The sequence below is a fragment of the Lissotriton helveticus genome, chromosome 8 (assembly GCF_964261635.1).
Source record: "Lissotriton helveticus chromosome 8, aLisHel1.1, whole genome shotgun sequence".
In the NCBI taxonomy this organism is placed as follows: Eukaryota; Metazoa; Chordata; class Amphibia; order Caudata; family Salamandridae; genus Lissotriton; species Lissotriton helveticus.
The window spans coordinates 1,505,470,742-1,505,759,099 of record NC_136069.1 but is presented as its reverse complement, the minus strand read 5'-3'; the positions used below and the strand labels follow the sequence as shown (position 1 = coordinate 1,505,759,099).

At 46.4% G+C, this 288,358-nt stretch overlaps 1 protein-coding gene and 1 long non-coding RNA gene across 2 annotated transcripts; both read left to right on the top strand.

Moving 5' to 3' along the window:
* Positions 1-56,285: 56,285 nt before the first annotated feature.
* Positions 56,286-216,688, top strand: DDIAS (DNA damage induced apoptosis suppressor). Its single transcript, XM_078658487.1, is given in 6 exon segments — positions 56,286-56,564; positions 127,350-127,479; positions 148,587-148,748; positions 201,618-201,735; positions 214,052-216,096; positions 216,098-216,688. Coding segments are annotated over 5 exon segments (2,796 nt in total). The 5' UTR covers positions 56,286-56,564; positions 127,350-127,366; the 3' UTR covers positions 216,456-216,688.
* Positions 216,689-255,465: 38,777 nt separating this feature from the next.
* LOC144773454 (uncharacterized) lies at positions 255,466-260,855 on the top strand. The gene is made up of 4 exons (XR_013599982.1): positions 255,466-255,507; positions 255,900-256,889; positions 257,282-258,271; positions 258,662-260,855. It is a non-coding gene; the product is annotated as an uncharacterized LOC144773454 (long non-coding RNA).
* Positions 260,856-288,358: the final 27,503 nt, after the last annotated feature.

The following is a 288,358-nucleotide window of genomic DNA, read 5'->3' as shown; positions in this document are numbered from 1 at the left end:
CTGGACACAAGGGAGAGAACAAAACAGAGGAGTTAATCAAGAGGCACTACTGGTGGCCTCGGATGTCGGCGGATATTGAGAGTTATGTTAAGGCCTGTGAAATCTGCGCGCAGGGAAAGTCAGAACGACAAGCACCGAAAGGATTGTTACAACCTTTGCCTACCCCCCTTACCCTTGGCACACAGTTACACTAGATCTCATTACTGATTTACCTTTGAGCCGGGGTTTTGATACAATCTTAGTGGTGGTGGATGCATTTTCTAAGATGGCCCATTTCACAGCTTTAAGGGGAATACCGTCTGCCAAGCAGTTAGCAGGTCATTTCAGTTCCCAGATAGTCAGAATCCATGGTATACCTAAAGTAGTCATCTCAGATAGAGGTTTCCAGTTTGTGTCCCACTTCTGGAGGGCCTTTATGAAAGGGTTAGGAACCGAAGTTAGGTTCTCCACTAGTTATCATCCGGAAACTGATGGACAAACAGAGAGGGTGAACCAAGAGTTAGAACAATACCTTTGGCTGTTCCTCCTGAAGGAGGAAGCGAACTGGTCAGACTATTTGTGGTCAGCAGAATTCGCCCATAACAATGCTAAGAATAGTTCGACAGGGTTCTCCCCCTTCTTCTTGAATTATGGCAGACATCCAAATGCGACTGTTAGACTTGGGCCTTAGGGCAGGTTCACCCCTAATCTTTTTGCCTTTATTTGTGACCCTGTGTAGTGATTTTTGGGTCTTGGCGCACTTTTTCCCTGTGTCTCAGAGTGAAAGTGCGTGCGTGTAGTATGGCTGGCCTGCTCTCCCATAGGAATGCATGGGGAATGTGTGTGCCCTGGTAGTTCCTGATGTGTGGGGAGTGCAGGCTCGAGTTTAGTATGTATGAACTCGTGAGAGTGAATGCTGCGCAATGGTATGTGCGGCTTGTGTGTGTCTAGAAGGGACGTGCTACTTCTGGACATTGATGTATGTGTGCAGTGAGGATAGTGGAGCGTGATTGGCTGGAGCTGGCTGGCATGCCAGGCTCCAGGAAGTCTGGATGGGTCTGCCCGGTGGTGAGTGTGAGATCAGCATGAGTGATGTGTGGGAGGAGTAGATCTGTGTCCTGGATGGGCTGGGTTTTTCCCCACACAATGCTGGCTCCGCCCCCCTGTGGTTTGTCTAATGACCCAAGCCTCCCCAGTGAATGAAAGGGGTGGTTGGGCCATCAAGGGTACTCCCAAGCCAGCTGCAACTGGTTTCCCCCCACCCTGCACCTCCTAACAAAGGATTTCTCTGTATAAATATGGGGCTGCGTCCCCACAGAAATGGTTCTACTTGTGGATCCTTGCCAGAGGGGGCTGTTGTTGCTGCTGGGGCCAGGAGGACCGCCACTTGGCTTGTCTCCCTGCCTGGAGACCCAGTGTGCTGGCTCTGGCCCTGCCTTGCCCCCCTGTCTGCCTCCAGACCTTGCTGGAGCTTTGCTGTGCTGGGGGAGCGCTCTCCCTTGTCCCCAGCGCTGGGAGCGCTTCGTTTTACTCCTAGCGCTGAAGAGCGCTTTATTTTCCCCCTAAGCGCTGGGTGCGCTTTATTTTGATTATAGCGCTTTGGCGCGCTTTGTCAGGCATAGCGAGTGCCTACCTCGCTTTATATTTTGATTTGGAAGCCGGTGCCCACCCGGCATTGCCCCGTTGTTGGAGTTCGTAATTACCACGAGGGAGCCCACTCCTCGGGTACTGAGAGCCCGCCTGCCTGTCTACAGCGAGCCGCCGCGCTGCCCGCGGCGACCCGGAAGTATCTGGCCGACCGGCCAATCACTGCGCGGCCCCCTCGAGGCCGACCGGAAGTCCCGCCCCCGCAGCAGAGAAGCCGCCGGCGTGTCCTGCCCGAGGCTCCCGATCGGAGGGAGAGCCCCGGGACGAGGGAGGAGGAGAGCCTGCAGTGTTCCTGCCCCCGCAGCACCAGCGAGGTACCGGTGAGTGCGGGGACAGGGTCCTTTGTTCTTTGAGCGGCCCCGATTGGCAGAGGGCCGCTCCAACGTGTGTTGCCTTTCTTCGTGGGAGCCGAGAGGCTCCTTGCAAGCGTGAAGCCCGAGGGCTTCAGGGGGCATTTATTCTTCAAGCCCAGAGAGGCTCCGGGGGCATTATTGATTCCTGAGTCCCCCGTGAGGGACTCCCACGTGGCCGCATTTTTGGTGCTTGGAGCCCCGAGGCTCCTGGGGGCAATTGGTTTATTTAGAGCCCGAGAGGCTCCCGCCCTACTCCTATATTTACGAGCCCCGAGGCTCTGGGGGCATTTTAATTGTTTTAGAGCGCAGAAGCTCTACATTGCCTACTTTGTTTTGCGAGCTCAGAGAAGCTCGAGGGGGCAGTTGATTTATTTAGAGCCAGAAAGGCTCACAGCGCCCACAGTTGTTCTAGAGCCCCAGAGAGGCTCTTGGGTGCCATTCCTTGTTCTTGAGCCCACCTGGCTCCAACGTCTGCCTACCTGCTATTCACAACTGTCCAGCACTTAGTGGACAGTTGCTACGTTTAGGCTTTTGTGTCTGTGCTGCCTGCGCAGACCTCCCTGACACTGAGACTCAGGGCATTCCGCCCCTTTCGAGGCCAGTTGGCCTGAGGGACATTTTGAGTGTTGTGCTACATGCACCCTGCGCATTGTGATTTCTTTGCTATATGATTCTTGCGCAAAAGTTCTAACCTACACCTCTGAATGTGTTTTAATGTTACATGTGCAATTCTTGTTTATTATTACCTTTGCTAAAAGTGACCTGCTTAGGTGATTCTTTGTTCTTTTATTCCCCTTTGCTAAAAGTGACCTGCTTAGAGGATTGGTTGTGTCATTACCTTTGCTAAAAGTGACCTGCTTAGGTAATGCCTTGTTCTTTTATTTCCCTTTGCTAAAAGTGACCTGCTGAGAGGAATGTTGATGTTTAATTGCCTTTGCTAAATGTTACTTGCCTAGGTGATTATTTTAGGTTTCCTTCCCCCTGCGTGATTTCCCTACAGAGACTAGGGTGGCGTAGGAGGTGATAGGTTTTCCTTCCATAGGTCCTGATGATAAGGTCCTAGCTCCCTGCGTGATTTCCCTACAGAGACTAGGGTGGCGTAGTAGGTGATAGGTTTTCCTTCCATAGGTCCTAGCTCCCTGCGTGATTTCCCTACAGAGACTAGGGTGGCGTAGGAGGTATTTTCTCTTTACCAGTAGTTACTGGTTGTATGCTACATTTACTATTTCTGTGTTACAGTCATTGTATGTTTATGTGCTAAAGTGTTATACCTACAAGTATTATTTCTAAAAAGTGCATACCCCTGACAGTGGTCCAGGTGGCCCTGTCCTGTACATAATCCCTTGTAAATCTTGCCCGTGCCTGTTGGCACATTGTAAAGTGTGTGTGTTATCTAATGTGTTTTTATTATTATAATACAAAGGCTATTTTTGATATAACCTTGTGTGGAGTTTCCTTTGTGGTGGGCCTTTGGTTGTTGTCGCTGGGGTGCGCGCGCAAACGCTTTACACATCGCCTCTGAGATTAGCCTTGCTGCTCGCGCCACGTTACCTAGAGGGTGAGCGGGGGTTATCTTGGTGTGTGACTCCCTAGCCCTGACCTTAGAAATGATGATCCCTGACTGACCTCGACGCGAGTCTTGGCCGGCCAGGGTCCCGTTTCTAACATTGGTGGCTAGCGGTGCGGATTGGACTTGCGTTTGCGTTGTACCACAGTGGCGACAGGCCACGCCACAAAACTCTGCAATTTTAGATAACCACATTTTTGGGGATTATTGTTTTTTAGGGAAGTTCAGTTTTGCTTCTCCTGAAAGGTGTCATTTGTATTTTGTCCAGTACCTTGTTCCCCGCCCTGCTCCCAGAGTTTGGTACCTGTGTCGCTAGTGGTCAGGTTGAGATAATCAGGGGTGGTAGAAACTGCCTTACCAGTCCGAGGGGAGGGTTGTGTGTGAATGAGTGTGTGTTACGCTGGACAGTGGAGTGCAAGTTCTCTGAGATAGGAATCTTGCTGAATTGTGATAATTGTATACTCCTGTGTAAGCTCAGACCCCCAGGTTCCCTGTGTGATCTCGTCTCTAGAACGTCTGCCAAAATGGAGCCTGTTTTTGATCTCAGTGATCTAGTTTGGTACAGTATGCAGGAGTTGGAAAGGTTCTGTAGAGAGAGAGACATAGGGGTGGATGAGTCAGATACTGAGAACCAACTTAGGAACCACCTGATCCAATGGTATAAGGATCAAAGGGATCTTGAGCGCAGCGAGGAAAGGGACCAGGCCACATGCCATGAGGGTGGTGAGTCTGTGGGGAGCCCTGAAGATTCTGATGAAGAATGTGAGTTGGATGATGACAGTGGTTGGGCCCCAGCAGATAGTGAGGACCCCATAGATAGGGAGTCCCTTGCTAGGCCCAGTGTCAGTACCAGCGCCCCATCCCTTGTCCTGTCCCCAGAAGAGTGGGAAGATAGGGAGAAAGAAAGGGAGCATCAGTTAGCGATGGAACAGCTCATGTTAGAGCATGCCCAGGCTATGGCGCAGCTAGAGATCGAAAGACTCTTAGCGCAGGAGAGGATAGAGGTGGAGAGAAGGGCCATCATCCGTGAGAGAGCAGCCCTAGAGGATAGACTCTTCCCTGCGCACAGTTGTAATTGTCTGGATTCCCCAGGGAGGGTGGAGTCCAGTGGTGGCAGCTTTTTAAATGTCAGTGTAGACAGTCCCACTCCCAGTTCCCCGAGTATGGTTCCTGTTTCCCCAGAGGAGGAGAATAGGTTGAGGTTTAGGAACCTTAAGAAACCATCTCACCAGAAGTGGGGGTATTTTGTGGATGACTGTTCGGATGCAATGTGGGGTTGGCTGACGGCTAACTCGGACAATGAGGTGGACGGTGTGGTGAATATGTTCCTCAAAGAGCAGTTGCTCAGTGTTGTTTGTCCAGAGTTGCGCCAGCACCTGCTGAAGTTGAAGTGTTTTTGTCCTTGGGACCTTGCAGAGGAAGCAGAACGCTGGGACAGTGCGAGAGGTTCTTCTGAGTCACTAGTGAGTGATTCCAACAATAGTGGGTCAGGTGTCTTCCAGCCCAGTGTGGTGGAGGAGGGTGAGAGTAGCCCAGCTAGGTCCTTGGTTAGTGAGGAGGGTGTAGGGGCTGACTGCCTGTCTCAGTGGAGCGGGAGTGAGTGTGTGACCGAGAGTCCCCAAACGCCCGAAGCCTTGTCACAGAGTCTGGATGGTTCCTTTAGGGAACACCAGGAAGGGAACCTAGACTTGCCTGTTAGTTCACTTGAGGGAGATCTCCTAGTGGGTAGAGAACCTGGAGCATCTGTAAGCGGAGCTTCCATGGTTATAGAGTCTGGCAGTACTGCTCCAGTAGGGAGAGTACCGGAGTCCAGCGTGAGGAGTGATTGGGGGAGTTCCCCAGTGGAAGAACCAGTGGGTCAGGGACTACCCAGTGGGGCTAGGATCCCGTGTAGTGACCATGGTGACACCACTTCTGTGCTGGGGGACCTTTGCGCACTGTCAGGTGGACAGGAGGCGGGAGATCTGCGCCAGGCAGACAGTCACACAACATATGTGTCATTTGCTAGCCTCAGGGGGATGGTGTGTGAATCCCCAGAAGTCCTGGAGTGCCAGGCAGTGATTCCACCAAAGGTTGTAGACCGGAGGTTGGATGGCCAGGTTCAGGATCAGCCTGACCTGAAGGGTGGGACTACTGTAATCAGTGTCCTAACCAGTTCTTTCTCCAGAGGTACCGCCCCGGTTGGGAGGGAGCAGGACTCTGGAAGGGGGTGCAGAGGGTGGGAGAGCCCACCTCTGACCCCGGTACCACCTGAGGGGTTAAACCCTAGGTTGGGAGAATGTTGTTTAGAGGGGACCCCTCGCAGGAAGAGGAGGAACCCTAGGAGAAGAGGTAAGGGGAGGAGAGCCTTCCCTGAGACTCCTGGTCCACCTAAGGTTGTAGACCCTAGGCTGGAGAACCAGTGGAAGTCTAGCCCTGTCTTACAGACAGGAAGAGTGGAGCATGGCTATTATGTGCCAGGGGTTACTACCCCCCACTTTGTGAGTATACAGGATCCAGTGGTACCTGGGTGGCCTAGGGCCTGGTCCTGGCCGAGGGCAGCTGGAGAGTATCAGTGGGGTACCCCAGTTAGTCCCTACAGTAGTTTTAGAAGGAACCCTAGGGGTTCACCGTGGCGTAAAACAGGAGGGTGTCCCTGCAGTTGTGGGCCCGCGTCCTTGTTTTATCGCCCCAAGCAGGGAAGCCCATCACGGTGGTGATCGGTCTGCCCTGCGTTTTGGCTGGAAGGGGGTCGTGTTAGACTTGGGCCTTAGGGCAGGTTCACCCCTAATCTTTTTGCCTTTATTTGTGACCCTGTGTAGTGATTTTTGGGTCTTGGCGCACTTTTTCCCTGTGTCTCAGAGTGAAAGTGCGTGCGTGTAGTATGGCTGGCCTGCTCTCCCATAGGAATGCATGGGGAATGTGTGTGCCCTGGTAGTTCCTGATGTGTGGGGAGTGCAGGCTCGAGTTTAGTATGTATGAACTCGTGAGAGTGAATGCTGCGCAATGGTATGTGCGGCTTGTGTGTGTCTAGAAGGGACATGCTACTTCTGGACATTGATGTATGTGTGCAGTGAGGATAGTGGAGCGTGATTGGCTGGAGCTGGCTGGCATGCCAGGCTCCAGGAAGTCTGGATGGGTCTGCCCGGTGGTGAGTGTGAGATCAGCATGAGTGATGTGTGGGAGGAGTAGATCTGTGTCCTGGATGGGCTGGGTTTTTCCCCACACAATGCTGGCTCCGCCCCCCTGTGGTTTGTCTAATGACCCAAGCCTCCCCAGTGAATGAAAGGGGTGGTTGGGCCATCAAGGGTACTCCCAAGCCAGCTGCAACTGGTTTCCCCCCACCCTGCACCTCCTAACAAAGGATTTCTCTGTATAAATATGGGGCTGCGTCCCCACAGAAATGGTTCTACTTGTGGATCCTTGCCAGAGGGGGCTGTTGTTGCTGCTGGGGCCAGGAGGACCGCCACTTGGCTTGTCTCCCTGCCTGGAGACCCAGTGTGCTGGCTCTGGCCCTGCCTTGCCCCCCTGTCTGCCTCCAGACCTTGCTGGAGCTTTGCTGTGCTGGGGGAGCGCTCTCCCTTGTCCCCAGCGCTGGGAGCGCTTCGTTTTACTCCTAGCGCTGAAGAGCGCTTTATTTTCCCCCTAAGCGCTGGGTGCGCTTTATTTTGATTATAGCGCTTTGGCGCGCTTTGTCAGGCATAGCGAGTGCCTACCTCGCTTTATATTTTGATTTGGAAGCCGGTGCCCACCCGGCATTGCCCCGTTGTTGGAGTTCGTAATTACCACGAGGGAGCCCACTCCTCGGGTACTGAGAGCCCGCCTGCCTGTCTACAGCGAGCCGCCGCGCTGCCCGCGGCGACCCGGAAGTATCTGGCCGACCGGCCAATCACTGCGCGGCCCCCTCGAGGCCGACCGGAAGTCCCGCCCCCGCAGCAGAGAAGCCGCCGGCGTGTCCTGCCCGAGGCTCCCGATCGGAGGGAGAGCCCCGGGACGAGGGAGGAGGAGAGCCTGCAGTGTTCCTGCCCCCGCAGCACCAGCGAGGTACCGGTGAGTGCGGGGACAGGGTCCTTTGTTCTTTGAGCGGCCCCGATTGGCAGAGGGCCGCTCCAACGTGTGTTGCCTTTCTTCGTGGGAGCCGAGAGGCTCCTTGCAAGCGTGAAGCCCGAGGGCTTCAGGGGGCATTTATTCTTCAAGCCCAGAGAGGCTCCGGGGGCATTATTGATTCCTGAGTCCCCCGTGAGGGACTCCCACGTGGCCGCATTTTTGGTGCTTGGAGCCCCGAGGCTCCTGGGGGCAATTGGTTTATTTAGAGCCCGAGAGGCTCCCGCCCTACTCCTATATTTACGAGCCCCGAGGCTCTGGGGGCATTTTAATTGTTTTAGAGCGCAGAAGCTCTACATTGCCTACTTTGTTTTGCGAGCTCAGAGAAGCTCGAGGGGGCAGTTGATTTATTTAGAGCCAGAAAGGCTCACAGCGCCCACAGTTGTTCTAGAGCCCCAGAGAGGCTCTTGGGTGCCATTCCTTGTTCTTGAGCCCACCTGGCTCCAACGTCTGCCTACCTGCTATTCACAACTGTCCAGCACTTAGTGGACAGTTGCTACGTTTAGGCTTTTGTGTCTGTGCTGCCTGCGCAGACCTCCCTGACACTGAGACTCAGGGCATTCCGCCCCTTTCGAGGCCAGTTGGCCTGAGGGACATTTTGAGTGTTGTGCTACATGCACCCTGCGCATTGTGATTTCTTTGCTATATGATTCTTGCGCAAAAGTTCTAACCTACACCTCTGAATGTGTTTTAATGTTACATGTGCAATTCTTGTTTATTATTACCTTTGCTAAAAGTGACCTGCTTAGGTGATTCTTTGTTCTTTTATTCCCCTTTGCTAAAAGTGACCTGCTTAGAGGATTGGTTGTGTCATTACCTTTGCTAAAAGTGACCTGCTTAGGTAATGCCTTGTTCTTTTATTTCCCTTTGCTAAAAGTGACCTGCTGAGAGGAATGTTGATGTTTAATTGCCTTTGCTAAATGTTACTTGCCTAGGTGATTATTTTAGGTTTCCTTCCCCCTGCGTGATTTCCCTACAGAGACTAGGGTGGCGTAGGAGGTGATAGGTTTTCCTTCCATAGGTCCTGATGATAAGGTCCTAGCTCCCTGCGTGATTTCCCTACAGAGACTAGGGTGGCGTAGTAGGTGATAGGTTTTCCTTCCATAGGTCCTAGCTCCCTGCGTGATTTCCCTACAGAGACTAGGGTGGCGTAGGAGGTATTTTCTCTTTACCAGTAGTTACTGGTTGTATGCTACATTTACTATTTCTGTGTTACAGTCATTGTATGTTTATGTGCTAAAGTGTTATACCTACAAGTATTATTTCTAAAAAGTGCATACCCCTGACAGTGGTCCAGGTGGCCCTGTCCTGTACATAATCCCTTGTAAATCTTGCCCGTGCCTGTTGGCACATTGTAAAGTGTGTGTGTTATCTAATGTGTTTTTATTATTATAATACAAAGGCTATTTTTGATATAACCTTGTGTGGAGTTTCCTTTGTGGTGGGCCTTTGGTTGTTGTCGCTGGGGTGCGCGCGCAAACGCTTTACACATCGCCTCTGAGATTAGCCTTGCTGCTCGCGCCACGTTACCTAGAGGGTGAGCGGGGGTTATCTTGGTGTGTGACTCCCTAGCCCTGACCTTAGAAATGATGATCCCTGACTGACCTCGACGCGAGTCTTGGCCGGCCAGGGTCCCGTTTCTAACAGCGACTATTCGACAAATGGAGATAGCAGTTCCTGCGGTCAAGGAAGTCGTTTCGCATTTGACCCAAACTCAGCAGAAGGCGGTAGATAATTTAAGAATAGCCAAGGAAAGATATAAGGTTTATGCAGATCGAAAGAGACGTGCAGGGCCTCCATTGGCACCTGGACACAAAGTCTGGCTGAGTACAAAACATTTGAGACTGAAAGGAAATCGGAAGTTTCAGCCTCGCTTTATTGGCCCTTACCCAGTTGAGAAACAAGTCAATCAGGTCACCTATCGCCTAACGCTGCCTTCCAAGATGAAGATTCATCCAGTCTTTCATGTATCTTTGCTAAAAAAGGCACCCACAGATCTGAGAACTCAATCACCCCCTAAGCCAATCCAGTTCGAGACAGGAACGGAGTTCGAAGTAAAGGAAATTCTGGACTCTAAGAAATCCAGAGGAAAATTATACTACTTCATCGACTGGAAAGGTTATGGACCAGAGGAACGATCATGGGAATTAGAAGAGGATGTTCATGCTCCCCGGCTGATTCAATCTTTTCATCGATGTTTCCCTCACAAACCCAGAAGGGAGGAGCCGGCCTTGTTGGGGGGTACTGTCAGGACACGAAAATCAGATTCCCAAATATGTGGCTCCGTATTGATCCAACCCGATCAATCTATCCCTGTCTGCACTACATGGACAGAGAAAGTCCGAAACTGGAGAGACAAGATGGCCGCCACAGTGGCCATGATGAATTGAGGTCGGAGTTCTAGTCTTCACGTCATCACTGATTCTGAAGGCTAGGAGCAGCGCGCGAGCGCTAGCGACTACGCACTTCACTAGAGTCATAGCCTGGAGGAGACCTACGTTACCAGCTCTTGAGAAAACAATTCCTTAGTTTTAAATTGTTGAAGTACTCCACTCGCATTTAGTGCGAGTGTAGAGGAAGCCCCTAACGTGTCACGGCGCAATAATTCAAGCGCGTGACTCAACCCCCTTTTAGTTCCAATCTTAGTTAAAATTCGTCTGAGGTAAAAGCAAGTACCGTCATCGGCGAAAAAGGAAGCAGACGGCGTCTGAGGAGGAGTCAAGGGTCGATGTCCTTGGCTGAGGAGTGAATCCTAGACTCAAAAAGACTTTCAAGTGAAAAACGAAGCTAGGTATAGCTACGCGTTCTGGGTCAAATTGAAATAGTAGATTATCGAGTTTCCTTCACTATGTTGACCACAGAAAAGAGTTGTTGTAAATAGTTTTCTGGAAGAAAGTAAGAGAGAGAAAAGCAGTTGTTTCGCATGTTAAGAGACTGAGCATCGTTAAAGACAAGGAACTGAACACATACTTACCCAAGCCAAAACCTTGATAGTATATTGATGGACTCCTGTAAAGACAAGAAAAGAAGAAAGGTTTAGTCAGGAGCAATATCGATAGACTACAAAAATCATCTGAACCCCAATACAAGGAACCTTCATCTAGTTAGTGAAGTAAGTGATAAATTAAGATAGATATAATAAGGTTAGTCAACAGTGTAGTAATAGGAAGGCAATAATTGTTTATTTATTTTTTTAACTAATACAGTGACAACTAATTAGAAGAGAGAGAGAGCAGACATTACTACAGCTAAAAGAAGAGAAGCAAGGTCCAGAGACATATGGGTGGGTAAGCCCCATTTTCAGTAGAAATAGTAAAGACTAGGGTTGAAGAGAGCAGGAAATAATGGTGTGTTAATTTTCTAGGTTTCCTGGTAAGCAGACAGCACAGAAAGAAGTAGTCTGAGGAAACAAGTCTGGACCAGTCTCTTCTCTGTTTATTATTTTATCCAATTCCCCCTTCCCTGGAGATTATGTAGGAAGGTTCTGTAATAGACCTGCTGGCATCGTCTTAGGGGATTTGGGTACTAGCATCTCTGCTCCTGTGCAAGAATCGAGAAGCCATAAGGTAAATTACTTGGAGCCCTGACAGGTGGTAAGAAATTCCCCTTCCCAGGTGTCGCACCTCCCAAATCATAGCAGCCTGGGCTGCCGGCAACAACACATAGCCTATTCTAGACAGGCAATGGTGTGCGGCAGATACATGCGTGTAATGCACCCCACTCGGATTACGTATCCTCCAGCCATCAACCAGTCCCGTTGTGTCCAAGAAGTCAGGGAGTCACCTCTGTGCGGGTCGCAATGTTCGGGCTGGATGTCTGTCAACCTCCCCATGCACTACTGCATTAAAGTCCCCCCCCCCCATCACAAGAAGGCCCAATGGCAGTGTCAGGAAAATTGTGCCTAGGTCTCTAAAGGTGTCAGATTGAAGGCCAGGCGGGACATAGATGGACATAAAAGTGACTGTCTTTCCGTCCCATTGACCCGATATGCCAATGTAGCAGCCTCTCTGGTCCGACCATTTGGCCTGAATGCTGAGGGGAAAAGAGTTTTTCACCAAAATACCAACTCCCCTAGAACTTGTGGTAAAACCAGCGTGTGCTACCAATTTATAACCCCCTCTGTGTAGGGCCATGCAACGATTACCGATAAGATGAGTCTCCTGCAATAGCCCGACATGCGGGGAGTGCCCCCTCATTAACTGGCTCACCATTACCCTCTTCATTTTGTCCCCAAGGCCATTCACATTCCAACTAACCACAGTCATGCCCGATCCCCTTCTAGCACTTGACATTTAAACGGTATGGATGCAATACAATCCTAGCTTCGTCTCCTGATGTCAGAAAAGAAAAAACAAGGAACAGAATAGTTCAAACAATTATGCACACAATATGTTGTCGAACTCAAAAATCCCCACCCACCCCAGACCTCGTCCCCCCACCCTGCACCCCTGCATATGGCTGTCGCCCATCCCCAACTAGCAGTGTGCCTGTCGCCCAATTTCTAACCGACTAACTAAAGGTAGTAATGTGGAATGAGTCCAAATACCCCCCCATAAACCTTCCTAAACACAACCTCCAATTCCGGGGTCCTCCACAGCAATAGTTCAAGCACTGAATCCAGTCAATGAATTTGCTGCAGAACCGCCCACCTCCTGTCTATTCAAAATTGCATGTAAGATCTTACGGCCTTCTTCATTCCTGTTCTTGCGAATCATCTCCTCCGCCATGGTCCGCCCTTTAGGTCCATTTGAATGTCTGCTGTCCAGCCAGTCTGACACCACTTCAGGGTTATCAAAGAACCAAGCCTTCCCGTCTGATTCCATCCTCAAGCGAGCTGGGAACATCATGGCATACTTTAGTTCTTTGTCCCTGAGTTTCTTCTTCACCGGAAGAAAACTTTGTCGCTGCTTCTGCACCATCTGGGTGAAATCACATCCCTATCTTGGAAGTTCAATGTTCTCGCAATCATCGGGCCATGGGGATCCCAGGCCTGGGCCTCCTCCCTGGCACCCTGCGGGCGCGTTCTATTGCGAAAAAATTACTCAGTCCTTTGGGCTTGGGATGATTAAGGACTATGTCTTTCACAAAGAGATCCGGTGCAGGGCCCTCTGATTTTTTAGGCACCCCCAGGATGCGTATGTTGTTACGTCTTGCCCTTCCCTCGTCGAGCTTCCGATCTGTCAGGTCCCGCAAGGTCTTGAGATCACGTACCTCCCGCTGCAGCAATGCAACATCAATCGGTCAGGCTGGTGGTTTTAATATCAAGCGACTTTACTTTCTCACTTGTTTTTGTTAGACATGCCCGTAGTAAGTTGACCTCAATCTTAACGGCGTCCAACTTGTTGTCCAAGGCCTTCATCTTTCGGCCCAATGATTCCTGGACCCCATTTACAGCCGTGTGAGAAAGTGCTATCTTTCTTTCCTTGGTATGCCCCCACTTTTTTCTGAACTGCTGATGTGCTTTGACTGAATGTGCCCTGGGTTCCTGCCAACCAGGTACCCAGGGCCTGTGTTCCTTCCCTTAAACTGTGCTGAAACTAAAAACCCAATTGGCATCTCTGGCCACCTGTCAGCCCCTAGTAAATGGTACCCTAGCTACCCAGGACATGGCGACCAGAGAAGACCCCTGAGGGCTGCAGCACTTATTGTGCCACCCTCAGGGCCCTGTACCCTGGCACCCACACACTGCCTTTGCAGTCTGAGTGCCTAAGTACAGAACTAAACCAAGAGTCCGCATGGCACACATCCCTGTGTGCCATGCCCACAGAACCCACTGCCCTAGCATGCATCAGTCACCCACCAGCTGGGTGCCCTATGCCAGAGGTGTGGGTGCATGAACCCTGTGCCCCTACAGTACCCAGGACCATTCCTGGGCACTGTAAGTGCAGTGCTGCCATTAAGAGTATATGGTGCTGGGAGGTTGTCATTACGAACTCCACAGCACCATAATGGCTACACTGAAGACTGACAAGTTTGGTACCAAACTTCTCAGCACATTAAACCCGCACTGATGCCAGTGTGAGATTTAATGTAAAATGCACCAGAGGGCATCTTAGAGATGCCCTCTGAAACCCTAACCTACAATCCACGTCTGGGCTGAGTGGCTGCAGAGGCTGCCACACAGCAGACATGTTGCTGGACCCCCTGGGTGGAGAGGCCCCCGCTCTCCTGGGCCTGCAACAATGCACATCCTGGGCAAGGTGCTAGGTCTCCTCCCCCAGGATGGGCAGGGGGAACCTTCAAAGGCCTCTGTGAGCTTCTCCAGACCATTTGCCGTACCCAGCAACTGGCCCCCACCAGTTCTAACCCCCACTCTGGCGGGAAGACTGGCGGGAAAAACTACGTCAGGAAGGGGGGGGTGCCAGCCTGTGCCAACCCCACCCCTCAGGTGGGGGAGACGAGGTGAAGTACAACCCCGGGCTCCGGCCATCTTGTAGATAGGGAGCCCTGCCCAATCCCAGCTAGGCTCCTGCCCCCCTCCCACAGGAGAGGAGCAGGCTAAGGGGTGTACTCACCCCAGGACAGGGACCCATTGGTCCCTGTCCTTGTGAAGAACTGTAATCTTCATTCTCAGGGGTCTCACTAATACAAAAGAAGAATCTGACACAGAAGCTGGAATATAAAGAGAAAATTTTTATTAAACTCAAATGAGTGAGACTACGTCACACAGAAGCCTTAGCAACTGAATGAGGCAGTCTAAAGAGTACAAAACACAGAGGCCTTTTATATGTTTAGGGTTACAAACTCAGCATAAAAGAAAGGGGCAGTTCTAGCTTCTGCAAGCATGCAAAATACCTAATATGGACATACAAGATCTGCAAAATATTAGCCAATAGGAGAACATTCAAAAAAAGCATAATATAACCAGATCGTCCCCCTTACGTCGTGTTTCTGCCCAACCCACAAGTAAATTAATTACAGCACCTATAGGTCAATCAGTAATGGCAGGACATGTCTGTATGCAGTTAGGCCAGCTGGTGTCTGAGATTGATTTCAAAGCAAGAACAGAGGGGGGTTTTCAACACGTTGCAGTCCAAAGGGCAGAGACACTTCATGAATAGAGCAGCCTGTGTAAAGGCAACACAAATTGATGACAAATGTAAGATGGAGCCCTAGCTGTAACGCCCCTAAATTCTGTATTTAGGGGCTCCCTGAACCTCCCTTCCTCAGATTCTGATAAGAAAAGAAGAAAAAAGATCAAGAAGAAAAAGACCCGCCGTGCAGCTGCTAACAACAGGACAACAACAACTGACTTGGCCCCAGCCCTACCGGCCTGTCGATCCTGGAACCTGCTCCTGCCTAATCCCAGCGACTCCTGCGGACAGCAACCTTGGGACACCCAGAGGACCTGCCTGCCTTGACCCTCTTAAAGACTGGGACTCCCATCAGCAGAGGCTCTGCTGCAACAACCCACCTGGTGCCAACCAGGAAGCTTCGGACCAGCCCACTCTGCACCCGCCGAGCCCGGGCCGGGCCCAACCGAACCAAGACCACGAGGACGTCACCCTGGCGACTGGGACCCGAAGTCCAGTGCCCAAAGACCCTCCTCGACAAACCAGACGACGCCTGCAGACTCAGAAGCAGGAGCCACCCCAACCGCGACCAGCTGAGGGTAAGCTTTTCCGACACCCAAAGGCACCACTGCACTCTGCGCCCTACAGCCCCCTGTGCCTCCCTTTGGGGTACCTACCTGTGCTCCAAGATCCCAACTTACCTCTCAAAATGCTGGTCGCCCCTGGAGAGTCTCCGTTCCCGAGCCTGCAGCCTTTGTTCCTTTTTGAACTTTACCCTTGGATAACATTGAGCGCCCGACGGCTCAAGAGCACCCTGCACCTTGCCGCCCAAGTGCCGCTGGCTGTGCAACCTTTGTCCTATCCTACTTCCCCCCTTGCCCTGAGCAAGTGACCAGGAGCCCAGCTACCTCAGCCACGTGGCCTGCTAGCCAGCAGTCACCAACCGAAGGCCCCCTTTCCCTCATTGGATATCATTGGGCCTACCTACTTCTGCACCCGGCCGGCCCTGCGCTGCTGGGGCAGAACCGACTGTACTTACCTGACCCTGGGGGACCCCTGAGTCTATACCCGGAACCTTAACTTCACCAGCCAAGTACTCACCTGGAAACCAGTAACTCACTTACCTGCTATTGGATAACATTGACCCATTTGGACTCGAAGATTTTCTAAGTGTGAAGTTTTGAAAACTGCAAATTTTCATATATAATCAGCCGAAGTATGAATTCCGAAGTACTCACCTGCGAGCAGGAGAGAAGCCAGTACTGTACCTTGCAGCCCAGTACTGAACGGCAAAAGTAATTCTTACCGGGTTTACTAGTAATCTGTATTTTCTCCATAGGAAACCATTGTCTGCTTTTCTATGAAATTTCTTTTAAGTGCCTACTTTTGAAAACTTTAAATAATCTTTAAAAATCATACGAAATACTGAAACGCAATTACCTACCTGTTTTAAGTTCAGACCCCAGTGCTGGCCCTAGAAGCCCAGTACTGAATTACAAAAGTAACGCGATCATACTTTACCTGCAACCTGAGTTTTCTCCCATTGAATAACATTGCCAGATTGTCATTGAAAAGTTTCTAAGTGTGAACTTTTAAAACCGCTTTATATTCATGAAAATTCACCACAGTAACTAAAACGTTTTTGCAAATCTGGTTTCAGCTTAGACCCCAAGACTGAATCTAGGATCTAGTCCTGGAACTACTAAAGTAATCTGTACTGTAATCAACTGTACTTTTATGGTAACAATCCATTGAGCTCAATGCTAAAGTGTGTCTAGACCTGGGTTGCCTTCAGCAACTCCTGTGCCTATTGTGTTCACAAACTGTATTGCTCCCTTGCATGGTAATTACATGAGAGTACTCATATCTAGCAAAGTATATTTTTATGCCTGTTGGTTCTAAAAATAAAACAACTATATCTTTGGATATAAAAACCATTGGCCTGGAGTTCAGTCTTTGAGTGTGTGAAATCCTTTGCTGACTGAGTGTGTATAACAAATGCTTTGCACTGCCCTCTGGTACTGCCTTACTGCTTGACCAAGCTACCACTTTTGAGAGTAAGATCAGTCCTGACTTTAACTTCTGTTATACCTTGGGGGTTTGTGGACTCTAAACGCACTGTACTTCATTAATGTCCAGTATATATAGAGCCACTTTCTCACAAGCCGCCATTATGTCGATGAGTGTTGGGTCAGCTGGAGAGCCCAGGGGGTCTCCCCTCGGCATCGTGTACCGGTCTAGCTTATTAGACTGGATATTTTTTTACCCTTTAGAGGACCTAGGCAGGGCCTTATCAGCATCTGGCTTGGTCGCCATCCAATCATCTTCTAGCCTCTGCCCTGGGTCACTGCCTCCGACACTTCTCACAGGGCCCACCATATGCCCTCCCGTAGCCCTGTATCACTCCACAGGTTTAACACCCTCAAGACACCTAATACGGTGGACTTCCCAGCTCTAATTCAGTCAGCAGAGATACAGGCAGGCACACCAGTGATCTCAGCCCCAGCCAGGTCTCTCTCAAGTCGTCGATGGTTGGTCTGACACCGTGAAGGGCCACTACCCCGGCCTCAGTCTTGCTCCGCGTTGCTTACAGTCTACAATGCGGGGTTGTATGCCCGAGCCAAACAGGGCCACTGATTCTGGGGGTCTCACTGGATGCACCAAGTGGCCTGCACCACCCCTATCCTCCGCAACTGGGCTCGAAATTTGGGGGCCCAGTAGCAGTATCAGCAGTGCCGTGACGTCAACAACATGTGCACATTTTTCCGCTTCTGACACTCTCAGAAGGTCTTGTCCCAGGACCTCACTTCCACCGTCGGGACCAGAAACACCTGTTCAGGGCCTCACAAAATCTAGTGGTCCTAGTGCACCACAGGTCTGTTCCTAGGAGCCAGGGGCCCTGGCTGTAAGCATTAACAGTCAATGTGGAAGTTCCACAAAGGATTTCAGGCCCCCCGTGCCACCTGCCGATGTGCCTCAGCTATTTGCAGCACTGGCCCCTCTACATTTATGGGGCGGTGTAGCTCCTCATTTCCAGCTCCAAGGGCCGCCCCGGCCAATGCTCGGTACTCCGCTGCTCCAGCCGGTTGTCCTCGCCCACCCAGCGCCGCCGCTCCTCAAAAGGAGAAAGGTTGCGGACGGATAGAGCTGCTGCGTGTGTGGCAAATCTAACGCGAAGCTGTCATCCTCTCATAGGCAGGTCATCAAGTTCCGCCTTAGCAATTTCAGACAACGCCCGAGACTCCAGTCTAGAAAATCCAAAGCCTTTGCTTTTATTTATAAAAACTTCTCTGGGCTCCCCTTACTTGGCAAAGAGACCCTTTAAACTCCTTTTCTATGATATCAGCGGGAAGGTTACTGATAAACAGGTGACAGTGTTGCATATACGCCTTCTCTCCCGGCCTTCTCAGAAGAGACAGCAAAGCTACAATACTCCCTTCCTTAGGCTTCTCCTCTTCTGCATCCTCCGGCTGGTCATCCTCGTCCTCAGCTCTGCCGTATTGCATGTATACCTGCCGCTGTCACCTTTCTTCTCGCCGTTCCAGTCAATACTGTTCGTGTTGCCGCTGTTGCTGTGCAGTGGGTGGGTATCCCTGGAAGCACCCCTGCCACCATTCAGGGAAGCGCGCCCGCACCGAACAGTGCACGGAGCAGCGCTCCCCCCTCGCTCTCCTCACAGGAGCTGGGCAGACCAGGTATGTCACATGGGGCAGGAGAACAGAAAGGAGCGATGCAGCCGACCTCCGACACTCCGTGAGGTCCCCCGCAGTCGATGCACTCCACATCCCAGGCTCCGGGGCTGAGCCGGCAACTTCCGGTTTCCGGCCCCGACTTCAACAATTTGCTCCACTCCAGCTCCGGTCTCGGGCGGCTACAGGCCGCACACCGCCGGTCCGCGTAACTTCGGCCCCGGACGTCCCAGGCGGGCCGGGGTCGCAGCAGAAAGCACCTCAATCTCTCAGCCAGCTGTCGGTGGGGTCAAAATCCAGGATGGGCGTCAGGATGTGTCTGCTGGGGGAAGGGGTTAACGGAGCTGGGCGCTCAAGCGGCCATCTTGGTTCCATGCTTGGCTCCTCCCCCCAGAGTTCTACTTTTTAATACTCCACTCTTCAATCTCGGGGGGCAGACACAGAAATGCCCTATCCTGTACCGCCCTCCTTCATCCACAGTGACAGATGGTATATTTATGGGCTCTTTAGCCACCTCACGGTACGCCACCATCTTTGACGCTGACAACAGTCTTTCCTCCCAGGCGCCTGCTAGGTGCTCGGGTGTTGGCAGCACCCGTGCCCCTTGTCTGCTGCGCCTCGCCACCACACTCTCCTCTCCAGCAGGCACAACTTCTCACCCTGCCACCATGCCCGAGACCCTGTCCTACTAATCTTCTGCCCAGAAGCCTACCGGGCAGAGAACCAGACTGCCTTTGCGTACAGCACAGCAGCTCTGAACCTCACGGGACACTAGACCGTTTTGACAAGCTTATCCTCCCCAACCCAGATGGCTGCATCTCCTATGCTGACTACAGCACTTCTGACAGCCCCTACAACCAGGGTCGGATTGGGATTAAAAATCGGCCCGTGCCCGATAAAAAAAAGTGGCCCACATTTGCATATTGCCTTTGGCGAACATTTATAAAAAATAAAAAAAGGAGGGGGGGGGGGTAAAAAAATGCACGGATTAGCTTGCACTGGTAAAACTCACCTGAATACAAGTGAGGCCACTTTTGCTCCGGCCCCCTGCCCCCGCTTAATAAGCATATGTTAATGGGCAGGCCCCAGCGAGAGAAAGGGAGTGACATCTCGGCCAGTTGATAAAAGGAAAGTAATTGAGGCCCACCTGCGTCCAGAAAGGCCACTCAGGCACCCACTTGGCCGCCGGTGGCATCGAACAACGCAGAAACCGACAAATCGCCCCCAAGGCTGCTCAAAAAAGCAGCCCACAGCTTGAGCTGGACACCGGCCCCTCGGGCATTGCCCGAGTGCCCGCGTTACCAATCCGACGCTGCCTACAACCCTACTCTTTCTACCCATACCCCTCCTGCCCTGGGGCAGTACACTCCATCACCGCTGCGACCACCCCACTAGCGACCACCCCACTAGCTGACTCCCTTGTGGTCCTCTTCCAAGCCACCTACACCTACTCTAACACTCCCCGCACAAGTAAACCCCCCATCCTAGTGTAAAACCATCAGGGCCTCTACAACTCTGCTTGAATTTTGCATGAAATTAAAATCCTTAATCTCAACCTCCCTCCTCCGCTACCTAAACCCAACCTTGTGGATGCCTTAACCGACTTTACTAGACCCAAACTACCAACAAAAAGACTCTCTCTACTGCCTCCATGTACAACGATAGCTGAAGAGCCCTGCCAACCCTTCACCCTACCTAAAACCCCACTAATCCCCCCCCCCATCTCTTCCTCATACTGCCACAAACCAGTGTCAGGTTTGCAAGCAAGAGGACAGCTTGAAGTTTTATTTATGATTCCCTTTATTGGCTGTATGTATCAAGGAGTGATGCCTCAATGATACAGAAAGATACACTAAACACGTCAGCTGAGCTCAAATTAGTGTGAGGTTTTGGACCTTGCTGTAATTAGCATGATATTCTGTTATGAGTTAATTTAACTATTGATGTGTGACATTTGGTAGGGCAGCAGACTACAAACTATTTTCTTCACCTTTTCCTTACTTCAACGAATGAATCTTGCACTATAACGTATCCTATATCACTGCCACTAACAAAACCATTTCCTCCATCAGCTGCTACCACAAACCAACTATTTTCTCATTTTTATATTTTGACCACTTGAACTAACAATATTTATTCAAAAACACCACTAGCCCAACATTGACAATCATGTGTAAAGTTCCTCATGATATTCATGTTTATTATAGGACTAATCCCTGATGAAGGGTAATGATAGCCGAAATGCATTGGATGTCATAGTCCATATACTATGAGTTATACAAAAAGCATGAAATGAAGATATAGAATGTATGAATAAAATACATGAATTTATAATCATTCAGAAACAATTTACCTACCTTCATTATTAACTGGAAGAGTCTATTAGAAGGATAGAAGTAGTGAAATGAATGAAATGAAATGAAATGAAGATTTATAAAGCGCGATGGTTACCCAAAGGCGTCCCAGCGCTGCAGAGGTTTTGGGTTTATGCTGGGTACGCTAGACTTAAAATTTCTAGAGGGATTTAAACAGATGTTTTATTAAAAAGCCAAGTTTTAAGGAGCTTTCGGAAGGTGAGAAGCGTGGGTTCTGATCTGAGTGAAAGGGGAAGAGAGTTCCAGATTTTAGCTAGATTGTAGGAGACCGACCGGCCTCCGCACCTGACTCTTCTAACTCGTGGGACAGAGATTAGATAGGAGGTCCCAGATCTGAGGAGGCGATTGGGATGGTAGGCCTTTACCAGGGGGCGGTTGATGGTAGGACCTGTTCCCCAGTAAAAACGGTGAGCAATACACATGCTCTTGAATTCGATTCTCGCTTTTACAGGGAGCCAGTGGAGATCCTTCAGTCGAGCTTTGACTGAAACTCGACGTGGGATATCAAGGAGGGTCCTCGCCGCGCAATTTTGGATGATTTGGAGTCGGTTGAGCGTGGACTGTGGGGCCCCAAGATATAGGGCATTTCCGCAGTCAAGACGGGATAGAATCAGTCCTTGGACCATGATCCGTCTTGAGTGAATTGGGAGAAGAGGAAGGATCTTACGAAGTAGCCTTAGGAGCCCAAAGCAGGTGGCAGCAAGCTTGATTGCTTGGTAGTTAAAGGTGAGAGTTCGGTCAATCCAGATGCTGAGACTCTTGATTTGTTCTTTGGGTTGCGGGGGACTACCTAGACAGAGGGGCCAGATGGTATCGATGGATTTGGTGATGTTATTTCCCAGGAGCATAACCTCTGTTTTATCCCCGTTTAGTTTTAGGCAGGAGCCCGACATCCAGGCGGCTACGGCTTCCAGGCATTTATTTAAGCTATGGTGGGAGTTGAGAGGTGGATCTAATGCTACCACCAGCTGTGTGTCGTCCGCATAGGGGACAATTTTCACTCCGAAGGGGCGGACGACATCAGCCAGAGGGCTGAGATAAACATTAAAAAGAGTGGGGCTCAGGGAGGAGCCCTGAGGCACTCCGCAGTTAAGGGGTTTGCTGGGGGAGATAGAGTCCTTCTCAAATACCTGGAAGGATCTGTCTGAAAGAAAGGATCTCATCCAGGTGAGTGCCGTTCCTGAGACTCCTATCCTACCGAGGCAATGGAGTAGAGTATTATGATTTACAGTGTCGAAGGCGGCACTAAGGTCAAGTAGGACGATGGCCGCCGACCCGCCACTGTCTAGGATCCTTCTTGCCTCCTCCGTCACTGCTATCAAGGCGGTCTTGGTTCCATGAAGGGGCCTAAAACCTGTCTGAGTGGAGTCGAGTAAGTTGTTTGATTCCAGGAAGTGTGTCAGGACACAGTTTACATACTTCTCAAGAAGTTTACTGAGCCAGGGTAGAAGGGAGATAGGTCGGTAGTTAGAGGGATTATTTTGATCGAGGCTGTTTTTTTTTAGTAATGCCTTGACCATTGCTCTCTTCCATAGAGGCGGGACAATGCCAGTGTAGAGGGAGGAGTTGAGCAGGTCGTGAATGGTGGGTGAAATCTGACTGCTGATCGGGGTGAGAACTCGCGGGGGGGCCGGGTCAGTGGGTGATCCGGATTTGACCTGTCGCATAATACTTTCTAGATTGGTGAGATCTAGTGGCGGAATACTCTTAAGAGAGTGTGATGGTGCTAGCGCAGAACCTATATCGGCGATACCGCTAGGGAAAATGAGGGTCTGAGGAAAGGAGGAGTTGATGACTTCTATTTTGTGGTGAAAGAACTCCGCTAACTCTTCGCAGTGGACTTGGGTGTTGCTGTGCTCTTTTGGGGCCACAGGGAGTTGCAAGAGAGATTTAGCTATCCGGTAGATCTCCTTGGGTTTCGAAGCTGCCTCGTCGATCTTTTGTTCGAAGTATTTGGCCTGAGCTAGTTTGATGCTAGATTTATAGCTTTTAATGGCTGCTTTATAGGCTGTTTTGTCCGCTGGTAGGTAATCGAGACGCCATTTCCTCTCGAGACGTTTGCAGATGCGTTTGGCCTCCCGGAGATCAGTGGTGTACCATGGAGCTGTGGGGTTACCCCGCTTAGGATGGGTGCGTTTTAGTGGTAGTACTAGATCTAAGGAGCTGGTAATCCATCTATTGTAGTTCTCATTGCCCTGGATGGGATTGGTGGTATTGGCGGGTTTGGTGAGCTGTAGGTTGTCCCGCCATTCCGGCAGGGGGATTTTGGACCAGTTGCGTGATTGTTGAACAGTCGGGGGTTTAGGAGGGGGGTGATTGGGAAGGTCCAGGTGAAAGGAATGAGGAAGTGATCAGTCATGGGGAGGGGAGAAGGATGTCCTACGTGGAGGTTGGGGCAGTTGCTGAATATGGGGTCCAGAAGGTGACCCTTTTGGTGAGTGGGTCCGAGGACAAGTTGCTGTAGTTCAAGGGCACCTAGGCTGGAGGATAGTTCTCTAGCGTTTGGGTCGTTCAGGTCGTCAAGGTGGGTATTAAGGTCACCCAGGATTGTGAAGTTAGCGGAATTGAGTGCAAGGTTTGCGACTGTTGGGGCAAGGTTAGAAAGAAACTGTCCTTGCGTCCCGGGCGGGCGGTATATGAGCATACCGGAAAAGGTATGTATGGGGCTGAGTTTTATAGTGAAGGGAAGACATTCATTATCGGGGAGATGGACGGGGGTGCTAGTGACTTCGTATCCTGTTTTATAGATCACCGCTAGCCCACCGCCGATTCCTGTTTTACGGTCGAGGCAGAATATTTGGTATCCGGGTGGGAGAGTTTGTACCAAATCAGGTTCTGAGTGTTCCTGCAGCCACGTCTCTGTGATAAAGAGGATATCTGGATTTGCTTCCTCTATCAGTAGAGAAATTTCCGTGGTGTGCTTGGGGAGTGATCTGCAATTGAGCAGGAGCATGGAGTAGTTAGTGGGTTCATTGTTTGGCTGGAGTAGAAAATGAAATCCGCACTGATTGCAGGCGGGGTGTTTTGTGGATGGGTCCCATGTGTGTAAGCAGGGTAGCCCTGCTTCCTGCTTTAATTGGCAGAGGGAGTGGGGGCTTTGGGTTATGGCCTGGCATGGTGGTCGGGCAGTGGGGGTGGCCCCTTGCCCCTGTCGGCCGCAGACGGGCGCAGATGGGCGCAGACGGGCTTGCCTTTGGCGCGCCTTCGGCGCGCATGCGGCGCGTCCGCTGCGCGTCCGGGGAAGGCACATTTATATATGAGGAAGGGGCGTGGCCTCTGGGCCGTGGGCGTGGCCTGTGTGCTGAGGATGGCAAATGGCGGCGAGTGTCACTGTGCCGTGTCAGCGTCTAATCGGCTGCGCGGCGAGTGACAGAAGAGGTGAAAAGTAAGCACTAGGTAAGTGAAGTGCAAGTTAAAAGCAAAGTATTCGTGACAATTTCCAATTTTTAAAATCAAGCGACTCCCGGCTTCCGCCTCAGGAGTGTTATGCCTCTGAATGTGAGCTGTTGGTCAGCGCGCTTTAAGTAGCCGGGATGGAGGGGGCGTGGCCTCTGGGCCGTGGGCGTGCCTGTGTGCTGAGGATGGCAAATGGCGGCGAGTGTCACTGTGCCGTGTCAGCGTTTAATCGGCTGCGCGGCGAGTGACAGAAGAGGTGAAAAGTAAGCACTAGGTAAGTGAAGTGCAAGTTAAAAGCAAAGTATTCGTGACAATTTCCAATTTTTAAAATCAAGCGTCTCCCGGCTTTCGCCTCAGGAGTGTTATGCCTCTGAATGCGAGCTGTTGGTCAATGCGCTTTAAGTAGCCGGGATGGAGGGGGCGTGGCCTCTGGGCCGTGGGCGTGGCCTGTGGGCTGAGGATGGCAAATTGCGGCGAGTGTCACTGTGCCGTGTCAGCGTTTAATCGGCTGCGCGGCGAGTGACAGAAGAGGTGAAAAGTAAGCACTAGGTAAGTGAAGTGCAAGTTAAAAGCAAAGTATTCGTGACAATTTCCAATTTTTAAAATCAAGCGTCTCCCGGCTTCCGCCTCAGGAGTGTTATGCGTCTGAAAATGCCCAGGGGGACACAATCCTTGCAGGAAGTGCAGTAATTAATTTGCTTTAATGACGTTGAGAATGAAGACGCCACCCAGGAGCACACATAAACATTGACAAACAATATTAACCTTTTGAAAGTCACGTAGTCGCGCGTATTCAAAACGAAAAATGACATATGGATTTTCTCATGTCTATTGCGTATTATTTTTTGGACACACAATTGATCAAAGTTCATAATCTTCTATTCTGACTTCGGCTGCATTTTAAACCTTATACACACAAGCACCCTTTTTTGGCATGCAGGTTCTATAACTGCAAGAATCCCCCTCAAAAATCTATTTTATCCATACTACAAAGGATTGTTACCACTTAGGCACAACGCCGTCCTTATTTACCATACCAATGCACAAACATTCCATCTAGAAAATGCAAAAGCTATACACTAAACCTAAATTTAAACAAATGCTTTGAATACCAGTGACAAATTAATTAAATGCAGTATAATCAAAGGCCACTGGGGCGCGAGTCTGGCTGCCGTTGTAGATGGGTGCCTGATTTTGGTGTTTGCTGAACTGGGAGGCCCCAAGGATGGCGGTTTTTGATAACTGTTGTGGATGGGTGTAATGGGTCTTAATACAAACGGCCGAGGGAGGTTTGGAGATCTCCTGTTATACCACCATGCCCATGAGCAGCGCTGGGGCCTTTTGAACCAGCAGCGGTGGACCCACCATTGTTGGAAGCCTGAAGAGCAGCTGTTACCACCTAGCCCCCACAGCCGCACTGACAGGTCTGGTGGCACCGTGAGGAGTCTTGCTCAAGCCCTGCAGTGTGGCGCATGAACCAACACGCCTCCAGCTGCCCACTGCTGTTTTTAGGTCCCACCTAGGCAGTGTTTGTGTTGTCTCTTCGAGGCATGCTGTCTTCAGGTATGGACTATAAGCTCTGTGGAGGTTGCAGGGCATGTACAGATGACAGGAGCCTGGAGTGCTAAAGCAATTGCACTTTATTGAAATATTACACTCTAGTAGGGAAGAGCGCCGGGCGTCTGCTCTCACCAGCGCGATGCTGGCAAGTCTAATGCGCGCTAACTGCGTTCGCGCATGCGCAGCGCCTCTCAGCGTGCCAGGCGTGTTACGTCACACGCCTCTCGCGTGCAGCGTCTAGAACGCTACACCACATATCTCCCTTTTTTCCACAGGGAAAGCAACAGTTCAAAGTTCAATGTCCCTTTACTCAAAGTCTCGTAGATGCAAGGGCCTGACCACTAATCTCCCTGCGCGCGTGCGTCTTACCGGAGTGGAAGCTCTTCTCAACAGCTCTGGGTCTGGGCTCTCTGCTTTTCCTGCCCCTTGTTCTTGTCCTGTTCTCCCTGGCGTTGCTCCTGCCCTCGCTGATGTTTCTCTACCACTGGTTTCGCGGGAATCCTCCATGTCCCTGTTCTCTATTTCCATTCCTTCGCTAGATCCTTCGGGCTCTTCTTCTCCCATCGCTGCTCCTTGTACCTGGACTGGTACTTCGTTGCTGTTCTCTTTCGGCCACTTCATTATCCTGTTGACCTTGGCCATGCGGTCTTGTGACCACACCCTGCCATCACTCAGGAGTGCCGCTCTGCCATACACTTCTTCTACTTGTAAGGGAGAGCTGTACTTACTCTCCCCTTTCTTCTTCAGGACTGCGTGTTTCACTCTCACCCACTCTCCTTTTTCCAATGAAGCACTTTGCACCTTCTTCCTTTGATTGTAGTGGTCTGTGTACACCTTCTGTGCTCTCTGTAAATTGTGTTGGACTACAGCAGGGGACCATTTGCTGGTAATCGTCTTCTCTCGCCAGATCACATTGTCCTTCGTGAACGGGTGTCTACCTCTGAGAATTTGGAAGGGACTGTACCCCGTCGTGGTGGGGGTTATCCGGTACGCCCACAACATTCTTTGGACCTCCAGTTCCCAGTCTTTTCCTTGCATTATGGCAGCTTGAATGGAACCCATAAGTACACGATTGAATCTTTCCACTTGTCCATTGCAGGCAGGATGATACACTGCAGTGTGCTTCGACTTGATTCCATTTCTTTCCATGTATCTTAGCCATTTTTCAGATGTGAACTGTGGCCCATTATCAGTCAGTATCGTCCTTGGAATACCTTCTCTTAAGAAGACGGTGGTGAGAAATTTGATTACGACTTCTGCGTCCATTATTTCATGCACATGCACCTCAGGCCATTTGGAATATTTGTCCACAACCCCACACAGATACTTGGCTATGCCTTGCCCATCCAGAACGGGCCCTAAGATATCCACCGCCACGTCTTCCCATGGATCACTGGGTTGTTCGAAGCGGCCTAGAGCAGGTCTCAATGGCTTGAGTACTTTATCTGACTCTTGGCACTGGTTGCAATCCCTAACATGTCTCTCAATTGCACTGTCCATTCCTGGCCACCAGTACATCTGTTTTACACGCGACTCGGTCTTAACTATCCCAAGATGTCCTTCGTGCATTTGGTTCAACAGTGTTGGGATTAGGTCTTGTGGGGGTATCACTTTGTCCCCTCGGTACAGAAAAGTCCCTGAATCACTCATGGACAACTCCTCTCTCAGCTCAAACATTTTCCTGAGTTCTTCTTTCAGCTTTCTTTTGTCAGGCCAGCCATCGACTAAGTACTTCTTTACTTCATCCAATGTCACATCATTTTCATAGGCCAGGGTCCATTCCTGTAGGCTTATCGCTCTTTCTACGTCTTCCATTGCTGCCACCATTTCCTCGTTCTCTTCTGCGGGAGTCGGTGCTTCCTCCATATCCGACGCCCTGCTAAGGTAGTCTGCCACCTTGTTGCGCGTGCCCGGGATGAACTCGACGTCATAGGTGTACTCCAATAGCTTGAGCGTCATCTTCGCGATGCGCGGGGTGGCCGTTGCGTGCCCACTGGAGGTTAGCACCTTGACTAGTGGCTTGTGGTCGGTTTGCAGGCGAAATCGTGTGCCCCACAAAAATTGCCGGAACTTTCCCATGGCCCACACTACTGCCATCATCTCTTTCTCAATTACACTGAACTTCTGCTCAGTGGCTGACAGCGCTCTGGACGCAAAGCTGAGTGTCTCGACAGTGTTATCTTCTCTTTGTTGAGCTAGGACTGCTTCCAGAAAAATAGGAGTCAAGAGGGAAAATACCGGGCTAGGTCGCCCTCCACTCAATTCAAGTACTACAACAAAGACCTAGTCCTATGGGCAACATTTCTTCAAGACCATTAAACACACATGGATTGTCGGGAGAATCATTCCAAATACACCTCTAATTATAGAGATTGTTGCTGTGTCACAGTCTGTTGCCATGATAAAAAATAGCCATACTCTGATTAATATATTACACAACAACACAGGACGTACATTCACTAGAGGGACAACAAAAAATTGTGAAGAAGCTGGAAGTCACCTCACGGGCGAACCACCAATGGGACCCCTGGTTGGTACTCACCAGGATGGCCCTGTTCTCATCATTGGTGACTACCAGCTTAACGTAAACGTGTCCGACACCCAAAGTAACAGTGAATGGTGCAGTGTACATACAACTTATATGTGAACAGGACTAACAACATTCAACATATACCACGAACAATACTGTGCATACAAGATACAAAAAACCTTTTGTTCGCACTTTTCTTGTTGCAAACAGTATACACTTATACGTAAAAAAGAGAGTAGCGAATACTACCTATCGACTCGCACTCTACTTACAGCCGACATGTTTCATTGCCTTGGTTTATATCAGGCAATTTCTTCAGGGCAACCACTATTAAACTGCCACTGCCACTGCCACTGTGTTTTTTTGTGCTGTAAATCAAAGAAAGGAAGAAACTGCGTTTCAGAGGCCATTACATATTGCCTACTGTTCACCCCCTGAGTATTATATGGTGATGGATAATAGTTACCTAATTGGCCGGTTTGTCTTTCATACCTTGGAAGAGAAACCTCTATCCCAAAAACGAACTACAACTCCCAACAGGTGAGTATGTTCGTATCTCCCTTCAAACTTTTGATCTAGGGCAAAGATAAAAACGTCCCAGGAGACAGCAGATTAAAAACCGGTTAATCTAATCTCACCATAGTCGTCTTGTGACACCCCATCGAGTCCAGGTCATTTGCTGTTTTTTACCCGTGGAGAATACTCGGTCGGCGTCTTCTCAGCACCGGAGCGCCGAGCGAGTGATTCCTCAGTTCATTTATTTCCTGGACGTCAGCGCCCGTCTGCTCTCATTGGTCGATCCGGTCACATGGCCTGTATTAGTTCGGATCGGAGTTTCTTCACAGAACTTTATTCTTTTCTCTTTTATTTTTACAGAAGCAAACTATTTCTACGTGCTTATCCATATAGCGCCACCTCAACTTTAACAATTGCGAGCCTCGCATGTTTTGTCGGGGACGATAGTTTCGGGTGCCATCTTGGGATGGGCTCGTTACAATGTAAATAAATATCGGTCCACTCAAACCCTGCGTACATTTCGTTGTTCATTTTATTAAAGGAGGTTACCTAGTTCCTTTTCTTAAATGTTCACCCATTACCCCCTATGAATGGTCGAGCGACGCCCTCACGTTTTTTCTTCCCATAACAACACTGCAACAACAATGCACGTCACTCTTAGCGGCCATATTGAGACTGGTACACTCAGTATTGTATGGCTAATGGACCATCTGTTTATTACTATTATTGTGGGTGCACCCTCGATAGCTACTGGGACCGGTAGGTCTGCGACGCCCCCACCTTAGATTTCTATTTAGGCTAGTTTTACATTTAGTCTTATCACTAAAAATTCAGCACCCTCAAGACGGCTTGAATTCACAATTCAACCCCACCAGGAAGTTTAAGAGGCATTCAATCTATGTTCATCTGCTGTTGTCTATTTGGGTGAGATATATTGCTAAAAAGTAGCAGGTCCAGGACAATTGCATATGAGGCATCATTGTCTCAAGTCAAATTACTACACTCCGTTTTTCATTAAGAGGCCGTGTATTGAGTATACTGAGCCAAGGAACATAGGGCATATTTATTCAGCGTAGTTCATTCCATTCCAGGAGTTCATTTAATCCTCTTTGTTCGCTTCGTTCCTGGAAAATCCAGCGTGCTTCTTTATTTGTCAGCCTTCTTTCCATAGATTGCACATCCCCTACCACTCTTTCCAACACCACCCAAGTGAACGCATGTTTATTGCGATGGCAATGTTGTACCAGCTTCGTCGTCAATTTCCCTTGTCGAATCGTGCTTAGGTGTTCCTGGATGCGGAGTTTGATCTTTCGTGTTGTGAGACCAATGTACACTAGGCCACACTCACATCTGAGTCTATAGACTACATTCGTAGTATTACAATTACTGAAATGTTTCAGTGTCCATATTTTTCCAGATTGCAACACGACTGTAGTACTTTTGGTTGTAAGGTGGCAAACCGAACAGTTTCCACAGGGGAAGTGCCCGTTCTGTACCGTGGTGGTTTCTGCTTCTTTGTTCTCCAACATTCTGGTATGGACCAATTTATCTTTGAGATTGTTGGCCCTCCGGAAGGCAAAACGGGGTGGGGGCATTTTGTAGTCTGATGTAGATAGTATCGACCAATGCTTTCTAATCACTTGGCGAATTCTTGTAGCCATGGGGTCATACGTCATGACTACAGGTAAACAATCTGTTTTTTCTTTCCTCTGGGATTCTAGCAAGGCCGCACGTGGAGTACTCAAGGCTCTTTTCTTCGCCTGACGGATGACTCTACGCGGATATTCCCGGTCTTTTAACCTTCCACTTAAGACTTCTGCTTGTTCTTTGTAGGCTTCAGTTGAGGAGCAGTTCCGTCTGTATCGCATAAATTGTCCCACTGGGAGGTTGTCCCTGAGGGCCCTAGGGTGATATGATTGGTAAGACAGAAGTGAGTTTCTATCAGTTGGTTTCTGATGTACACTTGTGGCAAACCTCCCTTCGCAGGCTTCAATGTCCAGGTCCAGATAGACAGCACTTGTGTGGTGATACTTCCACGTAAACCGTAGGCTCCTATCCTGTGTGTTTAGCCAATTAAGAAAACACAGAAGAGCGTCTTCCTCTCCAGACCAAATGAGGAGCACGTCGTCGATATAACGCCTCCACAGGCGTATATGATCTTTAAAGGGATTCTCTTCAGACTCGACGACGTGCTCCTCAAACTGTCCAACATAGATGCATGCCACGCTCGGCGCCATCGTAGCACCCATCGACGTCCCCGTCACTTGGAGGAAAAGCTCGTTTTTGTAGCCAAAGAAATTTCTTGTTAGCGCCAATTCGACGCATTGTAGGATAAAACTCTGGGGAGCATCGTAAAACCACTCTTGTTTTCCAAGCGCTCTTGCAATTGCCATGAGTGCAGCTTCCTGGGGGATACAAGAGTAGAGGGATTCGATATCGATGGTCACTATGTATTCGGAGACAGGGTCAAAGGCCATCGAGTCCAGAATATTGAGGATGTCTGTGGTGTCCTTAACAAAAGATTTTTGGGTCACCACTGACTCGCGGAGATAGTAGTCCGCGAATTGAGACAAGGGTTCCAATATAGATTGGATACCAGACACAATTGGCCTGCCAGGGGGGGGCCTGGCAGGTTTATGTATCTTCGGTAGGATGTAGAAGGCAGGGGTCCTGGGGGTGGTATTAATCAGGAACTCTGCCTCCTTTGCACTAATCCATTTTTTCTCTTTCGCAGCCGCGACAAGGGATACAATTATCTCCTTCAGTTCTGGAGTAGGATCTCTAGCCAACGGTTGGTAATTGGTTCTCACATCTAGTAGTTTTCGTACCTCCACTTCGTAATCGGATGTATTTAGGATTACGATTGCACCGCCCTTATCGGCGTTCTTTATAATTATTTTATCGTTGTTCTGGAGGGACGTGACTGCATCCCAATTCTCTTTTGTCATGTTTTTAAACCCCATTGCTTTGTTCTTATTTTCTATTTCCCTTATCTCATCTAGGACCTTCGCCTCAAAGACTGCAACTTCGGGGCCCATAGTTGCATTCGGGGGGCAGAAGGTAGACGGTTTCCTTAGATTGGAATTGAAGCCCTTAGTTTCTTCAAACGGTTGTTTTATGAAGAATTTCTTTAATTTGATTCTTCGCATTGTTTCGTGGAACTCTGTGCGACATTTAAAAGCATCATGCATAGGGGTAGGAACGAAGCCTAATCCTTTATTTAACACCTTCTCTTCTTCGGGTGTTAGAAGATGATCTGATAAATTCACAACAATGCTTTTCATATTGGTTTCTTTCCTCTGCTCCGTGTCATCCGAGGGGACGAAGTTTGCCATTGTGGTTGTGGCCGGTTGCCCCGTCCTCTTCCTCTTCCTTGTTGCTGTTGGAAACCCGGACCTTTGTTCGATGCCTGGCCCTGCTCTAAAAAATTCCTCAAGAGTGTATTCAGATCGGTGTTAGATGAATCAGGTTGATTAAATCTCACTCTGTTTGTACTAGGGCCTGGTTCAGGCTCTTCTTCGCTCGATGTATTTGCGAAAGACCAATTTGTAGGTGTTCTCTTTTGCTGCGGGAACCTGGCACCTCGCCCTCTTCTATTAGCCCCAGTTTGTTGTTGTTGAGCTTGGGCTGGCTGATAATACGCTTCTTCAGTATAGGGAAAAGCCCACTCATGCGTATAGCGTTGGAGATTACGTTGTAGTCCTTTGATTTTTTGTGTGACCATGTATTGTTTATACTCTTCCAGGTCAGTTTTGATTTTCTCAAGATGTTCCTTGGCGTCAGTAAAACTATTATCACGGTTAATAGTTTCTTCTAATTCGACAATTTCCTTTAATACCTCTTCGCTTAGTCTCTGGGCTGTACTTATTATTAGGATCAACCAGTCTCTGGTGCATTTATTTGCGATATAACTCCAATCGCATCGGAATTGTTTATCGTCTAAGAAAATGCGTGGTTCGATTCGTACTATTAAGCTAGCTGGAGACGCTCCTGCTTGATAATATTCTGACATCAACGCCCCATGTAAGGCAATTCTGATGTGTTTCTTTTTTAAGTTACTTAATTTCTCCCATTCTTCCCTCACTTTATTATTCCTAGTTAGGGGGTTATCATCAAATAGGGAGGGGCCTGCTAGAATCGCCGCAATTTGCGCATCCGAGAAAGCTAAGCAGTTCTTATCCATCACAAAATACTCAGTTGGTTTTGTCAAAAGTTCACGCAGTTTCAATGATATACCAGCACTGTTAAAAAATCAGATCAGAGCAAACACAATTCGCTATTGACAAACATAGACTCTCACGGCTGGTCCGCCGTACACAATGCATCCAGAAAAATAGGAGTCAAGAGGGAAAATACCGGGCTAGGTCGCCCTCCACTCAATTCAAGTACTACAACAAAGACCTAGTCCTATGGGCAACATTTCTTCAAGACCATTAAACACACATGGATTGTCGGGAGAATCATTCCAAATACACCTCTAATTATAGAGATTGTTGCTGTGTCACAGTCTGTTGCCATGATAAAAAATAGCCATACTCTGATTAATATATTACACAACAACACAGGACGTACATTCACTAGAGGGACAACAAAAAATTGTGAAGAAGCTGGAAGTCACCTCACGGGCGCACCACCAATGGGACCCCTGGTTGGTACTCACCAGGATGGCCCTGTTCTCATCATTGGTGACTACCAGCTTAACGTAAACGTGTCCGACACCCAAAGTAACAGTGAATGGTGCAGTGTACATACAACTTATATGTGAACAGGACTAACACCATTCAACATATACCACGAACAATACTGTGCATACAAGATACAAAAAACCTTTTATTCGCACTTTTCTTGTTGCAAACAGTATACACTTTATATCAGGCAATTTCTTCAGGGCAACCACTATTAAACTGCCCTGAAGAAATTGCCTGATATAAACCAAGGCAATGAAACATGTCGGCTGTAAGTAGAGTGCGAGTCGATAGGTAGTATTCGCTACTCTCTTTTTTACGTATAAGTGTATACTGTTTGCAACAAGAAAAGTGCGAATAAAAGGTTTTTTGTATCTTGTATGCACAGTATTGTTCGTGGTATATGTTGAATGTTGTTAGTCCTGTTCACATATAAGTTGTATGTACACTGCACCATTCACTGTTACTTTGGGTGTCGGACACGTTTACGTTAAGCTGGTAGTCACCAATGATGAGAACAGGGCCATCCTGGTGAGTACCAACCAGGGGTCCCATTGGTGGTGCGCCCGTGAGGTGACTTCCAGCTTCTTCACAATTTTTTGTTGTCCCTCTAGTGAATGTACGTCCTGTGTTGTTGTGTAATATATTAATCAGAGTATGGCTATTTTTTATCATGGCAACAGACTGTGACACAGCAACAATCTCTATAATTAGAGGTGTATTTGGAATGATTCTCCCGACAATCCATGTGTGTTTAATGGTCTTGAAGAAATGTTGCCCATAGGACTAGGTCTTTGTTGTAGTACTTGAGCTAGGACTGCTCCCAGTCCTTTTTCACTGGCATCCGTTGTTAGGATGCAGGCACCCAATGGGTCATAACCCTGCAACGGCACAGCCTGACTGATGTCCCTTTTCAGCTCCTCGAACTCCTTCTGAGCCGCACTGTCCCAGAGAAAGGGAGTCTTGTCTCTGATCAGATGACGCATGCCATGTGTCTTCGTCGCGAAGTTTTGGACGAACTTACTTTAATACTCTGCCATCCCCAGGAATGACCGTACCTCCTCTTTGCTGGTGGGGGCTCTGGCATCGCAGATGGCTCTCACATTGTCCCTTTTTGGCGTGATCCCGTGCCCACTTATTTCATGTCCCAGGTAGGTGACTGAGGACATACCAAAGCGACACTTCTCCCATTCAGCCGTGAAACCTCTTTCTTGCAATACTCCAAGTACTTGGCCCAGTTTGGCGTCATGGTCCTTGCGATCCATCCCCATTACCAAGATGTCATCTTGGAAGTATTGTATGCCTTTTACGTCTCTGAACAGGCGGTGCATAAGTTTTTGGAAAACAGCCGCAGTGGACGCTAGTCCGAAAGGCATCCTGCGAAATCTGTAGCACCCATAGGGGGTAATGAAGGACGTCAGTTTCCTGCTGGATGGGTGGAGTTCTATCTGATGGTACGCAAACGTGAGATCGACGGTGGAGAACCACTGTACACCTCTTGTTTCAGCTAGCATCTCTTCGATTCTCGGGAGAGGGAATTTCTCCACCACCAGGCATTTATTTAACTCGCGCAAATCCACACACAGGCGCACCTTCCCGTTGGGCTTCCTGGCTACCACAAGTGGTGCCAGCCACTCCGAGCTGTCGATGGGCTCTATGATGCCTTGCTCTTCTAGCCGGGACAATTCCTGTTGGACCGCCTCTCTCACTGCGATGGGTATATTGCGGACCTTGTGAGCTACTGGTAGGGAGTTCTCTTTGAGCACGATCTTATGCATGAATTTCTCCAATTTGCCCACTTTGCCTCCAAAGACCCTGGGGTAGTCTCTCTTCATTCTGTCTACGTCAGGCCACTGCTCGTCGTCCGTAAGGAGTATCTGTTCCTTTCCTCCAGGATCTAGTTTAATTCCCAAGTCTCTTTGGTCTCTCCACCCCAAGACCGAGGGTCCTTTCTCTGCTACATATAGTTTACAGGTAGCTGTCCTTCCACGGAATTCGAACAGGAGACTCCGATACCCCACCATGGGGATCAGGTTTTCCGTGTACGATATCGGTCTGATGTCTGGTGGATCGAGGTGTGAACCTAAGCTCGGACTAAAGTCTCCTTCCCACACCGATCTCTGCACAATGGAGTATGGGGATCCAGAGTCAATCGCTACTTTGATACTCACTCCACCCATTTTCATTTCGGCTCGCGGCTTGTCAGAGCGTCGAGCGTTGACACTTAGGACCTGCTCCTCAATGCACAGCACTTCATCATCATCGTCCGTTTCCTCTCCTGTGTCTGCTTCCTGTCCGTGCTGCGCAATGTACTTCACCATTGTCTTTTTTTCCTTCTTGCGGCACACTTTCTCATAGTGGCCTATCAGGCCGCAGAACATACATTTCGCTCGAAAGGCTGGGCAGCGTTTGTCCTGAGCTGAGTGGTTGTTACTGCCACACCTGTAGCACGACGATCCGGTAGCCAGGAACTGTTTTCCTGCAGGTCCCGACTTTCCCGCCCATTTGCTGGGTGCGCGGTCACCGCTCGGCGCCATTTTGTGCCTGTACGACCGTCCTGCGTCGTCAATTTTGTTTACCATTACTCTTTGCGCGCTTTCTTTCTTTGCTGCTACTGCGCATCTTTTGGAGAGTTCCGCTTTCTTCACCATTGTGATTACTTCTTTTAACGTAGCTTCCCCATGGGCCCATAGCTTGTCTTGCACATTCTTGTTGGTAGTGTGCATTACTATTTGGTCTTTGATAAAATCCTCTTCCATGTTTCCGTACCTGCACGTTACCGCTAGTCTCCTCAAGGCTGCTACATAGTCGTCGACCGACTCTCCTTCACCTTGCTTCCTTTGCTGGAAGTTGAACCGGTCAATGGAGACGCATACCGCCGGGCGGTAGTGGGCATCCAGGTCTTCCAGGGCCTGCTTAAAGTGATCGGCATCAGCAGCTTGAAGTGGTGCTGACGCGATATTTTTGAATACTCTTATGCCCTCCGGGCCCAAGTTGTGCAGTAAGATCCGTCTCCGTCTCGCTGGGGTGAATTCATCGGTGGATTCGTCTTCCAGGGCTTCTAGATAGTTGCCAAAGTACTCCCTCCAGTCCTCCCATTTCATCTGTGGTTCACCAGGTCTTGGTAGGAACGGGATGGGGGCTGTGAGTGAGGACGCCTGACTACTCATCTTGATCCTTTCTCCTGGTCCTTCTTCTTGATACCTGGGACTGCCCGGTGCGTTGTTGTTTCCTTCTTGCCGCTTGGGGCTGCCAGGGGCGCCGGCACCGTGTGCTTGCGACGTCGCAGCGCTGTGTGCGCTACTCCCCGCTCCTTCGTGGGCACCCTTCTCCGCCAGGTTATATGAGGGTTGGTTGCGCTGGCCTGCGGTGGTATCGCACTGTTCGCCTTGCCTTGCTGACCTGTGTAGGTGTTCCTCTTTTGTCTGCACCTCTGCCACGCTCTTCCCTTGTGCCAATGTCTCTTCCTATGCTGCAGGGGACTTCGTGTTCTGGTGTTCCTTTTTGGGCTTCCTATGCCTCTGCTCTGCCTTGTGCTGTTCCCTCTATCTCTTGTGGGAAAATCCCACCCTCGTCGCCACTGTGGAGGTTGCAGGGCATGTACAGATGACAGGAGCCTGGAGTGCTAAAGCAATTGCACTTTATTGAAATATTACACTCTAGTAGGGAAGAGCGCCGGGCGTCTGCTCTCACCAGCGCCTCTCAGCGTGCCAGGCGTGTTACGTCACACGCCTCTCGCGTGCAGCGTCTAGAACGCTACACCACAAGCTCCACCCATTTTCCACCCATCTTTTCAATTGGCTCCTGTTAATGTCCTTTTTAAATGGTGGCTTTTGATTCATCAATAGGCTTAGTAGTCCCCCGTTATTACCTCCTTTTCTCCTGTTGTAACCTTCCATGAGTACTGCCCCTGTTACATGTGTTGTTACTCTGGATGGTTTTAATTACAGCCCGTGAACACTATTTTCTTAAATGACTTTCTCCTGCCTACTGTTGCCGGCAGGACATGGTCCCAAGCAACCAGTTTTTTAACCAGCGTGGCATGCCTCTGAAATGTGAGCGCAACTGACAAAACAATTCAGTTATTTCATTAATTACTCCAATGCACTACTTAGCATCAATACATTCAAATAATAGAGTGGGACTGGACTTCAACGTTTAATAACAAGCATTGGAAATGCAATAGGTCTCGCATTAGAAAAGTTGGAGTTATTGGTCTTGTAAATGACATATTTTATTTATTTGTTGGTTTTTAAAATTGCTAAATTGATGGCTTTGTCATTTACAATGCCAATAGTTATAACTTTCGCGAATGTGACACCTATAGCATTTGGAATGCAACATGTTTTGTATTTACGTGACTTAGATGGCAGCTCTGGTCGTTAGGCCACATCTGTAGAGAGCAGGAGAGTGCAGCAGGGGAGAGAAGCACAGCAATGCAATAGGTCTCGCATTAGGAAAGTTTGAGCTATTGGTATTGTAAAGGACACATTTTTTATTTATGTGCTTGTTTTGAAAATAGCGAAATTAATAGCTTTGTTATTTACAATGCCAATAGTTTTATCTTTCGCAAATGTGACACCTATTGTAACACAATATGTGTTGTGAGGGTGGGTGAGGGTGAGGGGTTGAGGGTGAGGGGTTGAGGGTGAGTGAGGGTGAGGGGTTGAGGGTGAGCGAGGGTGAGGGTGAGGGGTTGAGGGTGAGTGAGGGTGAGGGTGAGGGGTTGAGGGTGAGTGAGGGTGAGTGAGGGTGAGTGAGGGTGAGGGGTTGAGGGTGAGTGAGGGTGAGGGGTTGAGGGTGATTGAGGGTGCGGGTGAGTGAGGGTGAGGGGTTGAGGGTGAGTGAGGGTGAGTGAGGGTGAGGGTGAGGGGTTGAGGGTGAGTGAGGGTGAGGGTGAGTGAGGGTGAGGGTGAGTGAGGGTGAGGGTGAGGGGTTGAGGGTGAGTGAGGGTGAGTGAGAGTGAGGGTGAGTGAGGGGTTGAGGGTGAGGGGTTGAGGGTGAGTGAGGGTGAGGGTGAGGGGTTGAGGGTGAGTGAGGGTGAGGGGTTGAGGGTGAGTGAGGGTGAGGGTGAGTGAGGGTGAGGGGTTGAGGGTGAGTGAGGGTGAGGGTGAGTGAGGGTGAGTGAGGGTGAGGGTGAGTGAGGGTGGGTGAGGGTGAGTGAGGATGAGGGTGAGTGAGGGTGAGGGTGAGTGAGGGTGAGGGTGAGTGAGGGTGAGGGTGAGTGAGGGTGAGGGGTTGAGGGTGAGTGAGGGTGAGGGGTTGAGGGTGAGTGAGGGTGAGGGTGAGTGAGGGTGAGGGTGAGGGTGAGGGTGAGTGAGGGTGAGGGGTTGAGGGTGAGTGAGGGTGAGGGGTTGAGGGTGAGTGAGGGTGAGGGTGAGTGAGGGTGAGGGGTTGAGGGTGAGGGGTTGAGGGTGAGTGAGGGTGAGGGTGAGTGAGGGTGAGGGTGAGGGGTTGAGGGTGAGTGAGGGTGAGGGGTTGAGGGTGAGTGAGGGTGAGGGTGAGTGAGGGTGAGGGTGAGGGGTTGAGGGTGAGTGAGGGTGAGGGTGAGGGTGAGTGAGGGTGAGGGGTTGAGGGTGAGGGAGGGTGAGTGAGGGTGAGGGGTTGAGGGTGAGTGAGGGTGAGTGAGAGTGAGGGTGAGTGAGGGGTTGAGGGTGAGGGGTTGAGGGTGAGTGAGGGTGAGGGGTTGAGGGTGAGTGAGGGTGAGGGGTTGAGGGTGAGTGAGGGTGAGGGTGAGGGTGAGGGTGGGTGAGGGTGGGTGAGGGTGAGTGAGGGTGAGGGGTTGAGGGTGAGTGAGGGTGAGTGAGGGTGAGGGGTTGAGGGTGAGTGAGGGTGAGGGTAAGTGAGGGTGAGGGTGAGTGAGGGTGAGTGAGGGTGAGTGAGGGTGAGTGAGGGTGAGGGTGAGTGAGGGTGAGGGTGAGGGGTTGAGGGTGAGTGAGGGTGAGGGGTTGAGGGTGAGTGAGGGTGAGGGTGAGTGAGGGTGAGGGGTTGAGGGTGAGTGAGGGTGAGGGTGAGGGTGAGTGAGGGGTTGAGGGTGAGTGAGGGTGAGGGTGAGTGAGGGTGAGGGTGAGTGAGGGTGAGGGTGAGGGGTTGAGGGTGAGTGAGGGTGAGTGAGAGTGAGGGTGAGTGAGGGGTTGAGGGTGAGGGGTTGAGGGTGAGTGAGGGTGAGGGTGAGGGGTTGAGGGTGAGTGAGGGTGAGTGAGGGTGAAGGTGAGTGAGGGTGAGGGGTTGAGGGTGAGTGAGGGTGAGGGTGAGTGAGGGTGAGGGAGAGGGAGGGTGAGGGTGAGGGGTTGAGGGTGGGTGAGGGTGAGGGTACATGCTTTTCACTTTCTTCAAAGGTTGTCGGTGCATCAAGGGTAGTTGACTGAACTATAAGTATAATAATTGTACGTACTCTTCGGTGGCATTGAGCTCACACCCTCGAATGGTCTTCGGTAGTATTGTTTCCTGTAGAATTCTATTTCCTGCTTATAAAGCGCATGTCTCGGTCAGTATCAGCAAAGTGGTATGTGCATGTGAAAGTCGGAGAGTTGGAGGCGTTTAAGGAAATGCAGAACATTCTGCAAAAGTAATGGGAAACCATTTTTATCTTGAAACTGTTTTTAACCGACAGTCTTTTATTCCTAATCATAGATGAGTGGGAGTAATACAGGGACTGGAGCAGCAGCGCCTCAGTTTGGATTGGTGTGGCAGGCAGGAGAAAGTCAGGAGAGGGAGGAGAGGGAGGAGGGGGAACTGCTTGCGAAATGAAATTAAAAGCGGCCGGCCGGGAAATGCTCTCGGTAGCATTCGTTTGAAGTGTGAAGCAGGGGGCGGGAGCAGCCTTTGATGTGCGGATAATTAGGGGAGGAGCAGCCAGGAGATCCAAGCTGGGGAACAGATGGCTGGCGATTTGATGCTGTGCACGCGCATTTTAGGTCAATGCGCTTGCGCATTGACCTAAAAGCCACGGGCACAGCACCAAATCGCCACAGTTAGGTAAACTTTGTTTAAAGCCCTATAGTCTCGCTTCTCTCAATGCGCATGCGCATTGAGAGGTCACGAGACCTAAAAACCACTGCAGCAATATGACCATCCATGTCGTTATATAGAAGAGGGGGAACATTCAGGCCCTTTTCTACAGTCATATCTAGCCACTGCAAACTACAAAGACATCGAATAGCAGCAAAAAAATCACAGCGGCGATATAACTATCCATGTCGTTATGTAGAAAAAGGGGAACATTCAGGCCCTTTTCTACAGCTAAATCTTGCCACTTCAAAATGCAAAGACATGGAATAGCAGTTGCCAAGTTGAAGGTGTGTTTTCACTAAATTATTTGTTTGGCAATAAAATTACAGCTTTTGGCAGTCCCTGCTGGCATTAACCGCGGTCGGGGCGCCTGGGGATGGTCGCGCGATGGGGTGCGGGGTTCATTTAATAAAAAATAAAAAACATAACAGTCTGCCGGTTGGGTCCGCGTCTTCTAGGCTCCTGCTCCTGCTCTCCTGCCTCTGGCAGGAACAGGAAGCAGGCATCCTCCCTCCCCTCCCCTAAGCCAATCACATTCTGCAATGCCAGCATTTTGATTGGTGGGGACGCTGCCCAGCCAGGGGCTTATTGGAAGGCCATGTTCTCCATGCAGGCTGCATTGCAGCCTGTATGGAGAAAGGGCAGAGTGTGCATGACTGGTTTGGGTGGCCCCAGTGGGCCGACCAAACAGCCATTGCGCCCTCAGCAGTGGGAACACCACTCCTCCCCTGCTCGCAGAGCAGCCCCGACCTCCCGCCCGCCCACAACTAAACATAAAATGGTAATAACGGGAAGTTATTACCATTTTATGTTTCTGCTTCTCACACAGCGAGAAAGGAGTGGGGCAACGCTCCTCTGCCCTAGTGGAGAAGCCGCTCCCGGCTTTCGGTACAGGTTGAAAGATTGTTTGCATTTATGTAAACCTCTCATGTCATGCAGTAGTGTTTCATCTGACAACAGCATAGTTGAACGTCCTCAAGGAAATCGAGTTACTGCTTTGTGGAAATGTGGGCAGTTCGGGAGTCAGTCTAGCAAGCACCTTTGGCATTTACCTCTCATTTACAGAAAAGAGGTTCTGTCTGGTGCCCCCTCTTGTCTTTTTTTGTTTGTGCTCCTACAACTTGCCTGCAGCTCTCACACACAGCCCGCCTACCAGCAGCAAAGTGCGTAATGCAGGAACACATGGTGAGAGTGCTGTGCATTAAAAGACCAAGATCGTGTTGCCTTCTTTTTTACTACCATGGCGCTCACTTCACGGGCCACCATGTACGTAACTTTTATGTGCAGGGGCGCCATGATTTACGTTTCAGCATAGTGCCCGCTTTCATCTTTACAACAGGGGTGCTGCGCTTTATATTTCTGCATGGTGCCCGGTTTTCTGTTGACAAAGCCAATAGCTGTAATTCTTGCAAATGCAAGACCTATTGCATTGCAAATGCTTTTTGAAGAGCCCGCGGCCTGACTAGTGACCTTCATGATAAATAATTTCAGAGGCATACTTCACCCCACTCACCCTGTGGGACAGGGCATCAGCGGGTGGGCAGTCCACTTCCTGAGGAGTGCAAGCAAAGTCCTTTGGCCTCCATTGCCCTTGTTACCTTTGATAAAATTGTAAATTATCCTCTTGAGACACATACCTAATTCTTTACCGCTGGCTGGAACCTTACACTGCTCATGAATAAAGGACATTGGCATGATCACTACATTTATAATGAAATCCCAAGACAAGCGTCCCATGACCATATCACCAGGCAGGGGATATGTTTTGTGAAGGAGATCCATACGGTGGTAATCTTGGCCAGCATTCCCTCTTTCCACAATCACTGGGGCCCCCAGCCAACCTAATGTACTTGGGGAAATCTTTCCTATACTCTGTCCCATCTGCCCCAGGACCTTAATGCCAGAGGCTCATTGTAGGGACAAGAGCCACCTGGGGTCTGAGAAGCATAGTCCTCGTTGACTTGCGGGTTGCACACCACAAGCACAGTATTAGGACAGATTTTGAAGGTGCCATGGAAGGTGCAGAGGCTGGTGACAGTCGTCTTGTTTACTGCGAGCTATAACCCCCGTTATCAGCAGCCATGGGAGACATGGTAAGTACGCCAATGTTGCTTTCTGTGTAAGAGACTCTTCATCTCTTCAGAGGGGCTCCTGGGCCATCTCTGTCCTACCAAACTGCAAGGGTTCTCTACAGACAATGGTGCCTGGCAGAGAGCCTTCTGGGCCAGAGCACCCTTAAGGTATTGTTCGCCAGGAGGAGGGCCACGTGTGGGCCATCACCAGGCTGTTGGCACCCAGAGGGTCAGTCATTTACAGGTACACGCATGAAATGTAGCCATTCATCAGGCCCACTGGCTAGTCTTAACGCACTGGGAGCTTACCCCCCTGGAACTGAGCTTTACTTGGATTGTGCATTTGCCATTGACCTTTACTAGATCCCATTACATCTGCAATGGCCTCGGGAAACAGCAGTTACTACTTACGGAAGAGATTTCCCACACCAAATCAACTCCCCCTACCCCCACCCACTCGTCGAGCTGCCCGCAAACCACCATGGAACTGATACTTAAGGAAATACCACCAGTGGGACAACAGCTGGAAGTCATGGACATACAGATGACTGATTTTACGGCAGAGACAAAGTCTATCCGTGCAGAGCTCACAGGCTTTCATGACAAAGTAGAAGGTCTGGACCACCCTGTGACCTCTCTTGATGCGAGAGTTGAACTCCTTCCAGACAAAGAGGAGGAATCGCAGGCTCTATGTATAGGAAGCTGGCTCTGTATATACTTTACCAAAGTGATGTATAGTGTGCACAGAGTTCAGTGGATCTCCAAAGGTAGGCAGAGGTTAAAGTAGATAGTACCTTACTCTCTATTTGTGGTAGTGTGGGCGACCAGTGAGGCCTTATCAGAGGGTAGTGCTAAGCATTTGATGTACACACTCAGGCAAGAAATGATTTCCCACACTCAAGGACTGAACTCTGACCTATTTGTTTTGTATAAAAATATTATTAAGTTGTATTTATTTCCTAGAACCAAGCCAGGCCTGGTACAGATAAGTGAAATTATGCTTTGCAGAAACAGTACAGTTGAATGCAAGAGTATGTACTTGGTTTTGGTTACAGATACATCCCTTGTAAAAAGCAACTGTTGAATTATTGCACATAGACCTTACAATTACTTTGTGAGCATTGGTTATATTGCTTTGCAGGTTACTTTTCTTACACAGTGTAGTATACCTGGATGCCACACTGGGACATTTCCTGGATAAAGGTAAATAAATGCAGTTTGGAAATACAATTACAGTTTTGCAGGGTTACTTACAAGACACTATTAGTCCTGAAAGAACAAAAATGAGGTTAGGGTCCATGAGTAGGACTAGGTCAGATGGACACTCGGTTCGCACCGCCAGCGGCACAGAGGCAGCTGGGTACAGAGTGCAGGGACCACACTTTAGACAACTGGCTAAGCAAGGTCGTTGGTTTGGGGACTGCGGACAAGCAGACCACCGGGTTGATGAAACACAAAAAGCTGCTGGTGTTGAGGTTAGCACTAAAGGGCCCAATGGCCAGTACAAGAACTATATCGCCAGCGGCACAGAGGCAGCCGGGTGTAGGATGCGGTATCGGAAATGCCAGGGTTTCTCAGTGGAAACCTTCGGTCTTGTTCCAAGTGGCAGATTCGTTCGGGGATTTCTGAAAGGCGGTCAGCGAGCGGGTGGGCGAATGGGGTCTTTGGGAGTTAAAGCCTTGTGGCCGCAATTGCTCGCAGATGGAGTCGATTGGTCTTGAGCAAGTCTGATGCTCACAGGAGACAAAGTCTTTGGTTTACGAAGGCAGGGCAGGTCCTCTGGATTCTTGAGGGCTGCTGCCTGCAGGACACATTGAGGTTTTGCTGGAGGAGTTCCCGGTCAGTAAGTGCCGGTAGGGTTGGGGCCAAGTCAGTTGGTGTCCTCTTCTTTGTCTCTCAGCTCGGCTGTTCGGTCCTTCTTCTTCTTTCTTGTTGTTGGCTCTGATCTGAGGAGGCAAAGTTCAGGGTTGCCCCTAAATACTAAATTTAGGGGTGTTACAGGTAGGTACAGGTTGGGATCAATGGGCCCCTTCCTTGTGGTGGGTATACCCCCTATTATGCTACCCTCCAGTGGAAGGCGGGCATCAGCCTCATTCTGGTTAGTTGGTTCACCCCATCTGCAAGATGGTGGGACTGAGAGTTGTGCTTCACCTCGCCTCCCCCATCTGAGGGGGGGGGGGTTGGCAAAGGTGGGCACACCTCTCCTCTTAACTTGGTTTTCCTGCTGATTCTCCTGCCCAAAGTGGGGGTCAGAACCAGTGGGGACCAGTTGCTGGGAGCAGCAAATGGCTGGGGTAGCTCACAAAGGCAGCAATCCTTTGAAGCTTCTCCTCTGTGGACCCTGCCCAGCGTGGTGAAGGAGGCTTTGCACCTCGTCCCAGGATGGGCTTTGTTCCAGGACCCCGAGAGCGGTAGGCTCTCGACCCAGGGGTCTAGATACCTGTCTGCTGGTGGCAGCTGGCAAGCAGTTACTCAGCCTGGACACTAGTATTAGGTCGTTTTTCAGTGGGCATCTCTAAGTTGCCCTTTGCGTGCATTTTTCATTAAATCCCACACTGGCATCAGTATGGATTAAATGTACTGAGAAGTTGATACCAAACCTCCCAGTTTTCAGTAAAGCCATTATAGAGCTGTGGAGTTCGTAATGACCAACTCCCAGACCATATACTTGTTATGGCTTTATTGCACTTACAATGTCTAAGAATGGACTTGGGCACTGTAGAGGCACAGGGCTCATACACCGTACCCTCGCCATTGGGGTGACTGACCTATGCCAGGGCAGTGGGTTGTAGGCATGGCACACAGGAATGTGTGCCATGTTGACTCTTCACTTTGTTATGCACCAAAACATGCAGCCTGCAGTGGCAGTATGTGTGTGTAAAGGTACAGGGCCTTTAAGGGTGGTACAATAAGTGCTGCAGCCCTTAGAGGCCTTCCATGGCCACAGTGCCCTTGGTACCTGTGGTACCATTTACAAGGGACTGACATGTCGCCAAAGAGTGCCAACGGAGTTTTATCTCAATGCAGTTTAGGGAAAAAACATAGGCCCCGGGTACCTGATTGGCAGGAATCCAGGCACACTTAGTCAAAGTACATCAACAGTTTGGCAAAAAGTGGGGGTGATCATACAAAAAGAGGGCACTTTCTTACACATTGACTAAGTTGAACCTTAACCTTTGAAGAAAGCATTTGAACTGTGCTTTGCTGCTTGTGCCAAGTGAAGGAATTAACTGCAAGAAATAAGTGTGGCACAATGTTCTAAAGCTAACGGTCTGCCTGTAGTGAACTCAGGGAGCCTATTACACTCCTCCCTGCACTAGGCAAAATTACCGAGCAACTAGTCCACGAGGAATTAAAGAATTTTGTGGAAAATCAATGCATCTTACACCCGCAGCAATCCGGTTTTCGTTCCGGCCACTCCACAGAGACCGCTTTGATTGAGTTGTCTGACACCATCAAGTTCTTGCAGGATGAGGGCAGGCAGGCCGTCCTCATCCTGCTCGACTTAACCGCGGCCTTCGACACCATCTCACACACTATTCTAATTAATAGGATGCGTGAGATCGGTGTCTCGGGCTCCGCACTTGCTTGGATTACATCATTTCTATCCAATCGCTCTCAATCGATCTCCTTAGGCCCCTTTGTTTCCGGTGAACGATCCATCACCTCAGGGGTACCACAGGGTTCCATCCTGAGCCCCCTCTTTTTTAACGTGTATATGGCCCCCCTTCTTGCGTTGATTGAATCACATGGGATTCTCGTGACATCCTACGCTGATGACACCCAGCTTGTCGTCACTATTGATAAAAGACTCCCGGATGCTGCCATCAAATTCCAAAACTGTCTGTCAGAAGTCTTTTCTTGGCTCAACCTGCACCATTTAAAATGCAACAGCGCCAAAACAGAAATAATTCCCCTCGGTAAAGGCACATTCTTTCCCCCAAAGACTGGTGGCCTCATAATTCCGAAGCACCACCGAGCGCGGTAGCCTCAGCACGCAACTTGGGTGTTCAATTTGATGCTTCCCTCAGCTTCGATGAACATGTGCGCATTACCGCAGGGCGCTGTTTCAGTCTGATCAGGCAATTAAAGAAATTTTTTAATTTTCTGCTTATCAGTGCCAGGAAATCAGTCGCGGTGGCGCTTATCCTCTCCCGGCTGGATTATTGTAACGGCCTCCTGGCAGGTATCAAGAAGTCCTCTCTGAAAAAGCTACAAACTGTCCAACATGCAGCAGCCAGGCTTGTTCTGAAACTCCCCCGCAGGTCCTCGGCCTCTGCAGCCCTCAACGCCCTCCACTGGCTGCCCCTCCACAAGAGAATCCTTTTCAAGCTCTTAGTCACTGTATTTAAAGCTAACAGGTGCTTGGGCCCATCCTACCTGATTAAGCGCTTCCAGCGCTACAATCCAACTCGCTGTTTGAGGTCATCGGGCGCCAACTTCATCTCTGAACCCCGTATAAAATTAAAATCCAAGGGTGGAAAGACCTTTTCTTTACTGCCGGCCAAGGCATGGAACCGCCTTCCCCCCAGCCTTAGGCACGCCCCCTCCGAAAGCCTATTTAGGAAATCCCTGAAAACTTGGATTTATACTCAGTCCGACTCTTCAGTTCTCGCAGCCATTTGATCCATGCTCCCCATAGACGACTTTCTGTGTGCTCAGCGCCAAGATGCTCCCTCCGGAGCGAAAGTCAGCGCTTTACAAATGACAATAAATATCAAATATCAAATATCAAATTACAAAATCCCTTAAATGCAAACATGTGTGCCTGAGTGATTAGTATTAGTTATTTTGCTTATATCGTGGAGTCTACCACATCATTTACATGATGATGAGCCTAGATTCACCCGCACATCGCAAAAAAGCCTAATCCTACTGCTACTAGTTTGCCTGCTTTAAATGAGAAAAACTTACATATGAATGCTTCTAGAGGAGATTAGTCACTGAATGTATACACAAAACTATTATATGAATGCATTGACAATAGGGATTCTAGGGATTGCTACATTTGTATGCAATTACCTGAATCAGTTGCTGAAGTGATTACATATCACCATATTCCTTTGACATATGGAGTTACCTATAGTTTACTGATGAGTTTATTTTATGGGAAAGTTCATTTCCAGTAGCATTACTCAAATCAAGATCTAGTTCTAATAATAATAATAATAATAATAAGGAGTCTTATAAAGTGCCTGGTTACGCACACCGGCGGGTCCCTGCGCTATAGTGAGTGAGAAGCCCCCTAGCCCCCACTGTATTGCAGACACCCCACCCCTTCCTGTGCTGGAACACCCCTACAGATTATTGCAGGAACAGGAAGGTTTTAAGCTTGCTTCTGAACCTAGCCTCCAGAGGTTCCAGACGCAGCTCACCGGGAAGTTTGTTCCAGCTCTTAGCTGCCAGGAGCCGGAACGATCGACCAAAGAAAAAACAAAGGAGATGATGGACGGAGCGTTGACAATACAAACACTCACTCCCAGTCAACTGATCTGGGTTTAATCCATCACCATTCTTTAGCTCACTCCGCCACCCCAGTTCAGACATGGCCATATGCAAATCAGTCTGACCCTGTGCCTCATGGGAACAGTCCAGCCCGAACTACCAAGCCATGTCTTCCCTGGACCGAAATCAAGCTTCCCAGGACCGGTTTCTGGCATTACAGCCGTCTTCAGCCGGGCTTGCTTGAATCCAGTGGCAAAGTGAGCAAGGGACTCACGTCTGAGCATACCCTGCCAACTTAGGGCGAACAAAGAAAAACCAAAGGAGATGATGGACAGAGCGTTGACAATACAAACACTCACTCCCAGTCAACTGATCTGGGTTTAATCCATCACCGTTCTTTAGCTCACTCCGCCACCCCAGTTCAGACATGGCCATATGCAAATCAGTCTGACCCTGTGCCTCATGGGAACAGTCCAGCCCGAACTGCCAAGCCATGTCTTCCCTGGACCGAAATCAAGCTTCCCAGGACCGGTTTCTCGCATTACAGCCGTCTTCAGCCGGGCTTGCTTGAATCCAGTGGCAAAGTGAGCAAGGGACTCACGTCTGAGCATACCCTGCCAACTTAGGGCGAACAAAGACAAACCAAAGGAGATGATGGACGGAGCGTTGACAATACAAACACTCACTCCCAGTCAACTGATCTGGGTTTAATCCATCACCGTTCTTTAGCTCACTCCACCACCCCAGTTCAGACATGGCCATATGCAAATCAGTCTGACCCTGTGCCTCATGGGAACAGTCCAGCCCGAACTGCCAAGCCATGTCTTCCCTGGACCGAAATCAAGCTTCCCAGGACCGGTTTCTGGCATTACAGCCGTCTTCAGCCGGGCTTGCTTGAATCCAGTGGCAAAAGTGCTACATTTGTATGCAATTACCTGAATCAGTTGCTGAAGTGATTACATATCACCATATTCCTTTGACATATGGAGTTACCTATAGTTTACTGATGAGTTTATTTTATGGGAAAGGTCATTTCCAGTAGCATTACTCAAATCAAGATCTAGTTCTAATAATAATAATAATAATAATGAGTCTTATAAAGTGCCTGGTTACGCACACCGGCGGGTCCCTGCGCTATGGTGAGTGAGAAGCCCCCTAACCCCCACTGTATTGCAGGCACGCCACCCCTTCCTATGCTGGAACACCCCTACAGATTATTGCAGGAACAGGAAGGTTTTAAGCTTGCTTCTGAACCTAGCCTCCAGAGGTTCCAGACGCAGCTCACCGGGAAGTTTGTTCCAGCTCTTAGCTGCCAGGAGCCGGAACGATCTACCGCCCATACAGGCCTTATTAATTTTGGGGATCACCAGCAAGCCAGTACCCGTGGACCTATCTGAAATTCCAGCGCTAAAGCCAAGAATGCTGAGATAATGGGACACTTTTTTAGACCCACTATGTCCCATCACCAATGTAGAAAAGAAAGGTATTGAGCAGTAGAAGATAGGAGGAGAGACCTTTTAGTAAAGGCTGCAAACCATTCTAAAGTTCCCCCCTGGGCAAGGGAAGAGAGTGACCACAGAATAGTGGGAAACATGGCTCCACTGGCATTAGATTGGCAACACAAATGGAGATTATGCTTCACTGTGGCAATCAATCAGGTTTCTTGTAAAGCACAATTACTCACCCGTAAGAGTCTGAAAGCACTGGATGGGGGAGGGGGTTTGATCTGCGGTTCAGTCGAAGAGCCAGGTCTTCAGGTCCTTCCTGAATTGATATTTACAACAAGGGGTGGTGAGGGACAGAGTCTCTGAATTAAGCAGAATACTCTCACCCAGTCAAGAGATCTGGGCTAGATCCAACACCGTTTTTTAGCTCATTGCACCATCCCAGTTTCAGAACCTGGCTGTATGCAAATTAGTCTGTCCCTGGCCCAGTGCATCATGGGAACAGGGCAGACCAGACTACAAAAGCCAATTCTTACACTGGGAAGGAAACAAGCTTCCGGGGACCAGTTTCTGGCATTACAGCCGTCTTCGGCCCGGCTTGCTTGAATCCTGATGGTGCAATGAGCAAGGGACTCATGTCTGAGTATACCCTTCCACGCTTAGGGTGGACAAAAATATTTACAACAAGGGGTGGTGAGGGACAGAGTCTCTGAATTAAGCAGAATACTCTCACCCAGTCAAGAGATCTGGGCTAGATCCAACACCGTTTTTTAGCTCATTGCACCATCCCAGTTTCAGAACCTGGCTGTATGCAAATTAGTCTGTCCCTGGCCCAGTGCATCATGGGAACAGGGCAGACCAGACTACAAAAGCCAATTCTTACACTGGGAAGGAAACAAGCTTCCGGGGACCGGTTTCTGGCATTACAGCCGTCTTCGGCCCGGCTTGCTTGAATCCTGATGGTGCAATGAGCAAGGGACTCATGTCTGAGTATACCCTTCCACGCTTAGGGTGGACAAAAATATTTACAACAAGGGGTGGTGAGGGACAGAGTCGCTGAATTAAGCAGAATACTCTCACCCAGTCAAGAGATCTGGGCTAGATCCAACACCGTTTTTTAGCTCATTGCACCATCCCAGTTTCAGAACCTGGCTGTATGCAAATTAGTCTGTCCCTGGCCCAGTGCATCATGGGAACAGGGCAGACCAGACTACAAAAGCCAATTCTTACACTGGGAAGGAAACAAGCTTCCGGGGACCGGTTTCTGGCATTACAGCCGTCTTCGGCCCGGCTTGCTTGAATCCTGATGGTGCAATGAGCAAGGGACTCATGTCTGAGTATACCCTTCCACGCTTAGGGTGGACAAAAATATTTACAACAAGGGGTGGTGAGGGACAGAGTCTCTGAATTAAGCAGAATACTCTCACCCAGTCAAGAGATCTGGGCTAGATCCAACACCGTTTTTTAGCTCATTGCACCATCCCAGTTTCAGAACCTGGCTGTATGCAAATTAGTCTGTCCCTGGCCCAGTGCATCATGGGAACAGGGCAGACCAGACTACAAAAGCCGGGCCGAAGACGCCTGAAATGGCAGAAACCGGTCCCCGGAAGCTTGTTTCCTTCCCAGTGTAAGAATTGGCTTTTGTAGTCTGGTCTGCCCTGTTCCCATGATGCACTGGGCCAGGGACAGACTAATTTGCATACAGCCGGGTTCTGAAACTGGGATGGTGCAATGAGCTAAAAAACGGTGTTGGATCTAGCCCTGATCTCTTGACTGGGTGAGAGTACTCTGCTTAATTCAGAGACTCTGTCCATCACCACCTCTTGTTGTAAATTATTTTGTCCACCCTAAGCGTGGAAGGGTATACTCAGATGTGAGTCCCTTGCTCATTGCACCATCAGGATTCAAGCAAGCCGGGCCGAAGACGCCTGAAATGGCAGAAACCGGTCCCCGGAAGCTTGTTTCCTTCCCAGTGTAAGAATTGGCTTTTGTAGTCTGGTCTGCCCTGTTCCCATGATGCACTGGGCCAGGGACAGACTAATTTGCATACAGCCGGGTTCTGAAACTGGGATGGTGCAATGAGCTAAAAAACGGTGTTGGATCTAGCCCTGATCTCTTGACTGGGTGAGAGTACTCTGCTTAATTCAGAGACTCTGTCCATCACCACCTCTTGTTGTAAATTATTTTGTCCACCCTAAGCGTGGAAGGGTATACTCAGATGTGAGTCCCTTGCTCAGTGCACCATCAGGATTCAAGCAAGCCAGGCCGAAGACGCCTGAAATGGCAGAAACCGGTCCCCGGAAGCTTGTTTCCTTCCCAGTGTAAGAATTGGCTTTTGTAGTCTGGTCTGCCCTGTTCCCATGATGCACTGGGCCAGGGACAGACTAATTTGCATACAGCCGGGTTCTGAAACTGGGATGGTGCAATGAGCTAAAAAACGGTGTTGGATCTAGCCCTGATCTCTTGACTGGGTGAGAGTACTCTGCTTAATTCAGAGACTCTGTCCATCACCACCTCTTGTTGTAAATTCTTCCTGAATTGAGGCAGCGCCGGTGATTGTCTGTGATGTAATGGCAGGGAGTTCCAGGTCTTCGCAGACAAGTAGTAGAAGATTCTTCCTCTAGCCATGGTCTTGCGGATCCGTGGGATAGTGGCCAGGGCCAGTAAGGCAGAGTGGAGATCTGGTGGGAGTGTAGAAGGAGAGGTGGTGGTTGAGGTATGCAGGTCCAGCCTTTTTTTGGGATTTTGTAGGCATGCGTGAGGGGCTTGAAGGTAATTATTTTGTTGATAGGTAGCGAGTGAAGGTCTCTCAGGTGATCAGTGATGTGGCTGTGGCGTGGGATGTTCGAGATGAGTCTGGCGGAGGCGTTCTTAATGTTCTGCAGTACTTTAGGAGTTTTTGGGTAAGGTTCCGGCATAGCGTGCGTTGCCATAGTTGAGTATGCTGCTGAGGAGCCCACTGTTTTCCCGGACATGGTGTGGATCACCTTAAAGATCTTCCAAAGCAAGCGGATAGTGTGAACGCAAGAGAACGAGACAGCGTTGATTTGGCGGTTCATCGAGAGCGAGTAGTCCAGGATGATGCTGAGGTTTTGTGGGTGGTCCGTAGGTGTGGGGAGGTTCCGAGCTAAGCGGGCCACCAGGAGTTGTCCCAAACAAATGGGGTGGAGCCCAAGATGAGGAGGTTGGTCATGTCTGAGTTGAACTTGATGCAGTTGTCCTTCATCTAGGTGGCGACTGCCTTCATCCGATTGTGGTAGTTTCTCTTGGCGGCTGTGGGTTTATCTGTGAAGGAGAGAATCAGCTGGGTGACGTCGTCATAGGAGACAATTTTGTGTCCGTGGCTTCTGACGATGGATGCAAGTGGGACCATATAGATGATGAAGAGGCTGGGGCTCTGTGGGTTCTGGGTAGGATGGTGGAAGTCTGACTCTCTGTGTTCGACCGGTGAAGAAGGAGTGAATCCATTCTAGGGCCTTGTCGTGGATGTCGGCATCGTGGAGTCTTGTGCAGAGGATGTGATGGGACCCGGTGTTAAAGGCGACGGAAAGTTCCAGAAGCATGAGAGCTGAAGTATCGCCTCAGTCGAGGAGGGTGCGGATGTCGTCTGTAGTTGCGAGGAGAGCGGTCTTGGTGCTTTGGTTGCTTCTGAAGCCCAATTGGGAGAAGTCCAGGATGTGGTTTGTTTCGATAAACTTGGAGAGTTGGGCGTTGATGGCTTTCTCAATGACTTTGACTTGGAAGGGGAGCAGAGAGATGGGTCTGTATTTCTTGAGCTCCGTTGGGTCGGCAGAGGATTTCTTCAGCAGGAGGTTGATCTATGCATTTTCCAGTCTTCACGGAAGGTGGCTAACTCAATGAAGCAATTGATTGTGCGGCAGAGTTCTGGTGCAATGGAGGAGCCAGCTCTGTTGACGATGTGGTGAGGGCAGCGTTCCGAGGGGGCTCCGGAGTGGATGCTCTTCATGATTCTGAAGGTGTCATCAGAGGTGAGGGGGGTCCAGTTGGGCTGTGTCTGCTGGGGTCTGAAGCCATTGGGTGCAGTGGTTGCGGTGGGGTGTGTGGGTCTTGGGTTGTGAAGCTGTCGTAGATCTCCTTGATCTTGTGGTGGAAAAAGATGGCGAGGTTGTCGCAGATGTCTTGAGATGGTGGAATGTCTGCTGTCTCTGTGTTGGGTTTGGTGAAATTCTTTGACCACGGTGAAGAGTTCTTTGCTGTTGTGTGCGTTGGCATTCATGCTTTCCTGTATGGCTGTGTTATGTTAACAAGTTTTCCTTTGTCTCTTTAAGGACAACTTGTTATGGTCCCATGCTCCCGCTCGGGACATGTGTTATTGTTCAAGATCGTTCTGTTTTCTGCTGTCCCTGGGTGTTCTGTTTAATCTGTTTAGTTGGGCAGTTACACTGAGGGCACCAGAAGAGTGGTTGTGGGTTCTCTGCTCTCTGAGCGTATCTGAAATAAACCCTGAGTTTTCACTTACTTCGTCTGGAGATTCTTCAATTTAACAGGCTACTTTCTTTGTTGTTCTGATGAGGTGGTGGCGGGAGTTTTGAAGGCTGCGTGGTCTGCTGCAATCTTGCTGCTCCTCCATGATTTCTTGAGCCGTCTACAGATGCGCTTGGACTATTGGAGGGCGGGAGAGAACCAGCGGGCTTTCTTGGAGTGATGCTTACCTGAGGTTTTCCTGAGGGGCGCAGTGGTGATCGGTCCAATGTGGCTCGGAGGTGTGGCTGACGGAGATGTTGTTGCTTGCGGAGAAGATGGGGTCGAGCGTGTGTCCTTCTTAGTGGGTTGGAGAGGTGACCAGTTTTTGAGTCGTATAGTGGTGAGGTTCTCCAGTAGGGATGAGGTGTTGTGGTCATCGAGGTTGTCCAGGTGGAAATTGAGGTCACAGAGGAGGATGTAGTCTGTTGAGGTGAGAACGTGGTGAGCGATGAAGTCGTCTATGGCTTCGCTGAAGGAGGGAAGTGAGGTCCGGGAGGTCTGTAGACGAGGGTGCTATGGATGGTGGCTTTCGGGTTAGTCTGGATCTGGAGTTGTTCCATGTCGGGTGAGTGGTCGTCGGAGCTGGTTGTGAGGCGGTGGGTATTTTTGTGTACGATGGCGATGCCTCCTCCTGGCCGGTTGGCGCGTCCTTTTGGATGATTTTGTAGCCTTTGGGGATGGTGGTTGTGATGTACAGGGCTGAGGTGGGGTTCATCCAGGTTTCTGTGAAGAAGGCGACGTCAGGGGAGATGGAGTCCCAGATCTCCACTGCATGTCTTTTGAAGGAGAGGGTGTTGAGTAGGATGCAGCTGAGGTGGTCTGGTCCGGTTCTTGAGGGTCATGCGGTAGGAGTTTGGTGTGTTGAGGCATGAGAAGGCGCAGTTGCTGCAGGTAAACGGGCCTTGGGTGTTCTGAGGTAACGCAAGGTGACAGGGGGTGGAATGTCCGGAGTTGAGTGAGTAGAGGGTGCTAGCGTTGTAGTGGTGGGGGCCGTGGGAACTAGTGTCTGTGTTGCTAGGCACGGTGCAGGCGCAGAGGGGCACAGACTGTCTTGCCTTTGGCGTGCCACTGGTACGGCCACACAGCGGCCACCAGTAAGTAGTGCTGGGGAGGCAGGAGGGCTGCTCAGCTGGGAGGCGGGAAAACGGACTTGGAAGGGGACAGGGCCGCGGGAAGCGAGCAGCAGCAAGGGTGGGAAGAGGGGAACCGGAGTGAGAGTAAAGGATAGAAGTGAGCCGTAAAAACAAGAGGCAGTGCAAAGAAATAGAGAAAAGGCAATAAAAGAAAAGAAACAACAGCAATAGAATAAAAAGAAAAGAAACAGCAGACAGAACAAGACCTCACCACTGGGCCACCAGGGATGATGCGCACGCAGGGGCCTGCGGGTGGAGGATGGCGCGAATTACGAGCCTAGGACTCATTAGGGCAGACCACTACTAGGTTGAGCTGCGCGGTGGGGGGGAGCAAACATACGCTGACAAGGTCAGTGAGCAGGCAGGGAGAGCGTGATGCATGTATTGTGCACACTGGCCTGCAGGAGCAGGTTACTGGTACTGCATATATCGAGTTACACAATACCATTCCCTGTCAGCTGAAGCCCACCGAGGAATCAGGTGTTTGCATGCAGGAATAGGGAGGTGGGATACTAGCCTTGAAATCAGTAGTCTCCTGCCTCGGGAGGGTTGGCATATATGGCACTGTAAATTCATTGATCAGACAAGTGATGCGAACTCTCTTTCTCCTCAGTGCGACACAAAAAGACACATCGGAGGACCAAGTTAGCAAATAACTAAAGCAGAGTTAATGAGCCAATGAGTAAATTAGAGGAGGCAAAGAGATCATAGGGCCCGCAGTATCGTGGAATTTAAATCCACATTCTTTTTTTTTTTTTTAACTAGTTAGTAGGAGGCCTAGCAGCTGGAATGTGCTATTAAGATGCTCCTTTTACAAAATGCGCCTTTGAGCATGTTCTATAATTTGTGTTTATATTTACTGCACTCAGACTGGCATCTGTCATTTTGCAACAGTAAATGAAAAATAAACAAATCTGTGGCCGTGTCATTTCCAAAAAGTCAAAAGGTTGCACAGGCAACCAAAAGGCAAAAACAAATTGGCGTTGACAACGCTTTAAGACAGTGGTAAATTTGATTAGCTGATGTAAAGTGTGCACTGTTGTTGCCTATGCTGCGTTGTTAGACAAAGAACAGTGGTAAAATAAACTGTGGTCAAATATTTCTATTTTACAAAAACCAAAACGATTGTCAATTGCATTCTTATTAGTCTTTTCGCGTCATATTTATAGCAGAACCGGTATCCTGAGACGCTGTTGGGTGTTCTACCTTCATATGTCCTTTCTTAAGATGGCCACCGCACTGTTGACTGTAGTCACTGATAGAGGGGGGCGTTACACGCATCTACGGCGTGGGAACCAAGGGAAGGCTGGACTACAACTCCCATCAGGCTATCATTTCCGGTAACTTGTGAAGCCTTAGACCAACCAGGAGGCTCGTCCAAGAGTGGGGAAATACAAACACCTCGCATCAGTGGAGTTGAAAATTAGTGAGCTCTACGGATTATTATTGCTGACACTGTTTATTTCCGGTGGAGATTGGAATATAGTACCCTTTGAAGAAGTAAGGAAATGACACACGGATATGAGCCTGCAGTTAGAGGGGTCTTACGGTCAGACACAGGAGCCGCCTGATACAAAGAGGTAGGAATCGCAAAGATGGAAAAGAAAACGATTAGGCAGATTCTCGGTATCTGAGGAACGGAGCTAAAACGGGCACTAAAACAGACAGCTGTGTCGGTAACAAAATAAGGTGGGTCAGTTGAAGCCCTAACTTTAGAGGGTGCTTTAATTGGGCCACTCCCGCCCCTTCCTATATTCTTTTAATTTGCTAATAAATAAGACGATTTGTCATATGTATTTTTGTGGTTACGTGTACTTGCTGGCCCTAGGGAGGGGCGAGTGATCTGAGGGTATAGAGGAAGTCTTAATGCTTACAAACATTCTTCTACTACATTGTGCCTCATTTCCCAAGTGGACTTAGCACTTCGAGAGAGTTCGACATGGCACACTTTCTCAAGTTCTCTGAGAAGGCAGACAAGTGTCCACGATAAACTTTAAAAACGGAGATGCATAAGACAACAATGAAAGCAGAGATATGCATATTTTTGCTAGGAAAAATAGCATGTTTACCTATGCCTCTTATACTTGATGTATTGTAGGTCCAGGTGAATTATTAAACTAAGCATTTCAATGTCAAAGAATTGGGTAACAGCACCTGTATTTTCATTGTTGCTACCCTGCAAAGCTGTGGACGTGTAACAACACAAGGGTTTGCTTTCCACTTGTTTGATTCCTTCCCGTGATCTGCCCCCTCCTCATTCAGACTCCATCTTTTCAGACACTAGAAAGGTGTCACTCAAGAGGATGATCAAAAAGAAGAATTTTGTTCTGCCATTTTCTTGGCTAGGCACCTGGGTGAACAAGGGTGTGGAATTTCATAAAAAAACTACTTGGCCAAACCTTTAAAGAAACTCCCAGCCTTGAGTTAATTTTCAACTTAGGACTGTAATAAATATGTTATGTTTTCCTTTTAAAGTTAAGGAAAGGCTATGTTTATTTTACATTATAAGCCAGCTGCAGAAAGAGGAGCCTGATCAGATTTGTGGGTCACAGAGGTTCAGAACCGAAGCACTGAGGTATTTAACTCTTGAATAAAAGTCTCTCATCTCAACATTGGAGCAGGAGAACAAAATTATATTTCTGAATACTTTTAAATGAGAGAAAATTAAAATGAAGAGTTAACTTAATGATCATGTTAGCACTTCATTTTAATGTAATCCCTTTTCAAAGTATCGTTATTACAAACAGCGGGCATCATGTTCCTAGTGGTTGGTAGACGCAGTGCCATATTTAACACTGAAAAATATAGTAATTTTCTTTTAAATGGGAGAAATTTAAAGTGAAGAAAAGTATTTCTATGAAGCATTGTCTTAATGTTTTTCTCTATTTTAAATTAAACCATTTAAGTCCTAATGTTTTATGTAGCATGTGTCTTCACTTTAAATTCCTCACATCTTAACAAATGACTTTATGTTCCTGTTAGAAATATGGCACCTTGTCTACAGGCCACGTGGATTGATATGCATGCTGCTTGTAAAGACACTTTGAGATGGGAGAAAATTTAAAAATTAGTTTTATGTAATGCATATAAAGTTAAATCTTCAGTTGCATTTTCTCCCATTTCAAAGTGTTGCATTTACACACAGCAGGCATCTTGTTCCCAGTGGCTAGTAGACAACACTGCCATATTCATAACTGAAAAATTCAGCCATTTTTTTATATTGTTAAATTGAAGAAGTATAAAGTGCAGAAAAATGTTTGTTATTATAAACATTTCAGAAGAGCATTTTCCTGCACTATAAGTGCCAGATATACGATATCGAGAGTCTAGTAGACCACCATGTCTGTAATTGCTTTTGAAATGTTAAAAAAAATTTATTTTCCCAAATGCAGCTCATTTTCCTTAAAGGAAAATGGGATGAGTTTCAAACAGGAAAAATGAAACGTTTTCTTTTCATGTTGTAAGTGTGGGCAGTGATCTGTGGGACCACTGCCTTCTCTTAAAAAAACATTTTAACTACCATTCAACAAGGAGAAGGGTCCCTTTGGGACCCCCTTCGCGCATGGGTTACCACCTACTTGAAGTACGCGGTACAATGCTCATGTTTTGCTATTGCATTTTGGTTGCTAAACATTCACACATAACTCTGTGAGTTGCTATCAGGCATGGACGCCCCAAATACACCCCTCCTTACCACCAAATTGCATTCCGTAATAGGTTATGAAATTGCAAAATAGGGGTTGGTACATAGAAAAACGCTTTTTTCCAGTCGCACAGAGCCCGATTCTGCAAATCGGGCCATTTGCGACTTAAAAAAGCATCATACATCTAGCCTGACATTTCTCCCATTTAAAAAACAAAATGGTTGTATGTTTGTGTTGTACATGTAACGTTGCCACATATGAGGAAAGGTATCTCCTGTGCCACAAGTACATATGACACAGGCTCTCTGTCACCTGTACACATATATCCCGTTCATTCACACACATGTTCATGCATCCCTACAGACCATGCACTCACTGATGCGCATGGTAGCCCTGTCATAGTACCCATAGTCACAGTATTTTGTTCAAATCATAGAATCGTGCTCCATGGACATTAAGTTTAAAGTCAATAAGGCTGGGCGAGTGGGTGCCTGGTAATAATGCACAAGTTACATGTCCTTCAGTAGCTCACAACGATGTTCACTGGTCACAAGTAGCTCTCATTACAGAAAAGGTTGGAGACCCGTACTCCTGAGCCTCCGGGGACCTGTGGGAAAAAAGTATCTGACCGGCAGTTCTGAGGCATTGGATTGAATTTGAACTTCATCCCGGGTAATTTTGGTGCTTTACTTCTAAAAAGGGACAAAGTACCTTTCTAAAGTGAGACTTGGAAACTTTGTCAAACTGTTTGTCTTTCAGACTGTCACTGGGGCAAATCAACTTGTTGTATCAGACCAGGGCTCTATAGTGGCCAGCCTCAATTTGCACCTTGGTCCCAGTCCATAGACTACCACTAGTGCTCTGTGCTTTTTGGTGATATTTTAACTTAAATCTTAACAAATTCCTATCTCTTTTTTCCCTCCTTGAATTGTTGTAATATTTATCTGACCGTACTCATTTATATTTTCTCTATATTTATTTTATAACTGGTTGTGGAATATTATTGTTTTTGTGTGAATTTGTCTACTTTTCATGCCCTGCTTAAATACTTTGCCTTTGATGTAAGCCTGACTGCTTTGAGTTGCGTTACCAGGGATTGAGCACATTTGTCCACCCCAACTAATAATCCATTTTACTTCAAGTTGCTATTTTCTTCTTGTCTGTCTTATTTGCAATGGAATCAATTACCAGTCTTGCTTTCATGCTTTTAATGTATTTGTATGTAATATGGGCGCATTCTGGAAGCATAAATAGCCATACTTTTTATACATGTTGTATACGTTTTTATACTAGAATCTCTTTTGGTAATGCAAGCTGAGCTCCCAGTATTTATTGGAGTACTCACCCTAATAGTAAAGGCTTTGCACTAATGAATCATGTAAACAAGTTTTGACAGCTTGTACATTTGGATAAAACCATGCCTAAGTGTCTGTTAGTCCTTTTTCACATACGCGTAGTGTAGCAGTCTTACTAGGAAATTGAAGGTTTTTGCTGCAAGTCATTGGGCCTACTCCAGTGGAGAAAATAAACATGAAACCTTGTTGTTCTTGACTCCAAATGATATGTCCAGGTCATCCGGCAAAATTACTTTCACACCCCTAGTTAATTAGGTGTTCTTGTCTACAGGAAGCCTTGTCTGTGGTTCTTCCTTATCAGTCTACACCTTCACCTTTCCACTGCTTTATGTTCTAAAGCCCTGTTTCAAAAGGTCTTTCTATCACAGGATATTATTTGCCCTAAAAACGGCCCTTGTAAGTTTGATCAATGTTTGTTTGGAACCTCTTGGTGCGGGCAGGGCGGTTCAGGTCTGTCTATCCTGCACAGGGGAATTTCCAGAATAAGATTTCTTGTTAGTTATTTTGGACATGGTCATTGTGGACAGACGTTTTCAGTTTCACCCCTCATTGCCTGGATTTATTTGGTCATCTGTATTGTAGTGTAGTTCCTATTATCCCAATAGGCTCTGCGCATTGGAATAATACCTTCAATAGTATAGGCCTAGACCAGACGTTAACTAGGTCTACTACTGTCGATATTAGACTTAAAGTTTTGGGTTTTGCCAGCTAGCTCAGAGTTCACTAGAAACTTTCTCGAATAGGCAAGGAGGAGTTGAACCTCCCTGGATAGACAAGAAGGGATTTAGTTTCTGACAACCATAGAACATGACAACTTTGCTCTCCCCTAATCAAGAGTGTATCTCGAGAGTCGTGTGAAAACAAAAGGCAATTTATTTTACTCAGTCAGTACGTGCATTCTTAGTCTCATCAGATTGTAGAGAAAAGGAAGAGACGGGCGTGTTCAATAAAAGATGTTATTTATTGATCAGTCTCTTTTCTCGTACAAGAGAAATGGATCGATATTATTGCAATACTTATGATTAAGTAAAGTGCATACATTAAAAGCAGAAGTATAAAATAATACTGTAAAAACATTGATATGGTTTCTAGGCCATATGAAGGTTTAAAATGAATAAGATATATTACATACACATATACATTTGACTAATCGTACTCAACTGGTGTTTCTAACTACGCCTACCCCGTGTACCTGACCTAAGTCTAATGCGTGGGCGGGAATAGAAAGTTACAGTTTAAGTTAAGTTTGTTTTGCCAAGTGACTGACTAAAGAATTCTCTGCGAGGGGTTATTCAGTTCTGTACCTGGAATCTAGGATGGATGAGGGATGGTATCTCTCGTCTCTGGTCTCGATATTCCAGGCTGCCTGCGAGTGCTACCCGGAAGCGCCGGAGCTGGATTTCTCGGCAGGAGAAAAACGGCTTCTCGTTCTCAGCGCGTCAGGAAGGCGGGGCTGCGCCAGCGGGGTCTGCTCTGCTCTGGGCTTCGGCAAGTCTGGCTGCTCCGTCCTCGTCACCACCGCGTGTGTTTGCATAGGGCAATATCGGTAATATTTATACCTTTTAAGGTGCCGAGATTGACGTAAGGATGGACATAGATACGTCAATAAGGATGTCATACGACCAGGTCGTTAGCACATTCTTTTGCTGAAGTTCTCGGTGAAATCAAAATAATGGCCGCAGGGTTTTTCCCAGGTTGTCATAGGTTTGATTTGTTTTGAGAACTCCGTATGCCTTATCAGGGGCTGGAGGAATATCGCTTGTCTAATTAGATGGCAAGCGTTATGACCTAATCAGATAACACGCTCCTGTGCCGTAGTGTGGCTTTATCAGATAACGGTTCCTGCATCATGGGGGTTTTCTGCCTCATGGGATGGCTGCTAGTTAACTTGTTAGTTTGTTAACCAGAATAGGGTCAGGAATAGGGGGATCGATACAGAACCTATAGGAATACATCACAGTATGAAAGTGCCTCCTTTTGACTTGGTCACCACTACTTTTTGCCCTAGTACTGATGCTTTTCGACTGAAAGTTCACTGGGTCCCTGCTAACCAGGCCCCTGTACCAGTGTTACAGTGCCCCGTCCCTAGAAAATGGTACCCTTTGTACTTAGGGCAGGATAACTAAAGAGTGGTCCCAAGGGCTGCAATATGTGTGCCTCCCTAAGGCACCCAAATCCATGTAGACTGCCATTTCAGGCTGCGTGAAGTGGTGCAAACCATTTTTGAAAGCACGACATGACACACACCGTGTGTGCCAGGCCCGCAGACTCTGCCTGCAATATATATATCGCAACCATCGCTACAGCAGGCCTTATAGCTCTAAGGCAGGGTGAATTATATTACATGTGAGGACATATCTGCATGAACAGATAGGCCCCTGTGCTGTCTAATTAAATTACTTGATAGTGCAAATGAACAGGAAAGCCATCTTAAGTATATGTGCTGGGCACTGGTCACTACAAGTTCCCCAGCTACATGATGGCTTTACTGAAAACAATGGCGTTTGGCATCAAACATCTTGTCCTAAATAAATATGTACTGTTGCCAGTATTGGGTTTATTATGACATGCACCCAGAGGGCACCTTGGGGTTGCCCCCTAAAAAACTACCAGTATCTAGTGTGCTGGTTGACTGGTATCATCCAGCTTGCCACCATAGAAAAGTTTCTGACTCCGTGCAGGTGAGAGCCCACTCTCTTATGAGATCAGGAACAATGCCTGCTCCAGAGGAAAGTGTTCACACCTCCTCCAGCAGGATATCTAGTGTTTTAGCATATCAAGGCCAGAGGCTTCAAAGCCTCTTCCGCTTTTGATATGCAACCCTGGCTCCCCCCAGACCTGGGAGCTGACACCCACAGCCCTAAGGCCCATTTTTCACCAGGACAGGCGAGAAAATTAGCTAGTGAGAAGTCGTGTTCTCTCTCTGGATAGTCACACACCTAAGGTGGGCTACCTCGGGGCTTGAAAATTCCACTCGTCCGCTCGCATAGTCGAGCTAAATTTAACAAGGTCGAGCTGTTTTTAGGTCTTACTCGCCCTTTCTGGCGAGTAGGAAAACAAACCAACTTTTGTCCTTTGTGAAAACGGGGCAAATGTGACAAGATAAAGGCATTTTTATTGCTCACAAAGTTAATGAGCAATAAAGATGCTTTTAAATCTTGTTATCTTGTCACATTTGCTCCGCTTTCACAGACGGAGGTCAAGTAGGTTGCATTTAGGTCGAAGACCTTTTTTAAGGTACTAGTCCTGCAGGACTAGTACAATTTTTTTGATTTTTCATCCCTGTACCTGAAGTGAACAATAAAAGAAGGGTTCTTCCACCATCTTGTTTTTAGTGGAACTAGGACCTCCGAGTCAGGTTAATGCCCACTCTCCCCAGTAGGTTGTCATATAGGGGGTGTAATCACGCCAGGGATAGGTAACCCATTGGGTACTACCTTACACTCCCCTTAACAACCCTAAATTCAAAATTTAGGTGGCCCCCTGACACCAGGAACTCAGATTCGTCTACTGAGAATAAAAGAAGGACCAAGAAGAGATGAAAATACAATAACTGCGGACCAGCTCTGGATTTAGCGCAAAACCCTGCCTGCCTTATGCTGCCCCAAAAATGTATTGCAAAGACCCAATTCGTCCTACAGCTGTGTATTCTCCTAAAACCTTGGAGGGCTTCTAGCTCTTTGCCAACTAGTCTGCATTTCCCTTGAAGTGGAGGAACCACGTCTCTGCAGCCTGTAGGCACGGACCGCATCTGCCCGGTACACTGTTTTGCTGACCGCCAGGGGCACAGAGAAAACAATACCCCCAGGAAGAGGAATTTGTGGCTCCCAGAGGTCAGGCCCTTCTCCCCAATGAGTCTCGAGCTGCTAGACCCTCCAGCATCAATACTCTGTGTACCGGAGCCCTTGCAGCAGCCAGTGCTTGTTAAATGTCCAGTCCGACCAGCAACACTGCCAAGGCCGACCTACCGATAAGGAACATTGGCATCACCGAGGCCAGCACAGAGAGTGGCCCTGATGTCCTGTTTGCCCGCCATCATCAGGTCGACACCAAGAAGTGAGCCTTCAACGCAAGCGACCCACTGACACAACACCTCTGCGCCCGAGTCAGAGCCAACAGATGGTGCCCCCTTGCTCCAGAGACCCTCAAGAGCCGAGCTCCCCCTTCAGGTTCTGCCGGACTTGTACCCACTTTTTCTTCTAACTCTGCCATCGCAACCAGAACCTCTGCACCCAGACACACCAGGGCAGGTAAATTCGCTCTGCAGGTGGTTCTATGTACCTTGGCCCCTAAGCACCTTAATTCCAGAAGAGTAATCCTGAGCAACGTTTATGAGTGCACCTTTGCAGTGAATGTTTTTCCCGTAGGATAGCGTTACAGCATTCGAGGCTCGTGCCTCAAATCTGACAGCTGTAATTGGTTACTGGTTTTCCTGTAAAAACCTAAAACGTCTAAAGTACTTACTTGATTCCAATGATCTTGGTGTCTAGAATTATATAAAAATCTGTTATTTTTCTAAATTGGTCTTGAGTTTCTTCGAGTGTGTCTCATTTATTGACTGTGTGTGTGCAACAAATGCTTAACACTACCCTCTGATAAGCCTAAATTGCTCACCCACACTACCACAAAGATAGCATTTGGGATTATTAATTTAAGCCCTGTAAGCCAGTGGTTCCCAAACTTTTTTGACCCATGGCTCCCTTGACCCATTGGCCATTGCCTGTGGCTCCCCACTGTTATTTTTTGGGGAGGGTGGGTGGGATATAAGCCCGGCCTCGGGAGTACTTGCATTTTTCTCCCTGAAAATAGTTGGGATGAATTTTAGGAAGGTATTATAATCATATACGCAGGGTGTTTTATTTTACTAAGGTGGCGCCTCTAATAAAATATTCCTAGTTACACTTCTTTGCTCATGCCATTTTTATAGTATCTTCTCAAACTTTTTTATCCCACTTACAGTGCTAGATAGCATCCCTATGCATGTAGGCCCCATTGCCAAAGTGTTTCTGCACTTGAAGAATATTTGCATGCACTTCCATTTCTACCCATGTCATACGTGCCAATAGACCTCTCCAAGCAGGGTGACTCACAATTTTGTAAACCCCATGCAGCTTTATTTTTGCTGTTTTCTCCCTAAAATTGCCTCCAAATCAATGCAAGTAAAAGAAATTCTTTAGTTTTTTTTTTTTTTTTTTAAACGTCCCTCTTTCGTGCTTCCAAATGTTGGCATTGTGCCGTATATATTCTTTTACTTCGCTGTGCTTACGCAAAGAGCCAGCCGGTCTGGAAATGTGTGTGTACTGAAAGAAATGTGTACTGGAAGTACCTTTGATTCAAGTACAAATGTCAATACTTAATAGTAATTAGTGTGTTTATTAGACTGGACAACCATACTTATTTTGATAAATTGCTTTGGTGTAAAATGCATTTGGAAACAACAAAACTATTAACGAGTCTAAGAAAAGAAATCGAGCATCTTCTGCTTACTTTGGGAGTGTTGGAACGTGGGGATCCAGTGAAATATGGAGCTCATCTCCCTCAACATGCCATCAGTTAAGCACTAAGTTTACAGTTGTAGACATGTCACTTGCAAATCTTCGTCATAATGCGTTTAAGTCTAATTAGTTTAACTGAAGCCACCAGACCCTTCAACATTAAATGCATTAAAGTTTTGGTGCGCGGCTCCCCAGGTTAGGTTTGGTGGCTCCCCAGGAAGCCACAGCGCACAGTTTCGGAGCCATTGCTGTAAGCCAATAAGGGTTGTATGGACTTTCTACATAGTGTACCTCATTTTAGTGCACTACATAAAAATCCAGCTTCCTACACCATTGCATTAAGTTATGGTTTGGCTCATTTCTCTCTTCCTTTTTGGCTGTGAGTTAGGCCCACTAGGATAATGGCTGCCTCCTAATGCCTTTCCTACATTACCTATTTCCTTCTTGCTTCTTTTCTTCTCTCCTTCTTTTCTTCTGTCCCTTTTTCATAGCTGATTTTGCTACTTCTCAGCTTTATTTCTTCTTTCGATTCTTCATCTTATTTCATTCATTCCTTATTTGCTATCCTGGTCTTGTCTGCGGTTGGTTGATAGGCTTTATTTCGATATAAAAATATCATAAAATCAGTACAATAAATATAAAACATAGCAATTGTAACAATTATTTCTATTTACACAAAAAGGATGGGCAAGAAAGGGATGATTAAAACAGTTAAAAAGAGAATTAAATTGACAATGAAAGCCTTCTTGCACGAATCAACCATGACCACTTTAAAAATTTTGACACAGCACAAACAATCAAAGTCGATGTGTCAGACATTAAGATGCGTAACGCCACTTTGTGTTGGCGGGTGCCTAAAAGTCTACATAAAGGCTTAAGCCATCGCCTCCTGGGTGCGCAGTAGTCCGAACATTCGAAAAGAATGTGGGCTACCGACACTATGCGTGTAGGACAGCGGGCGCAAAAAGGGGAAAACTGGTAAGAGGATTTCCAACGGGCAACAAATTCACTTACTGGTAGAGTCCCCACTCTGAACTTGAAATACAGGGCACGGTCAAAAGGGATAGAGATCATGTCTAAGTAAGGTTCATATACCACCACATCTTTGATCCTCACGAAGGCTACAGTGGAGTTGCAATGGCTTGGATCTGAGAGTAGTTTGGAAAAGACCCAATTCCAATACAATTTCTTGATTAAAGCTTTTGGTGGTGCAGTTCTCGATGCCCAAGCATCGCCGAGACCTAACTCCAATAGAAGCCATTTAACATCCCTCAACCATTTGATCCTGGTCTTGTTTGCTTCTTTCCTTCCTTCCTTTGCTTTTTGTAATGAGGTGCAAGGATCCTTGTGAGGGCCTCCATATGGTGGTTTTAGTGGAAATTGGAGCAGTTGTAACAGGTGGCAACAGGAGACGAAAATAGTTATTTGAGGATCAGTCTCCAGGGGAAAGTGTTCAGTGACCTGACCTCGTCAGAGCCGGTCGCTCCTCCCGCCGCGTGACTCCTCCTGAGTGCGCCGGTCCCCCTGCTCGTGCCGCCTGGTCGCCGCTGCCCCTGGACTCAGGTGCCTTGGTTGTAGATTTCACTTCTGCTTTGTGCGTATTTCGCCTGTATCCCGCTCTGTGCCTTTTGTCGTTCGCCTCCTGTACTGTCCAACCCCACGCTTGTTCTGCCGCCTGTGCCCATTTTTGTGTTGTTCCCTGCTCTGTGACATAATTTTGCTCGCCCCTGTGCCCCTGTACTTGTAATCTCTGCCGCCTAGTTTACCGCTGTTTTCTACCCTCTCCCTGCCGCTGCTCCCCCGCGGCCCCGCCACCCTTCTCTCCTCTGTTCCCTCTCCCCTCCTAGTCGCCACCCCGCTCCCTCCTCCCAGCTGCTCCTCCCTCCCACTGACTACTTAGAGGGTGAGAACGCGACGGGGAGCTGTGACCTCGTCAGAGCCGGTCGCTCCTCCCGCCGCGTGACTCCTCCTGAGTGCGCTGGTCCCTCTGCTCGTGCTGCCTGGTCGGCGCTGCCTCTGGACTCAGGTGCCTTGGTTGTAGATTTCACTTATGCTTTGTGCCTATTTCGCCTGTATGCCGCTCTGTGCCTTTTGTCGTTCGCCCCCTGTACTGTCCAACCCCACGCTTGATCTGCCGCCTGTTCCTATTTTTGTGTTGTTCCCTGCACTGTGACATAATTTTGCTCGCCCCTGTGCCCTATTACTTGTAATCTCTGCCGCCTAGTTTACCGCTGTTTTCTACCCGCTCCCTGCCGCTGCTCCCCCGCGGCCCCGCCCCCTTCTCTCCTCTGTTCCCTCTCCCCTCCTAGTCGCCACCCCGCTCCCGCCTCCCAGCTGCTCCTCCCTCGCCCCTCCCCCCCACTCTCCATTTATGGCAGAGTCCGCAGGTACGCGCAGCGGGCGCGCCGATTGTGCGCCGAAGGCGCGCCAAGGCAAGCCCGTCGGCGCCTGTCCGCGCCCAGCGCCAGACCCCCTGGCCCCCGCAGATGCCATCCCACCCGCCTGACGTACGACGCCACCACCCTCAACTCACTCAAAACCGGCCGGACCCCCGGTTGCCACCGAGCCACCCCAGGACGCACCCTCGGACCCTTCACCTGCCAATCCTGCAAGTTCTCCTGCATCCAGACCAGCATTGCACCCGCCAAGCCGAGCACCAGCAGCAACCACCTGAAGTGCATCCTGCTCAACACCCGCTCCGTCCACAGACACGCCGTGGAACTCTGGAACCTGCTCGACACCACATCTCCAGACGTCGCCTTCCTCACGGAAACTTGGATGAACGCCTCCTCAGAGCCCGATATCGCCATCGCCATCGCCATCCCGGACGGATACAAGATCACCCGGAGGGACCGCGTCAACCAGACAGGAGGAGGCATCGCCATCGTCCACAAGAACACCATCCACATCACGACCAACTCGGACGACACCCTCACAGCCGCTGAACATCTCCACTTCCAGATACACACCGACCCCAAGACCACACTCAAAGGCACCCTCATCTACAGACCCCCAGGACCCCGAACACAATTCAGCGAAGACATCGCAGACTTCCATCAGCCCACACGCCCTCCCCTCCGCTGACTACATCCTCCATGGGGACCTCAACTTCCACCTGGAGAACAACAACGACAACAATACCACCACCCTGCTGGACAACCTCACCAACCACGGACTCAGGCAACTGGTGAACACCCCCACCCACTACGCCGGACACACGCTTGACCCAGTCTTCTCCTCCAGCAAGTACATCTCCTTCAGCCACTCCACCGGACTCCACTGGACAGACCACAGCTGCGTCCACTTCAGCTTCAGAAGGACCACGGCGCACCACCACCCGAAACAGGTTCCCCACAGGAGCTGGAACAAGATCACCACCGACCAGCTCACCACAGCACTGAACCAGAACCCTCCCGCCAGATCAACGGACCCCAACCAAGCAGCCAGCAACTTCACACAGTGGATCAGCAACTGCGCTGACGACCTCGCACCCCTGAAAAACCATCCCAGCAGGGCAGCAAGAAAGCCTCCTGATTCAACGACGACCTCAAGAACTCCAAGAAGAACTGCCGTACCCTCGAGAAAGCCTGGTGAAACAACCCGACCACAGACAACATGACCGCCCTCAAGCACGCCACCCGCAAACACCACCAGCTGATCCACACCACCAAGAAGACGACAAGATCGACTAGACAACAACGCACACAACAGCAAGGAACTCTTCAGCATCGTCAAAGAGCTCTCCAACCCCAGCGCCAGAAACTACGACGTCACCCCCTCACAAGACCTCTGCGACTCGCTCGCCTCGTTCTTCCACAGCAAGATCGCAGACATACACAACAGCTTCGGCGCACAGACCACGCACCCAACCACAGAACCAACGCCCCCCACCACCACCCTCCGTGCATGGACCCCGGTCAGCACCGAAGACACCATCCACACGATGAACACCATCCACTCCGGATCGCCAACCTACCCGTGCCCCCACCACGTCTTCAACAAGGCCGACTCCGTCATCGCACCCCAACTCCGGGACATCATCAACTGCTCCTTCAACACCGCCACCTTCCCGGAAAGCTGGAAGCATGCCGAACTCAGCGCCCTCCTGAAGAAACCATCAGCAGACCCCAGCGACCTCAAGAACTACCGCCCCATCTCGCTCCTCCCGTTTCCTGCCAAAGTCATCGAGAAGACCGTCAACAGACAGCTTGCCGCCTTCCTCGAGACGAACGGATCCCTCGACCACTCGCAGTCCGGCTTCCGAGCCAACCACAGCACTGAGACCGCCCTCATCGCAGCCACTGACGACATCCGAGCCCTGCTCGACAACTGGGAAACAGCGGCCCTCATCCTCCTGGACCTCTCCGCAGCGTTCGATACTGTCTGTCACCGCACCCTAGTTCAACGCCTCAGCAACATCGGAATCCAAGAGAAGGCACTGGAGTGGATCTCGTTCCTCGCCGGAAGAACCCAGAGAGTCCGCCTCCCCCCGTTCAGATCCAAGGCCACCGAAGTCATCTGCGGCGTGCCACAAGGATCATCACTCAGCCCCACCCTCTTCAACGTCTACATGAGCCCCCACGCAGCCATCGCACGCCAACACAACCTCAACATCATCTCCTACGCCGACGACACCCTGCTGATCCTCTCCCTCACCAACGACCCAGCCACCGCCAGAACCAACCTTCACGAAGGGATGAAAGACGTAGCCGAGTGGATGATGAACAGCCGCCTGAAACTGAACCCGGACAAGACGGAAGTCCTCATCCTTGGATCATCACCCTCTGCCTGGGACGACTCCTGGTGGCCCCCTGCCCTGGGCACCGCACCCAAACCAATGGACCACGCACGCAACCTGGGCTTCATCCTGGACTCCTCCCTCTCGATGACCAGACAAGTCAACGCCGTCTCATCATCGGGTTTCAACATCCTACGCATGCTCCGAAAGATCTTCCAATGGATCCCCACCGAAACCAGGAAGACGGTCACCCAGGCTCTCGTCACCAGCCGACTGGACTACGGAAACACCCTCTACACCGGAACCACAGCCAAACTGCAGAAAAGACTACAACGCATCCAGAACGCCTCTGCACGACTCATCCTGGACATCCCCCGACACAGCCACATCTCCGGACACCTGAGAGACTTGCACTGGCTCCCCGTCAGCAAGAGAATCACGTTCCGACTCCTCACCCACGCACACAAGGACCTCCACGACCTGGGCCCCAGATACCTCAAAAACCGCCTGACCTTCTACACTCCCACCCGCCAGCTACGATCGACCAGCCACGCCCTCGCCGCCGTTCCACGCACTCGAAGAGCCAACATGGGAGGAAGATCCTTCTCCTACCTGGCAGCCAAGACTTGGAACTCCCTCCCCATCCACCTCCGTCGTACCCAAGACCACCTCTCCTTCAGGAAGCAACTCAAGACCTGGCTGTTCGAGCAGTAACGGACGCCCCCCCCAAGCGCCTTGAGACCCTCCGGGTGAGTAGCGCGCTATACAAATTTATGATTGATTGATTGATTGAAGTTATTTTGGTTCATTATGCTTCCCTTACAAGATGAGTTTAGAAGTATTGATTACAGTGATAGATGAGTTTGGCTGATGAGATCAGGACCAATCAATTTCTCTGGTTAGTAGTTTTGATGGTGCCTGTGTTTGAGATTTTTGAGACTTTTTTTTTTAATAACCAACTTTATTGAAAGTTTTGCATTGGAACACATATTTTCGCAATAGGAAACATTGTGCTTACAACAATACAAGGAGACTGTCTGTCTCCCGGCGCAAACACATTAATTCACATCGTGAAGCCATATCATTTCCCCCACACTCGCTTATGTTTCTGGGGGCAACCCCGAACTATAAAAAAAAAGGCTTCTCCTGGAGGGCACACCAGTCCCTCCCCTGCACCAACATTTAATCGTAGGTGGTTTCTGCTGATTCCAAGCGCATGCAACATCTTTCTTGGTGACCAAGCAGGCCATCCCTATGACAGGCCCCCTCCGCCCGCAGATCCCCAAACTCCTTCTCTAATCCCAGCAGCACATTACGTGAGGTTAAGTCCAACGAGCGGCCCAGAACCGCTGAATGCACCCAACCCACTCCCTCCCAGAAGGGACGCAGAATCAGGCAATCCCAAGCCGTGTAGAAGAAGTCTGCTGCAGGAAGTGCGCAACACGCGCATGCCACTTTGCTAGTAGCTTACAGGTGCTGCAGGCGCCATGGGGCGAGATATGTTGCATGAATGTAATGAACTTGAACCAGTCTTAGTCGTACTGAGATTGCAAGTTCCCAGGATGCCATACACGCCTCTCGCCACTCATCCTTCTCCAGGTTCCGCACCCACGAGTTCCAGCTAAGCTTGGCGCGATCCATGTTTTTGGGAGCGTGGATAACTAGAGAGCAATAGATCAAGGAGGTAGCACCCTTCCCCATCCGCCCCAAGAAGATCTTGGCCTCAAGCGGACTGTATTCTGGAAGCGGGTCATCTGAGAAATCGTGGGCCTGCAAGGTGTGACACAGTTGAAGGTTGGGAAAGAACTGCGAGTTGGCCAGAGCAAAGCGATCCTTCAGATCCTGAAATGACACCAAATTGCCCCTGTATAGATGTCTCCCAGATAGTAGATCCCAATTCGATCCTAGGATACAAAGCCCTCTAACGAGGAGAGATGGTGGAGCCAAGTTCCCCGCCACAGGGGCGTAATAGCGTGAGAATGTTTATTCTAACAGTTTTTGTCTAGTACAGTTCACACATTCTATTACTAGCGCTGGGAGGCCACCTGGTAGCCATGCGCTTTACAAATGCTCCTTTCTTCTTCTATTACCATGTTAATCAACAAAATATAAACTACTTCTCTAGTTTTTTGTCTCCACCCATTATTACATTTGAACTGAGTAATTTATTTGTCTATTAGTCTTTTTACTTCTATCTAGTAACATCGTCAATGATGAGGTTATTCTGGAATTTCTAACATCTTTCAGTGAAACATTTCCTTCAATTAATTGTATAGCAAGTTACCATTTACCCACTATTATCCAGTATCAAGAAATTATTTAAATATTTACGTCTGGATCTCTCTTGCACCCTGTGCTCCAGTATCTGACTACTCTAAATGATTGTTTATAGCAAAGCATTCATGTACAACAACGTATATTTGAGTTTGCTTATCTATAAAGGCTTCATAACTAGAGTACCCCATTACCATTCTATGGACCTGAGCAGTGCATCTCTTGTACGCTATTGTTATGTTGATTCATTATGTGAACCTGTCCTTGTGTTTTGTGTTTCTAATGTCTCATAACAACTCTTCTTACCAGGGCTAGTGTAAAGTGTCCCCAACTTGCAACTTTCTTTGCAGTTGTTCTACTTTCTTCTGATCCTGGTAGTGCTAACATGGCTGATCTGCTCAACTGTAATTAAAAGAACAGTACCTAATTTGTTGATTACATGATTGAATAAATCTCCACCTTGGCAAAGTTACACAGCATATGTAAGTCCCATCTTTGTTACAATTTCTCCAACATGTTGAGGATGACGAAGCCCATATTTTCTTACGTTTGGCAGAGTATCAGAATATTGTAGGTAATCAGTTTTGTATTATTACCTCTACAGATTTACGGCATGACCTAAACATCCTCTCACCCAATTAATCATAAATGCGAACCCCAGTCTGTCTCCCATTTCTCCAATAGTTGCTATTTCGGGTTTCTTTCTTTGTTTTGTAGGATTGTGTAGGCTCATGGCCTGCTTTTTTCAGTCTTCCCAATGTTCTACCTTATTTATCTAGGTTGGTCTTTCTTAATGTGTTCTGTCAATTTTAGCATGTGCAAACTTTTGTAAGGCATTGTGGGATATTGTATTTCCTCTTCAACTGCACAACTGTCCCTCAAAGCAGTGGTTAATCAGACACGGGCTCAGCGTTTCCCATTCCTTTCAATACAGTTATCTGTCGTCAACTTGAAAGTGGTCATTTATTCATATGGTATCACTGTATGACAGTGAAAGTTTTATTTTCAGAATGTGGTTGAAGTTGGTGTTATTAGTCAGTGGGGGCACTTCTCTCTTACCCTGTCTAGCATATAGAATTGTTTCAACAGTAATTTTTCATATTCAACCTACGTCTGAATTTTTAGTTCTTCAAACTGTGCTCTAGTCATTTGTGGCAGGCTCAAGCCCCACATATAGTTTTAAAATTGGGGACGCATTCTGTCTTTTACTTTACTTTTATAAAGTGTGCTCAATTTTACCTTTACTCTTCTGTTCTGCCACAGAGATCTGCTTCAACCTGAAAATAGGTCTTTATTATTAAGAAAGGTATGCAACTAAACAGGTAGTTTGCTTGTGAGGTGGTCACCATCTTGTATTGTACTTTTCTTGCCACTAGAGGCAATATCCCCAATTCTTAAAATAAGTTTCAAATGGATTTCATAGTGTCTGTATTTTCCTTAACTAGGGATTTTTTGTCCTCTTTTAGACTTGTTCCAAGTTAACACAGCAAGTTGGTTGGTATGATTGCCAACGCTTTCAGATTATGATTTTGTGGCAACGTCTCTGTAAATGACATCAATTAATTTTATTACAACTTATTTTGTATGGCACGGACCAACATTTTTCAGTGACTTATAGTATTTTGGGGGGGTCTAGGCTGCCTTAGGTGAAAATCATATATTATGCTGTAGCTAGTAGTTTATAGTATTCTGTACCAGTCTGTATTCCCTCTACCTCTTGTACGTTCTGGATCTGACATCCCAATGGTTCTAGGGCTATGGCAAGGAACAGCAACCTTGTTTGCACCCCTTTGCAGATATGTCATCTGATCTCATCCAGCCTGGGGACATTTAGGCACTTGGGCGATTGCATAATTACTTGATCCACCATAAATAGGTATCAGAAAAGCAATGTTTTGGGCTTTGATTGAAACCAATGCTCAGGTATCTTTATGCATGCTGCTCTATGTATGATATGTATGATTCTTGGCATTTCCTATTTGAGATCTTTTCTACTTATACTGGAGGAATAGTCTGATAAACTGGCCTGGGCATTCTTTTTAAAATATTTTTTAGCAAGCCATTTAGGTGAGATCTTGTGGCAGCTCGAACAATGTTATGTATCGCTCATTTGTAAAGCGCATGGCTACCTGAAGGCTTCCAGTGCTGAGTGAGACATAACCTGTGCTTGGTGAATCAATGATGGGCAGAATAGGTAGTTGGGATATAGCCAAGTATTTATCATTTTCCTGAAGCGGCTTTCATTCGTTTAGTGCCTAAAGTCTGCCGGCATAGAATTCCAGAGTTTAATGGTTAAGTATGAAAGAGACTTGCCGCCCCATCTAGTCCTTTGAATTCGAGGCAGTATGTAAGGTGTCCTTGTCTGGATAAAGAAGAACATTTATATCTACTTGCTTCATTGAATGTGGGAGCTCACCTGCTGCTAGCGTGTGGTTATCGAGTTTTGTTTCTTGTGGGAAAGGGTGTAGACAAAAGTTGGATATTTCGGTATGGGAAAGCCATCTGGGTCTGTGTTTTCAGGGTTTTAATTGAGTTTTTCATGTCTTTAGCACCAGTCAGAAATTGCCACAAGGACAGATTATGGTAGCTCCCTAGCAAACCAACACAGAACACTTAACATGCCTGCCTTCAGTGAGGTTGTAATGAAGACCCATAGCCTTATGGTAGAAGCTGCCCTTGAATCTTTTTTTATTTCGTTTTACAATCTTCATTTAGAGTACTATACTGATCAGTGTTCAGTAATATATCGATCAGCTTTCATTTAATCAGCACATTTCAGTTTTCACCGGTGGCGGTCGCCTGCCATCATGGCATTTTACTTTCACTGAAGCTCTTCAAAGGAATGTAACCTTGTTAGGTGGTGCTGATTTTAAATGCTGAAGAACAGTTCAAATAATAAAATGCCCACCTACCTGTTCCAGCAATGAGCTGCTCTCTTGGTGCAGTCCGCCAGCGCTGAAACTGCAAGTTTCAAAGACAATATAACTGATTGTGGTTGCCGCCTTGTGTTACCACACACACCTTAACTTGTTCATTGAACCAAATATCTCCAGTTCTTCCATGACACCATTACCGTGACCACCACCATAGACCGAATATGTACTACTTTATTGTCCATTCCCAGCATATACACAATATCCGAATTGAAATCTTGCAACACCACAACCCATCTACAAATTTGAGACGAGAAGGAAACCAAGCCCTTTTTCACAAACATGTCTTTTAAAGTTTTTTCCAGTTAGCAAACCGATCAAAATTAGAACCCCATAAAACATTTTTACATTTGGTAGCTGCCCAAAATACAGCCGGCGCCTTGTTTTCTATGGAAGATTATATTTTTCTTGTCTCAGTTTGGCTCCCAGTCAAGCTGTAATTGGCATCCATTGTTAAACTGCACAACACACCAGGAATAAAACATCAACGAAGAGGTGCTAAATTAAAATGCACAGTGACCTTTCAGAGCACTGCTTCGCAATACTCAGACCAAGTAAACTCTAATTCTTCCTTAGAAGATTTTGTATGTTTGAGTCTGGAAACGTCAATATTTCCTCCCTCTTTTCAGGCCTTAGCATTCTATCATTGGTGTACATTAAACCCTCCCTAGGTTTCACTCCATCACAGGTGGTCACATGATGCTCCATTTACCTTATTCCAAATTTGCACTTACTACTTTTCAATGTCAAGCCCTTACTTTCCAACACTTTCAGTATATCCCATGTTGTGACTTCATATGCTCTTCAGAATTAACAAAAAACAAGATGTCCTCCTGAAAAAATAAGAGCAAACTCATGCCTCCAAAGAAGTCTGTTATTTTCTGGAACACAGATGCAGCTGAACATAAGTAGGCCTGGGTGGAGTTAGTGACCAAAATACTCTGCTGCGCTATGTGAAGTTCCGCAAGCGGCCGAGTGGGTTTGGTCATGCCATTCGCATTGATTTTCAGCGTCTGCGTGGATTTTAGAGTGCGGGACTAACGCCAAACTGAACCATGCATAGTACAAGAGGGCGCTGCTGCTTTTCTTGCAGCTCAAGTAGATTTTCTACCTGAGCAGCAGCTGTCTTAGCGCGAATGGAGAGTTTCTCAACGTGAGCGCCCATGTTGTGAAATCTCGTTAAGATGTGGATTTTCCTCGCTTACATTCACAAACTTGACATTGGCGAGCGAGGAAAAAACTCAGAAGAGCTCAGTATTTTGGAACTCTGCATGCCCCGCATAGTGTGGAAAGCTCGGCGAACGGAGCTGAGTTTACCGCCCATGCCTAAACGTAAGCCAAGTGGCACCCTAGTAACCCTTTATACCCCAAATGGAGTGCTAAACAATGTCAAACTCTTGGAGTATTCCTGTAGATTAACCTGATGGTAAGCAAGTGTTAAGTTCAATATGGGAAACAAGTTTGTTTCAAATAACATGCAAACCCTGCCTGAGATGTTTTCTGAGGAAACCACTATACACTATTAAATTCACAGATGTCAGTCCAGAGTCTGATGTCTCCTTTGGGTTTTCTAACTACACTTAACAAGGGCAATCTAGTCAGTCATCTGTTTGCTCAATAATCCCTTACTCACCTAAAGTATTCAGTTCCTTCTTTAGTGGTTCTCATATATTGAATGGCATATCTCTAACTTTGCTCAGTACAGGAAGGGATCGTTTTTGAGTCACTGTTCTTCTCTCACTTTATCATTATTGCATTTCAGCAAAAATTGTTCTCTCAATCTTTCCTGGAGAGTGAACCCAAAATTACATATAGCTGCCAGTCTACGTAGAGCACTTAAATTATTTTGTCTTTCTGCTCTTATTTGTACCACATACTTTAGCATGAAGGGAGACTTGTTTTCATGTTAATCATTTACCTAATTTTTCATCAGGAAAAATGAAAAAAGTTTCACAAATGTTTGTCTGCTGGGTAAGAATAGTAAGCTTGATGTTGTACAAAAAAATACATTTGGAAACCCCTGTTGAACGCATCCAGCTAGAAGGTGTTCACTGATATGTTAAGTACCAAACTATGTCAGTGGTAGTTTCTTCATTCTCTGCAGAGTGCATTCCTAGTAGATTAATAAGTATAAATAATTAACGGAAAGATCCCTTCAATAAAATGTGTTGTCCACCCCACTCCCTTTTTTAGGTCTCGATTAGCGATGCAGCGCATGCGCTACTCACCTTGGTGAGATCTATTGTTCCGGTTTTTCGTCGGAAGGGAGACAGGAGATGTGCACGCGCCCGGCAGGCGATGTGCACATCTCCTTGTGTAGAGCGCGTTGCGTTTCAGCATGCTTACTACAGCGCGCGCATGGCACGCTTTCACTTTCGCGTGCTTCCACTTTCTTCTACTTCATATTGTATCCATGCAACCAAATACTTGATTCTCATGAGCTTTTGATACCTTTTCATTGCAACCTGCTTTATGGGAATTTTTTATATATTTTTTGATTCTTGCTTGTATGTTGGGACATGTGTGATCAGAGGTGCATCTGGTGCTGCAGGCCAGCCTGTGACAGCCTGAGGATGTTTTTTGGTTTATTTTCTTTTTCCCTTTCATTCGTGGATGTGAACAAGGGTGCGGTGCACTCCTACATGATTCACAACTTCGGGCAAATGAAAACAGCAGTTGTGTGGCGTCTGCCTGTTTTTATCCTGGGACCCAGGTTCTTTACTGTGAGCGTTTCCGCCTGTTCCTTGGAAGGCGGGTAGCGTGTTGCCGTTGAGCAACGTCGCCCAGGCAACCAGTCGGCTTTATCAGGATATGGTTTCCTGTGCCGGGCTGGTTTTGGAAGCGATGCTGACATGCTCCATTCGCTGCAGTCCTGCTTCTGGCGATATGGCTGACGTCCCCCCGGTGTCTGGGCCACCTTCGGGGGTTGCTGTATGCCCAGATCTCATGGCTATTTTTGCATCAGTTGTGGAGGCTAGGTTTCAACACCAGGAGGGATCCTTCTTTTTCTTTGGAGGTTGATGATGAGGACCTTAAGGGCCTCATGGTGCAGATATGGCTGAAATCTAGCAGCATGTGCGTGATAATTTGGGATTTGCTTCTTCTGCTCAGACACCGCTTATGGTGACTTTTTCCCTCAAAATCAGCGCGTGGAATCTTTGCCCTTGCATGCTTCCAATCATCATGTGCTTAGTAATAAATTAATGGAAGGATGTTGAGAAGTCGTCTTTTCCTCGTTTTCTTTCAGAACATTATCACCTGGATAAGTTTGGGGAGGAGTTCCCAGCCTTTGTGAAGATTGCCAACATTATGGCTTGATTATCCTACTTGTTAATGTGGTTTCAGAATATGCATTGCCATCTAACACAGTGGTTAGTGTTTTGGTTAGCCCTGAGAGCGAGACACACTGGAGTAGTTGCTGCAAGCATCTGCCCAGCTGAACAGGATATGATATCTGGTTTCAGCTGTCCCAGAGTCATGGCAGGGCTCACTACTGGTAGCACTACACAACAAGCATTTGCAATGCAATAGCTCTCGCTTTTGCAAGAGTTTAAGCTATTGGCATTGTAAATGACAATGACTTTTATTTATTGGTTTTAAAAATAAAGACATAAATAAAAGACATTGTCATTTACAATGCCAATAGCTCAAACTCTCGCAAATGCGCGACCTATTGCATTGCAAATGCTTGTTTTATTTTCTAATAGATTCAAGAGATAGTGAGAGTAAAACCTCAATTAACATAAGGGAAATAGAAAAATAACACTGATTGTTTCCCTTTTTAATACTCTAATGAGCAGACATCAGGCAAAAGTGACAATTTGGGGGTTTTCTTTGAAATTCTGCAAAATCAGCCATAACGTTCAAAAGTTTGTTTAGGAGGTATGCATTGTCAAGCCTACATGTTGTTGAATGTTCTAATGTTCCACTATACTTGATTCTGCATGGCATGCGTCTTTGGCAGCGGGTGCACTCCATACAATTTGCGCATCACAAGTAAACAAAAGTTGGGACGTTACCATGTAGTCACCCATCGGGAGGCTGAACATTGTACGAATGATTTCATGAATTCCCTGCCCACATGCTTTAAGGTGATCACGCATTGAGTTCAAAGAACTCGAGCGTAGACTTGTGCCTCATCAACAGCGCATTGAGAAAAGGGCTTGTGCTGGATAGGTGTAGCATAAAACAGTGCTTGAGAGGCAACAGCCTGCCATCACCGATATGCAGAAGAACAAACTGCGAACTGAATTGGTATATGCCATCCAGCAATACTGCGAGGTGGTGAGAAAATCATTGGAATTGAAGCCTCCAAGAGCAGAAACATTATAGGTGAGTGCACAAAGCCTCTTGAGCTTAATAAAAAACCCAAATCATATTGAGCACAGTATGGTTAAACACTCACTGTGTAACCTGAAATAACTTTGTCTCGCAACAAAGCAATGTTATGCATGCGCAGAGCATTTCCCCCGTTAACGAGAAAAGCACTTTTCTTTTCATTTAAAGTGAGTTAACTTTAATATTACAGCCAATGTGCAGTAAAATAAAGCTTATGTGACACTACATGATTTGGGTTTTGTATTCAGTTGAAGAGGCTTTGTGCACTCACCTATAGCGTTCTCGACAATCATGCAAATTTATCTTCTATGTTTATGGTTTTGTTTTTAATGGTGATTGGGAACATTGATTTTGTACATGGCCATGACTCTGTGTGGATAAAACACATAGCCGAGCCAAATAAAATGATGGAGTTGAACAGAACGTACAGTGCGGATTTTCTGTGTGTTGAAAGCTGGCATGGATCCAAAGGTACATTTTCAACAGGATCTGCACCCGTTATCCTGCACCAGCCCAGCTGGACATAGCTGATTTGTTGCAGAACTTCTGTTTTTTTTAATATATAATATAATATATATATATATATATTTAATACCACAATTACCATCCTCTGTGAGACACTCCAGCCGCACACTCTCCTCTGCAACTCCCCAAAAAATGGCACTGCAAAGTCCAAGTACTAGTAAATATTTATTGTATATATGTTGTTGTTTGTCATAGTGTCCTGTTCGTCTGGTTCCTCACTTACCCCCATCACGTATTGCCTGTGCATGTTATGTCTGCCTCTGCGGGGCGCAATTCCCTCACTTCCGGGTCTGCCGGTTGGCAGTCTAGTCGCCTGACCGGAACCACAGTGGCGTCATCAGCGTTTCCAGGGGAATCCGCTTATCAGATGCGGTCTCCCCCGGCTTAGCGCTTCGGATTATCGTTTGCCCGCTGTTGGATCTGGTTGGGAATTGCCGCTGCTGCCTGTAGGTAAATAACCGTTGGTCGCACAGGAGCGCCTGTACTCCGTTGTGCTGCTTCCACACTGGAGCGTTTATTCACTGTTTGTTCCGCAAATGTTTAGTCTATTACATCAAACAAATGTGTTTTTTGTACAGAAGACATGCTGAACTTGCGTATTTGAAGGTCCTCTCATATGTGATAAAGAAGAAAATAGAGGCTGAGTGAATTAAAATATTTACAGAGTTTCACTATATTTGAAATTAATTTATGGGTCAAGAGTAGATTATTTGAGTCATTAGAATTGCAGGTCTAGTAACAGTTTTATAATTTTTCGAGGTCTGATAGTAAAGGCGTAGCATGGTAAAGGCACTGTGTAGGAAAGCCTGCTTTGTTAAGACTTTTTCCCAAAACTCCTAGTATTTGCCTCCCATCAAGTTCCTATATAATTGATGTTAATCTCCCCTGTTATGTTTAAGCCTTCTGGAGCTTGGCAAACCACATCTCTCTTCATTGGCCCTCAGATCAATATAGGATATACCTCCTGCAATGAGTCAGTTGTCTCATGACCTTCGTACTTTATTTTAAATCAGCGGAGAGCATCAGAATGTACCTTGTTTCTAATTTAGGCATCTTCATTTTGACTTCTCATACTATACTCCCATCTGTTTTAGCAATTTGCAGAGTTGCATTGCAGTGGAGTTAAGTTTTAGTTCTCATAATCTTGATTGGTGGCAATCCTGTGGTGCATTTTCTCATAGGACCATCTTGAGTTTAGTTTACCCAAAGAGCAGATGGAGACTGTCTTGGCCAACAGAATGGTAGGCAGTTGTTGAAGATGCACCTTTCCGAGTACTCCTCCTTCTGGCATGCTCACTTTTTGTAGGTTTCTGTTCACTGATAGCCTCTGCATGTCTTATTCTTTTTTTAGGTCGACCTCTGCCAATGCGCTTGCTCATTGCAGATGGTCGATCTATAGTGGTCAAAACAGGAGCTGAACCAGGCGGTCGGATTTCGGCAAGTGCTCGAGCACGAGCTTGCCATTTGCTCCTCAGCCGCATTTCAAAGGAGCTCTCCCCCGCCTCCTCTCCCCCGCCCCCCTCTGCGCAATGCCTTCAAAGGGATCTCCTCCCCAGCCCCCTGTCGCCAGGCTTCCCTCCCACTCGCTCACTCCCCTGCTCCTTTTGGCTCCCATGCAAAGACCAGCTCACTGAAAGTCTTTACTAAAAGAAATGCTGCTTGCAGAGTGCTCTTTTAAAAGAGTTTTTTACGAAAGATGGCAACATTTGGAAAGGTCAAGCTCCAAAATCACATAAACTTTGGCATGGTGACAGTCAGCATTTGTGTATGAACACGCATTTAAAATAATGTTACACTGTCACAGTTTTCAGGAAATAAGTTTTGTCTTTGAATTGCAATATAATTCCTTTCGTCGGACATCTCCTTAACAGTCCTTCCAACGCAAGTTGCGCCTTTTTACATGAGTGAAAGGATGGTGAAGGGATACAGCTCTGATAACCTTTATCGTTCAATGCACGGCATTCCCTGTATGCTATGCTTTTGTCGGGGTGAGTGTGTTTATTGAAACTGCAGACTGCAGTTCACTTAGAGACACCTAGGCGAGGGGCTGGAAGTGACTCGGCTGGAGCTGGGAGTGTCAAGGTCTAGGCACGTTTTCATGCAGAATTGCCTGGGCAATCGCCAATTCACACCTGTTCCTCGTACGCCTGCAAGACAAAAGAAGCCCTGCCTTGCATATCTGCGGGAGGGGGGACTGGCGCCACGGAGGATGGGGCACCTTCTGAAAAGTGCTCAGGTTTGCAGCCACGGGGAAAGGGGGCTTCGACTCTCAGACGGGATAAGAGCATTTCAGCACACTACATGCTTATTCTAAAAATAGACACTATTATTTTGTGGGAAATAATAACTAGCCCATCCATAGAAAAAATGCAAAATGTCACATTTGAAATCTGTGAAAGGTAAATAATACCATCTCTGTACCTGCATTAGCCACTGGGTATTTATGAACAGGTTGATATTTAAGCTTTTAGCATGTGCTTTACATTTATTTACTTACAATACTTTTTTTTTTAAATTAGAAATTTACTCGCTCAAACTCGTTTCTACCTTTTTATGTAAACATGCTCACATTCACATTTTACAAATCACTTTATAGACAAACATCACTCTGGGGCAACACTCATGGCCAACACCGCATTACTTAGGGACACCCTAACCTCACTCATGGACACTGGCACACTACTTACGGACACCCCCACGCATCAATAAGGGACATCACCGCATCACTCAGGGACACCACCACATCACTCAGGGACACCACCACATCACTCAGGGACACCACCACATCACTCAGGGACACCACCACATCACTCAGGGACACCACCACATCACTCAGAGACATCACCACATCACTCAGGGACACCACCACTCATCACTCGGGGACACTACCACTCATCACTCGGGCACCGCATCACTCAGGGACACCACCGCATCACTCAGGGACACCACCGCATCACTCAGGGACACCACCGCATCACTCAGGGACACCACCGCATCACTCAGGGACACCACCACAATACACTGAACATAACATTCACAAAAGTTTTTTAGTAAAGTTTAAGATATTGCCATTATAAATTAAAATTACTTTTATTTAAGTATTAAATATTATTTTAGAAAAAAAATTGTTATTTGTTATATCAATACATCTAAGTCACATTAATACTAAACATGTTGCATTACAAATGCGATAACACTCTACCCTCTCAACACTGTTTCCCCTCTACACTATCACTACTCCCCATTTACTACTGTCCCCTTTCACCACTCTCCCCTCTCACCACTCTCCCCTCTCACCACTCTCCCCTCTCACCACTCTCCCCTCTCACCACCCTCCCCTCGCCCCTCTCACCCCTCGCCCCTCTCACCCCTCGCAATGCCTTTTAATAGTATAAAAGGAATTGCCATTAACAATGCCAATAGCTCAAAATCTCGCTATTGGGAGACCTATTGCATTGTAAATGCTTGTTTTTCTTTCTTTCTCCAATAGTGCTTTGACTTGTACTATTCCAGTTTGCACTTCATTCTCTCCTTTCGAGTATTCTATTCCAAATCTTGACCCCACTGCTCCCTTTCCCTCTTCTTCTGAACTCTGCCAATATTTTGCTGCTATAAAGATTTCTTCAGTTGAAACTTCTTCCTTCATGTCCCCTCCCCCCCCTCCCCCCTCATCTTCTCGGTACTTCCTTTTAGCTTGGTGGGTAAGTGAATCCGCTCATCTTGGTTTGCTGTGCTTTCTTGTTTCTCTTCCCTTTTATATCATTTCCTCACAGCATCCTATTTTGAAAGCCCAATTGTTCGTTTTAGCCTTCCTAGGCGAGTTCTATCAACTCTGTATGTCGGGGTTGTTTTACCTTCTTGTGTGTTTTTGTGATCCCCGGTACCCAATTGTGTGAGAGAGCGGTGATAACCGTGATATATATAACACTTTTCAACTGCCCGTTTGTTTAGTAGCGGTTTGCTATTTTTTGTACAGTAATTGTACAGCATAGTGTTGATTCTAATTTAAATACATTGACTGCACTCTGTTTTGTCTGCAATAACTTTGGCAACATCGCAATTAGTTAATTCTCTCGAACCATGCTGCTTGTGGAAAAATCACACTCTGTGCTTAAAAGAAACTTCGTGGCTAAACGAAATCGCAAAGGCTGCAACTCCCAGGGCTTTAAATGGGTCGGGTCTCACCGGTGTTGAGCACCTACAGTTTTTTAAAGGGGGCCTCGAAACGGGACTCTGTCGGGCTCTGTTTTGTGCTCTGGCACACGCGGTCCGTTTTTTTCCGGACTGCAGTGACAGCAGGCACATAGATGCGCTCTGCGCTCACTTCTCACTAGTGGAGATGTTGCGGCATGACGTCATGCCAGGTGAGTGTTCGAGGGGAAGGGAAATCCTTTAACTCGTTCCATGCTCAGGACGGCTCCCGACCGTCATGAGTCACGGTAGTCATGTGCTCATGACGGCCGGTAGCCGTCTGAACGTTGCCGCTTCGACCACATGCGATTAATTCCCCGCCTGTGCGGGCGAATTAATCAGTGGGCGGAGTTCAGACTATTTCCGGCCGTCATAAGCACATGACTACCGTGACTCTTGACGGCCGGAAACCGCCCTGAGCACCGCGCCCCTCGCACTGTGGAAAAATTAACCCCGCAGCCAAGGGGTTAAAGAGTCATTTTCTCTCTGGATTTCCCTTCTCTTTTTGAAACTCGGGAACAGCAACAGTGTCCTGGTGTCACCAGGGCTCTAAGTGGAAGCTTTTTCAATATACTATACAAGCCATAGCTGCTGCTTATTTATCTAATGCAACTACCAACCACTGACAAAGCCAATAGTCCTGACTTGTAGGTATGATGTTACTTGTTGTATCATATATCTGGATGCAATGACAAAAACAACAAAATACAAGTCGGGCGGCACACTATGCTAAGCACAGATTTTTTGGGGATGAAGTGTTTTTAACCCACACCCTTAATTACATTGGCCACGCCGCTTTGAGAGACCCTCCAGTTTTTTCATCCCACTTAAAGCCCTGTCAACTCCATATATAAAATCCTTAGATAATGTGCAAAAGTGTAATTGAAGTTGTAAATTGTGCCTTACATTGATGTCAATCCTCTGCACTTGCTGTTGACTATGAAGTAAAACTTTTTTTTAAATGTGTTTGTGTGAAAAGTGCTTTGAACCCCTTATGGGTTGCGTCCTCACTATGCAAAGCAACTGTGAATTAAATTTGGGGGAAAAAGAATCCTTGCAACATTACTCTTATTTCCTCTGCCAGCACAGTGTTGGTTTCTCTTTTGTTTGGAATAGACACACCAAGTACTGCAGATTTACTTTTGTTTAGTAAACTGTGCTATTGGCCTCTTAATTCTGCTCTGGGCAGCCCTACAATCACGTATTTCTTTTTCCTGAATTGTAGTCTCTTTTCCGAGCTGCCTGCTCTACGTTTATATTGACAAAACAAATACCTTTTAGTATAAAAACTGCTGAAGTCGTGTCGTTAAGCCTAAGACAGCAGAGCTGTGTTGGAGGGGTGGCGTAGTAGGCAGGGGTGCAAGATTTCCACTCATCCGTAATGTGACATTAAATGTCACTACAGCGAAATGTCCATTGAAAATTTGTATTTACAAAACAGTGTATGCCAGCACAGGTACCTGCACCCTTTCTAAACGGATGCCATTGTGACATCTTACTATCGAAGATGTTTTCATCTGTCTTGTTAGATTGTTTTAGCAACTTATATCCACTAGAGGGCAATATTTCCTTTGTATTTATTCAGTACTGACGTCATAGATTGCGGAGTTAGGTGTATGTCGCAAAATGTGTGAAGGATCACGGCGCACATTTAGGTTACGTTTGTTTTTGTACTAAGGTTTATGAGGCTTGATTTTTAAACCTTGTATCTTAAGGTACATTATTTTTACTTGCGTATTAACTATTTCCTCGAACGTTAGAGATCTCTTCATCCCAGTGTTTGCTCTGCATGAGGAGGGCTGTCTTTGCTGTGGTAGGCCTGAGTCAGGATGGAAAGGGTCTGGGATGTAGTTGGCATTGAGGTGGTCGGCTAGTTGGATGTTGGTGAGCTTCTCTCAGACTTTGGCCGGGTAGGGGAGGCGGGAGGTGGGTCTTTTGTTGGCCAGTGTCATGGGCTCGGCCAAGGCTTTCTTCAGTAGAGTTGAGAGGTCCTGTTGGTGGCAGAGGAGTTGTAGACGTTGATTTTGAAGTTGAAGTAATGAGAGAGTAGGAAACATTTTCTTTGAGAGGATGATGGGCGTGGAGCTGGCGGAAGGAATACGAATTTCTTCACTATGACGAAGATTTCTTTCGAAGTGTTGGAGCTGTTTTGCATCTGATCGGTGAGGTCCAGGCTCTTTATGGTTCTGATTAGTTGGTGGTAAATCTACAGGGCTGATTTGTAGGTGTCTTTCGATGTTGTTATGTGTGTAGCGCCACCATTGTTCCATTTGCTTGCAGTGACACCTGGTGAGCTCGAGGTACTTTGGGTACCAGCTTGCTTGTGCCTGGCCCAGGTTATGAAGTCCGTTTTAAGGGGAGCCATGGAGTCTAAGCAGGTGGTGATCCATGTGTTGATGTCCTTGATGGAACAGGTGAGGTCGTGGTGGTGGAGGGGACATTGTTACTGAAGCTCGGTGATACAGACTTCTTCTGGGATCTTGTCCCAGTTGCCCTGCTAGGTCTGAGTGTGAGTGGTTGTAGACTGGTTGGGTAGGTGCAGGCCGAAACTGACGAGGGTGTGATCGGTCCAGGTGAGTGGTGTGAGTTTGTCCACCACATTATTGGGTAAGTTGGTGAAGATGGGGTCGAGGAGGTGTTCTGCTGCATGGGTGGGGCCATTTACTCGATGGGAAAGTCATAGGATACTCCAGTCTTCTAGGGGATTGGTGGTGTCTGTGTCAGTCTGGCCCTCTAGGTGAAAGTCGAGGTCGCCAAATAGAGTAAGGGAATTAGATGCTAGTGCCCCAAGGGCAATGAGGTCCTCTAGTGTTGAGCTGAAGATGGGTCTCAGTCCAAGAGGTCTGTACAGTAGGGCCCTCTTAAAATGGTGGTGATCGAGGTGCAGAGGTTGAAGACCATAGGTTGTTGGTGGTCCCTGGTGTTAGCTGAGATGATGGAGCAGTTGATTTGCTTTTGGTAGATGATAATAAGTCCTCCAGCGGATTGGTTGATTCTGTCTTGTCTTGCAAACTTGTAGCCGTGGGGGATGGTTACTGCAAGTCTGATGCTGAATTTAGACAGGTTTCGGAAAGTAGTAGTACATCCTGGGTGAGGTTGTGCTTGACGTCTTAAACTTTTATGGTATGTTTGGCAAGTGAGTGGGTGTTGAGAATTTGACAATTAAAATGGTGTACCTCATTTTAATTGGTGAGACTGTGAGACTTCTATCGTCCACAATCCAGTCATCACCCGCCTATGCAATGTTCCGGGAACTGTTACATTATCTGTTCTAGATTCTCCACCTAAAAAAAAGGCGTGCCAGAGGACAGGACCGACGTGCATGGTTGGTTGTAAAACCCTTTTTGCATTCAACACACAATGTCATTGAGTTGGATGGCAGTAGGAGAAGCAGAGGCACTCCGCGTTCTCTCATCCTCTCTAACAGAGGAATGTGACCATAAATCGAGTTGCAGTGGTGTATCAAAGCTGCCTCAAACACTTGATGGTGGTGTTCAGAAAAAGTTGGGCATCCACGAACTACGTTGCATCCTGCTGAAAATGGAGGGTATGTCAGCAGTCCGCTACATTGATAATCCTGGCAGTACCATGTTCTCGGATGTTGGTCAAGTTGGAACTTTTTTTTGACACTTTCTTCTAGAGCAGATATCAGTCAAAAGAGTATCTCTGCCTAAGGACCAACGTGGTGAGTGACTGGAAGGCTACGTTTCTAGAGAACACCAGTGACTGTATACTGGAACCAAGGTTTTTCATGCCAACTGTGGGCAGGTAGGATCAAACTGACAGGGAATTGGTCCATTTTAAAGCTAAATGCTCAGTGTTTGTTGTTTTTTCAGCTAGCAAATCCAGAGGCTTTTGTAGTGGATATGTTCCTTTATCATTGGGGGCTCAGCTTCAGTTACCCGTTTTCATCGCAATAATAATCTCATGTGTAGAAGCCCCGGTCAGCTTGGATCCCAGTGTTTCTGAAGCTTATTTAGGATTTTTCAAACCCATTTAAAAGACCTTCTCACTTAGTCCCATGAGCAGATTCACCTGCTTATTCTCCATGGCCTCTTGCTGTTGAGGACAGTAGATTTCAGGAATAAACAATTCGCTGGGGTTTCGTAGTGACTTGTGTTTTTTATCTAGGTGGTTGGTAAGCACAATTGATACAATCTTCCTGGAGATCACAATGTTTTTGGTGGGAGGAGGAGAATCTCAATCCTTTGGTGCAGACATTACCAACATTTAGAATTTGTCCCAATTAGCAGAAGATGGTACAGAATATCAGAGTGAATTCATATTGGTGAGCCATTTCTGCAGAACTTGTAAATGTGGTCTGAGGACCACCAAATAACAATGCTTGAACTACAAGCTGTCGAAAGCGATTACGTTGTTAAATACCCCATGTACGTATGTTCAACTTTGGGACATCTTGAAGGTGTTGTTATTTTCACGATTGACCATACAATGGAGACCTCTCAAGATAGCAACTGTTTGCTGAGTTAACTAAGCTACCTTGTTTAATGTCTGATAAATTAATGCCGCAAGTAAGAGCACTGCACTTGCCTAGAAGGGTATTTAACTTAGAGTGGTCTTGGTCACAGTTTCAACAAGACTAAAGGAAACACCCAAGTTATCTGCAATACTGTGTTTTTCAGGGTATGACAAGCTATTTGTGTTGCCTTCAGGAATACAAGTAGATTTGTAGGGATTAAAAGCCCTAAAACTCTGATCAGTTGCTGATTTACTTAAGAACCCGTTGTTTTGATTTCTTCTCATGTTTTCCCAGATGGGTAAGATAAATGATAGCAGAGATTGGTTTGGACTTTTTATAATAAGAACTATTGGATTCTAAGGTTTTTCCGGTAAGGCAGTAGATTAGACAATATTTTGTGATGACACTAGCTGGTCTTCCCATTCTACTTGTAAGAATTTCTGTTTTAAACTTGTCTTTTGCTAGTTCTAAGTGTAGCTGTTTAAAAAAATATATATTTCAGATGGGTGTTGTGTGACATTTTCTATACAACATAAAAAGAGAGCATTATAAGAGTTTTTGACGTCAGGAACTCGAGGGGTTGATAGTGGTAGTAGTTTGTAGTCTCATTTCCCTGGGAATTACGGAAAGAACAACGTGTCCATACTTGTTCTTGGCTGCTTTGTTTTATGCAGTACAGAAAGTACAGCATAATCCTCTTCTCTGCGTTTTTAATACAATCAACACTTTGTCACAACAGAGGGGAATATTTATATTTGATGGGTACAGTAAGTAAACAACACAGACAGTAGAAACAGTTCCACGTCTATGTCACTGATCTGGCCTCGTTATGAGGATTCAGCAAAATGTTCAGAATCAGAGTGTAAGACAGTGACTCTATAAATACTGGAGCAAACTAAGGTACAGTGTGTATAGAGTTCTTTTTCTTGTAACCTTTGTGCATCTGTGCCACTTGTTTCCCCTTGTTTTTTATGACCTATTCTGCCCTTTCTTGGGACCTTTCTGCCTCTGTGCCACTCATTTACCCACGTTTTTGTGACCTTATCTGCACTTTTCTGGGACCTTTCTGCCTCTGAGCCACTCGTTTCCCCCTCAGTTGTTGTGCCCTTTTGCCTTCTGTTTCCTTCGTCGACCCTCGCCGCTGCGTCCCCTGTGGCCCTGCCCCCCTGACTGCACATTCGCTCCCCCCGCCTTCCATCTGCTCCTCCCTCCCACCTCCCCATATAGGCCGGCCGCTGCGCGGTGAGGAGAGCGACCCTTGACCCCACCAGGTAGGTCGCTCCTCCTCCGCACAGCACCGCCTGTGCCTCCCTGCCCCAGCTGCCGCTGCTGAAGAAGTTCGAGGCCCTCCACCACCCGCAGGCTACCACCTGCGCCTCATCCCTGGTGGCCAGTGGTAGGCCGTAGGTTTGCTCATCCTCCATTGTATTGCCTGTATTTTCTTTCATTGCTCCCGTTGTAGTGACTGCATTTTCATTGTTGTATCTGTGACTGCTATTGTCTGTCTCCCCCGCTGCCTGTACGTGGTCTGTGCCCGTTCCCTCCCTCTGTTCCCCTTGCTGCCCCCGTGTCTCTCTGCCCGGTTTCCCTTCTGCTCCCCTCGCTGCCCCCGTGTCTCTCTGCCCGGTTTTTAGGTTTCGCCTATTATCATTCGCTTGCGAATGTAATAGGTGAAAATTCAAGTGCTCAATCGACTAGTGAAACCACTGCGGTTTCTCCACAGTGCTTGTAAGTCACAGCGGGTCACGTGACCACACAAGCACGCGCATCTCCCTAATCCGCCTGCCACACTTCTTCTCCCCTCGCTTGCATTCCTGCCCGCCCCCATCCGGCTTCCCTCCGGCCATTTGGCAGCATTGCGAGGCCAGCTGACATCTCCCTAATCCGCCTGCCGCACTTCTCCTCCCCTCGCTTGCATTCCCGCCCCCCCCCCCCCCACCAGGCTCTGGACTTTCGCCTCTTGCCACGTAATCTTCGGTCACAGGGTTGCATCGGTAAATGGTTGGAGGTAGATGTATTTGTTGTATATGGGTCACAGTTTTCTATTTTATGTAAGGTAGCTGGTTATTAATGCTTTTGTTACAGCAAGCCATATTTTAGCTGTAGGCCACTAGTAACACGTAGGTGAGTGAGGTATGTACCCATTGTTACATATACATGTAAACTACAAGAGATAATTGTTATTCATTAGTTGCAATTGTAAATAAATGTTTAGGCCGGTACTGAATAATTCTCATGGCTCACTCTACCCTTCGTGACTCCGCACCTTTCTACCACCTTCCACTAACCCCATTTGTGGCTTCCACATGAACATGGTTTCGTCAGCAGTGCGTATTCCTATTCCTCCAAACTATGTACACACAACTTTTTTTAAAAACATCGCCACTGCCGCTTTAGAAGCGGCTGTTGAGTGTTTTATCAAATGCATCACAATTGAGTCGGTCAAAAACGGTATTCCGTGAACATCGTATAACCAGAAAAGGGAAGGCGAGGATGTATACAAAAATATCGATTAAGTGAAAAGTTAGAACTCACAAAGCCCCTATCGACTCTCGCTGTAAACAGGGTAGTAACTTACATGTCTAACAAATGATCGACGACGCCGCCATTCATTTCAAGGTCCACAGGCACAGGCAGCAGCTGATGCTGAAGGGACCGTCACCGAATTTCTAAAAAAATAAAGTTTTACTCTTCGCTTTTTTCCCCACACCCAATATATTATTCTATTGTGTTTTCTTGTAAGTACGTGCGCAGAACATCGGTGCTAGTGCAGTTTGATTTGACAATTAACTCCTCCTACAAGTAGGAGCTCTAACATATACACACAGAGGGTTTGCCCGAGAGGCGAGTTGTAGTTTTTATCTCACAGAATAAGATCATCTCCGGGAAGTGAGACACTTGCATTGACTCGTGACGCAGATAAGTAGAATGGTCAAAACAAAACAGCAGTGTGTTTGAAAGAAAAAGTGGACTAGAGTAACCAAACCATTTCCTGTCTGTAAGAGCCATATCGGTATTTTACACCGTGGCGGACAAAATATTCAGAGATTCGTGAACCGGGAAATCAAACCTAAGACCAACCTTTTACATATATAAATGGCGTGCAGTAAACATGCACCTTACCCAAAATTATAGTTAAAAACTGAACAAATAGCTGTATTAGTTTGTCAGCATTTTTGTTTGTCTGCATCAAAAATAATGAACTTGATTAAGGACTGTTTTAAAACAACAAACGTACTAGGTTTTGTTTTACATCTTTTAAAGCAAATGATGAATCCGCAGCATTGCGAGGCCAGCTGACATCTCCCTAATCCGCCTGCCACACTTCTCCTCCCCTCGCTTGCATTCCCGACCCCCCCCCCCCCCCCCCCACCAGGCTCTCCCGCCCCCATCCGGCTTCCCTCCGGCCATTTGGCAGCATTGCGAGGCCAGCTGAAGAAACAAGCACTGGCGTTGCCAATAGGTTTCGCATTTGGAAAGTTGGAGCTATTGGTTTTGTAAATGACATTTTATATTTATATATCGTTATTGGCATTTTCAATGACAATATATAAATATAAAATGTAATTTACAAAACCAATAGCTCCAACTTTCCAAATGCGAAACCTATTGGCAACGCCAGTGCTTGTTACTTTTACTCCCTTCGCGGCCCCCCTGTCTCTCTGCCCGTTTTTGCCTTCTGTTGCTTAGCTGCCCCTGCATTTCTGTGACCTTTCTGCCCTTTCTTGTGACCTTTCTGCCCTCTGTGCCACTCGTTTCCCCCGTTTTTTTGTGACCTGCCCTTTCCTGGGACCTCTCTACCTCTGTGCCACTTGTTTCCCCCTGTTTTTTGTGACCTTTTTGCCTTCAATGCCACTCGTTTCCCCCTGTATTCTTGTGACCTTTTTGCGACCTCTCTGCCCTCTGTGCCACTCGTTTCCCCCCCCAATTGTTGTGCCCTTTTGCCTTCTGTTTCCTTTGTCGCCCCTCACCGCCCCTGCCGCTGCGTCCCCTGCGGCTCCGCCACCCTGACTGCCCATTCGCTGCCCCCGCCTCCTCACTCCCACCTCCTCATACATGCCAGCCGCTGAGGGGTCATGCCGCTTGCGCGCGGCAAGCCCGTCTGCGCGTGTGGTCAGTGCCCAGCGCAGGAACCCCTGGGCCCCGCACCCGCCACGACGACCGCCCCCACTACGACGCCAGCACTCTGCACTCTCTCAACCCCGGACGGACCCACAACTATTTCAAAGCCGCCCCGAAACGCACACACGGTCCTTTCACCTGCCGGAACTGCAGCTACACCAGCCACAGAGCCGACGAACCACCCGCCAAGAAAGACCTCAACCACCTCCGATGCATACTACTGAACACCGCACCGCACGCAAACATGCCATCGAGCTCTGGGACCTGCTCAACACAACCTCCCCAGACGTCGCCTTCCTGACAGAGACCTGGTTGAACAACTCCTCCGCATCCCGACATCGCCATAGCCATCCCAGACGGCTACAAGATCACCCGCAGAGACCACACCAACGGAGTCGGAGGAGGAATCGCCATCGTCCACAAGAACAGCATCAGGGCCTCGACTAGCACCGACGACGCGCTCAGCATGGCCGAACACATGCATTTCCAGATCTGTACAGTCCCCAACTCCACCGTCAGAGGCACCCTCGTCTACCGACCCCCTGGACCCCGCCTAACCTCCACCGACTACATCCTCCTCGGAGACCTGAACTTTCACCTTGAGAACAACAACGACAGCAACTCCACCACCCTGATCAACAACCTCGCCAACCTCGGACTGAGGCAGCTCGTCACAACGCCCAAAACTCTGCCGGCTACATGCTCGACCCCGTCTTCTCCTCAAGCCCGCAGTCTCCGTCAGCCACACGACCGAACTCCTCTTGGCCGACCACCGCTGCATCCACTTCACCTTCCAGAAACCCACCACACACCGCCGTACCCAACGGATTCCCCGCTGCCGCTGGAGCAAAATCACCGAAGACCAACTACATGCAAACCTCGCTCTCAGCCCACCCACCGAATCCTCCAACACCGACGTCGCTGCCCACAACCTCAGACGCTGGATCGAGGACTGCGCCAACACCCTCGTCCCGCTGAAGAAATCCACCCACAGAGACACCAGCAAGAGGGCCAGCTGGTTCACCCCAGAACTCCTAGATTCCAAGCTAGCCTGCCAGAAACTAGCAAAGAAACGGCACAGTGAACACACTCCGGACAACCATGCAGCACACAAGGATGCCGTCTGCAACCACCACCACCTCATCAGGGCTGCCAAGAAGACCTCCTTCAAAAACCACCTCGACAACAACGCACACGACAGCAAGGAGCTCTTCAACATCGTGAAGGAACTCTCTAACCCCAGCTCCAATACCAACAACATCCCGCCGTCACAATCCTTGTGCGACTCCCTCGCCACCTTCTTCCATCGCAAGATAGCAGACATCCACGACAGCTTCAACACCCAGACAGCCCCAACAGACAGCAACACAACAGACCCTCCGCACACCATCGACCACATCCCCTTGCTAGCCTGGACCAGCGTGAGCATTGATGACACCATCAAGACCATGAGCACAATCCACTCCGGCTCTCTGTCAGACCCATTCCCGCACCACGTCTTCCACAAAGCAAGCAGCTCCATCGCACCCCACCTACGCAACGTCATCAATCTCTCCCTTGAGACCGCGACCTTCCCAGAGAGCTGGAAACACGCTGAGATCAGCGCCCTACTCAAAAACCCAAGGCAGACCCAAGAGATCTCAAGAACTTCCGACCCATCTCTTTGCTCCCCTTCCCGGCCAAGGTCATCGAGAACATCGTTAACAGACAGCTAACCTGATACCTCTAAGAGAACAGCATACTGGACCCTTCCCAGTCAGGATTCCGCAACAACAACAGCACCGAGACCGCCCTCATCGACGACATCAGGACCCTGCTGGACAACGGCGAGACCTCAGCACTCATCCTCCTAGACCTCTCTGCCGCCTTCGACACCGTCTGCCACCGCACACTATGCGCACGCCTCCATGCCGCAGGCATCCAAGACAAGGCTCTGGACCACCTCCTTCCTCTCTGGCAGAACCCAGAGCGTCCGCCTCCCCCTATTCCATTCCAAAGCCTCCGAGATCATCTGCGGCGTACCCCAGGGAGCCTCCCTCAGCCCGACGCTGTTCAACATTTACATGGCCCCGTTCACACACGTCGCCCGACAGCACGACCTCAACATAATCTCCTACTCTGACGACACTCAACTGATCCTCTCCCTCACCAAGGACCCCATCACCTCCCAAAGCCAACCTCCATGAAGGAATGAAGGCCGTCGCCGACTGGATGAAGATCAGCCGTCTGAAGCTGAACTCGGACAAGACGGAGGTCCTCATCCTCGGCTCCAACCCGTCTGCCTAGGACGACTCCCGGTGGCCAACGCCACTGGGGGCAGCCCCGACCCCCACAGACCACGCACGCAACCTGGAAATCATCCTCAACTCAACGCTCTCAATGACCAAGCAAGTCAACGTCGTCTCCTCCTCCAACTTCAACACTCTCCGCAAGATCTACAGATCGCCTCGGCACGACTGATCCTCGATGTACCACGACACGGCCACATCACCCCCCACCTGAGAAACCTGCACTGGCTCCCCGTCAACAAGAGGATATCCTTCAATCTCCTCATCCATGCACACAAGGCACTCCACAAGACCGGCCCAGCCTACCTCAACAGACGGCTCTCCTTCTACACCCCAACCGCCAGCTACGCTCCACCGCACCACATACTCTTAATGGCATCACTGCAATTACAGTGCCCAGGAATGGCCCTGGGTACTGTAGGGGCACAGGACTCCTGCACCTGGACCCGCACCACTGGCATAGGGCACTCAGCTATATGGGTGACCGATGTATGCCAGGGCAGTGGGTGTGTGGGCATGGCAAACAGGGATGTGTGCCATGTCGACTCTTTGTTTAGTTCTGCACCAGGACACGGAGTCTGCAAGGGCAGTGTGTGGGTGTCAGGGTGCAGGGCCCCTAAGAATGGCACAATAAGTGCTGCAACCCTACGGAACCTTCTCTGGTCACAATGCCCTTTGTACCATTTACCAGGGGCTGATGTGTGGTCAGAGATGCCTAATTGGACTTCAGCTTCAAAACAGTTTTAGGGAAGGAACACAGGCCCTGGGCACCTGATTGGCAGGAGCCTAGGGCACACTCTGTCAAAGCTCATCAGCAATTCAGCAAAAAGTGGGGGCATACCAATGCAAGAAAGATGGCACTTTCTCACACAGAGCCATTAAGGATATAGTTTGACTGGAGATTGGCGTGAAGGGTGACTAGGTTAACATTATTGTTTTGTGTCTAGGACACCCAAGCTGCTAAACATATACACACACACTACAGAAAAACAGGTACAAGGGTTTGAGAGATATTCAAAGGGAAGAAAAGCAGCACCACTGGCAAGCACCTTTCAGGTGCTAATTCCCGTAACTTTGGGTACCCTACCGAGGCTAAATGCCAGGCCTTGATAAATGTTGCATTTGGTTTGTCCAAGCAGACATAGCATCTGCCCAGCTAGTAGGGTAGTTCTGGTTCCGACTGTTCGCAGGCCATTTTAATGTCTTAACTTTATCAAAAATGAGGGGGCGTGGCCAAGCAGCATGGCCGACAGGACGTGAGCTTCACCAGCTCCGTCCGAGGACCCTTTATATCCTGCCAAAAAGATCCTTGCTGGACCCTCCAAAGGGGTGCTGACGGTCCGGATCCTTTCTCGTCCCGTCTGGGACCACCACATCGCCAGGAGAGCCACCAGTGCCCCGTCAACGCCGCCGGAGAACAACGCGGCGCTCGGAGGGCTCCGCCTGTCTCTATGCGAGACCGCGGACTGGGCCTGCGCGAGACAGTAGCGGTGTGTGCGGCCCGCTTGCTGAAGACGTATCCCGGCTGGGGAGGTGCTCGCGTGAACGGCGAACCTCCCGATGATTGGAGATCTGTAGTGGACGGCCTGAGAGGCCAGTGGAGGGCTGAACTGGGGTCCGGTGACTCCCGCTGACCTGTGTAGGGGGTTGAGGTGCTGGCCCCTCCCCCCACCGACCCTATCCTACACCGGAGCTCCCGGCTGCGGAGAGCAGCTCAGGGTGAGTGATTCCCCTGGGGCCTGGGGCTCTACGCGACTCCTGGGGGACTGAGGCAGTGAAATCGCCGAGAGCTGGACGCTGGCCTGCCGGAACTATTGGCATTAAGGCCCGCCTCTGCACTGGGAGCCGGTGCGGCCTGCGCGGACTGTCCCCTGTGGTTTCCCTGCAGCTGTGGGGATTGCGGCCTCCGTCCCTACTACGGAGCGCTACAGAGACCATTACACGTGGAACTTGCACTGGCGCTGTACCTGGTGGCGTCCTGCGGTGTCGACCCCTGGGGGACACGGGCGACTTGGGGCCCCCCCATAGCCTACGTGCTATTTTCCCCGACTGCCGGAGGGCCCCCCCCTGTGTGGCAGCGGAATTCGGACTGTGCTACCCCTAGAGGCTTGAAAATCGCCCTGTTGCACCTGGAACTGGAGGGGGCTCGCCCGAGGTGCGCTGGTTGGCGGTAAGCTGCTTTTGATCTGATTACTGGAGGTCCTCCCGCCCAGCTCGGTGAGTGCATCTTGCCCACTGGTTGCCACGCTCTCCCTGTGCTAGTGGTGGGGGTCTCTGCTTGGGCCGGAACTGCCTGGTGCGCCCTGCTGACTTGTCCTCTCCACCGGTCCTCCCGCCTTCGCTCTGCTGTTGGGCTCTGTGCCTACCCGGTGAGACCGGGCGAGTCCTAGCTGAGGCGCCTCGAGGGGGCTCCCGTTCTGCCCCCCAGGATGACGACCCGCAAGGATAGGACTGCGAAATCCTCCCAACCCAACACCATATTGCAGTATACCACCCCAAGACTGCCATCACAGAGGATCACGCGGCAGACGGGGCCGGACGATGGGGGCGATGACCTGCATGAACCTTCCCGAACGGAGATCCTGAAGGCTATCCAGGGATCCCATACTGCCTTGGAGAGGCAGATCGAGACTGTGTCGATCGATGTAAACCTCCTCCGGACGGACCTCCGTAAGGTGGCGGACAAGGTCTCAGACGCGGAGGGCAACATCGCACAATTGCAAACTGAAGTGGCCTCCCTGCAGAAATCGGTCGCGCACCTGACGTCCACTACCCGTGCACTGGAGAGAAGAGCGGAAGATGCGGAAGGCAGGGCCCGTCGGAGCAACATCAGGGTCCTGGGCGTGCCGGAGCGCCTTGAGGCGGGAAACGCTGAACGCTTCTTGGAGACGTGGATCCGTACCCAGCTATGCCCGACCGGCCTGTCCAGTGTCTTGGTCATTGAGAGGGCACACAGGGCCCTGGTTCCCCCTCCACGCCCAGGCGAGTCACCTAGAGCCATCATTGCAAAGATCCTAAATTATAAAGATCGTGATTGTATTCTACGGGCCGCCAGAGAAATGGAGTCCATCACCATTGAAAATAGTCGTGTTTCCATCTACCCTGACTATACTCAACAGGTGCAGGAGCAACGGAAGTCCTACCTGGGAGTCAAGCAGAAACTTCGGGACATGAAGCTGCAGTACATGCTCCTTTACCCGGCCAAACTCAAGGTGCTCTCCCAAGGACGCGCTCACTTCTTCGAGTCCCCGGCGGAGGTGTGGGAGTGGCTCGAGATACGGGGAGACGACCTACCCCCTGGTGAGCGAGGTGGCCCCTGCGAGACCTGGGGGACGCGGCCCCCGAGGCGCCGGCGAGGCAGAGGGAGGCGCAGGTCTGGATCCCGGGGTTCTCCCGAGCACCGGATTACCGTGGGAGAGGATGGGGCGCTCCACGTGAGGCCATCGACGGCGGGGGCCGCTCCGGAGTCACCTGAGGCACCTGCACCTGGTGAGATCCTGGTCCCAGATACCTTGCAGGAAACTTTGCCGGATGTACACTCTGCTCCCCCCGGTGATACCGGAAACTGCCCGCTCCGAAACACAGCCTGTGTGAACTCTGATATGAGGTACTGTCTTGTTAAAATGTTGTTGCCCTGGGAGGTTGGGTGAGTCGCCCCTCCTGGCTTTTGCCTACCCAATGCTGTCTCTACCTGGCGTTGGGAACCCTGGTTGGTGGGCTGAACAGAGGATGGATACCATGTTGGCCGTGGCGATGTGGTGCGAGGTCCAAGAGTTTATGGCGTACCGTCGCCCAGCATTGGAACTGTCTTTCATGAACATTTCCGGAGACTGTCCTGGAACATTGGGTCCTCAGGGAGTTGGGGGGGAGGGTGGGTGGTTTTGGTTGGTTGTGTGCGAGTGTGGGGTGCGTGTGGTGTATGGGGTGGCTGTGCACGTCCTGGCACTGGCAGGGGAAGGGCAGAGTAGCGTTCTTGGTTGTTGCTGTCCTCTTGCTCGCGGGTGGGGGGGGGACTGGTTCTGATGGGATGTTGAGTCCTATTGTTTTTGGATGGCGCTGGCGTGAGATGAACGGGATGGTGTGTTTTCCTGTTGCGTCAATCCTGCTCATGGGTGGGGGAGGAGGGGTGACTGTTTCAGGGGTTGGGTGGCTGCGGGTAATGTGGGGTTGGGGGGAGTTGTGGGGGGAATTTGTTTTTGGCATAGTGTGTACTACTGTTCGCGCCCCTAGGAGGCTGTTTGCAGGGGTTAAACTTGGGTGCCCGGATGGGCAAGACCAACGCTTATGGGATTCAAATTTTTAACTTGGAACGTGCGTGGCCTGGGTACTTGCTCCAAGCGGCATAGGGTGCTGTCCTTCCTTCGTCGGCATGGAGTATCGGTGGCGTGCTTACAAGAAACGCATATGAATGAAGAGGGTGCTCTTAAATTGGCAATGAAGTGGAGGGGTCAGGTGTTCCATTCCTCCTTCTCTACCTATGCTAGAAGGGTCCTGATCTGGGTGGCTCCAGGGGTTCCCCTAGCAGTCCAGTATGTCGAGGCTGATGTTGAGGGCAGATATGTTCTTATACGTGTAAAACTGGATGGGAGGGACTTCCTGCTGGTGAACTCTTATGCACCTAACATAGATGACCCGAGTTTCTTTACCGGCCTGCAGGAGCTTATAGCGACGGACCTAGATGCCCCCCTCCTCTGGTTTGGAGATTTTAATTGTGTACTGGATCCGCTGCTGGACAGGCATCCCCCCCGGGCGGGTACAAAACCTCGGATGACGACACGACTCCGGGAGGTGATGGATAATCTGGGTGCTGTCGATGTCTGGCGCCTCGGCAATCCGGGACTGACGCTGTACACTTTCTATACCCCCACACACAACACTCATAGCAGGCTCGACAGGGTCCTTGCGGCCAACATTGGCGCATCCCTTGTCTTATCGGTTACACATCAGGCCCGGTTCTTATCCGACCACTCGCCCGTGACGTGCACGGTACAGTGGGTGGACCGATCCTCCAGCCCAAGGACCTGGCGGATGCCGGGGGATCTTCTGCAGGATCCAGTGGGACGGGACCATGTGGAGATGTCCCTGCGTACTTATTTGGACCTGAACTGGGAAGTGGGTGATATCCCTTTTGCGACCAAATGGGATGCCCTTAAGGCAGTCGTGCGGGGCGCTTGTATCGGTCTAACATATGGAGTCCGTAAACAGCTGCTCCGTGACCTCGCGAGTGCTGAGGAGCGCCTCAGCCACAGCCAGTCCTTACCGGACCCGGATGGGTCGAACATGGACTCTGAGCGGACGGCCCGAGAAGGCGTCCATGATATCCTGGACCGGCTAGATAGATTCACTCTTGGTCGATATCGCCAACGCTTTCATCGTGAAGGGGACAAGTCGGGCCGATTGCTGGCCTGGATTCTCCGAAGGGAATCGGCCCCTGCGTGGATTGTTGCGTTGAGAAATCCCGCTGGGGTCCTAGTACACTCGGAACGGGACCTTCTTGCAGTGCTACGCACACATCTGCAGAAGGTCTATACTGCTGACCCCCTGGTGACAGAGGCGTCCTATCAGCCATACCTCCGGGATTTTCCCCTTCAGACCCTCTCTAAAGAGGATGCTGAGGACATGGATACTCCAGTGACGCTTCATGAGGTCAAGGTGGCGGTGGCCGCCCTGCCGAAGGCCAAGTCGCCGGGTGGAGACGGTTTTCCCCCAGAGTTTTACCAGGCGTTTGCTGATACCCTCGCGCCCCATCTCTTGCAGGTTTACCATGAAGCGATGGAGCGAGCCGCGCTCCCGCCCACCATGCAGCAGGGTGAGGTCTGCATGCTCCTGAAACCGGGTGGGGATGACTGTGATCCTGCGGCCTACCGGCCGATCACTTTAATCAATACCGACGCCAAAATTCTTACTAAGATTTAACCACCCGGCTGGCTTCACATATGACGCACTTGGTTCATCATGATCAGTGCGGGTTCATTCCGGGCCGCAACACCGCCATGAATCTTCGGCGCTTGAACCACGTTCTACATGAGGTGCGCGATAGGGAGGATCCTCAGGTCCTGGTCTCGATAGACCTGGCTAAAGACTTCGATACAGTTAGCTGGGGGTACCTATTAGAGGTGCTTCGGTTGGCGGGGGTGGGGCCCCTTTTCTGCACTTGGATTCGTATCCTTTACAGTGCGCCTACGGCCAGGGTCAGGCTCGGAGCGGCCCGCTCGGAGGAGTGGCGGTTGGGCAGGGGCACCCGCCAGGGGTGCCCGCTGTCACCGCTCCTGTTCGCTCTGGCGATTGAGCCCCTTGCGGTGACACTACGTGCGGCGATGGCACCCTGGGGAATACGAGTGGGGGGTGTGGTACACCTGGTTTCGCTTTATGCGGATGATGCGTTGTTCTACCTGACCTCCCCACGGGAGTCGCTACCGATCCTGTTACGCCACTTGGAACGCTTTGGTGCAGCTTCTGGGCTGCGTCTTAATCCTGAGAAATCCCTGATCTTTCCCCTTGCGGGATGCGGTGAAGACCCTAGTGTGGGTTTCCCGCCCCTGGGGCTGCGGTGGGAGATGGAGGCCTTCCGCTATTTGGGTATTCAGGTGGCTGTTTCTGATGAACAATTGCTGGCCCGAAACGCCGACCGTGTGCTTAGTTCCCTACAACAATCTGTATCCTTTTGGAATACGCTTCCACTCTCTCTCATGGGACGATTGGCCGTCTCAAAGATGGTGAGGCTGCCTAGAATATTGTATATCCTACAGAATACCCTCTGTCCTCTTCCTCCTCTGATTTTCAACAAACTTAATACGATGCTTACCTCCCTGCTTTGGGCAGGCAGACGCAGCAGAGTTGCGCTACGTACGATGGTCAGACGCTGGGCGGAGGGGGGCTTGGAGGCCCCACGCTTTGATTTATACAATTACGCGGCCCAACTTATACCGGCTGCGCGCTGGTTCGCGGGCGCAGAAAATTGGGAATTGCGACTCCTGGCTGGTAGCGCGGATGAGAAGGCGTTGCAATTGGCTCTGATGCGTGGCAGAGGAGCGGATGGCGACCTGCCGTATATTGTTCGGCATACTGCGGGAATCTGGCAGCGAGTGGTGGAAAGGGTGCTGAGACGGGCCCCTTTTCATAGGGAGCTGCCAATATGGATATTGGCACCGGTCACACTAATGGAAGAGCACATGTCGTTTCGGGAATGGCGTGAAGGCGGCTGCGACACATTGGCGGACTTGTATCCGGACGAGTCCTTTGTGACCCTGGAGAGAGCTATCGAGGCCTTCAGTCTTACTGGGGGCCAATACCTTCACTATGGAGGCCTGCGGGACATGGCGAGAGCGACGTGGCCACAGTTCCCTGAGGCGCCCCAGGTGTCCCATACTTTGAATATCCTGCTATCGTGCGGCGCGGGACGGCGATTGATAACGCTTTTATATACAGCGATGAGATGCGACTCGGCGCCTCCGGTGTCCCCGTCCTGGGCGGCGTGGGAGGCAGATTTGGGGGTTGCCTTGGACCCGGGACAGCGGGGGTGGATAGGGACGCTCACCAAGAAGGTGTCCTGTAACGCACGTTTCAAATTAATCCATTTTAATTTCATGCACCGCACTTACGTGACCCCAGTTGCTCTGTGCCGCATTGCGGCGGATAAATCGGATGCCTGTCCTCGGTGTGGTTCAGTAGGAGCCGGATTTCTCCATTTAGCTTGGGAGTGCCCACTGGTCGGGGACTTCTGGAGGGTAGTAGTAGCCCACATCCGGAGGGTCACGGGACTGCGTCTTGACCTGACCCCGATCCATTGCTTGTTAGCCCTGGTCCCCAAACCTAAGAAGAGGAATCTGTCATATAAGATGCTGCAGCTGCTCTTAGTGCTGGCTAGACGGCGGGTGGCTATCACCTGGATGGGACAAAGGGCGCCAGATATGACATTATGGCTTTGGGATGTGGGGGAATGGACATTAGCTGAAGAAACGCACATGCAACATACGCGTAGAGATGAGCGGCTACAGGAGGACTTGCTTGCATGGCGTATGATGTGTGCTGTGGGGTCGACTGACAGCGACTCCGATGCTACAAGTGCTGCATTGTTCTCGTCCGAGGAATCAGGACCTGAGGAAGGGGTGGCGGGTGATGGGGAGGGAGAGTAGGGGCTGGGGTACTACCCTGACGACTGCGCACATGTTACCTATTGTCAGTTTCTATACTTGCACTGTATCCCGTGGATCTGATTCTTGCATCTCCTGTTCTATCTGCAACTGTTGAAGCCGTGCTGGGAGTGTGAACTGCGTACACCTGTATTTTCTATACACCTATGCCAATTTTGGGGGGGAGAGTATTGTTTATCCTGCTGAAAAAATAAAGTTATAAAAAAAAAACTTTATCTAAAATGTTTGTGAGAGGCCCTGAAATATTATGTAACTGTTGTCACTTTCCATGGATCAATTGAAAACTTGCCCCTGAATGGGACCGTCTTGGTGTAAAGTTTGGCGTGAAAGCAACTTTCCTCCTCGAATGAAGGCCTGGGGTATTCTGCACACAGGTGGTTCCTTAGTTCTCTGTCTAAAGTCCTAAGGAGATGTGCTTTTATTTATCCCTAGCACAGGTGCCTAGTACCGTCATGATTAAATATGTTTCTCAATATGTCAAGCCTATTATCCCAGACAAAGGGTGTAGCCAAAATGTCCTCCTGGCGTCATTTACTAGTTCCGTAAGATGGATCCCACTCCATGAGCATCTGGATTCTTTCTTCATCCTCATGGAGGTTTGCAGACTCTCCTCTCGAACTGTTTCTCTAATTAAGGGGAGGGGTATTCGAATCATTTGCAGGCTCCTTACTAATTGGGAGGGGCCTAGACGGGAGGTGGCCGGGTCTGCCTGATCCTTACAATGTAGCTTGGTCTATTGGTGTTTACCATTGGTCTTTAGGAATGTAATTCATAACTTTTCAAATGAATCACGTTTACTGTCTGTCCCTTTCATCAACCCCATAGGGTCGCCTTCAGTGCCTGCACTTAGCCCAGAGTCTGACTTGCCTGATGGCAAAACCATTCACAGATGTGGACGTCTTACGCAGCAGCTCACTGAACGGCTTCATAGCCGCTGCCACCACCAACTGTGTAGTCTTCTGCACTGTCCTTCAGCGAAGCCACCATCCAATTGGTTTCGTCCTCCCGCTCCGCTAACGTATCCCGCACAATGTCATTAGCACTGCCTATTGATACCATGGAAGATATGAACTACACTCCTCTTTCTCATTGACTTACATTGTAGCTGGAAATTAATTGCGAAGCATAATGCTAAGTCAAAACAGTCAGGCTCCTGCCAAACGCTATGATATCAAAGGACAGGCGCCTGTGGGGCCCTGAAGCAAGATCACAAGAACTGCAACAAGAGAATCGCCTTGAGCATACTAGGAGTAGCTAAAAAGATCTGCATTGGGTTTAATGCAAAATAGGATGCACACTAATGCTGTATGTACCGTGGCCCACACACGCCTACCAAACTCCTCAGAAAGGCCTTCTACGACCGCAGTACTGGCTTGCCACCTGACTTAGGCCACACAAAGTGACATCGCTGGGCTTCATTTGCTGACGAGGCCTACTTCTGCCTTGTTGCCTCATTTAAGCTGAGCGTCATCACCCGCACATCCCAGGATAAAATCCGAAACACCCAAACGATTCGGGAACAATGCACCATAGAGACCCAACCGATAAACACTCATAAATAACCCATGCAAACTCCCCACAGACAGAAGTGTTTATCTGGGCCACAAGCGGCATGACCTGGGGAGCATGACACGAGTTTATGAGGGAATTTCGGTTTTGTATTTGTTATGATGCTTCATATGATTGTAGTTTCCTTTCCCTCAGGTTTGTATGAACTGTAGTTTGTGTGTGCTTTATTCTTGGCTGCTGTGTTTTAGGCAGTGAAGGAAAATACAGTGGTACAAAAGGGGGTGGTGATGGACGGAGCATCTGAACCAATCAAACACTCACACCCAGTCAACAGATCTGGGTTTAATCCATCACTGTTCTTTAGCCCACTCTGCCACCCCAGTTCAGACATGGCCATATGCAAATCAGTCTGACCCTGTGCCTCATGGGAACAGTCAACCCGAACTGCCAAGCCATGCCTTCCCTGGACCGGAAACAAGCTTCCGAGGACCGGTTTCTGGCATTTCAGCCGTCTTCAGCCCGGCTTGCTTGAATCCAGTGACAAAGTGAGCAAGGGACTCACGTCTGAGCATACCCTGCCAAGTTATGGCGAACAAAGTGGTACAAAAGGGGGTGGTGATGGACGGAGCATCTGAACCAAGCAAACACTCACACCCAGTCAACAGATCTGGGTTTAATCCATCACCGTTCATTAGCCCACTCTGCCACCCCAGTTCAGACATGGCCATATGCAAATCAGTTCGACCCTGTGCCTCATGGGAACAGTCCAGCCCGAACTGCCAAGCCATGCCTTCCCTGGATCGGAATCAAGCTTCCGAGGACCGGTTTCTGGCATTTCAGCCGTCTTCAGCCCGGCTTGCTTGAATCCAGTGGCAAAATGAGCAAGGGACTCACGTCTGAGCATACCCTGCCAACTTATGGCGAACAAAGTGGTACAAAAGGGGGTGGTGATGGACGGAGCATCTGAACCAATCAAACACTCACACCCAGTCAACAGATCTGGGTTTAATACATCACAGTTCTTTAGCCCACTCTGCCACCCCAGTTCAGACATGGCCATATGCAAATCAGTCTGACCCTGTGCCTCATGGGAACAGTCCAGCCCGAACTGCCAAGCCATGCCTTCCCTGGACCGGAAACAAGCTTCCGAGGACCGGTTTCTGGCATTTCAGCCGTCCTCAGCCCGGCTTGCTTGAATCCAGTGGCAAAGTGAGCAAGGGACTCACGTCTGAGCATACGCTGCCAATTTATGGCGAACAAAGTGGTACAAAAGGGGGTTGTTTGTATGAACTGTAGTTTGTGTGTGTTTTATTCTTGGCTGCTGTGTTTTCGGCAGGAAAGGAAAATACAGCATAATCCGACCTTGCATCCATTGTTGGCAAACAATTCTGCTCTCTTGGACATTTTTCTATTGACAAAGCACTTTGTGGTCATCCACAAGATTTCCTCCATTCTGCACAAACTAACTCGAACTCTAGGGTTGAGCTTCTTATCATGTAATGTCAAGATTACCACATATGATAGCCTTAAATCCAATACTACTGATATTGTGTGTGGTTTTCCTCATCAAAAACCTCAAGTGCTTCACAGCTTACATTTGTTTTTCTTTTCTTAAGGACTACTTAGGGCCTCGATTTTAATGTAATAAAGAGCAGGGCAATGTGATGAAAAATTAGAAGATGGCAGAGCGAATGGAGCTTCGTAGTAGTGGGGGGAAAAAATAAAGGCCGCCTTTCTCTGTAGTGCGCAACCTCCAACACTAAAATCTGCTCAATTAACAATAATCGTCTGTATTTTAAAAAAAAATACAAATACTAAAGCTGCTTCTTTGTTTATTCATTTTAGGGGGTACCCAGCCTGCCCCAATGCTGTGTGCCCAGTGCATCAGTTTTCTTCTGATGCAAAAAAAGCGCTTGTTAGTGCTGACCATCTTTAGTTTTGACTGAATCTCAAGGTCAGGCTTATTTTCTGACACGCTCCGTTGTTACGTAGCCTCATCGTTTATCAAATCGCTGAGACACACGCATGTGTCCCCTGATAGCCGAGGTGTGCACTGCAGAACTCTTCCTGACATCAGCAATGCACTTCTGAGTGGCCACTGCTACCCGCGTGCACATGGGTGAGGTGAATTACTCCTATAGATGTGGTTTTCAGGATATGAATGTTAATCCTCAAGTAGTGTGCACCACTCAACGATAGAGGAGCAGAGCTGGCAGTAGGTTTTCATTTTTTATTACTATAGATATATTTGATCGTAGATAAAGAATCGCCTAATCCCAGAACTCTAGATACGAGGTACAATATTTACTTCCCTCAACTACCACAGATTTTGAGGTAAACTTTCCTACATCAGTCGCTTACGAATTACTAATGCAGTAGTCTGCTAAATTGTAATGAAATAAGATTGGATACTCATGTAAAGAATTGGACTAAACGTAGATCTCTGTTTTTATGCTAGTACATTTGTGAATTTATGTAGCAAATTTGCATTTGGAGTATTCTATTTAGAGATCTAAGAGTAAATAAATTATTTTTCAGAATATCTCATCTAGAGATTTAAGCAGCTTCAGAAAAGAGTCCCAAAAACTATTCCTGTAGTCAAGAATGCAATAAATAATCTTTTAAAAGAGGGCTGTTGGCTCTATCCCATCATCCATTAGTGGTATGGTGGGCTAGATGTCTGATCCCGTTTCTGTCAGATGCATCGTTCAGCAATAATAAGCATTGAGATCCTATCTGTTATAATATGCTTATCTCATTTTAGAGCTCATGAGAGAGCATGTATAATGAATGTACTGATTGATCTCTGAATATTTATTTAAAATCTCATCTCAGTAATACATTTCAATGTCCGATTATTGTTTATCAAGATTCTGAATGTCTCCAGCTATTAGCATTGATGGGTAATTCAGCCGGTTGCATTTTTGCTGGTGACTAATGCCAGGTATGTAGTTTTTTAAAACAGTAATGCATCATGAGGTGGATTTTAGAGTGCTACTTGTCACCATGAGGGTACCGAGGCGCTGGTATATCCTCTTTTGTAATCAAGTCTAACTTGTATTGAGGACAGTCTCAAATTAGACCAGTTCGTCCTTTTGCCACTTTGATTTAAAACACATTCTTGACTGTCCAGAGAATGCTTTATCTAATAGAGGATGTATATAATAATGAGACAAGCCCCTTGCATCTTCTCCATTGGGTCTTATATCTGTATACCCATACATTTCCCTTTATTATTTTAGAGCATTCTTAAGACATTGGTGCATTTGTCCAGTTTTAAATGTATTTTTCCTGAAGCGCCTAGCTGAAAATCCTGACTAAACCAGTTAAACCAGCTTTGAGGATCTATGAAGCTAAGGCAATTGGGTCTGCGCTCTATGGGGCAGAGATGTGGGGTTATGAAAATTTGAGTGCCCTCCAAATATCAGAGAATACATTTCTGAGGTTAATAACTGGTACCCCGAATAGCACTCCATTACTGCCCTTGAGATATGATCTTGGCAGGAAGCAAATTGTGGATTTAGCCAGACTACGGCCAATCTTATACTGGCGTAGGCTCTGGACTACCCCCGAGCTCGCCCATTATGCGGAAGGATTTACTGACGTTATCCAAGCAGACTGTTTCCATAAGATTACTTGGTTTAAAAAGCTAAAATTGATGTTGTTTGAGCTCGGGTTAAGTGAGTTGTGGTTTGACCCATCAGGAGCTCTATTTCTGTCTAAGTCAATCTTAAAGAACATGTATTGGGAATATGTTGCTAACGCCAGTTTGAGTAATTCTAATAATGGATCCATGGCTGCTAGTTTTCTGGAGGTCAAATTGTTTCCTGTATTTGAAATGTACTGGGATTTTATATCTAAACCCTTAGACAGAAAACATTTGTTCCAAATGAGAGCTGGTTCACTCCCCTTAAGATTACGAACAGCTAAATGGGGCTCTGGAGGGTCCACTATCTGCCCTGCTTGTGGCTCAGGTAGTGAATCTCTCGGACACTTTTTGTTTTCCTGCAAAGTGTATAGTGTTCCTAGACGAGTTTGGTTGGCTCCTATGTGCAGAAACCTTGGTACCACATGTAGTAGAGTTGCGTTGCGTATTTTATGTACAACCTCCCTCACATGGATCATAATTGCCACTGCAAAATATCTTGGGTGGGCTTGGATCATCAGGCAGAGACTGCTAGTAATGTAACTATTCTCTGCCGATGACAAGCAGAGATTGCTAGTGATTTGACTATTCCCTGCTTATGTATTGTAACAGTGTCTCCATGAAATGTATATTAAGATTTTTTACTTTGGTCATTTAAAATCAAGATTTTAATAATGAACTTTTACACCTTCTTAATTGTTTATTAATATTATGGTTTGTTTTATACAATGGTTTTATGGACTTGTAAGTGCTTTGTATTACTTGAGTACTTGTACATTTAATTGTTTCTTAATATGTTTGTATGTCTTGCTTTTATGAGTAATTACTCGAATAAAGCACTTTTGAATTGAATTGAAAATCCTTATTAACCAAAACGTTCTCATATCAGCCCAGTCCTTCCCCTAAAAGGTTTTCTGTGTAAGCATTTAACTTATCTTTTGACCAAATATAAACTTCTAAGTGTATCTCTGAGTTAATTTTCAAAATATCATGTAATCTGTTTCGGCATATAGTATTTGATTATATAATGAGAGTTTCATTTGCCAGTATTGTTTTGTCAAGCATAGATTATAGGTGTCTGAGGAGGACTTTATCACTAATTACTCGAAGCTAGTCCGTTTGACTTAACCTTAGAATGTGTAAAAACAGAAAATTAAATTCTCCTTGTCTGGTAAACTGAGTGACAAACCTTGTTTGAAGGCTAGGGGCTACTGGACTTCCACCACAGTGCTTGGAGTTGTTTGCTTCTGATATCACAGGGTCCATTCTGATATGGCACTGCAAGATGGGCCATGTTCAATTCCTTCAGAATGTGACTCTCAGTGGTAGAAATGGCGGTAGTCACTGGCTTCTCAGGTCGGTAGTGTGGGGGTGCTCAAGCTGAGAGTTTCACATCATACAGCAGCCTAATAAACTCAGTGTTTGACTGCAAGACATAGGTTTGTGCTGACACGTTTAAGATTAGGCACCTTTCACCGATTGGTTAGTTTTCCAAACACGAACGATTGGTCGACAATTTTATCTAGCTGTCCCAGCAGTGAATCAATGGCGCAGAATACTATGCATGTGGTGTTTTTCTGCACGTTTTTTACCCAGCAGAGGAAGCACTATATTTTACCTATTCTAAGAGAGGCACACTTTACGCAGTTTCGACCTGCGTATATGATGCTTACAATCTCTGCCCACTCTGGAGATTTATTGCAGCGTGGCATCCTTTTTTTGGGCTGTCCTTTACTCCAGAAAGAAAATGTCTTTATCTCCTTCACATTAACGAATATGGTGTATAACTATATGTTGCAATGCTGGGTGGTGTAATCTGCGCCTAGTATATTTTATCTATTGTTTACCTACTATCATTCTATGTTCCTACAATTGAAAAAAATGTGTCTGTTTGCTGGGGCAGATGGGGAGTGCATGGCGGACCCATTACACGGGTTTTGTCTCCCCTTGTTTGCTCAAGTTTTGCTGAATTACAACCATGTTGTAGGAACTTTGTGTGAATGCGAGAAACAATCCACCTAAATGTGAAAGTTTTTAATACTTTGTCGTTTTACTGATGAAAATGGGTTGTTGATCAACGCTATTTAGTGGTTGTGTCATTTCACCTTAAATCTCTACTACTTATGTGGTCCTCCTGTCGAATTGGGCATATATTTTGAATCGATCACATGAATTGTATTTTTATATTTTTTATCTTGTACTGTGTTATATATTGCTTTTATGGATGGCTAACTGCCACCGAATAAAGTTATATATTGCGTGATTGATTGATTGACATTCGAGAAAGAAAGTACTTTAATGCACACTAGAATGTACTAACACGTAAGAAACAGAACAATTTAGTGTCATGGATGCTGTTAGGCAGGACTGCACCTCTATCTGATGTTTCTCCCTGGACGCCGTTTCTGATCTTGACTTCTCCCCCTCTTCAGCTAAGGACTATAATCAGAACAAAACTTCCACCTGCATCCGCATCTTTTCAGTGGCCTACAAATAGCAGTTCAGCATTTTAGAGGTTGTTAATCTATTGTGCCCAATATATATCTTCTCATAATTAGATTTTGGTCTCATGCTTTAATCAAGAGTTACTTCGTCTTTGTGACCTTTTGTCTCTCTCAAGAAATAATTTGCAACTTGCCTTCCCAGAAGATGCCATAACAATGTAGGCATTTACACAGGAATTCAAGAATTAATTGAAAACATTTATTGCCTTCTATTGCCACAATATATCTATAACGTAGTTCCAAAATCAGAACTTGCCTTCGGGGTTTTCAACGCAAGATATTTTCCTCAAATAACTAACTCCCAGTTACAAAGGTGCATTCAAGTTAGCCCCAGTAGTCCTCTCAAGCAAAGCCCAAATTAAGTTTTTTTTTTTTTTTACATTAAAATCATTTTTATTGAAATAACATATACAAACGAAAATACATACATGAATTCATACATGAAATAACGGAAGCCAATAAAGAAAAATGAGAAAAAAGAAAATGAAAAAGAAAAAGAAAAAAAAAGAAACAATATAAATGGGTCCGACTTAAAAATAAACATACAAATAAGTTGATACTTATAAGTTTGTATACCCAAGTACCTGTTGGTTACACCCAGTGTCAACATGACAATAGTATTGCGGGTACATCGGTGGACGAGGCTAACTATTACAAACGGCCATGTAAGCAAGTAATGTGGTTATATTCAAAACATTGAAATTACCATGAAGTTACATATATTACTGTAATGGGAGGAAGTCACGGGGGATCAAACGAAAATGAGAGGCGTCTAGGGACTTCCAGAGTTTCCTGTGAGTATTACGCCAAGGAGAGGAGTGGAGGGGCGGATTGCCCGCTCCTCTCAGAAAGGATAGCCATTCTTGCCAGATTCTAAAGGACACATCTTTAGCATTCATCCATTTGCATAATATGACTTTGCAAGCTAAGGTAAGCAAGAGATCCAACAGCTGGTGGTCATTATCGTTGGCTAGCGTTGGGTCTAAGATGCCTAAGAGAATTCTCTGGGGGGGTTGTAATTGAAAAAGTGATCTATACATTTATACATTTTTCCTCAATACAGTTGCAAGGAGGGACAAGTGAAGAGCAAGTGAGCAAGATCTCCGACAGCGGAGTTACAGTTCCAGCATGTCTGATTCTCTCTTAAACGTAGTTTAAAAAGTTTTTCAGGTGTCCAGTATGACCTGGTGAGTATCATATATTTCGTTTGAGACAGGATAGGGGACATTTTATTCGAGAAGGCTGTGCTATATATTTTATCCCAGTCAAACCTGAGATTGGTAGAGTTGTGTTCTGATACCCATTTGACCTCATTTTGTCTGTGTGATTTTCAAGGGAGGGGTAGAAGGAGTTTATAATTTCTTGATACAATATGACCTGCTTTCGAAATTCGTGATATCCGAGATGTTAGCCAAGGGTCATAGGGCTTAATAGTGCGCGCTGAAAGAAGAGCTTTCAACTTCAGGAAGTCGTAAAAATCCATGGGAGTTAAATTGTGTTGGGCCTGAAGAGTTGAAAAAGGTATTGGATGGGGGCCTGCATAGAGGTCTTTTACTAAGTTTATGCTCTTCCGAGACCAGAGTTCCCAGTAAAGCATGCTACCTTCCAGCTTCAGCGAGGGATTCTGCCACAAAGAGACTATATTAGATTTGTTTAATCTTAATTTTGATTTTTGGAGCTGATCTAGTCTCAGGAGAGCACGTCTAGTATTGAGGAGAATATAACAAGAATGAGGCAGATGGGAAAGATCCATGGTGAGGAGGGCAGGTAAAGGCATGTTGTCGATGAGTGATTTCTCTATGTCTAGCCAGATTGGTGTGTAGTCCGGATTTACAGTCAGCCAGCTGGCTCCTTGCTTGCATAAAAATGCTGAAGTTAGGGAGACCCAGACCGCCTTTTTCTTTAGATAGGGCGGTCAGATATTCTGAGTTTCTTCCCCTGCCAAAGGAAAGTATTAAAGAGCTTATCAATCTTGTTCAAGAAGTCATCGGCAACATGCTCGCAAGGTAATTAACTAAGGGAGTCACCATCATTCATTTTCAGTGTTACAGCTCTGCCCCACCATGAAAGATATTTAGGTGACCACCCTTCTAGTAGATTGGAGATTTTTTTAAAGATTAGATTTTCGTTGATGTGGAGGGTAGAGATTAAATCTTTGTCAAAATCCAGACCCAGGTATTTAAAGCATTTTGGTTGCCATGTCAGGCCGGAATCCCCCAAAACGTCCTTGTTACCTACATTATTCAGGAGCTTTACTTCAGTTTTATCTTTGTTTAGTTTGTATCCTGACACACGGGAGAAACTTTCAATTGAGGACATGAGAGTAGGGATGGCCTCCTCCGCCTCTTCCGAGACCACTAAAACGTCATCCGCATAAGCAGTAAGTTTCACCGCTCATTCGTTAAAGTGGACTCTGCGATCCGGTCATTGTTGCTGATGTGGAGTAAGAATGGTTCAATTGCAAGTAAAAATAATGAGGGGGAGGGGGGGCAGCCATGCCTGGTTCCTTGTTGTAGCTGGAAGGGTGATGAGAACAAGCCACCCGCTCGGACCCTAGCCGAAGGGCTGAAATACAACGACATTACCATCCTCGTGAAATTTCCTCCAAGCTCAAACTTATTCAGCAATGCTTGTAGGTACGACAAATCAACTTTATCGAAAGCCTTTTCGGCATCAAGTGTTATCGCTACCGTGGGAGATGTGGCCAGTTTAGCCTTTTCCAATACATGAGCTAAAATCCTGGTGTTGTCACTGGAAAGACTGCTCTTTAAAAAAACAACCTGAGAGGGTTGAATAAGTTTGGGCAGGATCTTTTGTAGCTAGGATCATAGCAAAAAGCTTACAATCTATGTTGATAAGGGAAATTGGTCTGTAATTTTTGGGGAGTGTTGGGTCTTTCCCTTCCTTGGGTAGCACTGCAATGATGGCTTCAGACAGTGTACCAGTGATTTTACCTGTTTCATTAAACAAAGTGTATTAGTGGCGGAGATAAGAGAGAGGGGAAACACTTGTAAAATTTTGCGCTGAACCCATCAGGGCCTGGTGCCTTCCCACATTTTAGAGATTTAATTGACTTTTCAATTTCCAGGGTGGTGATTGGGCTATTAAGTTCCGCTTGCTCTGTGTCTGAGAGAGTCGGTAAGTCACATTCGTTAAGATATTCCTGAATTTTAGCATTTTCTAAATCTTTATTTTTGGAGTATAAGGTGTTATAAAAGTATTTGAAGATTTCCGCAATCTTCTCTGGATCAGAGTATGTCATGCCATTATGATCTTGTATGCTATTAATTGTGTTCTTTTGCACTTTAAATTTTAAGGATGCAGTTAAACTCTTACCCGCCTTATTCGATTCACATAGCTTGAACCTCTTTTGTCTGTTTATCCAAACCCCTGCTCTATTGCTTATTATTTTATTATATTCGTATTTTTTATTAGCTAGTTTATTCAGTACGAATTCATCTCTAGATGCCAGGTGCTTACTTTCTAGGGCTGAGATCTCCTTTTCTAACTCGTCAAGGGCCTTGTTGTATTCCTTGTTAGCGGCTGATCTGATTTTAATGATTACGCCCCTAATAGTGCTTTACAGAGCTTCTCAGCGAGTTAGGTCAGAAGTGCGCCCCTCTTATTATGCTCTAGGTAAGATTGGATTGCAGGCTCTATGAATGGGTTATGCTGCTCCTTATCCAACACTTTATCATTTAGTTTCCAGATGGACTGACGACTGGTCGGTTTTACGTTGAAATGGATATATGCAGGAATGGTCTGATATTACTCTGGGCTCTATCGACGTCTCTTCGACTCTAGAGGTAGCGTTACTCGTGATAAATAGTCAATGCGAGTGTAGGAGTCGTGGGGTGGTGAATAAAATGTGTACTCTCTACTCGTGGGGTTTTGTCACCTCCAAGAATCTAGCAAATTAAAACGAGTGCAGAGGTTAGTAAAGGCTTTGTGGGATTTGTTACTACGGTAAGCGCACCTTGAGTCCCTGTCTAGAATCGGGTCTAAGGGCAGATTAAAGTCTCCCGCCAAGATATGCATGGCCGAGTCAGGAATAGCCTCAATCTGTTTAGTTAAGTCATTCCAGAAGTTTAGCTCGCTTGTATTTGGGGCATAGACATTCGTGACATAAAATTCTGTGTTGTCCTTAATTAATCTATTTGTGACCCATCTCCCATTAGTGTCGGCTGTGTATGATCCCACCTCAATATTTGATTTTTCGCTATCAGGGTCAGGACACTGTTTTCAGTCCTGCCCTCATGCTATTAATTTGTGACATTTGTACTTTTGACTTGTGATATATATATATATATATATATATATATATATATATATATATATATATATATTACCTACTGGCGGTCGCCAGTAGGTATATATAGTTAGGATTTTTTCTCTATGGGTTTTTTGAAAATTCTATGTCTAATAACTTTGGCGTTTGTGGACGGAATTGGCTGAAATTTTCAGGAAAATGGCACATTTTGTTTCTGAGCAGCCCTTGAAAATTTGGGGGGGGGTCGTCAAGGGGGGGCTGAGAAAAAAGGGGGGTCCCAAAACGTGTTTTTAACATTGAGTTTTCCATAGGGCGGTTGGCCTCACTTTTAGCCCGAACGGCTGAATGGATTTGCACGAAACTTGGCAAAATTGTAGGGACTGGTAGCCCGATGTGCCTTTTGTAGGTCTCAATATATGTGCTCCAGTGGATTTTGAGAAATTAACGTTTAAAAAAAGATATATATCTGTAACAGCGGACCGGGCAGCGCTCCAGGACGCGTACTTTTCGCGCAACGGAGCTTTGTGAAGCGAAGCTGATTGGTTCTCCGGCGTCTGTCAACATTCCAAACAGTCCGTAGCGGCCGCCATCTTGTCTCTCGGTAGGATCGAGAGACAAGAGGAGGCCAAAGCGAAGGGGCAAATGACCATAAGGGGGAATAGTAGATCCTCGCTGACCCCCTACGTTTGATGTGGAGGTTTTAAAAGGGCCCCGCGGGGCAAAAAAAAATAAAATAATAATAATCGAACGGCTGAATGGATTTGCACGAAACTTGGCAAAATATTAGGGACTGGTAGCCCGATGTGCCTTTGCTAGGTCTCAATATATGTGCTCCAGTGGATTTTGAGAAATTAACGTTCAAAAAAAGATATATATCTGTAACAGCGCTCCGCTTCGCGTACTTTTTGCGTTACGGAGCTTTGCGAAGCTGATTGGTTCTCCGGCGTCTGTCAACATTCCAAACAGTCCGTAGCGGCCGCCATCTTGTCTCTCGGTAGGATTGAGAGACAAGAGGAGGCCAAAGCGAAGGGGGAAATGACCATAAGGGGGCATAGTAGATCCTTCCTGACCTCTTAGGTTTGATGTACCATTTTGCCAAGTTTGGTGTAATTCCGTTCAGCCATTCAGGCTGTAGACGTATGTAAATGTCCTATGGAAAATTGCATGGGGAAAACACATTTGAAAGTGTTGAAATTTAGAACCAATTAAAATGTTACTTTGGTTTTGTATTTGTGTGTGATGAAAGTTAATTGGTTATGTATATACCGCCAGTAGGTATATATAGTTAGGATTTTTTCTCTATGGGTTTTTTTAAAATTCTATGTCTAATAACTTTGGCGTTTGTGGACGGAATTGGCTGAAATTTTCAGGAAAATGGCACATTTTGTTTCTGAGCAGCCCTTGAAAATTTGGGGGGGGTTCGTCAAGGAGGGGCTGAGAAAAAAGGGGGGGTCCCAAAACGTGTTTTTAACATTGAGTTTTCCATAGGGCGGTTGGCCTCACTTTTAGCCCGAACGGCTGAATGGATTTGCACGAAACTTGGCAAAATTGTAGGGACTGGTAGCCCGATGTGCCTTTTGTAGGTCTCAATATATGTGCTCCAGTGGATTTTGAGAAATTAACGTTTAAAAAAAGATATATATCTGTAACAGCGGACCGGGCAGCGCTCCAGGACGCGTACTTTTCGCGCAACGGAGCTTTGAGAAGCGAAGCTGATTGGTTCTCCGGCGTCTGTCAACATTCCAAACAGTCCGTAGCGGCAGCCATCTTGTCTCTCGGTAGGATCGAGAGACAAGAGGAGGCCAAAGCGAAGGGGCAAATGACCATAAGGGGGAATAGTAGATCCTCGCTGACCCCCTACGTTTGATGTGGAGGTTTTAAAAGGGCCCCGCGGGGCAAAAAAAAAATAAATAATAATAATCGAACGGCTGAATGGATTTGCACGAAACTTGGCAAAATATTAGGGACTGGTAGCCCGATGTGCCTTTGCTAGGTCTCAATATATGTGCTCCAGTGGATTTTGAGAAATTAACGTTCAAAAAAAGATATATATCTGTAACAGCGCACCGCTTCGCGTACTTTTTGCGTTACGGAGCTTTGCGAAGCTGATTGGTTCTCCGGCGTCTGTCAACATTCCAAACAGTCCGTAGCGGCCGCCATCTTGTCTCTCGGTAGGATTGAGAGACAAGAGAGGCCAAAGCGAAGGGGGAAATGACCATAAGGGGGCATAGTAGATCCTTCCTGACCTCTTAGGTTTGATGTACCATTTTGCCAAGTTTGGTGTAATTCCGTTCAGCCATTCAGGCTGTAGACGTATGTAAATGTCCTATGGAAAATTGCATGGGGAAAACACATTTGAAAGTGTTGAAATTTAGAACCAATTAAAATGTTACTTTGGTTTTGTATTTGTGTGTGATGAAAGTTAATTGGTTATGTATATATTTCAAATGAGAGGAAACCACAGCCATTTTGTGATACTACTGTCTGAGGTACATTTGTGAGGAATTTTTGGTGGTGAATTTCTGGTGTTTGATTTACACAGTACTAACACTTCTCCTACTTTTAAAAAGGTGAGTTGTTAATTTGTAAGGGGAACTATGTTGTACACTTGAAGATAATTTGAAAAATGTTTTCTGTTATTTATTTGCAGTCCTTCTGTTATACTAAATACTTGATAAAGTTAGTTTTATATTATGTATTACTAAAAACGATAAATGAAAGTGATTATTTTTTTCTGCAATTTACAGCAAGCAATTTCAAAATAAAATGGCTCACAATGAAGAGACCGTGGCAATTTCTTTTGAATTGTCCACTACATTGATTGAAATTGAGAGCACCAATAATGAAATATTGTCACAAGGAGGACATGACTTGTATGATTCCATTAGATTGATTGAAATGGACAGCACCAAGAATGAAATATTGTCACAAGGAGATGACTTGAATGATTCCACTACATTGATTGAAATTGAGAGCACCAATAATGAAATATTGTCACAAGGAGGAGATGACTTGTATGATTCCATTAGATTGATTGAAATGGACAGCACCAATAATGAAATATTGTCACAAGGAGGAGATGACTTGAATGATTCCACTACATTGATTGAAATTGAGAGCACCAATAATGAAATATTGTCACGAGGAGATGACTTGAATGATTCCACTACATTGATTGAAATTGACAGCACCAATAATGAAATATTGTCACAAGGAGGAGATGACTTGAATGATTTTTTTTGATCAATCTCTTGATGGCGAATTTATCGAGTGTTTGGAGACCATAGAGTTACAAGAATCATCATTGGAGACTTTTCATGAGGACATTGCTGATGAGGACATGTTACTAGTTCTTTCAAATTTAGAAAATTCTGAAGAATAAATTTATATTTAGAAATCAAAAATAGTTTGAGACATTATTCATTTTTATTTTTAATTTATGAGGTTGTAGCGAAGTGATTGTAGTATAAAATGAGACTTATAGTATAGAGTGCAACATTTTTATGTTACATGGTAAGTTTACTCATATTTACTTCCCTTCTGCCACTATATTATCTCCAATGTGTATTTGACATCTCTTCTTCATCTCCGGCCTCCTTTCTCTCACTGTGTGTCTCCGATGCATCTCATCGCTGCTATTTTGTGTAATTACAGAAGAGAGTAAAATAAAATAGTTCGGAACGTGAAAAGGGGGCAAAGTAGAGTACTCCTCACCCCCTAGGCCTTTTTAGGCGGTCCCAAAAGGATCAGTTTCTGCTTTCCTGAGAGATTATGGTATGAGTTCCATATACCACAATAACTTGCATTACAACATGCAAGATATCTATCTCCTATTACCAACTTTTGGAGATATTCGCGCTAAGCGCGAATATCTCCAAAAAGTAACACCTGCCCTGAGCAGTTCTTAGCCATGTTATCCAATGGGAGGTGGATAACATGGCTAAGAGCATTAGCTCGGTAATGCATGAATATCGCTGAGTTTTTAGCGATATTCATGCATTGCGGCCGTTTATTATCGCATTTGCGATAAACCTTGATAATAGCAAGGTTTATCTTCGATAATTTCTGACGATGCTTAGTGGTAAAAAATTCGTTGGTAAGCATCGTTAGCGATAAATATCGCTTAACTTTGGTAATATGCCCCAACGTCTGTTAACGTTCGATTCGAAGGAAATGAGGAAGTGTTGAAAAACATTGTCTGCGCCATCTTGCCTTTTTTGAAATGCCACACTTTTGTCGTGCACGGCAGCCATTTTAGATGTCTTGACCAGACCCACTCTCTGCACGCTGTCGATTCGTAGCATGGCTCCTCACCCACGCAAGCATCTTCCCCAGGCACTGGTCACCACCGCTCTCTGTCTTATGCATGGGCAATAAACCTCTCCCCATCTGCGCTGCTCTTCCCTGAGAATCACACTCTGTGCCCGCCCGACACCTCCCTTTCGCCCTATTCACTACCGCACCCTCTGACACTCCTCTTCCTCTGTGTCCGATTGTCCAGGCTATCAGCTAGCCCTGCAGATGTAGTTTATGGCCCCAGCTGTAAAGAATCACCCCTCTTCAAAGGAGTTATAGTAGATCAAGGCCCACACCCGATGAGATCCGTCACACCACACGTGTTCCTACTATCTGAAAACCATCCTGTATTGTGATTGGGGAGGGGACCGATCCTGAAGCGGAAGATTCCAGGAATGACTCTTTGTACATCAAAGTTTTTACAATTATGTGTCACATTAAAAATATATAGCACTCCAACAAAGTAGTAGGAATATAAAACTTTAATAACATATAAATATATACAACAAAACAAAAACAGTAAAAACATTTAAACAACGAAGAGACCGTGGCAATTTCTTTTGAATTATCCAATAGATTTATTGAAATTGACAGCACCAATAATGAAATATTCTTGTCAGTAGCGGTCTGTTGTGCGAATAGTTCCAAGGCAGCAGAACGCGCTGAAATCTAGATGGCACGAAGGTGATGTCTAGTAAGTTGCCGCCCAGCAAATAACGGCGTGGGGCGCCGCGGGGGTGAGTGAGTCCAGTAGGCACCACAGCTATTCTTACCGGCATTGCAGAATTACTGCTGGGGACAATGCCTGTGCTGTAGCAGGGTCACAGCAGAAACAAAAAGGATTCTGTTGAAGATGTTGTTGGTTTTCAATTTGAAAACAGTTCTGGTGTCAACTGCTATGCTAATGTAGTGGTTAATGTTTTGTTTTCTCTAGAAAATGTAAAAGAGGGGGAGGCAGTCCAAAGTTCCGTTAAAAGGGCAAAGGAAAGGATCGGTGGTTTGAACTATCAGTCAAAAAGGGGAGGGGGTGCAATAATTTTTCCTACCGGGTCACACTGTGCTTTCACCGGAAGTGAGGTCTGCAGGATTCTAGTAACGCAAAGTGAGACTGGCGCCAGCATGGGAGCGCCGACGTCCCGCGGATACAGTTTCGTCACTCCACGGGCGATCATGGCAGTCATTCCCCATCGGGGGTCGGAGACTCCCGCGGCTCCTCTAGAATCTTCAAGGTCGTGGAGGACTACGGTGGTGGAGTCAACCAGTGACCGGGCCATTTCTTTATGCTGGGCCCGCTCTTGTCAGGTCGACCGCCATTTTGAGAGTTCGGCAGCTACCGGCGATCGCGGGGTCACATGAGCGGACGGGCTCCACCCTGCCGGGCGAGACGTTGCAGCATGGCCATAGTGGAAGAACCCTTTTCCGGGCGCCTGGAGCGCTGAGGGTGCAGCTGGGAAGCCTCCACCTGGGGAGGCGGGAGAGGCCTGTTCGCACCGTCTCTCCCTCCCAGTGCACCCCACGGCGTCTCGCTTGAGATTTGTTATGGCCGGACCAGGCGATGAGGACGAGGGGGGGGGGGGTCGGAGGCATGTGCAAGACATCCCCCCCCAGTGTTGTCGCAGCCATTATTCAAGAAAGAAGAAGTGTCCCGTCCGTCTTCGGGCCGGGCTTCCGGTAGATGTCGGCCGGACGCCCCTGGCTCTGGCCCCATGAACGGGTTTCTTGGTTTATCGGCTGCAGCCGGATCCCGTCGGCCTCGGCCCCCCGACCGTTGGTGGCCGGACCGGAAGAGCATGTGGCGGGACTACCTGCAACTCTCAAGGGCCACCGCGGCCGGACTGGGAGAGAGAGGGGAGGGTCGAGGAGACATTCCCCCCCCCTGCAACTGTTCAGCGTTGTAAAGGCAATCCCCTTGCCGGGTCCCGCTGGCCTCGGCCTCTCCTCCGGCTACACCCTACGTTAGGATCTCCTGGCCGAGGCGTGGCAGCAGGACCTGCCTTATATGGGCTGCTCCCGGCTGGGCGTAGCCGGAACCCTGCCCCACCTTGGAAGTTTCCAGAGTGGGGGCGGATGTTCTACTGACTTGCATTTTCCCTAGTCTATCGATTTTTTTGGCGTGGCAGGCGGTGGGACAGCGAGGGGTGATTTGGTTTCTCTTACTGTTTTTCTGGTCTCTCACCACTGGCATATTTTAACGTTTTCTTGTTTCTAGGACATTAATAGGTTTTATCATTACGTTATGTTATCGTTTCTTTGTTCGTTGTTTAATAAAAGTTCATGTTCATCAGTGGCCTACTGATTTTCGTTTTCCTATTCTTTTCTTTCCAGGTTGTTTCATGCTAAAGTTTCTGTTAACAGGATACAGTGATCACTTCGTTATTATTGCATATGTCCTTTTCACTAGGGGTGCTCTCTGGTCGGGCCAGATGACGTATCTCTAGTAAATGGTCCGGGTGAAACAGGTGCATCAATCAGTGGGGAGTAGATAGGCATGACAGATTACAACGGGGGAGAAAGGTCCGCATTACGTACCCTTTCACTACTTGCAAAGATTTTCCTACGTTTATTTGCAAACAGGGAATACCTCCAAAAAGAACTAATTCCCAAACAGTCAATGTTCGGACAATCAATCAATCAATGAGGAATGAAATAGGTACGACGTGTTAAAGGCTTGCGTTACCTACCCTTCACTATCTGCAAAGGGAGAGAGAATATTCCTATTCTTCCTCGTTTGCAGGCAGAGAAGATCCTTAAGAGAATTAACTTCGAACAATTCAATGCTCGATTCAAACAATCAACAAGGGGTACTGTGAACACAAATGAACGCCGCTTATGTACATACGCATTGCTATTTTCAACAGGTTGTTCCTAATGTTTCTATTTTAGCGAGGTCAAAAAGAGATCCCATTAGTGGCCTACTGATTTTGCTCGATTCCTTTTGTTTTTTTACACGATTTTTCGCTATCTGCAAAGACTAAACAGAGTATTGCGACTCTGTGCTTGTTTGTAAATAGAGAATGAACCAAAGAGAACAATCAATCAAATGGAGAGAGAAGCAGGCACGACGGATTACAAAGGGGGCAAAGGGCTGCGTTAACTACCCTTCACTATCTGCAAAGAGAGAGTACTCCTAATAGAAATGAGGGGTGGGGGGCAGCATTCAAAGCAGATCAGTGTGCATAAACACGAAAATGTTTTTACTTACCACGTACTTGACATTCGACAGCTTATGATATTTGCTATTAAAAAACCATTGAAATTCACTGAAAAACCCATAGGTTATAGACCATATATAGTTAGGAATTAGCATTTACAAAACCTTGAAAATTCACTGAAAAAACCATAGGTTATACACCATATATAGTTAGGAATTAGCATTTAAAAAACCTTATTTTACTCACACAAAACCATTGAAATTCCATATATAGTTAGTTGCACTAACTATATATCGCGCACCCGCAATCCACTGCTGATCATGTCACATATTACATCATTCATGACATGGTCAGTGACATCACTGATGACATCACTGATGACATCTCAAATGACATCACTGATGAGATCACTGATGACATCTCATTTGACATCAATGACCACATCACTGATGATATCATTCATGTGACAATACAATGCATCTCCTCACGTTTTAATATAACCTCTGTTTCACCCAGTGTTAAATACAGAGTATAATTTTTGAAACCATTGACACACCAATACTAGTTACTACATACGAACTCACTGATTCCTACGTCTACACACACATTCACTCATTCACCCATACAATCATTCATACATACAATCACTCATCTTTACAACACTATCATATGCAAGTATACACCTATACAGACACTTACACTCTGCCACTCATCCATGGAGTTACTCACACACCTAGTCAGTCCTGTAAAGAATCAATCACACTTCCATTTTCTTGTCTATACAGTTAAACATAGAGCACCTTACATTTTCAAACATATACTAACACATACTTACTTTCTTATACAATCATTGATACAAGTACACATTGATCTGCACAGTCACACACCTCCCAGCCAGCCACACACACACTCAGTCTCCTATACAAATACTTGGACAATCAATCAATAACCCATATAGTTAATCATATAGCTACTGATCAACACATGCAGCAGTTTACAGAACAACAGACATAATGATGCACAAATTAAGACAGTTTAGTCACTAACCCATGCACTCAGTGAGACACATTTAATCACTCACTCATACATTCAGTCATGCACCTACTAAATCCTTCGTCCAGACACTTATACATCTACTCATTCTTCAATATGTAAAACATATTTAAACTTTACAGAAACACACAGTCACTGGATGATGTCATCAGTGATCTCATCAGTGATGTCATTTGAGATGTCATCAGTGATGTCACTGACCATGTCATGAATGATGTAATATGTGACATGATCAGCAGTGGATTGCGGGTGCGCGATATATAGTTAGTGCAACTAACTATATATGGAATTTCAATGGTTTTGTGTGAGTAAAATAAGGTTTTTTAAATGCTAATTCCTAACTATATATGGTGTATAACCTATGGTTTTTTCAGTGAATATATATATATATATATATATATATCTCTCTCTCACAGGTCAAAAGTACAAATGTCTCAAATTAATAGCATAAGGGCAGGACTGAATTATATGTCTGGGGTATTTTGACCTGTTATTAATGGGGGATCATCATCAGGACCTAAATCTGTGCAAGGTTGAGAAGTTAATATAAATGTTGAGATTAACTGCAGAATTACAGTTATATTGGTCAATTGCAGGACATCTGAATTTAATATCAGCCCTGTTTTCTGCAGGGCCAAATTGCCAGAAATATATGGGGGAACCATTAAGGAATATGTGGAAGGCTGTAGTCTAACCTGAATACAGCGAATGAGGACCAGAACTGCGTCAGGGGACATATCTCCTCAATGAGTATAGGACAGTGTCCAGAATTAACTTCTGCATATGATCAGGGCAGAACTGTTAGGCCCTAATGTTAAAGAAACCTCACATAGCCATTCAATATCTGTATAAGGCATCACTTTACACCTGCTATTTTAGGTTAGGTCTTAATGGCTATGGATAATGGTTTCATAGCAAGTAAAAATGGGAGAGGATAGAGGGGATACCCTACTGAGCCCTCTCTAGAGTAAAATTATCTGGAAAAGAAGCCTGCAAAAGTAACCTTAGTAGATAGAGTTCGAAGCAAGGGATTTTCAATAAAATTCTTTCTACTCCATATTGGTCTTATGTTCTAAAAAAAATAACTGCATTCTATTTTACCAGAAACCACCTAAATATTTATGGCAGTTTTAGCTTTTTCCCCTCATCCAAACAGTATATGAAGTAACCGCATATTAGTGTAATGCGTATCTACTAGGCACGCAGTCTAGTTTTGTTTCATGAATCAAAAATTGAATCAGTTTTTATGTAATCTGTTCAGTAGAACTTTAGCAAGGATTTTGACGTCTGTCTCAAAAATGGATGCAGGCTTATAATTTTCACGTTTTGAGATATCCTGTGTTTATTCAGGAAATACTTTAATCAAAGCCCTATTGAACTCTGGTAGCTATGTGCCTATGTCTTGTATTTCTGTAAACACATTGACAAGAAGTAATGTATAGTCTTTGGTTAATTTATAAAATTCAATTGGAAAACCATTGGAGAGCATGAATGACTTTTCAATGCATTAGAACTCTGCATGGGCTTCAAAAAGGGCGTGTCTTTAGCTGGTTCAAGAGTCCACGTCTTCCTTCACAACCTCAGAAAAGTAAGAGACGCATCTAAAAATCAGATCAAAACTGCAGTCCACTCTGTGATCCCTCGTTTTGACTCCTAGAGGGTACCCCAATCAGACCTAGTCCCACTAAAAGCCATACACAATTCTGCTGCTAGGCTATTGAAGACTTCTCCAAGTAGTGTTGACCATATTTCTCCCAGCCTACACAAATTAATTTGGCTACATCTGAGAGCTAGGATAATCTTCATGCGATGTTGCTTGCCGTACGATGTCTTGCATACTGCTTATTTTTCTCCTCTCTCGGCTCTACTCACCATCAATAAAATAATAATATCTTTGAAGTCAAAATCCGAGTTTGTATTTTGAAATTCAAGCCCATAGATCAGTCTCTGTAGCTGCAGTATCTGCTTAGAACGGACATCCAGAAAACAGCAGAACCCAACCTACCACCCTTATATTCAAGAGAAATCTGAAAACACATCTATTCTGGCTCTTTCTCAATGAAAGTTTGTATACAACACGAACTGTCCCCCTGGAACTGAAATGTGAAGCTGAATCCGTACCCCTGAGCTGAAATGAATCCATACATGTCTTTTACCATCTGCATGACTCTACGTTTTTTCCTCTCGTCTCACTTTTTTATAACCTTCAGTTGACTAGCTGTTAATCAGATTTTATCTCCCCCATTTATTTTAATTCCTATTATTGCACCACCGTGTTCATTGTTTTCTTACTTTTTAAATGTAAAGAGCCAAAAGGAACATGGGTGCTAGTGCACTATATAAGTACACTAAATAAATAAAATTGCTTCCTTTAGATTGTCTAACTGACAGTTCTTTGACCTGCTTTATTTTGTGTGCACCGGTTGTGTTGCCTAATACCAATCTATCCTCTCCTTGCAACCTAGGTAGGGAGCTATGTTTTAAAAATTAATAAGCCTATCGATGGTATCTGATCATTAGGATGAAACATGCATATTCATTAGTGTTGCACATGAGATTAGAGTTACTGTTGTATGATACTCTTTCACTTTTTACATGTTTCCTCTGTCTGCAACAGAATACTTTAGAAAAGATGTCTCGCATGTACCTGCTATTGGACAGATATGCCAGATACCAGGCTGTTATGTGGCTACCACATGTGCGAGCCACATAGTTATACAAATTAGACAGAACATCACATATGCGTCCACCACAGCTAAAATAGTTGGAATCAGCAGCTAAACCAGACACACCAGTAAGACCAGTTCATATTCTCCCCACCAATGTAGAAGACTCCTTTGCAAAGGGTTATTTCCTTGGGCCACCCCTCTCCCACATTAACAGGCACTCCTGGTCACTGAAATAAAACCTTGCCAACCAGCCATCTAACATGACCTCTCGTGGTCTTCCTTTATTGGATTTCAGTGCTAAACTATCGCCTCACACAGGGGACACAACAGTTTTCAGGGTGAAGTAGCTCTGAATACCTTTAAAATATTGCATCATGTAAAACAAATACAAATAGACCAATACATCACAACTGTGATCTGTGAGAAAACACCAGGAACTCACACAACCACACGTCAGACTGGGCAAGGCTCTAATAGGGCACATGAATGGTCATTGTGCAGTTAGAACACTATTTTGTTACTGAGTTAAGCATACTTCGTACTTTTTTATTCACTGACATAGTCCAGTAGCGTGCTGTTCAGTTTCTCCAACACCTTTTAGGTTTCCAAAATGAGCAATCAAAACCTGACCTTTCACTTCACCTTTGCTTTTTTTTTGCACTCATATGTGGTCTCCACTGCCTGTTCCCTTTTATTGATCACGAGTGATTTCTCTCTTTTCTTTTCCCAGGAAGCTATTCTGACCATATGAATGGAAGGAGAAGGTTTCTGTATGCCTCAGTAATTTCCATCCAAGATTCCCCGTTCCTGTATCCTGCTTGTCCAAACTGCTTTTCAAGGCTTGTTCAAGCCTTTCAAAGGTAAAAAAAAATTGTTTCTGCAAGCAGTTGGTGTGTATACTATTGTACGGTTTTATGTTTTTTTTTTAGCTCACTAACCTACAACCCTGAAAAGACCCCTGTTGCCCACCACCATCCTTTCTGCCTCATTTCAGTGGCAACCCCTGGAAGTCCAAACAGCTTTCAAAACACTCTTAGTAGGAGTATGTTATGGGGATTTCTAAAGTGTCCTTTCACACAAAGGGTATCGTGGCGCTGGAGTAGACAAGTAGGCCAATCAGGCTCCTAGTTAATATCCAGCTCTTCAGTTTCCTGCGGAATTTGAGAACGGATGGAGATGTCCTGATGTCGAGTGGAAGGTCGTTTCAGAGGCAATGGTGGAAAAGGAACATCCTCTTGCCTTGCTTCTGTGGGGTATTTTCGCAAGGTGGAGTGAGTCTGAGCGCAGTTGCCTGGTGGGTTGGTGGAAGTTGAGGCGGTGGTTGAGATAGGCAGGTCAGATGCTGTGTAGGGTTTTGTATGTGTCTGTGAGCAGCTTCTGGATTGGTAGTCAGTGTAGGTTGCTGAGGTGGGGCGTGATGTGTGCTGGTAATGAGGGTCTGGGTGACCATGCGTCTGGTGTTGATGGGGAGCCGCTAGAATATTTTGTGGAGCCTACATAGGCCATAGAATGAAGAAGCAGGAGGAGGTGACTTGTTTGGTCTTCTTGTGCCTGTCGCCGACGGTGATGCTGAGGTTTTGCCATGGCCGGTGGGGGTGGGCGTGGGTCCCAAGTTCTGATGGCCACAAGGAGGAGTCCCATGGAAAGCTCTTCTTCCTGAAGATCAGGACTTCATTTTTATCTGTGTTGAGCTTTGGGCAGTTCATTCTCATCCAGTTTGCTACATTAGATATGCAGGTGTTGAAGTTGATCCTGGTGGAGTGGTTGTTGTCTTTGAGGGAGAAGATGAGCTGGGTGTCGTCTGTGTAAGATACAATGTTGATTCCATGGGATTTTATGACATGGGTGAGGGACGCCATGTAGATGTTGGAGACAGTAGGTGTAGGAAGCTGGCTCTGTATAATGTATAGCAAAAGGAGGTATGGTGTGCACAGAGTCCTGGGAGTCCCCAAATGTATGGCAGAGGTAGATACTCTTAATGTAGTGATAGCTGGTCTGAGCAGTCACGCTTATCAGAGGGTAGTGTTAAGGATTTGTTGTAGGCAAGACATGATGTCACACACTCAAAGACTGAATCCAGACCAATTATTTGTATAAAAAGTTGATACTTTGTTATTTTTATTACTAGAAACAAGATTTACTTAGTAGCAGGTAAGTGGTACTTTCAAAACCATAATACTTTAAAAAATACGCTGAGGGGGCGTGGCCAAGATGGCGGAGTGAGAGGTCGCACGACCCGAGTGCTCCTCCTTACCTGACCGCCAGACCGAGGCCTAAGCACTTCTTCCCCCCCCCTCCTCCCCACCGAGAAGAGGGCGGAGGACGGTGGGGTGCTCCCTGCCTTCCGAGGACACAGCAGTGACAGCAGCCGGGCCGGACAGGAGCCGAGATCCGCCACAGCGCGCGGCAGCCGGGAACCTGGGAACCACCCGCGCCCAGAGTGAGCCCCGGCAGCCACTACATCATGGACAAACCCCGAGATTAACTCCGGCAGGGCGGTCCGCCAGCCGCGACGTCTTGCGGCTCTCCTGGGAACGGCGGCCGGAAGCGGGAGCCCACTGGTACCCCGGTGCCTGAGGGGGCGTGCGGATGGCGGCACCGCCAAATCGAGACCGAGGTCGCGGCCTGTGCGGCCTGGGCCCTGGCCGGCTCGGGTGGCGCCCAGTAACAGACGGGTCCCCAGAAGCACGGAGGGAGCTGAACGACCGCCAGGGACACGGCAGATAGCCCCAACGTCCGGGTGTGGAGAGAGTCCAGGAGGACAGACACGGGGAGCCCAGAACGGAGGACCGCGTAGAGGGCCCGCCGAGACAAGGAAGGCGAGTGCTGGACGGTTGCTAGCCACGCCTGGGCTCCCTCGGACCTGGAACACCCGAAGAGGTGAGGAGTAGGGAGGAGAGGCCGTGGTGGAGGGGCCCGGCCCCGGAGGCCGGCAGCTGGGCAACACGGAACACCAGGGACGCTGCGGACAGCACACCCGCGGACGCCCGACCGCCTGGGGAGAAGGGGGCAATTGAGACCGGGGCTGCGGACTGCGGTTGGGGGAGCCAGGGCCTGGTCTGGCTGCCCCGCCCCCGAGCGCCAATACCAACGGTGCCTGAAAGAGCCACCAAAGACACAGAGCAAGGCCCGGTCGTCCACCATAGCAGGCATCAATGCGTTTGGGGACAGAGCGGGCCACGCAGGCTGGAACAGAGCCCGGGGCCGCGGATCGCGTGGGTCGGGCCCCAATGCGCACATCCCCTCGGAAATGAACTTGGTGGAGTGAGGAGACACCCAGGGAAGGACTGACTCCCACCGCACGCCACTCCGATCCATCTGTGGCTGGGGTGGCGCCGGATCCGGACCCGGAGGCGGCAAAGGTTGAGGTCCGACAGAGGAACTAAAGGCCCCATGACCACGTGGCGTGCAAAGCACTAGATCGCACAGGAATGCCCCGGGGAAGAGGCGGCCACGCTGCTGGAGCGGTGAAAGACTGTGGAACTGGCCGTCACACGAGAGACCCCGACACCACCAGTTGCGACATAATCCCTGGGAGGCACAGGGCGGAGATCGCACCCAAGTAGAGCACTGAGCGAGGGGAGCAGTAGGCCACCGGGGGCAAGGACTTGCAGTGTAAAAGGCCCCTTCCGCATGTGGTAGGAAGCAGAAGACCCGCAAAAAGGACACAGCGACCGAGGCGGCGCACACGCGGACGGCATGCGTGGAATGGCGGGCCAGAGAAAGAAAGGGGAAAGCACCCTCCCCGAAATGCTGAGCAAAACTCAAACCAAAGGGGACAGGGGACAGTCGTCCCCGAGCTCATCCAAGCCCCAACGTGATCCGGAAGAGGGAGAGGCGCCCATTACCAGGTCCTTCATGGAGTCTCTCTTCGCCTCCCTCCGAGAGGACTTCACCACCCTGAAGCAGGAGGTTGCGGGCGAGGTGCGGGAGATCCGGAGGGAGGTTGATGGCCTGGGCGAACGAGTTTCCACCATTGAAGATGCGGGGCGAGCACGGGATGAGGAGGTGGAACAGCTACAGCAGGACGTATTACGCCTGAAGGAACAACAGCTTGACCTGCAAGCCCACAACGAGGACTTGGAAAATAGGTCCCGGCGCAACAACATTTGGGTCCGTGGGGTCCCATCTAAAGAAGAGGGTACGGACATTGCGGCATACCTACAGGCCCTATTCCGGGTTATCTTAGTGGAGCCGGCAGACTTTCCCCATCAGGATTGACAGAGCACACAGGGTGGGGCTGGCGAGACGGGCGTCTTCGCCGCCCCCAGACATTTTGGCCTACCTGCCGGACTACCCTCTTAAAGAGCGCATCCTCAAGGAAGCACGGCGACAGCAGCCCCCCCGGTTCCGGGAGCACCCGATAGCCTTATTCCAGGACCTGTCGGCAATCACACTCCAAAAACGTAAAGCCTTCAAACCTGCAACATATTTTTTGAGGAGCAATGAGACCCCATATGCCTGGGGACACCCCTTCAGGCTGATTTTTAGGTGGAACGGCGCCCTGCACCAACTCCGCTCGCTCCAAGAAACATGTACTGTGCTCGGCATAGCGCAAGACGAGGGAGACACACCTCCGACAGCACACAGACGTCCTTCCAAGGATGGATGGCCGCAAATTGCGAGACGACGCTCACCCGCAAAGACCTCGAAACCTGACACACGCACTATCCAGATGGAGAGAGCCAATGCCATACACGAGGTGGCGAGGGACACCACCTCTTCAGAGTGATTGAATTCTGGGGGGAGTATGCATTAGCATATGTCATTAAAACGGTCCGGGAGAAGGGAGGGGAGCCAGGAAGGCGCGGTGGCTGGACGTCCACTCAGGTAATTCACCACAGCCCTGCACTTTATGAAGGCGGGACTGGGACTAAGTTCTTTCATTGGGGTTCTGGGATTGCCAGGTTGGGGTATGGGAGGGGGGAGGAGAGGTGGGGGGGAATCCTGTTGGGGTAGGGGAGGGTTGGGGGGGGGGACTGAAGGGATGTTGCCGTTCTGGGGTTGGGGGTTTGTGTTGGGGGGTTCCTCCTGTCCACCGTTTTTTTTTTTTTTATCCTTTTCCTTTTCCTTTGTGCGCCGCTTAGCACACAACCTAGAGCTACTGACACCATCCTGACGAAAGATGGCACACACTTGTCTTACAGTGCTCTCCCTTAATGTACGAGGGCTCAATAATCCCATTAAGCATCAAGCAGTCTTGTCTTCCCTGCACCTTGTTCGGAGACACACAGACCCTACTACTCACCTATGGCGTCTCTTCGATTGAACATCCTCTCTCTTAACGTGAGGGGACTGAATAACCCTATCAAACGCCGGGCGATACTTTCCCTCCTAGAGCACTCCACAGCGGACATCTGCCTCCTATAGGAGACGCATTTGCTGCCGAAGGACCACCACCGACTTAAATCCAGGGCCTTCCCACTGCAGTTTTTCTCGTCCGCATCTAAGAAGGTGGCAGGGGTGGCGATTCTGGTGTCCAAATCCTTTCGGGGTCAAGTTCTGAGAGGGAGGCAGAGATCAAGGGCAGGTTGCTGATACACCGCTTTCTGATAGCTCGGCAGACACTTTTAGTGGGCACCATTTACGCGCCTAATGAGGGTCAGGAAAGATTCCTACACATGGCCTTAGAGATAGCCACAGCGAACACTCAACCACACTTGCTACTGGGGGGCGACCTCAATTTAGTATTCCATAACACGGTGGATCGTTCATGCCAACGCTCGGGGCAGCTGGGATCACTCTCCACAGTGGGCCACGCACATCTTTAAGACCTTGGCCTGGTCGACCTATGGAGACACTTCCGCCCACACTCCACGGCATACACTTATTACTCAGCGGCCCATAAATCCTACGTTAGGCTTGACTATTTCCTCTGCTCCTCACAGCTGGTGCCCCGAGTGCAAGATGTTGATATACTCCCGACCTCCCTGTCGGATCACTCCCCGGTGATGACCACTTTCCTCTTCCCGGATGTGCCTGCCCCGCCTCGACATTGGCGCCTGCGGGATGCCTTGCTCCAAAGCCCTACCGTGGTGGAGAGGATTAAAGCAGCCAGCACCCAGTTTTTAACTCACAGTGCCAACACTGACACCACTTAGGCCACACAATGAGCTGCGCTCAAAGCAGTATTGCGGTGAGAGTTCATCTCTATCGCCACAGCCAACAACAGAGACCGCGCCCAGAAAAGAGCTGAAATAACCCAACTGGTAGCGGAGTTGGAGCAGATGCACCAACGAACGGGGGCAGCCCGTGCATGGCGCCAACTCTGTACGGAGAGGAAGATGCTGGCGGCATTAGACCAAGATGTGGCAGAATATGCAGTTCTCCGCCTCCGACATGCATACTATAGTGGGGGTGACCGCTGCGGGAAGCTCTTGGCGAGCAAATTGAGAGAGCAACGCCAAAGACAGGGCATAAGAGCCATACAGACCAGTCAGGGAGACCTTGCCGTCGACGGTGCTGACATAGCCGCGGCCTTTGGGGACTTTTATGAAACTCTATACGCAGCTGACTCGCTCGACCTACAGGCTGATCGTGCATACCTGGGAGGCACACGCCTCCCGTCCCTGAACGAGGCGCAAGCGGAGTTCCTAGATCGGCCCATTGGCCTGGAGCAAGTGATTTCGGCGATATCCCGCCTTAAATTGGGAAAATCACCTGGCCCAGACGGCTACTCGGCGGCCTTTTATAAAACGTTCTGCCACCAGGTTGCCCCACTACTGCGGGATCTTTTTAATACCTTCAGCCAACCAGGTGCCATTCCGGAGGACCTTCTGGAGGCGGCGATACCCAAACCTGGCCGTGACCCCACACGCTGTAGTTCCTATAGGCCGATATCCCTTTTGAACCTGGACCTTAAGCTCTACACGGGCATCCTCGCGAGTAGGTTGGCACCATACATGCAGCAGCTGGTGGAACCGGACCGGAACCGGAATTCCCCAGCGGCAGACCAGCGATAATACCAAACGGGTCCTCCACCTCATCGAGGCAGGGTCGCGGACGAGGCCAGACTGTATGCTACTTACCATCGATGCCGAAAAGGCCTTCGATAGGGTGCACTGGCCCTATTTGGAACTGGTGCTACAACACTTCGGGGTGGGAGAGGCTCTCCGCAACCGTATACTGAACTGCTATTGCCGGCCCAACGCCACGGTCCGTGTCAACGGACACACCTCCCCGCGCTTCCCAGTCGGCAGGGTCACCAGGCAGGGGTGCCCTCTCTCCTCTATCCTTTTTGCCCTGTACATGTAGCCACTAGCGCAACGGGTCAGGCAACATTCCCTCATCAAGGGCATCCCCTTCGGCGGCGACGTGCATAAGATCAGTTTATACGCGGACGATATCCTTCTTTCCCTTACGGAGCCGATGCAGTCGCTCCGAGCACTTTTTATCGAACTCCATACCTTCGTACTGGCTTCGGGGTTTAAGATCAAGGTGGAGAAATCGGAAGCCCTGAATATCTCCCTGCCGCCGGAGACTCTCATCGAGGTCCAAGGCGAGTTTGATATGCAATGGTCAAATACTACCATCCCCTATCTGGGAATTCTACTGGCCCCAACCGTCCAAGCCACCGCTGAGGCGAATTACACCAGGCTCCGTTCGCGCCTTAGCGACGAACTCCGGAGGTGGAAACATCACTCGCTCTCCTGGCTGGGGCGGATAGCAGCCACTAAGATGACTCTGCTACCACAAATACTTTACGTGTTCCAGAGTCTCCCTCTGCGCCCCCCAGCGGGTTGGCTCCAACGGACACAGTCTGACCTGGCGCGCTTTATCTGGAACGGTAGCCGTCCACGCTTCAAGCATGCGATTGCGATTCTTCCACCTGCCCACGGTGGGGTCGGTGTACCTGACCTCTCTCTATATTATCAAGCGACACAACTCCGCACCTTGGTGGAGTGGTTCCAGCTGGAATCGGGCAAGAATTAGCTCTTTCAAGACCAAGCTGTGGCGGGCAGGCCCCTACAGGGGATTCCATTCCTCCCCAGATGCCACCGTCCCCCCAATCTATACACATCACAGATCACAAGCACTGTCCTTGATTTATGTGTTCGGGTGTCGGTCTGGCACGAACTCACCTCGTTTCCCTCCCCGATGACCCAGCTCTTCGATAATCCCGATTTTTCCCCGGGACTGGACCTCAGTGCATTTGTAGTCTGGAGACGTTCGCCCTGCAGAGCCCTGGGACATATGTTCGACTTAAACGGTATCCTCTCCTTTCAGCGGGTGAAGGAGGACTATGGTATACTGGAGTCTGATTGCCTACCCTATCAGCAGGTCCGACATTGGGCTTTGCAGCCAGAAGTCAGACCAGGCGCATAACGTTTCCTCATCCCTTATGAAAAGTGGCTGCTTACCCGCACCTCTGATAAGATGCTGATCTCTGACTTGTACCAGCAGCTCCTCCTCACAAACATCTACACACATAACGCAGGAAGAAACAGGTGGGAGCGGGACCTGGGGAGATCACTCACGCACAAACAATGGGGCGGCATCTACCATAGGGCCAGACACTCTGCTTACCACACGGGCCTCACCGAAACCCTGACCAAAGTGGCCACCTATTGGTACCATACACCTGAACGCTTACATCAATGGGATCCCCGCATTAGTGACCGCTGCTGGAGAGGGTGTGGGGGGCTTGGCACCTTGGAGCACTTACTTTGGAGTTGTGACCGTTTGCAACCCTACTGGAGTTTGATTTTAGATGACATAGACTCACATCTGGATACTCAGCTCCCTAGGTTCACCGCTTACATTCTGTTAGGACTCCCCAATGCTCTGATGTACCCCTTGAAGTCTAGGAGGGGGAGGCTTATAGCGATCGCACTAGGGGCAGCGGTGCAGAACATCCTGGCACACTGGAGGACCACACAACCTCCCCCGCATACTGGGTGGCTACACAGGCTTTGGATGGTTCTGGGGATGGAGAAGCTGTCCTTGGTGAAGGCGGGAAGGGGAGAGGAGTTTGCGGAACTTTGGCGACCATTCTTAACTCTGCTCACGGGGAGTTTAGGGAATTAAGCTGCCCTCGCTACTTGTGACTACTGCGCCTAGCAGACACTCCGATCGAGGAGCGGAAGGCCCCGCCGCAAGACTCAGGGCTGATGATCAGCTTACTGCCCTCCCTTAGTGGCGTGGTGATTCCCATTTCCTTTTTCTTTTGCTTTGTGGACAAGGAGGGGGCGTGGGGGGGTGGGTCGGATGATATTTCCCCTTTGCAGAGACCCTACATGTCTGGCGTTGCCTTTATTCTCACTGCAGCACACCTTTGATTGGGTCGCACAGGAAGAGCTCGATATTGTTTCATCTGATGGGGAAATGTGGTCTGTATGTTTTTCCTGTTTTGAAAATTCAATAAAAGATTTAAACCATAAAAATACGCTGAGTACTGGCTTTGTATAAGCATACAAGTTACTTTGCAGTTTAGGAAATGCTTTGTAACCTCTTTGCAATACTTCTAATTACTTCAGATTACTTTCTAGGTACTTTTCAGTTACTTTTCTAACTTAGTGCGAAGGAAACAAATAATACAGTTTATTCACTGCAGTACATTAGTAAGCAGGACAACTCGTTTGTGGACACTAAGTTACTTTGTTGCAATATAAGGCGGAGTCAACACTTAAAACATTTTTCAGAAAAAAGGACACACCGTGCAATCCTATGGGAAAACGAGGTTTGTACTTGCAGGTAGGTACAATGACTTTTGGTGTAGTCCTTTTGGGGGTAGAACCAAGTTTCCCAAAGGTTCAATTCTGCACTCAAGGTGCACCACCAGCGACACTAGGATGTCCGGGTGTAGAAGGCAGGGGTGACAAAGCTAGCCGATGGGGACTAGGGGCACATTGGTTGGACTCCGCTCGCGGGCAGGTAAAGTGGCCTTGGAGGACAAACTTCAGGAGTTAAGGTAAATAGAAAGAGGGGGCCTAATGCAGCATCAAAACCGCACCACCCTGGCAATGGGGCAGCCGGGTGCAGGGTGCTCACACAGCATTGGGCGGCCAGTGTTCCCTTACGGAGATTGTAGGTTGTGGTTTCAGGCTGCAGGCTCAGACCAGGAGGTCTCTTCGATGGAACCAACAGCTAGGGGAAGAAGTTGAGATACCAGGCAATGTCAGGACACCATTGATTCAGGTCATCGTGACGCAGGGCCAGAGGATGCAGGGGTGTTTTTGGACGTTTGGTTTCTCCCTACCGGGTATGTCGCATTCAAGGAGGATCTTGGTGCAGAAGCTGTAGGTGTCGTTGCAAAGGCTGGGAGACGTCACCCCTCGATGGACTTAGGATCAAGACCGCTGAGGAACTTCTTCTGGACTGGTGGGCCTCCTAGACTCGGGCCGTGGCCGCCGGGTGTAGAGGTATGTCTGGAAGGTGAGTATTCGCAGTTCCACAGGGTCTTGGAGTTCTTTTTGGAGGCAGAGCCGCTATCTTCGGTTGTCTTGGGTTTTTAATGCAGATGAGTCCTCTCAGGGTTTTGGAGGTCGATGGTCTTCAGGCTAGAAGATGTTGTGCTGCAAGGGTTGCATGAAGGTGCTTGCAGGAAGGCCAAAGCAGTGGTCACCCGGATCTTCTGCTGCATTTTTTTCTTTGCCAGTCTTCTTAGGTCGTCAAGAACTCCTGAGCTGGGTTCAGGGGGGGGCCTTTATACTGTATTTAGGGGGGTTACTGGGGTAGCCAATGGGCTGCTGATCTTAGAGTGACTACATCCATAGTAAGCTCACCCCACGTGGGGGAGTGAGCATAATCCCTGACCCTGATCCGAGGGTCCCTCCCATCTGCAAGTTGGCAGTCACTGAACAGTGGGCTTCACCTGGCCACCCCTACCAGAGGGATGGGTTTGGTAGAGGTGGGTATACCTTCTGGGATGTCCTGATTTTCCCACCTGTCTTCCTGCCAAAAAAGGGGGTGAGGACAGGAAGGGGGCCTGCCACTGCTAGCAGGAGAGGCTTGGGGACGCGTTATAAAGGCGGCACGGCCTTTGAAGCTCCCCAGCCACAGATGACTGGGGGAGGTGTGAACAGCACCGCCCAGAAAAGGCTATGTTTCTGGGCCCTAGGAGAAAAGGCTCCTACCACAGGGATCCAGTAACCTGTCTCGTGGTGGCAGGCTTGTGTTCACCAGTGGTTGGTTTGGTCCAGGGATCCCTTCTAGAAGGGACACCTAAGTGCATGGGATAATAAATCTGACACTGGAATCAGTGCAGGTTTATTATTCTGAAATGTTTGATACCAAACATCCCAGGAGTCAGTAAAGCCATTATGTTACTTGGAAACTCATAATGACAGGTTTCTAGACCATATACTCAGTATAGTTTTACTGTGCACTCATAAAACCTAAGAATGGCCTTACACATTATAGGGGCCTCTCTGCTCATGCAGATTTATCTTCGCATGAGGTATAGGGCACCCTGCCTCAAGGGTGACTTTCCTAGGCTTCATGCAGGCATGGCACAGAGGGATGTGTGCCATGTCGACTCTTCACTTTTAGCTGGACCAAAATACGCAGGCTTCAATTGGGCCTGTTTGTGGTGAGACGTCTCTGAGGGTGGCACAATGCATGATGCAGCCCTCAGAGGCCTTTCCCTGGTGACCATGCCATTGGTACCATAGGTTCTCCTTACAAGGGACTTAAAGGTAGGCCAGAGTTGTACCAATTGTGGAAACCAAGGTCCAGGTTAGGGAAAAAACACAGGCCCAATGAACCTGATTGGCTGGGAGCCAAGGCACACTCAGTCAAAGTGCTTCAGAAATGTGGCAAAAAGTGGGAGGTTGCTGCAACAGAAACCCACTTTCCTACAGTAGGACTCCGCGATGATCCTTGAGGTACTGCGCAGATCAGATTCTTGGTTTCGGAGGTGTAGGGCGGGAGCCAGATTTCCTGGGTCCTGTTGGAGAGAATGGAAGACAGCCGGCTCCGTGCCCGGACCATGTATTCTGAAGTTGTGGAGTCTTGGGATGAGAGTGCTGTGTGAGACGCTGCCGAAGGCTTTGGAGAGGTCGAGTGTTATGAGTACGATGATTCTCCATGATGGTCCAGATGTCGTCAGCTGCCTCTATGAGATTGGTTTCATGCTGTGGTTATTGTGAAATCCAGATTGAGAGATGTCTAGTTGCTGCTGCTGTTTGAGATGATTGTAGAGTTGTTTGTTGATGGCTTTCTCCACGACTTGGGATGGGAAGGGCAGTAGTGAGGTGTGTTTTGTAGTTGCTGAACTCTTTTCAGGGTTATCGAATTGAATAAAATATCCTCTTGTTCATGGGACAGGTTGCTTCATAAATCTACTGTCCCTTTGGTGCCATGTAGAGTGGGAACAACCTCATCATAAAAGAGGTCTGATAATAGCTTCTCTGATTATGCCCGGGCTCGTTCTATAATAAGGTTTGAATACCAGCAATACCCTTATTTTGCTACCTTTCCACAGATTGGAATACTGGGGTTGGAGGTAGCGGAAAGCAATAGTTCCAGGGTTGGAATGCCCTTTTGAATTTGTGCAAATCTACCAACTTACCTATTTTAGGGGTTTTCACCAGCTCTTCTCTAATCTTTTCCCTTGGTGAGAAAGGTTGGAAATTTACTACTGACAAGGGCAGAAGTAAAATTTCTTCCTGGGTTGGGGAAAAAAGTGTCTGGAATAACTTGTAAACGCTCAACAGATTTTCGCAGGAGCAGATGTACACATGTATATTGCTAAAATTTAGTTCACAAATATTTTCTAGGAGCATGATGTCCTGGCCTACTTCTGTAAATTCTTGTGAATTCAGGAAAAGGTAAATCTACACTAAAGCAAGGACATATACCACTGATGCACTTTCGTGACTTTATTTAAGAATTGAGCCCCTAATTGGGTCTAGTGTTAGCCAAGACCTTTTTTGGGTTTTTAAATTCAATCTCTCTCTGCTGGCTTCACTGTGAGTGACCACATTCTGCTCTTTCAAAAGGAGCATATCGGCACACAAAATAGTTTTGTTCAGTGCCAGGAACTACTGTGGCAATGTTTACTTTTTGAGAACAAAAAATATTTTTGGTTGTTGCAAATGTTAGTTATAAGGGTGATGGCCCAGCAGCTCCCGCAACAATAAAGCGTTCATAAAAATCAAAAACCATGTCAAAACAAGACCCGCATTGACAAAACCAAAAGGCTTACCACCAATGTAAGACCTATTTACTTTGTCAATGCTTGTTTATTGTCTTGTTTCCCATAACCTTCTTGAACCTGCTTGCACTGATTTTCCATAATGAATATTTTCAGAAATACTAGCTCATGTTGCCTAAAATTTCACAGTAGTTTACCAAAACATTTTTTCCTACTTGCATTTTTTATGCACATTTTATTTTGAAAGCAAAGGACCATAAATCTCGCTTTCAAGCTTCTGCAAATATTTGCATTTAATTAGAGAGCATTATACATAGCCTCATATTGTTAAACTTTGCAAATGTGTGTACACATTTTTATTCTGGAACCAGTACTGCAGTCCGAGCTTACATTTTCTTAGAGCGCCCACCCTAATAATAAAGGTTTTGTATTAATGAACCATGAATACAAGTTCGAACAACATTAACATATGGACACAAATATTACCTTAACTGCAGACCTTGCAAGGGAAGGCCCTGATCCATATTGTGCTGTAAACTGCCAGCCAAAGGTTTTGTGCTGCAGGGGAATGTACTTACTTGTCCAGAGGACAAAATACATTTGAAAACTCCACACCACTGTCTTTTGGGTCTGCCATTGGTTTTTTCAGGAGAGCTGCGACTTCAGTATGTTTCCAGTTGTTCGATAATGTTCCACTTTGGATGGCGGTGTTGATGCTGGTGGTGAGGTGGGAGCTGATCAGAGTTACTCCTAGGTTGATGACATGGTGGGGTCAGTGGTCGGTGGGGGCCTCGGAGTGGATTTCCCTCATGAATTTGGTGGTGTCTTCTGGGGTAAGGGTTTTCAGTCTGTGGTGTGGTTGTCTGATTTGGCGATGGTGGGCAGCTGCTTGATTAGTTCCTGTGTCTTGCATTGGGAGTCAAAGTTACTATAGATGTAGAGGATTTTCTTGTGGAAGACATTGGAGAAGCTGTTGCAGAGGTCTTGCAAGTAGTGGTGGAGTTGGTGGGGTTTGTGAGTTCTTTAATGATGTTGAAGAGCTCTTTGCAGTTGTTGGAGCTGTTTACCAGTCTGAGAGCTTCTGCTGTTTTTCTTGCCTTGTCTAGTTGGTTGTGGTATTTCCTTAGCGAGGACTTGAGTTTCTTGCGGTGGTGTCCCGACTAGTTCTCCATTTTCTCTCCAGCTCTTTCCAGAGTCATTTGGAGTTTCTAAGGTCTTTGGTGTACCAGCTGGTTCGGTGTTGGTTATTGAGTGTCTTACTTTCTTCAGGGGTCTCTTGGGTGTCTATGCTGGTAGCACTCCAGTTGTTAAAGGCTTTGATGTCGGCATGCAGGTCGCCAATGAGGTTGGTTGGTGGGCGGTGAGGATCTTGGTCTAGTCTGTGTCCTTTATCTTGTTCCAGCTACATCTGAGGATGTAGGTATTCCTGGTAGAGGGGGGTTGGCGGGCATTGTGAAGAGGTGGACAATGGAGTAATCTGTCTAGGTGACCCGAGTGAGGTGGCTGAACTTCACCTTGTTGCTGGCTGTGAAAATGGGGTTTAGGCTGGGACTTTGACTATCTGGGTGATTCCTGGTATCTCGTGGCTCTTGAGTAGGGCAGTGGAGTTGGGATCTTTTCAGTCGTTGAGGTTGAAGTTGAAGTTGAGGTTGCTGGCGGGAGCTCTTGTAGCCCGGTGAACTGGCTGTGGCGATGATGGGTGCCAATGTGGGCTTTAGCTAGGTCTCTATGAGGGAGATGATGTCCGGGAAGTGCGTCTTGATGGTGTCCCAGATTTTGTTGCTGTGTCTACTGAGAGAGCTGGTGTTGAGGAGCATTCATGCAAGGTGGGGTGAGGCATGTGTGGCACTTGGGGAGTCTGTGTTGGTACAGGTGAAATGGCAATGAGTGCATGATAAAGATCCTACCGTAGAGCTAGGTGAAGTGCAGAGGCTGCTGATATGGCGGTGCCCAGTATGAAGTATATGCAGGCTTGAGGCTGTGTAGCATTGGCGTTTGATTGGACCAGGTTGGATGGGGTAAGACGGACTTGCCTTTGGAACGGCCACTGCGCAATCACGCAGCCGCCACCTTTAAGTCAGTCACAGGAATGGGGGTAAGGAAGGTCAGAATGCAGGAGGGGGAAGAAGGCGCCGAACAGAGATGAAGGTAAAAAGCCGGGGAGGCAAGGAAGCACGGGAGAAACAGGTGCAAAGGAAAAACGGACACAAGAAAAAAGGGCAAAAGAGGCACAAAGAGCTGACACATACTTTGAGAACCCAGTCAATGATTATTAAAGAGGGGTGGCAGAGTGCCTCAGCCCTTGTTCAGACCTGAGCTTTTGTGGCAGTAGTAGCACTGAAAATTAGAACTACAGGAAAAGGTGAAGTAATGAACCAGGAATAGTGGCAAGAGGGGGCTCTTGAACACTGGCGCTTGATATACTAGTTGCTGTTAATTGCGATGATAACCATTGCCAAATATTGGAAACCGACTAGGACTCCAGAATGGCACACACAGTGGCAATTGAGAACATGATAGGTTGCACAGATCAGGACAGGAGCACCCTTATGACCACTTGGCACCCGGTACAGAGGGACTGTTTATTTTGTGTTTGGTAGTCTCTTTGTTTCTATTCATATACAATGTCTGCGTACTGAATGGAAGATATATTTTACTGCCAGAAACTCAGTAAACTTAATTTGGGGGGACAAAAGTAAAAGAAAACAAAAGTGCTAAAAATGGATAAAAACATTTTGAACCAAAATACCTTCCCAAGAAGGCTTATAGTATTGATTTAATGGGCTGAAGCTGACTTTGATTATTTTCTTTTAACGGTTACACAGTAGTTAGTGCACATGTAAATGATTCTGTATGTGCACAGATAATTCCTATAATAGTAAGGGAACCCTTTAGTCATACAGTATGCACAGGAGGAGTGTCTGGAAAGTAATGCAGAAGGATTTAGCTCTGGCTGCACAACTGTATGCCTGGCATAGTGTTATAATTTCTTTAAATTAAATATAGAATGCCTTTTAGCTCAAGCCAGTAGAGTGATACTCTTTCACCTTATGTTATTTTCTAGCTGGTCAATATAAGCCAGCTCTATTGGTTGCGCCAGTGCTTATTTTAGAAAGATTGGGACCTTGAAAGAAAGTTACTTAAGTGATTTAAAAAAAAAACATATAACGTGATTGATTTTTCTAAGTTCCGGTAGTAAGTTGCGCTTCAGACTTTATTATTGCTGTAGGAAGGTAGATCCCTGACTATGGTTGCCCCCAACTTTATGCCTGGTGTTTTGCTGGTTTTCTGACTTAGTTGACCTGGGGCCCTGCTATTCAGGACCCCAGGCCTACTGCTCTCTCTGTAAAATGGATTCCATGTACCTTCGGTACATATCTAATTGGATACTGAGTCACCTTATCAGTCCCTGTACAGTGTACCTTAGGTACCCAGGGCATAGGTGTACCCAGGGCCTACCAGGGGCTGCAGCATGTATTATGCCACCCCTGGCTGGCCATCCAAATCTGACACAACTGGCTGCACGACAGCTGGGGCAAGGTGGTGTAATCACCCTTTGCTTTAGATATAGTATTCCTATATCTAACCCTAAAATGGGCACACAGATCTCCTATCAGTCACTCCTATGGCAGGCCTTGACAATCCTGAAGGCAGAGTGCTTGGAATCGTGTGAGATAGAGCTCTGGCATGAGCTGAGCCTGTCTGCGGCTTTCGGGATCCATCCCATAGCCGTTTCTATGATATCGCATACCATATACTCTTAAGTGCATTATAATCCTCGCGGTTATATGCCAACTCTGGTATCGCTTTATCAAAACATGTCGAGAAAGGTGTCATACGAATTGGAATACTAACCCCTCGCCAATTCTGGCGACGGGGTTAGCATTCCACCCTTCTAGAGGGACACGACATGTATGTAACCTGTAACCCCGGTTAAAGTCAGACAGAGCCTTAGCTCCACAAAATGGATGCTGCCACCGAGACACAAGTCTGCCCTCCTGCTGCTGGGAGTCCTCCCAGCCCAGGAGGCAAGGACAAAGGGTTTCCTGCCAGGGGCGGTGCCAGCACCGTCCCAGACAGGATTTTGTGTATCCTAGGTAGGCAGGGCTTTAGAGGAAGGTGACTGCAAGTGGCACCCCGGTGCTCACTGTGCATAGGCCGGCTGAAACCAGTTCCAGGGGCACTCCAGCCCCTGGCCTGGGGAAAGCCCGCCAAAGGAGAGGGGTGTAACCACCCCCCTCCTAGTCCCACCCATAGGGCAGGACTTAGTCGCGTGCCAGCCCCTTTTTGCAGGATAAAGGTAGGACCTGGCCCCCTTCCAGATCAGATCATCTTTGAATCCTGAAACTACTTTCTGCAAGAAGGAACTCAAGACTCTTCTCAAGATTTATCCCTTGTGACTAAGGAGTAGTCACCCTGCAGCAGCAGGCACCAACCAAGCATCGCGGTTTGTTGCCAGTCTCTCCTTCGGATCAAGACTGCTCCAGCACGACGAGAACCGGCTTCCCTGGCACCTCTGACCTCAACCTACATCATCAGCCCAGCTGTGATCCGTGGGTGTGACGAGACCTCGAGGGACCGGCCATCTTCAGAACTGCACGACGCTTGTCCAGCACGACTCCCGAGTGACCCTCGACTGAGTGCTTTGGGGTAAGAGAAGCCCCGACCCTGAGCAGCTCCAGCACCGAAGTTCAGCCCCCCTGCATCCACGAGATCTGCGTGGGGCCCTTCTGCTTTTTGCTGCTCACCGCGTTGTCCAGGTCGCTTGCCCGTTGGCTAGTGGCCCTTCACGACGCTCCACGACGACAACTACTGCTGGTCTGGTTGCTCCAGACTAGCCCTTGCTCCCCTCCAAAAGAGGAGCACCCTGGACCCTCCTGGTCCACTCAAGACGCCATTTTAGGTCCCCCGCGTGGGCCTTGCATTTGCCAAGACTTGTTGCCCAATCCTGGGTCCAGCGACGTCGACAGCAAGAACCTTCGTGGGACAGCTCGCACCTCCATCCTGGTCGCCGACAACGCCTCCTGGTCCGAGAGACTGCAGAGCCCAGCAGCGCCCACTCACCTGGCTGAGGTGACTTCGTCCGGTGCCATCCTGGTGCCCACTCAAATCACTGGCTAGTGATTCAGAACTTGGTCCACTCTGCTTACAGGTTTCTTCTTCCCTGATCCAGGCTTGGATCACTCCGAACTTTCTTCACTGGCCGCCTGCCAGCAACTCTTTCTTCAGGCTCCTGGATCTTCAACGAGGGTTTCCGACGCAACTTCAACCCTATGCAGCCGCAGCCCCTGGGCTACGTAACCTGAGTACTCCGGTGCTCCAGCATAGTCCAACACCCTAAGAGTTCGAATCCACTCCCGTTTTTGATCCACCTAGTCGGGTTCGCCCGAGAACAGTAACTTTGCAACTGCTAGCCTCCATAGACTTTTTCCCGCCTTACGCGTGAGAGTTCCCACTCTGCACACGACGTCCACAGGCCTCCTGCATCTAATCCCAGTGTTTAGAATTGTAGGCCTAGCGATTCCTAAGTCTAGAAAAGTATTACTTACCTGCTAGCAAGTTCGCATTCCACTTACTGTATATATGGTTTTTCGTGCCCCTAGGGCATCTGTGTAAATTGTGCGACTTAAAGTATTTTCTTAAGAGTTTTGTTGTGTGCTTAGCTCCCTGACTCATAAAGAGTTCAGGGTAGTCTTGTTATAAATAAATATCTGTTTATTTTCATAACAACTTGTGTGGTGTCCTTTCACTTGGTGTTCAAGGGGTAATGTGATGGTAAAACAGCTGGCTTAACACGCCCTCTAGAGTCTTAGCCTTAGACTGCTCGTATCCATGCTACTAGGATAGCTGGTCTATAAGGTTGACTTACAACCAATCATCAATAAGGGTTGTTTGGACTGATACATAGTGATCACTAGAATAGTGAGCACTGCATATCAGGCCAACTTCTCACAATTGCTATAGGGGAGAGGGGTTGGCGTAACGGCTAAGGTGCTCGACCTCGGACCTGGGGATCTGGGTTCGAGTCTCGGTAACGACGCAAAAAAAAAAAACCCTGTGATTCTGGGCAAATCACTTAATCTCCCCGTGCCTAAAATGAAAATGTGTCCTCATGTAACGTAACTGGTGCTATGTAAAGCGCTCTGATAACTGATTCGGTTCGGTTCTAGTTCGCGCTATATAAAACTCTGCAAAAAAAAAAAGTAGCTGAGTAGTAGAAATTGAGACATCTGAATGTAAGGCTTTCCCACCTTAAAGCTTCAGAGGAATGGCGCGTAAATGACAAAGTTATGGAAATGGTTTTAGCTTCTTGTGTAGATTAAGTTGAAAAGTACAAGACCTATTAATTTATCAATATGAATTTGAAAAAGGAAAAACAAGTCAAATAAAACACCAAAAGACTTTACTTAACGGACCATTTTTGGAGTCCAGTGCTAAAGGCGAAAATACATAGAGCTGATAAATGAAGAGGAAACTGTATCTGCAGAGTTCATTGCAACATGTGATGGTCGTATCCAGAGAGATCCCTCTCTTCAGACATGCACCAGGAATGACATTTGAAATACAGGTTGGTGTGATCCAGCAGCTCTATTTAAAGATTGAACAATGCAAGAAACTGTGTTTGACTTGATACCAGACCTCTAAGCTGCTGCGGAATCCTTTGTTCATTCTGCATACAGGCAGATGAGATTGAAAGTAGAGCCGCATGCTCAAACAAATGAAATGCCTCTGAGAAATCAAGAAGAACCTGCAAACCGCACCATCCAGCAGGTCGATGAGATAATTCACTTAATGTATGGTAAACGTCTCATTGCTGTGCCAAGGCTAGAAGACCAATTGATAGTTCAAGAGTAGGTAATCGTAGAAAATTCACATTTTTGCCATACTTCTAAGTCATTCAGGCAAGCCTTGTACAGGTATGTCTTTTGATAATTTGACAGGAATAGTGGCTTTCGTACTGATCCGTAGGTCTACAAAAACCAAGACTAAAAGTTTCTGCCCTGCAGTTGAAAAGACCCTGTAAAGCGAGACCACATAGCGCAGGTCCTAGTTAACTCAAAAGACCTTCTCACTCGAATTAAGTCAATTTGTAGCAAAAATGTTTTAAGTTCAGATCTCGTTTTCTGATGGCTCAAAAATGCTATTGAGAAGCAGATCCTTTCAAGGTTTTTTGCAACAGCCAGTCAACGTGCTTAACACTATCAATGTTGTAAATAAAATGATTTAGAAAAATATTTATTATAATAAAGGGACTTTCGCTCGGATAATAGAACTATTTCAGTGAGTTTATTAATCTCATGCTAACGTGTTAAAATATGCACATGAAATTTGTTAAATACAAAGATTTGGCAACTTCCATGATTTATGAAAAAGGGGGTGTCAAATCAAACATAAGTTACTCTCCCTCTTTCATTGAATTTGGTAACCAACCTATTGGATTTTGTCATTGATGCACCCCTGAAAAGCGAATACAATGATGGTCTGCTCTTCATCAGTGTTTACCCTGTGATCTTTAGTTTTGTATTTATAAATGAGGATTTCCACCTGCTAGGCAAAGGGAAGGATTCATCAACACTGGAATCACTCTGATACTAATGTAGCAACGTCCAGTGGCCATCACGTACATCGACTTCCCCCACCAATCACGGCCAAAGGTTTTCCTTGGGCGTTTAATGTGCGATCTGTCACAACCCACCAGTAGGTAGATTATAGTGCCTGCTACATTATACATCACACTGTATTCTTTGTACATGTCCACTGGTTGGGCTCCACGCTAAAATAGGCTGGGAGCAATAATAAAACTATTTTGTTTCAAATCTGATCTAGTCCTTGTGTGTGAGTTTATTTAATGCCTCATATTAGTAGGTGTTGAGTGCGCTGGACCGGGGAAGATTGGGTGGGGGTCTTCAAACAGAACTGCGTTTTTTAGGTTGTAAAACTAAAAAAACGGAACAGAGACAATCTTAGTTCCCAAGCTTTCTGCTCCACTTCCTGCCCAACCATAGCTGAAATGACACATAAGTAGAGGTATGCCATTCAATGTAAATTGAGCAAAAATTACCCCAGCTCCACTACTCAATAAGGTAGCGTGCCAGCCTTTTCAGATCCACAACTTACATTTATTTTTCTGGGCTCTGTAAAGCATTACCATTGAAGAAGTGTAATGATAAAGCTGAATTGGAGTGAAGGTAGTGTACATCAGGAGAAAGCCAAAGTATCCTATTTTGTGCCTTAAAAACTTGGGACTCATCGCCTTAATTAGATGTTTTGATATGCATATTTACCTACATATTCAGCAAGTTCTGTGAGGTATCGGATCCCCTAGTCAATTATGTTAGAACATGGTTGATTGGGAGCAGTATTGCAAGGCTAGCCTCAAGTTTGCTGACCTGCTTGGTTGCAAGTATCATTTAAAGGCCGATTGCTTATGATTAAGTTATGTCTTGATCCCCTAGACTGAGAGTGGTGGTTTCTTACCAGCATTCTAGTACCTCTATCTTCCATAACTTTCACTGCCTTGACTTGACCATTGTTTTTACCTTGCTGAGAGCAGCTACTACTCCTTAATCACACGAATATATCTGCTCACATGTGGTTCTGGATATCAAAATCACCCACTACAAATTTGACCAATGCATTGACCAACAGTAACGTCTATGCTCACGAAGGATTTCCTAACCTACTTGGTACAATTTGGTAGGGAAGTGAATTGAAGCTCGAATAATCTGTTCACACTTAAAAATCACAAAAAATAAATACATCAATAATAAAGCTATTTTCAAATAGTCACGTGGTGTTTTAACAGTTTTATAAATAAAATGTCTTAGATGAACAACATGCCTGTATTCCTGAGTATTTTTTCTCTTTCAGATATAACTGTCATAAGTGTGGCTGTACAACCGAAGCTAAAAATGTTCATTACAGGTATAAACTATCCCTTAGAGTTGCTGATGAAGATGAATTATTTAAAATTGCAGTGTTTGGAAGCTGCTTGGATGAGTATTTTGGGATCACCGCGGATGAGCTGCAGAGGTAAGGAAAATGCAGTTTTGTTTTAACTGCTTGCAAAACATACGGTGTAGATTAGGGGTACGCTGAACTTTGTTCCACGCTGCAAAATCAGCACGAACTGCAGCGCACCCTAGGGCGCTGCTCCTTTTCTATCCCTCAAGTAGATTTTCTACTCACAAAGCGGCTTTCTCGCCACGAACAGTCCCAACCGCCCCTGTTGAAAAAAATCTCACCAGGTTCCTTTTCCAGCACCTAAAAATTGTGCTTGGAGATGCAAATTCTCGCTTGCGCACACCAACTTAACGGTAGCGAGCCACGCTCAAGAAAAAGCTCAGTCAGCGGAGTTTTGCTGTTACAAGTGTAAGCGGGGTGGGCAGAACTACACCCGCAGAGCAGAATTTATCACCCACCCCTAGTGTAGATATCCTGCTGAGTTTTATTGCTGAAATCCTGCATTATACTCATGTTTAGTATGTAGCATTGTACAGGCATTTCTTCTCTAATTGAGATCCACCATTCTTTGCTATTCTCTGTCTATGGCTATCACATCACCACCAAACACACAGAGACACTTTTCATCGTTTTTCTTTCAAACAAATATGCTAGCAACGTGTCTACAGATTATCCTTTGTGTGTCCTTTAATATATTATGCCCATTTGTTCCCCAAGTCTTTTCTGTACATTGAAAGCTTTCATCTGATACTATTGAAATATATTTAAGAATGTGTTTTTTTTGTGGGTTTTTTTTGCTAATAGTTGAACTCAATAAACATACAGTTAGCCTAGTAAATAATGAGGCACCATGGTCCCAGGCATACATGTGGCCAAATAGTTCCAGGCATTATTGGATCCAGTTAGTAATATATCTCAATGGCCCTGATGTAGTCACTTCCAATAACCAGCCTCTCTAGCCTGGGCTTTAGTGAACATCAATAATCAACGGCACCGGTCAGTAATGATGATCAGTAGCTCATGCATGGCTAAATGAATTGGTTGAGTGAGTGCATGAATAGATGAGTACTTGAATGTGATGAATAGGCAAAGGGCTATGTGCCTTTGTGACTCCCTGTGCCTGCCCCAGCCCATCACTCAGTAACACATAGTGCATGTTCGGCTTTGCACCATTGCTTTGCATTTCTTGGCTCATGGTCAGATATGCCCCATCACTAATGAATCCTTCCTGCTAGTTCAGAATCACACCACCCTACGTTTTTATGCAAGAACATTTGCCTGTTGCTGCACTGATGAGTGATAGTTATGCTATGAAAAAGTAAGCAAAATATAGGCGAAAATGTCCGTATGGACTGAGGATATCACAGATAAGGAAGAGGATATGGCTAGAGCGATCGACCTCGAAGCTGGGGAACCAGGTTTGTGTCTCGGCAGAGACGTCAACAGCCTGTGATTCTGGGCAAATCACTTAATCGCACCTGCCCAACAAAAAGTGATGTGTCTGTCTGTACTGGTGCTCGTGTAAAGCGCTCAGATACCTTTTGGTTAAGTTTGTGCTATGTGTAGCTAAAAAACAAATGTTATGGGGCCATTTGGCAGCAGTGCTCATGCCACGTAAAGTATGGTCTTTATTATCCACAACAGTAGCATTCATTTTTTGGACATCAAATGTAAAAAAGCTGAGCTAGGCATTTCAGTATTCAAGCATGTTTTGCAGCGTGAATCTTTCTGGATTCACTATGCTGTGCATATTCCGCAATCTGGTGGTTGGGTCCGGATTCTTTTTTCTCTCTTTTTTTTTTTTTTTTTTTTGTAGCCCAGGTGGGCGTCGACGTCCCACCATTTGGTGTCCCTTCGGTGACGTCGGCGTGCTTCCGGCGGAAGCTACCACCCTTGGGCGCCATCTTCAGATTCTTTTTTCCACCGTTGGGTCTGGATCGTCGCGTGAAGCTCCAGAAGTTTTAAGGAGAAAAGGAGAGAATATAGCAAATCTTCAACAGAGAAGACCTGAGAAGATCGGGAGAAGAGGACCTTTAGAGAAGAGACGACGAAGAAAGGAGAGAACTTCGAAATCTTCGACGTCCTTGGAGGAATGCACACACAGGGGGCCCCCTGAGCGCAGGGATGTACAAGACGCCCTTTAAATTCTGCAAGAACTGCCACCACAAGTTCGCACAGAAAGACCAGCACCCAGTCTGCAACCTCTGCCTACCTATCAACCACGTGAGCAGAGACTGCAACGCCTGCTCCGTCTTCAAGCCGAAGACACTCCGAGTTCGAGAAAGACAGAGGACGGCTCACCACACAATGCAGGGCAAGGGCCAAGCCCCGACGCTTTACGAACTGGGCCTCTCCACAGACGACGAGGACAACATCGCCGAAGGCCCAGATGACTTCACGGTCGCTGAGACCGATAAGAAAACGCCGTATAAGGTAGGAGAGTCTACGACCCCGAAAACTCCCTCAGGGCCTCGAAAACCAGAGGCAGACTCTCGAAAGTCTGAGCCCAGAGCCTCGAAAGGAGCACCAGCGCCGAACAAATCGACGACCGAAGCTGCATCCCCCGAAAAAGAGCCCAGCGGATCCTCCGAGAAGGACTCCCGGAGGCCGAAGACCAGTGAAAAGCAAAGGTCATCGAAGCAGGCCCCCGAAAAAGGGCCTTCGACTTCGACGTCGAAAGAAAAGGAGCCGAAGAAAGCTTCGACGTCGACGACATAGATAAAGAGAAAGAGGCTCGAGGCCGAAATGGAGAACATCCTTCAGAGAAAGAAGGATTTCGATGAAAAAATGAGAAGTTACAAGATCCCCTCGAAGCCGGCAACGAGCGTCGCTGTGGTACAGGAGCTCGAAGAGTTCGACGTCGAAGTGCCGCCGAAAACTCCGGAAACCGTCAGAGCACGAAGAGGAGGAAGATCTCTACTACACAGAAGGGGATTACGGGGAACAGCAGACAAGCTACGGCTCAGGTTCCTAGACGGCCCAAGACCAGGAATGGCAGGACATCTAGGCCGAAAACCCAGAGGAGGCGGTAGAAACATACCCCTCGAGGCCTTCACCACCGGATGACATCGAGGCATACAATGAGGTGGTCAGAAAGGCGGCAGCAGCTTATGGAGTTAAGATGGAGGAGGAGAAACCTGAAGCAGACTTCCTGCTCGAGACATTGCTCCCCATACAGACAAGAAGCCAGTTCCTGCCCATGCTCAAGAGTATCACAGACCAGGCGAAGGAAGCCTTCAAGGACCCGGCTACGTGCAGATCAGTAACGCCGAGGACGGAGAAGAAATACAAATTCTCCTCCCAAGACCCAGCTTACATCAAGGGATCCGTCACAGCAGATTCTATAATTGCTGCAACGGCCAGGAAAAGGGCAAACGTCCCAACAACGTCTGGACCTCCACCTGACAAAGAAAGCAGGAGGATGGACCTAACTGGCAGGAAAATTGAGAGGAACGCCGCAGCGCACTGGCAGATGGCGAACTCCAACGCCCTCCTGAATAGGCATCAATACCAGCACTGGGATGAGATGGGACAGTTGCTCAAGCACCTCCCGGAACAATACCGTGAGAGGGCATCACACCTTGTGGAAGAGGGGAAGAGCATCGCCAATTCGTGCCTGAAGACAGCCTTGGATGGGGCAGAAACATCCAGCAGACTGATGGCTATAGGCATCACTGAGAGAAGGCAAGCCTGGCTCAGGATCTCAGGTTTCAAGGCTGAGGTTCAGAACAACATCCTGAACACACCCTTCAACGGGGAATCACTGTTCGGAGCCCCAGTTGATGAGAAGCTCACCCAATTGAAGAAGGACAACGAGACGGCAAGGTCCATGGGGGCCCTGCAGTTCAGGGGGATGAGAAGAGGCACTCCTACACGGAGGCCGAACGGCAGAGGTGGAAGTCAGAGAGGAGATTCCCACCAGAGTTTCCACCAGGGGCAACAGAGTGACAACCAAGGCCACCAGGGCCAGCAGAGGCAAGGCTGGAACTACCAAAGCAGGGGCTAGTCCTTTCGGTCAAGAGGAAATGGACGGGGCCAGAGAAGGAGAGGCGGTGAACAACCACCCTCTAAGTGACTTCACACGGGAGAAGGTGCTCCACCACCCAAACCCTCCGGGGTAGGAGCACGGAAAAAGAGGGAGGAGAGGCCTACACGGACAAAACACAAAGGAACATGTAACACCAGTAGGAGGAAGATTGAGATTTTTTCTCCAGGAATGGACGAAAATAACAACAGACAAGTGGATACTCAATATCATGCAGTTCGGATACTGCATAGAGTTGGAAAGAAGACCACCAAACAGAAAACCAAAGAAAAGACAGCACTTGGGAAGAGAGCTGCAACTACTGCAAGAGGAAGCCAAAGAACTCCTCCTCAAAGCGGCCATCGAACGAGTTCCTTCCAAAGAACGGAACAAGAGAGTGTACTCAAACTACTTCCTAGTGCCAAAGGTGGACGAAAGTCTAAGACCCATCCTGGACCTACGGTTCCTAAACAAATACGTGAAAACGCAGAAATTCAAAATGACGTCCCTACAAGAGGTCATCCCACAGATAAAGACAGGGGATTTCTTGTCCACCATAGACCTCAAAGATGCGTACCTGCACATCCCCATGAACAAGCAGCACAAGCACATGCTAAGGTTCACAGTAAACGAGGATCACTACCAATTCACGACCCTCGCTTTCGGCCTAAAGTCCGCGCCAAGGGTGTTCACCAAATGCCTCGCGGCAGTGGACGCACACCTAAGAAGAGAGGGGATACACGTGTACCCCTACCTCGACGACTGGCTGGTAAAGGCAAGCTCTTACAAGACATGCAAAGAACATGCAGGACAGGTGACAAGAACACTAGCAAGCCTGGGTTTCTCCATACACTGGGGCAAATGCTCATTAGAACCAGAGCAAGTGAAGATCTTCCTGGGAGCCCAGATCGACACCGTCCAATGCAGAGTCTTACCGAGCGAGAAGAGAACGCTCAGCCTACTGAGGGAGAAACGTCACTACCAGAAGGGGCGAGCTCTGACAGTGAGGACTGTGAGCAAGATCTTGGGGATGATGGCATCATGCATACACTTGGTCCCCAATGTACGCCTACAGATGAGACCACTCCAAGAGTGGCTACAACAGCAATGGTCACAAGCTACAGGAAGTTGGGAGGATCTAGTGGTTGTAACGCACAGGGTGCAGGAGGAGATAAGGTGGTGGACCAGGGAGAGAATAACACAAGGGAAAACTCTAACACCACCGGAGCCAACAGTGACCATCACCACAGACGCATCCCAGAGGGGGTGGGGCGCACACATGAACAGGCTCAGAGTGAGGGGTCTGTGGAGCCCTACAGACGCAGTCAGGCACATCAATTACCTGGAACTGAAAACTGTGTTGCTGGCCCTCAAGGCTTTTCAGAAGCACCTGTACAACCAGAAGGTGCTAATACAAACGGACAACACCACAACGATGTTTTACATAAACAAACAGGGGGGAACTCAGTCGTTCCCTCTGTCAAACTTGGCACAGGAGATCTGGAAATGGGCTATACCACTAAAAATAGACCTGCTAGCCATACACCTGCCAGGGAAGGACAATGTAGAAGCAGATTGGCTCAGCAGGCAGACTTCAGCGTCCCACGAGTGGGAACTCCATACTCCGGAAACAGAGAGACTATTCAGGAAATGGGGCACGCCAACAATAGACCTATTTGCAACACACCAGAATGCAAAATGCCAGTACTTTGCATCCAGGCAACCAGAGGCACTGTCCCAGGGGAATGCCCTATGGATAAGCTGGTCGAAAACATTTGCCTACGCTTTTCCCCCAATACCACTGATCCCGAGAGTTCTCAACAAATGCATGAAGAGCAACATGACGCTCATCCTTGTGGCACCACAATGGGCCAGACAGACCTTGTTTCGCAGATAATGGAGATGGCGCAGGGGCCACCACACAAGTTCTCAAAAAGAAGAGACCTACTCTCCATGGAAAACGGAGAAATCCTATACCCAGAGCCAGAGAGCCTCAACCTCCCAGCCTGGCTCCTGAGGACTTAGAATTCGCACACCTAAAACTACCAGAGAGCACCCTGCGGGTGCTACGAGAGGCAAGAAGGCCCAGCACACGCAAGTGCTATGGGGAAAAATGGAAAAGATTCACTCAATGGTGTTGCAAGAAACAGCTCCAAAGGAAACTGACCAAGGAATCCACGATGCTAAGGTACCTCACGCACCTAATTAAGGCTAAGCTAAGCTCATCCTCGCTGAGGGTGCACCTGGCAGCGATTGTGGCATACACAAGAGAAGAAACAGGGAGAAGCTTTTTCACATCCCAAGTCGTAAAAAGATTCCTGGAAGGAGCTAAAAGAATAGCCCCGCCAAAAAGAATGCCGCCACCGGCATGGAACTTAAATGTGGTACTGACGGAGCTCATGAAAGCACCTTTCGAACCCATCCACAAAGCATCACTGCAAATGTTAACAATGAAGACGGCCTTTCTGGTCGCAATCACCTCGCTACGGAGGGTGAGCGAACTGCAGGCACTCACACTGCAGGAACCCTACATCCAGATACACAGTGACAGGGTCGTGATGAGAACAGACCCACACTTCATGCCAAAGGTGGTGTCAAGGTTTCACATCAATCAGAGTATTCAGATACCTAGCTTCTTCCAAAACCCCACTACAAGCGCAGAGAGGTCACTCCACACCCTAGACGCTAGAAGGGCTGTGATGCACTACATTGAAAGAACGAAGGAACACAGGAAAACAAAACAGTTCTTCGTATCCTTCGCAAACAGTTACATGGGCAAACCAGTGACTAAAAACACCATAGCACGATGGATCACACAGACAATACAATTCTGCCACAAACAAGCTGGCCAGGAGCTAACTGGAGGGGCACAGCCCCACTCAACCAGGAAGAAAGGAGCAACAATTGCTTTTCTGGCCAACACACCAATCCAGGACATATGCCTGGCGGCAACATGGGCTTCAGTGCACACTTTCACTAAGCACTATTGTGTGGATGTACAGATGAACAATGAAGCACAAGTAGGACAAAAAGTGCTTCAACATATATTCAACAACCAACGCTCATCTTCCACCCAACCGCCACAAAAGTGAGGAAAACCGCTACAAAATCTATGCACAGCATAGTGAATACAGAAAGATTCACGCTGCAAAACGAATAGTTTCTTACCTGTCGGTGTAGTTTTGCAGCTTGAAGATCTTTCTGGATTCACTAGCGAACCCACCCGCCTCCGCCAGAAAGATGAGGCTGGAGAAGAAGGTGGAAACACATAGAAAGAAAGAAAGTTGAAACTTAGAAGATATGTGAAAAGATACGTGAAAGGATACGTGAAAAGAATTACGTTGAAAAAACGATTAACAAACATAGCCATGGATTCACTACGAAGACATACAAGAAAAAGGAGACAGAAAAAAGAATCCGAAGATGGCGCCCAAGGGTGGTAGCTTCCGCCGGAAGCACGCCGACGTCACCGAAGGGACACCAAACGGTGGGACGTCGACGCCCACCTGGGCTACAAAAAAAAAAAGACTACGAATCCGGACCCAACCACCAGATTGCGGAATATGCACAGCATAGTGAATCCAGAAAGATCTTCAAGCTGCAAAACTAAACCAACGGGTAAGAAACTATTCGTTACCTCAACCCAATGAACTCCCATGCCAATTCTTAATATTCCAAATACAGCAGCTAATGAATGGCATGTTTTAGCAACTTGGATGGGGGATAGTGTGTGTTTGATTCATCTAATCTGTGAATAATTGTAGGAAAGTGCCCCTTTTTGCATGGTTGCCCCCCATTTTGTGCCTGATGTTCATGCTCTTTGACTAAGTGTGCCCTGGGTTCCTGCCAACCAGGTACCCAGGGCCTATGTTCTTTCCCTAAAAGTGTACTTTGTACCCCCACAGTGGCACCTCTCTGGCCACATGCAAGTCCCTGGTTAAAGGTACATTAGGCACCAAGGGCCCTGTAAACAGAAAAGGCCTCTAAGGGCTGCAGGACATTGCAGACTGTGTGTTTTGGTGCAGAGAAAAGTGAAGAGTCGACATGACACACTTCCCTGTATGCCATGCCTACAATGCACTGCCGTGGTAAAAGTAAGACACCCCTATAGATGGGTGCACTACAGCACGGGTGGGGCTACAGTGCATGAGCACTATACCCCTACAGTGTCTAAGTCCATTCTTAAGACATTGAAAGTGCACTAACAGCCCTAAAGAGTATATGGTCTGGCAGTTTGTCATCACAAACTCCGCAGCACCATAATAGATTTACTGAAAAGTATGATGTCAAACTTCTCAGCACATGATTTAATGCTAAATGCACTCAGAGGGCATCTTAGAGATGCCCCCTGAAAAACGACCTAACTCTGGTGTCCTGGCTGATTGGCTGCTCTCCAGCTGCCACCCCCATACATTTTCCTTGACCCCTGGGTCGAGAGCATCCCACTCTCTGGGTCCTGTAACAAAGCACATCCTGGGTAGAGGTGCCAAGCTTCTTCACAGACGATGGCCAGGGTCCACAAAGTAGAAGCTTCAAAGGCTTGCCGCCTTTGTGAGCTGACCCTGCCAATTGATGCTCCCAGCAATTGGCTCGCACCTGTTCTGACCCCCAGGAGGAGAGGTGTGTTCACCTTTGCCAACCCCACCTCTCAGGTGGGGAGGCAAGGCAAAGCACAACTCTTAGTCCCCGCCATCTTGAAGATGGGGGAATCCAGCCAACCAGAGCGGGGCTTATGCCCCCCTCCCACTAGAGGATGGCATAATAGGAGGTGTACCCACCCCAAGGAATGGACCCATTGGTCCTAACCTGTACTTACCTGAAACGCCCCTACATTTTCTATTTAGGGGCAGCCCTGAACCTTTCCTCCTCACAGAAGCAAGAAGATGAGAAGTAGGACCGAAGAGCCATGCTGAAAGAAGAAGAGGAGGCCAACTGACTTGGTCCCAGCCACCGGCATGTCCTGACATCGACCTGCTCCAGCAAAATCCCGGCGTGTCCATCAGCCCCCCAGAACCCGGAGGACCTGCCCTGCCTTACCTACCAAGACTGTGTCTCCCATGAGCACAGGATTTGCTCACCAACAGACTGGTTAAGCCGGATCCACAAGCCTGCACCACTCTGCTCCTGACGCCCACGGCCCGAGTTTGAGTGGTCCAACACCAGGAGGAGGTCTCCCTGGCGATCCTGACCTGGGATCCAGTGACCCCTGACCTGCCTCCAGCCTAAGACGCCTACTTTAATCTAAAGAAATAACAACATTTTGGATTCACCATCGTCTCTGCCTCTCTATCCTTCTTGCGTTATTTCACAAGGCTAAATTCCAGGGAGTTGTTCAAAGTGAGGTATTCTAATTGCAGGGTCGCATAAGCTACATAGTAAAATATGTTCAATATCTGCTACATGCCTTATACAGCATACAAAAACAAATAACTCTGGCCTTCAGACTGTGGTACAGCCCCCAAACCATGAAAGTATGCACATGATTTAAGAAACGTGAGACCGCTCTGCACCGTTTGCACCGCACTTTTGTGACTGCCCCTGCCCTTGGCTACTCTGACCGGCACTGCAGCACTTTCCTACGGCCCCTGGAGGTGGGAGGACCGGATAAAAGCACAGAGCCGGTCCTGCATTGCGGAAGACCGCTCTGCACCGTTTGCACCGCACATTTGTGACTGCTCCTGCCCTTGGCTACTCTGACCTGCACTGCAGCACTTTCCTACGGCCCCTGGAGGTGGGAGGACCGGATAAAAGCACAGAGCCAGTCCCGCATCGCGCGGGGCATGCCCGGGCTCGGCTCGGGCGAAGACAGGGCCATGACTGGACTGGACGAGGCTGGGCTGGGCCCACTCTCTTTGGTCCATTTTTGGGGGCGTCGTGATTTACAGATCGACACATAACATCAGTGGGGGTGAGTCTTATTTGTTGTCTTGTTTCTCACCACCTTTCGGGGCCCTGGACATTGGCCCATGTAGACGATGGTCATCTTCGGTATACCCATGTTGTTGGACTATAAATTAGACAAAACGTATATTTTTTAGCCTACTGGCCGGCGGCTTGATTACTTCAGGTGGACATTAAAACATATATATCATTGTACTGTAAACAGCCTGTGTTTGTTCACGGAACCCCAAGTGCAATCCTCTGTCTCACTTTGGCAGGATGGGTAAAAGGAAAGCAACAACCTCACAGGCCAAAACACAACCAAAAGCATGAGGGGGGGACACGCCAGACTGTTGAACTACCTAAGAGGGGCAATGGGCACTATTGAACAACCGATTATTTGTGTAGAAGAGGCCATAAATCCGGCAAAAAACGGTATTGCTTTAGATCAAACCACTGATAAAGTAGTTCAGGATCTAGATATTCCCGCTAAAGAAGCATCCAGTAGTAAGACAAGTGCTAATACTGAATGTGTCTGATCGCATCTCAACGAGTGTTCAGGAGATCGACCCTCAACCACCCACTAAGCGTTCTAGAAATCCAGAACCCACTTCTAAAATAACACTACCAGAACCAAGGCTGATTCCCCTGAAACCCCACAAAAAGGCACCCAAAAAAGTTAGTCTCTAAGTCACCATGGTAATAAGGAAAAGTTGGCACTTAACACTAATTGGGAGTACACAAAGTGATTTTGCTGAATTAAATGCCAAACTGGATACACTGGACATTTTTATTAGAGAAACCCTAATAGATTTGAGTAGTCAAATTGGAAGGCTAGAAGAATTATTAAATAGACATCTCAACAACTGCAAGCCAAATAATGAAAATACGGGCGTAATTTGTCACACTGGTGTGTGTGGCCTACCTAGAAGTTAGTAGACGGATAAATACACAAGTACCTCTTGCAGCACCATGTAATAACTCAAACTCTGGGGAAATACAACCCTCTCTTTACCAGCGGCCAAATGGCGGAGCAAAAATCTCAGGGGAAGCATTCACTTCATCGACCATAGGTGTAAATGCCTTGAGTTCTCCCCTTACAGACAGGAGGTTGATACGACTTTCTTGGACCTCCCACCCGCTGTAACTCCCCATGGGGGGGTCGAGTTATGGGATACTCTACAAAACAAGTCACTATTTTGGTTGGGAACCAAAACTGGCTTAACAGAGAAGCTCTTCTCTAAGTTTAAAATGGCCAGAAGGGTGAGTTAGATAGGGAGAGGTCCCAAAAATCTCCAAGGAGTTTGTGTGGTCCTGACTTTAAAAACCCAGCAGCTTGCACAACCTCTGCTATCTACAGCAGGCAACCATACAATCTCAGTACAAGGCATTAATTTAGTACCTCTGGGATACTTGCATCTGCCTGCTAATAATAACTATATGAAAGTACCTAGTAAGCATTTTATAGCTGATTACGGACCTATGTATAATATCCCAGTTTTCAACCGTTTTGATGTTCTCCAATCCCTAGATGAGGTGGATTGACTGCAATTGGAAGATACCCGGTTGGCTGTAATGGAGAGAAAAAAACAGAATTTCACACACAACTTGTTTAGACAATTTATTTTCTAAAAAATGGAGCACCCCTGTTGATAACCAACACTCTAAATCCAGCCTGTCAGCATCTATTAGAGAAGCTATGGATCCTCCAATTGTGCATGCAGATATCGAGCTAGATATTAAACATTCCCCATCTTTAACACTAGCTGCCGCCTCCAATATGCAATCTACGAGAGAAAAGGAGATTACTAAAAGATGTAAGAGGAAGGGTATTTGTCAGGTTTTAATCTGGAATGTGGCAGGTCTCAAACTAAGGTGAATAACCAGATATGGCTTGAATTTGTTAGGAAATACGATAGTTCGAGGCATGTGGGCTGCTGAATTCATATCTATAGCATAGATCGCCGCCTAGTGTTGGGTCCGGATGATTGCACATTGTTGTCCTGGAAGAGTCTTCGAAGTATCACGAGATAGGTGGCTCCTCCCCTGGACTACAGTGCGCATGGGCATCGACTCCATCCCCAGATTGTTTTTTTCCGCCATTGGGTTCGGATGTACTTTCGTTCTCTCCAGTTCGGAATCGACAATATTCTCGAGGCCAAAAGGCCTTTTTCTCTTATCGTCGGTATTGTTTGCGTTCGGTGCCCGGTTCTGTTCGGACTCGCCTCCCGAGTTTGGCATCCAGGGAGTCGCGTGACTCTTTGGTGCTCGAGGCCCAGTCAGCGCAGCAAGACCCTCGACGACGCGACATGGAACGGAGCCCGTTCAAGAAGTGTCCCGTGTGTGGATCGAAGTACCCACACATCGACGTCCACCCGGTGTGCAACAAGTGCCTGTTGCCGGACCGCGATGAAGCCGACTGTATGGCTTGTTCACGATTTCGTTCGAAGAAAACGATTCGGCTTCGGCGCGTGGCGCGCATGGAGGCCCAGCAGTCGGCCCCGGCACCGGTGAACATCTTCGACAGCGAGGAAGCAGACGCACACGACGTTCAGCTGCAGATTTCACCTCCAGCGGAAGAAGTCGACTACGACTATCAAGTGGATGTCGAAGGCCTACCCGTACAAGAAGTCGTCGACGAGGTAGGAGACGACGATGAGGCCTATGGGGCCATGGAAGATAGCTCAGAGGGCGAGCTATGCCCCGTTCGAACACTTACGAAGGCTCAGGTCAAGGGATCGCCTATCGGCCTTACCCAAGACCTTCTACCAAAATCCACGGCCCCGCCTCGCCTCCCGGCCCGGCTACGGACACTTCGACGGAGCCGCCATTACCGAAAACGAAACCGAAAGTGAAACCTTTGGTGTCCACAATACCTGAAGTGGTTCAAGCGCCTTCTAAACCACCTGCTCCAACGTCGACACCCTCGTCTTCCGAGGTGTCGGGACAGCCCAGGCCGAAGAAGCCTGTCGACCCGGCGAAGTCGGTGAAATCCGTCCAGCCGAAGCAGACCAAAGGCGTCGAGCAGAAGCCCAAGAAGGCCGTCCAGCCTCAGTCGAGCAAGGGCGTCGAGCTGAATCCGGGTCGGGCGTCGAGCCGGAGCCAAGCAAGGGCGCGGAGCCGAGGGCCGCAAAGGGCGTCGAGCCGAAGACCAGCAAGGGCATCGAGCCGAAGATTGGTGCCCCTAAAGCGGTTGCCCAGGACGCCAACACGGTCAAGCCTCGGACCGAACAGCCCACGTCATCGACGCTCGAGTCTTCACACGTTGCTGGACCGAGGTCGTCTGTCATATCGGCGAAGCCGTCCGCTTCCTTCACAAAGCAGGTCTCGGACTCCCTCAAGCGTATCAGGGACAAGGCTTCGGCAGAAGACCCCAAAACGCCTTCCGCACCGAAGCAGTCGGTCCCCACCTCCAAGTCATCGATGCCACTCCTCTTCACGTTGCCGCCGAAGGTGGCACCGAAGGCCTTCGTACCACGGGCGGCGCCCGAAGCGGAATCGCAGAGTGCTGTGGGGTCGACGCCTACTCTCCCGGCTGGGGGCTTGACGCATCGACCACCATTAATTGAGGAACAGTCGGAACATTTCATCGATGCCGACACTGGGAAGCTTACGCTTTACAAGCGGAAAATTACGGCGACGACGCCTTTGGAGTCGTATACCATTTCTTTGAAGCACAAAAGGCCTGCTTCTGATTCACCGGTCTTGGTCGAACCACTGACTCCTCGGACTCAGAGTTGCCACGCCCTCGCCAACTTATTCCGATGCCGAGGATGCTGGGGATCAGGATGAGGAATACAGCTTCCCGGCCCACACAGATCCTGATGGACAACAGGACGCATGGGTGGACACAGGTGACCAGGGGGATCAGCAACCCGCCCTTGACCCTCAGATATACAATATCAAAACATCTCCCTCGAGGATTCTGCGGCATTCAATGCCTTGATTGAAAGGGCGGCTAAAAACCACGACGTTGAACTGCATGCTGACCCTGTGGAGGTGGACTTCCTCTTTGACACTTTTTCACCAGCTGAAAAGACTGTGAAATCCCTCCCAATGCTGAAAGGGGTCCTCAAACATGCTGCGGCCATTTTCAAAGAGCCCACACGGGCAAGGGTGGTCAACCCTAGAATTGAGAAAAAATACCGACCGGCACCTGGCGATCCCATCTACATCAAGGGCCAGTTGCCATTGGACTCCCTGGTTGTTTCTAATGCCCGCAAGAGGGCGAATTCGCAAACCACTGGTGAAGCTCCTCCCCCGGACAAAGAGTCCAAAGTGCTAGAAGCATCGAGAAAGAGAGTAGCAGCTCAGGCGGCCAATATCTGGCGTATCTTGAACACGCAAGCGCTCTTGGCACGGTACGACAGGGCACACTACGACACACTAGAGACCCTGTTGCAACATCTCCCAGACCAATATAAGGAGGCTGCGGAGATGCTTATCCAGGAAGGGAAGCTCATCTCCAACGCTTCAATTAAGTGTGCACTAGACGTTGCGGACACTGCAGCCAGGGCAATTAACACCAGTGTGATGTTAAGACGACAAGCATGGCTCAGAATCTCCGGATTTAAGCCTGAGATCCAAACTACCATCCTCAACCAGCCAGTTAACCCTGACAGATTATTTGGTCCTGAGGTGGATACCACCTTGGAAAAAATAAAAAAGGATACCGAGACTGCGAAGTCCATGGGGGCTCTCCAATCCCAACAGTTTCGAGTGAGCACTTTTCGTCGCTCAGGCAATAGGGGTGTTTCCAGAGGCCAAATGTCCCAGCAAACACAATTCAATAAAGGTGGGGCGCAATCCTCTTACCCCAAACAAAATAGAGGAGGTTATCGAGGCAACAACGCCAAGGGCAGAGGCAGGGGCAACAACAACTCCCGTTCCTCCGCCTCCAACAAACAGTGACGCCCTGTCACTGCCCCCCGACCATTCCACACCTGTCGGGGGGAGACTCCAGCAGTTCCTGCCAGTCTGGAAATCCATCACCACAGACAGGTGGGTCAGGAAACTTATCCAGTTCGGTTATTGTTTGGAGCTCACATCCACTCCACCCAACATACCACCAAAACACCGTCCTATGTCCACAGAGCATTTGCACTTATTGCAGCAGGAGGTTCTTGTCATGCTGCAAAAGGGCGCTATAGAGCTCGTGCCAGTGGAGGAGGAAGGCACAGGGGTGTACTCCCTGTACTTCTTAATCCCAAAGAAGGACGGGTCCCTCAGGCCTATTCTCGACCTCCGGCCCCTAAACCAATACATTCTCTCGGAACACTTCCACATGCTAATGCTGCAGCAAGTTCTTCCGTTACTCACTCAGGGGGACTTCCTCGCAACCTTGGACCTCAAGGATGCTTACTTCCACATTCCACTCCATCCATCACACAAAAAATACCTCAGATTCACCATTCAAAATCGGCATTATCAATTCAAGGTCCTTCCTTTCGGAGTGACCACGGCCCCCAGAGTGTTCACCAAATGTCTAGCGACAGTGGCGGCGCACCTCAGGAGACAACACATCCATGTCTACCCTTATCTGGACGACTGGCTGGTTCAGGCAAAGTCGGCCCAGCAGTGCGCCGCCGACATGTCCCACACCATTCACCTTCTTCACAGTCTGGGCTTCTCCCTGAACTATCCAAAGTCGCACCTTCAGCCGGCCCATGTGCGGCAATATCTAGGTGCAACAATCAATACTCTGGCAGCCACGGCTCAGCCAACTTCCGCGCGGATCAACAACATCCAGTCGCTAATCCAACAGTTCAAACCGCAACACTCGCTTCCTGCGAGAGTGTTCATGCAGTTGATAAGCATGATGGCCTCCTGCATTTTCATAGTCCCGCACACGAGGTTACATATGCGTCCGCTCCAGGAATGCTTAGCGCATCAGTGGAATCAGGCTCAGGGACAGTTGAAAGACCTAGTGTTGGTCACCGGTCGGCATACAACTCTCTGCATTGGTGGAATCCACACAACCTTTGCAAGGGCCGACCGTTCCAAGAGCCTGTCCCACAGATCATCCTGACGGCGGACGCGTCTCTCCAGGGATGGGGAGCTCATGTACTCCACTACACAGTGCAGGGACTATGGACAATACAGCAAAAGAAGATGCACATCAACTACCTAGAACTGATGGCAATCTTCATGGCACTGAAAGCATTCAAAATACATCTGTGCAACAAGGTCGTGTTGATCCGGACGGACAACATGACGGCCATGTACTACATCCAGAAGCAGGGACGTACGCACTCTCCACAGTTGTCTCATCTGGCTCAGAGCATGTGGAAGTGGGCCATTCAGAGGAACATCTTCCTCATGGCGGAACACCTCCCAGGCACGGACAATCAAATGGCGGACCTGCTCAGCAGGTACAGCCACCAGATGCACGAGTGGGAGATACATCCATCAGTACTCCGCCCGTACTTCCAGTAGTGGGGTCATCCACAAATAGACCTGTTCGCCACAAGGGAAAACGCAAAATGCCAAAGCTTTGCCGCCAGGTTCCCTCACCCACAGTCGCAAGGCAATGCGATATGGATGAACTGGTCAGGCAGATTTGCGTACGCTTTTCCCCCAGCACCTCTCATACCGCTGGTGGCAAGAAAGCTAAAGCAACACTCGATGACACTCATCCTGGTTGCTCCAACGTGGGCACACCAGCCATGGTACACCACGTTTCTAGAACTCTCCGTGGTACCGCATCAAAGGCTACACCTCACACCCAAGCTTTTGACGCAGAGCCATGGCGACATTCAGCATCCAGATCCGCAACAGCTCAACCTGGCGATCTGGCTCCTGAAGTCTTAGAGTTAGGCTACCTTGACTTGCCTCCTGAATGCATGGATATCATACGGGAGGCATGAAAGCCCACCACCAGAGCCTGCTATGCAGCTAAATGGAAGCGGTTTGTCATTTACTGTGCTACACACAACATCAACCCGCTAGATGCATCCACTCCCAACATCATCTGCTATTTGTTACATCTTTACAAATGCAATCTAGCATACGCTTCCATCAGGATACACTTATCCGCCATAGCGGCTTATCTCCAAAACAGGCAGCATCTCTCCATTTTCAGAGTGCCTGCCATTAAAGCCTTCCTAGAAGGCCTGAAGCGGGTCATCCCTCCCAGGACCCCGCCAGCTCCTGTATGGAACCTCAACGTGGTCCTCACCAGGTTGATGGGCCCACCTTTTGAACCTCTACATTCCTGTGAGATTCAGTTCTTGACATGGAAAGTAGCTTTTCTCATTGCCATTACGTCTCTACGTCGTGTTAGTGAGCTACAGGCGCTCACTGTACAAGAGCCATTCATTCAAATTCACTCCAACAGGGTGGTGCTGCGCACTAACCCTAAATTTCTTCCTAAAGTGATTTCGCAGTTCCATGTCAATCAGACCATTGAACTGCCCGCATTCTTTCAAAACCCAGAAACAGTTGCCGAAAGAATGCTCCACACTCTTGATGTCAAACGAGCCTTGATGTACTACATCGATAGGACCAAAGACTTTAGGAAACAACAACAACTCTTTGTTGCCTTCTCAGCCCCGCACAAAGGCAACCCCATTTCCAAAGCAGGTATAGCCAGGTGGATCATTAAGTGCATTCAGATTTGCTATCACAAGGCTAAGCGCACTTTAACCGTCCCTCCAAGAGCCCACTCCACCCGAAAGTTGGGGGCCTCTATGGCTTTCCTTGGTAATATCCCTTTGGAAGATATTTGTAGAGCAGCCACATGGTCTACACCACACACATTTACTAAACATTACTGTGTAGATGTGCACTCCAAGCAGCAGGCAGCTGTAGGGCAGGCTGTTCTTAAAACGCTTTTTCAGACTTCTGCAGCTGGCACAGGCGGCCGCCGTTAATGGAGGGACTGCTATTTATTCTATGCTATGAAAAGGCACAAAGAAGGCTAAAAAACAAACAGGACTAACTGCGATTTGGATTCATTGATTTGTATCCCATTAGCCTTCTTTCAGACTCTTTGTCCTTCAATGAGCTTACGAAAAAGAGCCTTTTTTTGATACTAACATTTCGTTTATAATTTGAGTAATTTGAACAAATGTTGCAATGTCTAAATAATGTGCAATGTATTGTTTCATAATTCGAATTTGATACGTTTTTTGTCATTTGTGGTTTATATATTTGTCTAAACGTTTTATATGTTTCGTGTTTCTCATACATGCAATGATGAATCTTTTTGTATTTGAAATTGAAAAGTAAAGGGTGAAACTAAATAAACCCACATAATCAGAAATAGTCCTGATTCATGTACTTGTAATATCAAGCAACAAAAAAGTGTGAGGGGAGCAAATTGTATATTAGTATAGATATGAATTCAGCAGCCCACATGCCTCGAACTGAATATGCTACTTACCAGTATGCATCTGTTCTTGGCATGTAGGGCTGCTGACATTCATAACGCCCGCCCTCCTCCCCGGCGCCTGTAGCGGCTGCAGACTTTTTAACACTTGCTCTTAGCATGGCCATCCCTTACACTATTACACTCCATCTTTGCCACAATGGCTAAAAACAATCTGGGGATGGAGTCGATGCCCATGCGCACTGTAGTCCAGGGGAGGAGCCACCTATCTCGTGATACTTCGAAGACTCTTCCAGGACAACAATGTGCAATCATCCGGACCCAACACTAGGCGGCGATCTATGCTATAGATATGAATGTCAGCAGCCCTACATGCCAAGAACAGATGCATACTGGTAAGTAGCATATTCATTATTAGCCTCCAGGAAACATGGTTGGTAGAGCCTATACATATTAATGGTTACAAAACCTTTCACACTGCTGCTCTAACTTGAACTCACGGGAGAGCCATGGGGGGGAGTTATGTACATATGTCTAAAATCGTATCAACACAAATAAGATTGTTCGAAAGCTGTAGACATTTACTTCCAATTTATCACTATAGATGTGGATAATTCACTTAGTATCGAATTGTTAAATTTCTATCCCCATGTCAGGGTGGAGGAGGTACTGAGGAAACTATGTTGTTACCAACAAAATCTAAACCCTTCACCAACAAAGGAAATAATTACTATTTGGGGAGGGGATTTTAACTCTGCCCTTTGTCAGCATGTGGAAAAGGGGGTATGTGGCATTTCGATTGAGGATGGTATGGGTCTACCACATTTCCCTCGCATGACTTATGGGGATCTTTTAAATGAAATTATATTTGGGCCTAGGATTCGTCAACATTTTGTGTTTCATCAATTCCTTTTAGTCCCACTTTCAATGGCCATGGAATATTTTCAGCTATAGACTTTATTTTATTGTCTAATAGTCACGCCCCCAGAGCTCAGGACTTTATTACTCACTCGATCCCACTGAGTTATCATTTTACTCTGAGCATAGGAATAATAGTACATAGTCACGTGATAAGTACTGGAGATAGACAAACTCACACCTTTGAAAACATAACCTTGAGTAGGCAAAATGGGTATGCTCTTCGTTGGGAAAAGTGGATCTTGACAAATTTACAAGAAAGGTTGCTGTAAACTGTAGGGACGCCCTCCCTGTTTGCCTTGAGGAGTCTACTTCCTATAATGATATTATAAGAGGCTTTTGTGTACTAGCTGAACACATTAAAAAGCCCTTTTTGTTAAGACCAATAAAAAGGCTATACAGAAAAAAGGGTGGTTTGACTCCAAATGCACCAAGGCCTATTTAAAACTAAAACATACTTTACATAACTCAAATAAAAACCGAGATGATATTAAAGAGGCCAGAAGGGAGTTTAAAAGAAAGGAAAGAGGCATTAAAAGTCGAGGTGTGGCATGCTTTACTCATAGCTTCTGAAACCAGAGACACAACTGCTTTCTGGAAAGCAGTTAATGCACCCTTTTTGGCCAATAAAGATATAGCATCAATGGAGATAGCTATTAGCGAGGCAGAATGGGTGGACCATTTTCCCAAACTGTGTAACGATCCATATAGTGATTCACCATTAAAACTTGCCTCAGGTGATGAGTTGGTACTACTCTCAAGTAGGTGCGATTTACACTTTGATTTGATTGAGGTTAATCAAGCCATTATGTCGACTATGGGAGGGAGGCTCCATGCCCAGACGGTATCCCTGTTGACCTTTATAAGGCTAACATCTTACTATGGGGACCGCTTTTAACACAAGTTATTAATGCAAGTTGCTAGACCCATTTTCCCTCAACCTGGGCAGAGTCGATATTGCTACCCATTTTTAAAAAAGTGGACAGGGAGAATCCAGCTTGTTATAGACCTATCTCATTGCTGGATTCCACAGGGAAAATAGTTGGCTGAGTTATTTTAAACCGATTACAAGAATGGGCCAACGAAATCTCCATTATGAGCGGCCTTCAATATGGTTTTCGTCAGGGAATGGGCACAGCGGAACAGGGTCTTAACTTATCTAAGCTTTCAGATAAGTACACAAAGGCCAAACAGGGCAGATTATTTTTAGCATTCGTAGGTGTAACTGCTGCCTTGGACTGTATCATTCACGAGAAGCTATGGCAGATTTTAGAGGGAATGGGGTGGACAGGTCGCTTTTACTTTTTTAGGTCTCGGACAGAAAGGCTGTGCTTGCGCAGTCTCCGGCAGGAGACTTTAATGTTTTTGAGTACGGGGCTTGAACTCGCCTCTCTCCTCCATCTCTCCTCCATTGGCTTGCTTCCTAAACGGAGGCCAGCCATTGGAGGAGAGAGGCGTCACTCCAAACAAGCCCCGTCTCTTTCGGATTCGGGGGCGTGTTTTTGGCGTTCTTTCTACCTATGACGTCATCCGTCACTCAGAACGCCAAAACACGCCCCCGAATCCGAAAATGCTCAGAGCTTTGCGGCTGCCATTTTCCTTTTCCTTAAGATGAGGTAGGCCGCTGCTGTCCTCGTTCCCCGCCGTGTCTTTTTCCCGCCCCCCCTCCCGCTGTCCGTGTCTTTGTTCCCGCCCTCCTCCCGATAGTTAGGTCGGCCGCTGCTGTTCTTTCCCCGCCGTGTCTTTTTCCCGCCCCCCTCCCGCTGTCCGTGTCTTTGTTTCCGCCCTCCTCCCGATGGTTAGGTCAGCCGCTGCTGTTCTTTCCCCGCCGTGTCTTTTTCCCGCCCCCCTCCCGCTGTCCATGTCTTTGTTCCCACCCTCCTCCCGCTGATTATGTCGGCCGCTGCTGTTCTCGTTCCCCGCCGTTCTCCCGCCCCCTGAAGTGAACAGTTCCTTCGTAGCTTAGCAGGGAGGGTTCACCTCCGAGGAAATGTTCACAGCGTCCTGAAGAGTAAGAATATTGCATGTCTTGCGAAAGTGACACGGGGAAGTAGTGAGATGTGTGAAACGAAAAGTGAAGAGGGGGGGAGAAGCATTCCCTGTGTGTGCTTAGAAATGCTGAGCGAGGCACTACGCAGGGCAGTCTGCATGAGCCCGGGAGCCTAACATGCCATCAGGAATGATCTACACCTACTGCCATTAGACAATGCCAGACACGACAGAGGCAGATGGAGCGGGGGCATTTCCAGCGTTTTGGTTGTTGTCACAATAACACCGTGTGACTTGCCTCGCACAGGATGAGTCGCACGTGTCAGCCACCGCTACACAGCGGGTTCTGTTCGTGCTGCAGGGATCGGTGTTCTTCATCCCCGAAGTCGGGCCAGCCTACAATGGCAGTTCGTCACCACCCTACCAAAGGGAGAAAGCCGGTGACGTGTGAGGCAAATCTTTGGTGCCCCCGTTAGATTCTGTGTCGGAGCTTAGCCATTCACGGGGACCGGTGCAAACGATATCCTGGCTCTGGTACTTTATACAAGCGTTTGTGCCACCGGAATGCCCTGCTTCGATGTGTAGTGCATCGCTGAACTGTCACCATACATCACACACATTTATGTTTTTTAAAAAAAAGCGTTTACTATTATTCCGACACGTACAATAAGAAGTGTGTAATCGTTTACATTCTACTCGGTGAATAATTTTAGAAACACACCATAATAATGTTCGTTTTGCGGTTTGTTACGTAATATAAAAGGAACGGAGTTTGTTTAAAGTGCCTGCTTTCACATGTACATTGTCTATACCATGGTTAAGTGTGTTCTTGCCTCTGCCCCCATGATTGTGCTATTGGCAATGTAAATGACAATGCCATTCATTTTTTTTGTAGGTGGCTCTATGTGTGGGTGGCTCTGTCTGTGTGAGGGTGGCTCTGTGTAGGGTGTAGCTATTGGCATTGTAAATGACAATGCCATTTATTTAACGATTAAGCTATTGGCAATGTAAATGACAATGCCCTTTATTGATGATTTAAAAAAAAAAAAAAAATGTCATAAGCAATGCCAAAAGCTCTACCTTTAATGATGCCGAGACCATTGCATTGTAAATGCTTGTTTAAGACTGCTCTATTCAGAGGCAAAAGCATGGTCCGTTATGGATTTGGGTGGGGGGGGCTGTGCACAGAATTATTCAGCATTAAGAGAGGAGTGAGGCAAGGTTGTGCCCTGGCACCCTTTTCCTTTACCCTGTATATAAACTATTTAGGACGGGTGTTAGAGAAGGAGTGCCAGGATCTACCTCTAGTGGATAAACGCCCCATACCTGCATTAATGTATGCGGACGACACGGTCCTCATGGCATGTACCCCCTGGGTCTCCAGCGGGTAGTTACCAGCTTTGGAAAATTCATGAGTGATCTGGGTCTCTGTTAATACATACAAAACGTTTATAATGAAGTGTGGGACAGATTGTAATAAGAGCAGAGATTTTTATATCAATGCAAAAAAGATTGAATGCACAAAAATCTTTTCATATTTGGGAATTTTAGTTGACCAAGGGGGAACTTGGTCTCAGGCCGTTAAAACCAGGAGACTATTATTTACAAAGGCACTTGCAGCTCTTTCAAATTTTAGTACAAAACTGGGTAGACGGCCACCAGTAGATTTGTTACAAATATATAAAGCAAAGTGTGTTTCGACAGAAATTTACGGCGCTTGTGTTTGGAGGCATGTTGATATCAACCCCTTACAGACCACAGAGAACTCTTTTTTTAGGTTTCTGTTGGCTGTTCCTGCCAACACCTCTACTCACATTTGCCACACAGAATTAGGCATACCATATTTGTGGGACACCATAAAAATCCAGCCAGTCTTACTTTGGCATAGGATATGAACCACTGAGGAAACATTACTTAATCGCCAAATTATGATGGACAGTGGTTGGTTAGATGGGGCCAAACATATAAGGTGGCTAAATTACATAAAACTATTTACCTTTAATCTTGGCCACCCGGAATATTACGAAGGCCCCAATACTATGAGTACTGTAGCTAGAAAGGATCTTAAAAATAGCTGTTTGAGTTTATTGGAAGCAAACCGAAACAGTAACATAATGACAAAATCAACCGTCCAGGCGCACCAATTTATTTTGACTACATCCAGTATTTAGCCATATTTAAGGATTATTGCAGGAGACTATGACAGATTTCTGCTAATGCCCTTTAGATTAAGTCCTATACACAGAATAACTAGTTTTCCCGAACAAAATGACTGGTCCAGAATGATGAGTAAATGTCCGTGTGACGACCTGTCCTCACAGTCGACGCTCCATGAATTTTTCTTTTGTAAATGTTATTATGTGCAGAGAAGGCGATGGATTGTACCGATACTTAAATCTCTTGGTTTTAAACAATGTCGACATGCACTATTGGCCTTACAATTCTTAGAGACCGAACTCGTAATTGCCACTATTATAGCGTTTAAAAAAAAAATCTTAAACGTAGGTAAACCATTGTGATGCGATTATTATAAGCAAGATCAAGTGAGGATTACTCCAAATTTAGATGCCCTGTTTTAATTTTTGAAGTTGAACACTATAAAAAAACAAGCATTTACAATGCAACGGTTTCGCCTTTGGAAATGTTAAAGCTATTTGCAATGTAAATGACAATGCCATTTATTTATCTGTTTTCAAAACCAACACATAAATACAAATGTTGTCATTTACAATGCCAATAGCTCAAACTTTTCCAAAGGCGAAACCGTTGCATTGTAAATGCTTGTTTTAATATCTCATTTAATAAAGTCTGAGGATGTGTTAACGCTAGACCAAACACAAGTGGCTAGAAGCAACATCTGGGTTAAAATTGTAGTCCACAGCACTGTGCACGTTGTGTGTCTTTTGAAAAAGAACTAGATGCTCTCAAAGTGAAGTGAACAAATGACTAATGTGGGCTGATCAACCTCGCCACGCTGCTTGCTGTAGTGGACAGAAGAAAACGCCAATGGCGTTAAGTCCCTATAAGTGTGTGTAATTGTATGCTGGAGTAAAATCAAAAAGATCTTGCTAACGCACATCACTAAATCCCTGAAACAAGGGATCTAGGGAAACTAGAATCCGGGGAGTTAAATCCGAGAGTAAGGAAAGTCCAATATCGCAGCTGTTAATTAACTGGACGTCAAGAGCAGGAGAACCGAGTCCAAGTCAATGGATAAGCGCGAGTTGGGCTATGAAATCAAGCTCATTAACAAGAAGTAAATGCTCCACGGGAGACTTGTTATAAAGCGCATTCTGGTTTTCAGTTTCCTAGGTGCATGGGCGGGGGTGAGATCTTCTGCCTCCAACAAGCTCTCCGCAGCGGTGGTAACATTACCAAACCTGGTATTTTTGCTTAGAAAAAACCCAGATATCTGTATTCTGCAAATATGTGTCATTTTCTCCCAAAAGAAATGTATAAAATTCCAAAAAGACATTTTCAGTAGTTTGGTTTAAAAAAAATTAGCGAACCTATCGCGTGACAAAAAAAAGTCTGTTAAAGACGTGTGTTAAGAGAACCTAGGTAGACAAGTTGCATAAGAAGCACGCCTTTAAATGTTGACACCGGAGTAGGAAGTTAGAGTTTGCGCAAAAGCCTACATCGGATCGCCCGGGGCAAGGCAGGACAAATTTAAAATAATAATAAAAAAGCAGGATAGACTTGTTAATTACCGTGTGCGCACACAGTACATAAGGTCGGTTGAATTGAGCGCTAGCCAGTTTGGTAAGCACGCTTCTTCATACTTGTTTGGGGTGATGTGCTTGACCACAACATGGATTTTTCAAGAAGTGCTCAGGAACGGGGAGATCACCTGGGGGGGTGTCCCTTTACCTCGATGCCAATACAATGTATGAAAACGGGGCATGTTTCCTAAACTGGACTTTGAATCTGCGGGCAGCCCTTTGAGCTGAAGATCTACAGTCATGGGACAATAAACCGGTACAGGCAACTAGACAATGCTCCAGGGAAAGGACTAGATGCGGCGCAGAGAGTCCTTTGAAAAAGACAATGCAGTGAGTGGATTGGCTGCGAGCTGAGGAGGACTACTTCTACAATTTTGCAGGTTTCATCTTCTGGAGAAATGAATCTCTACTGGTGTCTACGAAACTGCTTTGGAAAACTTCGCCTCAGTAACACTGCATGTGTTTCATGTCGGAGGCCCAGAGGTGTTTGCACCAACGCCACACCCCATGCCGCTAGTGTTGCTAACAAGTTTTTCAAAATCCACACTTTCCAAGCTGAGAAAATCAATACAAATTCACCTAAATGCACTCAAAATATATTAACTGTACCCACACAAGGATGATCTTAACTGTTTACCCACGCTCACCCCATGCTCACCGTCATGTTCCAAACTAGCAACGTTAATTGTATTATATACCACAAGAGGGTTGAGGAAACGGGGGAACGACAACCGCAGACAAATGGATGAAGTGTGGCTAAAAACCCCTGTAAGTAACTGAGGCCATACACAATTTTAGTAAGATCGAAAAGATGTTCTACAACATACACAAAGGCGGCAATGGTTGTGTCACTGGCTGCCAGTATTTGTCTATATGAAAAGGAAAGGAGGGAATGAAAGGTAAAGAGTAATTTGAGTAAGAAAGACAGGGAAAAAAAAAAAGAAAGGAAAGAAGGCAATAACAAAGTATTACAAGAGCTCCACATTAAACATGATAACGCCTGGTTTTCTTCCTGGGCAAAGTTTATTAAAGAACCACTGGTGAAATTGATTACATAACAAACATGTTAAGAATTGCCAGCTGAAGCATTCACAACAGCACTTGCAGGAGACTGGAAACGACAAAGTGGGGAACGTGGCCTCTGCTCACATCTGGTATAAAGTGCATTGCTGTCAAATGAGACTAAACACAAAGGCGACATCAGAGGGATAAACAAAGGGGGAACAAGTGGCACATTGGCTCGGTTGCGGGTGGGCTCCGTGTGAAAGAGCAAAATGCAGTCAAAGTGAAGTGCTTTGGTGCCCCTGCAAAATGAGAATGAAATGGATGGAGAATGGATGAAGAGAGCTGGCCGAAAGCCCCGTTAAATAAGGACTATTGTTCATCTATGTTTAATATTTTTTGTAATCAAAAGGTCTACAGATCAAATTGCATATTGTTGTAAAAGCTACGCCATAAAACCTATGAAAAATCTGCATCCTCCCGATAATTTCCCACCCATAACCAGGATATTAAGATACACGAATCCAATCTGTCACACACCAATGGGTAAGCAGACTGGCGTATTAACGATCATCGTTTTGGCAACATTTAAATTGTTTTACCCTTAATCAATGGCAGGGCATCAGGAGGGGTGTGGGCCGTTCAAGGCGTGCAACTCATGGCGATAGGTTAAACGAGTGAATCAGAGGCAATTTATATGTGGATACTGGTTACAAACCAAGGAAACTAGTAAAGTCGCAGAAACTAAACATTTTAGCTTTGGGTTTACAGACCACCTACTCCACACCCACCTTTATAGTACTGAGCAAATTGTGAAACCTATTTTTATACTAAACTGACAGCAAGGTGTATGTAAGAGACATAGGACACCTAAACATGCGCATAAACAGAGTGCACGATACATGGGGCAATTCGAACATATGGCATCACAGCCATCGCAAAGAACCACGTACAAATAGTGCTGCACGTAAACAACCAGCCTCACCTTTCCACTGCACCAGCTGTTCTTATCCAGGGGCCCCACCACGCCTATTCAGGGGTTCTGTGTGTTTAAACGATTAAATAAAATTATCAGGCTAACCGACTATACATACATAAAAGGCAAATGTTGCATTTAAATATTTGATATACCGTGTTAATGTAAAGATTTTTGACATGAAGGCTAAAAATAGCAACAATATAGTATGGACGAAGGGCGGCCTCAACTAAAGCAATGGTATGCGCCGACATAAAGAGCAAGAATATGAACGTAGCATCTTTAAAAGATCACGAATTGTACACTTTTATACTTGTTTTTCAGTTCAAACTGAAGAAACTGCTAGTGCCCCAGGATACCAATAGTGATTCTACGAGGACCCACAGAAACCGGATCAAGAACAGATTTAACATACAGATTCAGGCGATCTTAGCCCCACCCTCTATGGGAGATGGGATCATAAGCTTCTCATGCCACCCTTCTCCTTCCAACATTACCCTTGCCCAGTCAACCATATTCTCTCCCTAAAGTAGCCAGGTAATCCCCTCCTTACACATTCGACTCCTTAAATAAACCCCTTATTCCATCCCTCGACGTCCTTAGATCCTTATCTCAGTGCCTCCATTTCTACTCCCATGTCCCCTCCATTTCACCTTCTTTGTCCTCCATCCCACCTCAAATTGCATTCTCAGGCCTCTCATTTCGCCCCTTCACCCTGGATCGGTCTCCTCGGATATCTCCCCCCCCCCCCGCCCCCTGTATGTGCTTTGTCTTCTTCCCAGGTAATTCGCTCGCCCCCACCCAAAAAACTACCCGAGGATGAAAAGCATTTCTCTGCTGGTCAGCCTTCAGTATAACCAACACCTTACTAATCACATTTCCACATTAACTAGGCCGTATGTCAGCCCCCACCCATCGCCTTCTCGCAAACGTCTGCGATTTGAGAGTCCTTATTTCTCAGCTCTACTACATGATAGTCACGTAACACCGTTTCCACCATCTCATCTTACCATTACCCACGCACTCGGTAACAGTTCACCTATAATTTCCGCGTACTTCTACTTGCTCCCTGCCCCTTCTTTCCTGCATGAGCATACATCTTCGAGCCCCCCCATCGGGGACCGGCTTACCGCACCTTGGCCGCCGCTTAGGCAGTCCCTGTCTCGCTGCTCTGCTCTTCTCGAACAACTCCTTCCTTCACTTTCAGCTCACAAAATAGCGACTGCTGCACAGAGAGGGGGTAGGATAGCAGTAGCTAGCGGTGACGTAGCCCGCCGGATATGACGTTTCCTTCAATGGCGACGATAGAAAGGGACTTTTTGACCCTGAAAACGAACGCCATGCACATATTTTAGTGTTCCTGACGACCTTTCAAACCAATTTCAGTTAAAGCAGATGTATTTCTAAAAAGATAATAGGATACAGATACTCCTCGATTTGGTACCAAAAACGTATGTTTTTTTCAATGTATGAAATAATCAATGTAAACATGCGCAGAGACAGGAATTTCGAGCACACATGCAAACATTTATTGTTTTTACTATCCCGTTAATTTGAAAAAGGGAACTCAAAGATGGCTGCTCTGTTTTCCATATCTAGTGTAACATTGACACATGGTTCTGACGGGCTTGAATCTCCTCTGTAGGTTATCTTTTCAATTTATAACAGCTGGACTTTATTTAATTCTCTGGCTGGACCGGAGTCAAGGGCTGTGTTGTGTTGAAGACCCTAAGCCCTCACTGGTGTAAAGGACAGACACAGAGACAGCGTGCTGGAAGTAAGCCGGAGGGAGGGTACTTTTGCCCGACTCCTCCTTTATAATCAGGGTCACTTGACTGGAGACGTCTGTTGACGATGGATGTGGGGAGAGTGTATTTTCATTTATTTTTATTTTATGCGTTTTTATATAGCTCGGACTTTACCCGAAGGTGAGAGGAAAACAAGTCAGGTCCCGGGCCGCGCTGTGATTGGCTGACGTCACGGGGGTGTCCCGGGCCGGCAGCCAATCACAGCGCGGCCCGGGAATGACGTCACGGGGGTGTCCCGGGCCGGCAGCCAATCGCAGCGCGGCCCGGGACAAAGGGGCGGGGCTTAAAAAAAGCACCAGAAACGCCCCCGAATCGCGTTTTCGTGAGAAAGCGCGATTGACAGCCTCTGCCTCCCAATGGCTAGCCTCCATTTATGGAGCTAGCCAATTGGAAACAGAGGCTGTCCTAACCTCACTATTAAAAACAACAGATTTCGATCTGGGAGGGGCTTCGCCCCTCGCCAGGTTACGAAACCTAAAAATTCAGAACCACCTGTGCAGTTTTAATTTTTTTTACTGTTTTGTGTTGTCTGCCGTGTTTGTCTTTGTTGGTGTATCATAATAAACTGCTGCAGCTTTCTATGCATATTAATAAGATATATTCATATTGCCAAAACTGTAAATAAAACCAAAGCACTTATACCAATAGATTTGTCTTATATTTATAAATATTTTGCTTTAGGTTTGAAGTCCATTTTGCTTCACGTTTGCAGAACAGACACACAATTTTTAATTGTATTCATAAGAAGTCACTTTTCTATTGGTTTATAATTCAATACAGTGCAATGCGCTGCTTTATATTCCTTTGCATCAAGAGGATGTTCCATGGGTGTTGTAGGGGAATTTTCAAGCATCCACCTATGGTTTGTGAAGCAAATACATATCGACAATGACTTGTACCCATTGATTAGTGCCAAAATCCTGCACCCCTGAGGTTGGCATAATGAGAAGTATTTTTATTACTCTTGTCTTTTTCCTCTTTGCATTTACTTCATTCTACAGCACATATACTTAATGGAAATAGCCTTAAATTATAGTTTTATTGCACAAATGGACTCCATCCTACACAAAAAACCAAAACACAGACACAGATGTACTACAGCACAAGGGTGTCTGCATTCGTGCAAGTCTGTACAAAGTTTGTCAGTACATTGAGCGAGGATAACTTTGCCATTTCTTTATAGATGTAGAATAATTCTCTATAGGGCAAAGGCTGTGGGTGGTAGGAGCTTGTTTACCTCATGGAGCTTGGGTTTTTGAAAGGAGCGGGCTCTCCATAAGGAGTACAGGGCAAAGGATGTTCATAGTAGGACCGTGTTCTCTTATCTGCAATGTCTGGAGAGACTTGTGTCTCAGTAAAGAGCTCTGTACATATCGTAAGCTATGTGTAGTAGCAGCTTGCCCATTTAATTGGGTTTGTGTGGTGAGGAACTAGTCTATTCATAAAGACCTCTGTACACAGCGAAGATTGTGCATAGTAGGGCTTTGCCCTCGTATTGGTGCTGGGGTGTGATGAGGGACTGGCATGTGAATAGCTCTTTCAAGGGCACGGACTCCACATAATAGGGCTTGGCTAAGGTGAGCTACGTGTCTGTGTGAAGAGTTCTGTGCATGGCGAAGGCTGTGCATAGTAGGGACTGCCCCACATAATGGGGCTTGGGTTTAGTGAGGGATTGGGCCTCTCCATGAAGAGTCCTGTACATGGAGAAAACTGTAACATAACTGGGCTTGGATATGAGGAGAGACTGACCTTTCTGTAAAGACCTCTGTGCAGGGCAAAAGCTCTACATAGTAGGGGCTTGATAATATAATGGGTCTTCACTTGGTTTTACGATGTTAAGACATTCCTTGAACCTGCTCAACGCCCAAACACAAGCTACGAGTTCTTAAGCCATTTTTGTGTGTATTGTTTAGATTATTCACAATTAGTGTTTTTTCCTACAGACCTTTCTGGGGTTTTCTGCCTAATTTCACCTGTTACTAGCACAGATAAGTCCTCTGGGCAGTCTGTGAGGAGGATAATATCCACCCCTGAGGTGGGGTGGCCTTGATGGAGGGCAAATCAATTTAATTGATTATTAAAAAGTGTCAATATGTTTTTGAAAGCCATGATAGTTGACACATTGGGCACTTCAAGTGAAGGCCCTTTTCATGTTCCTGTTCTCGTCATGTTGTGAAAATACAGTTAAAGTTGTAACCTAGATGGGCAAACCTACTATGTTTAAGTGCAAAACAGCTGGTTTTTCATTTTTGTAAACATTTTTACTGATTAGAGTGATAGTCACTGTGTTGACACTGTGTGTTTAGTTATATATTTTCAGTTTTAAAATCGCACTGTGATCGCACGAATTGTGACTGGTTCAAACGATATTTCTAAAGCTGTCTCTTCACATCCTCAATATGACTCCAGCTGTGAAATATGGCATGCTTCTGGTTGTCTAAAAAATGAACAAGCATTTGCAATGCAATAGGTCTCGCATTTACGCGAGTTTAAGCTATTGACATTGTAAATAACAATCCCTTTTATTTATTTGTTTTAAAAACCAAAACATAAATAAAATGCATTGTTATTTTCAATGCCAATAGCTCAAACTCAAATAAATGCGAGACCTATTGTATTGCAAATGCTTGTTATCCTTTATTACAATGCTGCAATTGTTCATTATATACAATTAAATTAGACTACCAGCCCACAAAATAATTCATCAACTCACGTCTACAAATGTGCTTACATTACTTTACAGTTTGACATTACAGCTTCTTAATGCAAGCTCCCACTGTTACCCCTTTCTCCTCCCCCCCTATTTAGTCTACCATTCACCCATAGAATTCTCCTTCATACACACAATACTTTTTAAAAAACTTTACCACATTATACCTTTTAGCGCTGCATTCTAACAAACATTTGTGTTATATTCTTCCAATAATACTTTTTAAATACCCATTGCAGTTGCACACTAACAAACAAAATTCCTTTATAGTACGCTATATGCCATTTTTTAACCTTTGCGGCACAACAGCAACCAATATTTCTTTACAAAGGCTGCTAAATGTTGCATACATTTACCCCGAAGCTACCTATACACAGCACCATAAGCACCATATGTGCTAGCATGATAGCTATTGAAACAAGCATTGGAAATGCAATCGGGCTCGGATTTATTTGAGTTTGAGCTAATGGCATTGTAAATGGCAATGTCTTTTCGCCATGTGTTATGGAGTGTGTGCATGTGGTGTGTAGTGGAATTATGTGAGTTAGATTGGAATTGTAGCAATGGTGGCATGCTGTGCTTTACATGAATATATTTAAAAGTAAAGTGTACCATACTGAGATTGCTACAATAGTTAATTGTGCATGCGTTAACAATTGATGCATGCACTGATGGCTGGTGGTGTGTGTGTTTGGTAAAAGACTGCTCTGCCGCCTGGAGGTGTTTGTGCCTGGTGGAAGGGTGCACTGACGGCTGGTGGGTCTGTGGTTGGTAAAAGCGTGCACAGATGGCTGATGGTGTGTGTGTTTGGTGAAAGCGTGCACTGACGGTTGCTGGTGAGTGTGCCTTGTAAAAGAATGCACTGATGGCTGGTGTTGTACACCTGGTGGTGTTTGTGGTTCGTGAAAGCGTGCATTGATGGCTGGTGGTGTTTGGTCCTGGTGAAAGGGTGCACTGACGACTGGTGGTGTGTTGTTGTATGTGTGGTTGTGTGTGTAGTGGTGAGTGTGTGGTGGTGGACACAGAGAAGCACTTACCTGCTAGACGCTGCAACGCCGCCACCGCCAGGAGTCATTTTGGGGCAAACAGGCACCTGGTAGAAAGCCGCCACCGCCGAGAGTCATCTTCCCTCACGCCACACGCGCCGCCGCTCCGGGACTTCAATTCCCGGCAGCCTACGCGGCGGCGCGCCTACCAACGACGCGAGGGCGCCAGGAGGAGGCGCAATAAAGCGCCTCAGTTACCGGCGGAGCAGGGGGACACAGAGAAGCACTTACCTGCTAGACGCTGCAACGCCGCCACCGCCAGGAGTCATTTTGGGGCAAACAGGCACCTGGTAGAAAGCCGCCACCGCCGAGAGTCATCTTCCCTCACGCCACACGCGCCGCCGCTCCGGGACTTCAATTCCCGGCAGCCTACGCGGCGGCGCGCCTACCAACGACGCGAGGGCGCCAGGAGGAGGCGCAATAAAGCGCCTCAGTTACCGGCGGAGCAGGGGGACACAGAGAAGCACTTACCTGCTAGACGCTGCAACGCCGCCACCGCCAGGAGTCATTTTGGGGCAAACAGGCACCTGGTAGAAAGCCGCCACCGCCGAGAGTCATCTTCCCTCACGCCACACGCGCCGCCGCTCCGGGACTTCAATTCCCAGCAGCCTACGCGGCGGCGCGCCTACCAACGACGCGAGGGCGCCAGGAGGAGGCGCAATAAAGCGCCTCAGTTACCGGCGGAGCAGGGGGACACAGAGAAGCACTTACCTGCTAGACGCTGCAACGCCGCCACCGCCAGGAGTCATTTTGGGGCAAACAGGCACCTGGTAGAAAGCCGCCACCGCCGAGAGTCATCTCCCTCACGCCACACGCGCCGCCGCTCCGGGACTTCAATTCCCGGCAGCCTACGCGGCGGCGCGCCTACCAACGACGCGAGGGCGCCAGGAGGAGGCGCAATAAAGCGCCTCAGTTACCGGCGGAGCAGGGGGACACAGAGAAGCACTTACCTGCTAGACGCTGCAACGCCGCCACCGCCAGGAGTCATTTTGGGGCAAACAGGCACCTGGTAGAAAGCCGCCACCGCCGAGAGTCATCTTCCCTCACGCCACACGCGCCGCCGCTCCGGGACTTCAATTCCCAGCAGCCTACGCGGCGGCGCGCCTACCAACGACGCGAGTGCGCCAGGAGGAGGCGCAATAAAGCGCCTCAGTTACCCGCTGCGCGGGACGCGAGCGGGACGCCTGGGGCTAAGCCCGGGCAAAGGGCGGGCCCTCTACGGCCCTCATCGGCAGGAGGAGGCAGGGGCAGGGCCTGACCCCCTGGTGCACCAGAGACGCGTCCACAAGTAAGACTTAGTTGCTCTGTTGTTTACCGTGTTACATATAGATGACGACTAAAAAGAAACCTGCTGTTCTGCCCGCCAATACCATGGATAATTATGTTGTGCAAACAGTAAAGAAAATAAATGAACAAAGGAGGGAATCACTTGGGCTAAGCCAGTCACCAGATTTGCGCAGGTTAAGCCCTACTTTACCTATGTCAGCTGAGGATAGCCCCTTCGTGATGGTGGAAACCAGGGCCTCAACTAACGATTCTCCTATGATTGAGACTGACAGCCAGCCACTGATCACGTTAGCATCCCCTGTTATTCTGGATGTAGACTTTGATAATGTTATTGATTCAGATCCAGACACTGTTACTGGTCCTGTGGAGGATGATCTACCACTGATTGAGCACACACCCCGGCCTGTGCGTGCCTGTGTGAAGAATCAGCGGAAACAGGGTGGTCAAAGGCCAAGAGTGAAAAGGAAAAGAACATTATCCCCAGGTTCCTCGAGAGCTCCCCTAAAGGCAGCAGGGGAAGGGACTATAAGAAACAGAGGAGAGGATGAAATGTTTGCTAAACTGCTTGAGGTTGTAGAGGGTAAACTTATCGAAATTGTAAAACCTCTGATCTCTAAAATAGATAAACTGCAGGCGGAAGTAAAAAGACTTGGAGGTATGCAAACTAAGTTGACGGAGGAAATAGGTAGTCTTAATACCTCATTATTAACAAGAAATATTACAGAAGGGGTTAATCAAGCCGGAGAAGGGATACCTGGTGTGCTGACCGATCCAGCCCATACGCCGGCCCCAAAAGTTAATCATAATATAACAACAGCAGAAGGGCGCCCGTTGATAGTTAATATTCCACAAGCACAAGTCCACGGTACAGACCCTCTGCAGTTTATCGAGGAAGCCTCACCTGTTGTATTAGTGTTAGCTAATGTACCCCAGTTGGATGACGGTATTATCGAGTCAGACAGCTCTCTGAGTAGTAAGGCCCTTCACTGGCTCTCTGGTAATATGAGGTTAGCGCCTGGTGGGTTACAGCAACTGGCGCATGATATCAAAGCAGTTAAACGTGTTCCCTGGATAGGGAATCGCCCCAAAAGATTTAAAGGGGACTGCGTGGCGGTAACATTTGCACATCCCAATATACTTCCTAATGTTCTAACACCTATTTTTCCACCTCAGCGTAGAAGAGGTACGGGGGTTCCCCTAACACTAAAATTTTTCCATGGGGAACAGCAAAATGTAACCCTACCAAAAACGCCAGCATTAGGATGGGATAACAACTTGAATATGCATAACCGCTGGGCATCCCCCCTAGTACCAAGTATGCTATTGCACAATAGATATGATGCCCTATCTGGTCTTAACAACTGCGATTGACAAGAGGTCAGACACGAGTCTGCCGAAGTGGTTGCAGGAGTAGATTCACATCAGCCCTCAAATACAACTGGTAGTATACTGCCTAAGTCTGTGGGTACATCTTGCAATACCTTAGTGGGGACGTCAACAACTTGCCTTATTGCCAGTTGGAATATAGCAGGACTAGTTTCTAAATTAAATGTACTAGGGTGGCTAGAACTAATTAGAACATTTGATATCTTATGTTTACAAGAGACCTGGTGTCTAAATTTTAAGGGCCTTGATGGTTTTGTAGCATATGAGTTACCAGCAGTGGCAACTACCTCAGGGAGGGCCAAAGGTGGTTTGCTAATTCTGATTTCTGTGAAAATGCGAATCAGGGTGAAGGAGCATATCACTGTGGGCAATAATTCCCAACTGCTGTGGTTAGCGGATGAGGCAGACAAAAACATTCTGTTGATTAATATGTATAATAATGTTTTTGATGCCAGCAGATCTACGGTTATTTTAGAATTAGACGTCGCAATCAAACAATTGATGAAAGCTTCTAATACAGTTTTTGAATTCATATATGTTGGAGATTTTAACATTTCTGTTTGCCCTCTCTCTAACCAAAAGTTGTGTGGCACTTTGAATCGTGTTGGAGAGCCAGCTACACACTTCCAACACAATACATATGGAGAAACTTTGAACTCCTTCCTACTCGCCTACGATTTGGAGATCCTAGAGATTGAGCGGGACGGGAAGGGTGATAGTTTGCCAACCTTTGTGGGGAGAGGGGCGAACACTGTGATTGATTTTATTTGCATGTCTTCCGAATTAGCTCATTTTAGTTCTGATGTCAAGGTTGTAGACCATATGGTTAGTGATCATAACTGTCTTGTTATTGAAACTAGGTTTTGGGAAGTTTGTATAATTCCAGATAGTAGTCCTATTTTAAACATTGAGGTACATAGGCCGAATGGATTCAGAATAAGGTGGGCAGGGGATAAAGCTGAAGTAACTTCTAATTGCATTATCTCCTGCTGCTTAAATGACATTACATCAATTATTGATGAGAAACCAAATATGGAGGCCTGTATTTCCCACTTTATAAAAATCAATGTTTTTATTAGTAGTAAGTTTACTAGGTCTGCTGGAAATTTTAATAATAAAGCAAGGGGATGGTTTAATAATGCATGTACTGTGGCACTGAAGACACTAAAAAAGGCATTATCCATCAAACCTAGAGACAAAACAGTTGTAGCTAAGCTTAGATCTGACTATAATTTAGCTCTTAAGCAAAGGAAAGTTGAATTACGTGAGGAAGCTTGGGAGCGATTTGATCTAGCGGCTGTATCGAATAATTGTACGCTTTTTTGGGCAGTAGTAAACAGCCCCTTTTTAAAAGATGATAAACTTCCCGTGTTAACCTCAAACGTGGGCAAGGAATCATGGGTACAGCATTTTTCTGGCATTTTTAATCCTAACACGGTAACGTTGCCGATAAGTTGCTCTTGGCCAGTACTTAACCTAGATATCACCTTACAGGAGGTCCTAAGTAGTATCAGGGCTAGTAAGGGCGGTAAGGCCCAGGGACCCGATGGTGTCCCAGTTGATGTGTACAAATTCGCGCCTGAGACTTGGGGGCCAGTACTAGCCAAAGTTTTTAACGCTGCTGTTCGCTATACTATTCCGTGCACCTGGTCTGAATCTATAATAGTTCCAATTCATAAGAAAGGGGACCGAGGAAACGCTAAAAACTACCGGCCAATTTCATTGTTGGATTCGTCCGTCAAGATTATGAGCCGTGTACTCCTCGTCCGATTGGAAGAATGGGCAGAGTCTAATCAAATAATGACAGACTGCCAATACGGGTTCAGGAAAGGAAGAGGTTGCATTGAACAATGCTTAAATCTGGAGCTCCTGATTGGGAAATACACCCGAGCAAAAAATGGTTCACTTTACCTCTGTTTCGCTGATTTGAGCAGCGCTTTTGACCTGGTGGATCACGCCATACTATGGACTACTTTGCTAGAAATGGGAGCACCTAGGGAAATTATATATTTTCTGGCCCGTTTATACGAGAGGCTTAGCTCGAGTGTCCGGTACGGGCCTTCGGGCGAATGCACAGACAAATTCAGGGTCAGGAGAGGTATCAGACAAGGGTGTGTATTGGCACCCTTGCTTTTCACTCTGTTTATTAATGAAATAGACTCGATCTTAAAGAGGGCACCAGCGGACGCACCTAGAGTAAACACAAGCACCATCCCCGTGTTACTCTATGCGGACGACGCTGTGTTGCTCTCTAGGACTCCCCGGGGTCTACAGCTTTTGATGGATAAATTTGTGGCCTTTATCGAAAAAAGAAAGCTGGTCATTAACAAAAGCAAGACATTTGTGATGGAGTGCGGAGCTAGTAAGGTGAAAACTAAAAAGCCCTATAGGTATCTCATTGATGGCCAAGTGGTGCAGTGTGTGGAAAACTTTTGCTACCTGGGAGTTAACTTTTCCAAAAATGGTCACTGGGATGTCGAGCACAAGGTGGTGCGCGACAAAATGATCAGGAGTGCCAATGGAATATTTGCATTTGCAAGTAAATTAGGTAGTAGAAGGCCTAAAGAAATGCTTAAGATCTTTGAAGCTAGGTGCCTCTCGGCTGCCCTCTACGGAGCAGGGGTATGGGGGGTATCCAGGGTAGAATCTCTACAGGTAGAAGAGAATATGTTTCTGAAAAAATTACTGTGTCTCCCGACCTCTACTGCTAATAGTTTGGTCCATAAAGAACTAGGACTACATCATATAAACGATCTATTATTATTGAGACCTTTGATGTTGTGGCGTTCGGTCTGGATGAAAGACGAAACCTCATTTAATAGGGCCATCATTGAGGATTGTTTACGTCTAGACTATTTTCTCAAAATCCCATGGATTAAATACACAATTGATTCCTTCTCTAGTGTGTTTGGGTTTAACGTTATATTAGATCACTGTTCTGCCTCGGATCTCTCTAAGGAGAGTCTGAAATCAATTTTCTTAAATCATTGTGCAGAAAGACGAGCTACGGATGATCTTAAACTTTCCACCTGTATACGTTATAACCATTTGAACGAATTTGTGGGCCTACATCCTTACCTCCTCCAGGTGACCAAAGGGCAACACCGGTTTGTTCTCACCAGGATGAGGATGGGTACGGTCCACCTATTGGTTGCATTCCCTGAGATTAAGGTGCGCCCTACAGGTCCATGTCGGTGCGACAATATTTCAGAACAAAGCACAGAGCACTTTCTACTTATATGTAACCTGTATAGCGAATGTCGTAAATTCTTTTTAAAACCTTTATTTATCAAATTTGGAGCAAGAACTGTTAAAGCGGCAATGAAATTACTTTTTAACTTGCATCACCCTGACATCTGTTTTTACACGGCTAGTTATTTACTTAGGGCCATTAGCTATAGGAAAAGCATGATTTTTTAAAAAATAAATATCAAATTTCTTATAACATTTTATCTATTGGAAAATTTTTAAGTGTGTCATTTGATCCGTTATATGTATCTTACTGTATTTTTAGCTGATTGCGATCATTAAGTGCATTTTCTTTTAACATGTATTGTATGTATGTACTTTTATGGACATGATTTACATGTTTCCGAATAAAGTTTTTGAATTTTGTGTGGTGGTGAGTCTGTGGGGGTGAGTGTGTGGTAGTGAGTGTGTTACACCAATGTGGCGCACTGGTGCCACTGCACCTGCTGCAGCAATGGTAGCTACGCCACACTGGTGCCACTGTACCTGCTGCAACAATGATAGCTACACCACACTGCTGCCACTGCACCTGCTGCAGCAATGGTACCTACGCCACACTGGTGCCACTGCACCTACTGCAGCAATGGTACCTACGCCACACTGGTGCCACTGCACCTGCTGCACAATCATAGCTAAGTAACACTGATAACACTATACCTGCTACACAACGCCATCTACCACACACTTGTGCCACTGCACCTGCTGCACAATCATAGCTAAGCAACACTACCACTGCAACTGCTCCACCTATGGTAGCTACCACACACTGGTACCACTGCACCTGCTGCACTAAACTGGTACCACTGCACCTGCTCCACCAATGGTAGCTACGCCTACGCCACACTGGTACCACTGCACCTGCTCCACCAAATATACTTACACCACAACGGTACCACTGCACCTGCTCCACCAAAGATACTTACACCACACTGGTGCCACTGCACCTGCTGCACAATCATAGCTAAGTAACACTGATAACACTACACCTGCTACACAACGCCATCTACCACACACTGGTGCCACTGCACCTGCTGCACAATCATAGCTAAGTAACACTGATAACACCTCACCTGCTCCACGAATGGTAACTACGCCACACACTGGTGCCACTGCACCTGCTGCACAATCATAGCTAAGCAACACTACCACTGCACCTGCTCCACCAATGGTAGCTACCACTCACCGGTACCACTGCACATGCTGCACCAATGATAGCTACGCCACACTGGTGCCACTGCACCTGCTGCACAATCATAGCTAAGTAACACTGATAACACTACACCTGCTACACAACGCCATCTACCACACACTGGTGCCACTGCACCTGCTGCAGAATCATAGCTAAGCAACACTACCACTGCAACTGCTCCACCTATGGTAGCTACCACACACTAGTACCACTGCACCTGCTGCACTAAACTGGTACCACAGCACCTGCTCCACCAATGGTAGCTACGCCTACACCACACTGGTAACACTGCACCTGCTCCACCAAATATACTTACACCACACCGGTACCACTGCACATGCTGCACCAATGATAGCTACGCCACACTGGTGCCACTGCACCTGCTGCACAATCATAGCTAAGTAACACTGAAAACACTGCACTTGCTACACAACGCCATCTACCACACACTGGTGCCACTGCACCTGCTGCACAATCATAGCTAAGCAACACTACCACTGCAACTGTTCCACCTATGGTAGCTACCACACACTGGTACCACTGCACCTGCTGCACTAAACTGGTACCACATCAACTGCTCCACCAATGGTAGCTACGCCTACGCCACACTGGTACCACTGCACCTGCTCCACCAAAGATACTTACACCACACTGGTGCCACTGCACCTGCTGCACAATCATAGCTAAGTAACACTGATAACACTACACCTGCTACACAACGCCATCTACCACACACTGGTGCCACTGCACCTGCTGCACATTCATAGCTAAGTAACACTGATAACACCTCACCTGCTCCACGAATGGTAACTACGCCACACACTGGTGCCACTGCACCTGCTGCACAATCATAGCTAAGCAACACTACCACTGCACTTGCTCCACCAATGGTAGCTACCACTCACCGGTATCACTGCACATGCTGCACCAATGATAGCTATGCCACACTGGTGCCACTGCACCTGCTGCAAAATCATAGCTAAGTAACACTGATAACACTACACCTGCTACACAACGCCATCTACCACACACTGGTGCCACTGCACCTGCTGCAGAATCATAGCTAAGCAACACTACCACTGCAACTGCTCCACCTATGGTAGCTACCACACACTAGTACCACTGCACCTGCTGCACTAAACTGGTACCACAGCACCTGCTCCACCAATGGTAGCTACGCCTACGCCACACTGGTAACACTGCACCTGCTCCACCAAATATACTTACACCACACCGGTACCACTGCACATGCTGCACCAATGATAGCTACGCCACACTGGTGCCACTGCACCTGCTGCACAATCATAGCTAAGTAACACTGAAAACACTGCACTTGCTACACAACGCCATCTACCACACACTGGTGCCACTGCACCTGCTGCACAATCATAGCTAAGCAACACTACCACTGCAACTGTTCCACCTATGGTAGCTACCACACACTTGTACCACTGCACCTGCTGCACTAAACTGGTGCAAAAAACAACAAGTGATGGACTGAATGTGGATCAATGTCACACACTCCCCCAGTCAAAAGATCTGGGCCCAAATCCATCGTTTTTTTGCACTCCACACCACCCTGGGTCAGATAATGGCTTTATGCAAATCAGCTCTGACCCTGTTGCCCCATGGGAACAGTCCAGTCCGAACTACAACAGCCATATCTTTCCCAGACCGGAATCAAGCATCCGAGGACCGGACCGGTTTCGTGGTAACACCTCTCTTCAGCCCGGCTAGCTTGGCTCCAAGTGGTGTGGAGTGCCTGGGACCCACGTCTGGGCATCCCCAGCGCACTTAGGGCGGCAATTGCAAAAAACAACAAGTGATGGACTGAATGTGGATCAATGTCACACACTCCCCCAGTCAAAAGATCTGGGCCCAAATCCATCGTTTTTTTGCACTCCACACCACCCTGGGTCAGATAATGGCTTTATGCAAATCAGCTCTGACCCTGTTGCCCCATGGGAACAGTCCAGTCCGAACTACAACAGCCATATCTTTCCCAGACCGGAATCAAGCATCCGAGGACCGGACCGGTTTCGAGGTAACACCTCTCTTCAGCCCGGCTAGCTTGACTCCAAGTGGTGTGGAGTGCCTGGGACCCACGTCTGGGCATCCCCAGCGCACTTAGGGCGGCAATTGCAAAAAACAACAAGTGATGGACTGAATGTGGATCAATGTCACACACTCCCCCAGTCAAAAGATCTGGGCCCAAATCCATCGTTTTTTTGCACTCCACACCACCCTGGGTCAGATAATGGCTTTATGCAAATCAGCTCTGACCCTGTTGCCCCATGGGAACAGTCCAGTCCGAACTACAACAGCCATATCTTTCCCAGACCGGAATCAAGCATCCGAGGACCGGACCGGTTTCGAGGTAACACCTCTCTTCAGCCCGGCTAGCTTGACTCCAAGTGGTGTGGAGTGCCTGGGACCCACGTCTGGGCATCCCCAGCGCACTTAGGGCGGCAATTGCAAAAAACAACAAGTGATGGACTGAATGTGGATCAATGTCACACACTCCCCCAGTCAAAAGATCTGGGCCCAAATCCATCGTTTTTTTGCACTCCACACCACCCTGGGTCAGATAATGGCTTTATGCAAATCAGCTCTGACCCTGTTGCCCCATGGGAACAGTCCAGTCCGAACTACAACAGCCATATCTTTCCCAGACCGGAATCAAGCATCCGAGGACCGGACCGGTTTCGAGGTAACACCTCTCTTCAGCCCGGTTAGCTTGACTCCAAGTGGTGTGGAGTGCCTGGGACCCACGTCTGGGCATCCCCAGCGCACTTAGGGCGGCAATTGCAAAAAACAACAAGTGATGGACTGAATGTGGATCAATGTCACACACTCCCCCAGTCAAAAGATCTGGGCCCAAATCCATCTTTTTTTGCACTACACTGGTACCACATCAACTGCTCCACCAATGGTAGCTACGCCTACGCCACACTGGTACCACTGCACCTGCTCCACCAAAGATACTTACACCACACTGGTGCCACTGCACCTGCTGCACAATCATAGCTAAGTAACACTGATAACACTACACCTGCTACACAACGCCATCTACCACACACTGGTGCCACTGCACCTGCTGCACATTCATAGCTAAGTAACACTGATAACACCTCACCTGCTCCACGAATGGTAACTACGCCACACACTGGTGCCACTGCACCTGCTGCACAATCATAGCTAAGCAACACTACCACTGCACTTGCTCCACCAATGGTAGCTACCACTCACCGGTATCACTGCACATGCTGCACCAATGATAGCTATGCCACACTGGTGCCACTGCACCTGCTGCAAAATCATAGCTAAGTAACACTGATAACACTACACCTGCTACACAACGCCATCTACCACACACTGGTACCACTGCACCTGCTGCACAATCATAGCTAAGCAACACTACCACTGCAACTGCTCCACCTATGGTAGCTACCACACACTGGTACCACTGCACCTGCTGCACTAAACTGGTACCACAGCACCTGCTCCACCAATGGTAGCTACGCCTACGCCACACTGGTAACACTGCACCTGCTCCACCAAATATACTTACACCACACCGGTACCACTGCACATGCTGCACCAATGATAGCTACGCCACACTAGTGCCACTGCACCTGCTGCACAATTATAGCTAAGCAACACTACCACTGCAACTGCTCCACCTATGGTAGCTACCACACACTGGTACCACTGCACATGCTGCACCAATGATAGCTACGCCACACTGGTGCCACTGCACCTGCTGCACAATCATAGCTAAGTAACACTGATAACACTACACCTGCGACACAACGCCATCTACCACACACTGCAACAGAGCATATCTATGTATATCAAAAGCATGCTTTGAATATCAACTCCAGCGGTGGGGGCTGAAAGGACGAGCAGGCTGGGAGAGGCAATGTCAGAGGCTTCTGTGAGCTCCCAGCCTGTCGTTTCCAGTGGTGGGGGCTGAAAGGACGAGCAGGCTGGGAGAGGTGATATAGAGGCTTCTGTGAGCTCCCAGCCTGTCGTTTCCAGTGGTGGGGGCTGCAGTATGGAGCAGGCGGGGAGAGGCAATATCAGAGGCCTCTGCGAGCCGGCATCTGGCGAAAGGCCAACACTTAAACATGAAAGGAGGCAAAGGGACGCGCGCACGCAAAACTCACGGCAGACTGGTGAACGCGCCCCGACCATCTGGATTCTATTACCGCAGCACCCTGACAGCTATAATTGTTAATTTATTGCACTGTCGTGCGCATAACCACACAGGATATGGCGGAAGTGCTGAAGCAGAAAAACATATGGCCTATTCCGTGAAGGCTACTAGAAACAGGGCACCGCGCGGACCAATTACCATGCAAAACAAACTACTGAAAAATCCCGCGCACTGAGGAATTTTTCCTGCACTATCCAGAACCCCGTAACTAAAGGAGCTCGGAGCTCCGCCCCCCTGCTGACGCAGGGCTGACATAGGCCGAGCCCTAAAAAGTGTATACAATACTTATAATATTCACCCGACTCTGGTCCGCCACAGCTCCGGCTCACAAGCTGCAGAAAGCTCCATATCTGTATTAAACTGGCCTGGCACTCACAATCCGCCATAAACCTTCACCGTTACAGGTAAGCCTCCCGCTCCCGAACACCGGTAAACCAGCCTACTCCCTTGCCGGGCCTCCCATCTGCCGGCAAACTCTTCCTGCTCTGCACCTCACTCAGGCAGTCCAAGCCGCCGCACTAACTGACGGCACAAGTCTATCGGACCCTCAGCAACGCCGCTTCCGCAAGCACAGGACAAAAACAACTCTGCTGCACATTAAGCACAAGTCCCAAGACTTTGCCCGCCACGGGGCCACACACTCACTTCCTACTGTTGCGCACAGCCTTGCCTTTTTAACTGCTCCTTTGCTGCTGATCAACTCCCCGCCAGGCACAATCCCCTCTGCTCACCTCACATCCGATTGTGACAGGTGCCCCGGGAATTTGTTACCTCTAGCAAATCTACAAAAAGCTGAATCCGTGGGCCCCCTTTCACTCCCCAAAGCCTCCCTGCTACCCGGGGGCTGCCGATGACCTGATCAGCCCTGATCAAAGCGTCTCCTCCTCACTCCATAGCCATGGCTGCACCCCACTCCCCTTCGGGCCGCATTAACCATGCGTTTTATCGTAAACTCACCGGCATAGTGGGGCACCACCCCCTCGTACTATTCTAAAAATCCATATATTATTAAGATCAGGCACGGAAAGCGGCTCGCAGTAGAGCGGCTCTCATTTATCATCTGTGTGTTATTCTGAAAATAAACTCCACGGGGTCCATTTATATGTGTCTGCCAATGAATGACGCTTTATTAGATTGGGGAAGAGCGCGTGCAGGCTTGGTTTCCGACTTGCTGGTTTCCGACTTGGCTGGTTTAACAACTGTTTACCATGTGTTGAGCTGCTGCCTCGTTTTAACAAGCTGGCTCAGTGGAGCCGACGGGGGGAGGGCAAGTGAAAGTGCGCGATGCGCACGCTGCCAGCCTCCGGGACAGGAGATGTGCATGCGTACAGAGTGCACCTCTCCTGTCCGCTAGTGCACATCTCCTGTCTGCACGTGCCACATCCTGTCTCCCTTCGATAGTGAAAGCAGCAGCAATAGAGTCTCGCAAGCGTAGCAGCGCATGCGCTGTGTTCGCACGCGAGACCTAAAAACGGAGCAGGAATTGCTAACATCCTAGATGTTAAGTTAAATGATAAGGATAATGTCTGAAAAGGGATTTTCTTCCAAACATTATGATTTGTATGTCAAATATTGAGGCATCCGATGGCTCCCCATGTACAAACGAGCACAATTCATACTCCTCACCCACACTTTCAAATCACTATATAACACTTGCCCAGCATACCTCAACAATAGCATCTGCTTTCACAATCCATCCTGACACTACCACTTATCCAGTCTCCTACTTGCACACATATCAGGCATATGGAAAACTAGATCAAGCGGTCAACCCTTCACCTATATCGCTCCTTGCTGCTGTACATATGAGCCTCCTCCTCTCTTCTTGAATTCCGCAAGGAGCTAAACACCTGGCTTTTTTAGTAGTCCCACTAGGCCCTAGGTTTGGCTAGACGTACACCTGCTCAGCGCCAGGATACCCTCTCAGATGGTACTACGCTCTACAAATCTGCATAACATAACTGTATGAATCTGCATAACACAACGATTATCTGAAGTTACACCTGTTTCTTCAGCTATGTAGATTGTTTCTGATCTTCATTCAAGTATCAACTTTTAAACTGACTTTAAGCCATGGTGTTCCAAATCTATGTGGGATAAAACATCCCCTGCCATCCTTTTAAGGATGTTGCAAGTCAAGATGTTGCCTGACGTTATAGAGGAGTGAAGCCAAAGGTTGATTTTCCTTTAGAAAATCATGGAATACCGAGGTGATTTGAAATATCCTTTTAACGTAGGCCAACAATATTTTAGTCCTTTATAATACATTGTCACACAATCCTCCTTCCCACAAAACTCTTAAATCCTTGGAGTTGTACTCTTTCTTATGAAAGAGATAGTATGTTGCAGACAAAAAGTAAAAGTAGAATATGTAGTGTTAAATTAAATGCACCAAAAAGCATTTAGTAACTAGTTGCAAAAAGATATTACAAAAATGTATTGTAGATTAAAAGCAATACTGTAGCTCAGACTATATAGTAACATGCAGAGATTATATTTTCCTGTGAGGATCTATAGCATTAAAAAGCATGTTGCTATAAATGTATATGGTCTTCTGACATTTTAGATATACAGATAATAAGAAATTATTTAAACGGCAGCTGTAACTGTGCTCTGTGAATGGCATTTCAGGTAGGCTGCTGGCAGCAGGCATTATGACACTATAGTAATACCTCATTACAGTTGAGCAGCTACATAATTTCATTATTACTGATGAATAGAGATGTCGCAACCCAACTGTAATAAGGAAATTAGAGAAGGAATTGTTATACTAGGATTGCAGGCTCCTATGAATTTTATACATATACTAGCTGTACCCGGCCACGCGTTGCTGTGGCTCAGTCTGGTTAAATGGAAGAGAAAGAAAAGAGTAAGCGCACGTTTCTAATATGTTTAATTTCACAATGCTTGTGGGTATACAATATGTTTTTGTCCATCCTAATATATGTAGACTATACGCGTCCCTTGTATTTGTTGCGCAGCAACCAAATCGATAGGATCTGTTCGGGTTGCAAAGTGAACCAACTCCTCCCCCCCTCCCTCCACCCACTTCCCGGTCTGATGCGCTAATATTGCAAAGTGAACCAACTCCTCCCCCCACTTCCCGGTCTGCCATTCTGACACCAACTGTCCAGCCTAATATATGTAGACTATTGTCTCTATGCGTCCTTTCTTAATGTTGCCAAGTGAACCAACTCCTCCCCCCTCCCTCTACCCACTGCCCGGTTTGCCATCCTGACACCAACTGTCCATCCTAATATATGTAGACTATTGTCTCTATGCGTCTATTGTAGTTGTTGCGCACCAACCCAATCAATAGGGTCTGTTCATCCTTTAGATTAAAAACACGGGCGTATTTGACACGCGTGTATTCGAATCCAACGTTGTGTATATATAAACACGCGCTTATTCGAATTCAACGTTGTCAAAATTTCAAATCAATCACTGAAGAACTTTTGTAGATTTAAGATTTTTATCAAACGCACATTGACATTTTTACGTGTCTGTTTTTGCTTTCGATTAAAAACACGCGCGTATTCGACACACGAGTATTCGAATCCAACGTTGTGTATATAAAAACACTCGCGTATTCGAATGCAACGTTGTCAAAATTTCAAAGCAATCTGTGAAGAACTTTCGAAGATTTGAGATTTTGAACAAACGAACAGTTACATTTTTATTTATATAGATGTGGGGGGTATGAGGTACATGTCAATTTAGTAATGGTTAAAATGATTCGACTACTTAATGTTTCAGTTTATATATATTTTTTAAATTGGGGTAAATGTATTTGCCTCCACTGTATCTACCTCACCTAGATATCCTTGGGATATAACACCTTTGTGCATTTGACTTCCAGGGTGACTGAATGCAAATTCCTGTTTGGCAGAGAAAACAACTACTCAATTTCTAACATTTTTATTTTATTTGTGGTATTTGTAAAGCGCAGCATTCATCCCAGGGGATATCAAGGCGCTGAATAAGAAAGGGCTGCTGAGGTTTGAGCAGGGGGGGTTAGTATTTGGGAAAGAGATGTGTTTTGAGTTTTTGCCGGAATGAAAAAAGGTTCGTAGTGTGTCTCAGATCCATCGGTAGTTCATTCCATCGTTTGGCCGCCAGGTGCGAGAAGGCTCGTCCTCCTGTTCTTGTTTTATAAATACGCTTAGGTTTTGCTAGGGCTGAGTTAATGGATCTTAAGTTCCTGTTTGGAATATAAAATTAAATTTTCCCTTGCAGGATTGTAGGGCCTGTTTTATGGAGGGCTTTGTGCGCATGGCAAAGTAGTTTGAATGTGGCGCGCTGGCGCATCGGCAGCCAATGGAGTTGTTTTAGACATGCCGATGCAGAGTCTCGTTTGCTTTTGTTACATACCAGCTTGGCAGCCTGGTTTTGCAGAACCTGAAGGCGGGAGAACAACTGCTCGTTCATTCCTTCGAACAGAGCATTGCCATAGTCCAGGCGGCTGACTAGAAGGGCCTGGGTGATCGTACGACGACAGTCAAGTGGGATCCATGTGAAGATCTTAGCGAGGAGTTTCAGGATTGCAAATCCCTTACCCCAAAGTGTGCGCACATGGTCCTTCATGGATAGTGCGTCGTCTATCATAATGCCCAGATTCCTGGCATATTGTTTCGGGGCGGGGGCTGTTCCCAGTGACAGTGGCCACCAAGAGTCGTTCCATGAAAGTTTGGCTCCTCCGAACAATAGAATTTCGGATTTTCCGGCATTAAGCTTGAGGCAGTGGTTACGCATCCAGTCCGCCATTTCGGAGAGGCAGCTGTGGAGTTTGTTTTTAGTTGTTTCTAATTTTTCCGATCTTTCATCCAAGGTCACCATCAGCTGCGTGTCGTCGGCATATGAACAAATGCCGATGCCCCACTTTCTTCCGATGTCGGCCAAAGATGATACGTAGGCATTAAAGAGAGTGGGGCTTAGGGAAGCCCCTTGTGGGACTCCACAGCCAATGGGACGGGGTTCAGAATGGAATTGGCCCATATGCACTGCTTGGGTGCGGTTGCACAGGAAGGATTCAATCCATTGCAGCGCTATGTCTTGTATTCCTTTGCTCCGGAGGATGTTCAATAGACATTTGTGCGACACTGTGTCGAACGCTGCCGACAGGTCCAACAGTATCAGAGCCACCGAGCCCCCTTGGTCAGTGATGCATCTGACACTGTCCGACACTGCCAGCAGCGTAGCTTCGGTGCTATTGTTGGATCTGAATCCAGTTTGGGTGGGGTCCAGAAGCAAATTGTCCTCGAGATATTTGGATAACTGTAAGTTAACCATTTTCTCCAATGCTTTGGAGAGATAAGGGAGTTGTGAAATTGGCCTATAGTTCTCTGGGTTGAGAATATCGGCCCCAGCTTTCTTCAGGAGGGGGGTTACAGATGCGTGTTTCCAGCAGTCTGGAAAGGATGCGGAGGCAAGAGATTGATTAAAAAGTTTGGTGATGATTGGGCATAGAGTCGGTGCGATTTCAGAAAATACAAAGTGTGGGCAGGGATCTGCAGGGGAGCCAGATTTTATTGCTCTAAGGACTGTTAGTACTTCCTCTTCGGAGAGTGGTTGGAAGTTTGATAGGCGAGGGGAGTTGCCCAAGTCTAGGCGATCGTTGTTGTTGTCGGATATAGATGGGCGTACGTCAAAGTTATCATAGGGGGAGACGGTATGGGAGGGGGTGAAGGTTGAATAAATTTTATTGATTTTTTCGGAGAAGAAGGAGCTAATCCGTTCGCATGCTTCTGTTGAAGGGGTGAGACTTTGCGAGGTGCAGGATGGGTTGCTGAGCTCTTTCACAATTTTAAATAACTCTTTTGTCGAGTTGTGATTTTCGTTGATTCGTTGCACGAAAAAAGCCTTTTTTGCCTCTCGGATGGCAAGGATGTATTGTTTCCTTTTGGCAGTGTAGTTGGCTCTGGTTGTGGGGTTTTTCGCTTGTCTCCATTGGTGTTCTGTTCTTTGGCATTCCCTTTTAAGGCTCTTAAGGGAGGGGGTGTACCATTTTTCATTAATGGTTGTTTTTTTCTTAACATCTCGCAAGGGTGCTATTTTGTCCAATGTTTGGCGGATGCTAGTTTCTAGCCGGATGGCATTGTTACCAATCGATTCGTTATCTGGTAGGGAGACATCTGTATCGTGAAAATGATTTTGGAAATTGGAGTCTTTGACTAGTTTCCAGGCTCTATTGGAGGTGAGGGGGGAAGATCTGATTTTCACGGGTTTGCCAGGAAGTTCAAGTGAAAATGAGAGCATGAGATGGTCAGACCATGACAGGGGGAGAGTTTCCTTGAGAGTGGTCGACTCGATGTTCGTAAAAAGGAGATCCAGGGTATGCCCTGCTATATGCGTGGGGCCCTCAACCAGTTGTTTCAGTTGAAGGATTTCCATGTCGTATTTAAGCTGAGCGACTCCAGGGGCATTGGGGTTTTCGTAATGGACATTAAAGTCTCCAATGATCATGTAGTTTTTGTGTTTTAGGCATAAAGGGAGTACTTGATTCAGGAGTTTCGCGCTGAGGTTAATTTGTTGTCCAGGTGGGTTATAGACGACTGCGCCCGCTAGCATGACATGATTCTCAACGAGAATTCTAAATGGTAGTAACTCATGTTCAGGCTCCGCTTTAGTTGTATCCATTAGGCAAGTTAAGTGGTCCCTAAAAATTACGGCGACTCCACCTCCTTTTTTCTTGCTTTGTCTGTTTTGTGTTATTATTTTATAATTGGAGGGGAGAGCGTTGGCTAGGTCCGGGGCACTGGCATCGGATAGCCACGTTTCGGTGACAAAAACCAGATCTGGCGTTTTAGAGGTTAAGGTGTCCCATATGTCGAGTGCATGCTTAGGTAGTGATCTGGCATTAAAATATAGACATTTTAGTTCATACTGGGGGTTGATAGGGATCGTGTGAGGATCCGTTGAGGATTGACCCAGACTGGTCCAATGACAAGAATGGCATGAGATGGGGCCGTGGGATAGACCTGGGTCGGTTTGGGTGCAGTTTGTTGTTTCAATGGGTTTACGCAGGGCTAGTAGATCAGTACGATTATAGCGAATAATGACTGCCTCAGGTGTACTGGAGCCTGTAGGGGGTATGGCCCCTGGTCCCGGTCGGGCGCGGACGGGCGCAGACGGGCTTGCCTTAGGCGCGCCTTCGGCGCGCAATCGGCGCGCCCGCTGCGCTCGTCCGCTGCGCTTCCAGGGGAGGCACATACTTATAGTTGGTGGGTAGATGGGCGGTGGGCGTGGCCTCCGGTGTGGGCGTGGCCTGTCGATCGGCCGAGGCGCTGGCTATCGTTCAGCCCGCTGGTTTCTATGCAGCGGAGGTGCCGCTTAAGATGCTAGGAGCTTGGGTGAGTGAGATGTTCAATTTTTAAAGCACAAGAAGATAATAACAATTTTTAAAAACGGTGCGCTCTCCCGGCTTTCCGCCTCAGGAGCAGCGTTTCCTTAAGATGGAGAGGCTGTGAGCAGCGTCTCTTTTAGGCTGTGGGCGGTGGGCGTGGCCTCCGGTGTGGGCGTGGCCTGTCGATCGGCCGAGGCGCTGGCTATCATTCAGCCCTCTGGTTTCTATGCAGCGGAGGTGCCGCTTAAGGTGCTGAGAGCTTGGGTGAGTAAGATGTTCAATTTTTTTAAAACACAAGAAGATAATAACAATTTTTAAAAACGGTGCGCTCTCCCGGCTTTCCGCCTCAGGAGCAGCGTTTCCTTAAGATGGAGAGGCTGTGAGCAGCGTCTCTTTTAGGCTGTGGGCGGTGGGCGTGGCCTCCGGTGTGGGCGTGGCCTGTCGATCGGCCGAGGCGCTGGCTATCGTTCAGCCCGCTGGTTTCTATGCAGCGGAGGTGCCGCTTAAGATGCTAGGAGCTTGGGTGAGTGAGATGTTCAATTTTTAAAGCACAAGAAGATAATAACAATTTTTAAAAACGGTGCGCTCTCCCGGCTTTCCGCCTCAGGAACAGCGTTTCCTTAAGATGGAGAGGCTGTGAGCAGCGTCTCTTTTAGGCTGTGGGCGGTGGGCGTGGCCTCCGGTGTGGGCGTGGCCTGTCGATCGGCCGAGGCGCTGGCTATCGTTCAGCCCTCTGGTTTCTATGCAGCGGAGGTGCCGCTTAAGGTGCTGAGAGCTTGGGTGAGTGAGATGTTCAATTTTTTTAAAACACAAGAAGATAATAACAATTTTTAAAAACGGTGCGCTCTCCCGGCTTTCCGCCTCAGGAGCAGCGTTTCCTTAAGATGGAGAGGCTGTGAGCAGCGTCTCTTTTAGGCTGTGGGCGGTGGGCGTGGCCTCCGGTGTGGGCGTGGCCTGTCGATCGGCCGAGGCGCTGGCTATCGTTCAGCCCGCTGGTTTCTATGCAGCGGAGGTGCCGCTTAAGATGCTAGGAGCTTGGGTGAGTGAGATGTTCAATTTTTAAAGCACAAGAAGATAATAACAATTTTTAAAGACGGTGCGCTCTCCCGGCTTTCCGCCTCAGGAGCAGCGTTTCCTTAAGATGGAGAGGCTGTGAGCAGCGTCTCTTTTAGGCTGTGGGCGGTGGGCGTGGCCTCCGGTGTGGGCGTGGCCTGTCGATCGGCCGAGGCGCTGGCTATCGTTCAGCCCTCTGGTTTCTATGCAGCGGAGGTGCCGCTTAAGGTGCTGAGAGCTTGGGTGAGTGAGATGTTCAATTTTTTTAAAACACAAGAAGATAATAACAATTTTTAAAAACGGTGCGCTCTCCCGGCTTTCCGCCTCAGGAGCAGCGTTTCCTTAAGATGGAGAGGCTGTGAGCAGCGTCTCTTTTAGGCTGTGGGCGGTGGGCGTGGCCTCCGGTGTGGGCGTGGCCTGTCGATCGGCCGAGGCGCTGGCTATCGTTCAGTCCGCTGGTTTCTATGCAGCGGAGGTGCCGCTTAAGATGCTAGGAGCTTGGGTGAGTGAGATGTTCAATTTTTAAAGCACAAGAAGATAATAACAAGAAGATAATAACAATTTTTAAAAACGGTGCGCTCTCCCGGCTTTCCGCCTCAGGAGCAGCGTTTCCTTAAGATCTTAAGATCTTAAGATCTTAACATCTCTGCAAAAGGGTCTCATGGTCTCTTAGCATCTTGTATTCTACTAGCTGATTAGTGGAATTAGAGCCAGGGGTTGTGGTTGACTCTAGGATATGCAGAAGCAATATTGTGAAGTGTACTTTATGACCAGTAGTTAACAGTGTACTCTTTCCTCTTCCCTTCAAGGTATGTCCAAGACCTGACATGTGAATCAGAAGAATTGGAGAGAGAGGCATCTCAAAACCTCTTATTGCAGGCAATTGAATTTTGTTTTGTTGGAAAAAGCTTCATTTTTGGAGTAAAGGTAATTTATTTCATTTTAACTTGCATTTACCTTGCACTGTTTTTAATTTGACTAGTTTAAAAAAACTCTAACCTTTAATCTCCTGCGAAGTTCTCCCTCTCTCACCAGCTGCACGGGCCAAGTGCCAGCTTGTCTTCCTGGCTAAAGTCCACAGGGGCACCCAATCGCAGAGGGCGGGGGGAAAATTAAGGCAGCACTCAGACATTTAATGCTGGTCACAGCATGGGAGCGCGCAGCGGGCATACCTAGGCAAGCCCATCTGCACCTGTCGGGGACCAGGCACTATGCCCAGTGTTTAAACTACACATTGAATGAATTGAAGCATCTATTCTAAAAACTTCCCTCTTTATCCCTTAATTGGCCCCAAATTAGTTAAGTCAGGGATCATGGAAATAAGGGACTCCCTCCCTGAACTTGATCAATTTCCCTCTGTTGCGGAAAACACCCAGAGACAGGACAGCCGCTGGACACCTGAACTTAAAATTATGTATCTAAACACTCGATCCCTGGTAAGACATAAACTGCATATATTCCACCTACTGGACTCAGCCAAACCAGATATTCTCTAATTAACCAAAACCTGGCTTTCACAGGAATCCGCCCACGTTATTCTGGCCGCCCTTCCCAATAATTACTATATTGTCCAGGCTAAACGGCCGACAGGAAAATAGGGGGAGGGGTAAGTAGCCGCCATAATTCACCATGACCTAAAATTTACCACACTTACTATGCTAGATATCAACTCTGTGGACAATTTAGTTATTAAACTGAACTCTACTTCGGCACCATTAATCTGCATATGGCTATATAGGCCCCCTCAGAACATGCCCCTTTCCCCCCAAACATTGGGTGAGCAGTTGGCCCACTTAATAACCAACCATGCTAAAACATTGTTGATCGGCGATTTTAACTATTGGGCGAATGATGTGACGGGTGGCCCTCATTCAGCAGAACTGATCGATCTGCTCATTGGGTTGAATTGTATCCAACATGTGACATCCCCAACACACATAAAAGGACACACTCTCGATCCAATCTGGACAGCTTATCTTGCGGTGTCCGCATTGACAGTTTCTCCTTGCACTGGGTCTGATCGTTTTCGAATAAAGTTTGTGATTAACCATATCACTACGCCCAAACCTATATCCAAGGAAGGGCTTATGGCTTGGAAATAGTACCACATTGATATGAATGCCTTCTGCTGCTCGCTGCCGAACACGGTACCCATCAAACAGCCATTTGTCAACCTAAGTGAGGAAAACATCACAGCTTGGGTAACAGCAGCTAGCAATGAACATGACCCCTTCAGTATAATAAAAACAGCGAGGCGCCATAAGGCTCAGAGATGGTTCACAGAAGATTTATAGTTCAAAAATTTGCTCTGTACCAAACTGAAAGGAAGTGGAGACGAAACTACTCGCCTCAACAAAAAAAATCTACTTAGCTCAACTCAAGGAATATAAAAAACATACTAAAGCTACTTACTTCTCCTCTAAGGTCCTGAACCCTACCAATAAATCGAAAGAAAAATGTACAATTGTCACTCTGCTATCCAACCCCGACAGAGTTAAACATAAATTAGCCCCATCCCAGTCGCTCTGTAACTCTTTGAATACTTTCGTCAGCGACAAAATCACTACGATTAATGCCAGTATCCCCCGTCAGCCCTGTATATGAGACCTTATCATCGACCTCGAAAAACCCTTGCTCCCTGTATCAATTACTCGAAAGCCCTTTTGAAATTACTGATCAGAGTTAACTCTGGATCCCCTGCTGACAGCTGTCCTCCTCACATCTTGAAAGAAGCCTTCTCTGCATACACTGACCCTGCCCTCTCTCTTCTGAACGACTCATTAATATAGGGTTGCGTCCCTCAAGCTTTTAAAAAAGCCATCATAGTTCCAATAATAAAACTAGGGCAGATCCCCTGATCCCACTAAATTATCGTCCCATATTTATGCACCTCTTGCTGGCTAAGGTATTGGAATCTGCCGTGGCTGCTCATTCATTGAACAGTCTCAATTCCTTGATTCCCACCAAGCAGGTTTTCGCCCCTCTCATTCAACATAGGCAGTAATACTGACTGTGTTGGACAAACTAAGGAAGGAAGGTTCTGGTGCTCTTAGATCTATCCGCTGCGTTTGACACTGTCGACCATGGAATTCTGGTGGACCGTGTCAAGGAGGCAGGTCTCCAGGGTCCAGCTCTCAGATGGATTACGTCCTTCTGGGAGGATCGCTCCTAATCTATCCGCCTCTCCCACTTCACAGCGCCGTATGGTAAATCTACCTGCGGAGTGCCACAGAGATCTTCACTATCCCTGCATCTGTTCAATCTGGATCTACTTCCTCTGATAATGTCCCTAAGGGAAAGAAATATGTGCACGTTCAATTATGCAGATGACCTGCAACTAATTTTTACCGACGGTAGCACATCTGATTCCATCCTCAATTTCCAGTCCACTATGCTGCACATACGCAACTGAATGAACAGTAACCACCTAAAGCTAACCCGGATAAAACCAAACTGATCCTGATAGTTGGTATCTGGAACCTTTGGAGCCCAAATTTCTGGCCAATTGAGCTGGGCCCTCCCCTAGCGCCATCTTCTTCAGCTAAGAGCCTTGGGGTTACAATCAAGTGAGACCTATCTATGAAGTCCCAGATTGGGACGGTAGTCTCAACCTGCATCTTCTAGCTGCGGAAGATAAGGAAAATCGCCAGACTCCTCACTAGGGAACCACTGGTCCAGGCTATCTTGTCTCTGGTCATTTCTCACATTGACTAGGCCAATTCACTCTACTTTGGTCTGTCGTCGTATTTAGTCAAAAGACTGCAACTGGTACAGAATCAGGCCACCAGACTGATTTTCCATCAGCCCAAATAGCAACAAGCTTCCCCCTTATGAGGAAGATACATTGGCTCCCCATAACACAGTGCCGCGCTTTCAAAATCGGGTGTATAACTTTTAAATCTCTGCATGGTACTTGTCTGAAATTTGTTTCAAATCTTATCCAGAGATATAGACCTGCCCTCAATTTGCACTCAGCCCACATGAACCTCCTGGTCACACCGTCCTACAAACAGTAAAGACTAGGCGGTTGTAGATTTGCGGTGCTGGCCCCTCACTTCTGGAACGCCCTGCCCTCCCTCTTGACATTAGATCTTGTACAGATCTTTTGACATTCAGGAGACTTCTCAAGATCTGGCTGTTTTATCCAGGCATACGAATAACCTTCCAAAACCCAGGCTACTCCTATTTCAGCACCAAGGAACCGACCAGTGAATGTGCGCTGTACAAATCATTTTAACAGAACAATTATTGTGCAGTAACTTGTTGCATGAAACGTGAGCCCTCCTAATGCTAACACATTTGTGAACATAAACCTGTATACGACCAGTGGAATCTCCTAAGTATTAATTTACTAACTAATTTAGTTCTCATTTCAGCAAACATATATTCTTTTGGAAATCTTCACCCTTATCTTTGCCTCCAAAAAGAGGTCTCATAATGCATAAATATATTTATGGTGCTGTTTGCAGACTGAACATATGGGTCTGAACTCCAAATTGAACTTTGAAGAGCTCATTGTTTTTCCTCCAGCAGTCTTGATGAATATGAGGGCTCAATTTTTGAAATTCGCTAAGCCAGGGGCCATCTTGTACAAACCGAAGGCACCCCACGCTTAGATTAATACAGAAGGTGGAAAACATATTTACCTCTGATGAAATAAGTTTTTAGTGTGGTGTCCATCGGTGGAAACTATGCAAAATCTGAAAGCCCATACAATACTTAGGATGTCCAAAAAAGCTGCGATTATTTAAAAAAAAAAAGAAGGGAAAAAACCAAAGCTATTATGTTTGTGGGTATTATTTTTAGGACCAAGAGGCCATGGCGACGTGCAGTTCCTTGTACATTTAAAAAGAAAAAAAGCAGATTGGGATTCTAAACACATTGCATATTCAAATGCCATGCCCAATGCTCCATGCATGCAGAGTATATTCAAATACCATCACCTATAGATATTTGGATCTCAGCTAGCGGGTCAAGGGTGTGTCCTTTGGCTACTCTGAGCACCGATTCTGGAACCAAGGCAAAGCCTGCACTCATAATTGCCCTCCTACATCTCATACCTGCTGGTGATGGGAGTAGGGCATGTGCACAGGCCATTACCTGTACCCATGCTACATGGCTGCAGGCCATGGCCTGTCACGTCTTTGAACAGTGGACAATGTATGCCATAGCAAATACAAGACTTTCTCCGGGAAAACCCTACTTAAAATGAAAATGCAGACACATGGTCTGTACAATGACCCCCTTTTGCAAAGTTTTTGGGGAGTCAAGGACGCAGTGTGAAAATGATTTGCCAGGCACAGGTCCATGCAGGCAAGCTACAATCGGTTATTAAACTTGAGGTAAGGGTATAAAAACCTTCTTGCCTACATTGCTAACTTCAGTATATTGGTTTTAGAAACTAACTGATCAGAGGCAGAAAATGTGACTTCATTTTACTTTGGACAAAGGGACGATCTGGAAGATGCTGTCTTACAAATCATTGATCTCCCAGATGTGTATATATAACTGATTGATCTGGAAATCAGTTGTATCATCGTCTTGGTGAAAGAAAAGGAGAAAGAGCGAGAAAAAGGCCAACATAGAGGTAGTTCTCCCAGAAAAGAAAGCGCACAAAAGTGCAGAGGGTGTGGAGCCTATGCAAATTGGAGGAGTCTGTGGCCCTGTTTCAAAGGAGGAAAAAGAAAAAATACAGAGATTAAATTTTTACCTATAATATGATGCTTGTGACTGTCCTGTAAAAGAAAAGAACTCTAAAAAGGCTGCAGTAACTTTGGAAACTAGACTCCGTCATTTAGGAAGCGAACAAGCACGATGAGGGATGAAACCTGCTCATCGAATGCAGATCCTTGTCAGATTTCACAATATGTATGTATAAATGTATGTATAAACCATTTTATAGCGCGCTCCGTTACTGGGGAGTATCCTGGCGCGGGAAAGGGAAAGGCAGACAGCAGAACACAGAGAAAAAGCATCTTAGATTGCACTCTTGAATAGATGGGTTTTCAGGTGTTTTTTGAATGCAGCCACTGTTGGCATGGAGCGCAGATGGAAAGGGAGAGCGTTCCAGGCCCGAGCCACAATCACAGATATCGACTGGCCACCAAGTCTAGCACGTTTGAAGCGGGGAAGGGACAATTTAAACAGAGTAGAGGATCTCAAGGTGTGTGCAGGGGCATAGCTAGTGAATCTCTTTCTCAGATACAGGGGGCCTTGATCATGAGTTGCACGAAACGCAAGCACCAAGGATTTAAACAAAATGCGCTGTGCAACAGGAAGCCAGTGGAGCGTGCGCATCTCAGCGCGGACGCTCTTCCATCTAGGGATGTTAAATAATAGACGGACAGCCGCATTCTGGATGATTTGCAGGCGTTTCACCAGATATGCCGGAATGCCACTGAACAGTGCATTCGCATAGTCCAACCTCGCCAGTATGAGCGCCCGGGCAACCGACTCCCTAGCATCCCTAGGGAGCAAGGGGAATAATTTGCGGAGCATTCTCAGAGTAGCAAAGCAGGTGCCTGTAAGCTTTTTAATATGGTACTCGAATCTGAGATCCTCTGTGAACCAAATGCCAAGATTTTTGGCAGGTCTCCCCATCTCTTTTGGGCTGGGAATGTTAGAAGGCCACAGTGTGCTTATAAACGAGGGGGGGAAGGAACCATAAAAAAGCACTTCAGATTTGTCCTCATTGCATTTCATATGTGGCTGATACTTCAAGTAAAACATTGAAGCACTTCATGATAACTGTTACTTTGTGACTTTTTTGCCAGCAGTGTAGGTTATTACCTATCCTTCTTGACTCTGGCTACAGGAAATGTTCTGGACATGTCGCTAGCCAAGAGGTTGGTGATGCCTGTAGGCCATAAAGAAACGACTGAACCAGTTGTAACAATCAATGGTTCTGGGTTGTCTTCTGGCTTAATCAGTCTACTAACTGAACCCCTGGATATGAGATGTGATAATGGGTGCATCAAACCAAAATGAGTTTCTATCCAATTGATATGCTTGTATTTGAAGCCACCCTCAGGAGTTTCATGTCTTCAATTACATCACCCCAAGGTAGTCTGGGAAATCTGAAGGTGGAACCTAGATATTGTAGACCACTGTGTTATCAAGAATCTCTAGAGGTCGCCTCTCTGTTAACCTGTGCTGTCTTCTCAGAAAAGGTAAAGGATTGTTTACTGGAACAATATGCTGACTTTAAGGATGTGGGGCAACTTGACTGCACAATCTACCTCGTCCTGTGAGCTAATCTACCATGTAGTGGAATATACACCTTAACGTAACCAGAGACAAAATACTTGAAATAAAGCTTAGATTGACTTTTGTCTTATGGGTTCATTAGGGAATCAACCTAACCTCTATTTGTTGTCCCTCATCCACCCCCACCCAAACAACTGTGAGGTAAATACCTCCATTGGTTTCACAGCCCTGGATAGAGTGACAATTAAAAAAAAGAAAACACCAGATATCCTGATCCTTTAATCCCTATTCTGCTAGATAAGGTTTGGTACTCCACTGTGTACTCGAAGCTAGACCTGCACAGGGCATACCACCTCATCAGAGTCTCAGAGGGTGATGAATGTAAGACTGTATTCTGTACTAACTACGGTTTGTAGCAATATTGTGTCATATCTTTTGGATTCTGCAGCACCCCTGCTGGTTTTCAGTTGTTCATTAATGAGGTCTTGAAAGAATTCCTCAATGTTTGTGTAATTGCTATATTGACAATATGTTAATGTACTCTCAGTAGGAACATGAACATGTGATTCAGGTGAGGGGTGTGTTGCAGATGCTTTGTGAGAATAGGTTATTTGCCAATGTAAACTAATGTTAATTTCTCTGAATTCAGTGGAGTTCCTCAGATTTTGTATTTTACGTGACTGTATACAAATTGACATGAGAGAAGTGAACGCTATCTTGAACTGGCCAACCCCTGCTAACTTTCAGGAGGCGGAGAGTGTCCTGGGGTTGGCCAACTTTTTTAGACTATTTTATTACCCATGTTTCTGATATGGTCAGTTACTTGTGAAAGGTGTCCCCTACAAGTGGTCCCCAGAAGGTGAGAGGTCTTTTTGTTGTTAGAAAAAAGATTTACACCAGCTCCTGTACTCCATCATCCAGACCCTGCTAAACCTTTTGATATGGAAGCGGATGCTTTGCAATATTGCGCGAAGGAAGTGTTATCCTTACAAGTTGCTTATACTCACCAAATGTTCCCAATCCGCTTTATTTCTCTTCAAAACATTGTTGGCAGCAGAGCAGAACTACACATTTGTGGTGTATGAGCACTTGGCTTTTAAACTGACCTTTCAAGAATGGTGACAATACCTCTAGGGGGCACGCTTGCACTGTGACCATCTACTCCGATTATAAGAACTCTAATTCTGTTGCTCTGCCAAGGCCTAAACTTGCCTAAGATGGCTTTCGTTTTTTAGTGAATATTACCACAGACCTGGAAAAAACGGTCTATGGTGGATGCCTTATCTAGAATCAACAATTTCAGAGAAAATACTTCCAAAGAAAAATCACGTAATGTAATATCATAGAACTAGGTCATAGACATAGAAGTTAGGAAGAACTTCTACCTGCTATCAAGAAAGCCATTGCTCCGTTGAGCTTTAAAGAGTGGTTAAAGAAGGATGATCATGTAATCCAAAATTGCTACTTTTATTAGCATTACTACAGTAGAGTTAAGAGAGAGAGTAATGGAGTGGTGACATTCCTCACCTCTAGCATGGCATCTAGTAGAGCAAAAGGCTATACAAAATTGTTTGTTAGTTTTGGTGGGACAATAGGTTAATGCAAATGGGTTGTTGCACCCCCTACCCATACCACCAGCCACTTGGCACACCATGTAAAAATGTATTATCAGACCTTCCAACTGTCCAGAGGTTTACCACTATACTAGTTGTTGTCGGTCTTCTGATCGGGCGGCTCATATTATCCCTCTGATGAAATCCCTACGACCCAGAAACTGGTGGTAGTATTTATGCGACAAGTGATACACCTGCGCAGAGCTCCCTCCATAAAGATCTCAGAGATTTTGGGGGTAATTGTGCACATCCCCTGCCAAAGATTTTTGTCTGTCCTCAGCATACCATCCTCAGACTGATGGAGAGGCAGAACAGGTCAATCATGTCATGGACCAGTATCTACAATGTCTAATAGGTATGCATACAAGTAACTGGGTGGAAGCATTAAGTCTGGCCGAATTTGCCTATAATAATAACTCCCATGCAGCAACTGATGTTTCACTCTTTTGCTATCTCAATGGAATGCATCTAAAGGTATTTTCAATCAAAATCAGAAATCCCACAGTTTTGTAAAAAGAGAATTAACAAGTGGCATCTCCACAAGAGGTAGAGCAGCAAGAGGAACAGGAGGAGGTAGCAGACTCTGTGAAGGAGTCATTAGTATGTGCATTTTTCTCCACAATATCAAGAAAGGAAAAGGTCACATCTAAGGTTGTCGAGTGCATTCTTTCTGACAAAGAATTTCCAAAAGGGACGGATACAAACTACTCACTTGGAATTAGTGGGCTATGGGGGCTCATGTGGGCAATCCATCCTGTACATTTCATTGCTTAAAATTGCTTTATTTGGAGCTTCTCGTACAGCACCAAACAAATAAGCATGGACCATTAGAGCAGTTTGTGACTTTGTTTTACAGTTACGCACTTCATTTCATAACACCACACAAATGGCAGTCTCTGTCACTGCTTGTGTTTGTAGGCTGCATCTCTTCTCTGTGCAAAAAATTGTGTCTGTTTAACGCGCTACAGTTTTGGGCAGCGCATCAACTACTCAATTTCTCCTTAAAACCTGTGTCTAAGTCCCCATTCTCTTATGTATTCCTCCGAAGGCGCTTTCTGGTGCCCTATATTCATATGCACTTAGGTGCAAGAGATGTAGCCTAACTCTACTCCACTCCAGTGTACCCCACTCAAGTCTACCCAATCCTCTCCACTCTACCCTATTCCACTCCAATCTACCCAACTCTAGTCAACCCAACTCCAATCTGCTCAACTCAAATCTGACCCAATCTACTCCACTCCACCCCAATATACCCCACTCTAACCCATCTACCCCAATCTATTGCACACCAATGTACCTCGCTCCCCTTACCCCACTCCTATCTACACCTCTCCACTCCAATCTACCCCTCTCCACTCCAATCAACCCCAATCCACCTACTCTACCAACTCTACCAAGATTCACCCCAATCTACCCCACTTAATTCTAAACCACTCTACTCCAATCCAGCCTACTCCATCCCAATCTACTCCAGTCAACCCCAATCTACCCCACACCACACTCCACTCTGGTCTAGCCCACTCCAGTCTACCCAAATATACTCCACTCCACCCCAATCCAATCTACCCCACTCTATCCCCACTCCAATCTACCCTAGTATACACCCATCCACTCCAATCTACCTCACTCCAACTCAGTGTACCCCACTCAGTTCTAATCTACACCACTCCATGCTCCCCTACTCAAATCTACGCCGCTTCTGTCTACCCCAATCTACCCCATTCCACCCCACCCCACTCCACTAACTTTTATCCATGCAAAACAGCCACCACACTGGTGTACAACATGGCTAAAACACACTGCCAAAGCCAATAGCTCTCACATAGGTGAGACCTTCTGGCTTTAACAATGCCTGTTTCTTTTTCAACCTCCAAGTTTTAATGCTCCTTTTCTGCTTTTAGTATAATGTGCTTTCTTAAAAAATAACAAACAAATGAACCAAAGCATTTTAACCCCTTGGCCGCGGCGGTGGGGGGTGAGCGCGGCGGCGCCATGCTCGTGACTGAACCACGCCGTCATGAGTCACGGGTGAGCTGTGCTCATGAGGGCGTGGTTCCGTCACGACTCCGCCTACTCACTAATTCGCCCGCACAGGCGGGGAATCAGTGCCGCGTGGGCCGCAGCATGACGGAACCACGACATCATGAGCACACTCCGCCCGTGGCTCATGACGCCGTGGTTCCGTCATGCGCAGGAAAGAGGTTAAAATATTTTTTTAAATACAAAGAAAGGTTATTTGTTCAAAACAATAAAAGGTAAGTGTATTGTTATAAGTGGAAATATAAGTAAAACATTTGTAGCTATACCTTTAATTTCCTTTAATAAAAGTACTGCATTCGTTTTCTGTTCTTTTTTTAACACACCCCTGAAACAAAATGTATTTCTATTTATATACTAGCAAAAACACTTTCCGTTTATAATGTAAAGTATTTCAATGTAGTCTAATACAGTGCCTTGGATCTCTTAGCATCACGGGTTACTCTGTGAATATGGGGATTCCCATACATCCAACCATGCATTTAGAAGCAAATCGATATTTACAGTCACATGTTGATACGTATTAATGCCAAATTCTCGCACCCCTCAGACACAGCCATTATGAGAAATATATCTATTTTTTATATTTGCTTTTCCTCTTTGCGTGTGTGATACGCACTGCAGTACATACACATAGTGTAAATATCCATGATGAACTGTTTTAGTGCATAAAGCGACTCGTTTTTATCAAAAGCTATGATTGATACAACACAAATGATTTTGCACTACAGCGCAAGGGTGTCTTCATTTGTGTAAGTCTGCATAAAATATGACTGCGCGTTCACGCAGCACAACTGTGACACAGTAGATGTAGAACAGGGTCTACAGGGTGAAAGTTGTGAATAGTAAAAGATGAGCCACCTGAAACAGCACATGGAATAGGGCTCGAGTTTACTGATGGACATGCCTCTCCATTAAGAGCTCTGTATTTTTTCTTCTGTGTGTGAAAGAATGCTCGCCTATTCAGGTACCGTCCTCCTTGCAAAGCTATGTTTAAGATCACCAGAAAGAGGTCTGCAACCTCGGATTACCCTGGCATTTTATTTACTGCCAATTAATTTAAAATGATCGAAACCTGAAGTATTGGGATGCAAGGACTTTGCTGGTTTTGAGAGTTGTCTAGCTTTCCACGTTAATCAACATTGGACCATAGGTGAGCCAATGTGTCCTTGGTGAAATCTGTTTAAACCAGTGTCTGTTTTGGGTAGAACAGAAGCCGAGACACGCCTCATACCAGTCTTTCACGAGCCTGACCAGTATCATTTTTCTACAGACAAAACAAATCTTCGTGTTTTATGATTTTATGATTAAAAATAACTTGTTGCAAGTGTGATATACTTTGTATTACTCTGCTCTGTACTTTAGGTATGGCGTTGTAGTATAGAAAATATTTCTGCAGTTTGATTTTGCATGCATGAGCCAAGCTACTATCTGCACAGTGCACTTTAAAGAAGCCATCTGCGCAACATACCTCTTTTTTCACATATGAAGCATCAAGGCTATTTAATGCTATTTTGCTGCAACTATGTTTAAGGAGAATGCCCCATCAAGAGTTTAAGGAGAATCTGTTGCGGCCCATGGACTGTATCCAATTAGGAACATTGGGTTGCTGTAGATGTCTGCTTTTCACTTAACGCTGCTAAACTCTGGAACTCTCTCCCCCTTTCATTAAGGTCCAACCCTACCCTCCGGCTCTTCCGCAAAGAATTGAAAACATTCCTATTTAGGAACTAATCCCCCCCTCCTTTCTCCTACCTCCTCTTTTCCTCCCTCAGAGTAATTGTCTACAATCAGCCATTGGACACTTCACTTCCCACACAGAAATGGTGCTGGTCAAAGCATGTCTCAGTTTACTGTTCTGAACAGCAAGCATATGGTTTTCCTAATCGGAGGCTGGTTCTCAGTTCCCAGTCACAGCTCATAATCCTGCTCAGTTGCGAGATCCTACATGTGACGTCCAATATGTTCACTGTATACCTTGGTTGGGAACATCATGCAGCCAAGGTGATCTCCTGGGGACGGGGCTTAGAGATTTTGTTAGGCGGTCGCCTATGTAATTTTCTTTTGCATCTTGCTTAGAAAATAAAAAACTGTTCAGATGTTCATTGAAAGGTTGGCTGCATCTATTTGTGTTTCAATATTCTTTGAATTACATACCTTGCTATATTTTTGTATATTTTGACAAATCAAGTCATTACAAACAAATTGTGCATTTTGCTCATGAGTAGCCTTTACTTTTTGTAGTTTAAAAAAAAATTTCAATTGCTTAGTCAACTACTGGTTATGTTTTAGAAGATAACTATTGTACGCATACAACATCATACTTGCATTAATGGTAAACCATTGTCATTCACAGTTTATCTAAAGTGTGTTTCTATTTTTTTCAGCGTTCTGAAAATAAAGCTGAGCAGCTCTCCTATTCCCACAATAGCCTGCTCAATTCAAACAGGCATGAAATAGATCTTGTGGCCTGCCAGATATTATCTCCAAATGTTGAAGATATTGGCTGCACCGTTTTCAGTTTTTACAATCGGCTTCTACAGTATGCTGCGCTCTGCTTCCCCTGCACCTCTCAATCTATTGACTCTGTTGGTACTCCGGTAGATCAGGCAGGCAGTGATTTCAGCAGCTTGTGCCGTTCTCGCCGCAACCGCATCCAGTCCAAAGAAGGCAGAAACAATTTGTTGAGTCCTTGGAAACTGTCCTTTGGGTTAGCATCATCAGGGGATTATTCAATAACTGAAGATTCTTCAACGGCTCGACTGAGCAATGTTTTGACTAATCATTCAGTGGACGGTAGAACTTCAGCAGAAAAACCATCTGTTGTGCAGTCTTCAAATCAACCAGTTGAGGATGCCGAGCGGGTTGCCTCAGCCACAAAGAGGAGCGAAGGAAAGAAACTGGTGCAAAAGCTGAATTGTGAATTTAGTAGGGATGTCAGATGGAGTAGGGATGTCAGATGGTCAGGGGCAGTACCTGATAGTTTTCCAAGACTTGATACTAATTTCGAAACTAAATTAACACCTATGAGAGTCTGGTCTTCTGACAAGTGTGCCTCTTCATCATTGCAAGATACAGCAACTGGTCAAAATACTATTTTCAATACTAAAGTTATTTGCAAATCTTTTAACGATTTAGAAGCACCTTGGAGTTCTTGCCAAGACAATGAATTGAGTTTTTCTTATTCGTCTATGAAAGAATTCAAATCATTTGCTGGTGATAGGGATGAAGAGCATCAAGGAGTTTGTAGTGACGAAGAACACTCAGCAGCTTGGGATGATCTGCCGTTCTCAGAAAGTCTAAGTGAATTCATCGAAAAAGTTGAAAAGGACAATAACTCAACAGCCCAGATAGGTTGTGAAGCCTTGAAATTGTCACCGGGTGTAGTACATAATGAACGAAGAGTTGGCATTGCTAATCATTTGTGCAATTCAAAGCCTCTGACAGTAAATTCACCCTTCGGGTTCTCATCAAACAGCTTACCGCTGCAGCATTCTACAACATACAGCCACATTGATCGTTCAAGTTGTCACTTATTGACTAGTAGTGTAATAGGCCAGGCCGCATATAGCAATGATTTTTCCAAATATTTAGAAACTGGTTCCAAGGTAAAGAAAAATGCAGATCTATGTGCTGCATGTGAAGTGAGTGCTTCTCCGCCAAAGCATAAATCGGAATTAAAAGCACGCAAAAGAGACAAATCTGAAAATAATGAATTCGAGTTAGTGCTCAAATCCGATGAAAAGCCCCACACGTCCTCCCTGCAGGACTCGATTAACAATAGCTTCCAAAACAGCTACAATGGTTCTGGTGATCTCTTTGATTCTGGTGAGAATGGACTGGATATAGTGCTAGAAAGTGTGCATCCGCAACTATATTCATGTGCGTCCCCAGATAGTGTGTTGTTTACACGGCATATTGTGAATAAGCCTTGTAACTCCTTGCCCTCTGAAAATTCACCTCTTAGGGATCCCCCACAGAAGCAAGACAATTGTATTATCCAAAAAAGCGGTTCTTTTCTAATTTCTTCACAGTCTGATTCTGATCAAGAAAATGTGGATTCTCAAAACTTTGTTCCTTCATCCCAATCAACTCCACTGTTGCAGCAATTTTCATGCATACGACCATTTTGTGAAAAAGGAACCGTTGTCACCAGCCAAAGTAACTCCCAAAGTGAAAAATCAATTCTTCCTCTACAAGATAGTTTCCCAAGGCAACCAACATTCAACTGTTACAAAAGAAAGCCCTCACAAACTCTTGGCAGCGCAAAAATAACCACAAGTACCTGTGCCACACTGGAGGATTGTTGTCCCTTTGGTCCTTCTGCAGACTTGTTCGAAAGTGACACTGAAGAGTGCATCCCTCCTTCTGGCACAAAACTATTGCCAAAGCCTAAGATCTCAATGATACCAACCGGAAGACCTGTGGAAAAATAACTGCTACGCTGTTGACAAAAGGCATAGTGCTCATGAAAAAGATAACAGCAGCCAGCAACAAACTAATAAATATTCACTTCACAACGAACAACTATCAGCAGTTCTTGTGTGTACCGCAGAAGCTGCAAACTGTAACTTGACTGTAAATAATACTGTTTGTCGGCTTAAACCTTCTGCCTGCTGGACACCTACTTGCTCAGGAAACACTAACTGTCTTTCAGTTGCTAGTGACTATCAGTTATTTTATTCACAGGGCCAGATCAATGCTAGTGCAGGTAACTGGTCCCCAGAATTGTTTGCAGAAGAAATTATTGTTTCCCGGCGCAGTGATCTTGTACAAAAGCAATTATTTTGAAAATTTAAAGGAATGTTTACTCTATTTTATTTTTCTGTGCTGCAGTCCATTTATGGCTGTGTAAATATCTTCATACCTGTGCTTTTCTACAGTGTAGTTTTGACCTATTTTCACTTCCACAAATGAATATTTTGTTTCCTTCTTCCTATTGCATTGGTCTACTTCATCAACACTGGTTGTGAAAAAACTCTATATTGTCACCATCGCTTTGTATTAAAAAAAAGTACTACGAAGAACACTTTCAGTACCTTTTTTTAAATGCATGGCATAAATTGCCATTGTTTTTTTTTCTGCACAGTAATCTGTGTTTTTATGCGTTTCATCTAATTCAATTTTCTTAATTGATTGACTCTAAACCACATCTTTATGGCATGTACGTTTTGAAGGAAGCATAGCCACACATGCTAAGAAGAACGCTGATTGGATTGATTCTTTTTTGTCCTCCTATTTACCACAGCTAGTTTATGCACTTCTTTACAGACCCGAACAAGCTTTTTGTTTTATAGAAAACATAAAGTGCATAATGCACCATATGTTCTGCAGATGACCTACAGTAACTTGACAGTAGGAAATTATAATTTGGCCGCTTTAGTGTACATAGAAACCTAGGCAGCCTAGATTCAGGCTTCAGCATGTACAGAAACTGCACTCCTAGCCGACACAGACGACATCCGCATGATCCTCGACAGAAGAGACAAGGAAGCCCTGATTCTCTTAGAGCTCTCTGCAGCATTTGACACAGTCTCACACCCCATCTTCAACAGGCACAAGTCATGAGATTGGCATCCAAGGACCCGCTCTCTGCTGGATCTGCTCCTTCTCAACAGATAGAATACAAGCTGTAAGTCTGGCACCTTCTTCCTCAGAAGCCTGCTTACCCATCTGCGGAATGCCTCAAGGTTCATTTCTCAGCCCCAATGTCCTCAATGCATACATGATCCCTCTGGCCAACACGATCCGTGCACACAACATCGACACCCTCTCCTCCGCCATACATCATACAACTCATACTCTCCCTCTCTGACAAGACCCCCAACACAAAAAACGAGTTTACCTCCCTCTCCGCATCCGAGCCTCCTCCATTCTTCTTGAATTCCGCAAGAAGCTGAAGACCTGACTTTTCAATTAACCCACATACCCTAGACAGGGCTAGGCACACACACCTGCTCAGCACCAGGATACTCTCTTAGGTGATAGTGCTATTTACAAATACACGTAACATTCCATGAATATCCAGCAGCCTCTCACGAAAGCAAGGCACCGTTTCCACCTAACAATATTTGCATTTCTTAACCGTTAACAATATCAGGTGAAAAAAATAACATACTTTGACCTTTATTTAGTCCCCTGTTAGTTTCTTGTACCCCAAAACTGATCAAAGGAACAGCTACCTCTAATTTCCCCCTGAAGATCGCATCAAAGATTTTACTCCCATTCAGCCAAATTATTAAGCTTTACAGCGCCTGGAGAACACATGGATATCATCTGCTCTATCAGCTTTGCACTTTGGGCATCTACCCAGTGAATGTGGATTCAGTTTGGACAACTCCTTAGGGAATCAGTAGATCTGATGAACTATAAAATAGTGACTTCTTTTTAACTTAGCTGAGCACCTTATTTTATGCAGTAAATCTATAGACACTTGTCATAACTTTGTAAGTGGAACCCTAAGCAGTTGCTTCAGGTTTCAATGGCTTGCCGTAGCTAATGTCATGTTCCAACCTCCTTCTTTATTTGTTTGCAGTGGTTAACTTGAAACTTGAGTATTGAGAGATTGATAATAGCATCTGTGATCTTGATGTCCTTCAACCACTTTACTTGGTAGTATTTGAACCTGGAGACTTGTTTGGTGTTAACCATAAAACTTTGCCGTGAAATTTAGCAGATTTAGAACTTGGCGGATATCCTAATGCACTTATAATTAGGTTGGATAGGATATCTAGCAGATTTGTGAGGGAACACCCATCTGCCACACTCTAAATCAGACCTTTATTGTTCCCTTTATGTAGTCCAAGTCCAAATCTGCTTTATTGGGTGCAAAAGAAAAAACACCATGAAAGCATACTAATACATAAATAATAAGGCATTCCTGCATTACATCATAATTAAATTCTAAGGAATAACAATTTATGAATCTTCAGGAAAAGCGGTATCGAAGTTAAGCAGAATGCTAGTACATGTAAATGCTAATACACATAAAATGCATGATATACAAAGTACCGTTAAAAATAAACCTAGTGGATCAGAGTCTGATCGAATTTTACGCATTGAGCTGTTCAGAGACATAGCATCCAAAAATAAAGTGCTAATGCATATAAGTGCCAAAAGATACGTAAAGTGCAAGCTGCCAGAAGTTATACGATAAAGTGCTGGTGCTTATAAGTGCATAAAGGTACATAAAATACACAATGCCATATCTTATCAAGATAAGAGTTTAAAAGCATAAACTAGAAATAATCATCCTGATTTTCATATAACAATACATCCAAATGTGCCGATTGTAAACGTTTCAGCCTTGCTTTTTCGCAGTACTCAGGGTCAAAGTACATGTGAAGTCCCTCCTAGACGCAGGCTCTATCTTATCAGTCAACCAGACACTTGGTATCTTAGTGCTCTTAAAGGTTCTAAATTGTTCCATTTTATAATCCCAACAATAAGTGGCTAATTTGTTGAAATCCATCCGCCTTTGGTCAGGGGCGAGTACGTTTTGTCCGGGCTATCCTGTACCCTTTCCCTCTCCAAAGAAGAGAGCTGATCATAGCCTGTGTCCTCTGATATTGAGGGGAGAGAATCATCTTTAAACTAATTCTTCAGATAAGTGAGAGTGATATGTTCAGTGTGCTTAGTAGAGGTATTGTTTTATCAGTTACCTTTTTTGGTTAACGTGAGCTAGTTGTCCTATTTTAGGTATGATATTCACTCACATATATCAATTGTTTTTTTTAATGTAAGTGCACTATATTCTGTCCACTCAATCCTTTCAGATTTTTATGTTTAATTTTGTATCAAGAAATGGCTGCGACGGGGTGTGGCCAAGACGGCGAGCATGGCGGACGTGGCTTGAACAAGCTCCGTCCCGCCGCTAACTATCCTCTAACTGATCCTGCGTCGCCCCGACCCGATTCCGCCCAAAAGTGTGTGGCTGTCCGCAGGTGTAGAAGGGGACGCCCCGACGGCGATCTGGGAGCCCTGGGGCATTGTTTTCTGCCTCCTTCAGCCGTGTGGAGCCGGGACGGCACTGTGGCCTGCGTAGAGTACTGACGCCGGGGACTCGATTTGAGGGCGGCCCGCCCGGTAGTGAGACGACGCCGGACACGCAGGGGCGAGGAGCGCCGCTCCCACCGCGAGACCAGGGGGGCCGCCGCCGGAGACCAGCCGATTTTGCACGGACCTTGGCAGCCGGTGAGGGCGCGGAGCCGGCGGAGTGCAGGCGGTGCGACCGAAGCCCGGACAGCGACCGAGGCGGTAAGGGGCGGCCGCGTGGCGTGCGGCCTAGTGGGGGAGGGGAAGCTCCTATGGTCGGACCCAGCCCGTTCGGCGGCGCTATTGGACCGCGGGGCTCGGAGGCCTTGGTGCATCCGTCTCTCATTCCTCCTCCCCCCCTCTGCTTTGTCCAGCGGACCTGAAACCGGCTTGCTGGGGCCTGGGAGCCGGAGTGACTGTGAGAAGCGACCCACCGCTCGGCGGTCGTGTCGGACCGCGGTGGAGGACACTGGCTGGCAGAGACAGTATTTACAAGGGGCCGTGTGACACTTAGCTGGCGCCTTGGCTGATGCGAGGGGTGGTGGAGTGAGTGGCTTGGGCCACCTCCGGTGGCCCCTGGGGTAGAGTGCTTGGACATCTGGTAATACGCTATCTCTACCACGTGGCCCCAACATATTGACTTAACTCTTGGGTGCGAATTCATTGGCACAACCACCCTGACCGGATATAAGTGGGGCCGCAGACCACGCCGAGCCTGCAGAGAGTACTGTTCCTTGGACACTGCGTGAACTGTGGGGGCTGCCTCTGGGTCCGGGCCTCCCTTGCGGCCAATCGTGGGCCTCCGAGTGCACAATAACAAGAGGAGGCAACAGCGGGAGCTCTTCAAACCAGGGCCCAATGGATGAATTCGCGGGGCCGAGTGGGGGTGCCGGGCCCCGGGAGGACATCAGAGCTCAGGACCAGATAATGCGGCGCTGATGGCTGCAATTACGCAATCGAGAGACATGCTGGACGCGAAGATAGGGGCAGTCGGAGCCGATGTTATGCTGCTAAGGCAGGATCTGCGCAACGCGGTCGCCCGTATCACGGAAACTGAAACCAGGATCACGGGGGTGGAAGACGACGTGGTGATCCTCAAGAAAAAGGTTGCCGCCATGGAGGGGATCCAAAAGGGTTTGGCGCTGCGAGTGGAGGATGCGGAAGGACGGGCCAGAAGGAACAACTTGCGCTTTGTGGGCTTTCCAGAGGACTGTGAGAAGGGAAACATGGAGGCCTTCTTGACGCAGTGGCTGGAGGAGTGGCTTCCGCCGGACTCCCTGTCGCGCTGCTTCATCATAGAGCGGGTACATCGGGCACTTCACCCGAAGCCGCCTACCGGGGCCCGTCCCCGTGCTGTGATCGCCAAACTGCTCAACTATCATGACAGGGATACCATACTCCGGCAAGCTGGCGCCAAGGACCCTCTGATGTTTGACAACCACAAAATCCTGATTTTCCCGGACTACACCAAATTGGTCCAACAGCAACGACAGTCCTTCACTGCCGCGAAAGCACGCCTACAAAAATTGAAAATCCCCTATGCTCTACTCTACCCGGCCCGCCTGAGAGTGGTCTTTCAATCTCGCACTCAGTTTTTTAACTCTCCGTAGGAAGTATTTGAGTGGACAGACGAAACGGTGCGGGTTAAGGTGCATACCCCTCCTAGACGAGGCTCGGACTCATCATCCACGACGTAGTCCAAGAGGACGCCTCGCAGATCACACAGCAGGAGCAACTGGAGGTCGCGCTCCCAGAAGCGCCCGCCTCCTCGGGAAGAGACAGCGGAGGACGCTGAGGAGACTAACTCTTCCCCCCTGAAGTCTTGAGTCCCTATGCCGCATTATCCTGGGTCACTATTTCAGGCCCGAGGGGCCGATGAGACATCACGTCGGTGAAGACAGGGCAGATGCTGAGAACGGACTGGCCACCTGAACTGCTACTCCATGATTGCTTGTTGTGGGTAGACCATGGGTCGGGAGACGCTTGTGAGAGTGCGGGCTTTCTCCCGGAATTCGTTCCCACGTGTTGGGTGGGCGTTTGTTTGCCACCTGGTGGGTAGTTGGGTGGGATCCATTGGTGTAGTGGGTCTCCGGCCTCCCGTTGGAGGATCGGGATCGCCTGCACCGCGACAGGTACTTCTATGTTGCTGAGGTATGGGGTGGGGGGTTGGAGGGGGGGTTGTTGCCACAGTTTAAAGGGGGAGGGGCTGGTGGGGGGGTCGGTCGGGGTGGGGGGGTTGGGGAGGTGTTGAAGGGGTGGGTGGGTGTAGTTTTTGCACGGTGTGTACGGGAATCTGGAGGACGGTATCTCTGTGTGTGTGGCCTTTGACGCCTGTCAGATTGAAGTTCTGGCCTATTGATGGTGGATGATGGACAGGGGGTGGACCCCCGCGAACTTCACTGCGCATTTTAAGTTGGAATGTGAGAGGGGTGCTTGACAAAATTAAAAGGAGTGCGGTTTTACGGCTGGGGAAGAAAGAGAAGGCGGATGTGTTGCTCCTCCAAGAAACGCACCTTATGGGTACCAAAACTCTTAGCCTACGTAGGTACGGTTATGATCAAGTGTTCCATGCTGGGTTTGTGAGAGGGTCCAGAGGTGTTGCAATTTTGATACACCGTAGAGTACGATATACGCATGAGACACAATGGTTGGATGCGCATGGCAGATTTGCCTTAATTAAGGGTATGGTGGGTGATGAGCCGATGGTGTTCGGTAGTGTTTATGCTCCTCCCCCGCTGCAAGAAGCCCTGATAGAACGACTGATGTTTGGGCGGAGGTCCCGCATGCATTGACGATTGTGGGTGGTGACTGGAATGACGTGATGGATGTGAGGCTGGACCGCTGAGGCCACCACGAAATTGAGCAGGATGTTGCAGGGGATGGGTTGGATTGACGCCTGGCGATATCAACATGCCTGTAATCGTGAATTTACGTTTGTCTCTGCAGTCCATAAATCCTTTTCTCGCCTTGATTACCTCTTCATCCCTCAGCCCTGGATAGGGAGGGTGGACTCTACCTCCATACTTCCGAGGGGTCTGTCGGATCACTCCCCTGTAACTCTGACGCTGCTCTTAGGTGCGAAGCGACAGCCGTTTCGTTGGCGCCTCTCCGCGTGGCACCTACAACGCGATGACTATCAGTCACACATGAGGGAGGCAATAGCGCATTATTTGACTGGCAATGATGGCCCAGACACGGATGCCATGACCCTGTGGGAGGCCCTTAAGCCGGTGCTTCGTGGTGTAGACATTGCATGGTGCGCAGCGAACCGTAGGGCCCGCAAGTTGGCTATCGAGGAGGCAGCGAGTCAGGTTCATAGCCGAGAGGCGGAATGCATGTCGGGAGGGAGCAGCGACGCAGTGGGGCAGTTACTTTATTATCAGCAGACATATGCCTCCTTATTGATGGATGAGGCCCGTCAATCTTGGCTGGCCACACAGAGTAGAATTTATCAATGGGGGGACAAATCCAGCACGATGCTTTACAGAATATGCCACGGTGCATATCAGGCCCAGTCCCTGCTGGGACTCCGAGACGAAACTGGTGGCCCCATAACGGCCCCGGAAGTTCAGGCCGAGACCTTTGCTCAATACTATGCGACGCAATACGCCCCCCGGGAGTCCCTTACGGCGGAGGAAATCGACAAATTCCTAGCGGATCTTCCGCCCCGGGCGCTCTCGGATGAAGGCCGTGCCCGTTTGGACCTCCCGTTGTCGGCGGAGGAACTGGAAGAGGCACTCTGTGAACTGAACGCTGGCAAGGCCCCTGGGCCTAACGGCTTCCCATGCGAATTTATGAAAACGTTCCACCTCCAACTAGGGATGCGCTATAGGAAGGCTCTGGAGGCGGCCAGGAACTGTGGGCGTCTGCCGGCGGACTGGCGTCACGCGAAGGTAGTGGTCTTTTGCAAACCGGGGAGACCGCCGGATAGCCCTGAGTCGTACCGTCCGATTTCATTACTTAACTTTGAAGCGAAGATTTTAGCAAAGGCCTTGGCAAAACGTCTTCTCCCTTACATTACAGACCTGGTCCATCCGGACCAGGCCGGCTTTATGCCCCACAGAGCGACAAGACACAACATTCGACGGGCGCAGTTGGTGGCGGAAGCGGCGCGAGCGGCAGACATCCCAGCGGCCCTTTTACTAGCAGACATAGATAGGGCTTTCGACTCCCTCAGTTGGTCGTATCTTCGGGCACTACTTCTCCGCCTCAATCTGGGCCCGCGTTTCCTGTCCTATATTCATTTACTATACACAGACTTGACAGCGGCGGTGAGGGTGGCGGGGGCGGTCTCCAGCTCATTCCTTATAGGCCGAGGCACCCGGCAGGGATGCCCTCTTTCGCCATACCTGTTTGCCCTGGCAATGGAGCCGCTGGCGGCTTGGGTGAGGATGGATGCACAGTTACGTGGGGTGGAATGGGTGGGGGGCCCGTCCGACAGAATGGCACTCTATGCCGATGATGTGCTTTTCTTTCTTACTGACCTAAACAGATCGGGTCCTAGGGTCCTTGATATAATGCGTATCTTCGGAGAAGTGTCCGGTCTCATGCTCAATGTGCAGAAATCGAAACTGTGGGTCTTGGGAGGCAGGGGGGCCCTGGGTCCTTGGGCCTCGGCCCTTCAGGAGGCGGCGGGAGGTATTAAATACTTAGGGGTCTTCTTGACAAATGTGCCAGGAGTCTTGTGGTCCCGCAATGTGTTACCTGTGTGGGATAAAATACGGTCAGACATGCAAATATGGTCCAGGATGCCCCTGAATGTCTATGGACGCTCTGCCATCTTTAAGATGGTAGCTTTACCACCTTAAGGAAGTTGGCTATTGTAACACCTCTGTTGAAAAAGGCTTCTTTGGACCCTCTCTGCTCGGCTAATTACAGGCCAATTTCGCTATTACCATTTGCGATAAAAATCCTCGAGAGATGGGTTACAAGAGCCTTATCCAACTTCCTAGAAACAAATCTATGCCTGGATGCTGCACAATTTGGCTTCAGGCCAGCGCACGGCACCGAGACGGCCTTGGTCACCGTGTTGGATGATCTGCGAACGCGAGTCGACAAGGGCAAGTCTGCATTCTTGGTGCTACTTGACATGTCGGCCGCGTTCGACACGGTGGACCATGAAGTATTACTAGGCCGTCTTCGGAGTGCGGGAGTGTGCGGTCTGGCCTTAGACTGGCTCATGTCCTATTTGGACAACCGAAAACAAGCCGTGGCACTACCACCTTTTCGATCAGCCACTAGGCGGGTGAAACAGGGAGTTCCTCAAGGATCGGCCATTAGCCCGATCCTATTTAATATATATCTTCGTCCCTTGATAGCACTGATAAAGTCATTCGGCATATCTGTTGTCAACTATGCCGATGACACTCAGTTGATTTTTTCATTTGAGGGTTCAGATGCTATTTCAAGGGATGCCTTTCACCGTTGTATGGCAGCCACAGCAGCATGGCTGCGAGCCAATGCGCTACAATTCAATGGATCAAAAACGGAGGTACTCCACTGCTCCTTGGACCGAACTCCCCGTACACTACCGGCCGATTTTTGGCCAGTGTCCATCCCGGGCTCGGTGGAGGCGGCAGAGTCTGCTCGCAACCTGGGAGTTCTATTCGAACCCAATTTGCAGCTTGATGCCTCCGTAAACAAAACGGCAGCAACATGTATGTGCTTGCTCCGTGTTCTACGGAAAATCTTGCCACTTCTCCCACGGGGCTCCAGAGCTGAGGTAGTGCGTAGTTCCATTCTCAGTAGGATTGACTACTGCAACGCACTACTTCTGGGCGCCCCGAAGACTCTGGTCTTAAAGCTCCAAAGGATACAGAATATGGCCGCTAAACTGGCCCTGTCTCGACCACGGTCCGCCTCTTCATCGGCAGCTTTGGCCGATTTGCACTGGCTCCCAGTCCAGCAGAGAATTGCGTTTAAGGCTCTCTGCCTTGTTTTTAGGGCCCTGCATGGACTGGGACCAATACCTCTCCAGACTCTCTTCCTCTGGTATCAGGCAGCCAGACCTTTAAGATCATCTTCGGCGTTTCTGGCAAGAGTCCCCAAAATCAATAGAACGAGAATGGGTGGTCGCGCTTTTAGTTTCGCGGCTGCCACGTTGTGGAATACTCTCCCCTTGACATTAAGGAGTTGCCCTGATCTGCTCACTTTTAAAAAGAGCCTTAAAACCTACTTGTTCCCCAGAGTAATGTAGCTTTTTTAATAGATGCATGGTTAGGTCTCAGCGCCAGGATACCCTTTGGGTGACAGCTGCGCTCAATAAGCAATAAATACAAATTACCCCGTATCCTGTACCAGCTCCAAAACCATCCGTACCCTATTTCGCCGCAGTGGTTTAAACAGGTGAACTCGGCATTGGGTCGGTTCTTGTGGACTGGGGGGGCTGTCAGAGTGGCACTCTGCACTTGCTTCCTCTCGACTTACTGTGGGGGACTAGCCTCTTCCGATGTCCAGTCTTACTACCAGGCGTCACACCTGCTGGTCCTCAATGAATGGTGGTACGGGGACCGAGGGGACCCGACCTATGCTTTGGAGAGGTATCTTATGGACCCATACACGCTCCATACAATCTTATACTCGGCGGCCATCCGGAAAAGACTCCCAGCGGTCACTCGGACAATTTTCCGGGTGTGGCGCGACGCGCTCCGCCGCATGGGATGGTGGAACAAACTAACGAGGGAAACCCCGCTGTGGCACAATGGGAGATTGCCGGCTCTAGCCTCCCTGCGAGGTTTTGATGGCTGGGATGCTATCGGCGTCTCGGCGCTTGGCCACGTCATGAAAGGCACGGCCCTTAAGTCCTTTCAGGCTCTGCGGGATGAATATGACATGCCCCAATCTCAATTCTTTCGATATTTACAGCTCCGACACGCCCTGACCCCTGCTATAGCGGACTTGACTTCTCTGCCAGAATTCAGCCCCCTGGAGGCTAAATTGTTCATGGGGGAATTAGAAACCCGAAAGATTTCGAGTATATATCAAACACTAGTTACCCACTGCTCCCCTTCCCTTGATAAATTGCGATCGGTTTGGGAGGGAGAGATAGGGAGTTTGGAGGAAGAGGACTGGAGAGAAGCCCTGGAGGCCCCTAGGGGCGCAGCGATTGCGGTGCGCTTGCGCTTCATTCAATTTAAGTACCTTCATAGGGCGTACTATACGAGGGAACGACTGTGGAGGGCGGGGCTGATAGCGTCCCCGGAGTGCTTGCGATGTGGAAGTGCTGTAGGCTCCTTTCTTCACACGGGGTGGGAATGTGTGAGATTGCAGAGATTCTGGACTGGAGTGTGGGATTGCTTGGAGGAAGTGCTGGGCTGGGAACTACCCCGCTCACCGAAATTGGGTCTTCTCCATGTTATGGAACAAGTCGGGGGAAATATATATGAACGTCATCTGCTTCTTTTGGGCCTCACAGTGGCCAACAGAGATATAGCCCGGGCCTGGAAGGCTCCTAGAGCCCCATTGCTGGAGGTGTGGAAACGGGGCATGGACTTTAACATGGGCCTGAAACGCCCAATATTTGAGGCCAGGGGGTGCCCCAATAAACACTTCAAGGTCTGGAGGAAATGGGCGGACTACAGGGGTCTACTGCTGGACCCCCCGGCACCTCAAGCCATTGACGCGGATCGAGTACTTACTAACTCTGGGTGAATTGGTACACACACAGCTATTGAGATTGCAAAGCCCCTCTTGATGAACGATGTAGACACCGTGCGGGGTGGAGGGTGGGTACCGGGTGGGATAGTTGAGGGTGGGATTCTGGGGGAATGTTGATGGAATGTCCTTAAAGATGATGCTACTATATGCACACCGCCTCTCTGATTCTTAGGGAGCGGTGCTTTGTTTCATATATTCTGTCAACTACCAAAATCTAATAAAATTTTGTTCTGAAAAAAAAAAAAAATGGCTGCGACTCTGACTTTAGTTTTTTTTCGGTTTAGGAATACTCGTCTTAGTCGGGCTGTACAAATGACTTAATCTATATAGTGCCTAGCTGAATGGGACTGAAGAGATCTTTGATAAGATATTAGGTCCTTCTCGCTCGGGCATTGGGCAACCTTCATTGTCACTATAATGTCCATCCCTGGTACAAAGAGGAATCCAAATGTTTTTCCCAAGCATATGAGAAGGCATTTGGTCTGGTAGGTCCTCCGCAGTGCTCCAATCCTGCACTCATGGTGCCAATGACATGTCTGTGTGTCATTTCTCCAGGACATTTGTACTGCTCTAGAGTGACTAGGTGTGTGGCACTGTGCTCATGACATTAATTATTTTTTATTGAATATTTCTTGGTAGAGAAGGAGCTTACTATTAACTTTAAAATTATCTCAATCTATGGTTCTTCTGTTACTACATGTTTTAAGTAATGTAGTTCCTGCTGGGAATGCTTGAAACTTTCCTGTAACACAATTTAAAGCCGTCAAAAATGGGTACATTCGTTAAGGAATTTTCCACTACACCCGAGGCTTTCACATTGTGGGCTAAGTCAGCCTCTTGGGCAAGAGGTACTTTCATAATTGTTTCATCCTGTTTTTCCTCCAGCAGAGACAGGCCTATAAGCAGGTCATCCGGATGGAGTCTGTCGGAGTAATATTCCTCCTCCTGGGTGCCTCTGAGACCGCTTAAAATGCATAGTTGCTACATAAAATGCTACTGTGGACCATTTTGTGTCTATTTAGGCCTTAAGGAGATGGAGTCCTTCCTGGAATAAAAGCAGGGATCAGCCTTAATCGCACTTTTCTTAAACTGGCTTGACAGGTCTGGAGGCGTGGAAGGAGGACATCATGTTTTGAGCTTCGATGGATAACCTAGTCTGCTCTGCTTGCTGCTTCACTGTCTTGTGTGGTTTCAGGAGCTCTCTGCAGGGATACAATTTGAGATGCGTCCGCAGACAAATGGTTTCAGTATTGTGGCCTGATATGAACACTGTGTTCCAGAACTACCCTATTTGCCTTCATCAAGAAAGTGGAAACTTGATTAGGTCAAGGTGTAACCTCTAAATGTGGAGGGAGCTTCGCCATTTTCTTCATAAATGGTAAAGCTGTTCAGGTAGGAGTTTGAGAGTAGGCTAGCCCAAAGGCAATTTAGAGCACTTCAACTATCTAGTCATTCACTTTTGATACCAAATGTGCTGAAAAATGTGCTAAGCCTTATCCCTTAAAGGTAAAGTTCTCTTCACTACAAATAAGTCTTCCAAAAGTGTACGGTGTGCAACAGCAAGTTGCCGTATATTCTTTTGTCTAAAGTAGACAGTCTGTGGCATGGACTGTAGGCTCCTACAGGCTTTTGTTTGTCTTCTTTTTAAGACTCTGTTTATTTGAATATGACCCAGGCTTTCTATCAACGTTTCTTCTTTGTTGCAGTTGCGCCTGATCTCAGGGAACGTAATTGCCCACTCATGCCTACCAAATTCAGGTTGGGCAGCACTCTGCTGTACCTTGTAGAAGAATGTTGCTGCACCTCCAGTCTATGATATCAGTTGCCCAAGAGTCTCTGTTTGTGATGGACAAATGTTTGATTCCTCTGATTTAGAGATGGAGGTAACATTGGGTGGAAGTTCTAAGTTAGAACACCAACACTCTTGCCCAGTTTGTGCTTTGCTGTCCAGGGACCTGTGCAACACACTGTTGCAAAATACTAAACCATATTTTGATTAAGATATTCCACCTTTGAAGGTACCCAGAAGAGGACCTTTTCAAAGTCTAAAAGGTTGGTATCTTGGTTGGTGGGAGAAGTCCGTTCACTTCAGCGCCTTGAGATCCTATTGACAACTGTCATTTAATATTCTGTTCCAAAAAGAAAATAATAGAGTAATCAAATGTAAAAAGTAACATTTCAAGCACACAATGAGTACTTGGAAGCATAATAAGCTCCACCTGAAATGTTTCCAATTTAAGTTACACCGACCGAGTATCACTCTATAGATTGGTATTCTCAAGAGGGTGAGAGTCAAAAACTGAATGGCCTCTGTACTTTTTAAGGAATCTTCATGTGGAAGGCTTCCTTTCATCTTTTATTTAAAGTATAACTTTTTTTTAAAGGCACTTTCTGGCGTGGTTTTGTTTCACCCCTGTATATTGTATATTGCTCAAGACCTCATAGATGGAAGTTATAACTTTATCATTAAATAATATTGTGATATTTTAATTTTGACAGTTATTCATAAACATAAATTATTATCCCACAAAAACAAAATCAAACCGAACAAAAAATACAGAAAAAAAGGAAAGATTATATTATAGTAAAGTAATTCAACATTGGTCAGCTGGGTGCTACAAACCATTCCAGATTTTCAGGCTGGCCTGCAGACCTTGTAACTTTTTTAATTTGGGGTATGTCAATTAATCATATGGGTCTGTCCTGAAAATCTGAGATGAATCAACCCCTAGTGGACCAGCAAAAGATGACCCTTAATCACAGCAATTCAGACCAAGAAATTCCCCAAGTCAACAGGTAGGGCATCTGTTTCAGGTATCAACCTATATTATTTTCTTTGAAGGAGAAGCTCCCAACACTGTGAGGGCATCATACCTTCTAGTGTTTTGAAGCAGATGTGCTGCTTCTCTCAACAGAATGTCTCACGAGGATGAATACTGATCATTGTCACTAATATTAGATTTATGTTCCTGCCAAGAGAACTTAACGTTCTCTGAAGTTTGTTCCACATAATTCTATCTGCATGGGCATGTTTTCCATAAGCAGCAAAGTCAGACTTGCATGTGGCAAAATCTTCCCGAAAAATGTTGTTCTGTAATGTGAGTGCATCATTTCGTACCATTATATTGTTGCATTTTTCACATTTCAAGCATACAAGTGCTCACTGCCATTTTACTTTTATGATAGCATTTTTCATGGACTAGAGCATGGGTACTCGCAAACAATATCCCGGGGGCTGCAAAGTTTGGTCTTTGTTTTGACCGAGGGCCACACTGATGCCAGCAGGGTGGGGCTCCGGAGAGGGGGGTAAAGTGGGTGTAGTAAAAGTGAAGCATGTACATTTAGTGGCTGGACTGAATTGCACAATGTGGAACCAGAAAACCTAGGATGAATCCCGGCCTCCGAACTTGAACAAATTGTGTGATCCTGGGCAATTGCTTTATTTCAATTTCCCTACTTTTTCTTCATTATCACATACAAGTGGACCTTGAAATACATGACTTCCCGATTTGTGCTTTGGAAAACCTTCTCCTGTGTTTAGATTTAATAATTACTGGCATTGTTATCATGGTGGGGGGAGCGTGAACGTTTCATAAGTCATGTTTTAAAACTATCGTTTAATCCCTCCCATGCTGGTGACTGAACCGCTCCGTCACCAGCCTCGGATACCCTGTGCTGATGACTGAGCGGTTCCATCACGGCCCGCTCGGCGCGCCTGCGCGGGGCTGATTCCGCGCCTGCGCTGGACGTTCTGTTGAGCGGGCGGGGCCGTGACGGAACCGCTCCGTCATCAGCACAGCGACCCCGAGGCTCGTGATGGAGCGGTTCCGTCACGAGCATGGGAGCGCCACGCGGCCCCCCTCCCCCCTAGCGCGGCAGCGGAATTGCCGCCGCAGCGAAGGGGTTACAAACTATTCGGAATGCACCTTTTACTCATTTGCTGCCTTTAAAAATTATGGTGTTTCTAAAGCTAAGGGTTGCAGTACACCTTAGTTACTTCCTTTCTTCTACTATAAATAACCTTTAAATAAATGCTTGCTGTTTATTTAACATTTTGTAATGTTAGTAATTGAGTTGAGTAAACAGCAGCCCAGTGCTGCTCTTTCCCAGGGGGCCGCATGTAAAGGTCAGGATGGCCGTACTTTGAGTATCACTGGACTAGAGGTTCTTTAAATAATGTGTTTATTGTTTTATTATTCTCAGAAATCTCCAAATATTTTTGATTATTTCTTCAGTTGCGTTCTTTGAGTTGAAACTGACAACACTAATGCCAATTTTTGACAGATCATAGCTCTATTCACTTGGAGCTACTCTTGGCATGATTTCTACAGTTGTCTCCTTTCTCGGGCTTTGTTTCCATATGACCACTATTTTGAAATATAATTTTCATCGATTTTTGACTCAAATGTAATTTCTCATAATGTTAGCTTTAAGTGAATAGAAAGGCAGTTAAAATGGATAAACACTTCTGGAACCAACCTATTTCCTCCTCTGGATTCACATATAAGACTTTTTCACAATGTGGGCTGTAGGCCCATTCAGTGAACTTCTGCTCAAAGCCTTATTACTCCTAAAACTAGCTGCTCTCATTCAAGAATGTAGTCTGTAAATTTGAAGGACCGATCACACAAACAAATATCATCAGTCAAATGGATCCAATAAACAAGATGTTCTTTGTATTGATGATTAAGCAAATAATGAGCCAATCATATTTATGATTCTGTTTATGGATATTTGTAAAGTAAAGCATATGCTTTACATAGCTGGCAAATTTATAGATTGCTTATGTGTGGCATTTCTATGTTTTCGGTGATCTTATGAGTAACATTCTACAGCCAAAGAGGACACTTCGAGTGACACAGTTTGCCTAACACAATTTTGAAATAATGGCTTGCACATTCACAGTGCTTTTTCAGCACAAGCTGGGAACTCCTAGCACCATACATGCTCAACTCCCTACTACGCCAAACAGGATGCAATTACATTTCTCTCTGTTTACACTCACACTGACCTCTACAGTCACTGAATTACCCAATGAGGTTCCATAACCTCAGTGCATTTTCCACCTATTATTTGAACTTGCATGTATCTTTAATTTAAGTTGTGTCTTATTTTATTTACAGTTACCTAGAGGTTCAAGATCAACAATAATAATGGAGGAATTGTTATGTCTCTTTTAGCCAGGTCTTTGGTCCGGCTCGCTCCCCACGCACTGGCACTGCCCTATTCCACTCAGATTGGTGCTCTGCTGCTGTACTCAATTGTGCCTACCAGAATAGGCTGAGCCGGCGGAGAACATCTTCCAAATGGGCCCGTGCAGGGCGGCCATCGCGATGCAGTCCGTGTGCTAGTCTTAAACGGTCGTGCTCCCCTGAGTACAACACCGCATGCCTCTCTCTCACACTGCTGAGCCAGCCCTGGTGAAATCAGACAGACTGTCTCCTCCTGCTCACACTGCCTTTGTCACCTGTCAGAGAAGGCCTGATGTTCTGTCTGACTAGGAGCCAGCTCCATGTAGCCCAAAGAAGGCTGGGCCAATTATTCATTGGCTGCAAACACTGCATAAGGGAATCACAGTGATAGTGCTGAATTTTAAGTTGAATGATCAGGTTTTTTCCAGAATTTTAGTACTAGTGTATTCGTCAGGGTATTATGTTCCAGGTTCTGGTCCCTGTTACCTGGAACCCTCTGACGACCAGGCTCTCTTCCCCCACCACGTCCCCCCCCCAACCCCCCAGTCTCTCTTTCTTTTAAGTTGGGGATCCCAGAAAGGAGTTGGTTCTACGACTGTAACATTTGACTCAAAGTATACTTCCTAAATTTTCTCATCAAAAATTGGGGCCCGGTCTAAAGAAGATCTTATGCTCTATGTGTTTTTTTTTTTTTTTTTAGAAAGAATCCTTTTAGGTACTGAAAGCCAGTGCAATTGCTAGCTGGGGTCTGAAACGGACTCAAATAGTTTCAGATTAAAAATAGTTCCTCTTGTCATGTTCTACATCTTTTGAGGTATATGGATGTCTTTTTTGGGAAGACCTTCATAGGCGAAAATGGTGAAAGAACAGGCTAAGGAAAGCACATTGTGAAATGTTTAAGAAGTTCATATAGATTTCGTGGTGAGAGAGATTAAATGATTAAAGTCCATAGCAGAGTCTAGCCAGAAACCCACATTCCAGACTACAGGTACTGGGTCAAGACAGGGACCTAGGTCATAATTTGGCATCTCAACTGTTAAACTTGTCCCTCACACGCAGGATTTTCGATTTGGAAGGGTTAAGCTTAAAAACATTTTAGATCATTGATAAATGTGTGGCTTCCAATACTAAAGGGACTTCAGATATAATATCTGCGGAAGTCTCAGTTAAGTTACAAATTCGAGCCTGAAGATTTTGGGCCTTGCCTAGGGGGCGGCATCTTTAGATTACTTGCACAGCTCTCTAACTAGTACTGACCAGGGCTGGCATCGGACCTCGATTCAGAGGCATGGTTCGAGTCCTCTAACTCTACAGCACAAGTCCAGATTAATGGCATCCTTTCCTCAACCTTCCCTATAGGAAGAGGGACAAGGCATGGCTACCCTATCTCTCCACTCCTTTTTGCGCTTGCAATTGAGCAGACAATGTCTTACTTTATCTAGCGGACATAGACCAGGAGCGGTCCTCAATGTCTTCGGCGCCTGCGACACTTTGAAGATGCCTCCGGTCTTCAAATGAATCCCCCCAAATCAATATTAGTCTTCTGGCCCCATCTAGAGACTGCTTTGTTGGGGAAGCAAATATTCCTTTCCGTCTGCTCAGTTTCAAATATCTAGGCATCTGGGTCTCCCTGAACTCATCTGGACCCTCAATGTTCAACCCCTACTTAAAAAGGCTAGGGCTGACCCTGCTGGATGGCAATCCCTCCACTTGAACATTGTAGGCTGTAGAGCTTTATATAAGATGATGATTCTGCAATAGGTTTCTCTACATTTTTGAAAATGTACTGCTTCACTTGCCGCAGACTTGGTACCGGGCCTTACGGGGAACAGCCACATCCATCCTATCGCATGGTTCTCAACCCCATCCTGCATATGCTCATTGTCAGTGAGGTCCCTATGATGGTGGGCTTGGGATGACTATTCTTGATCTCTGTTATTTGGCCTCCAATCACTTAGTCGTCCATGTTTATTGGGGGTGGAGGGGGTGTCAGACCCCTCTTACCAGTTGGAGCTATCCTTTTTGGGATTTCCTCAACTACAAGCTAATCTTTATGGCTCTCCACCCCTAACTCTATGCCCCACTTGACCAACATGATTCCCCTAGCCTGGAGAGCTGCACTCCAACATGTACAATGGGAGGCCAAACTTACACAGCAATCACCTCTTTGGCATGGTACATTGCTGAAGGAGTTGGCAGCACTGCAAGGTTTTAAGAGCTGGGACATTATTGGTGCTACCCAATTGGACAACATCTGGCCTGGGACATATGTTCTTTTCAAGACCTTCAAACTACATACTCCCTTGCCCATACTCAATTCTATAAATATCTCCAACTCCGACATGCCCTTCACACTGGTCCTAGAAATTGACACCCTGCCGGAGCTAGTCCACTTGAGCCCAAGCTTCTTGTGGGCAGGTTAGGCCGTGGTGGAATCTGCCATATTTATTTTACCTTGATAATCGATGCCCCTGGCTTGCTGTAACTTCTCATGACCTGCTGGGTGGGCCCTATTGAGGATGAGGACTGAAGAGATGCACTAATGGCTCCTAAGGTGCTCACCATCTCAACTGGATTACAGCAGATCCAAACATATTATCTTTATTATTCCTACCTCTCCCCGGCCTGAATGCATTGATTATTTCCAGATCCCTCCTGCCCCTGTTGTGGAATGGACCCGGCGATTTCTTTTATATGGTATGGTCCTGCCCTTTAATTTAAAAACTATTGATCTGTAGTGTTCCAGGACCTAAGTGGTCCTAGGATAGGAAGTCCCTCTGGCCCCTTTACTGATATTACTTTGTGTCTCTGAGGGCTCTGGAGGAACGAGAGCTGAGCGGGCATTTCTGGACACAGCCCTTTTAGTTGCCAAACGTAACAATGCTGCTTGATGGGTGTCTCCCAGTCCTCCCACTACGTCACTATGGCGTAAAGGTATGGACTGGGGTGCACAACATGAAAGACCAGTCTATGATGCTAAGGGGTTGTTCCCATAAACATGTGCGAGTTTGGGCGAAATCTCATCATTTTATTCATTGGCAGCCGACACGTTTCTTTTCCATCAGGACATTCTCAAGGCTGTAAATAATAAATATATGCTTATAAATCTCATAATAAATATTAAACCCCAAAAATAACATGTTTTAAACACCTTATTCAATCAACAAAATACAAAAAATGACTTTCTAAGTACAAGGATTTCCAGTTATAACACCACTTCTTTGAATCAAGAACCCATATGCATCTGTATAGAACAATTGATTTTACAATGTCCCAAAAAACAGTTAATATTATAATTTCATAACTTGTACACATCTATGGGTAGTATGTGATGAGTCTGTGGTATTACCTGTTCATATTGTAAAATGCCTTGTGTTCTAAGTGTGGTACCATGCTCAAATTATACATCGCTCAAATATTGAGTTGGGGCCACCCAGTGCAAGTGTATTGCATGTTCATTTAGTATGTTAGCTTTAGTAGCTGCCTCTAAGGTTGGTATGGGATAACTGTTATCATGTGTTTTCCTTGTGCAAGAGGACTTCCCTTCTAACTAGCTGTTTGTACGGACATGAGACCATTCTTAGTCTTAGTAAACCATTTGTCAGCTGCTGAATGTCAATATGATATGTAGGTTACAGAGGTAATTTGTTCGATCATTGAATAAAACCTGCGCTCGTTGGGTAAATAGATCATCCCTTGTCATTTTGGAGTCAAAAAGTATACCCAAATAGTTACATTTTGAAATTTTAGTAATGGGAAATCCTCCAACATTAAAAGATTTGGAACATGTAATTCTTGGCCCACTGGTCAAAATAAAATATTTCTTTTGGTTCACCTGTGAGTTAAGAGCACTCATAAAATCATGAAACCATCTAAAAAGAATCTGTGGCCCATTTGCAGTATGGGCCAAAAAGGCCTCGTCATCCTTGTTCAAAAGTGCGGGAACAAGACTCAATCCAATTCTGGGAACATCTACGGCTCTTGAGACAAAAAATGTATCTAGAACATTTATATAAAATAAAAATGCGAAAGGCGCCAATATACAGACCTGCCTTACTACTCGGGTAACTTTTATAACTTTTGTACAGTCCCTGGATTATGCAGAGATTAAGAGCCTGTTTGACTGTGCCCAAGTGTGGTCTAAAACCAAATTGTACCTCAGAAAAGAAGGACTGTGCCTCTGCCCATTCTTCAAGTTTACCTAGAATAACACACCCAAGTAATTTAGCTCAAGAATCCAATACGGCTATGGGGCGGTAATTTACCAGGTGATTCCTATCCACTTTCATAAAGATGGGTACAGCAATCTATTCACACCTAGTATTTATAGGACCAGTTTTAATGATGGCTTTAAAAACATTGGGTTTAGTACAGTTACTTAAATAAATCGACAGGTACCCCAACGGGGCCCATGTGTCTTTCCTGCCGCGGAGCTAGAAATAGCTTGGGATTTGTCCGCTACTGTGATGGACTTGGGTACTATTAACTTGGTATGGTTGGGGACGTCAACAGGAACTTGGGGAATTACATTTTTGAAATCCGAATTGTGGGGATCAAAAATTTGCAAAGTGAATCACCCATTCCTGTTCGGGGATGTGGCAACCAATTCCCGAGATAGTACTGTCTGTTTGATTTACAACTTCCCAAAATGCTCGATTGTCCCTTTGTTATGCAGCCCTTTCTAAGTCTTCCCAAGATTTATGTATTAATTCCTTTTTTCTGTTATCAAGTGCCTGCTGGTAGGCATTCTTATCCACCCTGACCATTAACAAGTTGCAGGGAGTCGTGTTGGTGTCCTTTTGTTAGTGCTTTGTAAGCCATAGCACACTTTGCATTAAACCATCTGTCGACTTTGCAGGCACTGGTGGGTGTATTTCTAGTCAACATTTGATGATTTAACTTAGAGAGGTCCTAAAAACTCTCCCACATTTTACCCACCATTGCCTTTTCTGAGATAGTTTGCAATAGCCTCAGTGTTCTTGCTAACTTGATCTTTGAAGAACAAATGTGCATCAATTTGAGGCCATTTCATCTGCACCCCCTTATTTCCGGAGTACCACAAAGTATTTTTACTTGTTAATTAGAGCGACTTTGGGCAGGAGAAGAAAAACTGATGACAATAAAGTGGTTATTGCTCAGAGGTGAATGAATTACGTAGCGCTCTAGTCTCCAGAGCCACGTGCACTGACGCAGACGTACCCAGCGGTAAACAACTATTACTTCGCAACTTTTACTTTGCTATTCTTTTACTTAGCAACTTTTACTTTGCATAGTCCATTACTACGCATGCTTCTACTTAGCATGCCTTTACTTCGCATATGCCATTACTTCGCATATGTTGTTACTTCGCAGGTGAAGAGTGGATCCATGGTTGAAGGTGAAGAGAGGAGAGAGAGGTAAGTGGGGCAGTGTAGTTAGGGTAGTGTTGTAGTGTATGGGTAGTGTTTTAGGGTAGTGTTGTAGTGTATGTGTAGTGTAGGAGTAGTGTTTTAGAGTTTAGGGTAGTATTGTAGTGTATGTGTAGCGTAGGGTAGTGGTTTAGGGTAGTGTTGTAGTGTATGTGTAGTGTAGGGGGTAGTGTTTTAGGGTTAAGGGTAGTGCTTTAGGGTTAAGGGTAGTGTATGTGTAGTGTAGGGGGTAGTGTTTTAGGGTTTAGGGCAGTGTTGTAGTGTAGGGGGTAGTGTTTTAGGGTTTAGGGTAGTGTTGTAGTGTATGTGTAGTGTAGGGTAGTGCTTTAGGGTTAAGGATAGTGTTGTAGTGTAGGAGTAGTGTTTTAGGGTTTAGGGAAGTGTTGTAGTGTATGTGTAGTGTAGGGGGTAGAGTTTTAGGGTTTAGGGAAGTGGAGGGTAGTGTTGGCGTGTAGGGTAAAAACCTGCGAAGTAATGTACTACTAAGTAATGCCACTTTAATGGTTTTCTATGATTTTGCGAAGTAATGGCATGCGTTTTAAAATACTGCTAATTAAAGGCGTTTGCTAAGTAAAAACTGCGTAGAAAAGGCATGCTAAGTAATGGCATGCTAAGTAACATCATACATTCGTACCCAGCGTGCTCGGGTCCCGGAGAGTTTAACTGCACTCGAGTGGAGGCTGCAGTCACCTCCTGGAACCGGCAACACGGGGTAGGTCCTCCGCCGACTGAGCGTGAGATTTTGTGAGTATGGACTGCTACTAATTTCAGCCAGATGACCGAGGTAAGACTCACCAACGTTTGAGATTGGGTCATGGGCGTGGACCCCGCGCCTCTCCTGGGTCACCGACCATGGGGGCTTAAGAGTGCTTCTATCATGCATCACTGCTGTTGTGTGGGCACTTTGTTTTTGGGGGTGAGGCCGGCCGTGGGGGCGCCGCGATGGTAGCTTGATCGACAGATATGGCTTTCCAAGATACTCCATGTGGCTTGTCCCGGCTGCTTTCTCTCTCCACTTCATTTGCTTGCACCAGGGTAGTGGGTGCCATTGCTGGGCACTCGAGAGGGCAGCGCTGCTACACTTATGTAACTTTAGCAATGTTGGGTCCACCGGAGTCGGCCACAACATTGGTGGCATCCACGCCCTTATGCTGATTGTTTCCTGTTCCCATTACTCATTCAGGAAACGACACGTTACTTCAACGTGCTCTTCTGTTGCCAGTTGACCGATGAGGCCAATAGTGTTACTCTTTTAGGTGAGTGACTTGTCTATGGTCTTGCGGAAACCAATAATACTAGACTAAGGCTTTGAGACTGTCTACTAGCACCTGTTATGATTGTCTGATTTCTGCCGCACTTTTATATTTTAATACCCGACACTGAATTCAAGGTACTTAGTCATATTCATGACTTAGCCACCCACTATAGGATCACTAATATTGCACCTGGACTCAGTGTAAAATTAATTTAGTTCTGCATCCTTTAACGTGAGTTCCTACCTGCTTGAAATGACCTAGCTTGTACGTGACGCTCTCCCTGTATCAGTGACTGTGTTTCCATATTTTGTTTTAACCCCTAGATTGATTCCAGCACCGAGGGACGCTCACCGTGCTCCAGAACTGGTAATACATAGGTCAACGCACCTTAGAACCAGTAACTAGTGTAGTTTAAAAACTTAGATTTTTACCTTTTGGTCCTGAAGAATTGCCGCTTGATCCCACTCCTTGGGACTAAAAGGCAAGAAACATGTTGACCACATAAGTGCAACTACCCACCACATCACTGGTTAGTTGCCATCACCTTTTTAACCAGGGTAGGAGGCAGGATTATTAAAGAAGTGGCCCTGACCACCTTTCCCTGTTTAACCCACTATCAGTACACACACTACACTTTTACACCTTAGGGCCCCACACACGCACTCACCAAACGGCAAGGCTAAAAGATCTCCGCCAAAGAGCTTCCACTGAGGGTGCCCGTCAGGAATTGCACCGCCGTCCCTACGAGGAGCACGCCCAATGATGAAGCATGACACCTAGCGGGCTGGGTGTGTGAGGGCATTCTATTCGAAAGGAGGAATTCCCCTTCCTCCTTTTTGGTTACTGCACATCAGTCAGTTTCTCACATTAGTCACTACAATCTTATCCCTTTTAGGAACTGCATACCAATCTTTTGTTGCTTTCAGTACATGGGCACGTATTCTGGACCTTTGTTAAAATAGCTCTCCCCTGTCTCTCCCTTTGTTCACTCATGCAGCAGTCTATTCACACCTAGTATTTATAGGACCAGTTTTAGTGATGGCTTTAAAAACATTGGGTTTAGTACAGTTACTTAACTAAATCGATGGGTACCCCAACGAGGACCAGGTGTCTTTCCTGGCGCTCAGCTAGAAATAGCTTGGGATTTGTCCGCTACTGTGATGGACTTGGGTACTATCAACTTGGTATGGTTGGGGACGTCAACAGGAACTTTGGGAATTACATCTTTGAAGTCCGAATTTTGGGGATCAAAAATTTGCAAAGAGTGAATCACCCATTCCTGTTCGGGGATGTGGCAATCAATTCCCGAGATAGTACTGTCTGTAAAAAAGGTTGATTTACAACTTCCCAAAATGCTCGATTGTCCCTTTGTTATGCAGCCCTTTCTAAGTCTTCCCAAGATTTGACCTGTTCTCAGAACACCCCCGCGCCACATAGCCCCCCAGCTGTGTGTGTGCCCCTCGCTGCTGCTCACAGTCACGATCTGCCGTTTTGCCTGTTTTGCTTGTTTTTCCCTAGCTCGTTTGCTGGGACTGCCTCACTGTTTTCCCCTGCTGTATCACTGTAATTTTGTGCATTGTTTCCTGTTCTGCCTGTCTCCCCTGGTTAGCCCCGCTCCCTGCTTCCCGCCGCCGTGATCTCGCGGCCCGCCCCCTTTTTTTCCGTGTCCTCCCCGCTCCCGCCTCCCAGCTGCTCCTCCCTCCCACTTCGCCTTAAATGGAGACCGCACGGACGCGCAGCGTTCACGCGCCGATTGTGCGCCGAAGGCGCGATAAAGGCAAGCCCGTCTGCGCCTGGACCGCGCCCAGCGCCAGGACCCCTGGCCCCCGACGATGCCTGCCCACACGACGGACCTACAACGCCGCCTCCCTCCACGCACTGAACGCCGGCCGAACTCCCGCATGCTACCGAGCCACCCCGAAATGCACCCACGGACCCTTCACCTGCCAAGCCTGCAAATTCACCTGCCTCCGGACCTGCACCGCACCCACCAAGCCGAGCACCAACAACAGCCACCTCAAGTGCATCCTGCTCAACACCCGCTCCGTCCACAGACACGCCATCGAACTTTGGAACCTGCTCGACACAACTTCACCAGACGTCGCCTTCCTCACAGAAACCTGGATGAACGCCTCCTCTGCACCCGACATCGCCATCACAGACGGATACAAGATCACCCGGAGGGACCGCGTCAACCAGACTGGAGGAGGCATCGCCATCGTACACAAGAACACCATCCGCATCACGACCGACTCCAACGACACCTTCTCCGCCGCCGAGCACCTCCACTTCCAGATACACACCGACCCAAAGACGACCCTCAGAGGCACCCTCGTCTACAGACCCCCGGGACCATGCACGCAATTCAGCAAAGACATCACGGACTTCATCAGCCCGCACGCCCTCCCCTCCGCTGACTACATCCTCCTAGAGGACCTCAACTTCCACCTGGGGAACAACAAGGACCGCAACACCACCGCCCTGCTGGACAACCTCACCAACCTCAGACTCAAGCAACTGGTCAACACCCCCACCCACTACGCCGGCCACACGCTTGATCCCGTCTTCTCATCCGGCAAGCACATCACCTTCAGCCACTCCACCGGACTTCACTGGACCGACCACAGCTGCGTCCACTTCAGCTTCAGAAGAACCAATACCAACCACCACCCGCAACAGGTTCCTCACAGGAGCTGGAGCAAGATCACCGCCGAGCAGCTCACCACCTCCCTCAGCCAGAACCCACCCGCCAGCACAACGGACCCCAACGAAGCAGCCCGCAACTTCACACAGTGGCTGACCGCCTGCGCAGACGACCTCGCGCCACTGAAGAACCCTCCCAGCAGACCCAGAAGCAAGAAAGCCACCTGGTTCACCGACGAACTCAAGGACTCCAAGAAGAACTGCCGCACCCTCGAGAAAGCCTGGCTCCTCGACCAGACCACAGACAACATGACCGCCCTCAAACAAGCCACCCGCAAGCACCACAAGCTTATCCGCGCCACCAAGAAGAAATCACTGAAGGAATGACTGGACAACAACGCCCACGACAGCAAGGAATTCTTCAGCATCGTCAAGGAGTTCTCCAACCCCAGCACCGGCAACAACGACATCACCCCTTCACAAGACCTCTGCGGCTCTCTCGCCTCGTTCTTCCACCGCAAGATCGCCGACATCCACAACAGCTTCGGCGCACCATCCACGCACCCAACCACCGAACCAGCGCACCCAACCGCCACCCTCCGCACCTGGACCACGGTGGCCACCGAAGACACAGCCCGCACGATGAACACCATCCACTCCGGATCTCCAACCGACCCCTGTCCCCACCACGTCTTCAACAAGGCCGACTCCATCATCGCACCCCAACTCTGGGACATCATCAACATCTCCTTCAACACCGCCACCTTCCCGGAGAGCTAGAAGCATGCCGAGCTCAGCGCCCTACTAAAGAAACCAACAGCGGACCCCACCGACCTCAAGAACTTCCGCCCCATCTCGCTCCTCCCTTTTCCTGCCAAAGTCATCGAGAAGACCGTCAACAGCCAGCTTGCCGCCTTCCTCGAGACAAACGGATCCCTCGACCCCGCGCAGTCCGGTTTCAGAGCCAACCACATCACCGAGACCGCCCTCATCGCAGCCACCGACGACAGCAGAACCCTGCTCGACAACGGGGAAACAGCGGCCCTCATCCTCCTGGACCTTTCTGCAGCGTTCGACACTGTCTGCCACCGCACCCTAGTTCAACGCCTCAGCAACACCGGTATCCAAGAGAAGGCACTGGAGTGGATCATCTCGTTCCTTGCCGGAAGAACACAGAGTCCGCCTCCCCCCGATCCGCTCCGAGGGCACCGAAGTCATCTGCAGCGTACCGCAAGGATCATCACTCAGCCCCACCCTCTTCAACGTCTACATGAGACCTCTTGCAGCCATCGCACGCCAACACAACCTCAACATCATCTCCTACGCCGACGACACCCAACTGATCCTCTCCCTCACCAGAGACCCCGCCACCGCCAGAACTAGCCTACACGAAGGGATGAAAGACGTCGCCGAGTGGATGAAGAACAGCCGCCTGAAACTGAACTCAGACAAGACGGAAGTCCTCATCCTGGGACCATCGCCCTCCGCCTGGGACGACTCCTGGTGGCCCTCGCCCTGGGCACCACCCCCAAGCCAACAGACCACACACGCAACCTGGGCTTCATCCTGGACTCCTCCCTCTCGATGACCAAAAAAGTCAACGCCGTCTCCTCATCATGCTTCAACACCCTACGCATGCTTCGCAAGATCTTCCGATGGATCCCGACCGAAACCAGGAAGACGGGCACTCGTCACAAGCCGACTGGACTACGGGAACACCCTCTACGCCGGAACCACAGCCAAGCTACAGAAAAGACTTCAACGCATCCAGAACGCCTCCGCCCGACTCATCCTGGACATCCCCCGATGCAGCCACATCTCCGGCCATCTGAGGGACCTGCACTAGCTCCCCGTCAGCAAGAGAATCATGTTCAGACTCCTCCCCCACGCACACTAGTCTCTCCACGACCTGGGCCCCAAGTACCTCAACGACCGCCTGACCTTCTACACGCCCACCCGCCAGCTACGCTCTACAAGCCTCGCCCTCGCCGCCGTACCACGCATCCGAAGAGCCACCGCCGGAGGAAGATCCTTCTCCTACCTGGCGGCCAAGACATGGAACTCCCTCCCCACCTACCTTCGGCTGACCCAGGACCATCTCGCCTTCAGGAGACAACTCAAGACCTGGCTGTTCGAGCAATAGCGGACCCCTTCCCCCAAGCGCCTTGAGACCCTTCCGGGTGAGTAGTGCGCTATACAAATGTTATGATTGATTGATTTATGTATTAATTCCTTTTTTCTGTTATCAAGCGCCTGCTGGTAGGCATTCTTATCCGTCCTGACAATTAACAAGTTGCAGGGATTCGTGTTGGTGTCCTTTTTTTAGTGCTTTGTAAGCCATAGCACACTTTGCATTAAAGAATCTGTCGACTTTGCAGGCACTGGTGGGTGTATTTCTAATCAACATTTGATGATTTAACTTTGAGAGGTCCTAAAAACTCTCCCAAATTTTACCCGGCATTGCCTTTTCTGAGAGAGTTTGCAATAGCCTCAGTGTTCTTGCTAACCTGATCTTTGAAGAACAAATGTGCATCAATTTGAGGCCATTTCATCTGCACCCCCTTATTTATTGAGTTCCTCAAAGTATTTTTACTTGTAAATCTAGAGAGACTTTGGGCAGGAGAAGACAAACTGATGACAATAAGGTGGGTATTGCTCAGAGGAGAAGGGTGTACCTCATGGCTCCTCAATAGAGGCCAAATCCTCTGAGAGTAAGATAAAATCAATCCCACTACCTCTCCCCCGCCAACAAAGGTTGAGGGATTGCTATAACCTTCTCCATGCAAATTTGAGGAAAACAAAAGGTCATGGGTGAGTATTAGATGGTTAAAGAGCTTCCCCATAAGCATTAATGGATGAAGTGAGTAACATGATCGCTCTGTATATTAGTAACTCCGCAAACCTGTTTACCACTTTGATTGCACATGTTGATATTAAGATCACCAGTCTATAAATTAGACTTATGCTTCTTTTCACTAGACAGTAGTCTTTCAAGAATGGCTTCCAATGTTTCAATAATACACACCTGCTGTGTTAAAAAAAAAAGTATAATAAAAATGTATCAAAATTATATTAAATAATTTCGACTGGGACTCCTTTAAAATCTGAAATTGGGAGCTTGAATATAAGACTTTAACATTTAAGTCCCTTATGGCCAACAAGACCAATATGATATGGTCTCCAATCCTTCTTCCGGCAGGTGAAGGAATGGCAGGGATGGAGAAGTTTTTAAAACCATATAAATAAATAGGATCAGTAGACCACGTCTCTTGGTCACAAATTATGTCAGTTATTTATTGTAGATAGCCAGTATCTATTTGCTAATCTATGTCGAATTCCGGCTATATTTCATGTCATAACCTGAAGGCACCGCGATAAGTTAAGACTGGGGCTAACAACTATATGAGTCGTAGTTGCAGCCAAAGAGTAATCAACACGAGATCCAGATTACTGGCTGGTGTGACAAGGAGAAGATTTGTCTGGGCCGAGAGATGGTGTACGTCATTCAATATCTGACAAACTTTGCAATGGGCCGATTCGGTTTGAAGTTGGAAAAGAAGCAAGCAATGTAATAACTGAATAATTTGAATTTAAAATTGGGACCAGAAGCTTAGTCGTTAGAAAGTCGTTCCCCTTGGGCCTGAACGAGATGTTGTTCCAATCTATGTAAGGAGAACTGTAAAATTAACCCAAAGGAAAAGCATGTATTTTAGTGTTTTGATGTGACAGATGATACAGGTGAGATAGTAAAAAATGTTCAAAGCACAAGTCCTATAAATTCAGTACCACACAGTCCCCCACAGTGTTTTTTGGCAAAAGGGGCCTACCCATCTGACCCTGCAAGTCATAATGATTTTGTTGCCTACATTAGTCCTAAATCCCACGTTTGCTTACACCAGTAAGCACCTTTGTTGATTAGACTTTGTCTGACAATCACATAAGGTGTAAATTCCTGTGGCAGGTGTGAATAGTCGAGGTAGATCCTTGTTTTCGTGGGAGGCGAAAGAGCGGTACACGATTGTTCTGAGGGGCCCCTATGGTAGCACTATGGTTAAACTCTTGAGAGTTGGACACAATGGAATTTAAATCCTGTTCCCTTCGCCTGGACAAGTGAGATAAAGGGGGGGGGGCAGTAAGACCAGTAGGGCCTAGTACCATTTGTATAATAGGAGAGCCAGGATAGGACCTATTATTGAGCTCAGTAAAATTGGCCCACCATAATCTGCCGGTCGGTGAAAATCCCAGATCGCTTCCACTGCCGTCACTAGGGAACGATTCCAAGCCTGAAAATCTGTAGTCGCAGTCGTGGTTGTAACATCTTAGCTGAGAAGAGCCGGGTAGTATCTGTTGCCCAAAACTATTTGGCTGCAAAGGTTTATCCTTACTGCTGTTGCAGGGATTCTGCAAAATCACAGAACTATGCTTGGTAGCAGAACCTTACTAAGCAGGGACTGAGTTATCCTACCTCCTTAGTACCCATGAATCCAGGACAGACTAGCTATAATGTCTCACTTGCCCACCTACCCACTCACAGAGGAACAAGTGATCAGACACCCCAGAACATGACACTCCTGACACTCTCAGAGGTCGGGGTGACAGAACACACCCTTTCGCACTCACACTCCTACTGGTCCACAATAAGATCTGACAGAGACACGAGAAATGTTTAAAATATTTATTTCGATTATCGTGCTTTAGTATGCAGAGTATGTGCCACAACAAGTAAAAAGATGCCTAACACAAATACAGTCAGCACAGTAAGTAATTCATAAATCATAAAAGGAGCTGTCGTATAAGACCAGGTAAACTACCCCCCCTCCCTTCTACAGAAGCAATTGATTATATATCAGAATATATCTGGATGTTTGTCGCAGACCCCATACCTTAACATGCACAAATGAAGGTTCTACATCCCAGGTGTAGCCGCGATATCGCTGTGCATTTGCCTGTCTGGGCATACCTATATGACAAAGAGTGCGTATTCCCAAACAACAGCTGCATGTGTATGTTTTGTCTATGTGCTAGAGCCTGACCAAAACAGAACAACAAGGGGCATTGTTATTTGACTTTGTCTGCGGTGTTCAGAATAAATCCCAGGAAAATACAGAACACAAAATAACAGTAAGCTCTGTGTGAAAGTACAAAGGCACAAAACAAAATAAAGGGAAAACAGCAATAGTTATGTGAAGGGGCATTCTGATTTTTCATATAAGGGTTTGTTGATGAGTGAGCCATTAAAGGTGACTTGGACCTATGGGATCTAGTCTGCATTTAAGGTATAGTTAGCTTCTGTGACCTTTCTTTTGTGCACATTTCCTGCAGTTTGCGAGGCCTTTTAGAGCAGTGGTCTTCAAACTTGTCAATGTTTCACCCTTTTTTCTATTTCTAGACAGGAAATTAATGAAAAAATACATTACTGATGGCCAATTAAAGAGCATTGTTTTGCCACTCTGTTTTACTTCAATAAAAAGACAGCCGTCTTTTAAGCATTACGGTTATCTGTTCTCTAAGGGCATGATAAATTGGCATATCTGGCACCCTATTCTCTCTGATCAATTCAGGCACCCCAAATGGGAGTAGCCCCTAGTTTGAAGACCTCTGCTTTGGAGGGTCTTCCCATTATTTTATTCCATCCTTCATTTTATATATATTCATCATTTTGTGGATAGTATTTAGTTCAAAGTACTTTTCTTTTTTTTAAAGACGAAGCACTAACTAGACATTGAATTAATGATTGTTACTAGTTGGGTAGGTGAGTTCTGAGTTTCTAGCCCTCATACCTTCCTGACTAAACTTTGTACTCTTCTATTTAACTATCCTTGAAGACAAGTCCTTAAAGGGGCACTTGGTTCCTAGTTTGAGATCCCCCAGTACGGAGACATATGACACCAAAAGCAAAAGACCCCAGTTGTCACAATTTGGGCCCAGAAACAACTGATTGGGGTGGGACCCTCCAAATCTAACTTCTAGCAACTAACATTAACAGCACTTATTAGTGTCACTGAATGCAAGATCATCTGCTTGTCAAAGGCTAACATGCTTTCTTGCAATTGCTACTTTTTGGCTAAAGAGTCTTACTTCAAGAAGCCTATTGCCACAGGTTTTTGGCATCATGGGCATAGTACTGGAATTCAAGGCAATTGTGTGAATTATGGGTCCTAAAGGTGTTCAACCTTAAATTTATTGCAAAAATGTTATTGTACATTAATATTGTTAAAAGAAATTCTGATAAGAATATCGTAGGATATAATATCAAAGGTAAGCATATACATTTTTTTACTTTGTTAAAAATATTGAAGAAATTATACATTTTTTAAATCATGTTTTATTCGTTTTATTGTTAAGTTAATTTCTTGTTAATTATTTATTATTTTTAGTAGTTTTTTGTTGATTTAGTAACGTATAAAAAGATTTATATTTTAATTGTAATTTCTTTTATTTACTTACGTTTATAGGGGAGCACCATGGGAATTATAATAGTTTATAAATTAATTTATTAATAAGTAGTTAATTAAATTAGTTTTCCCCCCAAAATATATATTTAAATTAATTATTTGTAATTGTTTATTTTTGTTAAATGTGCAACTTATTTGAATTGATTTTTCAAAAAAAATTTTGAGTCTTTGGCGGTTGTTTTGAAAACATTTTAAATATACATTTTTATTTGTGATATTATAGTAATTATAATGCATTTGTGTTTATTATGGTTGATAAATTAGGACTTTTTTTGTTTTAGATGCATTTGGTTTATAGGGAAACTAGCAGAAATGTTTTAAAATATATATTTATTAATGTTTCATGTTGTTTATTAATTGGTGAACTCCTGTAATAATTATGTAAATTATGTTTGAATAACTTCTATTGATACTGTAATTGATAGGGAGTCCCCTCGCAAGAGATCCCATTGACCATGGTTTGATCAGTTTGTGGGCATTACTCCCAGCCACACAAGTGGTGCAGTGTTTTTATCGGCACAAGTGAGGTAACGCTGGGTAGTAGAATGTTTGTGGATTCCTGCAGATTGTGGAAGTTTGCATCACAGAAAAGTGAGAAAAACATGTTTTTAGTCAAGGTTTGAGGTTTGCAAGGTATTCTGGGTAAAAAAATATCCTGGGGAGAGCGACACAAGTCACCTCATCCTTGATTCCCCAGGTGTCTAGTTTCCAAAAATGTGTAAGTTTGTATGGTTGCCCTAGGTGCCGGCCGAGTTAGGGCCCAGAATCCACAACTACACTCTTTGCAAAAAAAAGGGTCAGTTTTGAGTGGAAAAATGTGATGTACCATGTTGAGTTTTGGGCCGTTTTCTGTCGCGGGCACTAGGCCTACTTATACAAGTGAGGTATAATTTTCATTGGGAGACATGGGGGCAATGCTGGGTGGAAGGAAGTTTGTTGCTCCCCGTATATTCCAGAACTTTCTATCACAGAAATGTGAGGAAAATATGAGGGTCATTACGATGGCAGACGAACTTCAGTCCGTGCGCCATCGTCCCGGAGATAGGGACAGCCAGCCTATAAGGTGGCGGTCCTTCACGTGTAATTATGATGCGACTGCCACCACGGCGGTCGCATCTGCTATATTTGACATTGCAGCTGGTTGCTGCTAGCTGCAGCAGCCGCCGCAATGTTAAAAATGCACCTTTAGCATTTCCCTGCACTACTTGGCAAGCACCATGCAGTGCCTGCCACATGGTGCAGGGAAATGTAGGGGGGCACAAAGGGAAATTCAAAGTGCCCTGGGCAAGCGGGCCGCTTACTGGCCCCCAAAGTCCATCGCTGCCAGCCTTTCCATAGTGGGTGAATTACCATGGAAAGGCTGACGGGGATCCTGCATCCTAATCAGGCGGGCGGCTGGGGATGCAGGCGGTCCGACAGGCAATCAAAACGACTACTACTGTCGGACCCATGGAGGTCGGGCTTTCCACCCGCCATCACAATCTGGCGGGCGGGAAATGGCCTCAAGATGGCGGTGAATCTGCCACTGATAGCCTGTCGGTGGCAGGTTCACTGCCATCGTAATCAGGCTCTACGTTTTTAGTCAAAGTTTGAGGTTTGCAAGGATTATGGGTAAAAAACACCTGGTGAGAGCCACACAAGTCACTCTACACAGGATTCCTCAAGATGTCTCATTTTAAAAAATGTGCAAGTTTGCTGGGTTTCCTTAGGTGCTGGCTGACCTAGGGCCCAAAATCAACAGCTACCCACTTTGCAAAAAAGTTGCTCACTTTGGAGTGGGGATAGTAAATGTCTGACCCCTTCAAATTCCAAAACAGCTTTGGAACATTTCGGATTTTGGGATGTCAATAGTAAACAAGATCTCTCCAAAGTACATCATATTCCTTATTGTCACCTAGTGTGTAATGGGAATAGTGAATCTGACCAAGCTAAATATTCCAAAACCTTCTCTATTGTTGCTCAGTTTGGAGTGAGAATAATGAGCCTGAACCTTCCATAGGAGCCATTTTACTTACTGACATTTAGATTGTAAAATGAGCAGTACATTTTAACTTTCTTTGTGTGTGTTTTTATAGTTTTTGTGTCAATGGAGGTATAACAATATGTTTGTATTTTATCTGTATGTTTTTAATTATTTATTAGATTGGAGCTAAAATGTTAAATATGTTTATTTTTAAGTTGCATCTATTTTTATGTTTATAGAATTGTTATGCTGGTATTTTTGAATATTTAGTCTTTGTTTGAACTTCTTTAAATATTTTTTGTTTTACTATTTTTATATATTTTTGTTATTTAATGTTAAATATATTTTAATGTTCTATTTGATCTTCAAGTTTTGTTTTCTTTATTTTTAATTTTATATTTTGAGAAGTTGGTAATGTATTTTGCATTTTATTTGATGTAATAATTCTATTTTATAATTTTCATTTTATTAAAACTATATATTGTTTATAAGTCATACTTTCAGAATATCTTTTTAATTGTATTTACATGCAAGTACATTTGTATCTGAGTTTTTCATATTTTTAATTTGTTTATATTTTAATTTGTTTTCGTTTTTTAATTATTACATTTTTCATAATGTATATTTTTTAATATAACGGACTTGTGGGTATCAGTGTCTCTGCCAAGCCTGGGCTTGCAGGAGGTGAATGCTCAATGGAATCTGCTGAAAGTGAGGTAGATACACTAAATAAATGTGAACGATGCAGAAGACCTTGAACCATATGTGCATGCCACCAAGAAGCTAGCAAAGGTTTTGAATGGTGCTAAACATTAGGGGTCACTACATATATGTAATGATGCTCCGGACTGTGATAATTATCTTTATTTATCCCAACCACAAGCGAGAGGCCCCCCTCGCCTGCTCATGCCTAACTGTCACCCTGGGCTCCGTGGAATCCCGATGCCCGTCAGAGTTCCACCGAGCTCCACAGCAACAACAGAGGCCTGAGAGTGCAACGTCTTTGAGATTACAACATATCTCCTTGTTTTATACAGAAAAAAACAAAAAATATTTGCATTACATAACAACGGCTTTTACATTGCTTCAACTATATACAACCATTTCTTTAGGAGGTTCATCACCTCGTTACAACTCTATACAACTGACATTGCTGGTGACTTATGGCACCCAAAAAAACACAAAACTTCATCTCATATCTTAATCAAGAAACTTAACAGGCACATGATGTTGTCTGCAATGTTGCCTGATCTTACTCCCCTCTCCATGCAATTTGTCACCCTCTATACTCCTTTCACTCCCTTCACTTGCACCATCACCGCGCACTCCACCTCTCCTTCTCATCTCCTCATTATCCATCATCATACACCCACAACCACCTTGCTCTACTCTTTCCTTCCCACTTCTTGCTACACTGATCGCTCTGTTTGCAATACAAAGCAACACTCCTTTTATTCCACATCTGCCCATACTTCAACACAACAAGCAAATCATGTACATCTTGCACTTCCATGGAAATGGAAAACCTGTTTTCTCCACCCCCACCTAACTTGATCTTCACAAAATCCCCTGCTGCTATTCTCCCATTTGTCACACTGCTCCTTTCTTTCCTCATTGTACCACTTTCCCTCAACCACTGAGGCACTAACTTCATCCTCTTCTCATTCTCTTGAAAGGAGTTTCTCCTGTAGCACCATTCTCTGCGGTATTGTATGCCCACATCAGATTCTCCACCTCTCTCTTCTCATCCTTCCCCCCACTGACTGCCATCTGTACAGTTCCTTTGACCATACGGTTCACCCGCTCAACCATTCCATTTATCCCTGGGTTATACAGTGACGTATGAACATGTTTTATTCCACTTCTATCTCACTCCGTCCGGGAGGCACATACCATTCCCCATTCAGTACCAAAAATTAATTAGCTCCGTTAGTCAATTCTTCTTGTACTTTCACAAAACGTCTCTAAGCAGGTCTCACATCCCCTTCACGTTTCCAACCTTGAATACTTTTTACCAAAACCTTGAAAGCCCCATCCATTTGTGCAGCTGCCTCCCACTCATCTCAGGTAACGGACCTAAATTCTCCTTCCACCCCCATCCTCAATATTCGCTACCACACATACCAACTCTTCCTCCATATTTCCTTGATCTGCCCCTCTCAATGGTAATCTTGATAAGCAGTCGGCCTGCACACTCTTCCACCCGGCCACATATTCTAGATCATACCTATAATCTTGTAACCAGGATGCAAAACGTGCTAGTCTGATCAACACTTTACTTGCACCTCCTGGTCTCAACACTCTCACCAACAGCTTATGGTCCGTTCATAACGTAAACTGCATACCCCACAGATATGTACGAAAGTACTCCACTCCCTACGCTGCTGCCAATGCCTCTCTATTACAGAGTAATTCCGGTCTTTTTGAGAAAGAGTCCTTGAAGCAAAAGCCCCAGGTTTATCCACACCATTCTTTATCTGTGTTAACACAGCCCCGGGACTATGAACACTGGCATCGACAGTTAATGTGGTTTTGCTCATTGGCTCAAGTATATTTTGTTTTATTGAGTTTACTAACAGACAAGAATTTGTGCACAAAAAGCACCAACATCCTCTGAACACCACATCGCTATCTCTTCCCCCCCCTGCCTTCTACCGGACGGCCACCACACCTCATCAGAATCCTCACCTACCACACTTGCGCATCACAAAACTCTGCCCCAGCACACCCATAATGGGTTTCACACTAGTCTTTTGTTCCCCACTCAAACTGGGGCCAGGGCAGGAAGGCAAGAAATTCCACTCACCTGCTTAGGGTAAGGGCTTTTGAACCTTTTCCCAGTTCAAAGTGGGCATCAGCTATAAATAGTGGACCCTCAGACCCGACTCCTTGGTACATTCTAGACATGTGGATACTACAGAAGGACACCCTGCTGCTTGATGCCTACCCTGTTTGCCGAGAGGAAGACTAAACCTGCACCCTTCATCCCAGGCTTTTGTGACTCCAATGTAAATGCATGTGAAGGTAGCCGTTGCACACCTGTTTAGACATTATTTCTACCCTTTTGTCATTTTCTTCTTTGTTACGCGTGCAGTCAGGGACCGTGCCTCGCCTCGTTGCACGGGGTTATAGAATCAATAAAAAATGCAGCAAAAACTTTGTCGCAAACCCCTTTGCACAGCTTCAAAACAATGCGTTACAAGTTTTTCATGTTTAAATCCATTTTATTTGAAATCTTCATAGTTTGTCCAGTTTAACTTCATTAATCGCGATTAAGCTGTCCAAATATCCTCTAGCTTCACACAAAGTAATTGTGCCCATCCAGGCCTCTCATTATATTGCGTAAGGACATTTCATTCATGAATTGCAGCCACAATCTTATTCCCAATGCATTTCGAGCACCTTTAATTGCTCTTCGTCAGGGGAAGCTGTTGCAATAAAATAAAGTAAAACCCATGTTAATCCTCCATTTTTTCCCAGCATATTTAACTGACCTTACATACTGTAAACATAACCTTCGTGTTTCTCCCCCCTTGTTTCTATAACTGAAAAGTCTTCACATTAATTCGCCCACACTTACCCTTTAACTACAATCAAAAGTGTTGCTAAACGCGGTAACCTCCCCCTCTCCTACCTCGATGTTAAACCTGCCAAAATTGCATCCGCGTTATTATTTAAACTTAAACAACTGAACCGCCCCGGTAAATTAAGACTGTCCTAAATATCTCAACCACTGTTCCATAATGTGTGCTTACTCCCTGTTTCCCATCCTGTTGTAATTAAAATAAAACTATTAAATCTTTCGTGAACTAAAGGTTACCTGCTTCAAGATGCTAATCGTGTCTTTTCTGTGCCGTTTTTGTTGCTCAACCTACCCTGATGGTTTTGCGCGCACTTTTTAAACTTTCGCTTCTGCGCAGATTGTACCTGTGTCATCATTACCTTCATTTCGAACTCCACCCCATCACCGATCAGCATATTATTAACCCCTGTGTTTCTGCCCTCAGTTTCAAACTCATTTTTACCACCTGATCGTTATACAAAACAAAATATGTGCTTTCCATTAAAACAAAACTGACCTGTGCACCAAATCATAACCATCAATTTAGACAAACTTAACATATATAATGTGTTACTACCAAATTACACAGTGAATTCATAGTGCATATTCGTGGTGAATCAAATCATTTTGTGCTTGTCCTTATGGTCACAATATGCTGTTTACGACGTAAAAATCTCATAAAAAGAAGAGATATCCACGAGTCTCTTGTATTTCTCCATGAAAATTAACAGCTTTCATCGTATGGACGTCCTATTTTTATATCCGTTTAATCTTGGTTTCTGATTTGATCTCGGGTGCATCACAGCTTGGGTGAGGAGAGAGTTTCATTGTAAATGCATGTGAAGGTAGCCGTTGCACACCTGTTTAGACATTATTTCTACCCTTTTGTCATTTTCTTCTTTGTTACGCGTGCAGTCAGGGACCGTGCCTCGCCTCGTTGCACGGGGTTATAGAATCAATAAAAAATGCAGCAAAAACTTTGTCGCAAACCCCTTTGCACAGCTTCAAAACAATGCGTTACAAGTTTTTCATGTTTAAATCCATTTTATTTGAAATCTTCATAGTTTGTCCAGTTTAACTTCATTAATCGCGATTAAGCTGTCCAAATATCCTCTAGCTTCACACAAAGTAATTGTGCCCATCCAGGCCTCTCATTATATTGCGTAAGGACATTTCATTCATGAATTGCAGCCACAATCTTATTCCCAATGCATTTCGAGCAACTTTAATTGCTCTTCGTCAGGGGAAGCTGTTGCAATAAAATAAAGTAAAACCCATGTTAATCCTCCATTTTTTCCCAGCATATTTAACTGACCTTACATACTGTAAACATAACCTTCGTGTTTCTCCCCCCTTGTTTCTATAACTGAAAAGTCTTCACATTAATTCGCCCACACTTACCCTTTAACTACAATCAAAAGTGTTGCTAAACGCGGTAACCTCCCCCTCTCCTACCTCGATGTTAAACCTGCCAAAATTGCATCCGCGTTATTATTTAAACTTAAACAACTGAACCGCCCCGGTAAATTAAGACTGTCATAAATATCTCAACCACTGTTCCATAATGTGTGCTTACTCCCTGTTTCCCATCCCATCCCATCCTGCCGTTTCGTTGCTCAACCTACCCTAGCAACGAAACGGCACAGAAAAGACACGATTAGCATCTTGAAGCAGGTAACCTTTAGTTCACGAAAGATTTAATAGTTTTATTTTAATTACAACAGGATGGGAAACAGGGAGTAAGCACACATTATGGAACAGTGGTTGAGATATTTATGACAGTCTTAATTTACCGGGGCGGTTCAGTTGTTTAAGTTTAAATAATAACGCGGATGCAATTTTGGCAGGTTTAACATCGAGGTAGGAGAGGGGGAGGTTACCGCGTTTAGCAACACTTTTGATTGTAGTTAAAGGGTAAGTGTGGGCGAATTAATGTGAAGACTTTTCAGTTATAGAAACAAGGGGGGAGAAACACGAAGGTTATGTTTACAGTATGTAAGGTCAGTTAAATATGCTGGGAAAAAATGGAGGATTAACATGGGTTTTACTTTATTTTATTGCAACAGCTTCCCCTGACGAAGAGCAATTAAAGGTGCTCGAAATGCATTGGGAATAAGATTGTGGCTGCAATTCATGAATGAAATGTCCTTACGCAATATAATGAGAGGCCTGGATGGGCACAATTACTTTGTGTGAAGCTAGAGGATATTTGGACAGCTTAATCGCGATTAATGAAGTTAAACTGGACAAACTATGAAGATTTCAAATAAAATGGATTTAAACATGAAAAACTTGTAACGCATTGTTTTGAAGCTGTGCAAAGGGGTTTGCGACAAAGTTTTTGCTGCATTTTTTATTGATTCTATAACCCCGTGCAACGAGGCGAGGCACGGTCCCTGACTGCACGCGTAACAAAGAAGAAAATGACAAAAGGGTAGAAATAATGTCTAAACAGGTGTGCAACGGCTACCTTCACATGCATTTACAATGAAACTCTCTCCTCACCCAAGCTGTGATGCACCCGAGATCAAATCAGAAACCAAGATTAAACGGATATAAAAATAGGACGTCCATACGATGAAAGCTGTTAATTTTCATGGAGAAATACAAGAGACTCGTGGATATCTCTTCTTTTTATGAGATTTTTACGTCGTAAACAGCATATTGTGACCATAAGGACAAGCACAAAATGATTTGATTCACCACGAATATGCACTATGAATTCACTGTGTAATTTGGTAGTAACACATTATATATGTTAAGTTTGTCTAAATTGATGGTTATGATTTGGTGCACAGGTCAGTTTTGTTTTAATGGAAAGCACATATTTTGTTTTGTATAACGATCAGGTGGTAAAAATGAGTTTGAAACTGAGGGCAGAAACACAGGGGTTAATAATATGCTGATCGGTGATGGGGTGGAGTTCGAAATGAAGGTAATGATGACACAGGTACAATCTGCGCAGAAGCGAAAGTTTAAAAAGTGCGCGCAAAACCATCAGGGTAGGTTGAGCAACGAAACGGCACAGAAAAGACACGATTAGCATCTTGAAGCAGGTAACCTTTAGTTCACGAAAGATTTAATAGTTTTATTTTAATTACAACAGGATGGGAAACAGGGAGTAAGCACACATTATAGAACAGTGGTTGAGATATTTATGACAGTCTTAATTTACCGGGGCGGTTCAGTTGTTTAAGTTTAAATAATAACGCGGATGCAATTTTGGCAGGTTTAACATCGAGGTAGGAGAGGGGGAGGTTACCGCGTTTAGCAACACTTTTGATTGTAGTTAAAGGGTAAGTGTGGGCGAATTAATGTGAAGACTTTTCAGTTATAGAAACAAGGGGGGAGAAACACGAAGGTTATGTTTACAGTATGTAAGGTCAGTTAAATATGCTGGGAAAAAATGGAGGATTAACATGGGTTTTACTTTATTTTATTGCAACAGCTTCCCCTGACGAAGAGCAATTAAAGGTGCTCGAAATGCATTGGGAATAAGATTGTGGCTGCAATTCATGAATGAAATGTCCTTACGCAATATAATGAGAGGCCTGGATGGGCACAATTACTTTGTGTGAAGCTAGAGGATATTTGGACAGCTTAATCGCGATTAATGAAGTTAAACTGGACAAACTATGAAGATTTCAAATAAAATGGATTTAAACATGAAAAACTTGTAACGCATTGTTTTGAAGCTGTGCAAAGGGGTTTGCGACAAAGTTTTTGCTGCATTTTTTATTGATTCTATAACCCCGTGCAACGAGGCGAGGCACGGTCCCTGACTGCACGCGTAACAAAGAAGAAAATTACAAAAGGGTAGAAATAATGTCTAAACAGGTGTGCAACGGCTACCTTCACATGCATTTACAATGAAACTCTCTCCTCACCCAAGCTGTGATGCACCCGAGATCAAATCAGAAACCAAGATTAAACGGATATAAAAATAGGACGTCCATACGATGAAAGCTGTTAATTTTCATGGAGAAATACAAGAGACTCGTGGATATCTCTTCTTTTTATGAGATTTTTACGTCGTAAACAGCATATTGTGACCATAAGGACAAGCACAAAATGATTTGATTCACCACGAATATGCACTATGAATTCACTGTGTAATTTGGTAGTAACACATTATATATGTTAAGTTTGTCTAAATTGATGGTTATGATTTGGTGCACAGGTCAGTTTTGTTTTAATGGAAAGCACATATTTTGTTTTGTATAACGATCAGGTCGTAAAAATGAGTTTGAAACTGAGGGCAGAAACACAGGGGTTAATAATATGCTGATCGGTGATGGGGTGGAGTTCGAAATGAAGGTAATGATGACACAGGTACAATCTGCGCAGAAGCGAAAGTTTAAAAAGTGCGCGCAAAACCATCAGGGTAGGTTGAGCAACGAAACGGCACAGAAAAGACACGATTAGCATCTTGAAGCAGGTAACCTTTAGTTCACGAAAGATTTAATAGTTTTATTTTAATTACAACAGGATGGGAAACAGGGAGTAAGCACACATTATGGAACAGTGGTTGAGATATTTATGACAGTCTTAACTTACCGGGGCGGTTCAGTTGTTTAAGTTTAAATAATAACGCGGATGCAATTTTGGCAGGTTTAACATCGAGGTAGGAGAGGGGGAGGTTACCGCGTTTAGCAACACTTTTGATTGTAGTTAAAGGGTAAGTGTGGGCGAATTAATGTGAAGACTTTTCAGTTATAGAAACAAGGGGGGAGAAACACGAAGGTTATGTTTACAGTATGTAGTCAGTTAAATATGCTGGGAAAAAATGGAGGATTAACATGGGTTTTACTTTATTTTATTGCAACAGCTTCCCCTGACGAAGAGCAATTAAAGGTGCTCGAAATGCATTGGGAATAAGATTGTGGCTGCAATTCATGAATGAAATGTCCTTACGCAATATAATGAGAGGCCTGGATGGGCACAATTACTTTGTGTGAAGCTAGAGGATATTTGGACAGCTTAATCGCGATTAATGAAGTTAAACTGGACAAACTATGAAGATTTCAAATAAAATGGATTTAAACATGAAAAACTTGTAACGCATTGTTTTGAAGCTGTGCAAAGGGGTTTGCGACAAAGTTTTTGCTGCATTTTTTATTGATTTTGTGACTCCAATGCCAGCTAACTGACCTCTTGGTCTGAGCTGATGGACACAGCAAGATCCAAAGGCCTCTGCAACTACCCAGTTGACCTGCTGCAACCGGATCTGCCTGAGCCCTGCTGGTCTTTGCTGGAGTGAGTACCTGATTCCCAAGAGGGGCCTCCCAGTCTCTGGAACCTTGGTGTGGAATCAGCTGAGCTCCTTCGCAGGGAAGAGAAGAAATTCTGACGTTTTGGGCTCTTCACGACCGCGAAAGGGCCCATTGCCACCCACGGCCATCGCCAAGCTCATGGGAACCTGATTCTTTGTGCTACAGAGCCTGTCAGCGACGACTGACAATGGGAGATCTGCACTGTGCGTTACATGATGACCACCCACAACGCTCTCCCTGCTCCTTGCGAACTGGACTCTGCGCTGGACTTTAGGAGGTAACTTTTTCAGTGGGACTAACCTGGTCCCTGTGTCCGGCCCGGGCTCCATCGTGATCAGCATGACCTTGTGACTTTCACCCATTCTTGCACGACCACCAAGCTTTGGGCTTTTAGGTGCTATTCTTTCCTTAATTCTTTGAAATTGCATATCTATGGTTCAACTGATTGGATTTTTGTTATTTTGGTGCCCAAGAGTTTATTACATTACTGTTTGTGTCCTACATAAATACTTCACACATTGCCTCTAGGTTAAGCCTGACTGTCAACTTACCATAGTTAAGCACTGGTTAATTTAGTGACTTTTGTGGTTCACCTTGAAAAGAATTGTGGTTGCTTCTTTGAACAGTTTCACTCCCGCTCAATTAGTAACACAAATAAATGCCTGGCAAATTGAGGAACAACCTATAGGCGAAGAATTTCCAGGAAGGTACCACACCGTGAAAAGTTGTTTTTAAAGTTGTTTTTCCCACACTAGAAAGGACCTCTGTCTTTGTCACTAGAATATGCCAGCTTTTTCACCCAGCTGGTAACTGAATTACTCGTTACTAGAATGTTAATCTTATTACAATAAAATTATAGTGAAAATAATATGTACCCTTGTATCTCTGCAGCTCTGACGTATGCAATTATGTGCCCCGATGCTCCATAAAGTTAGAAAACGAATGATTCGTCCTGGGGCCTTTGTTGCGCAACATTTTCTCTGACGCATCGATCAGATGTTTCATTTCAAACGAAATTACAACAGTGCGCGGAATGCAGAACTTTATTAAGATGTTTGAGATCTCCTATTACAGAAATGAATCTCCTTTGGCACAGTGACTGCGCACGAGGACGCCAGCGCCAGGTCACATGCCTGCACTTGGCAACAGAACTGCACACTCAGATGAAAGTTATGACTCGGCCTGAAATCTAATAAACTTTGAGCACGCACAGGCCCATGGGCGGATCTCGGCGCTTTCGACAGATGTTGAAATACAGCTTGAATTGTTCTCGCTTGAATTCAATTGCCAAATAATTTGCGCTGCTTGGGACTTTGCTTTTGCAACCACGGGTCATGATAGATTCAAGCTAAAATATGTTTGTGTTTTTCCAGTTACGAGGTTACCTCTGCTCTCCGTATAAGTGAAACTGGCAGAAGCTGGCATTATCTAATCTTGGTCGAGGCTCTTTGAAGGGGGCGCAGAAAAGGCTGCAGACTAAAAATACAGCATTGATATAGTTTTGGCAATGATTGAAAGGTATTTGATTACATTTAAATTCCAAGGGATTGAAAGGTATTTGATTTAATGTCAAATTAATTTACGGGCAAGTGGGAGAGAGATTGATTTTAGCCAGATATTTAGACCGAGTCGCTTCAAGGTGGCACCACTTATCCAGCAATTTGTATTTAGTGTTCCTGATGGCACGGTAAGCAGCTGTCTGTTGGCACTCTTGCCACATGCCCGTGTCTGTTGGCACAGCGCCCTATAAAAGCCCCGAACAGTTGGTTTGTAAAAGACTGTAAACGTGAATGTTTGAATCCACTCTTAATTTTGACATTTGCACAAGAAAGGCATATTAAAATATTTTGAAAACAAAGAGGAATTTATTTGAAAGGTAGAGAGGTGTCAAACGTAGTACAAAAAGGCTTCTTTAATTCAAGATAAACGAAAAAGGTATTTCCTTTTTTTCCCTGTCTCATAGACAGAGGTTCTAGAATAGGAGGCTAATGAAAGCCCCCGAAGACCCGAAAGGAGTTCAGACCGAGAATGAATAGTAATAAGTCAATTAGTGGTGTTTGTTTCTTGCAGCATAAGCAAGGGCAAGTGGTAAGCAGAGTTTAGAGAACACCTTACAACCCTCCTCTTGCTGTCTTAGAAGGCAAATCTGTTTACATTCGTCTGGATATAAACTAAGGGCATTTTGTAACTTGATTTTTAGTGACACTGTTTCTGGGGTCTTGGAGAAGTGGGCGTAGGTAGCTTGTGAGGAGCAATGCAATAGCACACACAGATGTGTGGAAGAACAGACAAGAAGCACTGGTAAAGCCAATAGTTCACACCTTTAAAATTGCTAGCAGAACTATTGGGATTGCTAGGGATTGTTTACATTGGCAAAACCTAAACAAATGACTTTCCGCGATGGGGGGTGGTATTTCACAATGTGTACAGAGGCAAGCAGACGCATGAGCTGCAATCTTGCAATGCATATTTTTTTATGAGAGGCAAATATTCCATAAGGACCTGTGGTGGGCACTAGGAATGCTATCAGATCAAGGAGGGAGCCGAGACTAACAAGACCATCCAATCATGAGCAAGGGACTGACCCAAAGCCCACTCTCTGTTTGGTTTGTCCAAATAGGTCTTCGATAGCTGACAAGCTGCCTGCAGTCAAGCCTTAAAAACTTTTTAGTATCGATTGTAAAGTTTGTGTGTAATCAAAATGAGGCACGTTGGGCCCCTTTTAGTTGTTAAAAATCGGATGGAAACAGATTTTAAATAAGATCAAAAAAATATTAATAACAGAACACTTTGATTTAGTGGTGTTTTTAAGTCTCAAATTATGTAACTGAACATGCTCAACTGCATTAAGCTTTTTGCTGTTTGTTAGATAAACCTTGTCCATTATTGGCATACCATTCAAGGTTAGCCAGTCTTAAATCTCTATAATACAGCAGCTCTTATATAAGTCAAGTATGAGCAACTGGACTATCTGGGAAATACGAAATATGGTACAGAAATAACAGTCCTATCGGATACTGTGCACGCATTGCGCCAGAAGCTTGTTACTGCGGGGGCAGAGGACTCAAAGGCCCAGAGACCAGCGGGGGCCTCAAGTGGACCGGAAGCCCCTCGCTACGGGGGATACTTTAGCTGCTCGCTTCTCCCGCTCCGCGGGAGACGCATCGTGCCAGAAGCGCCAGAAGCTTGTTTCTGCGGGGGCAGAGGACTCAAAGGCCCAGAGACCAGCGGGGGCCTCAAGCGGACCGGAAGCCCCTCCCCCTCATCATCATCAGGCGCATTTAATCGGTGGCTGACTCCCGCAATGCGGGACGCGCGTGGGCGGGCGCCGGGCTAAGCCTGGGCAAAGGGCGGGCCATCTGTGGCCGAAAGGGGCCGGGCATGGCCACCCCACTTGCAGCTTGTTTTAAGGATCACGGACTCCAGGAGGCCAGGTATGTGTTAATTACACAAAGTGACAGAAACACCATTGTAAGAACACTGCCCCCCTGACTGCCTTTAAGCAATAAATTGACACCATTGTCAGAATGAGCAAACGGAAGGGGGTAGTTGGAACACTAGATGATTTCTTCACAAGGGCAGAATCGGTGATTATACACAAGATACAGGCAACTGAGAGACGATTGTCATTAGACCTTGTTCCGCCACAATCTCGTTTGTCATCACAGGGTACCTTGGACCTAACTTCATCGGGCTGTCTAAGATCTTCCTCCGTGCCCTTGAGTCCTTATTTATTTTATTTTGGAATTTTATAAAGCGCTTAGTTACGCTCTCCGGCGTGTCCCTGCGCTGAGAGTGAATCTGTGGGAGAGTGGGAAATTAAGGCAGTGCTAGGCGAAAAAGGTGGGTCTTGAGGGCTTTGCGGAATTTAGCCTCAGAGGGTTCCAGGCGTAGTTCAGTAGGGAGCAGGTTCCAATTCTTGGCTGCGAGGAGTCTGAACGATCTTCCCCCCATACGAGCTTTACGGATTTTTGGGACAGCAGCCAGACCAGTGCCAGAGGATCTAAGCATCCGCTCTGGTCTGTAAAGGGTAATGAGACAATTGAGGAGGGGAGGTGACCTCCCTCCAAAGATGCGATGACATATGCATATGTCCTGTCATTGTAGTTACAAATACTAAGTCTCCACTTGCTTCTATCAATCAGGACCTAAGTGCCCCTGCTAACAATACCCAAGGGACTCTGAGTAAGACTGCCAGAGGACGGACAGCGGTCGCTACTGCTCTCGGGGGAAAGAAAAATGCGATTAAATTAAACCAATTAAAGCATAGGCAAAAAAAAACAGACTCTAACACGGGCACCCCGTGTAATAGTGATGGTACCAGTGGTGATGGAATAACCGAAGCCCAGATGTGTAATTCTATTTCTACCCAGACTGAAGATCCCTGGGTAAATGGCTCCAATACCACTGACATGGGTATTGAAATTTTAGACACTTTAATGGAAGGTTTTGAGTCCAGATTGGATGACATGATGTCCTTTGGGAGAAAATGTCTAAGAAACACACTGTGATAGATAAATCAAATAGGGGTGGGGTCGGGGAAATTTCTTCGCAACCAGCGCCCAAAGACCAAACAAATGATCAAATTAACTGTATTGGTGACCGCAATCCCGAATCACAGTAGATCCTATAGTGCTCTCCCAAGCTGCCCCTTGTCACCGATGTGGGACAGGGGGAGCCCCTCCGGAAACAAATGAGGGTCATGTTAATGGAAGCAGCGAGTTGCCGACAAGGAGGGACGGCATAGGTACTTATAAGTGGTCGAGCAATCAGGGTTAGGCAGCCCAAGCAGGGTCAAAGGCCAGCAAATGTCATCAATACTGTGAATGGTGATCCCAGCAAGCCCGGCCTTGACTCCAACTTTAATTCAGACGTACTACATCTCCCTCCAGCCTCTGCCCCATATGTGCTAGTCCTAACTGACGTCCCTGCGCTTAGGAAGGGACAGAAAGAGGCTTGGTGTGATTTGCAAAACAAGTCGGTAGACTGGCTTCACAAACATAAAAAGTTTGACCCGTATAGGAGAGATGAAATAATTATGGCCAGGTGAGTAGGGTGGGTAGGACCATCAAACAAATCCATAGACGGGGATTGAATTGTTTTAAACTTTAGAAGACCCCAGTTGGTCCGTCGCATTTTATCTATCACAGAAGAAACATTTAACCTTCTATCTAACATTAGCACTCTCCCTTTGGGCTATTTCTACAAGCCGCCGCCAATTCCAAATAGAAGCATGGAAATAGTCATGCCCCTATCTAATGGATTTCACGCTCTGTCCACTCTGGACACACAAGATTGACTCTTAGACATGGCACCTAATGTAGAATTGGGCCACTGACAAATACCAGAATCAGAGCAAATTGCCCCCTAGAGAGGTCACAATCAATAAAAATGTGGCACTGATACTAGATTGAGTGTTTTGAGCTGGAACGTGGCAGGTCTACGCACAAGACTTGACAATGTAGACTGGGTAAATATGATTAGGACATATGATATTGTCATGTTCCAGGAAATATGGGCCACAGACTAATTATATATTGAAGGGTTTCATTGCTTCAGTGTGTTATCTCTAGCACCTAGGATGGGGAGACCCTCGTGTGGATTGTTCTTGGGAATCAATGTGGCCGCAGGCGGAAGTTTTAAGGCAATTCCATCTGATAGTTTAGACTATCAAGTGATATTGTTTAAAAGAGGGATTCATTTTCACCTGATAAATTTTTATAACAATGATTTTAAGTCAGTTCCAAATAAGAGCTTTATAAAGCTCTTTGATTTTATATCGGATCTGGACAATCAGTCCAATAATTGGGATTGATTGGGCATTATACTGGGGAGGGATTTTAATGCCAAATTACTGGATATACATTCTGAAAAAGGACCGGCCTATTATAGCAAATCGACAAGCAGAGGCAGAGAACTGAACCGGTTCATAAGATCACATAACTTGTCTAATGTTATGGACCTGGTTACGGGGACAACGATAAATAACCATCCAACCTACAGGGGAAGGGGTTGCAGCTCCACCATAGATTTTATTTTTGTATGCCCTCTGATAGAAAAGCAACTGGCATCTGCCGAGGTGGTGCTCACTGATTTCGGTGATCATAACCCCATTAAGATAGTAATATACACCGCCCAAAGGCCGACTTTTCAAACTGAATGTGGAGCCACAAATTTAATAATGTCAACAGACAATTTAAGACTATGTTGGAGGGGGGTCGACAATTCTGAAATAGTTAGGAAATTGGCAGGGGACAATATGTCCCTTATTGAGTCCTGCCTTTCATTAGATCGACCACCGGGACAGATAATTGGAGATTTTGGGAAGATCTGTCAGACGGTCAAAATCCTCCTTTCCAAATCCTTTCCTGAAGTAGCACCTAACCCCAGATGGTTTAACCAGGATTGTTCACACACAAACAAGAAATTACGTAGGGCCCTTTCAGCTACCCGAGGTGTATAACAGAAGTTAAACTGGCCAGAAAAAATTACACAAATGTAATTAACGATAGGAAGAAGGACCTCCTGATTGACCGCTGGGACAAGCAGTCTGAGGCTGCTGGCCAGAGCAAGAGCAACATTTTTTGGGCAGCTGTTAGGGACGTCCGCTCTATGGGCCAGTCCGTGACACCCATTAGCTGTAATATAGCCAGCGAGGTATGGGTGGAACATTTCTCAGGTATTTATACCCCCCACCCCTATGTGAGGCAACTTTCACCCCAGGCAGCCCAGTCCCCATAGATATAAGTATTTTAGAAGTCATGGAAGCTATTAATCAGAGTTTAGCTAATAAGGCGCAGGGCCCGGATCGGCTTTCCATCGATTTAATTAAGTGGAATACAGCTTTTTGGGGCCCTTTACTTTTGAATGTTTTTAATAACTTAACTATAACTAAAATACCTGAGACCTGGGCAAGAAGCATTATAGTCCCGATTTTTAAGAAGGGAGATAGATCCCTTCCGTGCAACTATAGACCCATCTCCCTTATAGATATCACCCTCAAAATTTTAGGAATAGTTTTATATAATAAAATTGCGGGATGGACAGAAGAAAATGCTATTTTGGACCCATGTCAGCTGGGGTTCAGGGGAAAGGTGGGAACCGTCGAACAATGCCTTAATTTAAACTTAATTCTGGGAAAATATACCATCGCAAGGAGGACCCCAGTCTACATGGCCTTTATGGATTTGTCTACAACCTTTGATCTAGTTAATAGGTCAAGGCTGTGGGCCATCCTTTTGGCATGTGGGCTGGATGAAACATTAGTTAATTTCCTAGCGTACTTACACAGAGACCTCCAGGTTCAAGTGAGGATAGGGATGGGTGGAGAGGTTTCGGGGACCATTGACATTGGCAGAGGCGTCAGACAAGGATGCGTGTTGGCACCCCTGCTTTTTATCATATATATCAACGGGCTGAATGCCTCTCTGAAAACGGCTACTAAAGATGTTCCATATGTTAATAAAGTGCCCATCCCGGTACTTCTCTACGCATACGATGCGGTTCTCATAGGCCGTACCCCAAATTCTTTGCGTCTTCTTGTCCAAAATTTTAATAATTATATGAAAGAGCTAGACCTTCGAGTACATTTAAAAAATCCTTTCTTATGAGTAGTGGCCCCGGTAAGCGTGATTTAGGAATGATCACAATAGATGGTCAAAAACTGACCTCGGTGAAATCATTTGTTTACCTAGGGTTGGCCTTTGCTGCGAACGGCTCCTGGAGTGAGCATTTAGCTCACGCCAGGAGCAAGTTCTCAAAGGCCACCAACTCAATCTTAAGCTTACTCCGCCCTAAGACCACGGGTGCTCTATTAGCAGTACAGAAAATATACAAACTACAATGTGCCACGGTGGCAACATATGGTGCAGAAATTTGGGGAACTGTTAATTGTTCAGCAATTCAGCGTGAAGAGAACCGGTTCTGCAGGAAATTGCTGAACACCCCAATCTCAACCCCCCAATACATATGTCACAAGGAGCTCAATATTAATTTTATAACTGATTTTATTCGAACAAGGCCAGCACTTATGTGGGCATCAGTGTGGAAAAATGAAGTGACACAACATATTATTAAGGATTGTCTCTTAATGGGGGAGGAACTCAAACAGCCAGCAGCATTAAGTACTTGATAAATACTCCACCGGGCTGAGTTTTACATGATTGGCGAAGATTCAACCCAGACATTCTAAATAGAGAAGAAGCAGGAAAGGAAAAGAGATTGACTGAAAAAAGAAGGACTGTAAAAGAAGTAGTAAGAGTTCAAGAACTGGAAATTGCAAAAAGAGGGACAAGGAAAGAGAAAACAAGAGAAGGAGTCAAATGGGTGAGAAATTGGAAAGGAAGGACAGCGATAAAAGCGGTGATTAGGAGAAGGTTCCAGTTGAGTGCATGATGCAGACGGAGAAAGAGGGAATGTAATGGAGAGCTAGAACTTTATTATTAAGTTGTAGAAGAAGGCGAGGAAGGGAGGACTAAGAAGGTAATAGGAGTTATTATTTTGCTAGAGTAAGCATTTCTGGGTGTGTATGTGTAAGGCTGAGAAAGTGTGTGTGTATGTGCGTATTTGATTGTCACAGAGTGAGTGTTTGTGTGGCAGTGTAAGCTGTGGATCTCTGACACCTGGTGGCTACACACAGCATAATATGTTCACCCTCACATTAAGTTGCATCATGACCTAAAGATAGCGTTTCTGGTATGTGAGTCGCGCCCCCGACTATTGTATTCACTCATGTGATAGTCTGGACTTTCCTGGCATAAGGTAGGCATATTGTTCATTACAGTGGCCATTTCTGGTGTCTAGTGACCACCACAGCCGTCTGGTGGTCTCCTCTGCCATAAAGTGGGCATTCATGATATCTGTGGATATCTGTGGACCTCCCCTGTTGTCAGGCTAACATTCCTGGCATTAGGTGTCGATCTGTGGCATAAGGTAGGTACCATTGAGAAATTGTCGCCATCCTAATACTTATCATAGACATCACTGCACAAGGTAACAACTCCAGGCATGTAGTGGTTGTCTAAGCATGTATTCCTGGCAGTCAGGTCGCAATGTAAGCACTGGTGCACCAGTCTGACAGAGAGAAACAACATGATTTGACCATGTGTGCACCATGGATGGGTCAGGCATCTGCCATCTTACATTAGGATATGTGTCGCTATCTATACCAACTAGCGAGAAAGCTTGGTAGATTGTGCAGAATTGTGCGAGCGTTTTCTATATTTAGGATCCAGACTCTGAAAATGTAAATAAAAATCATTTGTATAAATGTCAGCGTTAGCATAGACATTTTTTAAACAGAGGAAATACAATTTGCTGACACTACTTCATTATTTGTTCTGTTGTGTCAGCTAAAAACGGTCAAATAGCCCGAGGTTGAAACATGTTGCTTCATCCGTAGTAAAATGGGAACTCCCTGTTTCAGAGGTTGTGGGAACTGCAAGAGTGACTTCAGGGACAGTCACGTACAAAGCCCCGGGACCTCTTGTGTTGTCCCCAGTCCAGTTACATGATTTCCGGATGACTTGTTGCAGCAGGTGGCTGCCCTGAAGGCCTCTCTAAGTTCTACACCCTTGATGGGCATTTAGAGTGCTGGTGGGCCCCCACCGCGGGTGATGGCGCCCCTCCTTCACTTCTGGGATCTGAATTTCCTGCTCCGACGGGCACATACCGCAGGCCCCTTTCAAGTGGATAACATGAGGTTTTCCATTTTCCCTGACTATACTCCAGCTATGCAGCGGCATAGGCATCCTTCCTTGCTATCAAGTAAAGCTTGCGTGAAGAAACTATTACTTACGCCCAGCCAGGCTGCAAGCGCAACTAGATAGAAGTTCAATGTTTATGGGAGAGGTGTGGCGCCGCGGCCAGGGCGACTGACGCTGTAATCTGGGGATCAGGGTTCGATCCCCGGCTCCGGCGGCAGGTTAGCCCAGCACCATGTGACTCTGGGCAATAGCTCGCTTAATCTTCCCGACGGCCCCCAGCGCCTAGAGACCCTTACGGGTGATTGTGCGCTTTACAAATGTGGATTATTATTTATTAATGTTTCCGCCCTCTGTGATCTTGTCTTTAAATGTGACTCAGAGAACACAATTCACAGTAATTTAATCAGAATTGAAGGCACAGCGTCCTCCCCCTGGTGGAGTGGGAGGAAAGCCAAATGGTCATCCGTGGGCACTGTATGACTAACAGGGTGGGGATCAGGGCGCCGTTACATGCTGAGATCACTTGGAAAGCGGATCTCCAAACAGAACTGGCCCCTCCAGGTGGGAGGGAGAAGGTATATTACAGTTCAGGAGTTAAAGGGAGCCATTAAGGCACTGGCCATGGGCAAAAGACCTGACGGATGGTTTGCCCATGGATTTTTATTCCATATATGGCGAGTCCCTTGCTGCTATTGTAACTGAATTATTCAATGAAGCCAGGGCCTGTCGTAGCCTCCCTTCCACGTTACGAGAGGGCTTGCTTGTTCCCCTCCTAAAGAAGGATAGAGCTGGGGACAGAGGGACCTCCTATAGGCTACTTTCTGTCCTGAAGGTGGACTATAGGATTCTGAGCAAACTCTTGGTGAACTAATTTCTCCCCCATATCAGTGACTTCGTTCATGAAGACCCAAGGGCTTTATTCCTACCTGAAGCACTGAAGCACTATACCTAATATACGACAGCTGGTGCACGTAATGCCTGAGTCGTGTGATGAATAACCAAATGCCCTCTCTATCGCGGTAGATATTGAGAAAGCCTTTGATTCACTGAACTGGGACTACCTATAAGCTAAAATGGCTAGGTTGGGGTTGGGCAGTGGATTCCTTGGCTGGAGACTCTCCCCCATACTCTTTATATGGCAATGGAGCCACTGGCTCTTACAATCCGGGAGGTCACAACTTCAGGGCATTGTAGGCCGATGGGTCATCCCTGTATATCTCTTTGTATGCTGATGACCTCCTCCTTTATCAATCAATCAATCACAAGAATTTGTATAGCGCGCTACTCACCCGTAAGGGTTTCATGGCGCTGAGGGGGGGATCGCTATTGCTCGAACAGCCAGGCCTTGAGTTGTTTCCTGAAGGAGAGGTGATCCAGGGTCAGCCGTAGATGAGTGGGGAGGGAGTTCCATGTCTTGGCTGCCAGGTAGGAGAAGGATCTTCCTCCGACGGTGGATTTCCGAATTCGTGGGATGGAGGCGAGGGCGAGGCTGGCGGATCGGAGCTGGCGGGTGGGTGTGTAGAAAGTGAGGTGGCTGTTGGGGTACTTCGGGCCCATGTCGTGGAGAGCCTTGTGTGCGTGGGTGAGGAGTCTGAACGTGATCCTCTTGTTGACGGGGAGCCAGTGCAGGTCTTTCAGGTGGGCAGTGATGTGGCTGCGGTAAGGGATGTCCAGGATGAGTCGTGTTGAGGCGTTCTGAATGCGCTGGAGTCTTTTCTGGAGTTTGGCTGTGGTTCCAGCGTAGAGGGTGTTCCCGTAGTCCAGACAGCTGGTGACGAGGGCCTGGGTGACCGTCTTCCTGGTTTCTGTGGGGATCCATCGGAAGATCTTTCGGAGCATGGGTGTTGAAGCAGGATGATGAGACTGCGTTCACTTGCGTTCACTTGCTTGGTCATCGTGAGGGAGGAGTCAAGGATGAAGCCCAGGTTGCGTGCGTGGTCCGTTGGTTTGGGTGCGCTGCCCAGGGCAGGGGGCCACCAGGAGTCGTCCCACGCGGAGGGAGATGGTCCGAGGATAAGGACTTCTGTCTTGTCTGAGTTCAGTTTCAGACGGCTGATCTTCATCCATTCTGCGACATCTCTCATTCCTTCCTGGAAGTTGGCTTTGGCGGTGGCGGGGTCGTTGGTGAGGGAGAGGATCAGCTGGGTGTCGTCGGCGTAGGAGATGATGTTGAGGTTGTGTCAGAGGGCGATGGCTGCGAGAGAGCTCATGTAGACGTTGAAGACGTGCATGAGTGATCAGACATAGAAGGAGCTATCAGGGCACTAGATGATTTTGGGCCCGACTCAGCTCTTCATGTAAACTGAGACAAGACCAATGTTTTTCCATTGTTCAGCCACACAACATGGCCAGGCCCTCAGCTGGGAGCCAGTCACATTCTGGTACCTCACAATTCAAGTGTGCCACAGAGAAACAGAGCTGTTAGAGGGTTCCATCAGAGCAACGCTTGCCTCATTGTGTCAATCCCTTTACTTCTGGCTATCCCTTCTGCTGTCCGTGTTGGGTTTTATCTTCAAAGATGATGTTTGTATCTGGTCTTCTTTATTATCATGTGGCCAAATTAATATTTTCATCCATTTCATTCCCGTTGCTTCTTTCTTTACTGTGGGTATTTCAAGCTCATGGATTGAGCCCCAGTCTGCGTGTGTCTAAAGATCCAGCACCTCTGCTCTGTGAATATATATATTATTTTTTTCACATAGAGCAGTGCACTGAAAAATAGAGAAATGTAAGTCTCTTGATGTTTTCTTTTCAATTCTTTATTTGAAAAATCCGAATGGTATTTCACTTCAAACAGCAGCCAACGCGTTTCGTTCTAAAGCAGCAAACAAGCCAAGAGAACTTCTTCAGGGCTTATATGTAAATAAAGGGACTCAGTAACAAATGTCCCCAATCTGGTGTATTAGTAGAAAGGTAAGCAAAATTATAAGATGGTCTAGTTAATGTACAGTATCAAATAAAAAATAAAAAACGTTCTACATGGCAATGAGAAATAAACCCACAAGAAAGAAAGGGACAATAACCCTCTCCCGTAATCCCGATCTCCAATCAGATATAGTCCACCTATATGGGGATATAACTCTTATACAGTATCAAATATAAAAATCCATTCAGCATGTTACAAAAAGATATGAATAGGGACGCACTTCGGATGAAATGAGGGGGATGGTGCCCCTATTCCGTAACCGCAATCCCCAAGAGGATCCAATCCACAGTGATAAGTGGTGTAACATACTTCACGAGCAGCCTCCAAGGCCCACAGTCAATATATATATGTATATTACCTACTGGCGGTCGCCAGTAGGTAGTTATAGTTAGGATCTATTTTCCATAGGAAATCTGCAACATTCTATTTGGAATAACTTTGGCGCCGGTTGACGAATCTTCGTGAAAGTTTCAAAATTGGTGGCCCGGTCCGCTCCTATCCTGAAAGTCTCGGGGTGATTCGTCAAGCAGGGGCCCAGAAAAAAGGGGGGTCCCAAAATGTGTTTTCCCCATGCAATTTTCTATAGGGACCGTTAATCGCAGCTACAGCCTGAACTGTTGAATGGAATTACACCAAATTTGTCAGAAAGGTAGACCTTCGTTCAGAGTCATGCCTTTTGCTTAAATGGTGTAAATCTGTTCAGTAGTTCCTGAGAAAATCAAAATCACATATATATCTATGGCCGCGGTAGATCTGCGCACCCTGCTGATCACGAGCTGTATTCTAATTGGCTGTCAACTCTCCAAATCAGGAAGTGTTGGCAGCCATCTTGTGCCTCGGTAGACCCGAGGCACAAGAAACCTAATAAACAAACGCGCAAAACGCAAAATGGGGGTAGGGTAGAAACACCCTGACCCCCTAGGCCTGCTCAGGGGGTCCCAGAAGGACCCCCAAGCCCCCGCCCAAACAAATGTTCTTTAAAAATCGGCAAAATCCGCTCAGGGTGCACGGATCTTGCCGATAAAAAAAATGAAGCGCTTCAATGCTAATTTGCCCCCGGGGGGGCCAAATCTCGAGGGCATATTAAAAATAAAGTGTGGGGGGCCCAAACCCCCCACACTGCCCCAGGGACCGCCACCCCCGGGGCTTCATACTATAATTTTGGGAGGCCTCTAGGGCCCCCCAAGGGACCGCCACACCCGAGGCGCAATGTAATTGAGATTGCGGGGGGGCACACTGCCCCCCCCCCCGCAGCCCCGGGGACCACCACCCCCAGGGCTTAATATTATAATGTTGGGAGGCCTCTAAGCCAACCCCCGGGGCTCGACTTCATTAAGATTGCGGGGGGGCACACTGCCCTCCCGCAGGCCCGGGACCGCCACCCCCAGGCTTATTTTTCATTAAAAAACAAAAAACCCTGTGTGGGGGGCTTGAACCCCCCCCCCACCTGCCCCGAGGACCGCCACTTCCCCGGGGCTCTAAATAATAAAATGTGGGGGACCCCCAAGCCCCGGGGACCACTACCTCCCCGGGGATTTGAAGCTGTTGGGAGGGGGGCCGCGCGGCCCCCGTCCTGGAGCCTTGTCATGGCCCTGTGGACCGCCACCCCCCAGGGCCAGCTCCTGCAGTGTCCCGGAGTACCCACCCTGGGACACTGCTGTTTGCAATGACAGGGCGGGAGCTTCGCGGTTCCCACCCTGTCATTGCAAACTGCTTTGCTTCATTGAAGCGAGAGCAGGGAAACCTGCTCTCACTTCAATGAAGCAATGGAGATTGCTTTTTCACATGGGGAGCAGCATGTTAGCTGCTCCCCATGTGGAAAAGCAATGCCGGCTCCCACAGGAGGCGGAGAGCTGGCTGGGACCGTGGGGGGATTGGGGACCCCCCCACGGTCCCCAACGAAGAGGGCCAGCCCCGAAGGATGGGGTCCCGGGGCTATAATTGCCCCGGGAGGGGGGCCACACGGCCCCCTCCCCAAATAATAAAAGAAAAATAGGCAGGCCTGCCACAGGGATGGGGTCGCTGGGGCCATAATAGGCCTGAGGAGGGGGGCCACGCGGCCCCTCTCCAAAAATGTTTTTTTTTAAAACAATGGCCAGGCCCCAGGGGATTGGGTCCCCGGGGCCAGAAGTGGCCCGGGAGGGGGGCCACGGGCCCCCCTTCCAAATTATAAATAATTATTTTTTAAATAAAAAAAGAGAAAGGCCGGCCCCGGGGTATGGAGTCCCTGGGGCCATAAATGGCCAGAGGAGGGGGGCCACGCAGCCCCCCTTTGAAAATTAAAAAAAAAAGGGGCCATGCCCTGGAGGATGGGGTCCCCGGGGCTATTATGGCCTCGGGAGTGGGGCCACGCTGCACCATCCCAAATTTGAGATTTAAAAAAATTAATTAGGGGGCAGGTACTGGGAGATGGGGTCCCCAGGGCCAAAAAATAAGAAAATGAAGGGGGGCTACACAGCCCCCGGTCTTTATAAAAAGAAAAAAAAAGACCAGCATCGCGCCGGAGGCCACGCCCCCTTCTTGCAGAACTCTGCAAACCTTTGCTGTGTGATACACAAGAGCTTACACAATCTGGGACCCCATTACTTGGCGGATAAATTTGTTTATCACCTTCCATCCCGCATCCTTAGGTCCACCAACCAACAGTTGCTTCAGGTTCCCAGACACTATAAGACCAGACAGGGAGGCCGCGCCCTCTCCATCATGGGTCCACGTCTATGGAACAACCTCCCCCTCTCCCTTAGAGAATGCCCGAGTCACTCAGCTTTCAGGAAATGCCTAAAGACAGCACTATTCTAGGAGGAGTTCTCTCGACCTGTTCACCTCACAGCACCGCGCGGAGATACACCTTCGGGTGTGATGCCGGCGCGTAATAAGCCCATAATAAGCCCATAAATAGCGCGTTTGCAGAGGGGGAACAAATTCCCCTTGAATACTGGGGGTCTCTGGGGGCCAACTAGCCCACCAGGAACCTCCAGGATGCGCCAGGGGCTGCGTTGCAGAGAGGTGTTCTGAGGCCACGTCCCTTTTTACACCTCTCTGCAACGCAGCTCTGTGGCGCTTACTGGAGGTAGCTGCTGGGCTAGTTGCACCCCAGGGACCCTCAGTATTCAAGGGGAGTTAATCCCCCAACTTACAACATGCCACGGGGCATGTTTGCACAGTGGTGAAGGGAGGGCGCGGGCCCTGAGTTCACATGTGTGCAAACACACCCAGTGGTGCGGTTTAAGTTAGGGAATTAATTCTTTGTCAATCCTGAGGGTCCCTGGGGGTCCAACTAGCCCACCAGGTACCTCCAGTAAGCGCCACAGAGCTGCAATGTAGGGTGTTGTAAAAAGGGCGTGGCCTCTGAACACCTCTCTGCAACGCAGCCCCCTGGCGCATACTGGAGGTACCTGGTGGGCTAGTTGGACCCACAGGATTGAGGAGGAATTAATTCTCTAACTTAAAACGCGCCACAGGGCGTGTTTGCAGACATGTCACCTCAAGCCACGCCCCCTTCCTTCACCACTGTGCAAAAGCGCCCCGTGGCGTGTTTTAAGTTGGGTAATTAATTCTCTTTCAATACTGAGGGTCCCTGAGAGCCAAATAGCCCAGCAGGTATCTCCAGTATGCGCCAGGGAGCTGCGTTGCAGACATATGTTCAGAGGCCACGCCCCTTTTTACACCTCTCTGCAACGCAGCTCTGTGGCGCTTATTGGCGGTACCTAGTGGGCTAGTTTCACCCTAGGGACCCTTAGGATTGAAGGGGACTTAATCTCCTAACTTATAACGGCCACAGGGCGCGTTTACACAGTGGTGAAGGGAGGGGCCTGAGGTGATGTGCGCAAACACGCCCTGTGGCGCGTTTTAAGTTGGGGAAAAAATCCCCTTCAATCTTGAGGGACCATGGGGGCCAACTAGCCCACCACGTGCTTCCAGGAAGCACCACTGCGCTGCGTTGCAGAGAGGTGGTGCAGGCCATGCCCTTTTTTACATCTCTCTGCTACGCAGCTCTGTGGCGCTTACTGGATGTACCTAATGGGGTAGTTGGACTCTAGGAACTCTCAGGATTGAAGGGGAATTATTTCCCCAACTTAAAATGCGCCATAGGGCGTGTTTGCACTGTGGTGAAGGGAGGGGATGGTGTAGGAAAGTGGCTCTATATATACTGGACTGAAGTAAAATCATCCGAACTACGAATTCCGATTTACTCACCTTTATCAGGAGAGACCTCAGTGCTGCATCTTTTGAGCCCAGTACTGATCCTGAAAAGTAATTTTAACCGTTCTTACCAGTAAATTGAATTTCCTTCCATAGGATATCATTGCCTGCTTTTTGCTGAAAAGGTTTCTAAGTGTCGATTTTTTAAACTTACAAATATTCACCTAAAATCATCCGAACAACAAATTCCGATTTACTCACCTGTTATCAGGAGAGAAACCAGTGCTGCATCTTTTAGCCCAGCACTGATCCTGAAAAGTAATTCTAGCCGTACTTACCAGTAACTTGTATTTCCTTCCATAGGAATCCATTGTCTGTTTTTCACCAGAAAAGTTTCCAAGTGTCGATTTTCACAAACTACAAATATTCCTTAAAAATCGCCTATATGACTCAAACGCATTCGTTCAACTGTTTACAGGAGATGCACCAGTGCTTGATCCAGGATCCACCACTGAGTAAGAAAAAGTAACGATAACACTACTTACCTGCTAAGTGAATTTCCTCCAATAGGATAACATTGGTGACTCTATGTGAAAAAGTTTCTAAGTGTCAACTTTTAAAATACAATAATATTCCTTAAAAATCACTACTGTAACTAAAACGCTTTTACTCAACTGTTTACAGGAGATATCCCAGGACTGAATCTAGGATCCAGTCATGTGGTTAGAAAAGTAATCCACGAAGTAACTAATTGTATTTAACTAGAGATCCTCATTGAGCTCAATGTTGCATTGTGTTTGAAATGGTGTTGCCCATTGCAAAAACTGTAACTACTGTACTTAAAAGTCTATTGCCTATTTGAAAAGTATTTAAACTAAAGTAATTCATTCTGAGAAAGTATATTTTGTAATGTATAATGTAATTATAATGTCATTTAAAAAATAAAATATCTAAAAATAAATAGTTTAAAAAAATGTAGTAAATCAGTATAAAAAAATAAATATAACAATTAATACATTTGAAAATTGTCATTTACAAAACCTTTGAAATTCACTGAAAAAACCCATAGGTTTCAAACATGTTATAGTTGGGAATTAGCATTTAAAAAACCTTTGAAATTCACTGAAAAAAACATAGGTTTCAGACATGTTATAGTTAGGAATTAGCATTTAAAAAACCTTAGAAATTCACTAAAATAAACATAGGTTTTAGGGGTGTTATAGTTAGCTGGACATTTCACTCGTACAAAACCATTGAAATTCCTCCGTTATAGTTAGTTGTACTAACTATAACTCGGGCGCCAGAAATCCACCCCTGATGATGTCACATATTACATCATTCATGACATGGTCAGTGACATCACTGATGACACCTCAAATGACATCACTGATGACATCATCCACGTGACAATCTGATACATCTCATCATACACTAGTATAACCTTTCAACACTCATTATAAAATATTGAGTACCATATTTGAAACCATTGACACACCAATACAAGTTTCTAAAAGCCGACTCAGTGATTCCTACATCTACACACACACATCTAAACATTTACCTATAGATTCACTCATACATGCTAACAAAGATCAATAGAACACTATTAAATATACTTATACACCTACATCGACATTACACACCAGCACACATCCTATTCACTTATCAGTCATCCTACTCACTTATGCAAACAATTGATCATACTTGCATTTACTAAGCTACACACTTATACAAACACCACTTTATTTATTCATATAGATAGTAACTCATACTTAGTGTGTTAGAAAATCACTATTACAAGTATACAGTTTTCGAAACAGTCACTCATACAATCACTGAGTCTTATGTATATTTTTTTATATTTAACAACTATCACATACACTGCCTTTTATATTTCTACTTTGTTGGACATGTATCATTGAGAAATATATTTACTCATCACCACACCCATAAAGAGATTCACTCACCCAAACAACTGTTTCCACTTACAGTCTTAACCTCATATACCTAATAAATCAACTGTTTACACAACTTTGGACAGTCAAACACCTCCCACCCAACCACACACACATTCACTATCCCAAAACAATACTCACTTAACTAATTAATAACTAATATAGACTTTCACATAGCTAGTAACCAAGTTATGTAGTAGATTACACAACAAGAGATAGAGTGATACAGATATTCACACAGTTTAATCACTATCCCATATATTTAGAGAGACACTTTAAATTAGTCACTTAGACAGTCAATCACAGTGCTACTAAATCCTCCACCCAGACACTTATACATCCACTCAGTCTTCAATGCAGATTGCTATATATATAATACTTATTTAAATATCAAACCAAACCACATTCACTGGATGATGTCATCAGTGATGTCACCAGTGATGTCATTTGAGATGTCATCAGTGATGTCACTGACCATGTCATGAATGATGTAATATGTGACTTCATCAGCAGTGGATTGAAGGCGCGTTATACTTAGAACAACTATCTATAATGGAGGAATTTCAATGGTTTTGTACAAGTGAAATGTCCAGCTAACTAGAACACCCCTAAATCCTATGGGTTTTTCAGTGAATTTCTAAAGTTTTTGAAATGCTAATTCCTAACTATAACATGTCTGAAACCTATGTTTTTTTCAGTGAATATATATATATATATATATATATATATATATATATATATATATATATGCGTGTGTGTGTGTTTTTTTGCATCTGAAAGAGACACGTTAGTGATAGATTCCTTACCTTAGAATATCCCCAGGCGTCAGACTGGATCCGGAAATTTTTGCGTAGCAATACCCCTGCGCGTCGGTAGGCGTTGTCTGCGGCTCCGCGTTCGTCGTCGGCGTCGTTAGCGCTGGAATGACGTCGCCGGAGTACTTAGACGCCGCCCATGCGCGCTGACGTCAGTTCTTCTTTTTTCCGCGCCAGCTAGCGCAGATCCGGAGAAGCTCTACCCCTAGTCATTTTTTGACTAAACTTTTTATTCTTTTTGAACATTTCTTTCTTTGAGTCTTCGACTCTATCGGTGCTGGTAGGGATGCTCGGGTACAAGCCCTGTTCGAAGTGCGACCGACTGATGTCGGTCACGGACCCCCATCGCCGGTGCCTGAAGTGCTTAGGCCTCGACCACGACGACCGCACCTGCTCCGACTGCCGAGCCCTGACGTCGAAGGCTAGGCAGGAGCGGTCCCGCAAGCGGCTCGAGCTCCGGCAGTCGGCCCCGCGCCATTCCAGGTCCCGGTCCCACGGGAGGTCGAGGGACCGGTCGCGGGGTCGGAGTCCCCGCAGCTCCGGGAGTGGAAATCAGTCATCGGGATCCAAGTCCTCAGGTAAAAGGCATGAGAGGTCGGAGGGGCATCATCGCTCCTCCGACCCACCCCAACGCTCGCACGATGCGGCCGGGGGTTCGGGCGACGCCGCCCACGTGGCTCCGAGAGAGTCGCAAGCGCCGCCGCCTGCCCCACACCTTTGGGTCCCTGGGCACGGCGCAACGCCGGAGGAGGTCGAGAGTTACCTCATGGCCATGAGGTCCCTCCCTCCTCAGCCGGGTCCCGCGGCGCCTTCGGGCCCAGCGGTCCCGGCTGGAGGCCCTAGCGGGTCGGGCGCTTCGGCCCCGACGCCGCCGGGTGCTTCGGCCCCGGCGCCGCCGGTGACTTCGGTCCCGGCGCCGCAGGACCTCAGCGGATCCGCTTCCGGATCCGGGTCATCGCCGGTCGACCTGACGACCTCACCGGCGCCGGCCCTGTGGGTGTCGCCCCCGGCGCCCATTGTGGACGCCGTCCCCAATCTTCCCTTCGGTCCGACTCTGGCGCTGGAACGGCGCCGCTGGGCGCCGCTCCAGACGGCCTTTGGAGATTTTTATTTCCATGAGGAGGCCCAGTCTGTTGACCCTGGGTTGCAGGAGACTGGTGACGGAGGTGATTGGGAGGGGTCTGAGGATCCTCTGGCACAGGAGTGCCAGTCTCTAGAGGACTGGACATATGAGCTTGGGGAGGCCAGTAGTATTGACACCTCGCCAGACACTGGATTTGTCTCCCCTCCCACCGTGGCTACGGAGGAGGGGGCTGCCTACAGCGTAGTGTTGACGAGGGCAGCCAAGGCCTTGGGCCTTGAGCTCCCCGTTGCGGCCGTGAGCACTAACCTCCTCACTGAGGTTCTTAAACCGCAGGCAAGCTCCAGTGAGCCTCTACTGCCGTTTAATGAAGCCTTATGTGACGTTCTTGTGGGCACTTGGTCCAAGCCCGCCACAGGCCCGCCTGTGGATAGGAACGTGGCCAGACGCTACCGCCCGGCCCCGGGCGACCCTTGCTTTTTGTCCACCCATCCCACCCCCGAGAGCCTGGTTATCCAGGCCCCCACTTCCCAGACCGCATTCCCGACGGCCCCGCCCGATCGGGAATCCAAGAGATACGAACAGTTCGGAAAGAAAGTGTTCTCGTCCCTGAGTTTGGGACTGCGGTCTGTCAATACCGCGTGTCTCTTGGGCGGATCACTGAAATATTATCGACGGCCAAAATATCGAGTTGCCAAAATATAGTTGACTAATTATCGACTACAAAATTATCGAGTTTAAATACTTATTTAAGTAACTACAAAAATATCGAGTAAATAATATCGAGTCTACAAAATATCGACTTCAATAATATAGACAAACAATATATCGACTAAAAATATATAGTTTGTAAGCTAAATAACCCTAACACTACAAAAATATCGACTACCAATATATAGACTACAAAAATATCGTATTTTTTAATTTATCGACTTGTGATTATACACATTATATATATAAAATGATACATAAATCTTCTTGTAAAATACATTACACAATGCTAATTATATATTATATATTAAAATACATTTTTAAAACACATTTAAATGTGTAAACATTTTTCCTACATATCATGAATAGTTTGAAAATAATATATACATTTGTCGAATTTTGTCAACATATATCATCACATTATTAGTACATATATTTAAAAAGATTAAATTAACTAACCTGGTTTAATGCAAAACTCTTCACAAACGACCATTTCCACTTCAACAAACAAACCAATTAATTGTGAAAAAATTCAAACTAACCAATAAAATGCTCTCTTTCTTAAAACATCCAATGAGATTAGAGAACACAAAAAATACACACTATAAAAGGAGTACATGCCTACTACCATTTGTTGCTGCACAAGCTATAGAAAACAGAAGGCAACTCTTTGATCAACGAGTTCCTGAGAAATCGAGATTACTATTCCAGATTGCAACAAAATTAATCAAGTAAGTGAATATTAATTATTATAATACACAAGTACTAGGCTAAAATTGTATGTATTTCTCCTAACAGTTTAAATGACATTTATTTTTCTCTTTTAACATTTAATTTATTAACATCTCCTAAACACATCAAAATATATGCTCCTAGTGATTTACCACTAAATACTATTTGTAAGTATATGTAAATGTTGTCTAATACACCAACTGCTGTTCTTATTAACTATTTTCTAAAATCCTTTCTTTATTTATTCTATCTTCTAAACAGAATTTCTGATAACATCCGCATTCTACTCAACGAAATGTAAAGACTACACAATTTAAACAAGTAAGTATATGTGTACAGTTCTAAAAGGCACAAAAATACGAAAACTATTTTCTAAAAACCATTTCTTGTTTATTCTATCTTCCTTACAGATATTCTAAACACATCCTACATCTACTAGACTAAAGGCAAAGAGTACACAATTTAAAAAAGTAAGTATATGTGTAAAATTCCTCAAAGGCCCTAAAAAGTTAACGCTATATTCTAAACACCATTTGTTTTTTCTTCTATCTTCTCTACAGATATTCAGAAAACATCCTACATCTCCTCTACCTTAAGCTAACACTACAGAATTAAAACAAGTAAGTATATTTATTAACTTCCTCTAAGTCCCTAAAGTTTATAAATCTATGTACTAATAATCATTTCTTGTGTATTATATCTTCTCTACAGATAATCACATTACATCCTTCATCTACTCCACCAAAGACAAACAGTGAACAATTTTAAAAAGTAAGTATCTCTAATAATGTCCTAAAATTGCCTAAAAAGCTAAATGTAATACTGCTTTCTGCAAAAAAAATGCGAAACATTTTTAACAAATGGCTTATAATTTTTTACTTTGCCTACTAACAGGAAAACAAGAAGAACATACAAGAAATAAATTGAACATAACAGTTTCAGAATTTTTCAACACAAGATTTACTAACTGTAAGTATAAACAGTGAAATATAAATGTGTAAAACACTACCAATAATATTTTACATTTAAACATGTTTCTTTCTAATCTTTCCTAGAACAATTAATACAAAATGACTGAAGGTGCAGAATTTGTTATGTCACAGAAAAATAAATTGTAATTTTGAAAACATTTCCCCACACAGCTATCCAAGGTTGCTACTATCACTTTAACCAAAGTATATGGAGACATCTCCAAAAATCAACGCTAAGCATTCAATACTCAACTGATAGCAACTTTGCATATCAAGTAAAAAAATTAATAGCACTAGCCTATGTTCCAGTTACTGATGTAGCGGAACACTATGACTTACTTATTAACTGCACATACTACAAAAAGTATGAAGACAAACTGGCCCCACTACTGGACTATTTTGAGGATACTTGGGTGGGAAGGTTACATAGATCTGGGCACCGACGCCAACCTAAATTCCACATACCTTGGTGGAATGTATATCTAAGTACATTAAACCAAGAGGCAAAAACGAATAACAGTGTGGAAGGATGGCACAATGCATTCCAAGCTACCACTAACAGAGCCAAACCCACCTTCCTAAATCTAATACAATCTTTAAAAAAAGAACAAAGCTACCAAGAACTAAGGATAGAACAATCTGTTACACAAATTGGCCCTAAACTAACAAAACAAACAAAACAAATGTTCAGACTCCTGCAAAGCCAAGTAACTCTGTATCCTTCAACCAGAGGTTTAGAGTACCTATCACTCGTAGCTAAAAGCCTACTATAATGTATCATACCAAAACTAACAAAAACTTCTGATAATTACAGAAATTGTGCAATGAATAACAATTTTCATTTAATCATAAATAATACACATTTGTTAAATAAATTTGTTAAATTATAAGAAATATTTATTTAACAAATATGCAATATTTATAATATTAAACATTGCAATGACATTTAAATCGACATTTCCCACCCAAATTAAATAAATGTAAAAAACTTACAATTTATGTAGCAGAAGAAGAGGTCATCCAGCCCGTATAATGCATACCATACCTTACAATCCAGTACAAAATCAATTTCGGAAACCCTCAAAAACCCGATAATAATTTAAAATTTGTGAAAAACGCTCCAGGAAATCCCGACAATACAAGTGTGGACACTTTATTATTTAAAGTGATATACACACACCTTGTAAAAATTAAATTACGCATATTCTTCTCCCAATGCAATGCAACACCCTACAAATATCCCGAAAATTAGTAAAAGGTTTAAAAAAATCGCTCCAGTAAACGTAGATTAAACAAAGTGTGTAAAATTCATTTAAAAAATGAACATACACACACGTAGTAAAAAAAAATAAGCCCTATCTTATCGTAATCCATTCCAAATCAACAACCATAAAAACCCGAAAAATCGTGGAAAAGATTACAAATCGCTCCAGGAAATCACGAAAAAAGGAGATAGATGTTAAAATATCACATTATTTTGTAATACAATCTTATCTCAAAAAAAAAAAACGCATCCTTCCATGGAATAATACAGCGAAGTTCCGGTACCTGTAAAAAAACATACATTAAGTAACCCACCCACACAATACCCTAAGATTCCAAAATACACATTAAAATTTATGTAACACATGCTCAAACACATATCCTAAGCATAGAAAAACACTAGGCCTCTAACATACACGACGCCTCGGTAAATACGAAGTTTCACGTAAAACATACCAAAACGACAACTACATACATACAATAACTCTAAAAACGTCGAATATAGTCTCAAACACTACTACTCTCTACGAAATATTAGTTAAAATTCCCCTTACCTTTCTCAACGCGAAGCAGCTTCCAACCGCGCTCTTCTCCAGTCCTGAATGAAGCAAAATAACCTTACGCGGTCACAAAGTAGTCCCCTTAAAGTATATTTGAAAGGTAAAAATAATAAATACAATGTTCTAATAAGAAATAAAATACATACACCAACTTATAATTTCTAATAAAAATGTGTAACACTAATAACCATTTATTTAGTTTAGATATCCATTTATAATTAATATTAAATAATATTTATAGAATATTATTTAATATTAATATTACTTAAAAAATATAAACTTTATAATACATATCTTTTAAATGTTTAATGTTAAATGAAAAATATTATAATTTTTTTTCCCTATATTTAAGTAAATGTAGCAATTTATTTCATTTGTAAATTAATAGTATAAATAAATAATTATTGTTATTTATTTATATTAATGGTATAATTTAAATACATCATTGGAAATAAATACTATGACAACTCTAAAATTGATGTACTATTTTCAGAATGTATATATTTATTTTGTAACAAATGTTATAATTATTGTTAAATTGTAAATTAATTTTAATAATTAATATAATATATTAATTATTATTATTAATTATCCCAACAATGTATGTAAATTAAAAACATATATTTTTAAACATTATATCCAACTAAGTCATTGTTTTAATATTTCATATAGTATTTGGAATAATGTTTTTCTCCTAAATATTTGTATATATATAACAAGAATTAAAAAATGTTTATTTTTTATTAAAAACATTCTATGTAATATCTATCAAAGTATTTTACAATGTTTTTTGTATAATATCTTTAAAACATATAATTACTATTGTTTTTTTTTATAATAATCTCTATATCAAAAATGTATATTTAATAATATTAATATATAATATATTAACATTATTAAATAAATAATAAACAGTCTGTGAATTAAAATGATTATAATTTGTTCTCAATATTAAAATTTGTCACCCAAATATAAATATGTTACAAATTATTATGTTTTGTATAAATACAGTACAAAAGATATGTTTAAAAAATGTACATTTATAAATGACAATAAATGTAAATGAACACATCCTTTTTTCCAAAATACTTATATAGAATATTAATTGTTTTGACTATTGTACTGTACATGTTATAAAAACAAATTGACAATAAAACTTTTAAAAACATCCATGTGTACTTATTTTCCTAAGATTCTAACACAGTCATGTAAATTTTTCTGTGAGGGTGCTGAACACTGACCAATTATATTTTACTATTCCTAGTCCAGTCAGACAAATATCAGGGAAGGTGTTGAACACTGACCAATTATAATTTACTATTCCAACTCCAGTCAGACAAATATCAGGGAAGGTGCTGGACACTGACCAATTATAATAGATGTATTACGTTACAACACGTACTTTTACAACGCATACCTTTACAACAAAATATTTTGAAGGCAAAAACCATGTAATAGAAATTAATATAATTTAATTTAATTTAATGTATTTAAAATTAATAAAAATTATTTAATATAATTTAGATGTAATTTAATGTCATTTTTACCCTGTACCCGTAACCCAAAAACGCAAAACTAACCTGGCCTGAACCCTAAAAATATCACTTTACCCAAAAACTGAACACTGACCCTGACCCCTCTATATACCCTTTACCCAAAAACTAAAAACTGACCCTGAACCCTTAAAATATCCCTTTACCCAAAAACTGAAAACTGACCCTGAACCCTAACAATGCCTCTTTACCCAAAAACTAAAAACTGACCCTGAACCCTAAAAATACCCCTTTACCCAAAAACTGAAAACTGACCCTGAACCCTAAAAAAATCCCTTTACCCAAAAACTGAAAACTGACCCTGAACCCTAACAATGCCCCTTTACCCAAAAACAGAAAACTGACCCTGAACACTAAAAATACCCCTTTACCCAAAAACTGAAAACTGACACTGAACCCTAAAAATACCCCTTTACCCAAAAACTAAAAACTGACCCTGAACCCTAAAAATACCCCTTTAGCCAAAAACAGAAAACTGACCCTGAACACTAAAAATAACCCTTTACCCAAGAACTAAAAACTGACACTGAAACCTAAAATTAACCCCTTTACCCAAAAACTAAAAACTGACCCTGAACTCTAAAAATACCCCTTTACCCAAAAACTGAAAACTGACCCTGAACCCAAAAAAATACCCCTTTACCAAAAAACTAAATACTAACCCTGAACCCTAAAAATACCCCTTTACCCAAAAACCCCAAACTGACCCAGAACCCTAAAAATACCCCTTAAAAAACCCCAAACATATTACATTTAAAATAGAATTATATAATTACCAATACTTAAGTTGTAATGTTATACGTTGTAAAGGTACCTACGTAGTAAAAACATGCGTTGTAAATACATGCGTTGGATTGGTTTTTGCTTTGTAAAAGTTTTGTTGTAATGGTAGTACGTTGTAAAAGTTGCATTGTAAAGCTTGTTTCCCATTATAAGTAACTATTCAAACTCCTGTCAGACAAATATCAGGGAAGGTGCAGGACACTGACCAATTATAATTTACTATTCCAACTCCAGTCAGGCATATATCAGAGTAGGTATTGGACACTGATTCTAAATAATTTTGTCCACATATTATTTGTGATTTACACTATATATTATATATTTGATCATTGAGTATTTTTAATATACAAATGTTTTTGTTGTTAATGAATTATTGTAAAAATATTAATTGTAATTAATAATTTTATTCTAAATGTTTTACATTTATGTGCAAAAGATTATATTTTATAACATATTTTAATAATATTTTTCCACATATTAAATTATATATTGTGTTATAAAAAAATATTTGTTATTTTCAGATATATTTTATGTATATTTTTATCCTTATAAATTTTTTATAATCGGTTATTTTCAGTATCAGTATATTGTTCTAACATTAAATAGATTTAAGTATTTCTAACATATTTTAGGATAGTAATTCAGATTTTTTTTTTGTATTTTATGAGCAAACATTAGTAGAAAATATTATTTGAAAAATTTATAAAAAAAAGTTTTTTTAATAATAAATTAATTAAATATTACAAAAAATCTTCATAAATATTTAAAAATATTAAAATATTTCATAGTATTTGATAAAAATATTGATAAATATTTATAAATATTAAAATATTTTATAGTATTCGATAAAATTAGTAATAAATATTTATAAATATTAAAATATTGTATATTATTTGATTAAAATATTAATAAATAGTTATAAATATTACAATATTTTATAGTATTTGATAAAAATATTAATACATATTTATAAAACTAATTTTTTATAGTAGTTGATAAAATTATTAATAAATATTAATACATATAAAAATAATTTATATTTGATAAAAATATTAATAAATATTTAGAAATATTAAAATATTTTATAGTATTTGATAAAAATATTAATAAATATTTATAAATATTAAAATATTTTATAGTATTTGATTAAATTATTAATATTATTTTTCAAATGTTAAAAAAAAATTTTACAAATTAAAATTAAAAAATCAAATTTTATTATATTTTATAATTACTTATTTAACATAAATTATCACAAATTGTTTTTGTTTCCTATTATTTTAAATATTTTTATATAAATTTTTAAAGTTTAAAAAAATTAATTTATGTAATAAATTTATATTTATATACTTATTTTTATTTTATTTTATAATATATTTATAGATTTTTAGACTTTTTATTACATATTTTTAAATTACTCCCCACCCTTATCCCCTATTAACCCAACATCCTGCTCCTAAACATTAACATTATTTTCTATATTTATATAAATATATATAGGTGTTTTTAAAATAAAAAATTATATTGTATTTTTCATTTTTTCCATTTTTTGAGTAGATTATATATTTTTTTTTTAATAAAAAATTATTTTTTCCTGTAAAAAAAGTATTAAATAAATTATTAAAAAATATACTAATAATTTATTGATTTTTATACTTTTTATAACATATTTTTAAATTACTCCCCACCCTTATCCCCTATTAACCCAACATCCCGCTCCTAAACATTAACATACATTTATATATTTATATAAATATATATATTATTTTTAAAATATATTAATAATATTTTATTAACATTTTATCTATACTTTTTCGATATTTTTTACTATTACTACATATCGATATTATTATTACTCGATATTTTTGACTAGATATTTTTGGACTCGATATTATTTTCACATTAAATAAGACGATATTTTCTACTTCGATATTCTTTTTTACGATATTTTCCTATACTCGATATTTTTGACTCGATATTTTATCCATTCGATATTTTGCAGTCGATATTATGACTAGTTACCCTCTTGGGCCGCTACACCCACACCCTGTGGGA